Raw genomic sequence first — 206,015 nt, 5'->3', positions numbered from 1 at the left:
GTGTTTATATATATATATAGTTGGAAGCTGCCCAGAGTGGTTGGGAAAACCCTATCAGATGGGCAACATATAAAATAATTATTATTATCTATTATTATTATTATTATTATTATTATTATTATTATTATTATTATTATTATTATTATTTTATTCGGCTTCTAGAAACATTGCATCCTCTCTGCAGGATTCCTATGAGTAAAGTTGAGGCCATACACTGTTGGGTGGAAGGCAAGTTTGCTGTCACCGTAATAGTGCCCCCAATCACATTGTTTTCCTAACAGGACTGGCTGGCATTCAGTTACACAGGACAAAGTAAAGGGTGCGCTGGGATGGGAGCAAAGCCTGCTTCCTGTCTCTAGTCAACTCAGCGACTGGGGTCCCAGACACCCTTCTATGTCTTTATCTCTCTGCTGAGTTCTAGCTCTTGGAAAACGGAATCTTGGTAAATGAAAATGTATCTTGTCCTTTACTAACTTTGATGTTCAGGTTGTGCACATCATTGCTTAGGTAGGCAAACAGCCTACACAACCACAAACACAAGGTCTTAGCAGGCTTGGGAGAACCTCAATGACTGTAGATTTATTTGTTTGTTTATTATATTTATTTATATCCTGCCTTTTTCCTTTACACTGACTCAAGGTGACCTGCAGATGATGATGATGATGATGATGATGATGATGATGATAATATAGCAGAGGGAAATTAATCTGAGCCTACTCCCATGCCAAAGTGACAATTATGGCAACTGCACCATACCAGCTCCCTGACATATGTGTGAATTTATAGGGAAAGAGAATCCAAATTAACTGGAAGAAACTAGAATGATGGGAACACAAAGGATCCAGAGTGCTGTTGCTCAAACCACATAAATAAATAGTGCACTGCCTATGTGGGTTAGTTCCTGTGGCTTTGTGGGGAGAAAGTTGATGTATACCACCATCTGCTGGACACCATGAGATAATTAACCCACAGTCTCCTTGTCCTGTGTGGAATATACAGAAACAAGTGAAACCTGCAACGAAATGCTGCACCGTGTTCTCCTGTTCCAGATATTCCTTTCCTTTCCCTCCTCCTTGTTCTCCAATGCCCTCCCCCAAGTAATCAGCATTCTGTAGCTTCTGAACATACTCAAACCACACTGGGCTGTTTTTTGTGCTGGCTGTTGACATCCATCTGTCTCGAGAGACAATGGAGTGCACTTCTGGAAGCAAAGCCAACCATTGGGGAATCACAGCACCTGCTGTGGCTGCAGAGACTAGTAACTTGTATTTGCCACCTTCCACATTGTTTTTGCTGCTTTGGCAGCACCGAAATGACCTCTCCAGGGGGCAAGCCTGGGCAATGTGTGTATGGAGGTCCTGGGCTGGCCAAATGACAAGACTCCCCTCTTGATCTCACTGATGTGGTCTAAAGGAAAGCAGAGCAATACATTTGGCACCAGCTTGGCTGCAAGAGTTGCTGGAAGGAGGCGTACAAGGTGCCACCCAACCGCCTTTTCTTCTATAAAAATATTTTCCACTTCTGTAACCTTGGGATTACTCCCCCTGACCCTGCTGAGACCTCCATTGTATGCCTGGATGGTGCAGCTTGGGCAAGCAGAGATCAGTACTTGAAGAATTAGTATGTATTGGAGTAACCAACATGGAGAGCTTCGGCCCTTCATCATCCCTGACCACTGGTAATGCTTCTTGGGAGTCCAACCACATTCTGACAGGTTTAGCCACCTCTGCAGAATGCCTCATATTAGTTACTGGGGATTCAAAGTAGGAGAGGCTGATATAACCTGCTTGCGTGCTTCCCATGGACACTTGGTTGGCCACTGGCAGAACATAACATTGGGTGAGATTGGCCTTTAGTCTGATCCAGCAAGGCCCTTCTTATGGGACGTCTGCAGGAGGGAAGAGCACAGAGACTGGGCCACCAATCATGATAGCCATATCAATAACATCCATATTATATCCCATATAGCCAGCTCCCCTCAAAAAAAACCAACAACAAACATTGGCAGGCTTGCAGACACTTGTGGACTTCTGGGAAAGTTTTGTGGGTGCCAGTCACAAAATGGTTGCAGTGGGGCATTGGAAAAGTAAGAACTCCAGAGTTAAAAAGAAAATATCCTCTTCTATTTGCATGATATTAATATGGGATTTCTCCCTTCAAATGCATGTCTCCAAAAATCACAGCTCTAGCACATGTTCGCACCACCATGGCACAAAACATGGATCTCTGGGTTTTTACAAGCTCCCCCTCCCCAACCAACAAATTAAAGTTAACATTGATGTCTCTGCCTGACATTATAAAAATTAGGTAAAGGTAAAGGGACCCCTGACCATTAGGTCTAGTTGTGGCCGACTCTGGGGTTGCAGCGCTCATCTTGCTTTATTGGCCGAGGGAGCCAGCATACAGCTTCCGGGTGATGTGGCCAGCATGACTAAGCCGCTTCTGGCAAACCAGAGCAGCGCACGGAAACGCCGTTTACCTTCCCGCCGGAGCGGTGTCTATTTATCTACTTGCACTTTGATGTGCTTTTGAACTGCTAGGTTGGCAAGAGCAGGGACCGAGCAATGGGAGCTCACCCCGTCGCGGGGATTCGAACCGCCGACCTTCTGATCGGCAAGCCCTAGACTCTGTGGTTTAACCCACAGCACCACCCGCGTCCCAATTATAAAAATTACCAATCCAGTATTTACCAGATCTGCTGTGACACAAAAGTATGGAGCAGGAAGCATGGATCCCGATGGATCTTTGTGTGTTTGCATGGGCCCCTCACCTGCACCAAACCACAGAAGACATCTGTGGACACAGATATGATCTGTGTTTTGATGGCAGTGTTCAGGGTTTCCTTGTAAAAACAATGAAGGTCCATGAGGTTCTGTGCAGGTATGAGGCTGAGAGACTGGCTCAAGGTGAACATTGTGGCCAAATGAAGATTTGAACCTTGTCTCCTGGGTCCAACACTTTAACCAGCCTTTGCCAACCTGGTGCCCTCCAGCTGTTTTGAACTACAACCCCCAGCAGTCCCAGCCAGCAACTAGGATTGATGGGCGTTGTAGTCGGGTATGTGTGTCAGAGCAGAGAAGTGGATGGCACCAGAATGGTGAAGGCTGCTCTCACCACCACGTCACACTAGTTGAATACGATGCATTTTAAAATTAAACTGGTTTTGAATAGGTGAAAGAAGACAGGGAAGAGGAAAGATACTCTAAAGAAGAGAATCAGTCAATTGTCTGTGGCCTCTGTGCTTAAGGAGGAATCGGAGCAGTTCTCTAAAATGGACGGTGTTCTTTTAGTACATGTGGCATTAGTTAAATCTGTATATTTATTTAGATTGCATTTACATCCTACCTTTTGCTCTAGAGAAGCTTGAGGTGGTGTACATGGTTCTCCCCTTCCTCATTGAATCCCCACAACAACCCTGTGAGGTAGGTTAGGCTGTGAGTGACTGACTGGCCCAAGGTCACTCAGTGAGCTTCATGGCTGAGTGGGGATTTGAACCCTGGTCTCCCAGTCCCTAGTCTGGCACTCTAACCACTACAGTACACTGGCTCTGTAAGGACGTCTGTATGCAGGATTACTGCATTGCGGGGGGTTGGGTATTATTATTATTATTATTATTATTATTATTATTATTATTATTATTATTATTATTCCCTGCCCATCTGGCTGGGCTTCCCCAGCCACCCTCAAGGTCCCTTCCAATTCTATGATTCTAAGTATATCTGTGGAAAATAAATATTACCAGCACTTTTCATATTCCATAAGTATTTAATTTGACTTAAATTACAGCTGAATAGCAGGACATTTGCAAGATACATTGGGAAGTTTCTGCACCTTAGTTAATGGTATTTTAGCATCTTTTGCTGAGAAACGAATTCTTATAAGGAATGCTTCAGCAAATAACCTTCTATACTGTGTGTATAGTAAACTACAGAGAGAGAACTGCTTCTCTCGGTGCCCTCCTCTGGTTCCTGCAGCTCCACTATAGTTCACACAGACACCTGCGATAACCGCAAGAATGCTATTAAATATGAATAGTAACAAATTACATCAAATTCCTAGCATGCCAAAGAGTTTACTAAGGTGCAGGATCTCCCTCTAGTGGCAAATGAATCTCATTATAGTAAGCAACAAAATGTGTGACAGGAACAAAACAAATAAGGGGCTCATCCAGATGACCTGCATATTGATTTTCTCACACAAAGCTTGCACTGATGTTAGACTATACACAGTCGTGTGGTTAGGTTATACAACACTTAGTTTGCTTGTGTGGAGTTCACAAGTCTTTCCATTAAGTATTTGTTCACCCCACAAATTTCAGTGCCTTTTCCCACTACTCTGCTAACCACAGAAAATGATGTTGTTGCACTAGGGTGACTGGGCACTTTAATCCATTTTAATTGTGCAAACTTAAATTTCTGGTATGCACTTGAGTACCTCCCACAGAATATTGACAGTCTGGAGGCATCAAAGAAGATATATTTTATTTAGTCATAATTTTCTGGTTTAATACTTTGGATATGTTGGTTTACAGAGGATGATCTATTCTACTGGCTGGTTTCTAATTCAGAATACACTGAAAGTCTGGATACTGTTAAATCCAGCTCCAAAAACATATATCATCCCCACTTACAGACATGTCTAGTCTACCAGTTTCCTGCCGGTCTGAGTCACATATATGATGCATTGGTAAAATTAGAAGAATCTCGAAAGCAAGTCCAAATCAACAGCTACCAGAGGATACCAACTGTGAAATAATGAGAGACAAAAGTCAGAACACACTATCACCACTGAAAATACAGTTTAGCATACATGAAATGGCAGGGCCTGGACTGAATATTGCCAGTGTTCATAGGTATGCATTTATAAGCCCATGTATTGCATCCATCATCACCTCCCTCAGAAAATTAACTTCTGGAGATCTTGACATGGAAACTGAACCCTGAAAAATTACAGCTCTAGCAACTCACACTGGTAACTTTCAATAACCATGCATTCCCAAAAGGGAAAAATATGGACACTATGTGGATAGTGTCATTATATGGTTTAATCACTAGGTGGCGCTGGACTTAGTTGTATCTGGGTGGTGTCAAAGGTTTCCTGTTGCTGTTCTGTTTTTGTTACAGACAATAAAGTTCTTATCTAGCTTTCTGGCTGGTGTGTGACCTTTAAGCCACAGCTGGTGAATGTTTGGCTCTCTTGATGTTGCTGGACTACAACTCTCAGATTTCCTGACCATTGGTCATGCTAATTAGGGATGATGGGAGTTGGAGTCCAACAACATCTAGCGGACCACCAGTTCCCTACCACAACTCTAAGCCTTCCATGACAGACAGTGATTTACCATGAATAATAAAAAGCATGGTAACTTGGGAAATTGAGCATTTGCCTTAGGAAACATGCATCAGAATCACATTATTAGCGTCTCTGTAAATACAACCAAAGTTAGGTGAACCAGGCAGAAACCTTCTGGATTTTCTTCACTTGCAATATGGGAACATAGGTTTCCTTTACCAGGCGTTTTGGCTTCCAAAAAGGCAATAGCTGCTGAATTAAATAAGGATTATGGGCTTGATCCAAACAGTAGTTTAGTCATTATAAAGCTAGCAGGAGATATGTGTGCGCGCGCTATTGTTTAAAACATCAGAACTATAAATCATTCCTCCTTCAGTGCTAACTAGCAAGCTTCCCATAGGAACAGATTGTCTTATAAAAGCCGATGCTGGCTCCATGAGCTGTGATGAAGAAGCATTGTTAATTGCCAAACACTGTTTCCTTGCATACCAAAAGGTATTAGGTTCCCCAACCTGGTTTGTTTTGTTTTTGTTTCCTGACACTTTTATAAAGTCAACAAAATCAATGAATTCTCATGGCACATGTAAAAAAAATAGGCAAGCAAAATGACCAAGGGGATGGAGAGGCTCCCCCATGAAGAAAGGTTGCAGCCCATTCAAGGTAAACTTGTTGAACTGGTCAAACAATTGCCTTTCTTAAGAGGAAATAGCCCTAACTTTCCCATCTTCATAACTGAAGGGCTGACCATGTTGCCATAGTGACCACTAAGCGATGGTGCTCTCCTGGAGGAAGGGGAGTCATTTCTGCACCCCCTCACCTGACTGGAGACGACATTATCTTGTAAGCAGAAGAACAGCAGCCAGAGGGTTTTGTTGTGGGAGTTTTTGGCTGGGATAGAAGCTGGACGTAACAGCTGGGCTTTCCCTGTGGGCTGAATCCAAAGCTATGGCTTTGCTGGGGGTTCTTCCCTGGAAACCTAACGCAGAGGCAAGATCTGCTGGAATGCTAATGCTTGTGAGCCTTTCCTTCCTTCCTTCCTTCCTTCCTTCCTTCCTTCCTTCCTTCCTTCCTATACTTAGCTTGTATATAAAAGGACCCCTGACCATTAGGTCCAGTCGTGGCCGACTGGGGTTGCAGCGCTCATCTTGCTTTATTGGCTGAGGGAGCCAGCATACAGCTTCCAGGTCATATGGCCAGCATGACTAAGCCGCTTCTGGCGAACCATAGGTGGAAATAAAACCAGCTATCCCAAAGACACCACAGTCTCCACTGACTTTCGTATCAAGGAAGCTGAACCTAGATTCAGCACTGAAATCCCTGGAGTCTCTTTGACCAGAGTTTGGGCTGTGTGCATGCAACAGTATCAACGATACGATAATCTTTATTGTCCTTGTCCCATACAGAACAACGAAATTGAAAAATCTACATAAGACATTCAAAACCCAACAAGCCTGCTATCCCAGCTATCCCAACCTGGTTAGCCCCCTAAAAACTCTGATACCCCATTTTTAAATACAATATACAGACTCCTTACAGTGCCTTTAAAACCAAAATCGCATTTGGGTAGAAACTGTTTCTCAGGCGTTATCAACCATAACATATGAGATAAAATGACATGGAAAAGCAACTCTCACACACGGAACACGAATTTGCCAACAGACACTTATAAACCTGTATGTTTGAGTTCAGTGGGTTCTCCCTCCCCAAAGTGTGATTATTTTAGTTACCCGATTTTGTACTCTCTCCAAAGCTACTTGATTCCCCACTCTCACCCCCTGGCAGGTCTTTTAGAGGAAATAAATAGGGCAGAGTTGGGCAAGCATAGTCTACCACTGGGAAATCATTGTCAAGCTCTCTCCTGTTGAGGAAACTGTTCATTGGAAGTGATGGATCTGGCACTTATCACATTGCACATCTGTGTGTCACCTTGTGGCACATGCTAATAGGCATTACATATACAAAGCTTTTGAATAGCTCTGTTGGGTAACAGTCCATGTTCCTTGGGATCCCAGTTTCGCTTCATAACAAATCAAGGAAGATTGGCTCTGTCATTGCAAAAGAAAAGAAAAGAAAAGAAAGTTATTTTGTAGCAGCTGCGCTTTGCTTCATAGAAGGTCTCTAAAATCCTGCAGGAATTAAACATTACAAAATTAAAACTCATCCCAGTAATGAAAAGCAGTGTATTCTCACACAGACCCAGGCAGTGTGTTGATAAGACGCATCTATATAATTGAGCCTTGGAGAAATGGATGTCAATATTCAATTCTGTTTCCACCCCCTCAGAGACAAAAAAGAATTGTGCCAGCAGAGGTTCCTTCACAGCTCTTGTCATTGTTTTAAAAACTGTGTGTTTTCATTTTCACTTCAAGGACAACCAGGGGCCCACAGCTCTCAAAGATGACCTTTAATATACACAAACCACAATAGACAAGCTACACAGAAAATACATTATTCAGCCAAGTCCCTATGATCTGCTGTTGACAGCCATTTGAAACTTCATAAACCCTCTCCTTTCTCCTCCCTCCTCCCTCCTCCATCCATTCACCAACACCAATTCAAAGATCCTGGCTTGTATTAAGCCAAAAAATACCCTATTATGATGTAACATCTAGTTTGATGCCACCTAACAAACCAGGAAAATTTGCTGAGATCAAATCCTGGCATATTTTTCTGGTGTTTTTTTTTTTTTTAACCCACATGAAGCCAGAATTCATGGAATGCATTCCTTAACACAGATGCTACAGGTAAAAATCGTTACTTTTAAAATGTCGTAGTCCTTTTAGTCCTACCCAAAGATACTTTTGCCACAAGATACCTTGATCCTAAACAGAGTACATTAAAATAAAGTTGAAACCAGTTATTTCCACCTTATTTTGTCTAACCAGTAATGCAGCACTATGCATGAAAGAAAACGAGGTTTCACTCTTATGTACAATGGCAACAGAAGCAACTTAGCCCGCAAAAGCCTTACCCTCTCTCCATCTGTATGCTTTTGGGATTTGAAAAACCAGGTGACGGGAGTTCAGATACATGAATGATGAGACAAATGCTGCAGGGAGTTGAGACTGGTGGTTATAGTAAAGACCACTTTATTAATCATAGCAGTATAAATGTGTAACCTTAGGACATATTTTTATTACCACTTACTCCACATCCAGTGCACTCCCTCTGCTAGCATTTGAAGTTGTATTCACATGATGTTAACCAGAGACAGTGTGGTGTAGTGGTTAGAGAGCTTATCTCGACCTTGGGGCCTCAGATGTTCTTGAACTACAACTGGCCATGATGGCTAGGAATGATGAGAGTTGTAGTCCAACAACATCTAGGGTCCAGAGGCTGAGAAATGCTGGGTTAGAGTGTTGGGCTAAGACCTGGGAACCCAGGGTTCAAATCTCCACTCAGTCATGAAGCTCATTCAGTGACCTTGGGCCAGTCACTGCCTCTCAGTCTAACCTACCTTAGAAGGTTGTTGTGGAAAGGAAGAGAACTATATAACACCATCTTGAGCTCCTTGGAGGAAAAGTGTGATATAAATAAAATTATTATTATTATTATTATTATTATTATTATTATTATTATTATTATTCAATCCTGTAGCTTTTTGACAAATACTGCATTTTTCTCTCAAACCTGCTTCAGTGCAACAAGAAAACTTAAGCCACATTCACTTTGTACTTAAGAATGGTGCAGATTTTTTGAGACCACTGTCACCCATGTGCAGATGAGCACTCATGCAAAATGACAGCTTCATGAGTAGGAGCTGCGTCTGCATGTGAGACAGACAGAGTTGCAGGGGTGGCAAAACAAAACAAAAAGGTCATCCCAGTCTGGTGAAGACATCTGAAGGCAGCCCTGTTTAATATTTGATGATTCATTGTATTTTAATATTCTGCTGGAAGCAGCCCAGAGTGGCTAGGGAAACCCAGCCAGATGGGCGGGGTATAAATAATAAATTATTATTATTATTATCCCCTCTCTGATGTGAACAACACTGCAACACAGTGCGAGGAAATGACCATGCCGCATTTTCAGCTGATGTGAACATACCCTTACTCTTGCAGTCAGGTACTGTGCATGTGGAAGTAAATCCCATTTTCATAAGTGGGAAGAGGTGAAAGAAAACCAAACTCAATGGCCTTTTGGTCTCATCAAGCCTTACAATCAAACTGTTGTATAAATCACCATAGCAATGAATCTGCCATCCCTCTGGGGGAACATTCGTAAATCATTGCACCTATAAGGAAGTAAGGAATTTTGACTCATTACCTGCAAGTCACTCCGAAACCTTATCTGCAGCAAATATTTTCGCTGATAAGCAGAGAGTTCAACCAGCAATTCAGTGTAATGCATATGCGTTAAACAAATACACAGACAAAGCAGAAGTGAGGAAGTGGGTTAGGGCAGGGAAGAATTGAGAAAGAAGTGTTTTCTTTTATTTAAACAATTTCTATACTACTTAACTACTGTTGTCTCTAAGTGGTGTACAAGGAATACAATTCAGAACAAGTAAATACCCATTAAAACTTTAAAACCAGGTTTCAGATAAAATGCCTGCTGGATTAAAAAAAAAGTTTTCAGTAGGTGCCAGAATTTCAGCAGGGAGAGGACCTCTCTGTCTTCAGCTGGAAGGTTGTTCCTTAAAGCATGCCAGTAGGTTGCAGGATATCAATAGATGAAAAGCAACCACCCACAGGGCAGCAGTGGGAAACCTGTAGCTCTCCAGATGTTGCTGGACCCAAACTCCCATCAGCCCCAGTCAGCACAGCTAATGGTCAGGGATTATGCGAGTTGTAGCCCAACCAAGATCAGGGGACCCACAGGCTCCGCATCCCTGCTGTAAGCCAAAGATGGAGCGTTGTGCAGAACAGAACTGGCTCCTGGCCTGTTCTGCAGGGTTGGCTTATCCACAAAAGTAAAGGAATTCATTACAAGAAAATTACCGTCGTCGTTTCTCATCTGATCATCTTTTCTTTCTTTCTTTCTTTCTTTCTTTCTTTCTTTCTTTCTTTCTTTCTTTCTTTCTTTCCTTCCTTCCTTCCTTCCTTCCTTCCTTCCTTCCTTCCTTCCTTCCTTCCTTCCTTCTTTCCTTCCTTCCTTCCTTCTTTCCTTCCTTCCTCTGCTCACCATGTTGCTAAAACCATAAATGCCTTGCACAATGATTGAAATGGGGGAGTATGCATATACTGTATTACAAATAGAGTTTTTAATGAGAAATGTTTTAAATAAAGATCTTTATTCCTAAGTCTCATGAAAAACTACAGGCGTCTCCCCACTTATGCGAGGGTTACGTTCCCAGGCACCATAAAGGTAACGGGACCCCTGACCATTAGGTCCAGTCATGGCCGACTCTGGGGTTGTGGCGCTCATCTCGCTTTATTGGTCGAGGGAGCCGGCGTACAGCTTCCGGGTCATGTGGCCAGCATGACTAAGCTGCTTCTGGCGAACCAGAGCAGCGCACAGAAACACCGTTTACCTTCCCGCCGGAGCGGTACCTATTTATCTACTTGCACTTTGACGTGCTTTCGAACTGCTAGGACGTATATGCAAAATCACATATAGTGGGGAGCACCATCTAAAAAGCCTGTAAACATCATCTAAACCTCCGGAAACCCACAAAAATCCACCAGACTCCACCATAATCACTCCCTTCAAACCTCCTTTCTCAAACTCCAACTCTCCGCAGGCCTCAAAGTTCAGTTCAAAGGCTCCCAGTGCCTTTTCCCACTCTTTTTGCACTGTTTTTGCAGTTTCCCTGCTCATTTCAGACTATTTTTGAAGGTTAAATTCATACATTTAATTATTTCCCTGCACCACGCTTTTATGCGGTCATGCACGAGTGAAACACACATAAGTGGAGGAACGCCTGGAATTAAGTTTAGAGCTTGTCTGTCTGAACATACTGAAAATCCATGAAGTTATTCTCAACAGAAAGTATCAGCATACAGTTTTGCAGTGCTTCCTGGTTTTTGCTACCTTGTCCTCAGGTGCTGCTCTGCCCACAATGAGTTAAGGATATTGGTTAGGTGCTTGCAAAATATGTCAATGAGGAGTTAACATGGAATACCTAAATTACATATTTATGTTAGTAAATGCCCATTACTGTCATCTGCAGCTAAGCATGCTCACAAAGTGTACCTTTCATGTAAGAGGTAAAAAGGCTTGTGGGACTAAGCTCTGCATGCTGCTTGATCATTTTGTTAGCTTTAAAGGTTACCACTTTTATTTTAAAAAAGATTTCCTGAAAGCACTTGTTTTCAGACAGTGTTCTGGAGAACCCCAGGCTCCCTTTGAAGCTCATTGACAAAAGCTCTCTCAAAGACAAGATCACCTTGGTTGGACAACCTACCTCAAAGGAATGCCTGTTCCAAACTATCAGCCTTCAAGGACTGAAATGACCTTAAATTGACCAGAAAATGATTTTCTGAATGTTTTCTTTTTCAAGCTCCTCCAGAACTGTTGGGGAAATTCAGTTCTTATTTGGGAGGAAGTCTCCCCATATTTGCAGTCTGTGAATTTTAGGTGTGACTGCAGATCCAGTGTTAATATTGTTTGGGGAGGCCATTTTAGCTCAGCCCTACAGTCATCCCCTGTTCTGTGCAGCTGCTGAAGAAGAGTGATTGTGTTCCAGGATGAGCACTCAGTTACAATAATTGTTTAAAGAATGGAAGGGGACTTTCAAATCATCTGGCCCATCCCCCTTCTCAATGCAGGATTTAAAATGCAGCTACAGCAACCCTGACAGACGGCCATTCATTCATCCTTTGCCTAAATACCTCCAGGGAAAGAGAGACCACCACTTCCAAGGCAGTCTGTTCCACTCTCAAGCAGCTTGGGCCATTCAGACGTTTCTCCTAATCCTGGACCAAAACCTGCTTCACTATGGTTTCTACCCACACAGGGAATTAGAAGTCCCAATAGGCTTGAACATATCACTTGATGAACCCCGTAGTGTATTCCAGAACAGGGATGGAGAACATTTTGCAGCCTGAGGACCATGTTCCTTTCTGGGCAACATTCTGAGAGCCACATGCCATTGGTGGGTGGGGCCAAAAGTGGGCAATGATCCTGATGCGAATTTTACCTTTACACTCCCTCCCTCCCTCCCTCTCTCTGTGTGTGTCCTCCATCCAGGGGAGCAAAAAGCATGATCAGAGTTCAGTGCCAAATTCCAGACAGGCATAAAAACTCAAGAGGACTGGTGAGGGATGTGGCCTGGGAAAAGTCTTGAGGACCAGGCAGGAAGGTTTGGAGGGTCAAATTTGGCCCCTGCGTCTGAGGTTCCGGAACATTCTCTAACTGTGAGGGAAACATCACTTTCATTTTATTTGGTTAGGGCATTTCCAGCCCACCTTTCTGGTTGTCACAATGTCCCTCTTTGTTTTGAACAGGGGAGAGAGCATTTGAAAGCTTCTCTTTCTGTTTAAAAGCTACATTGGAAAGAAGCCGCACAACTGGATTCTTATCATTAGGTGGCGCTAGTTTTATTCCTGTGGGAGAGTATCTAACTGATGCTCTCCTAACTGCAATGGCACATCTCGCCTCTGGTAACATCTATTATTTGGTTTTATTCCACATACTGGAGCTACTTATCCTGAAAATAATTATACATTTTTCTTGTCCTCTAAAATTCATTCTAAACCGATGTATTTTCTGTGTTTAAATCAGCACTCCGACATCACTGGTAAATGAAATGTTTTGCTTGACTCTTCTCACTCACTGACTTCAGTTGTTTCACATGAACTCTAGCTAGGCAGCCACTACATTTTGTGGGCAAATGTACTGATGAAAGGCAAGCGGAAAGCAAAACCTGATTCACAAGGCTGCATCGGCTCTTTTTCTCAAAGACTGGTTCAAAATTATGTCTGCCTCCATAGGAAAGCTTTTGGACCAATCCTGGGGTCTTAAGCACTTGGGAAATGTTCTGTGTCAGAGCTACAAGAAACATTTATGAGCAAGATACTGGTTTGAGCAGGCTGCTGATAATGGAACTTTCCTTTAAATAAATGCATATGTCCTGCTCATTCTAACATTATTATGAGGAAGCTTCCATAAGTACTTTGGAACTCCCTGCCTACTGAAACCAGGCAGGCACCTTCACTGTATTCATTTTGGCACTAGCTGAATACATTCTTATTTAGGCAAGCCTACCCAGAAGTTCGTGGGACACGGGTGGCACTGTGGTCTAAACCACAGAGCCTAGGGCTTGCCGATCGACGGGGTGAGCTCCTGTTGCTCGGTCCCTGCTCCTGCCTACCTAGCAGTTTGAAAGCACGTCAAAGTGCAAGTAGATAAATAGGTACCGCTCCGGCGGGAAGGTAAACGGCCTTTCCGTGCACTGCTCTGGTTTCGCCAGAAGCAGCTTAGTCATGCTGGCCACATGACCCGGAAGCTGTCTGCAAACAAACGCCGGCTCCCTTGGCCTATAGAGTGAGATGAGCGTGTAACCCCAAAGTCGTCCCTGACTGGACCTAACGGTCAGGGGTCCCTTTACTTTTACCTTTACCCAGAAGTTCAGGAAAAAAACCTGTGAGTTGTAATTTATTTTAATCTATTCTGTTGTGGTTTTAACTTTCTTTATGCTTTAAACTATAGCTGTAAAATTTTTAGTGGTTCTGTTATTATCTTTTTTGTAAACTGCTTTGAGGTTTGTTCTGCAACCAGGTGTTATATAAATTTCATGAAGTAAATAAAGAAATCACAAATAGGAATAATTCCAAAAGCACTTCCCAAGAGCTCCCCTAAAGACAGTGATTTTTTCTGAGGGGACGCAGGGGTATGCATACTCCTAAACATTTTGTGAATCTTTGTACTTTTGTCCATTTACTGTATTTATTTTTTCCGATGTGAACTATAAAGCGATTATTTTCTTGAGTCAAAATGAGAGTACCCCTAAACATTTTTTTTTAGGAAAAAAAGCACTGCCTAAGGAGATAGGTCGGCCATTGCCCTTTGACTTTCTGATACACACATGGAAAATAAACACTGTTGTTTATGTTTATATAACATGCCCCGTGCCTCACTTATGTAGTTGCCTTTCTGGAGCACACCTGAAAGTGTCATGTGATTCTCTGAGCATTGATATGAAATGCCCCATGCCTCTTCAAGTACAAGATTGTCCATGGCATACAAAATTAAAAGCAGAACTGTAAATTCAAAGTGTGTGATATCTTTCCTGCTTATGAACACCTTGGGAAGACTACTTTTCTTACTTTCACCATACAGTGGTACCTTGGGTTACAGATGCTTCAGGTTTCAGACGCTTCAGATTACAGATTCCGCTAACCCAGAAATAATACCTCAGGTTAAGAACTTCACTTCAGGATGAGAACAGAAATCGAGCAGCAGTGGCCGTGTGGCAGCAGCGGGAGGCCCCATTAGCTAAAGTGGTACCTCAGGTTAAGAACAGTTTCAGGTAAAGAACGGACCTCCAGAATGAATTAAGTTCTTAACCTGAGGTACCACTGTACCTTGAAATAAAACTTAGGAGGGCCAGCAGCAGCCCGATCATTTGTTCTATGGGCTAGATCCAGCAGCAGATGGGTGGCCAGCCAGCCTTACGCCAAAATGAAACAGAAGCTGCAGGAATGTGCTTTTGTGCATCAACAGGAGAGCAAATGGAAGAAAGTGCATGGTGTGTAGATCAGAGCAACCCGGGTTCCCTGCATGAACTGGCTGTTTGTATCCTATGGATTTGAAAATCTGTCATAAATACAGGCTTGAGATAGATGCCACTCTTGTACTAGGATTTATGAGGTTCCTGAGACTGCCATTAAGTCAGAAATATATAATCTGCTCCTCAAGTGATTCAATATAGTGATTCAATAAAATTCTCCTTGGACAACTCAGTGGACGGAATGTGTTTTGATTGCTCTGGAGGCAGCATGAGAGAAAGAGCGAGAGCAGGAAGTGGTAGAGGCAAGCTGGACACCATGATCTCTTCATCTCATCAGCCTGTGATTGTCTGAGCTCCCTCCCCAAAGGGAAAAGAAAGCCAAGAAAGGGGGTGGGGAGAATATGAATACAGAAATGACTGCTTGTAAATTATTAAAGCTGAAAGAACTGTGAAATTCCGCTTTTCACAGCTTCATACTGTTTTTTAACAGCCTTGGGCTTGAAAAATGGAAATCAATGAAGTCAAGTTTGCACTTTTCCTTGTAGTGTCAAAGTGTCAGGGAAGAGCTGTATTGGTTGAAAACCCCTTGGATCCACTTCTCAATTATACCGTGGTTCCTTTATGCTGATGTGTCAGAGACCTTACAGGCAGAAATAATTGACAATGGTATTGATTCTTATATCACTCACCTTTCTGACAACTGGAGCTGCCTTTGAAAGTTCTGCTTTGGTGGGTGAGAGAACAGTATGCTTTGCCTAGCTCTTGAAAGTGGGTCTTTTACATGACCATTTTTTACTATGACCATTATGTACTAGTTGGAACATTAAGTACCAGTTGGAACTAGCTGGAACATTAAGTACTAGTTGGAACTAGTTGGAACATAAAAATTGGCTGCAGGGATTCGTTCAGGATTCAAGGACACAATTTAAACAATTCTGCTGGCTGTCCAGGTCTGTTTTGCCAGTGTATTCCCTGCATGGTTGATGAGCAGAGGGTTCGGTTCTGCTGGCTTCAGGGGGAACATGCTGGCCCCCACCCAGCAGCTGACACCACCTAAAGGTATTAACTGATGGACAGGTGAATGTGGTTTGGGAAAAATGGTCCTTTGGGCCAACGTGGACACCCTGGCAGGTGTAGACTGTCCCATGGGCTAGAGGTTCCCAACTCCCAATTTAAAGCTTAGAAGCAGAAAAGCAAGACTCTAGTTATCTAGCCATATTATTGGATTAATAAGCAGACATCTTTGGTGAAATTGGGATGTTCCGAAATCAAGGGTGTGCATCGCATCCAACTGCAACTGCAGCATAAAGGGAAATATTACCATGCTTTTTTAAAAAAAGAACCTTTTGGCAGCCTTTATACAGGGCAAGGACAGAATCCACTTGAGTCTACATCAAGTCAAAGGCAAGACTTGAAATATATTGCTGGTTTTGCAGACAACGTCCTCTAACCCTCTCTGCACTTTATTGTCTAGTGCCCAACCATGATTAATCCTCTGTTTCTCGCCTTGGTATTTTAAACAGAATATGAGAAGGCTTAGCCGGATGTCCAAAACACCAGATGACAGGAAGACACCGAAAAGCAGCTGTTGTTTGGAATACTTACACGAGAACAGTGTGATCAGGCAGTTAAGCTGAAAAGAAATAATTGGTCCTTCAGACCCCTTTTTTAGCAGGAACAGTTGAAATCGCTGGGGAAGAGTGAAGCTGTTTCGCACGTTTTTCTGACTTATTGCCCTGGGCCTTCCTCCCTAAGCAGGCTACTTTAATTTATTTATTACATTTTAGATCTCACCTTTCCTTCAAGGAGTTCAAGGCGGCATACTTCTCCCAAGCCCCCTCCTGCTTTCCATATTATCATCACAACATCCCTGTTGGTTGTAAATCCTTTTGGGCAAGATAAATTAACTAACAAAATTTATTTATTTATTAAATTATTATTATTATTAGTCAGGCTGAGAGTTGGTGGCTGGCCCAAGGTCACTCAGTAAGCTTCATGGCTGAATGGGATTTGAACCCTGGTCTCCCATGTCCTAGTCTGATGCTCTAGCCACTATACCACGCCCAATAGCTCCAGGATGCCAGAAGCATGGCCTTCTCCCTCATGTGTGCCCACATCAGAAGAGGAATCTCTGATCTTCTGCATACCTTGAATTTTGGAAACAAGGCTGGTGGGTACAAGGGGGAATAGGTTCTGTGGAGGAGCATCTGCTTTCCACACAGAAGCTCCCAAGTTCATTCCTCAGTAGCTGGGAAATATTCCTGCGTTGCAGGGAGTTGGACTAGATGATTCTCAGGGTCCCTTCCAATGCTATGATTCTATGATGCCACGGCCTCCATTAGGTGGGAGTCAAGAAGCCATTGGCCATCTAGGCTCTTTATCTGGTGTGGTTTCGATGTTCAAAAAATTCACACCTTGTGCACCGGTGCACAAATGTGCAGTTTCTACCCATGCCTGCTAGTGTCAATGGAGTGTATCCAAGGTTGGCACCAGGGTTGAAAGGGCACACAAAATGAACCTACCAGTGGTGGGTAGTTTGGGGAAGGTGGGAGAATCTGGGAACAGGTGGCAGCACTCAACCCAGGGCTATACATGGAAGTAAGAAGAATTTCTGCAATCATCATGTTCATTGCTCCAGAACACCTTTGGGCCCCTGCCATAATGGCAGCTTTTGCTCACTACAGAGCCAGGCTAAGACCTCCCCCCTTTTAAAGGGGTTGCCAGCAAGTGGCATCAGCCACATTGAGCCTTTGGGGTCAGATGTCCATGCCCCATTCGAGGTGCTAGCACTGGGCCTGAGTGGGTCATGGTGGTTGCAGGTAAAGGTAAAGGACCTGTGAACAGTTAAGTCCAGTCAAAGGCAACTCTGGGGTTGCGGCGCTCATCTCACTTCAGGCTGAGGGAGCTGGCATTTGTCCACAGACAGCTTTCTGGGTCATGTGGCCAGCATGACTAAACTGCTTCTGATGCAACGGAACACCATAACAGAAGCCAGAGCGCACGTAAACTCCGTTAATCTTCCCACCGTAGCGGTCCCTATTTATTTACTTGCACTGGTATACTTTTGAACTGCTAGGTTGGCAGGAGCTGGGACAGAGCATTTAGGCACTGTACATGTGCAGCTGGCATGAGTAACCACTTTGTGGGGAAGGAGCTCCCTAGCAACTCTAGGTAGGGCTGGGACAAGTTCCTGCCTGAAACCCTGAAGAGAGGCTGCCAGTCACTGTAGAGAAGAAAGAAGAAGAAGAAGAAGAAGAAGAAGAAGAAGAAGAAGAAGAAGAAGAAGAAGAAGAAGAGTAGTAGTAGTAGTAGTAGTAGTTTGGACTTGATATCCCGCCTTTCACTCCCTTTAAGGAGTCTTAAAGCGGCTAACATTCTCCTTTCCCTTCCTCCCCCACAACAAACACTCTGTGAGGTGAGTGAGGCTGAGAGACTTCAGAGAAGTGTGACTGGCCCAAGGTCACCCAGCAGCTGCATGTGGAGGAGCGAAGACGCGAACCCAGTTCAGCAGATTACGAGTCCACCACTCTTAACCACTATACCACACTGGCCAATGGTCTGGCTTGGTCTGACATTCACCTTGCTACTCACCACCGCTGTCCTTACACAAGGTGCTACTTGGCATCCTCAAAACAAAACTCACCAGGGAGGAATGGCAAATGTTTGTGATTACTGCAATGCAAAAGCTCTAGTGCTTGCCTCAAACTCCACATGTGCGCTGAGGAATGTCCCATCTACAGAACTCAGTGTTTGCACTGGGGGCCACTTCATGTGCCTCAGAACCCTGGATTGAGGTGGACATAAATACTGTACAGTGGTACCTCAGGTTACAGACACTTCAGGTTACATATGCTTCAGGTTACAGACTCCGCTAACCCAGAAATAGTACCTCGGGTTAAGAACTTTGCTTCAGGATGAGAACAGAAATCGCGCAGCAGCGGCAGCGGGAGGCCCCATTAGCTAAAGTGGTGCTTCAGGTTAAGAACAGTTTCAGGTTAAGTACGGACCTCTGGAACGAATTAAGTTCTTAACCCGAGGTACCACTGTACTTAACAAGTAATTTACAGAAAGAAGTCTATATTGGCTTAGAAAAGAATGAGTTCTATCTCCTGTTAAGTGAACTGAGTATACCTTTCTTGCATGAAGCTCCAATAGCACATACTGAATTTCCTGTATGTGCAGGAGGGCTGCCGAATCAGGGATGTTCTCATTAGCGTATTTACCAAAAATCCCCTTTTCAGAAGCAAAACTGTGATGAATCATCGAAAATTACATGCTTTCGCACTGATTAGCCAACTTAAAATCCTGGAAGTGCAATTTAAACCTCTCTGCTTCAGCAGAAGCTTGTATAAAAAAATAGATAAATTACTGCAAACATACATGGATCCTTTGCAAGTTTTTTCTAATGATGGGCAAATAGTCTAATTTGACATATTTGCATAAACCATGCACCTGTGTTGGCTGCTTAGTAGTGCTTTTTAAATTTGTCTTCCAGCATTTTTCCTGATTGCTTTGACATCGGGATAAATTATCTATTATTGGGGGAGGGTACCTTTTAGTAGAGTATTATAAATGAGGTTTTAATTGCTTGAAAGCCAGGAAACTCCAGAGTGACACAGCAAATGGAGACGGGTGCCTTTTAATGTACACAACATTCTGTAGTCACCAGAAAAAAAAATCAGTGTTTTTTCCAGGAATTGTTACATAGCTCCAGTTACAGGAGGATAAGAAGACATACCAACTGGATAAATTTGTTTCAGTTATTTAATTTGGTTATTTATTCATTACAAAGAAACTGATTATAAATTTCCCAAGGCAGTTTAGAACTTCATTTAAAAGCAACAGCCACACAATTTAAAATGTAACTAATCAGTTTTTAACCTACTCACCAGGAGTGCCAGCTTGGCCCAGTGAATGTGGGTGCCAGGAGCAATGGGTGCACAGCCCTGGTGCTGAAATTTGTGGGTGCCCGGCCCCTTCATGGGGAATTTTGTGGGGACCAGGGAGCCAGGACTTCTGCTACTCACCTAAAACATTTAGTAGCAGATACATTCTGTGTTCCAGGTAATCATTTGGTAATTTCTTAAACTTCAACTGCATATATTCAACAAGTTTCTTGCTTTAAAAATAAATAAATCCAGAGGTGCCTCATGCACAGATTCATTTCTGGATTGGCACTTGCATGCCAACCTGGAACACAGTGGCATCGCATGAAAGAGGATGCATGATGGTGCAGGGTGAGAAAATTGTGACCACTTTGCTCTTCCCCTGCTCCTGTTGCTCTAGCAGGAGCTCCGGCATGGTTTGGCTTGGCTTTACATCCAAACCTGAACTTGTGGCTTCCTTTCCCAAAACAAACCATGACCAGTAAGCTAAGATCAAAGCTTTGTTACAGCTGATGGCTGAGCTTTCAGCCATGGCTTAGCTCAGGCTTCCTCAACCTCGGCCCTCCAGATGTTTTTGGCCTACAACTCCCATGATCCCTAGCTAACAGGACCAGTGGTCAGGGATGATGGGAATTGTAGTTCAAAACATCTGGAGGGCCGAAGGTTGGGGATGGCTGGCTTAGCTCCTGGTGGCAGGAGGGTGGGGGAGACAGCCACAGTTTTCTCATTGTGCACAGTCCAGCTTAGTATTATGCCATTGTCTTCTGGATCTTCATTCCCACCTAGCACTGCATACGTGCTGGATATTTCCATGCTCTTCTGAACCAGCCACAACACCCAAAACCTGATATGGGTAAGTAATAAGTTTACACTTCCTTTAGCAATCACTATGGCACCTGACTTCGAGAACTAAGCTCCTCGATTAGGCACACATTCTTTCGGATCTCATTTCTTTGCAGGGGCGGGGGGGGGGGGGATATACCTCTTTCACCAAAATGCCAGAAACAACAAATAAAGTGATAAAATTATTCCCGGGCAGTAGCTGTTCAGAACAAAACAACAACAACAAAACCCTGACCAACTGAATGTTCTTCCATATAAAAACATGGAAAGTTGGAGTGTTGGGAACAGTTGTAGCTGACCCTTCTCCCTGAGACACTTCTTTTATACATGCAGGAAGTATATTTTTTTTCAGGGAGAAACATTCCATAATATGTTTCTGCATATGCAAGCTGAAGTGCCATGGTCGGAGACTAGACATGCATTGGCAAAAAGAAGAACTGCATAGACATGACTGCAAAGCAATTTCCCCAAAGCATAACCCATTTTTTTGCATGTTGTTTTGACTAATATACACATCTTTGCTCACACCTTACCTCGATATAGGCATTTTTGCTCATGTTCACAAATATGTTCTCCCCATAGAGCCAATGGTGTGCCTGGCCCTGAAGAAGGGGAGCATCATTCCAGCCCCACTCCCCATGTGTCACATGGCCACCTTTTTCATGTGGATAAAATAAGGTTACCAGATTTTTTTCAATGAATCCGGGGACGCTTTTCAACCTCAGTCGAATTCAGTGGATTTTGTCAGGGGGACTGATTTGTAAATCCAGGAACTGTCCCCGGGAAACGGGGACGTCTGGTAACCTTAGAATAAAATGCAAAAGGAGTGCAGCTGTTCCTCCCTATTAACCTGCAACAGCAACAGTGCCATGGGCCAGGAGTCAGCTTTGCCTGCTGAACTGCAGCCTGAAGGGGGAGAAGGCAGAGTAATTGAACCTGCAGCTGATCAGCCTTCACAGAGGAGAAGGCACTGGTGAGAATCAGCTCTCGGCAGCAGTCAGAAGCTGGAAACTACACCTGTGGTTCCCAGCTCTGTCTTGCTGCTGCTTGATCTCCATCTGGACTCTTGGCTCTGTGATCATCTGGATCCCCTGATCTCTGGACTATCTGACTTTGCATGTAGTTTCTGCTCTCAGGCAAGTGTTCTTCAGAGACTCCTAGCCCCTGCTTGCTCTGCAGCAGGACTTGGACAGGGCTACAACAAAAAGAAGAAATGGCAGAACGCCCGTATTTGGCTGAAAGCATACCATCCAACATTTCTCAGATGGACTCTCCTGCATGTGAGTGTCTGAGGGCCCTGCTCCTTCCTGCCACTCACCATCTGGCCTGGGGCGGGGCCTGAAGCCTCACAAAGGACTGCTGGACTCTGCTGCCCGGGAGGACTCTCCTGCATGTGAGTGTCTGAGGGCCCTGCTCCTTCCTGCCACTCACCATCTGGCCTGGGGCGGGGCCTGAAGCCTCACAAAGGACTGCTGGACTCTGCTGCCCGGGAGGACTCTCCTGCATGTGAGTGTCTGAGGGCCCTGCTCCTTCCTGCCACTCACCATCTGGCCTGGGGCGGGGCCTGAAGCCTCACAAAGGACTGCTGGACTCTGCTGCCCGGGAGGACTCTCCTGCATGTGAGTGTCTGAGGGCCCTGCTCCTTCCTGCCACTCACCATCTGGCCTGGGGCGGGGCCTGAAGCCTCACAAAGGACTGCTGGACTCTGCTGCCCGGGAGGACTCTCCTGCATGTGAGTGTCTGAGGGCCCTGCTCCTTCCTGCCACTCACCATCTGGCCTGGGGCGGGGCCTGAAGCCTCACAAAGGACTGCTGGACTCTGCTGCCCGGGAGGACTCTCCTGCATGTGAGTGTCTGAGGGCCCTGCTCCTTCCTGCCACTCACCATCTGGCCTGGGGCGGGGCCTGAAGCCTCATAAAGGACTGCTGGACTCTGCTGCCCGGGAGGACTCTCCTGCATGTGAGTGTCTGAGGGCCCTGCTCCTTCCTGCCACTCACCATCTGGCCTGGGGCGGGGCCTGAAGCCTCACAAAGGACTGCTGGACTTTGCTGCCCGGGAGGACTCTCCTGCATGTGAGTGTCTGAGGGCCCTGCTCCTTCCTGCCACTCACCATCTGGCCTGGGGCGGGGCCTGACTGGCCTCACTGGAACAGTTGCTGTTACTGCCGGAGGGGTGCAGAGTGCTTTTAAAATGTTTTAAAATTTTTATTTTGAATTTTTTGTATGTGGGGGGGGGGGTGCGGTGGATGTTTATTAGGCCTGGGAATTTGTTTGATTTTATGTTTTTGTAATTTTTGTAATTTCTATTGTTTTTTGTTTATATTGTCTTATTTGTTTTTTTTTTTTGTTTGTTTTTTTGTTTTTTTGTTTTTTGTTTCTTAAAGGGGTTATTTTGTTCTTAAGGGGAGGGGTCAGGGCTGCCGGGGAATGGGCCCCAGCCCATAAAATGGCTGGGATATGCTTCACAGGGGGGAATGCACTGGGACAACCGATCTCAGTGATCACGGGTAGGAGGAGGAGTTACGCTAAGACCAGACCATGTCATTACAGAGGAGGCAGGTTTAGTCGTTGTCTGAGGACTATCCCTGCCTCTGGGTCTGGTCCTGACCGGATGAATACTAGAATCAGCAAGGGATACCCACATGACCTGAAAGTGTTGCTGTGCAATGCCAGGTCAATGATTCATAAGACCACTGCCATCCATGACTTGATCATGGATGGAGGACTTGATCTGGCATGTGTAACAGAGACTTGGTTGGATGAAGCAGATGGGCCTGTCCTTGCCGCTGCTTGTCCACCAGGTTTCTCTTACGCACAGCAACCCAGATCATGTGGGCGGGGAGGGGGGGTTGCAGTGATTTTTAGGAAGTCATTAGTTTGCACCAGGCGTCCTATTGGGAAGACCCAGTTTTCTGAGTGCATGTTCTGGAAGTTGGGCAATAGGGGCAGTACAGGATTCCTTTTGGTGTACCGACCTCCCCGCTGCACCAAGGATTCCCTGCCCGAGCTGCTTCAGGTCGTGGCGGATGTTCTCCTGGAGACACCTAGCTTGGTCGTCCTAGGGGATTTTAACATCCATGCCGACACGACCTTACAAGGGGCCGCTCGGGACTTCGTGGAAAGCATGGCCTCCATGGGGCTGTCCCTGAATAAGTCTGGCCCAACCCATAGCCGCGGACATGCCTTGGACCTGGTGTTTACCTCTACGGATGTTGGTGATCTGACACTAAGTAAAAGCGAAACGAAAGAAGTGCCATGGTCAGATCACTTCCTGGTGCAACTGGACTTCTCCGCGACCCATCCCCTCTGCAGGGAGGTGGGACCGATTCGGATGGTCCGCCCCCGCCACTTAATGGATCCAAATGGTTTCCAGAGAGTGGTTGGGGATGCTTTATCCCATGTTGATGGCCTTTCAGCCGATTCCCTGGTGGCCCGCTGGAATGTGGAGTTAACCAGGGCTATTGACTGTTTGGCTCCGAAGCGCCCTCTCCGATTGCATGAAGCCCGGAGAGCCCCGTGGTTTTCCACGGATCTGAGGGCAATGAAACAATCGTTGAGACGGCTAGAGCGCCGGTGGCGGATAACTCATTCTGAATCTGACCGGACACGGGTTAGAGCTCAACGTCGAGCCTACCAAGTGGCGATAGCGACGGCGAAGAAGACTTTCTTCACTGCCTCTATTGCATCTGCAGAAAACAGCAGCAGGAGACTCTTTCAGGTGGTTCGCAATTTAGCGGAACCACCTGTAACATCGGGGCCCAGTACGGGCCACATGTTCTCCTGCAATGATTTTGCAAATTTTTTTGCAGATAAAATCGCTCAGATTCGGGAAGAAGTAGACTCCACCGTGGGAGCAGGGCCGGGGCGGGAGAGTGCTAGAGTCCTGTCTGGTCAAGTTGTGTGGGATCAATTTCAATCTGTTACCTCCGAGGATGTGGACAGGCTGCTTGGACGAGTGAAGCCAACCACCTGTCTCCTGGATCCTTGCCCATCCTGGCTTATAAAAGCTAGCCGGGAAGGACTGGGCGATGGGCTTCGTGGGGTGGTGAATGCCTCCCTCCGTGAGGGAGCCTTCCCAGACCCGCTGAAAGAGGCGGTTATTAAACCGCTTCTTAAAAAACCATCTTTAGATGCGGCCACGATGGCCAATTATCGCCCAGTCTCAAACCTCCCATTCTTGGGCAAGGTGATTGAGCGAGTGGTTGCTGAACAACTCCAGGCACGCCTGGAAGAAGCGGACCATTTGGATCCCTTCCAGTCGGGATTCAGGCCTCATCATGGGACTGAAACTGCCTTGGTCGCACTGGTTGATGATCTCCGGCGGGCTAGGGACAAAGGTGAGAGCTGTTTCCTAGTTCTGCTGGATCTCTCAGCGGCGTTTGATACCATCGACCATGACATCCTTCTGGACCGTCTTGAGGGGCTGGGAGCTGGGGGCACTGTCATACAGTGGTTCCGCTCCTTCCTCCTGGGCCGTGTTCAGAAAGTGGTGGTGGGGGATGAGTGTTCAGACCCCTGGCCGCTCACTTGTGGGGTGCCTCAGGGTTCTGTCCTCTCCCCCATGCTTTTCAACATCTACATGCAGCCGCTGGGAGCGATCATCAGGAGGTTTGGGCTGGGTGTTCATCAGTATGCAGATGATACCCAGCTCTACCTCTCTTTTAAATCAGAACCAGTGAAGGCAGTAAAGGTCCTGTGTGAGTGTCTGGAGGCGGTTGGAGGATGGATGGCGGCTAACAGATTGAGGTTGAATCCTGACAAGACAGAAGTACTGTTTTTGGGGGACAGGATGCGGGCAGGTGTGGAGGATTCCCTGGTCCTGAATGCGGTAACTGTGCCCCTGAAGGACCAGGTGCGCAGCCTGGGAGTCATTTTGGACTCACAGCTGTCCATGGAGGCACAGGTCAAATCTGTATCCAGGGCAGCTGTTTACCAGCTCCATCTGGTACGTAGGCTGAGACCCTATCTGCCTGCAGACTGTCTCGCCAGAGTGGTACATGCTCTGGTTATCTCCCGCTTGGACTACTGCAATGCGCTCTACGTGGGGCTACCTTTGAAGGTGACCCGGAAACTACAACTAATACAGAATGCGGCAGCTAGACTGGTGACTGGGAGCGGCCGCCGAGACCATATAACACCGGTCTTGAAAGACCTACATTGGCTCCCAGTACGTTTCCGAGCACAATTCAAAGTGTTGGTGCTGACCTTTAAAGCCCTAAATGGCCTCGGTCCAGTATATCTGAAGGAGCGTCTCCTCCCCCATCGTTCTGCCCGGACACTGAGGTCCAGCTCCGAGGGCCTTCTGGCGGTTCCCTCACTGCGAGAGGCCAAGTTGCAGGGAACCAGGCAGAGGGCCTTCTCGGTGGTGGCGCCCGCCCTGTGGAATGCCCTCCCATCGGATGTCAAGGCGATGGACAACTACCTGACATTCAGAAGACATCTGAAGGCAGCCCTGTTCAGGGAAGTTTTTAATATGTGACATTTTAGTGTATTTTTTATCTCTGTTGGAAGCCGCCCAGAGTGGCTGGGGAAACCCAGCCAGATGGGCGGGGTATAAATAATAAATTATTATTATTATTATTATTATGGAAATAGGGACGTCCTATTCCATAATTATAATTTTACTATTCATACCACACACATCTTACTGGGTTGCCCCAGCTGCTCTGGGCAGCTTCCAACATATATAAAAACATAACAAAACATTAAAACAAACTTCCCTACGCAGGATTGCCTTCAGATGGTTCGGATAACTCCATACCCTCCAACATTTCTCCAATGAAAATAGAAACATCCTAAAGAAAAGTGGGACATTCCAGGATCAAATCAGAAACCGGGATGGCTTCTCTAAATCAGGGACGTCCCTGGAAATTAGGGACACTTAGAGCATCACATGAAATCAATCAGGCCTGGTGCCAGAGGTCAGACAGGTCAGGCACCAGCAAAGGGTCACAGAGGCTTGGAAGACGGGGGCGAGAAATGGGAACTGGAGTCCAACATATGATGGACCACAGGGTCTTCACCCCTGGGGATGCCAATGTAATAAGCAAGTTTAAAATAGTTACAATTTCTCATGCTGCTGGAGTCTGCCAACAGGCTGCTGCCAACACAAATTATGAAAGTGCTAATGTTAATTAAAATCTATTTTCAAGTATATTTCACAGTTTTGAACATGGCAGGAGGAAGTGCCTGTTACTCGTGTGAAGTGTCACACTGTACTCTGGAAAACAGGCAGGGTTGTTTTTTTTATAAAAGAAACATTTTAAAAAAGAATCTAAGAGTGAGAAAGGATGCCCAAATTGACAAATTAAATACTTGCATTCATTGGAATCCATTCAGAGCAGCTTAGCATTGCTTCCTAAGGGGGTCTCTCTTCCTCATTCAGCTTCCAGGTCCAGGCCTGCCCAGCTTCTGCAGAAGAACAACAGGATGGTTATTTTAATTTATTTGCAACATTTTTATTCCACAAAAGGTTCTCCAGGCAGTGACCAGCAGTCCCCTCCTGCTGCTATTACCCCAAAATTTACAAAATATACCATGGGATGAAATCAGAAAAAGAAATTGACACATCAGAATAAAAATAAAGGAAAACGAGGAACAGATAAAACAGGAATGCCAAAGATTTACAAAGGCTGGAAACAGATTAAAATGCTGCATTTAGAGAATACTGGGGAAAGGGAAAAGACACAGATGGGCCAGAGGATGTTCAAACATGACTTCCCCGTGAATCTGAAGAAGATATAATGCATTTTTGTGTTTTTATAATATACTGTAAACTGCCCTTTGATTATTGGATGAAGGGCGGTGTATAAATTTAATAAAACAAAATAATTCACAACCCTGCACAAAGTTGGAAAAACAGCCCCAGTTTTGATGGTCTGTCCCCACTGCATAGAGCTGTTCTTGTGTATTATAAGCAGGGTTGGGCAATGTTAGCAGATCCAGACAGGCAACCCTGTGATCTGTTGTAATGTGTGTTGGTCTTTCCACAGGGTGACTCAGAATGGACCCCGATTTAACACATAATTCCAGTGCACAGTTCATAGTAAACTCAGACAGCTGCAATTTGTCTCTGACTGCGGGACAGTGTAGGCAGAGCTTAAGATCAATGCCTAATTCACAGTTATTAACTCAACATCTTGCCATGATCCGAGCATCAGGATGTAATAGAAAGACATCGTTTGAGGGAGAGAAGAATCAAACAGCTTCACAACAGCTTTCTTGCAACTGTGACCAAGAAATAAATAAATACAGATTGCACACTGAAGAAGGAGAGATGAACCATATGAAATTACGGGTCTCAAACAGAACAAATGGTTTCTCTTACGCTCGTGGCGTGGCAGCAGTGTCAAGCTAGCAGTTATGCCCAACCGTTCCCTGTTTATCTTCTCTAAAATCCTTGCCAGAAAAGGAGCCAAGTTGCTCGATATAGAACAAAAGAACCAAGAGGGCAATTAAGCCTGTAACCCAAGGACTGCCAACGTGGTACCTGTGGGTGGCACATGTTTTCACAGGGTCCCCTCGCCCACTGAAAGTAGGTTTGAAAGAAGCATTCGACTGTATCCAATAAAAAGGTTGCCATCTGTTTGAATAGCATGTGCAGTGCCTGCAACCAGGGCTTTTTTTCATCCAGAACTTGCCAGAACTCAGTTCTGGCACCTCTCGGGTGGATGCCAGAACAAGGGAGGTGTTCATGGTGAGTTCTGGCACCTCTGTTCCTAGACAAATATCACTGCCTACAACAATGGAAGAGGGATGCAGGTGGTCCTGTGGTCTAAACCACAGAGCCTAGGGCTTGCTGATCAGAAGGTTGGCAGTTCGAATCCGTGCGACAGGGTGAGCTCCCGTTGCTCGGTCCCTGCTCCTGCCCACCTAGCAGTTCAAAAGCACATCAAAGTACAAGTAGATAAATAGGTACTGCTCCAGCAGGAAGGTAAACGGCGTTTCCGTGTGCTGCTCTGGTTCGCCAGAAGTGGCTTAGTCATGCTGGCCACATGACCTGGAAGCTGTATGCCTATAGAGTGAGATGAGTGTGCAACCCCAGAATTGTCCGCAGCTGGACCTAACGGTCAGGGGTCCCTTTACCTTTACCTTTACAGCAATGCAAATGTGCTCATGGTTCCCCCAAAATTGTCAGCCTCTGCTTTATACACTTATTTGGGACAATGGGGGAGCGTGCCTTTGGCAGTGAAGTTCAACTGTTGGAAGGTTGCAGCACCTGCTGTGGTTGTTGAGACTGACATGGGAGAGAGATGTTTTGTTGCAGCGGGGGCAGACAAAGGCACCCAGTTGTGCTGCTGCAGATGTGCCACAGTGTTTCTTCTCTCTGCGCTCCTTCCAGAAGTCATTTCTCCTCTGGTCACTGCTATGGATACACAACTTGACTGCCTGTCTCCACGCACTGCAGTCTGCAAGGAATTCCCACACGCAGGGCTGGATTTAGGTTTGATGAAGCCCTAAGCTACTGAAGGTAATGGGGCCCTTTATATGTCCAGCTGTTCTTTGTCAACAACAAATTGTTGCTGGTTTTTTGTGTTGAATATATGCTATATGGTAATTTATGGACCTAATAGGGATCTAAAGCCATTTGCACATAACAAATTATGTATTTTATCAAAGTAATTGTTGAACTGAAATACAATTAAGAAGAAGTATATTAATAGTGAAATACAAATAATTATTAAGCTCTAACTTAAAATGATTTTTTATTCATAACAAACTTAATAATGCATTTGGCAATAAAAAAGTTCCTTTAGAAACACAATTTACAAAGACTCATAATTTTTTGGGGGGGGCCCCAAGAAAGTGGGGCCTTAAGCTATAGCTTGTTTAGCTTATACAGTGGTACCTCGGGTTACAGACGCTTCAGGTTACAGACTCCGCTAACCCAGAAATATTACCTCGGGTTAAGAACTTTGTTTCAGGATGAGAACAGAAATCGTGTTCTGGAGGCATGGCGGCAGCAGGAGGCCCCATTAGCTAAAAGTGGTACCTCAGGTTAAGTGCAGTTTCAGGTTAAGAACGAACCTCCAGAACGAATTAAGTTCTTAACCCGAGGTGCCACTGTACATAAATCCGGCACAGCAGGGTTGATGTTGCCAGCCTTCATGCAGACATCTTTGTAATGCAGAATTGGTCTGCCATAGGCGTCAACTCCAGGGGGCTGTGGGTATTTGGACACCCATAATAATATAATTTTGGAGGCTAGGCACCCACAAAGCCAGAGAGAGGCAGCCAGCCAGCCTCTGCAGTGCTGCCTTTGAGAGAGAAGCAGTTTAGCTCCATCCTCCGCAGACAGACAGCAAGTCACCCTTTTCCAGGGACAGCTGCAGTCCTAGGGCACTCTTACTTGTAAGTTCTTTGAACTCAGCGAGACTTACTTTGGAGCAAGCATACTTATTGCATAGGGCTGGTTTTTGTCATCAACTTTACAAAATCATTGTGATGAGGCTGGAGCTGTTTAAAAGGAAGCCCAGGTAAATGACACAAGGTGAGACTGGAAGATAATATTGCTCTGTTCCATTTGGAACAGTTGTATCTTATAATGGTAATGATTTTATCTGGGGGAGTGTTAAATTGTATTTGCTGTTGCTGTAACTCATGTTGGAACCTTATGGTGAAGGTTGGATAAGAAATCTTATTCAATAGATAAATAAGATCAGAGGGGTGGAAGGAGTTGTTTCTGCTTTATATACCACAGAGAAAGCAGGTGAAAGGAGGACAGAGGGCAGGGCAGGGAAAAGCTAAGCAAAAATTAATGGAGATGCTGTCCTCAGTGCTGTCTGATGGTGAGCTGAGACTCTGAGGTCCAAGAGTGGCTCTTTCCTCTCACATAAGAGAGGGATGAGAATGCTCAGATGGTTGTGGTCTTGTGAAGGATACAACAGAAATTATATAAAGAATCTATTTAGTACAAGTAGTACAACGATACACATTTATCTCTTTCTCTCTCCATAAAATGGCTACCACAAGCAACAAAAGGGGTTAGAATGACAAAGTTAAGAGATTTCGCTGACAATGCGGAATTTTATAAAGTTATTTGCCGTCTTGCTTACCCACAAATAGATCTTCCATTATGATGCACCACAGAGTTTTCTTCCAAACATCTAATGATATTCAGGCCCTTTTTGGGATGATGACCAGCAGTGTGGCGTATCAGTACTGCTTTTGCTGCACATGGAAGCCATTTTCTGCTGGCACCTCTAGCACTTTTGTCAATGTGAGTATCAGCACCTTCCCTTCCCTTCCCTTCCCTTCCCTTCCCTTCCCTTCCCTTCCCTTCCATAAAAAAGCACTGATGGCACAAGTGACTAGATAATTATCACCTTTTTAAAAGCACTTAATCAGTACAATGGATGGCCACTGGTACCGGGAATTCCCAAAGCAGATTGTCAACATGTCAAGAAGGTGCTTACACCTCTACGCACATTCAATGTTAAAGCACATTCAATAAGATTAGGTCTGCCCCAGCAAATTTGTAAGTCCTACTTGTTTGTAGGACACTATCCAGCATAAGCTCTCTATAGATGGGAGCAGCCCTTGCACATTTCCCTTTCATTTCAGTGGCCCAGATTCAACTAACCTGGCAGGCTAGTGAAAGACAGCACAAAGGCTCCCACTAGCACAAGGCTTTCTTCCTCTGCCTTGCCCTCTTCTCCACCCACCCCATCAAAATCCATTCCGGAGGGTCAGGAGAACCACCACATCTGTACTCGTGTGTGTGTGTGTGTGTGTGTGTGTGTGTGTGTGTGTGTGATCTGATCTGATCTGCTTGTGCTGGCAGAATGATCCAAGGAGTGCAACGTTGACTTCCTCCCAATGGGATTTGTATAGACCTTTCCACTGAATTGTGCCCCTAGTAAATATGCTTACTTGCTTGTGCTGTCTGCGCCAGATACTATAGCCTGTCCAGATACAATTTTCTTCTTCATTTCAATTAATCCCTTGAATGGTAAGAGAACTGCTGATTCATAAACTGAGATTTACAGTATTTGGTTTAGCTCCTAGATAGCATCAAGAAAGCAGTAAATTGGCAACTATGTTTGAAACCCAGCTGAACATATGTACACAGGAAACACTCTTGGTAAGTCTTAAAAGATATGAATAATCATGAGGACTTCTTCTCTAATTATAATTTGTTTAGCTCTTGAACGCATTTACTTTGATCTAAGGCATTTATCAGTGAATGAAATTATCCAGTTGTCCTCAGGATGGAAAGCTCTGAACTTTTTCAAACGCCTGATGTTTGTCACCCTCATTTTCTCCCAGCCACCTTCTGCCAAAAAGTAGGGGAGAAATGCCAATAAATTAACTAAATAGAAAGGCTTAGAATTTAAAACATTTTAAAGATGAATGTAAGTATTTCTGTACCATTGGATCTGAAATCGTATATATCTGAATAGTTTTAGTTTTCTTCTATGAATTGTTTTCAGTGTTTTTATATATGGCATTATTTTATCTGCTTTTATGTTTGGTTCCTATGGTTCAATTGCTTTGAGATGTTTCATAGGAAAGTGGTCAAAAAAGAAAATAAATTCCAATATGCCTACCACAACGTTCCTTCCTGCAGCCAGAAGAAACCCCTCCCCCAAATTCATAAATCATAGAATTGGAAGGGACAAGGGTCATCTGGTTCAACCCTCTGCAATGTAAGAATCTTTTGCCCAATGTCCCTGAGATTAAAAGGTCTCATGCTCTACCAACTTAGCTATCTTACACACAGAACAATCATAGGTGCATGGGGGAGTAGGCTCATATTGCTGGCCCCGTCCCCAACGCCCCATTCCCAACATTAGCATTGATGTCTGCAAAGTGATGTTTTCTGTGTAGGAATATACCGTATTTTTCCATGTATAAGACGCCCCCATGTATAAGACGACCCCTATTTTTTTTAACCGCAAAATTAAGAAATTAAGTTGTTCAGCTTTTTGAGGGTGGGGGTGGGGGAGGTCACTTCCACCAATCACTGACCCACCTGCTTGTCACTGCCGATCACTAGCAACAACCACTGCTGATCGCACACCTTGCCGCAGCCGCCAATTGTCTGCCTGCTCGCTGCCACCAACAGCCCACTCACCCACTTGCCACAGCTGCCAATCGCCTGCCCAATTGCCACAACCGCAGTCAATTGCCATCAGGCCTTGCCGCAGCCACCAATCACCCACCCAGTCGCTGCTGCCAATCTCCTGCGTGCTGCTGCCATTAATCGCATGTCCCCCCTCTGCATTCACAATCTGTGTATAAGATGACACCCAATTTTTGCCTAGTTTTTTAAAGCAAAAAGCATCATCTTATATATGTGGACAGCTCTCTGAAAAGTGTTTCTTGGGTGACACAGCAGTCACCATTTCATCCCGTGCCTCTGGTCTCTCTTTGCAGTAGTGGAATGGATTTTTGTATCTGGAGACTTGAGGGAGGGTATCAAAGAGAAGACAAGAGTTGTTGTTACTGGTCTTTCCTTTTCTTTTTGTTTCCCCTTGCTATTTGGTGCTTATTTGTCGAAAATGCTCCATCAGAACAAAGGTATCACTATCCACTATGATCGTGTACTGTATCTTTAATTTCCCATCAGGAGAAGAGGATTTCGTAGCAATCCCATCTTCATTTTTTAAAAAGTTAACTTGAGGGTAGGATTGCACCGAGGATGTCTTGCTTGAGGATCAGCACCTGCTTGTAAGCCTTGATTTTTACTAGGTTCGAGGGTATATCGGTAGGTTGGAGGGATTTGCACGAAAGCCACATACCTGCTGTTTCCTTCCAATGTCTGTGTTTGTGCATGTTGCCAAGGAGTCCTTTTTATTAAGTGTCAAGAGAGAGGATGGGGGAAGCACTAATAAAACCATTTTACAGGGAAGTTTATTGACCATGTTGCAGTGTAAAAAGAAAAAGAAAAAAACAAGGTAAACCTAGTCAAAATCACACATAAAAAGGAAACAGAGTGGAAAGATCTCTACCTCAGGCCTTCAGGTGCAAAACCAATATTAACTTTCCGTTCACAGGTGGGAACAAATGCACACCAACTGCACCCCCACCCCATAAAACCTTTATGTCAATCTTCTGCAGCACCATATTCCAGTCAGCTATGATGAGGTATAGCCTGCCATGCAGTGGTTTCTCCCAACTCCTTTAGTTAGTGGTGGTGGTGGTGATGATAAGTGTTCGCTCTTTTGACTTATGGGTTTGATTTACCCTGCTTGAATGACTAAGGAAACCCCCACATTTTGTTTCTTCAGATTATAACCTTGCTTGTGGACCAGCAAAATTCCATTTTTTATCATGGCTATCATTTTGTGCAAATCGTTCAAAATCCAGCTTTTGGGAGCCCCAAGATACCAAATGGATCTGCAAGTGTTTGAAGCAACTTGCACCCTCACTGCAAGTGGTTACTCTTAATGGCAATTCCCAGTCAAGGACATTTCATAGAAAGATCTTCACAAAATGTGTTATTCAGGGCTGTTCTCAACACTTCCAGAGGACATCGTCACATAGTTCTTTCCTTCTGTGATTCTGCTACAGATCACACACCCATAGGAACAAATAAGAACTTCAGATAGAGTACCTCTTAAATATAAATAACATTGGATATCACCTGGTGAATTTAGAGTAAGTGGCTTAACAGTAAAAGCATTGTTCCAGTTGGTATTGTGAAATTATTCAGCATTTAAGAATTGCAGTGTTTTAAAACTATTCCGAAAGTGCCAGCAGACTGACTTGGGTACTGCAGTGATTCCTTGATTTTATTTTACTTAAAAAACCAATGTTTTTTTATGGAAGTCTATATATACACACACTCTTGAGTACAATTCCCTGTCTTCATCTAAAAGTATGAAAGTGGCTAATAAAATCTTTACTGAGTGCACAGGTCCTTTCCTCTCCTCTCCTTTTTTCTTGGTGTCAGAGTGTGCCCTCATTATGTGACGGTAGTGCATGCCATATATTATCATATTCTTTCAGAACCAAGGTCACCCCCATTAGCAGAGTCCAGAATCACTGTTGGTACATCTTGTACCCCCCCCCCCCGAGAGAGAGAGAGAGAGAGAGAGAGAGAGAGAGAGAGATGGGTTAGGGATGTGCTATTCTATTATCATTCCGCAGTGGGATCCTTCATCCCTCTTCACAGGAAAAGGAATTAGTAATGTTGGCCTTTCTTCGAAGGTCTTTTCTAGCTGCCAATAATTAGTCTATACTCTATAGCATTATGTTTCATATATATATGTCTCATTTTCCTTTCAACAAAAAGAATAGGTAAAGTTTTATTAGCTGTGTAGATAATAATTTGAGATACATAGCCAAACTATTGAGAGGGAAAGACCACTATTAATAGTCAAAGATCATAGGGATAAGTCCTTCACATCTTATTGCAGATTTCACTTTGCAGATTTTACTCTCATGCCTATTCCTAGGGGAAACTGATATGCAGCTCTGATCCTCTGCTGCAGGGGTGGCCAGCTGGCAGCCCATAGACTGAATCCGGCCTGCCAGGGCACAGGAAGTCCCTCAACAGTCCCTGCAGCTTTATCTCACTACACGCTTTGGAGAATGATCTCTAAAAGACCAGTACAGTGGTACCTCGGGTTGCATACTCTTCAGGTTACATACGCTTCAGGTTACAGACTCCGCAGCGGCAGCGGGAGACCCCATTAGCTAAAGTGGTGCTTCAGGTTAAGAACAGTTTCAGGTTGAGAACAGACCTCCAGAACGAAGTAAGTTCTTAACCCAAGGCACCACTGTATCTCTCAGCCAGAGGATAAAAAGACTCCTCACTGCCTGGGTTGAGAACCTCCAGCTACTAGGCTGAATTTGACCCAGCACAGATTCCATTTTGGCCCAGGAGGTCGTTTTCCTCAAACTACACCTAGCACATGTGGTATCAGGTGTGGGGCAGGTAGAGGGGCTGGATCAGCTGTGCAACTGAGATCCCCTTGGGGAACTTCATGCAGCTGATCTTTGCAGAAAGCGGGGTTGGAATATTTGATTCTGCTGGATTGGCTTAGCAACTGTATTGAGAAGCACTGAGCACAGGGCTTGCAAAATGCTTTGTGCAGCGCTTCCCAGCAGCCAGTTGGTTGCCAAGTGCTTGGGAAACACTTTGCAAGCCCTGTTATCAGCACATAACCAAGGGCCAAGCACAGGGCTGGCAAAGCCCCTCGAATGCTGGGAGGTTGGGAAGTGCTGTGCAAGGAAATCTGACATGTGGGTTGGACAGTCTATCTGTCAATCAGCAAGTGAGTTGTCCTGCCCACCTGTCAAAGTTGGCTGCAGGGGTGAGGACAGATAAGGATCTGGCCTGCTGGCCCCAAACATGTTCCCTACCCTGCTTTAGAGGATCTCTAAAGAGCAGGCAGAGGAATTTTTATCTCTGAGCTTAGCACTTAGGACATTACAAAGTTGCTGTGGCTTGGTATTAGCTGCATGGCCAGAAATGATGCCTTGTCAGTACATTTCATTTCTGGTAGGATGGGGGCAGAGGAGAGGCAGACTCTGTTGCTGGATAGGCAGCACCTTTGCTCCCTTAGCAAAGATTTTTGTGACGGTTGGGAGAGCAGCAACTGAGAGAACTGTCAAGCATTTGGTACTGTGTCACTGCCTTGCTGGCCCAAGAGACAAAATGAAAATTGGGATAAATGAGCGTGTAGTTCAGGCAAACAGGATAAAACAAATAACAAAACTCCTGGCATACAAATTAATTCTCAAAGGTTGTTGTTGTTGATGATGATGATGATGATGATGAGGTTGTTGTTGATTACTTGCCCTTCACCCTAAGGTCCCAGGATGGGTTACAGTGATTAAAACACAATGTTATAATTTTATAAATACATACTGGTTAGTTGGACTAATGGTTGGAGTAGGATCAAGGAGACCTGAGTTCAACTCCTCATTTAAACTGGGCCTCATTTAATTTACATCCTCGTTTAAATTAAATAGCATTGTGTGAAGGCACATGAGGCTAATGCCTTGTTGAAACAAGGTGATGATCTAGTCAGTGCCTGGATGGGTGGAGGCCTGGAAACCACAACTACACTGCCTTCGATTCCACCATGGAAGAAAGGTGGGATATAATGAAAAACAGGAAGGTCAGTCCATATCTCTTAGCCCAAACTCCCTCACAGGCTGAAGGCAAAAGGTAACATGCCACTAATTGGTTTCTTGGTGGAAGGCTGGGACAATAGTGTGATAAATAAATTATCAAGACATTTAAGAGAAAGAGGTACATCTGCATCCTGCTTGGTCATATGCCGTTTCCTCTGAAATATACTGTTTCAAATGCTGAAGAAAAATCAGCAGCCCAAGATTTCCAAACCTCTCAGAGCTGTGGTCATCTAAAAGGTGGTGATTTCTAGGAAAAGAAATGATGTCTATTAAAAATAACTGCCTTGTGAAGGGCAACCTTGAAATGTACTCTGATCATTAGACTCCAAACACTTGTAACCTTTCTTAAAGGGCAGAAGGTTATCTGTGTATCTAGTGCAGCTTCCCAGGGCTTCTGACTGTTGCATGCTGGGTGGGATTGGGGGGGGGGGGTGAGAGAAGCAGAACAAACCAACCCATTTGTTCTTTTAGCTTTTGATGTTGCACCGAAAGAGGCCTCTCAGTCCACACAAAAGTATTATTTCAACTACTTGTTTTATCACCGTGCCATCTCTTCTTCCTCAAAAGGGGCAGCAGCACAGATACTTTGCCTACAAGAACCACTCAGTCAGTGCTGATAACACCTAGGTCACAGGTTTGATCCCCAACTGGGACATAGTCCTACATTGCAGGGGGTTGGATTAGATGACCCTCAGGGTCCCTTCCAAATCTACAGTCTATGATTCTGTGAAAGGTAGTAGAGGTGGTGGCTGTTTGTCAACATATCTTCAAGTAAGTGTTCACTGTTAACAACTCAAATAAAAGCATGCAGCTTGCATGTGTTGTGTGTTACTACCACATGCATCAGGGGTCAGCAAACATTTTCAGCAGGGGGGCCGGCCCACTGTCCCTCAGACATTGTGGGGGGTAAGACTATATTTTTTTGGGGGGGGGGATCACGAGTTCCTATGCCCCACAATTCCTATGCATTTTAAATAAAAGCACACATTCATGTAAAAACACCAGGCAGGCCCCACAAATAACCCAGAGATGCATTTTAAATAAAAGGACACATTCTACTCATGTAAAAACTTGCTGATTCCCAAACCATCCGCAGGCCGGATTTAGAAGGTGATTGGGCCGCATCCGGCCCCCGGGCCTTATTTTGCCTACCCATGACATGCATGCTGTTGTGGTGTATACACTACTGTTGGCTGTGGTGGAGGGAGAAGAGAAAAGGTTGTAGAAATACAAGTTGATCTATCCATCTTCACACAAGACACATTATTTTCGGAGGTGCCTTATTTGAGTGTCTAATATCTATCTATAGATAAGGATTTTCTGATCATGGCATAATGCAACCATATGTAAGTAATCGTAGTTTTAGGTGACATATTCAAGATAAAATGGATTTTTTTCACTCGCCTAATTTGAACCAAGCATTTGCACACAAAATCAATGCAGTTTAAAAGAGCTTATGCTTCCCTCCTATTCTTTCAGTGCTTTTTGCATTGAGTTGGGATTCTTATCCAGGTCCATAGTGACTCAGAGCAACCTGCCCAGAAGATGTAGAGGGGTGTATAGGGGAAAACACTTACATGTTTACTAGCAAAGGTGAGCTGTCTTCTGATACCTTAAATAATTGGAAGCCAAGATAAGCTTCCAGATTTTCAATCTCAAAGCTCTGTTGTGGCTTCTTGAAGGGTTGACATATCTGCTGTCAATCATTAGTAGATGTCTACATATGGGTACTGCCTCCAAAACAGATGGCTTCCAATGATTGGCTTCTTGGATAGCAGAACCAGAGTGCTCCCATTTGTACTTGATGCCATCTGTCACAATCCTTGAAGTGACAATGTGGTAGAACCTAAGTCTATTCCAGGGTAATGTCTTGGGCTAACACCACTATGGTGGAGGGAGCTCAGATTCCATGTTGGAGATAGCTGGTGTGTTTGTATCTCCCATGCAAACAACCTTCAGTTTTGGGGTGGTGTGTAGTCTCTAGCTCCTCCATGGAGTCTGTGTATCAGGCCATGAAGCTTGCATGCTCTTACACATGAGACCCAACTCTGAGAGCATGGACTGTAACTTAAGATATTATTGCATAATATATCCAACTTGAATCATATATGAACTGTGGGTGGAATCACTCATGCACATTTGCCACTCATTTGGTAATGTTTTACAATCACCACACAGTGCTAATGCAGATAGATCCAAATGTTCTGAATGTAGAAGACTAGACTGTTTTGCCTTGGAGACTGGTAACCCAGTGCTCACCTGAGCTCACTATCAATGCTAGTTAAAATAATAATAATATTTAGAAGTAGCAGTATATAGAATCGTTGAATTGTAGAGTTGGAAGGGGCAGCTGAGGGTTATCAGCTGTGGCCTTCTTAAATGCAGTAACTCGATAGTGTGACCTGGGAGTTTGATGGGTGTGGGTGTGGGTGTGGCTGGAATGTGGTTTGTTTGGTTGTTGTTGTTGTTTTGCTTTTGTTGTTTTTAAGGGATGGCATCCAATTTCGTTGCACTTGTGCAATGTTGCACTTGTGTAATGACAATAAAGAATCTATCTATCTATCTATCTATCTAGTACAGCCTCCTGCAGTGCAGGAATCTCTGTATACCTATATAGAGGCAGTGGACATGACTAAACAACAAAACAACATATCTATAGTTATACCTATATCCTGCTAAGGGACACAGATGGGGCTTCGGTCTAAACCACTGAGCCTCTTGGGCTTGCCAATCAGAAGGTCAGTGATTTGAATCCCCGCAGCGGGGTGTGCTCCCATTGCTTTGTTCCTGCCAACCTAGCAGTTCAAAAGCACACCACTGCAAGTAGATAAATAGGTATCATAGTGGCGGGAAGGTAAACAGAGTTTCCGTGTGCTCTGGCTTTCGTCACAGTGTTCCATTGCGCCAGAAGCGGTTTAGTCCTGCTGGCCACATGACTCGGAAAGCTGTCTGTGGATGAACGCCAGTTCCCTCGGCCTGAAGCGAGATGAGCGCTGCAACCCCATAGTCGCCTTTGACTAGACTTAACCCTCCAGGGGTCCTTTACCTTTACCTTTACCTATATCCTGCTATCTCCAGGCATATCCCTGTTTGTTGGATGCTTCACCATGCAGAGCTCTTTTGCTTGTGTACAGATCACATTCAGAACAGCAATCCACACTCAAGACTGTCTCCCAATGGGGTGGATCTCCCTTGCTATATCACATTATTTGTCTTTGCCCAACAAAAGGGGCTCCTGCTGAGCTTGACTGGAAGAAAATCTTCATCATCTGTAAACCTAAATATTTTCTTAAGGGTGTCAAAAAATGAGCAATTAGTTTTTGAATCAAATATAATAACATGATTAAAATGCTTATTGGCTCTGGGAACAGTAATTTTTAACAGCATGAATAATTATTGTTTTAAGTGCACACTGCAAGTAATAACATGTCCCTGCTAGCATCATCTGGATTAAAATCTAGACCCAAATAATGTTAACTATATATTTTTATATTGCTGCTTGTTTTAACAAGACAGATGTATAAAACTGAAGAAAAACTTTATAGGCAAAAGATTTCAAGGATCTTGTTTGTCTGTTTGTGAAAGCAAAAAACAGAATCAGGACCAATTCAAATTCTTAAAGGATCCTTTTAAAAAATCCTGTTTGAGAATGAAGTTTTCATTTTAAAACTTTAGCAAGAATTCTATGCATTTTATTCTATAAACATACATATGATATTTATCATATTGATGCAACTACATTTAGTAGTTGTATCAATATTATAATCTGTTCAATCATAAAAATAGGACATAAGAACAAGCACATTTAATGGGAATAATATTTTGCTCCAGTAAAAGGCATCCATTTTGGCAGAAGTAATTCTGGATTAAATTTCTTTTACTCTTTAGATCAATAAAAATAAATAGGGTGCTGATGCAACTGCAGTTAAACAGTTTTAATTCCCATTGATTAAATTGGAGGTGTTAAGGCTTGAAATCAAATGGATTTATAAGTTCTCTTGTAGCTGGGCCATGCTCTGTATTTGACACCATTGACTTGTAATTATGTTTGTCATAATATCAGAGAATGGCAGTCATGTGTTTTGGCAGTAGCTGCATGTCATATTTGTTTACAACCTGTATTATGGGGGAAATTATTTTTGTGTCAATCATAACTTATAAGTTTTCCTTTAATTTGAGGGCTATAGTTTAACTTTATGAGCGAAATATATTTGACCTTGTTTTGGGATTGTCATGCTTTCACAAAACCCCCAAATCCAATTCCCATAACCTTTTTGTATCAACATGCCCATGGCAAGCAAATTTGGACCTGGATGCTGGGGGAGATTGAGTAAAGGAACGTCCACATTACAGTGAGTTACACCATAGGGATTTTTTAAAGTGTATATTTTCCCCAAATTAAATGATAGCTCCCTTCTCCATCACCAATATGACCTTGTAATTAGATTCTATGATATTCTGATTCTGTTCTATCACTGTATGACTCAACTCACTTTGTAAAGGTTTTCAACAATATGATGAGCTGTGTTCATGGCACATAGCAGAATATTTACTGGCCTGTTACCATACAATCTGCACCCCAGGAAGGAAACTTACCCTTTTCTTATATAGCTGTTATAATCAAGAAATGGTATGTTAACTGGCCCTAAATTATGACCAACATAACAGAAGGGAAGAACAGAAGGAAATATCTCTACACCATTATGGATGCTAGCCAAATAAATTATTTTGTGGTGTGGCATCTCTTTCCATTTCTGTAGTTCTTTGGGTGCAAAAAAGTCACATTGTGCACAAATAATTATATACCATATATTTAGAGCTAAGAATACAAATATATATCAGAAGGTATTCTTCTGAGAAAAATTGAGCTTTCCTCTTTTCTCATCCCTAAGGTCACTTTGCAGAATTTTCTCCAATAGTCCCCAGCACCCCACCCCCTGCAGCTGCCATTTCCCACCCACAATGCCCTGGAACTAGGCTAAATCTTGAGCATTGGGGAGGAGGCAGAATGGCAGTTGGGTTGCCAACATAGTTGCTTCTGCCATTTGCATTGGCTGGGGGCTGGATCCCTAGAAGAAAACAGAAGTTGTGTCACTGCTAGTGGTGAATCCCAACACTGAAAAATTGCTGGGGAACTCCCCCTTTGCCAGGAGAAACCACTCCCCCCCCCAGTCCCCAGTTTCTCTGCCAACCAGTACAATGGAGAATGTTGAGGAGGCATTTAGACACAACTCTGCTTTGCTTGCCTTAGTCAGCAGGTGGATATTTTATTAAAGGTAAAGGTACCCCTGCCCGCACGGGCCAGTCGTGTCCGACTCTAGGGTTGTGCGCCCATCTCACTTAAGAGGCCGGGGGCCAGCGCTGTCCGCAGACACTTCCAGGTCACGTGGCCAGCGTGACAAGCTGCATCTGGCAAGCCAGCGCAGCACACGGAACGCCGTTTACCTTCCCGCTATAAAGCGGTACCTATTTATCTACTTGCACCCGGGGGTGCTTTCGAACTGCTAGGTTGGCAGGCAATGGGACCGAGCAACGGGAGCGCACCCCGCCGCAGGGAGGTTTTACCCACAGCGCCACCCGCGTCCCACTGGATATTTTATTAGGCTACTCTAAACTGAAATCATGCAAAAACAAGCCTACTTCCCCCTCCTAGTTTCTCTCTTGCATTAGACTATATTCAGAGAGATCTACAGAATAGCACAGTGTTGTATATGACATCATCTGGCATTCTGGCATAGAATCAGGTGGTTTTTGGAAACCCTGAGGATCAGGTTTCAGTTACAGAATAGAGGAGCTTTAAACCCTCCTATCACATTCAGAGTTTTTGTTGAAAGCCTCAGAAAAGAAGAAAGGGCGGGTCTTCACTTGTTTACTCTTAGAATGGACCCTACCCAGCTTCAAAAATAAAAACAACACATTTTTGTTCCCATTTTGACATCAGCTGAAAGCAACATAGCTGTCAGCATCAAACTGTTACAACATTACAACCTGAACAAGTGGAGCAAATAAGATAATTGGATGCACTAGATCTGACAGACTACTAAAACGTTATCACACCACGCGTTTGCTGCGTTCCTCAATTATTAGCTAGCAACAAGTTAGGCAAAACTCTTCAGCATTTGCGCCTGGAGTAAAGCACCAACGGATGCAAAGCGACCTTTCCCACTGCAGCGCCTTCGCAGCTTGGGCTGCTTTAAAATCACGCAGGCAATTCTACGCCCCCCCCCCTTGCCCCGTTCTCCGGGTCCTCATCCTGCCGAAGTCCCCGTCAAGGTTATTGCCCGACCCGCGGGCAATTGCAGGCGCTAGTAGGCGCTCAGTAAGCGCGCGCGCGCGCGCTTCCCACTGGGGAGAGAGAGGCGCGCAGCCGCGGCTGGGGAAGCAGCTTGTGCGGCGGAGCAGCAGCAGCAGCAGCAGCAGCACCATTGACGTTCCATTCCCCCACGTGACCGGCGGCCTCGCTCCATTCCAGGGAGGGAGCCTGGCTGCTGCTGCTGCTGCTGCTGCAGAAGCTCTGGGGGAGCCGCAAGCTGTGGAGCAGCGCTGGCGGCCCCAGCCCCCCGGAGCAGCCGCGCCGCCCGCCTTGTTTGTGTGATGAACGAGCCTGGCTCTTGGCCGTCCGCTGCCGGCTGACAGAGACCGCCGCGGGGGCCAGGCAGGCAGGCGACGAGGAGAGAGGCGCCGCCGCCGCCGCCGCCGCGTGTGACCTTGGCCCAGGAGGTAAAGAGCCCAAGGCGGCGGCCAGCGAGGGAATGCGGGGGGCTGTGTGTGTGTGTGTGTGCGCGCCCGCATTGTGTGTGGAGCCGGGCGCGGGGGCGCGGGAGGCGCTGTCCGCGGTGCTGAAATCACGCGCCCAGCCGCGGCTCCTCACTGCAGGGCAAAACAAGCCCGCCTGCCATTTGCTGGGCGAAGCCATCCGCCCGCTGGCGGGGAAGGGCAGGGGCGCCGAGAGCCGGGCTGGCGCCGAGGCCGGAGGGCTGAGAGGGGAACAGTCCTTTTTATTTTTATTCAAGTCTCTGCCATCTTTGAACGGGGTCGCATTCTTCCACGCAAGTGAGGCACCGCGCGCTCTTCTCCCGCTGGAGCATTGTAGAGTGGCGAGGCACCCCCCAGGGTCATCTAGTCCGACCCGCTGCAATGCAGGGATGTGTTTCTCGTTGGAGACTCGAACCCACGACCCTGAGGTTCAGAGTCTCGTGCACGACCAGCTGAGCTCTCCCTCCAGTCCAGCAACTGTTTCATGGGGGGGGGGGGAGAGTAGGCACCGGATGGATCCTGCTGGGGAGAGAGAGATGCGCGCACGGCGGCGGGGGGGGGAATGTTCGACGAGCAGACACGTGTGTGTGTGTGTGCCTGCCTGCGTGTCGCAGAGGGAACGGTACTGGGCTGCCTGGTTTGCGTTTAATGAGGCACAGAAGGAGCTTCGCCTCCGAGCGAGCAATTAGGAAGGGCTGCAGCCGGAGGCTGTTCGCTCCTTGACTCCCGGAGCAAAAGGTGGCGGCCAAGTGGCCTGCTTTGGACGGGAGTCGAGGGACCGGCGCTCGCTAGAAGGGTGCCTGCATCGCCTTGGTGCTCCTTAGCACACTGCTGTAGCCTTTCAAAAAAATAAAAATACTCTAAACAGCATTGGAAAAGTGTAGGGTTGCCTTATTTATAGGCAGAGGGGGAAAGGATGAACTGGGTGGCCAAGGGGAAACGGCTACTTTCCCTCAAGGCAGCAACTGGGGCAAGGTCACAGGGGTGAGTGAACGTGGCACTTGGAAGTACTCTGTTGGGAAGTCAGAGCTCTTAATCGTCAGCATCCGGAGGGGACCCGCCAAAATCTCTGACTGAGATCACTTTCATTTTCAACAGAGGCAAATTGCACTGCAGAAGACTTGCCAGCAGACCAAACCATTCAGACATGGCACAAGGAAATAATTATGGACAGAGCAGCAACGGGGTGGCTGATGAATCCCCAAATATGTTGGTGTACAGAAAGGTAGGAAGCTTTTAAATATATATATATGTGTAGAAAGAGAGAGAAAGAGACTTTGAGTTTGTATATATATATATGTATGTATCTGGCACTTAGGCATGCTTTTGCTCTTGATTCCCGCCCCCCCCCAATGAAATTGGTATAATATAGTGTGAGAGCAAAGCCATGTTGTGTAACAATCACTTGATAGCAGTTTTTCAAGTGTAGCTGCTTAACCGTTTGACATCAAGTTTATTCCAGTGTTGTTTACAGTGAAAAGAGCTTGTTGTATATAGTGGAAAGAGTTATGTGGAAACCCATGATCCCACTCACTCATCATACATTTTTATGCTATGAAATGACAGCAGTTTGTTGTGGAAGCTTATAAATAATTTTAATATGTGAAAGTGCTCAAGGTTACAAAAAAATTTACTTATCATTCCTTGCAGATTGGATTTATTTTGCTAGAAGTACTGAAATATCTCTCCAGTTTTAGGTTATTTTTTAATTTGTAGACTTTAGACATATCGCATGGGAAGAACTTCCAGAGTGGTTGTCAAATTAGTTTCTTGAAGTCAAAAGAGCAAGATCTCACTGCACCTTATATAGCATTTAAAATATTAAGTCTTTTATTTTTTTAAAAAATCTTAATACATTTCTGATGCAAATAAGAAAAAGACTAAAAGAGGAAACACCTGTGGTATGTAGCTAGTTATTATTATTGTATATCTAAGGCTGTAATCCTGAAGCCACTCACTAGGAAGTAAATTTCATTGAACATACTTCTGAGTAATCATGTGTAGGATTGCACTGTTAGGCCGTATTTTAATGTCTTCAGTATACCCAGCTCTGTCTTATTCTCAGTTATAGGTTATAGCAGATTCTGTGACCACAGGTCAGCAATTTACATTTCTCCCAACTTGGGTGCCTGCAATAAGTTTCCTATTCAAACTGAGGGGGCATAACATCCATGAAAGACAGCTTAAATTCATTAAATTAGCTAACTGCTTTTTGAATACTGCACCTGATACCGGTTACAATTTTTATAAATGAAAATGTTCGTGCATAGTTATAGTCAGTGTTTTTTTTAAAAAAAAATGTTTAGGGGGTACTCTCATTTTGACTCAAGAAAATCACCATTTTATAGTTCAAATCGGTAAAAATAAATACAGTAAATGGACAAAAGTACAAAGATTCACAAAATGTTTAGGGGTATGCGCCACCCAGAAAAAAACACTGGTTATAGTTCACAAGTTGGTATGGAAACACAGGCAAAATATTACCCAACATTGCTTGGTTCCAAATTTGTAAAGCAACACTGAATGTACACAGGTGGTATGGTGGGTACAAGCAGAGCATTATTTCATTTCTGAAACACTCAAAAGATTAAACAGCAAAAGAGCATGGCAAAATGAAGGTTTAGAAGCAATTTTGCCTTAAGAACATAAGAAGAGCCCTGCTGGATTAGACCAAAGTCCCATGTAGTCCAGCATTCTGTTCTTGCAATAAACAGCAAGATGCCTATGGGAAGCCTACTGGGGAGCAGGAGTCTCCCCAGCTGTGCCCCCACTGATATTCAGAGGTGCATTACCTCCAATCCCCATCCAAGCTGATAGTCATTACTACAACTTGTAGTAGCAACTGCCCTAGTTTTAACTTTGGACTGTGTGAAGAGGTAGTTAACTTTTGTCTGCCTTGAATTTTCCACCATTCAGTTTCGCTGGATGGCCCTGGGTTTTCAGATTATAAGAGAGAGAGAAACTTTTCTCTGTCCACTTTCTCCATGCTTCTAGTTACAGGTAGGTAGCCATGTTGGTCTGCCGTAGTTGAAACAAAATAAAAAAAATCCTTCCAGTAGCACCTTAGAGACCAACTAAGTTAGTTATTGGTATGAGCTTTCGTGTGCATGCACACTTCTTCAGATACCATGCTGTGTATAATTCAATACAGTCATACCTCAGGTTAAATATGCTTCGGGATGAATATTTTCGGGTTGCACTCCGCAGCAACCTGGAAGTAACGGAGCACATTACTTTCGGGTTTCGCTGCTCGCGCATTTGCAGATGCTCAAAAATGACGTCACATGCAGGCGCAGAAGCAGAGAATTGCAACCCGCGCATGCGGGGATGCGGGTTGCGTTCGCTTCAGGATGCAAACGGAGCTCCGGAATGGATCCCGTTCTCATCCAGAGGTACCACTGTACACTACTGTCACATCTTCTCATACTCATATTCCCTCCCAAACCCCACACTCCTAAAAAGCCTCAAATGTTGTAACTTTTTTCATAGATGAGGTCCTGCAACCCCCAACCATTTTTGTTGCCCCTCTTTAACCTTCTCCAACTTCTTTTCAAGGTGTTGTGACCAAAACTGTACACAGTATTCCAAGTGTGGTTGCATCATTTATTTCTATAATGACATTATGAGCTTTCTTTTCAATTCCTTGTCTAATGATTCCTAGCCTAGGGTTCACTTTTGTTCACAGCTGCCACACACTGGGTCTACACCTTCATCAGTCTATGCACACAGAGGCCCTGAGATCTCATTCTCAGTCATTCACTGCTAGCTCAAACCCCCTTAGTGTATATGTTAGATTAGGATTTTTGTCCCAATGATGAGCATCCCTTTACACTTGTTTACATTGAATTACATTTGCAAGTTTAATTTTTAAGAGATCCCTTTTTGTTTTAATGACCATGAACAGTTTAGTATCATCAGCAAACCTGGCCAGCTCACTGCTCACCCCTAACCCTAGTTCAGATGTGCACAAGTTAAAAAGCAAAGGTCCAAATACTGATCCTTGGGAGACTCCACTTTCTATCTCCCTCCGCCGGGAGAGCTGTCCATTTTTTCTTGCTCTCTGCTTCTGTTCCTTAGTCAGCTACTGATCCACAAGAGGAGCTGTTTTCTTATATCACGACTGCTAAGATTACTGATGAGTCTTTGGTGAGAGATTTTATCAAAAGCTTTTTGAAAGTCTAAGTACACAGTGTCCATTATCCTGTATGACTTTAAAGCTAGGTGCTTTGTGGCGATATTTTTTCCTTATACCGCTACATTTTTGCATACGTTTGGTTCTGCTTCGTTGCTGAATCTCTTCCAGAAATGTCTGATGTATTGGAAAGCACAATTATACAGTTCATTTAATAGTTTTCTGGTATGATATCCAAGAATACACAGCTAACATTAGTGTTTTGATGTAACCTTTCACTTCCCTCTGCATTTGCCATTTAATTCCTGTAGATAGAAGGAATTCTTTTTAGAAATACCTCATGACGCGCCTGAATATTTGTGGTGATAGAAGGTCTCTGTAAAGGTTTGATGGTTTCATTTATGTTTTAAAAGCACATAGTTTATGACAAAGTACAAATATGATATTGCTGTTGGTATGATAAGATGAAGCTAAGAAAGTAAGAGGAGAGAGTTGGAGTCAATCTACTTATTCTGCAGAATGAACTAAACTGAACCACAAGTGGGAAGGTCATGTGCTTGAATGCTCCCTCTTATTTTTTAAGTACCCTCTTGTAAAACAAATAGAAAAGATTCCCACTTTCATGTAGCCATCTCTCTGATGTCCTAGTTCACAGGATGCAGAGAGCTTGTTACATGGGGGCAACATTCAAAATCACGGTCCCCCCACCAACATGCTGTCCAAATTTCTACCATCTTATTCTGTGTACGGTGTCCTAAAGGACAAACTAATGCACTCTCTCTGTATTTTTGAAAGGTTACAATATCTCGGCTATGTGTTGCATCTTGTAACTGCAAGGAAAGCCTCCTCTTGTTTCAAAAGTTTAACAAAAAATGTGCACACCTTATAGTTTCTCATTGTGCTTAGTGATAAATATACATTTTTATGGGATCACACTCTGTATTTACAAATGACTATTTATTAATTTAAAAATAATTCTACCCCACCTTGTTTTCAAAGGAAATTTAAGGTGGACAACAGATGAGCATGAGGGTGGTGGTGATGGTACAATTTTTTTAAAAAATCCAAACTAAATCCAGTGCAATATAGCATGAATTAAGAAATCCACCAGTCAGTTAAAATAAACAGAGCCTAAGCCAGCACAAAGTTCTTTAATCATCCAAAAGCCTTGTTAATAAAACATGCCTATTTGAGATGCCTGAATGAATACAATGAAGAGTCCTGAGACATCTTGATTGGCAGAAGGGCTTCCATGGGTGGGCACCTCAGGGGAAGTAGTGCGAAGTCTAGTGGACACCAAACCCACCTCGTGAGGTGAGGGGAAAGACAAGAGGAGGTTTCCAGTGATGGTAGTCCTTTCCCTTGTAGAAAAATAGCAAGGGGCACAGTTGGAACGACCCCCCAGTACCTTTTTTTAAGTACCTAGACAAGAAGATGAAAACACGCACTAGCATGGTTTCTATGAGCAACTCTCTCAGCTACCCCTTCATAACGTGTTGACAGCTATGTATGGGTTTACATGAGTTCCTCATTCCCAGTGTGATTTTATTTGGGCAAAAAACCAAGAACCATATGTCAGTCAATCGTTATGAAATTTCTTCCAAGCTGTTTCCTTCCTTTATCTGCCCGCTTCCTGCCTGCATCTGAGTTCTTAAGTGAAAACCCTCACTTTAGAAAATGGCACATTGCATAGACTTTTCTTCCAGATTTGAAAATACTTGCATGCCAGGATACTTGTGCCTTGAGGGTAAGCTCTGTCTTTTAATAGAATGCCAGCTGCATCACTCTTTTAAGATGCCACCCTCATTATAAAATAACAAAAAAAATCACCACATAGTTGTTTTAGGAGAAAACATATGTTCTCTGCTTGCAGTTTGTGACTGGTATGAACAAAATTTTAGAAGTATTTATTTAGTGTTTCAATTTTTTTTTGAAATCCCCCCACTCCCTGTCAGTAACAGGGAAGAATGTATCTGGATTACTGTAAGACTTTTGTTTAATTGCTTCCAGGCAAATCTTTATTGCATTTTATTCTCTAGCGTTGGTTTAAAGTAGCATGTCAAAAATTATGAACTCTGGCTTTATATCTTTGTCTATCAGCTATTCAAGTTTCTCCAATCAAGCTTCTTCAACCTTATCAATTGCAGGATAATGACTCCTTAATGGTAGCATTGTTAATTTTGACCTTGGTTCACAGTATTTGCTGCTACCATTCAATACTTGGGCCACAAAACAGCAAAGAACAAGGCACATTTAAATCGACAGAAATCAGCAGGCCCAAGCACACTTTTATATCACTGCTAAGAGTCTGAATTACAATGGCCAAATGTTTTCATATGTGCAGAGCCAACGCTAGACTGCATGTGTCTCTATACATGAATGGTGTTTGAAATCTGCTGATCTTTCCTCTGTGATAGCACCAGTGGGCTATTTAAGCCCATTGAAGCCAGGGTGGGAGCAGAATTATTTCAACCTATAGAAATGTGGGGCTCAGAGCAGGAACTGTGTGAGTCTGGCTTGAGTTCCCTGCTTCCTTTGCCACCAGGACATATAAGGGAAGTGTTAGTGATTTGATATGGGTCACTAGTGTTACAGTCCATAATGCTTCTGGTTCTGGGAATACCAGGTCGTCAATCACAGGAGTCAATCCTGGGAACAGTCATAGCTCAGTGGTAGAGTATATGCTCACATGCAAAATGTTCAGCTCCTCATATCTCAGCCAAAATTTTTGTTTGAACCCTTGGAGAGCTACTGCCAGTCAGTGTTGACTATACTGAGCTAGTTGTACCAATGTTCTGAGTCAGGAGAAGGCAACTTCCTGTGTCTCTAAGGGGCACAACATTCTCAGTTCAGCTGCACTCCTTTTGTTTGAGCATCCCATCACAGATGCCAGGCTACGCTGCTTGTCTGCTGCAGCTGCTTACTAGCCTTGCACCTGGATGTCTGATATTCTAGTGTATCCCCCCCCCCAATTTTTACTTTCTTATGTGCTTCTTATTAGGCACTTGCATATGGTATCCCTCTGGTTATTGTTTCAGTTCCTGCTGAGCTGACTCAAGTATTTTGTGTATGAAGAAAGCAGGAGGTGAGCCCAATTTTTTGGCAGCTGCTAATCTATACCATCCCTGGTCAGCCAAAGATTGGCATTCTTGACTGAAGGAGATCTTCTTTATTTAAGAAATCAATGCAAGTTGCAAGTTAGCTTAATGAAGGTATAGTGCAATGGCTGAGGAAACCTGAATGTGTTTACTGAACTTTCAGAATGGATATAAATCTAGATTTCCGTATTCAGCATCAACCCAACCATCTTCATGGTGAGTGTTATTCGTAGCTGATTAAATTAGTCAGAAATTAGGTCAATGCTAAGTTAAAAGAAAACAAACTTATGTTCCCAGTCAGTAGCTTAGGGGAATTTTAAAAAATGTTTATTTGTGTGTGTGTTTTTTTAAAAAAATACTGCCCTTTGATTTTTTAAAAAACCAGGGTTGTTTACAATACATCATCAAACAAAAGAAAACAACAAGAGAAGAACAGTTGACAGGCAGTGCTAAAAACAGAAATAAAACAACAGAAATAAAAATATATGGGAAATACTTCAAAGTCTGGTAGAAGAAAATCTCTTGGCTGGTGCCTCACTGGCTGTGAGTTGTATTGAATGCTGAGTGAGCAAAGGCTTTCCCTTCCTTTTCTTTGCTTGTGCAGCCCTTAAATATGTTCCTGAGGGGTCCCCCAGATCTCTGGAGCAGATTTTGAGGGTGCAGAGGAGGCTGCAGGGGAGAGAAATAGGAAGTTCCATCACATAAGTAGAAGTCTATTGTGTAAGCAGAACTGCAGTGTTAAGTATAAGCCAGTATTTTAGGTGTCAGGTGAACCTTCCTGAGGGTGGAACATCCTTTCCCCTTGAGACCTGCTCTGTTCAGTGGTGCAGTAGGCAATTTTAGACCTTGGGCTTGCTAGTCTTTCTCTCCTTTTAGATGGCAACAGCAATGAGTATTATGTCAGTTGTCAAAGCACCCAACAAGCATTTCTCTTCTACCCAATGCCCGCTGCTAATTCATACTTCTCAATTGCTTCTGCATTCCTGATATGCTAGAGCAAAAAGAACAACCACAAAACAGTTTGCCAGCCTCGATTAAAAATAAATAAAAATACTCTGAGCATGTTAAACTCACTCAGTTCACGGCACCATTAGTGGCTGTAGGAATAAAATAAAGTTTGCTTCTGATACCTTCATGCAACAATTTTGGGAATAAGCTTCGCTGGGAATGAGACCATTTTGTTTCAGAAAAGAATATGTATATTTCAAAAGTAAAAAATATAAAATGAACATTTGTAACCATTCATGTTCCTGGCCACCTGAGTTTGATTTTTTTTAAAAAAAGAAATAATAAGAAAGAAAAGATGTGGTTGCCACCAGTATTAGCCTTAGTGGGCCCCAGGATGTCCATGCCAACCCAGGTACAGATCTCAGTCCTGTTTGCCACTGCCCACACACTCTGGACAGTCATTTGGGGGCCCTTTAGATTGTGGGGCCCTATACATGGGCCCCTGTGGTTCAGCCATAGCTGCAGCGCTGGTGTCATGCGCAGGAAAACAAAGTCAATAGACTTTGCCTAGTTCTGCCTAGTTGCAGCCTACAGCTTTGTAGTATTTCAAGGGCAATGACTGGAAATAGTGTTATCACAGATGGCTTTCCGCCTCCATGGTCGAATGATAGCAATGGCCTGCTCCTAGGAGCTATTAAAAATGGCGAAGTGTGTCAGATCACTTGGAAAGACTACTCTAACATGTGCAATGTTATGACTTGGGCAGGTCGACTCATGAAAGGAGCCAATCCAATACACTGCACAGCCCAGCAATGTAGGCCAGTGCTCTGGTACCAGCAAGTGGCACAGCAATAAGTAGACTAGATGGTGGTAGATGGTGGATGAGAGCAGAAGGTGAGAATGGCTCATCTGTGCCAACTGGTGACTTTTTGACTGCAAGAGCATTGGCACTGGGGCTGTGACTGCATTTGACAGCTACCGTAGGTTTATGAACTTCTTGCACTTGTAGCCATTTAAACATAAGCAACTGCATGCACAATCAAGTCTATACATAGCTAATATTTATAATGGCAGAGGTGTAATTTTGGTAATATGGTATTATTTCACAGTGACTTTGATATGGAGAAGCAGTTTCTGGGTGCTGTGCAATTGTATCTTATAATTTCATATGGTTAACATGTTACAGCTAGTGTAATAAGTTACTTACCCAAATTGTTATTTGTATGTGTGTTTATTTTTTAAGGTGGAGTGAGGTTCATGCCATGGAAACATTGACGATCTTGGTAATTGATTATTGTTGTTGTTACTATTAGTTAGATTAATTGCCCATCTTTCACCATGGAGGTCCCAAGGAGTGCTACAATGATTTAAAACTACAATGTTAAAAATACAGTAAAGGTAAAGGGACCCCTGACCATTAGGTCCAGTCATGGCCAACTCTGGGGTTGCGGCGCTCATCTCGCTTGGAGTTGCGGCACTCATCTTGCTTTATTGACCAAGGGAGCCGGCGTACAGCTTCCGGGTCATGTGGCCAGCATGACTAAGCTGCTTCTGGTGAACCAGAGCAGCGCACGGAAATGCCGTTTACCTTCCCGCTGGAGCAGTACCTATTTATCTACTTGCACTTTGACGTGCTTTCGAACTGCTAGGTTGGCAGGAGCAGGGACCAAGCAACGGGAGCTCACCCTGTCACGGGGATTCGAACCGCCAACCTTCTGATGGCAAGTCCTAGGCTCTTAGTTTAACCCACAGTGCCACCCGCATCCCAAAAATACAGTACTGTATAGTTATTCTGCAGTCTGCAGTTATTCATTCATTTCACTGCAACTTGAATTATGTAAAAACAAAAAAATTCCTTCCAGTAGCACCTTAAAGACCAACTAAGTCAGTTCTTGGTATGAGCTTTCGTGTGCATGCACACTTCTTCGTGTGCATGCTTTCGTGTGCATGCACACTTCTTCAGATACTTCAGGTATCTGAAGAAGTGTGCATGCACACGAAAGCTCATACCAAGAACTGACTTAGTTGGTCTTTAAGGTGCTACTGGAAGGAATTTTTTTGTTTTGACTATGGCAGACCAACACGGCTACCTATCTGTAACTTGAATTATGTAGCATTCTTTGTGTTCTACTGGATTTTTCCCATTCTACACACACACATCATGTGATAAACCTCTATATTCCGATGTGTCATCTAAAGTATCAAGGACTTTGCGCACCTCCTGAGAAAGCAATGTCTTGGGTATTTCTTTTCATTCCACATTCCTAGCATAACCCTTTTCCCACAAAGGTTATTGAGGCAGAACTGGCTAGCTCTTTTACAATGTATGTGCAGAGTCATTGGGGAGATGAATCTAGTCTGAAAACAAACAAACAAACAAACAAACAAACAAACGGATTGGCCATATAGACCACTGACATTTTAGATGGTGATTACCTCACTACAGTACTGCGCAAAAACAGTATCTCTGAAATGAGTACAGATTTTACTGATCTCAGATTCACATAAAAACCTAAGGCTTTGCTCTTAGGCTGTGACTTCTGCATACAGCGTGATCCCACTACTGCTGTAGAAAGCAGTGCACACACAGTGTTAGCCACAATTCATATCTCTCCTGTGTTGCTATTATTATTAGTTTATTTAATTTATATATCACCCTTCATCAAGAGAACAAAGGGTGGTTTATAACACAAAATGTATAATAAAATAATAGTAATAGGGGGGTGGAGACAGTCCCCCCCAGAGCAATTTCAAACTGAACTGAGAAAAAGAATGACCTAGCTGCACTTTACACTGGTTATAGGTACTCAGCCTTAGTCTTTGTCGCTTGCAACAATCCAGTTAGGTGGCCACAGATGCTGTCCCTCAGAATTTCTCCTCTGCAATGCACTCTGCATATGCTGTTAACATTTCAATCAGCCAAAGACCTGGTTGAAGAGAAACATTTTTGCCTGGCACCTAAAGGTGTATGATGGGGAGAGCATTCCACAAGGATGCATAAGGTATGACATTTCTGGGAACCTAAACCCCAAATGCCTTCCTTTTGATTTCCCCCTAGCACTAGGCTGAAGACAGGAATCCTTGGCAGTAGAGAATAGAAAGTTCCCAAGCAGCCATACAGCATAGCTGTAGGCATGTCAGGAAGTTTAGCTTGGCTAGTGGCAACCTATTGTGATTTTATTTGGGGAAACCCTTATTGAAAAAGAGGCTCCACCAATAAGGAAAAGTCTCCACCACCATTCCTTAGAGATCCGTCATATAGGAGCACATAGAGAGAGAATTATCTGTAAAGTGCTGGTGGAATAAAACAGTTTATGTCAATGTTTAATTTTATAGATCCTATGAGGAGGAGGCAAATGTAAGTTAGAAATCTGCCATGTTAACTGTACATTTGTTTGATCTATTGTCCTCTCAAAATGACCGCTTGCCTCTTCATCTAAAGTGTAAATCAGGTATAATAGAAAACCTAGCAATCTAGTATCTTAGCAAGTTCATCCAGTTGTTCCACAAATAGCTCACAAATTTATTCTTCCATATATATCACTCTGAGAACTTTTCAGTCCCTAGTGTGGTTATATTGGCATGCTTCCATGGTTAGCTAATATTTTTAGACTGAAATATATATATAGGATTTCCCTCTTCAGAAAGGTTATGCCTTCTTATCAACAAAATAATCTTGGAATGTGGAGAGAAGCCAAGTGTGTTCAGATGAGGGGATGTAGTTCTTGCCATTATAATGATATCTGTAGTCCTGTGGACTTTGGTCTTCCTTTTAAGGATAGTTTTGAGTGACTATTATCTAAATATGAAAGAATTCTAAAACAGTGATCCACTGTTTCCAACACATTAAAGACAATCCCTGCCCCCATTCGGGGTATCAGTTGGTATTATTTGAGAGGTTTGATGGCAAAAATATGTTAGGAAGCATCCACAACTGGAGCATCCACAACTGGAGCTCCACAACAAGTGGAGCCAAGGGTCAATAGGGAAAAGATAAGCAACAGTGTGGACACAGAGGCTTGGTTGGTACCTAGGCTTGGTTACAGGACAGCAAAGGAGCTTGTGGTTAGACTAAAGACATTACTGAAAAGGTTTTCTTTGAGGAGTGAGGATTGTGGCATCATGCAGTTTGTTCTGGAAGATGGAGCTGGAAGGACAGAGTCTTATGATGAAGCAGGAGACTTTCAGATAGCTAAAGGTGGTGGAACTGGAGGTGCAAAGTTCATAGGTGGGTATGTTATTAGGGTTTAAAGGTAGAGATATAAGCAGGGGAGGCTATAGAGACCATTGAAAGTAAGAATAAGGAACTGAAGGGCATAAGAAGAGCCTTGCTGGATCAAACCAAAGGCTCATCTAGTTAAGCATGCTGTTCTCACAGTGGCCAACCAGGGGTCTTTGGGAAGCTAATAAGCATGACTTGAGCACATTCACACTCTCCCCACTTTTGATTTCCAGCAACTGGTATTCAGAAGGTAGAGCATAGCTGTTATGGCTAAGTAGACTTCACTTCCTTGAATTTGTCTAATCCTCTTTGAAAGCCATCCAAGTTGGTTCCCATCTCTGCATCTTGTAGGAGCAAATATGTGTTTCTTTTTAGCTTTATAGAACATACCTTTGTATGTGATAACATGGACAGAATCTAATTTATCACAGAGCCTGTGATAACATGGACAGAATCTAATTTGCATATATGAAATGACTGGCAGACTCTCAGAACTGACTCCATTGGAAAGTACTGTGTTTACATCATGTAAGACAAAATGAACGTGGTTTGAGGCCCATATAGTTGCGATGGCCTTTTAATGCATATAATCCATTACTTCATTATGAGTCATCATTAATAACCAAGATTCATTCTGTTATATTGTAAATGAAGTCTTCCTTTCCAGGCCCAGGACTTTGGTTTAATGTGAGGCTGAGTTAATTCATTTTGCCTAGTGTGGTTGATGCTGCTTCATGAGGTAGAAATTAAAATGATCCAAGTGCATAAAATTTATTGTAATCTAAAATGTATTTCTGCCTCATAAGAATATTCATTTGGCAAACCCAGGTTCCTTGTATGCTGATGGTTAATGAGTCACAATTAGCCATAATTTAATCATCATGAAAATAAATGTATGCTTTATAGTGCATTTGCATTTATAATGAAGTCTGTATCCCAGCCAGAGTGATTGTTATCGTGAAGTATGCCATTCATGAGTTAAATTCTATCCTGATTGTATTTTTTTCTCTCATATAAACCACGCTATTATTCCTGGAACTTGTAGATTTAATTTTCAGCAATAAAACATCTGAAATAGTAGATGTAGAATTTAACCAGATATTATCGCTTGTGCAGCTGGTGTATATATGTATCTTTCATTCTGTTTGTTCCCTCAACTATATATATTGTATAATCAGAATGAACAAATGACTAATTGTTTTTGAGAAATGGGGAACACTAAGAGCCAATCCATTTCCCCTCTAGTCTTCCTAGAAATCAACAAAGTTGAACAGATAGCCAAGATATCTGTGCACAATCTCTGGTATCAGAGGCACTATGCAGTATTTATGCCTATGAATACCAGGCCCCATCTGCACTTTTCATTTAAAGCATTATCAAACATTTTTAAATTCATGGCTTCTCCCAAAGAATCCTGGGAACCATTGTTCATTAAGGCTGCCGAGAGTTGGTAGGAGACCCCCTCATAGAGATACTATTCCCTGAGTTCCCTGGGAAAGAAAGATTGATTGTTAAACTACTTTGGAAATTGCAGCTCTTTGTGGAGAACCATTTCTTTCTTTTTCTTTTTTTAAAAGTTATCTCAGTTAGTGGCCATCACTACTTCTTGTGGCAGCAACTTCTACAATTTAAGTATACATCATGTGGCCAAATATTTTCTTTTGTCTTCCCTGGACATAGTTCAAGATTCACAGTCCCAGTCAATTTCACTGGCTTAGCCAGAGTGCTAGTGTTTCTCTCAATCAACTCTTTCATTCATTTTGTACCTTTTGGCTCCCCCAGTTATCTCCCCCCCCCAAGAAAAAGCTGCAAAATGCTTTAGCCTTTCTCATAGGGTTGGGTAGCTTTCCTTTCCTTCTTTCTTTCCTTCCCACCTTCTACCCTAACAGGGGACTTAAGGGGGGGGGGGCTTACAGACAAAATAAGAACAGCTAAAAACACAGGGGGAAATCATTAAAGAACAATGAACCATTAATAGAATATATATATATATATATTCTATTAAAAGTATACAGAGAGATACATAAAGAAGATAACTAACTTCTTTGCTAATTTTAAATGCCCTTTTATGTTCTTTTTTCCAACTTTGCAATAATCCTTTAGCGACATGAGAGTCAAAAGATCTTTACAAGTATTTGAAATGTGGCAGCTGTAAAGGCTTAAATAATGGGACTATGATGCTTGGCACTATAAATAGCAAGGTATTTTTCAATGAGATGTGCTCATAATTCAGTCCCTATGCAGTGATAAGAAGGTTTAGTTTTACAGTTCTACTTGTGGGCCATGGGCAGTTTCTAGATGCCCATGTCTAGAGAATATGTTGGTGTTTACATCTTCTGCATGCAAAGACAGACTCCATTGAACTGAGTGGATTGAGTCCACCTACCACAAAATTGATGAAAATATTAAAATATTATTTAATCATTGCTTATAATATAGTCAGTTACCACATTTTTTTATTTAGAGTTCTATATCCAGTAATTTGTAAATAAACCACCATTCTGGCACTTCATCATAATAGGTCTGCATTCATCATCCTATTCCTACATCAACACTTTTACAATGTAATTCTGTGTGCGTCTACTTAAAAGTAAGTCTCGTTGAGTTCAGTGGGACTTCCTGTCTTGTGAGTGTATAGCGGATTGCAATTTAAGGGAAACATTCTGATCACAGAGCTATTTTTGCACAGTGGGCATAATTATGGGATAAAACATTTTCTGGTTTGCATTTTGCAGGTTGGGGGACAAAGGTTTGCTTGCACTTGGAAGTACAGTATGTCAAGGAGGCAGCTGGGCTTGCTTCCTATGTGCAGAGAATTTTCAGAGGGAGTGACATTCTAGCTTGCATCCCCACCTATAGCTTTAATTTTTTTTAAAAAAAGTCTAGTAGAAAGAATGATAAAATGAGATAGTGTAAGACAATGCAACTCTTGCGGGTGTCAGTGGGGACTGTTTGATATGTGAAGAAAGCACACTATTTGCCGTTGTAGTCTCTGTGTCTTTCTCTGCTTCAAATTCCTCCGTGAGGAAAGATGGTGAGAAAAACTGCAGGATACAAGACCCACAGTACAGACCCATCTGCGAAAGCCAGATGGCATCTGCATCTATTTCCCCAGTGCTTTGGTTATTAACACCCCCCCTCCCAGCAACACACACTCCATTTCCTCCCAGTCACCAAGGGAAAACTCATATGCTGAAATAAGAAAGTACAAGACAGGCATTGACCTTTATTGATGCGATGAAAGTTTTCTTTCTCACACATACTCCCCTCTCCCCAATTTCCATAAATGCTGCTATTCAGATTAAGAGCTTTTGTGAGGATAACCTCCCCTCCCCCCCCCCAAATTAAGGATGTCATGAAATACTTTAAATGTTTGTTCAGCACTATCAAGTAAAGTCTAGGCTCTGGATTCTGCAACAGATCTAAAAAATCTATTCTTCTCCCCTGCTCCCAACTGAGAAATTTTATATTAAAAACATGAACAAATCTTTAGAATTTTGTTACATTTTATTCTTATGGGTAGATTTTGGTGCAAATCATTTTGAATAAATGTTTATAGCGGATTAATGCATGGATAGTAGGGGCTTGTGCCTTTTGTAAGCCTGATTCTACAAATATCATCCATTTTTGAACTTGTTATATAAACTGCTGTAAATGGTGGGTGGAAGGGATGGAAGGATCTCTCAGTTTCTCATTTTTCCAATCTTGAATTCAGTTCTTTACATTTCTGCTGCAACGTGTGAATTAATCCCCCCCTTCACTTATCCTTTGTTTGTTTGAATTCTTTTTAGAGAAGCTACCCTGATCCAGTTAGGGGCCATATGCACATATAAGAAGGTTTCTGTAAGTTTTCTGAAGTTACAAATAGCTGTTGATTGTGTAGTCCCAAAGCCTTATCCATCAGCCATGACATAGACTTGCCCTGTTCAGTCACTGTTAATTTTGAAAACATACCTAGAGAAAACAAAGTTTGTGATGAAAGCAAATCCCCTTGTGCCAGATCCTGGACCCTTGGGGGTAGGACAGAGTAAGATTGCTACTAGCACAGCATAGCAACTCATGGGACAGCGCTTTAAGTTTTTATACACTTTCAGCTGCAATATCTCAAGTAACATTCCATGACTTTTTACTCAAAAGTAAGGCTCACAGAGCTCTGTGGATCTTATTTCCTATTGAATGTGTGTAGCCTTATTAAACCTACTAAACCTTGTCTAAGCATTGTGTATGTATTTATATACAGCTTAATATTTTTAAAAAATAGTAAGAAAACAACAATGCAACAAAACCCGCATTTATAACAATATTATAAAAGCACATAAAAATGAGTAAAGGGTCAGATCATATTAATCAGGGAAAGCCTAGGTAAAAACTTACTACAAGGAAGTAAGCTCAGTAGGTCTTCTTGCCCATTAAGTTAAACATGCATACTGCAGAGGATTGCACTCACATCTAATACTCGTGTTTCTTATAATGTGTTATGAATGTGGTCACTTTCTATTTTTGCTTCAATTTCTTTTGGCGTCACAGCTGAGGCTCACTCTTCTGTAAAACACAGTCGCTTTCCATAAAAGGGTCCTGTATTCCATGCTGTTTTGCACATGTCAGTTTTTCATCAGAAGAAACAATCTGAAATGTTGTGTTGGTGTTTCCTTCGCTCCAGCATCTGTGATACTTTATTAACATCTTTATGAAATGTTGCATTGCGATCTCTGGGATTTTGATAGCTTAGGCCCAGCCTTTTGAACAACACTGCTGCAAAAAGTTATCTCACTAATGAAATTATTCCAGCAGAGATGCTGATAAGGATTCTGTTGCACTGCCAGCTCTTTCTAGCTATTGTTGGGAGGCAAAGGCATTCAAACTCCTGACTGCAAATTAATCCAGCTATGTTTTTGTAAGATGGAGAAGGAAGTTTCAAAAGGAGCATAAGGTGAACCTCTTGAGGTTCAGCTCTAAAATGACCGACTGCTTAGGTTTACTACTCTTTGTTTTCTGTTTGCTTCTGTGCATTTAACACAGAGTTTGACATTTAGCAGGTGAACTTTTTCCTGCAATGGAGTTACTTTGATAGGGAGAAATTGGGCAGCTTATTTTTTTGCCTTTTGGGTCAGTCACAAGTACAGACCAGGAAAAGATCACTGTCTACTTGTTAAACTTCTAAGCTGTATGCAATTAAAACAGCATTCTTATTGTATTTTTTCTCTAGACCAGGTTTCTAGTCCTCAAGAAAATAAGTAAGATTTTTTACTTTTATCTGCTTGAGATAATTGATATGCTATGTGATATTTCAGTGAGATATAATTAAAGTGTAGAGAAACACCATTTCTTTACTCAAGAATAACGCTCACAAATGTAATCTGCAACATGATTTTATGAAAGGCAAACCTGTATCATAAGAGGAAAGAGAGAAGCTGTTTCGAATTGGCTCATGCCCATTTCCTGAGCTTCTGAAATCTTAATCCTTGAGTGTTTTGTAGGCATGTGCAGTTATCAGAGAGTGGAAGCACAATATCTGGGATAAGAATGCTGAGGTAGAAAAAAAGAATTTTCAGCCCTGGTATGAAGAAATATGTATAAGAAATGGGGTCAGGAAAAGCTTAGGAAGAGTGGTTTGTTTACAAAGGTGATCTGATACTATATGACAGAGATATAAATGTTGTTAGACTTCATCAGCACCAGTTAGCATCACCGATGATCAGGGATTATGGAAGTTGTAGTCCTGCAGAACTGGAAGGACATTAGGGTATCCCTTATACAGGGGATAGGAATGTTGTGTTATTATAAGCCTTGTAAACAGGGGGATGTGGAGATTGTAGCTTCAGAGAAGCTTCTGTTCTTTCGAATAAGAAAAAGAATTGTGAACTTAACCAAGTCTGTGACTATTTTTGAACCTCAGCAACTGCAGCATTTAGAGTGGTAGCCGTTGTCAACAGCAAAAATAAATCAAGTGCCTGCCCTGGACAAACAGAAAATAAAAGCAGACTCAAATGCAGCTGCGGGGAAGCCAATGCTACCTCTCTCCCAGGCATAGCTTTTGTGTTGGTCTGTTTGGAGATGTAGCTGAAGAGACTGTCGTAATACATGTGTCATTAGCTCTTAAGGGGCAGATGAATGAAGAGTTGGTCATGAGCCACTGTAATTCATTTTTTCAAGGTTGGGTGTCCAGCTGCCACCGCGAGGAGAAAGCAATGTTTATGTTGATTAACTAAGCAGTAGATCTTTGAGGAATTGCAAAGTACTATTTTCAGAATAGCAGAACAGCAGCATTAGCAGGTAAAGGAGAGGAGCTGGCTATCTTCCACCCACTAATCAGTACTTGCTGATCTACCAAGAGACACAGCAAGGGAGATGAGCCTCCCCTCTAAAGACTTTTAATAAATGCAACACTTCATTTCTGGGCAACGCTGTTTCCTTTTTTGGTCCTAGAATAGGCACTAGCTGTTGTCGTTAACACTGAATAAAAGTCCCTTGATTGCCCGGGGTTCTAGCAGAAGAAATGAAAACGGTCCCCCCTGCTCCAACCTCATGGCCTTACGAGTGCTGATTTGCTTTACTGAGCCTTTTCAGTTCTCATCATTAGACAAAGTATTATAATATGCTTTGATGTCTTGTTAATTCACTGTATCTATTTTGGGTCACTTTCTGAAATGGACATACTATTGAATTGCATTATGTAGCTCTTGCCACCTGAAAGCTGCCTTTGAAAACGAGCTGTTTCTAGTTATAAGGTTGTGGGGAAGTCAGACACATGAAAAAACATTGGCAAGGCTGTCCATCCAAATGTAGAAATCCCTGGAGGATGCCATGAAGGTGGAGCAGGTCAGTCACAGCCAAGCAGGCTCACTTAGCAAGTACACAGGCAGGGCTGGCTGCTAAGGAGGTTATTTGTTCTGACAGCAGTTTGGTATTTCTTATGGTAGTGATGTCAGCACATTTAGATTGTGCGGAGCTTGGTGGATGCCCCACCCACAATGGGAGATGAGTTGGCCTGAGAGCGGGTGACTAGCCCGCTCACACATGAGTTTCATGGCCATGTAGGGATTTGAACCCTAGTATTTCAGGTTCTAGCAGGGCTAGCCCGAGGCATTTTGGCACTTTTGTGTGCTCACCTCAACAGTGAAGAAGGAGTGAGTGATGATCTACATTAGGAACAAGTGGGGAGTGATTATTGGGAACAAGGGGTGGGGTGAGCTGAGGAATCAAAGCAACTATAACTGATGGATGAAGTGGGATTCAAAGGCCGTCATGAGGCTGGGTAGGGGAAATGGGCCTGCTCTGAATCTACCTGGGTGGGTGCAGAGCACAGGAGATTCCATTTCCTTTCTGGGGGTTGGAGGAGACCAGCAGTGCCTCCTTTTGCCAAGAAGTAGCATGGGGGGAGGGGCTGCCAAGGAGGTGGCAGATGTGGCCCCCAAGGAGTGGACCATAGCAACTGCTGTGACAATCAGATTCTCTTGACCCTATTGAGAACTAGCTGAAGCTTCCAAGCTGACTTCAAAGGCGGCCCAACATAGACCACGTTGAAGGTGCCAGGTGCTTCTTGTGGGAAGGGAGTTTCACAACCTAGGGGCTGCCACAGAGAATGCTCTCTCCCAGGTGATCACCTGCTGAGCTTCTGAGAGTGATGGAACAACCAAGAGGACACCCTTCAGTCTTAGCGTACAACAGAGTCTGTAGGGAAGGAGGCACTCTTTTAGGTATTTGGGGCCTGAGTCTACATCTGTGGAACATCTTAAACCTATGACCATGAGGGTAGAGTACTCCCTCAGCACCACCCTTCTTAAAACTCCCATCAAGGAAGGACAGAAACTACTGTAAAACTGTGGTTCCTCAAACCAACCCAGACAGGTGATCCAGGATACAATTATTGATGGTATTCATAGGTGTTGAGAAGTTCAGGAGAACTAATAGAGTCATCTCCTTCCCCCCACCTCCATTCTCTAGCACTAGACAACCTAGGCTGTTTCCATCCAAAGAGCAGACCTGAAACTGGATAGAAATGGAGCCAAGTAATTGGCCTCTTCAAGACCACCTTGGAAGAGGTCATGACTCACTCTAACCACTTGCCTGAAAAAGGCAGGTTTGAGACTGGGCAGTAGTTGTCCAAATTAGTCTTCAGAATCAGGCTTCTTCAAAAGTAATGGCAGGAAACCCTTCCTGTTCTGCCCCATCTAATATTGTTTCAAAAGAACACCTTGTCTGCAGATTGCTAGAAAATATCTATACTTCTGGGACTATGTGACTGCAATATAGATGGCAATCAAAATTGGTTTTCTTCACTGCTTAGTAGAACTGAAACGTTGCAGTGCAAATAACTTTTTGAGCACCCTAACAGGCATAACAGTTCAGCGATAGCAGCTTGCATCACTGCTGGGAGTGACTGGCAGTGCCCCCCATGTTGAACTTTTTATATTAAAGTAAGAGTTCTGAGCACAGTTGTCACACAGATCTGGCAAGGTTTACCAGATGACGAATGCAGGCATTAAGTGCAGTGTGTAAGGATGTGGGTTGGTGCTGGATTCATTAGTCCCCTTTTGGAATGCTTTTACCATGACAAGAAGGCAATGAAGCAAACGGGGGGTGGGGTGGGGTGGGGTGGGGTGGATAGATGCTCTTTATTTCATGTAAAGATGATCTGTTGTTGATTGCTTGCACTTTTAGCAAAAATATTATTTCCTGCTATTTGGTTATGCCATTGCACTTTTTTTTCTTTAAAGAAAAGCTCACCTTATTAACTAGGAAGTACATTTCTTCAAGGGACACGGGTGGCGCTGTGGTCTAAACCACTGAGCCACTTGGGCTTGCTGATTGTAAGGTCAGCAGTTCAAATCATTGCAATGGGGTGAGCTCCTGCCAACCTAGCAGTTTGAAAGCATACTAGCACGAGTAGATGAAAGTACTGCTGTGGTGGGAAAGTAAATGGCATTTCCGTGAGCTCTGACACTCATCACGGTGCCAGAAGTGGTTTAGTCATGCTGGCCACATGACCCAGAAAAGCTGTCTGTGGACAAATGCTAGCTCCCTTGGCCTTAAAGCAGAGATGAGCGCAGCACGCCATAGCTGAATTCAACTGGACTTAACCATTCAGGGGTCCTTTTTACATTTCTTCTCATTGGGGATGCTCTAATCCAGGTACCCTGCAGCTACCAGCTATTTGGAAATGGGAGTATCTTTGACATCGATAATAAAATTATTACTATCATTCTTTTTCATTGATTAATTTACATACTGCTCAATGCCAAAATATGGTTTCTAAGTGGTTTGAAAGTATAAAAACCAATCATGCAAACATTTAAATACAAACCTCCATAATTAAACTACACAATAAAACAATCCCATTAAAACATAAACATCCATAATTTAAAAATGCAATGAAACAATCTCATTAAAACAGAAGACTTGGGTTGAGAGATCCAGGGAACGTTTGTATCAACAGATGCATTTTCAAAGGCCTGCATAATGCTGATACAGATGGGGCCTTTTGCATTTTAGCAGGGAGTGCATTCCATGTCACTGTCACCACTGAAAAATCGCACCTCTACATCACCACAAGCCATCATAAGATTAACCAGATTCCATTTGCTGAGGGATGTATTATCTTTCAGGTAACTTAGTCTGGAGATGTTTAGGGCTTTACATGTAAGTAACAAGACCTTAAAACTGGCCCATTGATTAATAGGCAGCCAGTGCAGATCCTTTGGAACAGCCATAGTATATGTACTGTAAATATACCGTATTTTTTTCACCCTATAGGATGCACTGTCCCATAAGGCGCACCTAGTTTTTTGGGGGGGAAATAAAGGAAAAAAAAAATATTTCCCCCCCGAGGCGCGGGGCTGGGGCGGGGGAAGTCCAAGCTTTCCCCAACCCCAGCCCCCAGAACAGGCAACTCTCTGCAAGCAGCGGGAGCTCAGCGCCGGGCTCCCGCGCCTTGCGGAGAGGTGTGCGAAGTCTGGGCATGCTGAACTCAGCGCGCCCAGCCTTCGGCATGCAGGCAACTCTCCGCAAAGCCTGGAGAGCGAGAGGGGTCGGTGCGCACCGATGCCTCTCGCTCTCCAGGCTTCAGCGAAAGCCTGCATTCGCCCCATAGGATGCACACACATTTCCCCTTCATTTTTGGAGGGGAAAAAGTGTGTCCTATGGGGTGATAAATACGGTATGTTGCGAGTGCTCCAATTGGAGAACAGCCTTTACCAAAGATGTCGTGGACTTTGAAGAAGCACAAACTCAGGGTGAAAAGGAGAAGCGAGCTAAGAGGAAGGCACATTTGGCAAACCCGCCCTGTGATCAACTCCCACCTGGAAACCTATGTCCGCACTGTGAAAGGAAGTGTGGATCCAGTATTGGCCTCCACAGTCACTTACAGATTCACTGTTAAGACCGTTTTCATGGCTTGGCCACGAATGATCGCCAAAGAAGAAGACTTTAAGTACATGTTGAGATAGTTTTTAACCCAGTCATGTTCAGGAACCTTTTTTAGGAGTCAGCAGCTGGAGTACTACTGAAGAACATTCCCTACCCCAAGTCAGCTGCTGAGGGACAATATTTTCTGATAATTCACTTTGAGGGGATGGGGAGGTCTAACACACCACTCTCCATCCCAGTCTCAGTGTTTCTTCAGCATTTCTTCCCCTTAGAACTAGTTACTCTCTCCTAGATTTATGTATATGCCAGCGGTGGCTGTCTGTGTCAGGTCCATTATACCACCGGTCAACCTCACTGGTTTCAACTGAACTTCTTATACCCATGTTCGTCATGTGCTTTGATAGTGACCTGCAGGAATCTCTAGCATTCTGGTTCGGCTCAGAGCTTGGGGAAAGCTCTTGGAATATTTATGTAACCCTTAAGCATGAGAGAACTGAAGTGTATTTTTGTGTACATTATTCAAAGCTTCATTCAAACATGTGTTTGTTAGGATAAATTAACACTAAAACACTGAAAAATTTTCATGAGGATTTTTTTTTTTTGCTGTAAAAATGTGGATAAGTTAATTTAACTCTGTATTGTGTAATGTTTTATTTCTGACTATCGGTCGAATAATAAAGGAATGAAATGATAACTTAATTTAAGATGAGAAATATGTAGAACTGAGAAAACCAAAACTGACAGATCTCCCCATCCCTAGATTTTACTAATGTAGGGAACTTGGGTGCCATGTGAATTTTGATGACTGACCTAAATTAGTTTTTATTACATATTTTCTTGTGTAAAACAAATAAACATGGAAAAGTACATATAGCATCTCCATTTTCCATTCATAGAGTCTTTTTCACAATCGGTTTATGTAATGGTTCTGGGGGTTGCTCGTGCGTAAGCAGGTGCCTATCTCCCCGGCTGGGTGCAAACACCTGGCTGGGTTGCGAAAGTGAACCGTTTCTGTCCAGACAGCCACTCACCCGTGGCTGACTCAATCGCTGGCAGAATCTGTGAGTGGGCGTTTCTTAAACTTCTTCCAGCAAAGAAGTTCTTTGACGCCTAGTCTCCGCCTACCCTCTCTGCGCAGAAGCCTTCTGCGCAGGGAGGGCGTGGGCAATGGAGGACCCCTACTCTCCCCACTGGTCCTAGGCAAGGAGTCATGAGACCGCCTCGCCACTTCCCCCAGCTGCCCCCCTTCTCCCCTGGTGCTACGCTGATACTCTTCCCCAGAAGATGGGCTGCTCCTCCCGATCCCTGGATGCTCTTTGGAATCCCTCTGGCTTTCGCTCTCCCCCTCCAGTACTGATGGCAGTTCCCTGACAGTTTACGTTCAGTATGATACACTGTTGACATAGACATTATGCCGTTGGGGGAAGAGTTAGGAGAGAGGTGGAAGGAATAATGATCTTTCGTTCTGACTTAGAACTACCTGTCTCCAAAACTGAGGCCTCTCAGAAGGGAGTGTCTGTGTGTTTCCTGCCTGCTAATCATCAGGATTCTTCTTGGCCTCTGAATAATTTAGCTGTTATTTCCAAGGCTATCTTGAAATTAACTTCAGTAAGCTCAGTTTGTTCTGTCCACTTTAATCAGGAAAAGCTATATTAAATGGTATCTGCTGAAATAGCCAAAAAAGTCAAAGCCTAGAGATTTCTAAAGTAGGACTCTAGAAAAACAAAAACAACCCTTGAAATTTATTTAATCAGGAAGTTGTGTCACACACAATACTTTGTATATTTATTGAGGATAAACTGGCCTTGCTTTTAGGACAGAACATTAAATGGCAGATGCTTACAATTCTAATACCAGATGCCGGTGATGGCAAGGATTTATGACCTAAATACGTTAAAATAATTTCTTCCTTTAAATGCACATTCACGTGACTTCATTGATCTGGGTGACTGGGATGGGGCTTACTGTATCTGAGTATATTCTGAGTCTTCACTTGTCTTTATATTTTCACTATGAGCAACACAATTGATGAAGATAAATAATCAGATTCTCTCACTTACTGTAGCGGAGGGGTTTAATCTTCTTTTCACTAAAAAAAATTCTTTACTTTTCAAAGGCTACTAGTTAATTACACTGGGCTTATAAAAAAAAAATGTATGCAACTGTGAGAAAACAGTCTTCATCATAAACTAAACAGATTCAGACACATCAATTTAGTTAGAAATGCTGTTGTGGTAATAACCAATGTATAATAGGAATTTATCCATCAGGCCAAGATAAAATGACCAGGAAATAATATAGTACATGGTGGGGCAGGAGGAGAAAGTCCTGTTGTACAAGTGGAAGTTGTTCTGCTCACACAGTTATTTAATTGGATGTCATCCTTTATTATGGAGGTTAAAAAGAGAGAGTGTGCAACTTGTATTTTTATTAAAAACTTGTTGCAGTAGCACACATCAGTACTTAAGACAAAGATTCCCGAAAGGTGTTGGTATGGCCCCATTCTTGTGGGAAACGGCTATTTGATGTCCCTTTGATGTCCTGTCCTCCTTGGAAGTTCCAGCACCAGAGGAACCCAGAGGGCCAACACCTCCCTCGCCTGAAGAGGTCGTGTTGCCCTATTCAGACTTTTAGGATTCCAGCTTAAAAGGCAGCATCAATGTCTTCCACACCACCTGAGTCGAAAGGCTGACTCCTTTTAAGAATAGAGACTCCACTCATCAGGGATTGGGCTGGCTACAAAAAAGGAAGCTTCAGATATGCATCTAGGTGCAACTTGGAGCTTTCCAGGGGGCTGCCTACCTTGTTTCTTTGTCTTTCAGAAGTTGACTTTTGATTTGTCTAAGCTTCCTGATTTAGATTCAGGTAGGTAGCTGAATCTAATAATAGATTCACAGTTGTAATAATAATAATACAGTTGTAATAATAATACAGTTGTAATAATAATACAGTTGTAATAATAATAATAATAATAATAATAATAATAATAATAATTAATAATTATCCAGTAGCACCTTATAGACCAACTAAGTTTGTTCAGGTATAAGCTTTCGTGTCTATACAGGACAATTTCTTCTTCTTCTTCCTGATTTAGACTTTTATGTGTTGACTTTCCCTTTGCTGGAACTTGGCCTGTGCTTGACATGACTCTGCTCTGTGGACCAGGACCTGGTGCTAATGTTATTTGACCTGGTGTCCCTGGACTCAGTGTCTAGCACTAGCCCCCACTTGGCTGGGACCTCATCACCCAGCTGGGACAGAAAAGGTTATTGGCCTAAACAAATAAGCGAGGATTGAGCTTCCATAGATATGTCATTGGAGCAGAGCAAAGACCCATGTTAGAGAAATAGACAAATGATAAACAGACAGCAGGCTCATGGCTGCTGCTATTATTTATTTAGGTTTCTTGCCTGTCATTCACCATGAGGATGCAACAATAGAAAAATACAATGTTAAAACAAATAGTTGAGAAAATAGGGTGGGTCAGATGTCATTTACATGGCTATACCTGTCTTCTTGGCTCCCTAGTGCCTCTCCCAGCACCTTCCTCTTCCATCCATCCATCCATCCACCCTCCTCCCCCTGGGTCTTGTGTGAGATGCACAGGCACTTTATATGACTGGTTTCTTCAATTAAATGAAATATTCATATAAGATGAATATTTTATCTTCTGGGCTCTTGACTTCTGGAATAACCCCGTAATTTCTCCTGTGGTAGCTGAGGTGCTCAATTCTGCTGATGTACTCTGTTTCCAAGAATGAACTTGGATCAAAACAGACAAGCCTTGAAAACACTACTTTATCCAAAAAACACCCTCTTATGCATATGGTTAGGTGTGCCTCAGTTCTCCAGGCAGTGAAAACTCCAGGGAACACAGAGCATACCCAGGTTCTGTTTCACTAGAGGCTCATGGTGTTTTTGTGATAAATGGTTTTATATGTATGTAGGGGTATATAAACACACACATAAGTGAGCATAAGTGATGTTTCAAATTCACTGGTTCCCATTAGGTTTTTAAGAGCACCACCAGCAGCATAGGATTCTCGCAGAGAGAAACTTGGCTCTCTGTGGGCCTCTCCAGACATCCTTTTCATCACACATTCATTTGTGCTCATGATGCTATCAGGTCAGTCACATGCGACCCTGCTTTCAATACTGCTTACGTCTGCAAAGGTATTGGGGCACTTGGACTGCTTCATTTCCAATCAATGCATATTCCATAACTCCCTTCCGAAATCCCATAATTTTTTTATACCACGAATGTTCTGGCTTATTTTTGTCCTGCTTTTGCTCACTATAGCTGCTCTGTGCAGCAATAATGTGGTCACACTGGAGAAGCATCACCACACAAACTAAAGCAAAATAAATCCAGCATGTTGCAAAGCACATTGCACAATATAGCTGCAATCAAGCTCCAGTCTGGAGGGAGCTTTAGTGTATCCTCACCCATCCTTCCACTTAGTCTGAATTCAAATCTGCAGACTTATTTTGCACACTTCCCCTTGGGCAGGTGGCGCACCATAGGATGAGACATCTTCCCACCTTTCTGAACCATTCACAAATGTAACAGATGAGCTGATAATGATTAGTTAACAAAGGAACATGTCCTGGCAAAGATCCTTCACTCTCTTACAGTCAGATCTTTTACAGCCTATCACTGGATTCGAAGAGATCCTGTGAGACCCTCCAGATCCATTGCAAGACCTGTAACAATATTGCATGCAATGCCCTAATCTGTCTTGGTTCAAAGAATAACCTTTGTAGCTGGAATCGTAGCAACTATGAATAAGGTTTTTCAGTTCTTCCTGACTCAGCATTTCCAGACTCTTAAAGTACTTATTTTTCAAAGGAGCCCGCAGTTAGAGTAGACAAAAACCACACACCAGTCTGTAAATTTTGTCCCCTCATTTGCAGCTTGCCCAAGAGAGCATTATCAAATCTAAGAGGCAGCATTTTAATAATACCTGTTTAAACAAAAGTGCTGCAGCAGGTGAGCAAACACTGATATGATTGCAGTAAGATTCTGTAGGTTGGGTTACAAATATTATCATGTAATGCTTGAGGGGTGTGTTAAAGTCAATTATCTGAAAAGAAATTCTCTGGAAATAGGAACTGCTTCTATTTTTGTGTAACTTTCTCCCCCTCTTTTTTTTTAAATAGAAAAAAAACGCCTTTTTGTTCTTTCTTCTACTACTTATAGTTACTCTTGATCATAAAAGAAGTCTTTGTAGGAGAAACAGGTTTGATGTGGGGTTGAACAGATGAAGGAGGTAAGAAAGCAGCAGGGGGAGAATTGCAGGTGTGAACGGGTGGGCTAGAGTTAGAGGCACTTTGAAGGATTGGTAGATGCTGGACACCTTCCTTCTACATACATTCATGTGCTGCTTATCATTTATATCTTGTTTCCTGTAAACAAAAATGGAAAGTTATGGGGGGGGGGGGTTGTGTTTTTTACCCCAAGCAAAGTTATTATATTGATGTAAAAAAGGAAGAAGTTCCATGTGGATTTTCAAGAAGGAAAAAACTGATTCAGGAAAACAGATTAAAGTGCTTTTCTCCTGACACTACAAACATGGCTTGTTTTGGGACACTGCACTAGCCCAAGGTACAATGGAATTTAACTTGGGGTTGAAAATACCCAGTGAAATTGCCTGTGTCAGTCACTTCACTTTTCTCGCAGGTTAAAATTGGTTGCTAGACTGGGCAGCCTAAAATGAAAAATGTAACAAAGTGAGAGAAGTAGGAGCTAGACAGTAAAGGAAACAGGACAGTCTTGTCTGGGTAACAATAAAAGTAGACTTTGAGGAAGAAGTCATAAGGACCTTAGAGCATAAGAAGATCCCGACTGGATCAGGTCAAGAGGTCTATTTGACCCTGCAATCTATTCCCACAGTGGCTAGTCGGATCCTTATAGGTAGCTCACAAGCAGTACATGAGCACAATAGCACTTTCCACACTTGTGGTTCCCAGCAATGATATTCAGAAGCATGCTACCTTTAACAGGGAGTTAAGGTGTGGTTAAAAAATAAGGAAAGCCGCAAATTGAAATAGTCTATCGCTTGATTCATTCTCGGGTTTAGAAAGCAATAGAGAGATAAATGTACTGAGCTCCATTAATACATTTTTGCCAGAGCCAACCCTGACAACGTTGTGCCTCTGGCTGCCTTTCAAGTTTAGAGTAAAATGACTCATTGCCTACATGCATATGGATTCCAGGTTTTGCCAAACTGGTTTGTGAAGGATAGGAATAGAAACACCCCACAAAGCTTCATTTTGTGAAGCTGCCAGATGAGTCCTACCATAGATGCTTGCAAAGGGCTGCTTTATGAATAGTGATAGCACTAATACAAACTGCTCGGGGCTGGAGTTGTTGCGGTCATTGCTCATTTGGTTACTCATCAAGGCCTTTTCATTGCTCACTCCTCTTCAAGGTCACCCAGTGCATTGTAAGTGCCTGGACATGTCAGTATATCAACTGGTCAGGTTATGACTGGGATCGGCAAGCTGGAACCTGCAAAGTCTATTGTTGGTGCCGTAGGGAGGTGCCCTGGACACTCTGAGCTTTCATCTTTAAAAAAGCAAGACACACTTTGCTTGGAAGGAAGTTGTGGGGGGGGGGAATGTGTACCTTGTAAACAATTTCTGTGAAATGAGAGTGAGTGTTATGTGGCCACCTTCTAGATCAGAGGTTGTCAACCTGGTCCCTACTGCCCACAAATGGGCTTTTCAGGATTCTAGTTGGGCGCTATGGGGTTCTATGGCACAAGCTGAATCCTCCTTCCATTGAGCACTGGTGGGCGGTAAGGAAATTTTATCATCAAGAAAGATGCATTAGTAGGTGGTAGGTATAAAAAGGTTGACTACCCCTGTTCTAGATGTTTCCTGGTACTGTTGCTATAAAACAGCACCAGCACCAGTGTGTGTGTGTGTGTGTGTGTGTGTGTGAGAGAGAGAGAGAGAGAGAGAGAGAGTAAAATAAATATGTGATCTCCACAATCAAGACCTGGCAGGAGTCTTGTTTCTCCTTCATTCAGAAAAGTGACATAGCAATATGAAAACGACTAAATTACAAATCATGGGTGCCTTCATTTGGTAAAGACATGGTTGAAGTCTCTGAGCCAGTGCAAAATGCAAAACAGTTGTGCACTAACTCAGTTTCTAAGCAATGTGCAGAGTTCAAAGTGGCAATCTTCTCATTTCAGACTCTTAAGCATCCTATAAGTGACTGCAAGCACATTTGGGGGCAATTCTTAACCACAGTGAAGTGTATAATGACAGCTCCTATAGCCATGACACCATCAAAAATCCAGAGTCATGCCACTAGGTTTCTGTATATCTTCCTTATCCAACACACTGTTTAAAACTCCACCTTAAAAACACAGAAATACAAAACAAACTACTAATAAAAGGCCACAAGTGAGTTTATGGGGCATGACTGCAATCCTGTGCATTATCTGGGAGTAAGTTCCACTGAACTCAGTAGTGCTTATTTCTACTGTGTAGGTTCGGTTGCAATGTACATTTGCCCCATTTAGCAGAGAAGATAGCTTGGACAGCTGCATGGTGGAAGTGCTTTCTTTTTACTTGAGAAGCCATTTTGGATCAAAGCTTCATGTGCAATCTTGTTTATGGATGTGTTTGGAAGAGGAACGTTCATGTCATTTGCTGCTGAGCAACAGATGTCACAATATGTTCTATCTGTTACAAAACCATAAGTGAGCCACTCTTGGGTTCTATTCCAAGTATCTTGGTGTTGCCATCCTGGCTTTCCTTATGCGTTTGGCGCGCTAATGTTTGAGGCCTCTAGCTCTCCCTCAGCTAAGTTTTCTGCCAAGGAAATTGTAGCAGAGAATCCTCTTGGCAGCTTCATGAGCAAGAGGGTGGTAGGCTACTGGTGGCACTCACCTGACCTTCAGCAGCTAAGTTGCTGCTGCTTACCAGTAAGGAGAGCAGGTCAGCCAAAACAGTGGGGAAATTGGCATGGTACAAATGCACTGGCAGGAGTGCCAGATTGGCTCTGCCACTGCATTTGCACTGTGCTGGCCTCCCTGCCACCTTGCCCCTGTGCCTCCTGGTAAGTAGCAGCCAATCAGCTGCTGGAGGTGAGGTGAGCACCCCTATCCACCACACTGCCACTACTGTTCATGAGAACAAACATTTATATTCTGCAGATCTTTTAGATGAGTTGCTCACATTTTCTTGTGGAAAATCGATTTCTATGATGAGGAAAGCCCTGGATCTGGATAACCTGACGTGAAGGCAAGTGACTTCTGCATTCATTAATCCACGCACATAAATCATATACATGCTGCTTTCCTTCAGTGATAAAGCCATGAATCAGAACATGCAATGGTTAACATATACCATGGCAGTAAAGGCAGTAAATCAAAGGTCAGAACATCTAAGTGGTGCTTAATCTTATCAGATAAAAGGTCTTCAACATGGCCTGGAGCTAATTACAGCATATGGTTATTTTATCGATTTGAAACAATGACAGGTCGATATCACAACAAGAAAATACACAGTGTCAAAAAAATTAATTAAATCGGTAGCTGCTATCTGTTTCCTCCTTAGAAAGCTCCCTTCTTGAGGTACTGGGTGGCTGTGATATTCAGTTAAAATCATTTCCTAAATATCCCCGTTGCTATAGCAGCCAGTGCTGATGATGACATTAACATGCAGCGCACTCAGTGGAAAAAGATTTGCTAGCAAGTCATGGAAAATGGTCAAGTTTGTCAGCTTGTTCTCAGCCCACCTACAAAACAGCTCATTATGCAAGATTTTTAAGAAGCAAGAGATTTGTTGTAGCTGGCACAGCCAGAGCTGTGAGAAGGGATGAAAAAGAAGAGGAGAAAGCTACCAAGTGCCTTTACCTCAGGGCAGATTTGCACACATTCTCCTAAGGACTTGTCTTTCTCAGGATGCTGCTGCCCACCACACAGGCAGGCAACACATGTGCAACGCAAGGTGCCATGGCTAGTATCTTAACTCTCACACCTCCTTTTGCTATAGTAGTAATAGTAGTAGTAATAATAATAATAATAATAAATTTATTATTTATATCCTGCCCCACAATAAAACATCAGCCATTAAAAATTTCCCAATTCAGGGCTGCCTTCAGATGTCTTCTAAAAGTCAGATAGTTGTTTATTTCATTGACATCTGATTGGAGGGTGTTCCTCAGGGTGGGTGCCACTACCAAGAAGGCCCTCTGCCTTGTTCCCTGTAACCTCACTTCTCGCAGTGAGGGAACCACCAGAAGGCCCTTGGAGCTGGACCTCAGTTTCTGGGCAGATTGATGGGGGTGGAGATGCTCCTCCAGGTACACTGGGCCAAGGCTGTTTAGGGCTTGAAATGTCAACATCAACATTTTGATTTGTACTCAGAAATGTACTGGGAGCCAATGTAGGCAGTGTTATATGATGTCGGTGGCCACTCCCAGTCACCAGTCTAGCTGCCGCATTCTGGATTAGTTGTAGTTTCTGAGTCACCTTCAAAGGTAGCCCCACATAGAGCACATTGCAGTAGTCCCAAGTGGGAGATAACCAGAGCATGCATCACTCTGGTGAGATAGTCTGTGGGCAGGTAGGGTCTCAGCCTGCGTACCAGATGGAGCTGGTAGATAACTGCCCTGGACACAGAACTGACTTGTACCTCCATGGACAGCTGTGAATCCAAAATGACTCCCAGGTTGCACACCTAGTCCTTCAGAGGCACAGTTACCCTATTCAGGACCAGGTAGTCCTCCACACCTGCTCACCCCCTGTTCCCCAAAAACAGTACTTCTCTTTTGTCAGCATTCAAGCTCAATCTGTTAGCTGCCATCCATCCTCCAGCTGCCTCTAGACACTCACACAGGACATTCACCGCCTTCACTGGTTCTGATTTAAAAGAGAGGTAGAGCTGGGTATCATCTGCATGCTGATGAACACCCAGCCCAAACCCCCTGATGATCTCTCCCAGCAGCTGCATGTAGATCTTGAAAAGCATGGGGGAGAGGACAGAACCCTGAGGAACCCCACAAGTGAGAGCTCAGGGATCTGAACACTCATCCCGCAACACCATTTTCTGGACACAACCCAGGAGGAAGGAGCGGAACAACTGTCTAACAGTGCCCCCAGCTCCCAGCCCCTCTAGATGGTCCAGAAGGATGTCATGGTTGATGGTATCAAAGGCCGCTGAGAGATCCAGCACAACTAGGAAACAGCTTTCACCTTTGTCTCTAGCCCACTGGAGATCATCGAACAGCGCGACCAAAGCAGTTTCAGTCCCATGATGAGGCATGAATCCCGATTGGAAGAGATCCAAATGGTCTGTATCCTCCAGGCGTGCTTGGAGTTGTTCAGCAATCTCCAATATGGTGGGAAGAAACTAGAGCTGCTGTGTTTAGCTGCATAATCAAATGAAGGATTCAGTCCTTTGCACCCCCTCCCCTAGCTCTTGCAGCTTCTCATTTGAGTTGCTGAGGACTGAACTCTTCTACATTGCAAAGCCTATGGCATACTGGTGATTTGCAGCTTATGCTTTTAGAGACAGCTGTAATTCTCCTAAGAAAATTGTACTTTGGCTGAATCTGGCTTGCCAGAGTGTGTACAAACAGATCTGCAGTTGTGCTGTGACTTCTCCCCATCCTATCCAGAGCTTTACAGCAGCTGGGAATGCATCTTCAATGAAGTGACTGAAAAGGTGACCTTTTGAGTCTCCTGGTCTGTGTGCCAAGGTGAGCAAGAAGCGCATTCATGAACCAGCAGCTTCTAAGGCGAGAGGAAGCCCAAGAGCATTTTTACTGTAAACGTCCATTAACATCCCTCAGCAGGGAAGTAAACATTGCTTGACTGAGCCTTTTACTAGGTCAGAGCAGAGTACGAGGGAATTCGTGCTCTGCCCCCAAAGAACTGTAGTAATTTCTGGAGAAAGCATCAGGGCACACACCATTAGGAAAAGAGAAAATAAACATTAAAAAACCCCCGTCATTTTGTTATCCAGCCACACCTGTTAATTGTCATTAGCCTTTCCTTACTGTATCTGATGTTCAGTGTAACATTAATAAAAAGATCATAGAGATTACGTAATTAGCTTATGAGGATTCACTCACAAGAAATTAAAAACATTTTTGAACTCCATTCTCAAAGATGGTTTCCCATCCTTTTATAGATTAGAGTTGATTTTGTGTTGATTTCATTTTAGAAAATACAGTCAGAACTTTGATGCTTGCTGCTCATTATAAAATTTGATTTTCAAGGAAATGCACCAGCAGCTGATATTTAAGATCTAGATATTCTGTATTGTGTTACACATCTGAAAACTCTTTTCTTTTTTTGAAGAACTATACAAATACGGATCAGGGTTTCTCGTAGCTGTGAGAATGTTTAAATGTTTAAGAGATACAGTGTATTGAATAGTCCTAAATTTGGACTAGGACACTAAATCCAATTCCTTACCTTATCCCTGAAGTTTACAAGGTGACATAGGACTCGGTGTCTTTCAGCCTAACCTACCTCACACGGTTGTTGCTGTGAGGAGAAAATGAAGAGAAAAAGTATGTTACAAATGTAATGTAATAATTAAAATTCATCTTTACACCTCAGCTCTGCTTGATCATGTGGTAAATCACTGTTGACGCTGTTATTTATTGATGTATTTTATTTCAGGCATTTATACGGTCCCTAAGCCTTAGCATTTCTAAGTGGCATGCATTAAAAATGAGCCATACAGAGAATTAAACAATAAAACCACTTGGGCCCCAAAGAGGAGGTGTGATCTAGTGGATCCACATTTCTCACAGGGTTGCTGTGCTGCCAAAGGAACAGCTGAACTGGGCTTCATTCTCCACAAGACAACAGTAAACTTCTAGTTATACTGTAGCTATTGCCAGCCTATTCAGAGGCCTAAAGAGTTCTTAATCAGTACATAGGAAGGAATTGAGTATGGTACTTAAAAAACATGCTTAGTGGACTAAAGCAGTAATGCCTAGTAAATAATCATAGGTCCTCAGCACAAAATGGTTCTTTTGCTTAGAGGGATACAATAATGATAACTTTGAACTGAAATATTTGAATGGTGATCACTCTTGCTGCCATGCTGTACACTTGGTTTGTTATTATTATATTTTGAAATACTGCTTTGTGCAAGTACCATATGAAAAATCATAGAAACTATTTGAAAGGGCTGTCCCCCCCTCAAAATAATAATAATAATAATAATAATAATAATAATAATAATAGAAACTGTTAGCAGAATTATATAGTGACTCTCATTGCAAGCGTTTTACTGTAGCACCTATGGTTGCAGAGGAGGCTGCAGTCCTATACCTTCTTACCTGGGAGTAAACCCTACTGCATTTCATAGAGATGACTTCTGAGTAGACATATCCAGGATTGCAGTGCCAGGGATTTCTTTCTGTTTGAAGTTAACCATTTTCTCTAGTGATCAGTTCAGAGTGTGTCTCTTTTTTTCTTGGTTCATATGTCTATGGAAGACATATAATTGTACGACAGAAAGCAAATTATGTGAAATTTATATATTTATTATTATGCAAATAAAATCCTGCCAAATCTTCACAATACTCTGCAAAATAAATCCAATGTTCCACAACCATCGTTTTCTGATTACTACCACACCTCCTATGTATCACATCAGTTTGTCCATGTCTGTGAGCTGTGGATTTTTCCAGTGAAGAGCCCACACAATTTTGGCCATAATTTATTTAACTTATTTTATTAAATCTACATCACCCCCTTCCTCCCAAAGGAGCCCAGGGGAGCAATTAATAATTAGAAGTTTTCAGGTTATGAAAGCTAATTTCTTTTCTTTTTAACATAAATTTATTGTGTATTTCAGGGTTTATGCACTTAGCATGTAGCACCATATTTCAGGAGGAGGAAGTCAACGAGGGGAATAAAATATAGATAAAGCCACAAGGTATCACGTCTTCCTTTTCTCTACATCAAAAATCCATTCATCTATCAAACCTATTAGAGGAGAACCTTGCTGATTAAAGAGGCAGTGATTTGCAATTTTCCTTGGGACTTGTTTGTTCTTCAGTGTTAACATCTTTTTAACAGATTAAGAGTGCAGCCATAATCCCATGATATAGATAGCTGGCAATGGGAGGGGGAGGTTGTACAATGTCATGTAGTCATATTTCTACCAACCTCTCCCAGTGGACAGGAGTGTTATGAGTGGTGAGGAACTCTACCCTGGTGGATAGACAGTTTCCCAGTTAGCAGTAGCCAGGAGAGAACCCTGAAACAGGGCATTTGGAGTGGGGTACCAGGATCTTCAAATCCCTTAGGAGATCTGATCCTTGGGCTCCTCAGCTGCACCAGCCTCTGCCACTCCAGCCAGGCTTACTGCATCTTTCACATTTTTGTTTTGTGGATTTCTTCTTGAGCAATTCTCCTCTAAATTGTATTGGATAATTTTAAGCAGTGAAATTCATTGGTAGCATTGTAATGACATTTGTAATGTGAAATTGACTATGATAAAATAGGGATACATAATAGTTGGAAAAATGATAATATGCAAAACCCTCCCAAACTTTTAATTTAAGAACCCATGGGAGGGAGGGAAGGAAATAGGAAGGTTCACGGAACCTTGTAATTGGATATATGTGAAAGATAATATGTATAAAAATGTGAAAACTAATAAAAAAATTTTTTTTAAAAAAATTAATTGTATTGGATATCTCTGTTTTGATTAATAGTTTAATGGACTGTTACCTGATATTTTTATATTTGGGTGGTGTGGTGTTATTGAGATGTGTTAACTATTGAGATGTTACCAGCTAATTATTATATTATTTTTTATATTGTAATTTTTGTGTCAGTTTGATGTAAAGCACATTGAGTATATTTGGAAAGGCGGAAATAAATAAAATTGACAATAGACGACTGATAATTAATTTAGGTGATATTTGTTTATTTATTTATACCATGTTGTTGTATTCCACCTCCTATCAGCTAGTGTTCAAGGATGATGGGAGTTGTAGTGCGGCAACATATGCAACCCCCAAACAAGTTAGACAGCCCTGCGTTATGCAAACATTTCCTTGGTGGCAGACAGAATAATGATGTATTTCTTTAGAAAATGCAATTACCGTACTTTCAACTAGTGCAGGTGGAATTAACCAGGTATACACTCTCAGTGAGAGAAAATGAAGAGCAAACTGAGACCTGTCAAGGTAGTCCCAGGTCTTATTCCGCTAGGAAATCAAAGATTTGCTGTTGGGTATTGAAGCTAATAAGAGTCTGGGCTGATCAGATTGATAGTAAATGGGAGGGAAGAGAGCAAATTAAGGCAAAGCACACATGCAGATGGTCTATGGAAGCTGAACCTGCCAGTTCTAATGAAACTCTGCAAAATAGTTTGCATATCCTTTTTGTGTGTCTCTTGCTGTTCCGCAAAATGGTTAACAACAGTTTCAGTGCTGGGGCCTTTGGAGAATCTCTTTGCTCTTAGTATAGCAATGTTATTTAGGCATTCGTCACACATCCTGCTTTTCAAATAGGCCTTAATTTCTGCAGACATAAAACTGTTAGTTCACATTCAGCACTTGATGGAAGTATCGTGGTGGCAATGGCATGCAATCTGTAGAGTTTATTGAAAGACATTTTCAGTTTCTCGGAAAGATGAAGCACTTGGTTCATTGTAGCAATTTGTATTTGTGTCTCTCATTTTTATATCTCTTCTAAAAATAGTCCAAGTTTTGCTTCAAATCCATCATAGTACTGCAGTGATGAGGTTTTTTTCCTGGATCAAGAAAGTAATGGTTTTGGGGACTGAAAGCACCAACCCTATTCAAAACATTGTAGTTGGCTGCAAATCTTAAAATCACTAATCGTGCAATTGACAATAGATGAAAACACCTTAACTTTAAAAATATGGAGTAGTATTCAACAGAGTAGATCCATTGCTTCAATGATTTCCACTTGCGCAACAGAACAACCCTGCCTCTCCTCTCCCTGTATGACCCCAAATCTCTTTTGGAGTTTTCCCTAACCCTCCAGAAATATTTGGCAAGGGTGTATGGGGCAAAGAGAAGGAAGGGGAAGTTGTGTTGTGCAAGTAGAAATCCTTGTGCAAGCTGATCTACTTAGCTGGCTGTTACCCATGATCAGTTTTTGGATACATACCTTCTGCTGTGTTTAATTCAATAGCAAACCTTTAGCAGTTTTGGGATGCAATAGAGTCTCTTTTATTCAGTTGGCATATTGATGTGATTTTCCCCTGTTATAATCTCTACATCAGCCATGGTTTTGCTGAAATTCTTCTCCTAATCCTTCAGATGTTCCAGTTTTCTAAGAAAGCAAACATGAGCCACATCGTAATCTGACTTCTGCAAATAATCTGCAACCACTTTAAATTCAAGTTGCACTTCATTAAAAAGATTCAGGCAGAATGTAAAGCCTGTCGATCTGGTATAGACTGCCCCATGCCTCTTCACTCCTTTGCTGAGGCAATACAATTCAGAGGCAATGCAATTAATTGCAGGCTATGTTGCTTTAACGGCTAAACAACCATGCATTTTTGGTGAGTGGGACAGACTTCTCAATTCAGTAATTCTGCTAGCTATTTCTCTTTGTAGTGAAATTTAAATGCACCTAAGTCTGGGGTACAATTACGTATAGTTGTTGAGAAGACTGACGAAGTTTGCTACAATATCTATACAGAACTGTATTCTTACAGGGAATTAGATTAATTCTCCTTCCTGTAATGCCCTGTGGAAAGGGAAAGGCTTTGGAGCAGGCAAATCAGTTCACCCTTTCTAGGTGAGGCCTGCAGAGCAAGAAGATAGGAGAAGTGGGGGCAAAGGGAGAAGGCCTCATAGCCTGGCCTGAACAGGTGGCTCTGGGTACCTAAAAGAGGCAACTCTGAGGGACCTCTTCCCTGGAACACTATCGCTTTGCATGAGAGCCTAAGGGGGGAGAGATGGTCTCACTCAGGGTCCGACACTCAGGTGAGCACTGAGGAGAGTCATGTAGGTGTATAAGCAGCTTTTTTTTTTTCATTAGGACCAACACTCATCCATTCTTGTAACACACCCGCTGTGACTAAATGACACCACCCCAGTATCAGGCGGGAACTGGACTCTTCCATTAAAGATACATTCCACATACCACAGGCCTTTTCCATGGCCTCCTCTTTTTCTCTCTGCCCCATCCCATTTCATGCTGCTCACACCTCTTTAGCAGTCATTGGCAGCCAGTGACTCTCTCCTCTTTTGCAAGCTGCCCACACTTCTGAGGCAGCCGCTTCTGCCTCCTCTATCTTGATGCTGCTTCTGAAATCTTTCCCACCTCCTGCCTCCTGCAGGCCCGCCATGCCTTTCCCATTGCACCTCTCTTCTGTACTGCTCAAGGGCTATAGCTCAGTGGTAAGAGCAATTCCCTTACATGCAGAAGGTCCCGGGGCAATCAATGGCTTCTCCAGCGAGGGCTTGGAGGGACTGGAGAGCTGCTGCCCATCAGTGCAGACAATACTAAACTAGATGGCATGTCTTGATACAGTGCTGCTTCCCTGATGCTTCCCCCATGGCTCTTAGCTCAGACTATTATGGCACAAACAAGAGAATGCTTTTTTTTTTTTTTTTGGTTATGGAGCATGCATTGACACAGAGTACGATCATTTAGGCTTTCTGGAAAGAGCTACCTCCCTGATACCCAGTTTTGCTCATGGAAAAAGATAGGTGTTCTGCCTTTTAAACGGGTATCAAATAATGAGGCTTTCCTTGAACGGTAAACCTTTTGGCTGATCTGGGCACAGCTCCAGTTATCTAAAGTCCTCAGATCAAAAGAAGCTGACTTATGACTCAGACATTAGTGCATTAATGTGTGTAGAGGGGATGCCTCTGGAGAGCTAATGTGCATCCTAAAAAGAGAGTTCAACTCCACACTGACAGGAGCTGGATCTATAAACAGCAGCAGAATGAATTCTACAATGTCCTGAGGTTGTACAGCGTGCTGTCCTGTTTCAGACAAAATCTCACATTTTTAAAATTCTGTCCCATATTAAATCAAATCAAATCAAAGCTTGCCAGTACAGTGGTACCTCGAGTTACAAACACCTCGGGTTACAAACACTTCAGGTTACAGACTCTGCTAACCTGGAAGTAGTACCTCAGGTTAAGAACTTTACCTCAGGATGAGAACAGAAAATGCGTGGTGGCAGTGCGGCAGCAGCAGGAGGCCCCATTAGCTAAAGTGGTACCTGAGGTTAAGAACGGTTTCAGGTTAAGAATGAATTAAGTTTGTAACCAGAGGTACCACTGTATGTATAAAAGGTCAAGGTACAATCTTTATCCCTGACCTGCTGGTTTTCTGCTTGCAGGCGTGTCCCCCCCTCTTCTTTCACACAAGGAAGCATTCAGAATGGTGCAGTCTCTTGTATTCTCCAGTGGAACAGTCTGTTTTACCACCTCGTGGCAGCCATTTCATTCTTCTGCATGTATGGAACAATCCTAAATATTTCACAGGGATACAGTGTGGCCATTGACCAGAATGGTATCAGCCCCAAAGTATCTCTTAACAATGTTGACTTATTTCTGTAATGTTTATGATTAGTCCGTAATCTCAAGGTACGTAGTACTTTTTTAAGTGGATATAAAGATGTAGGAAAGGAAACTGCAGGAAACTAAAAGGAATAGTCCCTAAAGCAGTATGCCCTCTTTAGATTGTAAAAGCAATTTATATTTTATTTTTTTCCAGCTCTTTTAACTTTTCCCAGTAGATGCACCAATATGACTCCAATGATGGCTCCATGCAAATCTCACAGCATTTTATAAAGATCGGTGAAATAAAAATCCAGAACCTGTCACTGAGATGTAGAATATTTCTTTTAACTTTATGGATCCTGAATCGTGGTGGGGGGCATATACTGCAATATAGATTTTATCTTTTTAACCCATCAGCATTTACTGATGCTTTAGTGATGTCTTTAATGATGCGTTTATGGGTACATTTTGTTGATTTTGTTCTTATATGTTGTATATTGCCTTGATATTTTTTTTTTAATGAAGTTGCAGATGACAAACAAACACATCTCTAGGAAGGACCGGGAGAGAACTCCGCCAGTCAATTTAGACAATAATGAGCCAGATGTACCAATGGTCTGAGTCATTATAAGCCAGCTTCCTATATTCCTAGCTGATGACTGCTGTTCGTCAAAGCGGGGTTTTAAAATGTTGTTGTTGTTGGCTTGCAAATGTGTTTGTGTGTAATGGTATCCTCAAGAAATTTCACATCTGAGATGTGTCGTTCAAATGGCACATGGAGCAGGGATGGGGGGATGTCAGCAGCATGCGCAATACCACCTAGGTTGTGACAAAGCAAGAGTTGTGGAAAGTGGCAGAGCCAACAGCCAGCTGCCTTCCATAAACACTGGAGCACTTGTGACAAATGGGCCCCTAAAGAGTTGTGAAGCATAAGATGCAGCCAGCTATGAACAGACATAAAACTGGTTCTTCATCTCGGTGGCTCTAGAATGCCTCACTGATCATTTTTAATGAATAACATAAACGGTCTTTTGTAATGCTGTGCCTGCGCTGTCAGCGGAGGTTAATAGTATTCCTTGCAACTTCCATTAGACTAAAATGATATACATCACTGGCCAGTCCACAACAACTGTTTTACGGGAAATGCAGTTTTTAAGTGAAAGCTTTGTATAATATTATTCAGCTTTTGCTTTTATTGGGGGTTTCAAGGATGTCGTCATAGTCGCTTGTCTGATGTATGTGTATATTGTCAGAATTAGGAAAAGATATCTCTCTCTCTCTCTTTCACACACACACACGCACACACACACAAAATGGCATACATCAGTCTTTGACAACCTGGTGGCCTCCATATGTTATATGGTGGTAATTGTAGTTCAGAACCATCTACAGACTACCAGGTTGTCAAAACTGTCCGACAGTTTTTCTTAATGTCACCACAGTTTATTTAGTACATTCTGACTCCTGTATCACTGGTAGCATTATGACACTTAGAACACATATAACCACCGTTTCTCACTTTAAATAAAATCATTGGGGGGGGGGGAATCATTGAGGGGGGGGGGGAAGAACACACATTTGCTTGAAATATTTATGGATATTTAAGTTCTGGATATTTAACTTCACAGTCTCCTTCCAATAGTCATTTCTGGCATGGTTTCCTAGTTTATTTCCTGCTCTGTGCTTATGTGGGTTAATCTTTTTTTTTTTATTTGTGTGTGTATAGTATTTATGTATTGTAAATTTAGGGGGGTTGACCCCTGACAAGATTACCGCTAAAAGCCTTCCAGTCCCAGCCATATGGCTTCCCCTCACTCCACCTCAAATCCGGTAATAATAAAAGCATTTGTTAATTCCCGAAACAGTGTGGAAGGGTTGGTTTAAAACAGTTTCCTCCAGATGCTTGTGACTACACCTCCCATCAGTCTCAGCCAGCCTGGCCAAACTGACTGGGGCTGATGGGAGTTGTAGTCACAAAACATATGGAGAACACAAGGTGGGCAAAAGCTGGTTTAAGGGAACAGAGTAAAAAGCTCAGATAGGCTTTGGCTGTTCAGCCTATTGATTTCCGTTGTATTAAGCAACCAAAATGTGTGCTTCATCATCTCGTGCTACCTGTAATGACCTCAAGCATTTGGGAAGTATCTGTTATGAGCAAAGAAGACCTCTCTGGCAATTTGGTACTCTGCCTATACAGTGGTACCTCGGGTTAAGAACTTAATTCATTCTGGAGGTCTGTTCTTAACCTGAAACTGTTCTTAACCTGAGGTACCACTTTATCTAATGGGCCCTCCTGCTGCTGCTACACCGCTGTCGCATGATTTTTGTTCTCATCCTGAAGCAATGTTCTTAACCCGAGGTACTATTTCTGGGTTAGTGGAGTCTGTAACCTGAAGAGTCTGTAACCCGAGGCACCACTGTATTAGATACCTCACCAGTCACAAGTAGCTCAAATTCTGGTGGCAGTTTAGAAACTCGGCGTCAGGTATCCACCGCAACCAGCAGACACTTTATAACAAAAATATTAGCAAGCTCTAGCAAACAACTATTAGGGCAGCAACAGATGCTTTGCAACAAGAACATTGGCTTTATTTTTCTCTTCATGAAGAGCAGCGAGAAAAATCAATAAAAATGCTATATAACCGCTGGCAGTTCAACCGGTCCTCCGTGTAGCACAATCCAGAACTCTCAACCTGGAAGGAATATTTCTTTTATGGAACCTATTTATATATTATGCTTACCTCAAGGTTCCCTGGTGTTTAATTTAAATATGTTGTTGTTGTTGTTGTTGTTGTTGTGTTGTTGTTGTTGTTGTTGTTGTTGTTGTTGTTGTTTACATTTGTATACCACCCTGTACCTGTAGATCTCAGGGCAGTTATCATATAAATGCAGTGGAGGATAGGATTATGCAACCTATGTTGCCCAGCCCTCAGGCATTTGTAGAGAGAGAAAGTAAGGTGAGCTTCATAGGGGGTGAGACTAGTGGAGATGATGGATTGTAGTCAATGCTGCACTAGCAGGTTTCCACTGGTACAACAGGACTTCCCTTTCCTCTCTGCCCTCTGCTCTGGAGCATCGCCCAACCCTCCAGAGCTGATTTTGAGTGAATGTGGGCGGTGGGGGCAGAAGGGAAGAGGAAGCTCTGTAGCAGAGCACAGAAGTCCATTGTGGCAGTGAACCTGTCGTGTTGGATACAGCCCATTGCCCTGCTGTATAACCATAAAATTAGGCACTACCCTGCACTTTTAAAGGCAAAAATGAATGTGGACTTTCAGAGCTTTGACCAATTACAAGGAAGCAGATTCCGACTAAGCATCAGGGAGGACTTTCTGACAGTAAGTGCTTTTCAACAGTGGAATGGTTTCCCTGGGGAGGTCGTGTGGGCTCTCCTTCGTTGGAGGTTTTTAAGCAGAGGTTGGGGAGGGAGGGCACCTGTCATAGATGCTTTAGCATTGCAGGGGGCTGCAATGCTAAATGCTAAATTTGAATTTAAATGCTCCCTTTTAAAACCAAGGTTTCATACAGTATTTGGAATAATGGCATGAATGCGACTTGTCTGGAATTATAAATCCTCCCTCGGGTGTTCTGCTTGGGAAATATAAGGTATTAATTGTGATGGGAGTGTTTTCAGAGCACTCTACAGACTTCAATATTCAAGACTTTGTGAACAGTGTTTTTATTTAATTCAGGGGTGGCTAACCTGCGTACCTCCAGAGGCTGCTGAATCGCATCTCTGTCACCCTGGGGCATTTGGCATGCTGGTTGAGCTGGTGGGAGTTGTGTTGAGCAGCAACACCCAGAGAGCGATAGGTTAGCCATCCCTGATTTAATTCATTAATTGCATATCGTTTAAGATGATAAACAAGCAAAATATTATGTATTTAAATATTTATAAACTACACTTTCATATGAAATATCACAAGGCGGTATACAGCCTAAGTAAAAATACAAATTCAACAGAGCAGATTTAATGTCTAGATCTCTGAAGCATCCTATTGTGTGATGTTTTGCAAAGAAGCAAGAAAAATGTTCTGGCTGCTTCTCAGAGCCTAGCAAATGGTGCTTTCATTCTTAGCAGGAAATGTTCTGAGACTAGAACACATCAATTACGGATAATAAACTTGAAATCAAGGCATTTCTAATATACAGACAAAAAGTTCTGGCATAGACGTTGCTTGAGCTAAATTGCTCTTTCAATATTTTGCTGGTGTACCTATTCAACAGTTTTTATGTATTAGAGGCTTGTCCAATTGTCTCCAGATAATTGTACTAGCTCACCCCCACCCACTTAATAATCATTCTCTACAGGCAGATAGTATTTGGTACCAGTATTTATTATAATAATTTACCTTTCTGAATAATTTGCTCTGAGGCATTGAAAAAGCAAAAGCATCTCAACTCGCTGATTTTGTCAAATGCTGAAGGAACAAATTAGCAAAATGGAACTTTCTCTCTGAGTCGTAGTGTGTATGAATCTATGGGGTTCAGTCTAGACTTGGAACTCTACTCAATGGGGCTTAAGGAAGGCCTGATGGGTTCCATAGCCTGTTTTGAAATTCAGCCATGTTATTTATGGTGGCAGCCAAAACATTTAACCAAAAGTTAGATTTAGATCCAGCATGGAACAGTGGCACTGGGTAAATTTGCTTCTCAATGCTCTGCTAGCACACAGTCAGCCATACTATTGCAGATGCATCTAATTGGGAAATATGGGCTCCAATATTCAGACTCAAATCAGCAGCATCTTGATTGCCGGGCTATTTTCTTTTCTTCTTTTAAAGTTCCTGTTTAGTGCTAACATGTTGTTGTTGTTGTTGTTGTTGTTGTTGTTGTTGTTGTTGTTGTTGTTTTATATATATACCACTTCCCCCCCAGACCCCAGGGCTCAAGGCAGCTTACACAAATTAAAACAACACAGATTAAAAAATGAAAAGCTAAAAACATTTCAAAGCTAATAGTTGAAAAGTAATTAAAGTATTTTTCTCAGTTTGGAGTTGCCCACATTCACATTCCCTAACTTAGTCAGGGGCTATTTCATGTATTTCCTATGGTTTATGGATTCCCTAGTTTTCTGAAGCCCCAGTACAATTTAGAAATTTCTCATTATGATTTTTTTATTCATTTTTTTAAAAAAAATTCTACCTCACCTCTCTTCTGTCATGGAACCCAAGGCAGCACACTAGTGGTTCCCAGGCAGTCTCCTATCCTAGCACTAAGCAGGTCCAGCAAGCTGATAGCCTCATATGCTTTCAGGCACTACTCTGGTACCATTTAATAGTTTAATAAGTTAATGGGAACATTTAATACATTGCAATCCGAGATTATAGCTGTTCTCTTTGCATCTCATAGGATTCATCCCCCCCCCCTTTCAGTTAACATTGCTCTTAATAATTTTAGTATTGCATACTTTAAACTGTCTAACTCAGTAGTGGGATAGTAGAAACAGTTTCATCTTTTGTATTTGGTCTATTATAGCTTATAGAGATTTAATATTCTTGTAATTACATTCTTTATGTCTTTAGCATCTGCTATTGGTGTCTAACTTTGGGGGCACATACTGTGTGGCCATATTCTATAACCTTGTATTTTAAATCAAGAAATAAAATTCCAAATGTGTGCATCAGCATGCTACATACCATAGAATGCATGGGGAATTGTGGATGTAAATGGAGGCTGCCATGTACAGTTTGCCTTCTTGATGCAATAACGTACGTCTGTGTGTGTGTGTGTGTGTGTGTGTGTGTGTGTGGCAGCTGTCCCTCCCTCTTCCACTAAACAGCTGATGGGTCAGGTGGGTTTTGAAAAAAGGCACAGTCCCAGCTGCTGCATATGCATCCTCTTTTTTGGGCTTGGAGCCTGTGTGTGTATGTGTGTGTGTGTGTGTGTGTGTGTGTGTGTGTGTGTGTGTGTGTCTGTCTTCGAACAGCCATCTGTTTCTGCCTTGTACTGCATGCCACTGCTTGTGTCTCAGGCCTAGTTCATGTCATGCAAACAGCAGGGGCAGAATGGTGGATTTCAGAGGATAAAATGAGCAACCTTATGTGTTCTGCACCGAGCTTCCTGGAGAAAGGTGAGATACAAATGTAATAAATAGGTAATTAAAATAATATTAGCTTATAAGATAATAGAGTTGGCTGTTTCGCCTTTAAATAGAAAATGCATTTTATACACCCCAGAAGGAATTGCCGAGTAAGTGCTAGAGTAGATGGTTAATAACTGGAATGCCTGCTAGCATTTTGCATAGAATAACCTTTCCTATGAAATGTCTTAGAGCAGACATGGGGAAGTTTTGGCCCGCCAGATGTTCCTGAACTACAATTCCCACCATCTGTGGCCATTAGCCATGCTTGCTGGAGCTGATGGGAGTTGTAGCTCAGCAACACCTGGAGAGCTATAGGTTCTCCACGCCTGGCTTAAGAGTCTTTCAGTGCAACACACAGTATGAAATCCTTCTGAAAACATCCACCACAAAACAAGCATTTCTTTTACTGTAAGCATGGCATCTTTTTCAAGGTTGTAGAGAATTCATTCACTATGCTGAAAGGATAGCCGGTTAGTTTGGGTGTGATACTTGCTGCATATTCTTAGAAAAGAGTGTTTAAATGTGTGTTACTGTTTTCAGACGGTAGTGTTGCATTCTGTTATTATAGCAGCAACAAAATTATTAGGTAATGCCAAGCGGGGGTGGGGTGGGTGGTGGGTGGAACCGGGACCAGAAGAACAAGCTGATTGTCATTCAGCTAATGACATTCATGTGTACTTCTTGACTAGGAAATGTATCTCTCTCTGTGTGTGTTTGTGTGTCTTCACACACACAGTGACATATAAAATTGCACTGTCTTCTAATATGAGGTCCAGCTCCAAGTGCCTTCTGGTGGTTCCCTGACTGCGAGAAATGAAGTTACATAGGGTTGCCATATTTATAGAAGTAAAATTCTGGACACAAAAGTTGTTGAGCTTTTTTTGTCTTCTGTTCCAGGCTTCCTCAACCTCGGCCCTTCAGATGTTTTTGGCCTACAACTCCCATGATCCCTAGCTAGCAGGACCTGACCACTGGGAATGATCCCTAGCTAGCAGGACCTGATGATGGGAATTGTAGTCTCAAAGCATCTGGAGGGCTGAGTTTGAGGAAGCCTGGTTAAGACTATCATACATTGTTTTCACCTTCCATTGAATCATGGAACGTTATGGAGAGGCACTTACACTTTATTGCCTTTCTTGGAACATCTAAAACTACAACCACGCGCTGCCACTTTTCTTTTTTCTTTTCTTTATTATGCTCTGTTTTACTTGCATGGGTATGTTTTGTTACTTGAAATTAAAAATCAGTTTTAAAAAACAACTACAGGATAGCTCCACATTGTGGTTAATGTCATGTGCGCACATGCTCAAGAGCCATTGGTAGGAGCGCACTGGAGGCAGAGTAAATGGTAATTTACAGAATGTAGAAGGTAAAAGATGGGATGTTCAACCTGGGGTAAAAAAATGAGCAGTTTTCTCAACTATGTGAAGGAGCTTTACCTGAATATCTGTAAAAACAGAGGGATGCTCTCAGCCTTTTGATACAGATAGAGAGATTTTCCAAATATGTAAGGACAGTGGGGGCAATTCTGAAAGGAGTTGTAGACTAAGGCATCTGAAGGAGACTAGACTGGGTAAGGTTGAAGAGTGTGAAGAAAACACAAAGCTCAAACCACATATTACGGTAATCTCTGTTTTGAGCTTGCTGCACTTTGCTGCTCTGCCTACCTTAGCATCAGGGTTGCACTTCAGCAGGAAGAATGTCTTGAACCCTTTCCTGTTTGCAGAAATCCTGCATACCTGTGTGTGAGTCTTGAGCCTGCTTCTTGCCTCTAGAGACTACTCTACTTCATCGTTCCCCTGGAAAACAACAATTTGGAAAGGCCATAAAAAGGAATTACAGTAGTCAATCGTCAAGTAATTTCATCGATTCTCATGCCCACAACAGTCCACTTCTCTCTTTCTGAACATTGAGATTGATTCTCTTTTCTGTGCTGTGTAAAAGTCACCATTATGGAAGAGCGTCTGTGGCAGAGGATGTGGAAAGAATAGCTCATCTTCTTTTGCAAATGCATGTCTTGTAGGGCATGGAGCATTTCTGTTGACTTCAAGGGCTAATGGAAGCTTCACTACTATATATTTATTTCCCTTTATTATTAAGACTTATACCCCACTATTAAGTAGTGGGTGGACATAGCAGACAACACAGAGATTTCTCCAAGTAGTTCTTTATAAGTAAGCTCTAACTGAACTGAACAGCAAACAGCTCAGCCGGCCTGCTTTTATAGGCAGCTGGCTGTCAACATGTAACAACAACAGCCCAGGGTTTCCCGCCTAAATTAACTTACGTGGACCTGAGTGAAAACTATATACACAATACCCCCTGGTGGCCAGGGTGAGAACTTCCATACACAACACCCACCATTTTAATACACATATATTACTCAGGGCTGCTTTTACAATAATTAAAGTCACAAAAGTAAGTCACAACAATAGTAAAGCAGAGACAGCCATGGCGGGTAAAACACAGTCTTCCATAAAGTTGCCAGGCAAATTGTCATCACACTGCACTAAAATAACAAGACCGCAAGACCCATCAGGCTGGATCAGAGCATTTAGTTCAGCGTTCTGTTTCCAACAGTGATGAGGCTAGATGTCTCTTGATACCCACAAGCAGACCATGTATCCATTCATTACACTCTGACAGCAGTGGTGCATGTGAGAAGGGGTGGAGTGAGGCAGTGTCAAGGTTGGGGGAACTTCATGTTGGCAGTAGCCTAGAGCTTCTCCAACTTCTGTCCTGCCACACCCCTGCCTTGGGTCATGCAGTTCTGCTGCCACCAGGAGGGTACTGCTATCATTCCTCCACCACCATCACCTATGCACTGCTGCTGCATTCTGAATGCTTAAAAGATGGTTCTACAGCCTTTTCATAAATATACAGTCCTCTTCATAACTAGGTAATTATTTTGTGATATGTAATGACTAAACAATGTTGAACAAACAATGCAAAATCTGAACAAATATTTCCAGTTGTGCCCTTGTCTAAGGCACTGATGAGCCATTCCCATGACTTATGGGAGTTTTCTGTCCACTGTTGGGTTCCTGCATATGCATAGAATGGTAGACATGGGGGCTTGTGCCCTGTCCCCCTTAGTGATGTTCCAGAAACATTCCCCTGACATTTCACTTTTCCTTACAAAAAACATCCAAAACATCCAAAACATCTGAAGTTTTTTTGTTGTTGCTTGTGGAGCTATGAAGAATTACAGGCACACAATATTCTGTTCAACTAATAAATTAATAAAACCGTATAATTAAACATGTTGAGCTGCCTATATTTGTACTTTTTTATATTTAACTTCTATTTTTTTGCAAAGAGAGCAGTAGCAGAAGAAAAGCAACATTATCAACAAAAACATTTCATTTCCTGTTTAGGGAAGTTTTTAATGTCTGATGCTGTATTGTTTTTAATATTCAGTTGGAAGCCGCCCAGAGTGGCTGGGGAAACCTAGCCAGATGGGCGGGGTATAAATAATAAATTATTATTATTATTGATCCTGACTTAAATATATGAATTGATATAGGCAGTCCATATTTCCAAAGAAGTATCCAAACCATTTTATAAGCTATGCATTCAAATGTAGAAAGGGCAATGAGACTTGCTTAACTCTCCTGGCCATAACATTTTTAGCTTTGAGTGTGCACATGTCAAAGCTTACTCAGGATGGAGGTTTCACACAACCCACTTCATATTGCCGTGGTACTTGCAGCAATTTTGTGAGAAACATATTTCTACCTCATGCAAGTCCAGTCAAGCAGATAGAGGGAAATAACATTAAAAGCAGTTACATGAATTGGGCCCCAAGCTGAATGTTCAGCCCTCGTACTTCATATCCACCTGACCATTATGTGAATTAGATGTTTGACTTACTCCAGAGAGACAGACTGGTTATAATTCACTGATTGTTTGGCTGCGTGTGGGGAAATAAGCTTTGTGAACCAACGTGACTGAAGGAACATTTACCTCTCTACAGCGTCCTGAATTTATTGTAGAAGCAGGTGACTCATCTCTAGGACACCCAGAGTTCCCTCTCTCCTTTAGCACTTTCCTTGCCATTTAGACTACACATCCATATTCAAGGCTGTGCTTGAGATCACAGGATTACCTTGAAAAATATATAACAATTGTTGGCTGGACAGCAGGGTGGGTTTGAAGCTTAACTTCAGAATGTATTTAGATCGCAATATCTGCTTTTATTGTTTCATTCAGAAGTGTAAAAACAGCCCTGGTCTTTTGAAGTGAGCAGTGGTGGCTCCAGGATGGTGTGGGAGTTGGGGAGAGAGGAATAGGGTTAACTAGGGATTCACTACATAGCATGCAGGTATGTATCTAATGTTTGTCTTATTAACTACAGGCCCAGAGGGAATCTTTTATCAGGAGAGCAGTGGCAAGGAGTGAAGACTTACCTCTTCTCTTCCCAGTTTGATTGGAATGAAAGCTACAGTGGTACCTCTGGTTATGAACTTAATTTGTTCTGGAGGTCCATTCTTAACCTGAAACTGTTCTTAACCTGAGGTACCACTTTAGCTAATGGGGCCTCTTGCTGCTGCTGCTGCGCTGCGGCGGCGTGATTTCTGTTCTCATCCTGAAGCAAAGTTCTTAACCCGAGGTACTATTTCTGGGTTAGTGGAGTCTGTAACCTGAAGCGTCTGTAACCTGAAGCATCTGTAACCCGAGGTACTGTACTAACTTAGTAGCTGGGAGCCTAGGCGAGGGGGAATTCCCTTTGGTGCCAAAAGCTAGTGATGTAGATGCATGCTATGTATTTAGCAACTGTCTAGTTTGACCCAATAGACTTAGGTGGTCTAAAGAAAACTGCATTTGGAATGTAACCTTTTATGATGTGATTGAACCATTCTCCGTTAGGAGAACTTGAGTAACAAGTACTTATTACTATTGGAAATTTATGATCTAGGACATTCCAGTGGTCAATGTGGGTGAAAAATGGCAGTCACTGGGCCAGGAGACTTACTGGAAAAGCAACAGTTCCTTCCCCACCTCCCCCCCCCCACTTTTTGTAAAGTACCACCTTAAAAAGGGTGGGGGGAAGGGTGGGGAAGGAACTGTTGCTTTTCCAGCAAGTCTTCTGTCCCCCAATTTGCCCATCCCACACCCCCATTTTCACTAAAACAAATAAATATAAATTAGATAGATTATAAATTAGATAAAGCTTTCAGTTCTGCTCTAGTTACAAGTTAAAACAGTTCATAAAGAAAACAGGCAAAGGGTCCATTATAAACATATACAAAAGCATTTCAGCAGAGGAGATTTAGGTTCGGGGTTTGCAATATTTGTAGCTTGCTTTGGAATTCAACAAGCCAGTATGCTTGCACATCTCACAATAGTATCCTGGCTGTGCTGCACTGCAAGTTGTTTGCAAGTTATCCTAAGTTAAACAACAGCAACAATTTAAGCACTGAGGTTAGTTTAAGGGATATGTGTACACACACTGTTTGGAGAAGAAGAAAAAAACTCTGTGGAGTTAAGTGGAGGGTTTGCTGGATCATAATCAGAATTATTTTCTTCAGTGTCCTAATGGGAATGTGTGCATGTGTTCACACGCACAATAATATTGTTACCTTTGTTGAGCCAGAGTACACAGAATTATATACAAGATCATTTGGAAATCTCTTGGTCTAGAGTTAAATCTCATTGAATGGAATGGGGCTGCCTTATAAGTAGGCGTGTATAGCATTGCATCATAAATGTCCAGCTAAACTGGGAGAAAGGATAACAAATCTGTTTTGCTTCTGGACACTCATTCCTTCCATGATCAAGTCTTCCATCCCCACTCCTCATCTGTATGCTGCTTACCTGGAGTCCTGCTTATCATGGATGGCATGACACTGGAGAGGAATGGGTGAGAGGACCCACAGAGGAGATGCTGATGCCTTTTCTCTCAGTCCAACTGGAGATTTAAAGGGTAATTGGCAGCTGAGATTTTCTTTATGGGTTATGTATTTTTGCTGGGCATAGGTAAGCTATGACATAGGCATTGTATTTCTTAATTTTTTAAATGAAGATATAAAAATGAAACATCTGCTCTCGTAATGCCTGGCCAACCTCTGTCTATTTTATTCATAGACGCCTTTTGGCACTCTAGGAACTGAAAGATCAAGATGTCCATAATTCAGCTGAGCGAAAAGAATAACTATGATTAAAAATGAAAACAGACTTGAATACGAAATATGAGACAAAGCCGTAGAGGAATAGATGCGTTATTCAATCTTAGAATAGAACATCAGAATGAATGGGAGCATCCCTGGCTTTTAAATGTTTACTTCGTTTGTTTAGGGGCAGACTATGCAAGGCTATGCAAGCCCATTAAGTGAAATGGTCATGTAGCTGAAGATACAACCTAGTTGAGTAGACTGGCTTTCATCCAGAAAAGAGTTTAGAGCAATAAATATGGCAAGTCCTTTCTGTCTTCTGTGTTGATGAGGCTTCTGAATTTCAATACCCTGTTCTTGTTTTTAAGACAGATTTTGATGCATTGTAGGGAGAAAGATTTTTGGAGGACGCTGTCTTTGACATATGTTTATGTGAAGGAGTTGTGTGGATTGTGGCCAAAGATGAAATATCAGGGGGAATCCCATTAAACTAAGGACTGGATGCTAGTCAAGTGGGTGATCAAACTGACTGATCAGTTGTGGCATTGTCTACATCTGAGACAAATATTGTCAAATATTCCATGAAGCCTAACGTCTGAAAGAGCAATATAGGAGCACCTGCTGAGTTTCCTTCCAATTTTTATGGAAGAAGCCATGGCTGTTATGTAAGTGTTAAGAGAATGACAGCAGATCCTCACTTTTGCAAGATAGTATGTTTTGCCCTCAGCTAGCCATAGCTCTGCTATATTTTAATACAATAAGTTATCAGCTACTCTCTTTCTGGTCTGGGATTGAGTTTGTACACATAACCTAACAACCCAAAAGACTTTGAAGTTATACCCATTTTACAGCTCTGAATATAACTTGACTTGAGTCCTTGGTAGAGGTTGGGTTGGAATCCTGATGCCTTGTGTCCAAGGACTCAGCTAGATTGGTAAAGAAAAAGCAATTTATATGTGTTGTCCCGTCCCCCCGTCCCCACACCTGTTTTCCTTGTTTAAATTTACAGCGCATTTAACTGAAACACTTATTTGATGTGTCTAGATCCAGCCCAGGTCTTAACACCTCAGTCACTAAATATTGAAATTAATTTGAAATAAGAAAAGAGGAAATGTAATTTCATATTGCATTATGCTACTCAGTTTTCTTTTGATTTTTCAAATGTTGTCCTAACTAACAGAACGCTCCTAGGGGAGGGGTGATAAACGACAAACTGATTGCTGCTTGATATCTTCTGTCATCATAACTTTGATTATATCAACCTCTTCTGTACTGCTGAAGTGTTGTTTTGTTATTCAGTGGCTATATAGCATTGTGCTTTTCAAACCACTATGCACGGGTACTTTTAACAAACAGATTTCCCTCCTATGTACATTATTCTCAAGAATAAGTGTATATAAACATGGTTATCCCACCACATATCCCTCTGAGAGTGCCATATGTAACACACGTAACACACTGGCACTCGTGTGCACATATACAGGTAGGCACCCTCCAAGAGTACCGTATTTATATTCTTATGTTGAAAGAGTTTAATGTAGGGATAGCTAACCCATGTCAAAAAATGACTTTAATTCCTATCAACACCAGTCAGCATGGCCAATTATCAAGGATTATGAGATTGTATTCCAGCAGCATGTGGAGGGCCACTGGTTACCCCTGCCTCCTCCCCCCACCGCCTTTAACAGATGGAGGATAAGTACATATATTGTTTCATTTGTGTGCATGAATCACAATTTTTTAAAAAAAGTATTCTAGAATTGTTCAAACAATACCAATAGTTACATGAGATGCAAATGTAAACACTTCAAAATAACAGTTCCCAGTGCACATATAATTTCAACCTGCCAATGTGAACTTTTGTAGGGAAAAATGGTGCATAAATATTGTAAATAAATTTTAAGCATAAATAGGTTGAACACACACAGAGAGAGATTCAAGGAAAAAGAACAGTATCTGGTAATCCACCATATATTATTTCTCACTGACCTCCTGAAATAACAGATTTTTAAAAATGTATAGCTTAGCTTTCCTTCCAGGGAGGTCAAGTTGGTGTACATGATAGTCCCATTTTATTCTCACAACAACCCTGTGAGGTAGATTTGGTTGAGATTTGGTGGCTGCCCCAAGGTTACCCAGGGAGCTTCATGGCTGAGTGGGGATTTGAATCCGAGTCTCTCCAAGGGCTGGACAATGATACGTCGTCCAAAATTGGTTTTAAGCCCACATTGTGATAACGGTTTCATAATATTTGACATGGCGATATATCACAAATCACAATGTGTGCGTGTGTATGTATGTATGTATGTATGTGTGTGTGCGCGCTCTATGTAAAAAATTGTGATATGGGAAAAACTGTGAAGCCAGTCATCACTTCTCTTATAAAGTAACAGTTGTAACAATTTGTTAAAGGTAAGTAAAATTGTATCAGTTTTAGACGCCTGAGTAGTAGTGGTTGCCAGCACATTACCCCATTCACATTCTGATTTCAGACATGGTGATATTTTGGTATGTCATGATGTTTAGCTGGTGATATATCACAATATTGAAAACCAGTTCTAATCCAACATTTTAACATTCAGTAAACATCAAATCCAGATTTTCTGACATTTACTGGAAACATAGGTGTCCTTCATCTGTATGTCTATGTCTGCTAATTTCTGTTGCAGCTCTGTAGTGCAAACAGCAAGTTGTTTATTTGTCGCAGATCTCTCTCTCTCTCTCTCTCTCTCTCTCTCTCTCTCTTTTAATCTCAGCAGCTATTTTGCTCCTTGCACACATGAAGGATTTGTAGCCTTCTGAAAAGAAAGGTTCAGACTGAAATGCTCTGCTGCATTGTCAGAGCTGGTCTGGTTTAAACAGATAAGGAGATAAATGAACCACAAGAGGCTAAATGCCAAGGCAAAGCAAAAGGAGCTTATCCTTTACAGTGGAGTTTAGGAAGCGAACAGCGGCATATCAGCAAGGGAGGAAATTTATGCCAGAGAACAGCTGCCACTCCCCAGATTAGACTACTTGATCAAAAGTAGAAGATTTCATTGGATTGCCCCAATTAAGCTATTACACATGTTCCATTGTTCTAGGCAGTGAGTGGTGGAGAAGAGATTTGGGATACAGGCAGGAGGGCCTAATGTTTTGCAGAGGAAATTAATGCATGTTTGCTAAATGTAAAGTAGACAACACAGAAACTCGGATTGTGCATGATGGAAATAGAGCTGTGAGCCAAAAGGTATCAGTTCAATGGGACATATTCCCCAGCTAAGCATGTATAGGTTTGCAGCCTCCATTTTGTAAAATAGGATCAGTTCAATGTCAGGAAAAGCCTATTATACAGCATTAATAGGGAGATACGTGCTCTCCTAGCCATGTGACTTATAGTGAGGGTGATATTTGGTGTGACCTTGAACAGAGAATGGTGGGCAGAGAGTTTATTGGTTCACCATTGATGTGGGTTTCTGTTTCCTGGTTCTTTCTAACCATTGATACGTTGTAATACACACAAATGAGGGACAGTTAGTCAATGGCTGCTGGTTTCATTTTTCAAACCTCTCAACTTCTCCCAGGCTGAAGACTCTGTCTACTTTCAAGGGAAGCAAGGCTAGGCCCTTATATGGGGACTTAGGGGTAGGCAGGCAGTTATTGAAGGTTTTTTAGGCTGAGGTATGGACAGTGGCGGAGCTTCATGCTCTGGCACCGGGGGGGTGGGGGGTGGGGGGTGGAGAGCAGGCAGGGGCAGGGCTGGTGTGGCCTGAAGTGAATGCTCCATCTACAACTGTCTTCATGTGGAAGGCAACAGCTGGGAGACAAGGCAAGCCTCTCTAACCTACACTTTCTGAAACAATATGAGAACTGAAACACAGCCATACTTTGAAATGTGCAATTCTCCAAAACTTGCACTTCTACAGCCACAAGAAAAGTGTACAGAATGTATATATTATTTATTATCGTTGTTAATTATTGAATGCATACCCTGTCCTTCCTCCCCAAGGAGCCCTTTGCTAGGACAAAGTGTGCGTGAAAATACATATATTAGTTTTTAAAAAATGCTATACAAAAATGGTTTGTTTTATACGGAATTGCTTTGCAAACTTGGGTATAGTAGGCACAATTGCATAGAAACATTAGGAGAAAGTCACATTAAAAGACAGATGAATTTTCAAAATGACTTTAAAAAATGCACCCTCATGTGGAAGTGTGGGAAACTAAATTTAAGATTGGAAAAATGAGACACTGAGAGTAACCACAATTGACAGCTTCATCCATATATAGTTCCTACATATATTTAAACAGGATGAGGAGTGGGGAGCTGAAATTCTAAATCAAGTTTTTATCTGTGTAGCAATCTGATACATATTTTGCCATGACTTTTTAGCTTATATTCTTTTTTTTATTCTGTTGTGCTTAAGAAAAGGAATGAGTTGGAATGAGTCAGGCACCAGTGAACTTTCTCCAAAACTCACATAGAACAACATATAGCAGAGCTCAGTAATGTTTCTGGGTAAACCAACAGTCACAAAAATTAATGCGTACAATTGTTTGAACTGTCTTAAAAGATACAAATCTTATTTCACATTCTTTCCTTCTTTTCAGAGTATGAATGAACATGCACAGCAGGCTGCTTTCGGTGTAAAAAAGCTATGTTTTCATGTGAAATGTTCTATCTGAGAACTGTTGGTGACAGACAGATTGGGACTCCATGACCCACCCCCAAATTACTAATCTATCTAATTTTCCAGGTTCCATACTTTCACAAATGCTGTCCTTGAACATGAGAAATTTCAGCGAACAGTTTTCAGTGTTTTTAAACCAAATGTTTGGTTTCAGAAACCAGTCCTTAAAGCAGCTAACACTGGACTACTACTTTTATAAATGACTTAATAAATGTTAATAAATGTTTTGTATTACTACATTGCTCAGCTCTGATCACCTCATAGGAGATATATTCTTTATGGACAGTGTGTGTGTGGGGGGTTTACTTTCAACTGCTGTCAGTTGGAAGACAGAAAGTGGTGGTGGGCACCCAGTGATTCTTGAGTGAAAAGTATTGGTTTGGCAGTTCCTTAGGCTCTGTCCCTGACTTTCCCTTCAGTTCAGAGCTATGTCAGAACCAATTTAGTGTGAGTTGCTGTGAGTCTTTTTGTACTTGGATGAGAATACTCTAGTATACATGAGTGGTACATCAGGTATGTATCAAACTGCTATATTCCATTCTCCTTAAAATATAGAGTGCATGAATTTTAAGGATGATGAAGGATAATAAGCATAATTCATGTGCGCGTCGGCTGTGTATTTTGTACCTGGGCATTCATATCTGATAGGAACTAATCCTCAAAAGTCCACTATCTAGAGGAATACTTCAGCCATAGCCAAGACTTTGCATGTGAACGCAGTGGATCTTTATGCTGATAACAAGCTGCTCTGAAAACTTTACTAATCCTAAAAGTGGGGAACACCAGGGTTCATGGAGCTAGTCATAGTGGATGGTCACTAGACAGTGTCTTGAGATTGCTAGTGTCACCTTTGTTCCTCTGAACCTGCAAGGCCCTAGGGGACTGAAAGAAGCTTGCTCTTGTAGAAGCTGTGGGAGAGATTTCTTGTTTTGTTGTATAGTTTTTCACCATTTCATCATACTGAACTTTTCATAAACTTCACCTATCCGATATCTCATTAGAAAGAAATGTAATCTTCAGGTGCTGGTTCTTTTTTTCTGAGAAAATCAGTTACGTCTCTTCACACGATAATTGCAGTGATGTAATTTGTTTGTTTTCTTTCTTTCTCTTTTGCCCAGATGGAAGATGTCATAGCTCGTATGCAAGATGAGAAAAACGGGATTCTTATTCGTACAGTCAAAAGTTTTCTTTCCAAGATTCCCAGTGTCTTCTCTGGTAAGGTTCAAAATGTACCTTATGTCCTGTTGGAAGTGCATTGGCTGTAACAGATATATGTGGACAATGATAGCTCAAACACCAAGTTAAAACACAAAGCAAGCAATGAAGTCATTAGCTCCATGATTCTGGAACCATCTGTTGAGCTGTGAGCGTTGTTATGTGTATTCAATTAAATAAAATCAAGAGAAGATGGCATTGCCACCATTCAGGAATTCCAGGGGACAGGCACAGCTTGTTGATGTAGAGCTAAGAGTCCCAGACGTGGGTGGGCAGATTAAAGACATTAATACAGTGTCTGCCCCTGACAAACTGGGAGATAAGGCTCGAGGAGGGTGTGAATCCCAAGCAGGAAAAATAAGGAGAAGACAAAGCAGAAAGTGAAGGAGTTGGAGGAAGAAAGGGGGGGGGGCAAGCTTTCCTTGCTGGGCTGCTGGATATTCTTCAGCAATGGCTGCTGCTGCTGCTGCTGCTTTTGAACTTGAGTCAAGCTCAGCTCCCATCCACCCTTCCCTTCCCTCATTGGGGAAGTTGGGGGCATAATTTAAACTGCACCAAGAGCCTCCCCCAAATATATATAGCAGAGGCCCCAATTAAGCTCCCCATACATTGCATACTATGGTGGTGCATTATCTTAACATCTGAGCATCTGAAGCAGGATCTTTGGGAATACAGGAGCAAAAGACTTGTACATTTTATGTGTAATGTGCTTTAAAGAAAGAGAAGTAGGGGGGACCAGAGAGGCTTGGGGATGCAAAGAAGTGAAGGGGAAGTGATGTGCGGGTATGAACAACTGTTGAGAGGTGAAGGAGGAGTGAAATTGATTCACGTTATTTGGTTGCTTTTGTCTCTTTAACTCAAAGCATTTGCTACACAAGTTAATAAAAATTGTCGCTCCTTGATGCCAAGGTGTCTGGAAGAGCTAAGGCTTTGACAAGAAAATGACTTGCAAAATCAGAGAAAATAAACTAATGTTTATTTTCTCCAAGATATTTGGCGGAAGGAAAATAATCCTTTTAAGATTCAGCCCCCTCAACTGCCTGCTGTTAGATCCAATTATGGTATTCCCTCTGGGGACAAGTCCTCCAATCCTATATCTATTGATAAAATTGATAAAAGTGTTTATATGCCCTTGAAACACCATTCTCCTGTTGTACAGATATCCCTGCACAAATTCTTCATGGCTGATAATTAAATTAGCATTCCCGACAAAAATCCTGCCTACAGCTTCTCTTCTAAATACATTTATAACTAAACCCTAATTATTCAAAGTGAAACTATGATGGAAATAATGTTTTCATTTGATGTTAATGGTACCCTAGAGTTGAATTTCCAAATCTACCCAGCTTCAGTTCTAAGTACTTTGGAACTAATTCAGAATCTCCTGATAAAATGCACTTTGCATCTTTGTTTTGGTGACCTAAATTTCAATCCTACTCATTGCCCAGGTGGTTAATCTAAACGTCCAAGCAAATGTCTACTTTGTTTGCTCAATTTCTTACAGGATTTTTGTCGTTTTTTCATGGTAGGATAGTTATACCACAGCAAGCTCAAAAAAGTAAGATCAGGGGTGGAGAATCTGGGCTTTCCAGATGTTGTTGGACTTTTAATTCCCATCAGCTGCAAGCAGCATGGTCAGTGATCAGTTGGTCATCATAGTCAATGTTTGATGTTTTATTGTGTTTTTAATATTCTGTTGGGAGCTGCCCAGAGTGGCTGGGGAAACCCAGCCAAATGGGCGGGGTATAAATAATAAAATTATTATTATTATGGGCATTGCCGTCAATCAACATCTGGAGAGTCACAGGGATCCTGGGGGAACATATCCCAGATTTTGCTGGTAGCAAACATGAGGGGAAATGGATCATTTTCACATTTTTCATGACCTACCTAGGATAGAAGCTGCTTCACTTATCTCAAAATGTTTCATTTCAGTTTGTCAATTTACTGGCAAGATGGTTATAATGGGTGGAAATTACCATGGGATTTCCCTGCTAGACAGACTTAATCAGTAAACTGAGGATGTGTCTTCTTCACTTACCCATTAGAGAGGCTTGTTAATGTTAAAATGAATGACTGGCCACAGTCTCATCTTGGGATCTTTCCCTTTATATCCATTGCAAAGTTAGCATCCAGGCCGTGAAGCAAACATGTCCATGGGACTGGCATTCCTTAATTCTCGAGAGCTGCTGACAGGAAAGCGGCCATTTAATACCTTAATCACATGAAACAATCAACAGAGATAATCACACTGATGAGTTTAGGTGTCTTCTTGTCTGGTGCTGATTAGAATATCAGTAATAAGAGGAGGCACTTGATTTATGCAGTCCAGGTTTCATTTTCGGAGCTGTGATTGCAGGCAGAATGGCTTGAACTAATGATAAGTGAAGGAAACCTGATATATTAATCAAAGAAATGATGTATAATAGCTTTCTATGCTTGATATTGTTAAATAATATACTGTAGAGCATTGCTTAAAAAATATTCCAAAGCTCTTTAAATGCATGTTAGACACCAAGGGTTGGATCCAGACTTGTGCCCCATCTACAGTATACATCCAAAGAAGTATCACAGCACTTTAAACAGTCATGGCAAAGAATTCTAGAAAATGTGGTTTTTTTGAGGGTGCAGAGTGGTTTAACGATTCAGTCCCCTTTCCCAGGAAACTCTGGGAATTGCAGCTCTTTTGGGGTCTTCTAACAACTCTCAGCACCCTTAAACTACAGTTTCCAAGATCTTTGGGGGAAGCCATGGCTGTTTAAAGTGGTATGGTAAAGGTAAAGGGACCCCTGACCATTAGGTCCAGTCGTGACCAACTCTGGGGTTGCGGCACTCATCTTGCTTTACTGGCCGAGGGAGCCGGCGTACAGCTTCTGGGTCATGTGGCCAGCATGACTAAGCTACTTCTGGCAAACCAGAGCAGCACACAGAAATGCCATTTACCTTCCCGCCGCAGCGGTACCTATTTATCTACTTGCACTGGTGTGCTTTTGAACTGCTAGGTTGGCAGAAGCAGGGACCGAGCAATGGGAGCTCACCCCATTACAGGGATTCAAACCGCCGACCTTCCCATCGGCAAGTCCTAGGCTCTGTGGTTTAACCCACAGTGCCACCTAAATATTTAGTGCCATTGGGACTTTAGTGATACTTTACATCCCATTGTTTACGGTGGATCTGCTCTAATCATGACCAAGCCTAGATCCAAATTAGCATAGCAAGCTGCCTGATGCAAAGGCACACCATTGGTCTCTCCAGCACAATGAATTATTCAGTACCTTGACCAGCAGTGGCTTTCCGGGTATTATGAGTCTGGGGATGCCAGACACCTATAATTCATGAGTCCAGCAAGTGTTAGAAATTAATCAAGATCTGGAGTGTTAAACTGGGTGCCAGACATGGAACTCCTGGATTCAGCAAGTGTTAAAATATAACAGGCTAGCCTCCTAATGAGGTAAATGCCTGGTGTGGTGAGCCATTTAAAAAACAAAGGAAAAGTGATGTCCCATTAAGAAAGCTAAGGAGAGGGGGCTCTGTGCCAAAGGCAAATGGATGGGACCCCTTTTCCTGCCAGAGTTCGGAGCAGAGTTTCCTGTGAAGTGACCTAAGGGGGAGGTGGTTGGCTGGAAAAGGCCAAGAGAGAGAGAGCGTTCATGAGAGCACACAATGTTTGATTTCCACTTAAATCCAAGGCTGTGGCTATGAGAGAAGCAAGACCTTCTTGGGGTGTGAATGCTGTGAGCCCCTCCATCATAGGTACAGGTTGTATATATGTGTAAATAAACCATATATCATAAAGACAACGCAATCTCCACTGTGCCTAATTTTCAAAGGGAAACATAGTCCCTGGGTAAGTGCCTGGAACTCCTGGAATCTCGCATCGCTCATAGATTGGGGTGGCATGCAATACAGGGTATCAGGCGGGGATCTTATGGGGATTGAACCAGGGATTTGCTTTCAAAGATGGTCTATCACCAAGCTAGGGTCCTCACCCTTACCCAATCCAATAGTATATACATATATATATATACTATATATATATTTCTGATGGGTTTTATATATATATATTAATTTAAATGAGGTTTCACAGTTCCGCACAATGCAAAAACAAATCACCAAAGCAGGGGGAGGCGAGTGGGGAGTTATTGTGGTGTGGCTGGTCCTTCAAAGCAATCTGGATTAATTAAACCTTTGTGTTTATGATCCCATTTTGTTAAATTAAATTATGCACTCTGATTCGATTTAACCCCAGTCTTTTGTTGAGAGAAATTTCCTGGATCTTCTTACAGATCAGACAGGGGTTAACGACCATTAATGGGGGCATTTGTCAGCTGAGGGCTTTGAAGACTAGAGAGTGTAAATTTGAATTAAATGATTCAGACATATTCAATATGGATTAATTGATCTGTAATGAAGTCACATTTCCAATTAATGCAGATTCATTCCTCCTGTGCCTACACAGCCTTGGATATCGTTTCTGGAAATTATACTGTGAAAACTGTTTTTGCTAATTGAAGGGCTGAATAGAGAGATCCAGGCATTCACTGGGCCTTCCCAGTGCACCCCCCCTCCTGATGCATCCCCTGTGCCCCCCCACAAGCTGAGGAGGAGCTGCATATAGCAAGTTGCTTATTGGATGATCCCACTCCCACATTTGTGGTCACAGCTGAAGCAATAACAAGGAAACCATCAAACAATTGTCAGCATGGGTATATATTAGATGAAGGTTGTGAAGGAACATAGTTGGTTTAATTCAGTCATTTGACATTCCATTTGCAAGTTTGTTGGTAGGGCAATAACACCACGCAACACTGAGATTTGGGAGTAAGTTCCAGAGGGGTCATTGCATTAGTCTATTGCAGCAGAAACATTAAAAAGTTTTGGCATGAGCTGTTGTGATCTAAGAGATGCCACCTCTTAGAACCTGGAATACCTATTGTAAGAAATTTGGTGGCGTTTCAGATCTCCAGTGGTCTGTCGTACAAATACAATACAGTAGATGGTAACAGGCTCCGATTCTGGCTTAGTCTTTGGCTTCTTATGCACTAGAATTGTAAGCTTCATCCATCATGCACCACTTTCTGGTAAAAAGAGATGTCAGTAAATCCGTAGTGACATGTTAGAATGCTGTTTACGCTTGTGCTTATGGGAAACATATGTTGCATGATTTCCCCCCAAGTGCTGTGTAATTTATATCTTGTAAAGGCAAACAACATCCATTCATGCAGATCTGTGATATTTATTCAAGGGCCATTGAGGAATATTCTCTCAAAGCTTTGATTGGCCTGGTTAAAGTTTGCCCCAAAATGTTTGCCCCCCCTTTTTATAACAGTCATTGCTTTTGTTCTCGTCAGTTTGAGCCCCCAAGTTGGAACTCTTAGATCTCACAATATGTTTTGTTTTGCTTACTTGTGTTGCAGAAAGGTACATTTTTTGTATCTCCCTAAGATTGCTGAGTAAATGTACATGAAGTGCTTTGAACACTTAAACAAAGTAATATATAAATTGTTGTCGTAACAACCTAAGCGTGCAATCAAAAAGCTTAAAATCACTATTTTGGGGTTAGGTTTTCCCAGTCGGTAAAGCTTGAGACTCTTAATCTGAGGGTTGTGGGCTCAAGCCCCAAGTTAGGCAAAAAACTCTTATGTCGCAGGGGCTTGAATTAAATGACCCTCGTGGTCCCTTCCATCTCTACAGTTCCATGATTCTGTGACAGGACACAATTATTATTTTTTAGAAGATAAGTTTAGATTTCACCCTACAATTTCAGTGTGTCCCTGGTGGGAAGACTTTCTGGCCTGTGATTAATAATAGCTGAATACTGCTTTCATTAAGTGAAAAGCCTTCCTTTAAATAACGTTAGCATTCAGAGATGATTTGGCTCTCCCAATTTCATTTTTAAAGAGTGGACATAAATTAGCATTGACCCTTTAGTAGTTTACTTCAGAGCCAGAAACTAGTTAAGATCAAGGGTCACCTGTGTTTTCAGAGAAACCAAATGAAAATTGTGCGGGTTGGGGTGGGCACACCAAATCTCATTAAAAGGTTTTGTTTGAGTTTGCAATTCTTCATTTCTTATGATTACTTTCCAATCCAGTGGATTGAGCCATCTGGAGCATTAGCAGAGCAGGCAGAGCAAATAAACTAATGGAAGTCTGTGACAATTTTGCAGAATTGTCATCATAGACTTAAATGTAACTTATTAAAAATGTCCTTTTAAAGTATTCTGATGGGAAGACATCTATCTCTACTGTTAGTACCCATTAAGAAGATATAAAATCCCCGCCCTGCCCCACTTTACCGTTGGTAGCAGCAGCAAATCAACCCTAGTGTGTAGTGGTGCAGTGGGTCATTGTATCTACCTGTTAACCAGAAGGTTGATGGTTCAAGCTCACTAGGAACGGCCATGGGCAGGATTCTATGACAAAATGAATCTTGAAGCCTGCTGGCCTGCCATTGACTAGAAGAAAACTGCAGATAGACTATGTGAATGATTTGTGGCATGCTTCATTGATGGAGGTGCAGTTTGAATCACAATTTCTGCCCAGAAAGCTGTCTCTGGACAAACGCCGGCTTCCTCAGCCAGAAAAGCAAGATGAGCGCCATACCCCATAGTTGCCTTTGACTGGACTTAATCATCCAGAGATCCTTTACCTTTTCCTGAGTGAAGCCTTTTGGCTCAGATTGTCCCCATGGACATGAGTCCAGTTCTAGAATATCATTATGTGTGTGCGTGCAAGCGTGCGTGTGCCCACACACACACGTTTTCTGTTACTATTTTACACAGACAAGCAAGCATGTTTTTGGATTGAATGACCCTTGTCATTTATGTTGTTGTTGTTCCAGTTTGCAGAAAGACTGACCAATAAAAGATGGTGTTGATTTCCCTCTCATCCCCTCCTTGTCTCTGGCTCTTGAACATTCCCAAGTTCAGTGAAAGGAGAACCATTTTCTTTTCCACCCCAGAATTGCAACCTTTCATGCTGGTGGCCCATAAATAGTATAGGTCTACAAGTAGATTTATTCAAGTTATCTCTCCTCTTTAAAATCACCATGAATTAATGCTTGTTCTGTGCTCTGAAGAAGAATAAAAAAACTCGAGGACCTTGTGAGTCAGCCACTGATGCACAGGCACATTTAATGTTTCTAGGTAAATGGTATCTGTGTCTCTCAGCCATCTGTTCTCTATATTATGACGTATACAAGGCTGACTGATCTTGTTGGCTGAGTCATCTTGTTGATGCTGCCCCTGTAGTTCCAGGTTGTTTCAGTCTGATAAGTGCTTCACACATTGAGCTGGTGGCATGCAGTCATTTCAACACCGGGGCAGGCTCCAATGGTGACTGTGTTCTCCATGCCCCACAATAACCAGCCCTGGTGCGAGTTAAAAAGGTCTACGGGTCTTTGAAGGGCGCTGCAGTTGCAGTTCTAAGTTCCTGCACTCAGATAGACTGCTCCTGCTGGATCCTCCCATCCAATGTTGCTGCTCAGTATTATTTGTCTCCTTTGCCACAAGCAACATGAAGTGTTGGACCTCAGGCATAGGGGCTACTATGAAGCCACAATGGTCCCTTGCCTGGTGCTTAGGAAAGTAATAATGTTACATGAGAACCCAGGGCAAAAGAAGTAGCCTTTGCTCATCTAGCTCAATGTTCATCTACAATGGCTGGCAGTGGTTCTCCTGGATTTCAGACAGGGAGTCTTATCCCAGCCCTACCTGGGGATTGAACCTGGGACCTTATACATGCAGAGCAGAAACTCTACCACTGAGCTATGACCCTTCCCCAGTGGATGATGATTGTGGTTGAGCACAGTCACCTTCAAGACCTATGTCAGTTCACAACCGAACCCAAGGTAGGTCCCTGCTGCAGCAGTCCCCTTGCCTAACTGCTGGGTGACTCATGATTCTGCCACCATGGCAACAGGGACACAAATGGTCTGACAACTGGATGGATCGCTCTGCTGAGCATGTATGGCTTTACAGCACTGTTTGCAAAGCAAGTGCTCTATCGCTGAGCCTGGCTGGTGCAAATGCCATGAACCCGTGGTTCTGGTTAGCTCCTGGTTCCTCCATACCAATCATATGCTTGTGAGATGCTGCATACCCACTTCTGTATACATTTGCTAAATTGCTTGGTGATTCACTATGTGTCAAATAGGGATGGGGTGGAGTTCAATTAAGTGCACCTTTAAAGTTGAATCTACCCAATCTGCATTTTGTGAAACAATGTGTGCACCAAAGTACCACCATCCTTCAAAAATAATGCACCCCTGAAATTTGCAGTGCAGTTCTCCAGCCCACCAACATGTGCAAAAAGGCATATATTGGAGGAAAGTGTGACAGGAAATTGCTTTGCAGAAAGGTGTATTGCAAAAAAGGCCGATTGTATACAAGAATGTGTATTTTGAGAGAAATTTGCACTAAAGTGTGTCCTCCCTCAAAGAGGGCACGTGTTGTGGTGAGACCTGGAGACTGACCTCCTGTGTTGTGGGTGGGTATATTGGACAACCCACAACACCCGATTGGTAGATTCCTTGTTGCTGGGTTTAATCTGGGCAATGGGGTGCAGCCTAAACGGATCGAGGGACCTATATATGCCTATGCATGTGACCCAGGACTTCCTCTTTCGGCACATGCATCGGAACACCCGCCCACCTCTCCCTATATTTAGCATATTTTGCGATTGACGTTGCTATGCCGTCGTGTGTCAGCTGTTGTTGAGATAGGGGCATGGCAGGAATTTTCCCCACTTGGCTGATTGGCTGTTGCCATTTGGGTTTCGCCTGCCGCATAGCAAATCGCCACAACTTGTAAGGTTGTGGATAGGCACTGGTTCAGGTGATAGGGATGGGAGAATGGTTTCACCATCATCCCTATGTGAAGGGTATTCCGTTAAAGGAATGCAGAGACTCAACTTGGTTTGGTCAACCCCCAAAAGGGGGTTGTGCCTGTGCCTGTGCCTGAGTCCAGGGGAGCATCTGGGGAGTGGACATAGTCCGTTCCCGGGCTTTCCGCCTACCTCATGTGTTCACCCTTGGCTGACCTATGATAGGGCTCTGGGTCAGCACTGCCCTCAAGGATGCAGGGAGCTAGTCGAACCAGAGCCTATGCAACCACTCACTTTCTGTAATCAATAAAGTTGTGGCCTAAATTCGGCCAAAAACTAAAACTTGAGTCAAATGTGTCTTTATTTAAGGGGGAGGTCTCTGGGTCTGAACATGCAAATTCATAAGAATTTAATTATTGTTATTACAGATTGCTGCAGGATTGTGGGGAACTGAATTTAATATGGGGAAATGAGAAATTTAGAGAATTAAAACTGACAAATCCAGCCCTGTTGTCAAGGAACTCATAAATTGAACAAATAAATAATGTAGCCCCATAAAGGGTGATAAGGGAGACAAGAAAACCTCTGATCTTTCCTCTGTCTTATGAAGAATGAGACTTAAATATTTGAAGGCCTTTGGCCCTAGAGACCCAGGTTCTAGACCCTTTGTTACTTGGTCTATAGCAGTCTAAATGGACACCCCAAATGTTTTGAACTGCAACTCACATCAGCCACAGATAATAATAATAGTAATAACAATAATAATTTTGTTACACCCTGCCCATCTGGCTGGGCTTCCCCAGTATCCTGCTGGAGTGCACCAGGTCGGTTAAGGCTGGTTGATAGGGTTACCTTTGGCTAGTCATCTTTTCCCTCAGCCTAAGCTACCTCACAATGTTGTGTGTATAAGTTATTTGGTGGTGGTGAGGTACTCTCCTGAACTCCTTGTTGGGGGAGCAAAATAAAAACAGCAAATCTTTCTCATTCCACAGGATTATTCTAGAAGTGGAACATAAGAAGTTCTGCTGATTGAGACCAGCATGGCTAAGCCCATTCTTTCTACTTTCCCATATCATTCTGCTCAGCTTCTTGTATGTTCGGTAATGCACAATTCTTTTCACTTTTGCATTCCATTCCCTGTGATTTTGTACCATCTATTTATCCTGCCTACCCACCCACCCACCCACCCACCCACTACTTGCCATCAACCATGTGCACTCTTTCACGCGCCCTCTCTGTGTGCAAATTTCAAGATGATCTGCGTTTGCGTAGTCGTTTGAGAGCTAGTCATTAGGGACTCAGCCATCCACCTCACCATTTAAGCTAAGGCATAAAGCAGGCCTACAGAACTTGTGATTCAGGAAGCTGCATGCACCAACCATGTTGGTGATCTACATGATAGCTGCACTTTTTTTCTGGTCTCCAGCAAACTGAAAAAAACAAGCCCATCTTGATGGGCCATCATAGATGTCTGGAGCTTGGTAGGTCACAAGTTCTGTACACCTGGCTTAGAGCCAAGGGGCCTAAAGCTTCTAATCACAGTGGAAGCTTGTAGGAACTGCCTTTTACTTCCATACCACTTGCTCCAAATTTTTGTTTGGCATGATATATTTTTCCATATAGCTCTCAGCAGGGCTCACCACAAGCTGTGAACTGGAATAACCATTCTTTATTATACACTTTATGTAAAGCACCCCCAATACAGTAAAGCAGGGATGGCTAATCTACAACCCTCCAGCTGTTACTAGATTACATCATTTACCATCCCTGACCAGGAGTCATTATAACTTCCTTCAGCTCAGGCTGAAGGGAGTTAGAATCCACCCCAGCAGTAAGGAGTGCTGTGTGAAGGTCACACTTGAAGAGCCAGACTCTTTGCCTGAATATAAATTTATAGCCCTGAAATGTTAGCACTTCAACTGGGATGCTTCCTTTTGGAGACATGGCCCTATGTTTTATAACAGTGACTATCAATGATACATAATTGATGTGCAAATAATTCATTTCTGTTATAAGAAATCACAAGCAAATAGATCACCGGATTAGTTAAGCCTAGTTATCAAACTTTAAATTATTAGATTCCAGAGTTTTTAATCAAGTGTTGTGAGAAATTAATCTCTTGGTGGTTATTAGGCTGAAAGAAATTATCAATCTTGATGTGACTGTGCACTTAGGCCCTGGAGATAGAAGTATTATTAATGCCAGCCAAACTTACAAACAGTGAAATGCACGCAGATGGTAATTTCCAGGCTCCTGCAATTTCATGTGATTGTGCCTAGTACAACGGAGGACAAGGAATAGCTGCTTGACTCCTATGCTCTTCAATCTGCCATAGCAACAGGATTATTTAAACAACCTTGCCCAGGATTGGCAGAACAATTCAAGGTGCAGCAGAACAGAACAAAATGTCTTGGAACGGGAACACTCCCCCCCCCCTTTTGCCTTTCCATTTTGTCGCTGACCTCCATTGTACACTCACAGACAAAACAGGTTGGGGAAGTATTAGCTATGTGAATTTGGTGACCAACCAATGAAGAAAATGGATTGCACTGAGAAACCAAACAACAAGGTGTCATATGCTCCAGTTTTAACTGGATAGACCACCCTGGTAAAGTGGGGGCTGCTGTCAGATGCATGCCTGCTCTCTCACCTGTGTACAGTGTAGGTTTTGAGGCATTATCTTTCAATGTAAAATAGGACCATAACTATGAATATCTAGTTACAGATAGGTAGCCGTGTTGGTCTGCCATAGTCAAAACAAAACAAATTCCTTCCAGTAGCACCTTAAAGACCAACTAAGTCAGTTCTTGGTATGAGCTTTCGTGTGCATGCACACTTCTTCAGATACACTGAAACAGAAGTTTCCAGACCATTCTATATAGTGAGAAGGTGGGGAGGGGTATTACTCAGAAGGGTGGTGGGAATGGGTGATTGGCAGATAGCTGTGATGAGCCTGTTGACGACTCTTAATGACTGCAATAGGTCTTACAGGAAAAAGCAAGGGGTGAAAAGGTGAAAGATGGCTTTGTCATGTATAATGAGATAAGAATCCAAGGTCTTTGTTCAGACCAGGTTTCTCCATTGTTTTGAGTTTGGTGATAAGTTGTAATTCAGCAGCTTCTCTTTCCAGTCTATTTCTGAAATTCCTTTGTAGTAAAACAGCTACTTTGAGATCTTGTATAGAATGTCCTGGGAGATTGAAATGTTCCCCTACTGGTTTCTCTGTCTTGTGATTCCTGATGTCCGATTTATGTCCGTTTATTCTTTGGCGTAAGGTCTGGCCTGTTTGTCCAATATAGAGAGCTGAAGGACACTGTTGGCATTTTATGGCATACACAATGTTAGACGATGAGCAATTAAATAGTCCCGAGATGGTATGTGTGATGTTGTTGGGGCCAGTAATGGTGTTGTCCGGGTGTATGTGGCAGCAAAGTTGGCATCTGGGTTTATTGCAGGCTCTGGTGCCAGTGTCCGTGTTAGGTCTGGTTGTAGTATTATTGTGGGTTAGGAGTTGTTTAAGACTGGGTGGCTGTCTGTAGGCAATGAAAGGTCTTCCTCCCAGAGCTTGAGAAAGAGAACTGTCATTGTCCAGGAGAGGTTGTAGATCTCTGATGATGCGTTGTACTGTTTTAACTTGGGAGCTGTATGTGATGACTAGAGGTGTTCTGTTATTTTCTTTTTTGGGTCTGTCTTGCAGCAAGTTCTCTCTGGGTATCAGTCTGGCTCTGTTGATCTGTTGTCTAACTTCATCTGTTGGGTATTTTAGTTCTAAAAAGGTTTGCTGTAGATCTCTTAGGTGAGAGTCTCTGTCTGTAAAATTGGAACAGATGCGGCTGTAACGTAGTGCCTGGCTATATACAATGGACTGTTTGGTATGTTTGGGATGGTAGCTAGAGGCATGTAGATATGTTTGTCGGTCAGTTGGTTTACGGTATAAGGTGGTGTCTATGTGCCCATCCTGTATTTTTATAGTAGTGTCCAAAAAATGTATTTCTTGCATAGATTGATTCATTGTTAGGTTGATTGTGGGGTGAAAATCATTGAATTTCTGGTGGAAGGTGTCCAGGGTCTGTTGACCATGTGTCCAGATGATAAAAATATCGTCAATGTATCGCAGGTACAAGAGAGGTTTGAGTGGGTAGGAGTTTAGGAAACGTTGTTCTAAATCTGCCATGAAGATGTTGGCATACTGTGGGGCCATGCGGGTGCCCATTGCTGTGCCGCTGATCTGAAGGAACAGGTCATCACCGAATTTGAAGTTGTTGTGGGTAAGGACAAATTGGCAGAGTTTGGTGGCAAAGTCCGCTGTGGTTTTATCTGAAATGGTGTTCCTTATAGCTTGTAAACCATCGTTGTGTGGGATGTTGGTATACAGAGATTCCACATCCATAGTAGCTAGTATAGTATTGTTGGGAAGATTATTTAAAGATTGTATTTTCCTCAGAAAATCTGTGGTGTCACGTACATAGCTGGGAGCACTGATGGCATATGGTTTCAGAACAGAGTCCATATAACCGGAGACACCCACTGTAATAGTGCCAATACCTGAAATGATGGGGCGTCCTGGATTTCCTGGTTTGTGTATTTTAGGTAGAAGATAGAAAGTTCCTGGTCGAGGTTCTGTTGGTGTGTTAGTGAGGATCTGTTCTTGGATGTGTGGGGGTAGCTCCTTAACAATCTTGTTCAGTTCTTTTTTGTATTCTTGTGTGGGGTCTGAGTCCAATTTTATGTAAAAGGCAGTATTGGAAAGTTGTCTGTGAGCCTCCTGAATGTAGTCAGTTTTGTTCATGATGACGACAGCTCCACCTTTGTCCGCTTCTTTAATTATAATGTCTGGGTTGTTTCTGAGATTATCTATGGCTCTCCTTTCAGCATGGTTTAGATTTTGTTGTAAGCGATGGTGCAAGCGATGGTGCAAGCGATGGTTGCAAGCGGGGACTTGGAAGCATTTTTCCGCCGTTTACGCCTGAAGGAGTATTTTCAACACACACAACAACAAGACAAAGCAGAACAAGCAACAACTTCACAACACAACACCTCGATGGTGTTTTCTGGTCACATCTGTTTGGATTCTGTGGCGGAAGCAGTCAATGTACAAGTCCAGTGTGGTATTGCGTCCATCAGGAGGGGTCCATGTGGAGTCCCGTTTTGTGTAACACTTTTTCGGTGGTAGTTGGTGGTCAGTGTTCTGTTGGGAGGGTGGTTGTTGTTCTCCAGTGGGTTGAGAGGTGTTGTGTTGTGAAGTTGTTGCTTGTTCTGCTTTGTCTTGTTGTTGTGTGTGTTGAAAATACTCCTTCAGGCGTAAACGGCGGAAAAATGCTTCCAAGTCCCCGCTTGCAACCATCGCTTGCACCATCGCTTGCACCATCGCTTACAACAAAATCTAAACCATGCTGAAAGGAGAGCCATAGATAATCTCAGAAACAACCCAGACATTATAATTAAAGAAGCGGACAAAGGTGGAGCTGTCGTCATCATGAACAAAACTGACTACATTCAGGAGGCTCACAGACAACTTTCCAATACTGCCTTTTACATAAAATTGGACTCAGACCCCACACAAGAATACAAAAAAGAACTGAACAAGATTGTTAAGGAGCTACCCCCACACATCCAAGAACAGATCCTCACTAACACACCAACAGAACCTCGACCAGGAACTTTCTATCTTCTACCTAAAATACACAAACCAGGAAATCCAGGACGCCCCATCATTTCAGGTATTGGCACTATTACAGTGGGTGTCTCCGGTTATATGGACTCTGTTCTGAAACCATATGCCATCAGTGCTCCCAGCTATGTACGTGACACCACAGATTTTCTGAGGAAAATACAATCTTTAAATAATCTTCCCAACAATACTATACTAGCTACTATGGATGTGGAATCTCTGTATACCAACATCCCACACAACGATGGTTTACAAGCTATAAGGAACACCATTTCAGATAAAACCACAGCGGACTTTGCCACCAAACTCTGCCAATTTGTCCTTACCCACAACAACTTCAAATTCGGTGATGACCTGTTCCTTCAGATCAGCGGCACAGCAATGGGCACCCGCATGGCCCCACAGTATGCCAACATCTTCATGGCAGATTTAGAACAACGTTTCCTAAACTCCTACCCACTCAAACCTCTCTTGTACCTGCGATACATTGACGATATTTTTATCATCTGGACACATGGTCAACAGACCCTGGACACCTTCCACCAGAAATTCAATGATTTTCACCCCACAATCAACCTAACAATGAATCAATCTATGCAAGAAATACATTTTTTGGACACTACTATAAAAATACAGGATGGGCACATAGACACCACCTTATACCGTAAACCAACTGACCGACAAACATATCTACATGCCTCTAGCTACCATCCCAAACATACCAAACAGTCCATTGTATATAGCCAGGCACTACGTTACAGCCGCATCTGTTCCAATTTTACAGACAGAGACTCTCACCTAAGAGATCTACAGCAAACCTTTTTAGAACTAAAATACCCAACAGATGAAGTTAGACAACAGATCAACAGAGCCAGACTGATACCCAGAGAGAACTTGCTGCAAGACAGACCCAAAAAAGAAAATAACAGAACACCTCTAGTCATCACATACAGCTCCCAAGTTAAAACAGTACAACGCATCATCAGAGATCTACAACCTCTCCTGGACAATGACAGTTCTCTTTCTCAAGCTCTGGGAGGAAGACCTTTCATTGCCTACAGACAGCCACCCAGTCTTAAACAACTCCTAACCCACAATAATACTACAACCAGACCTAACACGGACACTGGCACCAGAGCCTGCAATAAACCCAGATGCCAACTTTGCTGCCACATACACCCGGACAACACCATTACTGGCCCCAACAACATCACACATACCATCTCGGGACTATTTAATTGCTCATCGTCTAACATTGTGTATGCCATAAAATGCCAACAGTGTCCTTCAGCTCTCTATATTGGACAAACAGGCCAGACCTTACGCCAAAGAATAAACGGACATAAATCGGACATCAGGAATCACAAGACAGAGAAACCAGTAGGGGAACATTTCAATCTCCCAGGACATTCTATACAAGATCTCAAAGTAGCTGTTTTACTACAAAGGAATTTCAGAAATAGACTGGAAAGAGAAGCTGCTGAATTACAACTTATCACCAAACTCAAAACAATGGAGAAACCTGGTCTGAACAAAGACCTTGGATTCTTATCTCATTATACATGACAAAGCCATCTTTCACCTTTTCACCCCTTGCTTTTTCCTGTAAGACCTATTGCAGTCATTAAGAGTCGTCAACAGGCTCATCACAGCTATCTGCCAATCACCCATTCCCACCACCCTTCTGAGTAATACCCCTCCCCACCTTCTCACTATATAGAATGGTCTGGAAACTTCTGTTTCAGTGTATCTGAAGAAGTGTGCATGCACACGAAAGCTCATACCAAGAACTGACTTAGTTGGTCTTTAAGGTGCTACTGGAAGGAATTTGTTTTGTTTTGACTATGAATATCTAGGATAACTATAAAAATCTAATAACCCTTTGCTGTGCTTGTCTGATCCTGCATTCCATCTTTGACAGCAGCTAGCCTACACAACTCACAAACAGTGCTTTGATGTGCTTTGAAGGTACATTGTGTATGGAGGCTAGATCTTGCCCAAACTGGACTTCCCAGGTACTGGCTTGGCGACCCCCACCCAAATGGACCAGGCCTCCACTAACTTCATTCATGGTGTAGTAGAAATGAAGAGTGTCAGCTACAGTGTATAGGTGTGTCATGCAAATGCTCCTCATTCTCCTCCCATGGCTGGAAATAGGATAGTTTAACATCTGGTCTGCTAGTAAAACTGAATTACTGTGTCACAAAATGTTACAAAACTGAATCACTACGTCGCGAAATGATTCATGTCTAGAAAGTGTGTCACCAGCACGAAAAGTTTGGAAAGCTCTGCCCTAACCCGCCTAAAAATAAAGTTATGAAGCAAAATGTGCAGGTACTCTTCTAAGTGATTTCTGTAAGATGAGCCTGACTGTTCCCACCTATCTGTGTTTTTGGCTATGGAGTGAAGTCAGAGCTCTGACTGACGAGTGAGTTCTGTGTTAGGAAGAAAATTAATATGGTAAGCCTTGATAACAATATCATTAGGATATGAAAGAAGGTACCTGACCTAGAATACACTCAAAGCTAGAGAGAGGTGCAACGGATTCCGACAGATTAGAAAGACTGACTGAATGAACCAATAGGAGAAGAAGAAATTCTGAAAGCAATTAAAAACCTAAAAAGTGGGAAGGCACTGGGACTGGATGGATTTAATGCAGAAATTTGAAAGGAAAGACAGAAAATCATAAGGAAGGTGTGAAGGAAGTCATGGCCCTAAAAAGCCAAATTGTATAATATAAGAGGAGAGATTGTTACGGAAAGCATTACTGTAAAATTAATAAAAATGATATGGCCAAAAAAAGAAAAAAAGAATACACTCGACGCTCACTATGACGGTGCTTTGGTGAAGAAGACCAGTTATGGTGGACATTATTCAAACTGTATTTCAGGAAAACCTACCTACCATTTCTGAACTTCTCCTTGAGAAGCTCCTAATAAACTTCCAAGTTAGCAATGGATTCCCAGCGATAACCCTTGAAAACTACTGCACTAGTGAATTCAGCTGTTGCATCTAGAAATGGCAAATAAAGGTGAAACATAACACTGGGCAACAATTTTTTACTTTTTGAATGTTGTCTAGATTTCTACAACTGATTTAGGGTATTTTTGCACTGCTGAATCAGGAAATGGCATCCGTTTCTCTACATCAGGTCAGGTTTTCTGTAAACTGAATGGTGGGCATTGATAAAGGTAAGTACACGTAAATTGCATGTTGCTGCACCATTTTTCAAACTTCAGGGCTTGAACTTCTGTTTCTTGGAACTCCTGGAATGCTCAGCAGCACGGAGCTCTCTCTTCAGAGTCCAACAGTAGTCAGCCATCATGACTGCGTCCCAGCGACCCTGATACCTGGTCTCCATCTCTTTCATGTCCTGATGGAATCTCTCCCCCTGCTCATCACTCATTGAACCCAGGTTCTCAGGAAACTGGTCCATATGTGAAAATAGGTAGTGCATCTTGACACTCATGTTGCAGCCCAGGTTTCTGAAAGCAGTCAGCATGCTGTTGACAAGTTCTGCATAGTTTCTGGCCTTATTGTTGCCAAGAAAGTTCTTCACTACCAGAACAAATGCCTTCCACGCTTCCAGTTCCACTTCGTTCATTGAGTTTCCGAATTCTGGATCTCTGATGAGCTGACGGATCTGAGGACTGTCAAAGATGCCAGCTTTCAACTTCTCCATGGTCAATCCTGGAAAAGCCTGGCACAAGTAAATGAAGCAGTCACCATCCTTGTCCAGAGCCTTGGTGAACTGCTTGATTAAGCCGAGCTTGATGTGCAGCGGTGGGAAGAGTATTCTGTCTTTGTCCACCAGAGGGTCTTTGCAAGGCACCAATTCCTCCCGCACAGGCCAGTCCTTCTTCGTGTAATGCTGAGCATGGTCCCTACTATCCCACATGCACAGAAAACATGGGTACTTGGTGAAGCCAGACTGTTGTCCCCAAAAAAGTTCACCATCTTCAGGTCAACACAAATAAACCACTTATGCTGATCATAACCAATTTTCTCCAGCACATACTTCACCGCTTCATAGTTCTCCTTCAGTGTACTCGAGTGAGCCAGGGGTATAGAGGCAAACTGGTTGCGGTTGTGTAGCAGAACACATTTCAGTGATCGCTTGCTGCTGTCAATGAACAGTCTCCAATCTTTGGGTTCGTACTGTGGCACTCCAAGCTTGAGCAGAAGCTGCGCAATATCTGCACAGTACACCAAGTCCTTCTCTTCCAAGAAAAAACGGAGGTACTCTTTCTTTTCTTTTTTTTTTAAATAATTTTTATTCATTTTTCAAACACATAATAAGAACAAACAAAACACAAAACAAAAACATACAAAACATTTAAACATGTATAATTTCATAATCTTATTTTCCTGTAACTTCTTTCAGTCGACTTCCCCATACCTCCCTTTCGCTGCATCCTTATTTTAAAAAGAATTTTTTAGCAACCCTTTAGTCAAATTACCCATTTAGATCCCTTCATTACATTCCCGTAAATTTGTTGATTACAGCTGTAATTCTCTATTTCTTACCCCTTGACATCTTAACACTCATCAATTTTACAACAGTTTTTAAGATATATTTTAAATTTCTTCCAGTCTTCTTCCACTGCCTCTTTCCCCTGGTCACGAATTCTGCCGGTCATCTCTGCCAGTCCCATGAAGTCAATCACCTTTGTTTGCCATTCTTCAAGAGTAGGTAGTTCTTGCATCTTCCAATACTTTGCCAGAAGAATTCTTGCTGCAGTGGTAGCATACATAAAGAAAATCCTATCTTTCTTTGGCACCAATTGGCCAACCATGCCCAGGAGAAAAGCCTCTGGTTTCTTAGTAAATGTACATTTAAGGACTTTCTTAATTTCATTATAGATCATTTCCCAGAATGCTTTCACCCTCGGGCAGGTCCACCATAGGTGATAAAAGGTACCTTCATTCTCATTACATTTCCAGCATTTATTATTGGGCAAATGGTAAATTTTTGCTAGCTTGACTGGGGTCATGTACCACCTATAAATCATTTTCATTATATTTTCTTTTAAGGCATTACATGCCGTGAACTTAACACCAGTGGTCCATAACTGTTCCCAGTCAGCAAACATAATGTCATGACCGATATCCTGTGCCCATTTAATCATGGCTGATTTCACCGTTTCCTCCTGTGTATTCCACTTAAGCAGCAAATTATACATTCTTGACAGATTCTTAGTATTGGGTTCTAACAGTTCCGTTTCTAACTTTGACCTCTCCTTCTGGAATCCTATTTTCCTGTCCTCTTTAAATGTCTCATTTATCTGGTAATAATGCAACCAATCTCGAACTTTGGACTAAAACGGAGGTACTCTTGATGCCTGTTGTGCAAGAAGCTGATACGAGCACTGTCAGAGAGGAGGTTTTTTTCCTTCAATCTGGATGCCAACAGTTCGTCAGAGTCCTTTGACAAGCTGAGGTCGCGAACTAGATCATTCAACTCCTTTTGGGAAAATGGATGTGGAGCATCATCTTCAAGAACCACTTCTTCTTCATGTCCTTCAACACTGGAGGCATCTTCGTCACTAATGTCAGGAAGTTCTCCGAAGATAGGCACTAGAATTTCATCACAATGAGCTACAGGACGACGTGCTGATTGAAGATCAGGATACTTCATGGGGCGACTGCCCCATTAACTTAGTTTTGATCCCCCAACTTTATGCTTTGCTATACCAATTTATGGAAGATTTCGAGGTTTTATGACTTCAAACTGATCCCTTTTCGACATAATCACCCAGAACTATCGGACCTGAATACTTCTTGTCATTAAAATAATCATTTCCAATCAAAACAATTATTTGACAAGGCATTTTACCCCCACCAACTTCTTCTAAAATGCTCCACACAAGCGTACATGTGAACAAAAACGTAAAAAAAGACATGTGGCCATAGCTCAAAAACTTGACCTGATTGAGCAAAACCAATGTGATTTTTGGATTCAGCGCATCAGATTCATCCTAAATCAACTGAAAAAAAAAATGTAGACAACAAATTTATTGTTGACCAGTGTAATTATTGTATGCACAACCCTGACAATACAGCACACTACAGCACAGCACATTATTTCTGGGCCTAAGGAGAGGGGAATTTATGGAAGGTCTAAAAATATACCAGGTCAATCATCGCTTTAATTCTGTGCATCAAATCTTTGTTGTTGTTTAGTCGTTTAGTCATGTCCGATTCTTCGTGACCCCATGGACCAGAGCATGCCAGGCACTCCTGTCTTCCACTGCCTCCCGCAGTTTGGTCAAACTCATGCTGGTAGCTTCAAGAACACTGTCCAACCATCTCGTTCTCTGTCGTCCCCTTCTTCTTGTGCCCTCAATCTTTCCCAACATCAGGGTCTTTTCCAGGGAGTCTTCTCTTCTCATGAGGTGGCTAAAGTAGTGGAGCCTCAGCTTCACGATCTGTCCTTCCAGCGAGCACTCAGGGCTGATTTCCTTCAGAATGGATAGGTTTGATCTTCTTGCAGTCCATGAGACTCTCAAGAGTCTCCTCCAGCGCTATAATTCAAAAGCACCCATTCTTTGGCTATGAGCCTTCTTTATGGTCCAGCTCTCACTTCCATACATCAGTACTGGGAAAACCATAGCTTTAACTATACGGACCTTTGTCAAATCTTAGAAAGCATTTTATTATTTGATGCTCAGAGGGGGGAAAGACTGATTAATAAGCTAACCCTGGGGAATAATATTGTGTCACCATTAGGACTTAAGAGAAGGTAACAGACCAGCATTTATGGCCAGTCAATGATCTACCATCCAATCTGACATTGCAAAACAAACAAAAAACAGATCAGCATACAAGGGCATATCTATTTTTTGTGTGCAAACAACCACCATAAATGGTCATGCATATTAGATGACCCACTAGTCTCGTCCTTTGTCACTGATAAAGAAATCAGGCAAACTGGATTGCAAATACTCAGCACACTGGTGGTGTATATTGGATCTCCACCATCATGATTGCTACCAGTGTTCAAAGCACCAAGGGGAGGGGCATTTTCAGGGAAGAATTAGTGGGCTGGAGTGCTTGACCCTTCCCCTGTCTATCATTTCTGCTTTGCAACACCTATCTAATTTTGCCTTAGAACATGCATGACAGCAGGAGTTGGGAGTGGGGAATGGCTGGGTGAAATGGGGTGGAAGGCGTAAAGTGCTCTTATGGTCCATTCTTTCTTCCTTGCAAATTCCTCAACCACTACTTCCTCATTAGTGACAGATATAGGTTTGAGAATCCTATACTTGCTGCCATGTGTCCAGTTCTGCCCTGGTAGTAGTGAGAACTGGGAAAAACCCTGGACCAAACCACAGCTGCTGCTGGTGCTCATTCCAAGATTTCCAGCACCTTGGGTAATTATTAGAGATATCCTCACTCTGTTTCTCATTTTCCCAATCTTAAGTTCTTCACATTTCCACATCTATTTGATTTTTCTTTTCTTTTTAAGTCCTCATGAAAATTCACCAGCGTTTTATTGTGAATTTCTGCTAATAAACACATTTTTGTATGAATTCATTCCTAATATGTATACATTTATTTGCAAAGCAATTTCCCTTAATATAATGTTGTTTTGGTGCTGTTTTCAATGAATGCACACTTCACCTCAGCATATGCATTTTTCTACACATTACATGGCTGGAGAACTTCATTGCAAAATTAAGAGAAGCGTGAATTTCAAAGGATGAGTGTGTTTTGGTTCGCGTATCATTCTGAAAAGTGTGAGTTAGGTTCACCTTTAAATGCAAACTAAATTGATTTCCTCCCCCATCCCCCTAGTAAGTATGGCTTACTATTAGTAAGTTTTGCTCAGAACAGTGTAAATGAACTAACCCACTCAAAAAGGAAAAACAAAAAGCAAGCATGGAGCCAAAATCAATCCTATGTGCGTATGCCAGGCCCATTGACGTCAGTACTGCACAAGCTCTTCTCATGTCACAATTTTGCCCTTTAAACATCTATGCTTGAGTGCAAGATTGCTAAGAATAAAATCTCAAATGCTTTATCAAACATTTCCCTTAACCTTTACAAGCAAACAGGTTTTCAAATGGTCTTGAGGAATCTTGCAAATAGATATATTTAAAAAGATGTGCAATAGATTATTAAGCCTGGAAACTAATATAAACTGCGATTAGCTTAATTACACAGCAAAATGCGTGGCAGAAAAAGAAAACAAGCCAAGTTTGCATCACATGTGTTGTGAAATGAAATTCAGGTCTGCTTTCCTGTAGCTCTTTCCAGACAATAAATAACTATTGTCTTATTCTTAGCCATTACTCACACTCGTCTTGCTCTATCTGTAGTAGCTAGATGTGTAAGAGTTGCACAACAGCTCAGATGTGACCTAACATGTTTTCATCTGATGTCTTCCAAGTACATATTCCATGGGGGACAATAAACTAAAAGGTAGCATGTCTAAAAATAGATGCAAGCAAATGACCATCTTGTAAAAGATACAAATGGCCTAATAACAACTAACCTATTAATACTATATAACACAAACTGCACATTCAATAAATAAACAATTAGGCTGCAATCCTAAAGGAAGAGAGAGCTGAATAGTAGATAGACCACATCATCCAGTGATAAACTGTGAGGGAAGAGTGGCGCTTTGGTGCTCCTCCACAAGAATTAAAAATATTCTTCCATCTAGTAATCTGAGAGTTGCCAGGGATAGTATCCTTCAGCCTGGGTAAACAGGAACATTTTCAAAATCATCCTGAAAGTTAATAATGATGGAGAAAGACACACCTCACCAGGGAAGGCACTCCAAAAATGGGGAACCACCACTGAAAAGGCCCTGTCATAGGTCAACACCAATTGGGTAGATCTCAGTGTCAGGAGCACCAACATCTCCTCATAGAATGGAGTTTGTGGCTCTCTCTTTTTGTGTTTCTGGAATGAAAAATTGACAGATATAAAACTGCTGTAGTGACAGGGCAAGCTCACTTTGTGGAGGTTTAAATAATCACATAGCACAGAGGAGAAAGGAGGTTCAGCCAGGAGATCTCATTTTGCAGTGGAGTACAGAGTGCATGGAGTTTGCCCTCCGCTCAGACATTTGCTGTACCGTGACAAGAATATCTTGAACTACATCTCTAAAAATAGAGGAACTTCAGAAGATTCTGTTAACAAAAGCTACAGAAAGAACATTCTCAGATTCTCTCGACTGCCCTGTTGAGAGTAACATTATAAAATTCAGAAGGGTCAAAATAAGCTAAGCTAAGGTCTCAGAATGAGAAGAAAATTTCATATCAGTCTGTTGAAGCACAAAAACAACAAAGCTTTCTGGCATCTTCAAGACTAAAAAATATATTCTAGCATGTGCTATTGTATGCAAGTGTCCAGTTCTTCAGATGCATGAAGTCTTGTACAAGGGACTAACCAGGGCTGCAGTTGGGCATGGGGTTTATTGAGTAAGTTTTCCTAGTTATAATACTAGCACTTCTGTACTGACTTCCAACGCTGCTTTTTACACTGCAGTAAAAACCATGAAATTATAATGGAAAACTCCCATGATTTTTTAAGTTAACAGAGTTGCAAACTGATTTCCCCCCTGAAAATAATATGGGGATGGAAATAGAATGCTAAATGTCCCGTATATTCCACTAGATAGCCAGGAGTGGCCTTTATGTCATAGATAACAAAATGCACAGTTCTGAGTCTCAGGCAGAAGTCAGAAAATTACAAGTGCCACTGAATCCTTTAAATACATCAGAAATATCAAACTTCTTGAAGTCTTCCAATGGTTTTTCAGAGTAAGTCCTATACACACTTACATGGGAGTCAGACCTATTGAACTCAGTGGGTCTTACTGCTGTGTAAGCATGTGTCAGATTGCATTGTTAGGCACTTTTTGAGTTTTATCTCACTTCAACTGCTGAAGGAGAAAGGTGGCATTCAAATGTATTTAATAAAACCTGAACACTTATTCAATGTGTTTCAAACCTTAATCAGGGAAACAAACTGTTATTAAGAAGATGCTTTGCTACAGTATTCTAGATTTCTCTGGGGAACAGCCAAATAGCCTTGAAATGTGTCATGTAATCAGTAAGGGTTTATTATTATTTGCGCCTTGGGGCTTGTCACTTTTGTTATCTCAAATCATTCCTCAGCCACAAACTCACAAGATGGTATTAAACAAGCTAGTATCCTCTCAGCCTCTTTTCCCCACCTGCCATCTGGGGATAAAAATACAGGTCTACCTTACAGAGCTGTCGTAAGCATTGCTCCGACAATATACAGTGGTACCTTGGGTTACAGACGCTTCAGGTTACAGACGCTTCAAGTTACAGACTCTGCTTACCCAGAAATAGTACATTGGGTTAAGAACTTTGCCTCAGGATGAGAACAGAAATCGTGTGGTGGTGGCAACGGGAGGCCCCATTAGCTAAAGTGGTACCTCAGGTTAAGAACAGTTTCAGGTTAAGAACGGACCTCCAGAATGAATTAAGTTCATAACCCAAAGTACCACAGTACACAGATCAGTTTGCAATGTCAAAAAACAGCAATGATACCATATTATTAAAAGGAATTTTGTGCCACAGTCTTAATTCATTTCTTTTGTTACTTGGGGGTTAGCCTAGCAAGGCTTCCAGGTAATTACATTTAGGGACACAGGATTAAGGTGGAATGTTGGGATGTTGTTTCAACCATAATTGTTCAAGTTTACAGTATATTCTTGTAACTGATGATATTGTGAGCTGACCAAAATGCTAGCTAGTGCTGCTTGGATGAGTTGGCACCACTGTCTTTGTCATTTGATGTTATTGCCAAATAATCACTGCAGCATTATAATGGATGGTGAAGGACAAGTTGCCCTGAAGGCATTTTGATTACTACCATAGTTAATAATAAACATTTAACAATGGGACAGGACCTTAGCTCAATGGTATAGCACATGCTTTGAATGAAGAAGGTCTTAGGTACAAGCTTTGACATCTCCTGGAAGGTCGGGGGGAGTGTCCTGTCTGAAACCTTTGAGAACCAGTCAGTCAGTCTGTGTAGATACAAAACTGAGCCTGATAGACCAACTGTTTAACTCAGGATAAAGTAGCTTCCTACATTCCTAACAGTGATAGCAACCTTCTTATAGCAACCGTAATATGTTAATATATGGTCCCAAATGGTTAGGGTTGTATGGGGATTGACAAACAGCTGAGGGAAACTAGTGCAAAAAGTGACTAGGGTGACACTACAGTACAAATATAACCTTAGCCATCAGAGAGCCATCATATTTTTTTTTAGAATTTGTTCTCGGGGATCATAGTGCTTGATGTCGGAAAGACAGCATGTTCTTACAGTTCAGGGCTGTCTGGTTTATAGTGACAGGGTTTGCTCTTTTAGGTGGCACTTTCAGATGATAGTTAGTCTTGGCTAGTGCATTCACATTAATGAATATGAGACCAAAACATGGTTTTGCTACAAACCAGCATCTGTTCATCAGAGGTAACACTGCAACAATCCTAGTGGCTCCAACCAACTTCCCAGATTTTTAGATTCTTAGATTTCCAGGTCAGGTCAGTTGCAGGTTTTGTTAGTCTTACTCTAAGGTTATGTCAGCAACAGTCTGATGTTAAATAGAGATCCACATAGAACAGTTCACACATTAATGAGAACATGAATGACAATTCTTGCAACTTATTTAATCTGGTTCTTATTTAACCTAATGATATAAATGGGTAACTGTGGCAAATGTAATAGGTGTGTGGGAGCAGGAAATGTAGAATGGGACACCAGCTTGTACAGAAAGTCTGATTAGCTGTCAAACTATAATAACACGGATAGATGGATGACATGTTCTTCTTTCACAGAAAAGTCTTGCAAGTATGAAATCATCTTGGCTAACCTTGCTTCTTTGTTCATATTAATATTTGCATGTAAACATGCTGATAAAAAGTCATTCAGGCTGTTTTCCAGATAGTGAGTAAACAAGGAAACTGGCTCAAGTTCATTTTATGTAGCATGAAAATTGGCTAATTTAAGCAAATTTGCTATGCAAATACTTAAACTTCATCCATTGTCCCACTGACCTCTTGTAGAGCATCGCAGTGTTTCAGAGACAGGAAAACAACAACAGGTGCTTTGTTTAATAAGTATGTCAACCATGTTGTTAGTGAAGAGCCCCGTTGAGGGGACTTGAAGCTGAGGAGACTTATTGTACTTTAGCTGTTAAGGTACTCTTGTACCTTGAAACAGAAAGGCCACCCCACACATTGAAACCAGACTTATGCATGCAAATTGTTTGCACTAGGCTGCAAGTCATAGTCAGCTAAGCACAATGGAGCTGGAGCACAACAGGATAGATACTGAAGGAGAAACTCAGGTTGTAGCCTAGTAGACAATGGGAGAGTTTGCACAAAATGTTAAATTATGTGTTGGTGTTACAAGGATGAGCCACAGTTTACATGCTGCCTCCCTCTACACCTCCTCCATTGTGGTGCCAAGGAGGAGACTGGAAGCTTCCGTTTCCATGTTAGATTAGAGGTTGGATGAAACATTAAAGTGTGGCTAAACTGTGGTTAAACTTAACTGGCTTGTGGACACAAACCAATTTCTTATCCTACGGTTTTAAGTTGACTTGTTTCAGTAACCTGTAGTTAAAGTTAACCACCGTTTGTTGGGTTCAAAAGAGATGGCAAGTTGTGCATAATCAAAAATGGAAGTGAAAGCTTCTTAAGTTTTCATCTTGGCCGTGTCAGGGGAGGAGGGGGAGCATGCAAGTCCGAGGCATACCTAGGCTTGTTCTTGTATTGCTAAACTGTGACTAACAGTCACAAGCAGCTGTTACTGTTTTATGGGGGAGGTTATTGATGTGCAAATTGCAGAGTGTTACTGATGCTTTTTAGAGAAAAGGATTAGTTCAGCTTCTGCGTGGAATATAACTTGGGAAGAAAGGAGATGATGTGAAAACATGGCTCTGTTGTGACACCGTTAATGAAGGCTAATCGAATAGCCCCTGTAACTGAGCCTGCTGCTGTGCTTCCCAGTCTCCCCCTTCTTTTCTGAGTTTCTTGCAACTGAGCTGTGAAAATTTGCACTCAGTTAACACACAAGAGCTGAACCGCCTCCAGGGAACAAAGGAGCTTCTTCGCATATTTTTAAAATAGTAACCATATAAATACTTGGAACTACTTAAAGTGGCTTAACATTAGATTGGGTAGTGGTGGAGAAACAGACTAGTTACTTCACTTCTTTTAAGAACGTTCAGCCACAGAAAATCATATTGTTCTTTTGTAGAGGCAACAGAAGTTTCATACCTGTTCTTAAGAAATTATTGTTCCTCATTTAGTGTTCTCAGCAGCAACAGAGAGGTGATCAAATCAAGCAAGGCTCCTTTTCAGAACAATCCTTGCAGGAGGAGTTGAGTTTACTGTGAAACAAGTTCAGTTCAAGTACACTTGATAAGAGTCAGATGATGCTTGTGGAAAAATATTGCTCTCTTTCTAGTATATAGAGGAGGGCAGCCACCATTTACATTGCTACAAATCTCAGGGTAAGTATTAGGGTCTAACCACAGGTGCCATTAAGGGGGTTGTTATGAAGTGCACAGTGTGCGTGGAAGTCTGCAGTTGCAGGCCAAGGCTTCGGGCTGCCCTCTGTCTCCACCGACTGGATTAAATGAGGACACAGCACACTTGTCCTGATCCCCAGGCATGCTATTTGGCAGACATTGTGCCAAGACGAAGTTCCATGCCCAGAAGCCAATTGACACAACGAAGTTCCATTTCCCAAAAGCCAATCCATACGACAAAGTTCCAAGCCCAGAAGCCAATCCATTCAGGCCAAGTCCAAAGATCAGGAAACACAGTCTGGGGTCAGTCCAAGTAAGCCAAGACAGTAGTTCAGCAGTCAGTCTCGCAGTAGAAACCCATGAAGGTCCAAGGAGAATCCCAGGCGAGGTTCCTCAGCACGGTCAGTTGAGCAGACACAGTACCGCAGCTCTGCTGCTTTCTTATACTGTGTCTGCTGATTGTAGCATCTGGGCTTCATGAGGCATGTGACATTCACCTGAGTCCTTCCCCACCTGGCCAGCTAGTGAACTGGGCTGCAGGCCCTGGCCTGCCTCTGCTTCCTGGAGTGCCCTGTCCACTGTTCCCTACGCCTTAGGACCCGACGTATTCATGGGGATGGAGGTCTCTCTGGCTCTGGTGATGGGTCCTGCTGCTTGGCTTCCGGTGCACAGCCCCTGCCCCCTCATCATCCTGTGTCACCCTGTGATTATGGTCTACTACGACCTCTCCTTCCCCATCCCCAGTTTGCTCCAACGTGACTCACTCCCAGCTACACCCCTCACCAGGATCCTCTTCCTCCTCCCGGAAATCCTGCCAGTTCATGACAACAGTTGACCAGGACCCGATAAGGATAACCAGGTAGGAGTTCCAGGTGCAGGTTCTTTAAATGCACCAGCAGCAGACCTGAGGGAAACCTGTCTGCTTCATCATTCCTGCCCCCAAAGCCAGCCCTGCATCCAAGCCTGCCTGCCACTGGCCAATCCAGCACCTGATAGGTGGAGAGGGGATTACGTCCCCCCACCTGCTCAGGTAGGATCCCCACACCCAGAACTCCCTTGTCGGGTCCTGTGGGAGCAGCTGCTCACATGCCCCTGGATCTAGGTGCACGTGGATTAATGTGGTCAAGGAAAATAAAATAAATTTCAAATAATTCTGTTGCATTCAAAGGGAATTAGCAGACTTATTAAAAATAGGTCTCCATAGAATTAATCGGCACATGTTTGTATAAACAACACACTAACAACATAGCCTAGTTTTAGAAGAATTTGCAAATATAATAATCATCATACAAGCTATCAGTTCTAAGAACATGTGCTAATACATAGTACAGCTAGAATGCAGTGAAATCAATCAGGGGAAAAAGGAAGAGAAAGAAATTTGCTGAGACTAGGCAGTGGTGGCTGGCACCCACTGGGATTTAAGCCAATAGTAGGGGGACCTGGTAGAAGTTCGTGGGGACAGCACAGGCAAGGAAGTCCATCTAATTTATGATGGGGGTAGATTATATTGGTGTAACTCACCCCACCTCAAACTGTGCTTAGGAGCTGGGCTACAGCTGCCTGAGCTGGCCTCAGCCTGGCAGAGGGAAATTAAACTTTAAAATATAGTTTGTCTTACACCACCCCTTTTTGCCTGTGTAATTTCTGCTGGGTTGCTAGGTCATTTGACTGGGCTGAATGGAGTTTGGAATAGCACTGATTCTTCTGCTGCTCCCCCCCTCCACTTTTCAGGACTTATCCTGGCCTGAGCTCATAAGTTGGCTGAGCTGGGACTTACACTGACATATCTCTGACTGATCCAGGAGGAGGGACATATTTTGTTTCTGTGAAGGTGCCTGAAACACTTATAAAAGCCCTGTTGAATTCCAAGGCAGAAGTTTCTTTTTGGCTTTTCAAATGCTCCAAGTGAAAAGTATATTTATATTCTATTCACAGCATTAGGATCCTCCCATATATACAATTCTATGATTCTATGATCACATTTTGTAAAAATAGATGTATTTGTGGTGTGCCAATTTCCTTGACTGCTAGGTAACTCTTGATTTGCAATGACATAAATTAAAGCGGATCTTTTTATTATTGACATTTAACTGTAATGAAAGGGTGTACTGATGATGCAAGAATAAATATTTTCTCTGCATGAGGGATAACTGTAAGACCTATATAATTTAGGAATCTTGTCTTGCTAGATAATTTTGCATAATCATTTTAGTTCTATGTAGATCTGCATTAATGTCTTAAAATACAGTATAAGCTTAGTGGAATAGTTTGGTGGAACAGATTTGCTGATCATAATCATCTATAATAGCAACGCCAAGAAAAATGAACCTTGTTTTTCCCATGATGTCTGTATTTTTAAAAAAGCCAAGTAAAATTGTGACTAAAAACATGCCTCATATATAGGCAACTGCCATACAATATACTGTTAAATCTACATATAAGCAGACATGCATAAAGCTGATGAGTTTTTAAACTGTCTTAGTTTATCACTGATTTTTTTTAATGTTTTAAATAGTTGTTTTAAGTTTTTTTTGCAATTTTTAAATTGTTTTATTATTTTTGTAAACTGCTTTTACAAACTAAGCAGTGCATAAATTTTATAAAACAACAGTAATAAAATATGAAACACATAAGATACTGTAATGTACTTTGTGAAGTCGGCATTGTACTTCTGGTTAAAGCTGAAAACTGGAAATGTTGATGTTAAGCTGGAGTACTTGAATTTCTTTAGCTCCTCTGAAGTCACTATGATTAAACTGCTTTAAATACATGAACAGCAGATTAACTGATCTGTGTACTTTAATTTGACTTGCCAACACCTTTGACCAAAATATTCTCTCCCTAGGTTCATATTTGAAATGTTCTGATTTGAGTATCTACTTTGTGGAAAAGGTGGCCCCTGAAGCTGACTTAGTAATTTTCTAACATGTACCTTCCTGCCATCTTTCCATTGTGTAATACATCATCTGAAAAGTACAAGAGAAACTTGATTCTGTGGCCACCACGGAAATGACAAGCCCAAAAATATGCGGCATAAAGGAGATGTCTCGTGTTTGTGCATTATGCCTTTAAGGGGAAGGTGGTGTCACCTCTGCTGTGAAGTGGGTGGACAAGTTTGTGGCGACTTAATAACCATCTTTGGTATTGCCTGTATTCCTTATTCACAACACAGGGTTATGCAACTGAAGTTCTAATTGGAATTTGCAATTAGAAGAGAATTTTTGAGCTTTTTTGCTTAGCCAAAGTTTTGCTGTACATTTAGTTCATGAACTACCCCCCCTCCACAATTATATAACTTGCTAATGTATGTGCAGGAGCTGAGAAACATTGCATGGAGGGTGTACCAAATGGAGCAATGACTGAGAAAACTTCAGGACCCATGCCAAAAGTTGCTCTCTCTACACCACCCACCCTATACATTTAAAGTGCAAGGCTTCCCCCAAGCAATCATGGCAACAGGAGCTTGCCCTTCAAAGAGCTACAATTCCTTAGCAAACTACAGTTTCCAGGATTCTTTGGGAGAAGCTGTGTGTTTAAAATGTACAGTGTAGATGGGACACAAGAGTGCAAGATACACATAGCAGGCCTCAGAGGTAAAGACAATGCACAACAGGAAAATCCATTAGCAAAGTTCAATAGCTAGATAGGAACATAATTGAGATTTTTGGATTTTAAGCTGTTTTTACATGCTTGTAACAAATAAATAAATCAGGAATGTGGAATAAAATGCTGCATTGCTTTTTTCTGGGATGCAGAACAAACTAACAGTGTCTGCAGCACAGGGACGGTTTTTGTAGGCAAAGGCAAATCTGTCAGTTTAAGTTTTTCTCTTTCTCATTTTTCTAGTCTTAAGTTCAGTTCCCCATTTCCACACCAGCTTGCAATTTTTTAGTTTTTTATTTAAACAATTTCCAAATTATTGGAAACAATGAGAGGGAAAGCAAAGGGATTAAACTATGCAAGCTCTCCTTGATGAGAGAGATTTGATGCACCTGACAGTCCCAGGGATGCTCTCCTGGAAGCCATAGCTTTGCAGAGCCTATTTTATTCTATGTACATACAGTACTTGAGCATAATACCTTGACAATAGAGGGAAACCCAATGCGAGCTGCTATCAAATCTACTGCCGGAATATAGGACCTGTGCACAGCAATAATAATAATAATAATAATAATAATAATAATAATAATAATAATAATAATAATTACTTATACCCTGCCCATCTGGCCGAGTCTCCCCAGCCACTCTGGGCGGTTCCCCACAGAATATTAAAAACATGGTAGACTGTGAAAGTCCAAATGAAATAAGCAGGCATCGAATAATTAAAGTGAAAGCCCATGTCAACATGTGTGCAATAAGGTCAGTGTGGTAAATGGGCCTCATTGTGACCACAGTGTCCATGATAAATATTTCTTTGACAATGGGAAACAGACTATGTCCAGTTCTTCATTTTTCATTTTGTATTCCATGGAGCTTACTCCAAGGAAAGTGCAGATTGTTGCAGATTTAGGCAGCTTAATAAAAATGGGCACTCTTGGGGAAGCTAACTTTTCTTTTCTAGAATGTCGTACATGTTTAAAATATGGCAGCTGCATTTTAATTATTTTTCACATTTTTTTTCTAGGTTCCGACATTGTTCAGTGGTTAACAAAGAATTTGTCTATAGAAGACCCAGGTAAATATATTGTTTTTGTTTAATAAACGCTGTCAGGGTTTCTGGGAGAAGTGAGGAGATGGCAGAGGAGACGGAAAGCGAGTGGGAGGAGGGAGAGAGAGACGAGGAAGAAGATGACGGAATTCGAAGGGAATCTATGAGCCTAAGCAGTGAGTCAGAGGATTCCCAAAAGGGAGCTAGCATGATCAGGCGAAAAGCAGGAGAAGAGAGAAGCTGTGAAAAGTCAGGGAAGGAGGGGAGAAAGCCCAGTGAAGCACAGACGCTGTCAGAGGGGTCTCAGCCGGAACGGAGTAAAGGGGGTGGAGTTGTCAGCCTCTCGGAGGGAGGAGGAACAGGAGAAAACAGAGAGAGGGGGTTGGAGCAAGGTGTTCAGCCGGAAAGGGTAGAGAGTGGAACAGGGGGCAGTATAGAGGACGAAGGAAAGGTCAAAAGCAACGTACGCGCGCCAAGTTCAAACATAGAGGCGCGCGGAAGTGGGGAAAGCTCAGAGGAGGAGCCCGGCCCCAAAGCCAGAAGGAGGGGGCAGGAGGCGGCAGAGGATTCAGCCTCAGGCGAATCCCGGAAAGAGAGAACCCAGGGGGGCAGAAAGACCCTGCGGAAAAGAAAGGAGAGGAAGAGGTGGTCTAGAGCCAGGCTATTAAGTTGGTGTGGAGGAGGGGAGGAGTCAGAGGGGGACTTCGGCGGTCTAACGTGACAGACGTACAGCCACAATGCTGAACTGTGAAAGAAGCAATTATCTTCAATAAACTTTTCCTGTAAGTAAACTATAACGGAGTAAGGTCTCTCGTGAGCTGGGACCCACCTGGGTGGCTGTGACAGAAAGTCCCCCTCCCTCTGAAAGCAAAAATTTTTTTTTGCGAAGCTCACGAACGGGGCAGCCATGAGTGCTGAGGAACAGCTGGCTGCCCTCCGGGATCAGATTACCACTCTCACAACGGCAGTCATTGCTTCGCAGAAGAAGAATGCTGACTTGGAGAAAGCGTGCCAGGATTTGCAAGCAAGGTGGGAAAATGCGGACAAGGCGGGGACCCCGGGCTCCAGAGCGGAGGGCATTGCGCTTGGAAGGAGGGGGGGTGCCCTAGTTTCGCATTTTAATGGCAACTTGCAAGACTATCCCAACTTCAGGGCAGATGTCGTGTATGCACTGCATTTACTCCGTCATGATTTTAGAGATGAGGAGGAGAGAGTGGGATTTATTGTTTCGCACCTGCATGGGGAGGCCAGGGCTTGGCTACGCAATCTGTGGCGCGAAGATGGACCAGCCCGTCGCAATGCAGATGCGTTTATCAAGGCAATGGATGCTTGTTTTCAATCCTCTGTGGATAAGGACATTGCGCGCCGGCAGATGCACGGGCTGAGGCAGGGGAGAGCCACTGTACGCCAATATCATTCTAAATTTTTTGCATTGCTCACCGCCTTAGATTGGCCGAAGGACAGTCTACCGGTCAGGGATCTTTTTTGGGAGGGATTGAGCCCCTCCGTCAAGGATGAGATCGCAAGGGGGGACAGACCCCAGACCCTGGAAGACGTGGTGCAACGGGCTTTGGCTATAGGAATTCGACATGAGGGACGTCCGTGGCACGAGGAGGGGGGGCCCCAAGCGCGCGCGCAAGCAAAAGCTCTCCCTTTTGTGCACAGGGATTTCAGCCGTGCGCACCCCTCACCAATGGGGAAGGAAGGCGAAGAGCCAATGGAGATTGGTGGTGCTAGGGCTCAAAAGCCATCCCAGAGCCCCATCCCTGCTGCAGCCAAAGCGAAGCCTCCTAGAGGGACCAGGAAGTGTTACATCTGCGACAGTGCACACCATATGGCGAAAGAGTGCCCCCAGAGGCTCCAGAAGCACACTGCAGCACTAGCAACTGTGACAGCAGAGGTGCAATCAGAGGAGCAGCTTCAGGGAAACTGCAGTGCCTGGCTGGAAGCAGAGCTACTGGGGCTCAGCCAGGCGGATCTGTAGAGAAGTCCCCAACATCCTTGCAGCGCATGGACCCTTTACCTCCCAAACCAGCAGTTTTACTCACAGCAACACTCCAGCTGCCTGATGGGCGACTTCTCGAGGTTCCAACAACCATCGATTCGGGAAGCAACGCCGATTTCGTGGGATTACAGTTCGTCAAGCAGCATAACATAGCGCTCCTGCCTGCAACGACGCCTCTGAACGTGGTCACGGTAGACGGCAGGAAGTTGCTGGGGGGGCAAGTGGTGCAGCAAACCCCTCCCATGATGATGCAAATTGGAGACCATCGAGAGCTTATTAGTTTCAATGTCACCCACTTATCGGACACGCCCATCGTGTTGGGCATGAGTTGGCTGGACAGGCACAGTCCCGCGGTTGCTTGGTACCAGAGGCAGATCACCTTTTGTTCATCGTATTGCGCCCAGAATTGCATCCAAACCGATCAAGGAGGAGAAGCCGAACAGCAGCTGCATCTGAGTATGGTGCAAGCGGTTCCTCACAAGTACGCGGAGTTCTTGGAGGTTTTCTGCGAAAAGGAAGCTGACAAATTGCCGCCTCACAGACCTTACGACTGCGCGATTGACTTAGTGCCAGGCGCGCAGTTGCCAACTGCCAAGCTGTACTCCATGTCGGAAGACGAGCTGCAAGAGCTTCGGGAGTTCATAGAACACAACCTCAAGCGCGGATTCATCCAGGAATCTAAAGCAGCGGGAGGCAGTCCTGTTTTCTTTGTGAAAAAGAAAGACACGCCCCAGAAGAGGCTCATTGTGGACTACCGGTTCATAAACAGACTAACCAAGCCCAAGGCCTTCCCCATGCCCAAAATTGACGACCTTTTGGCTACAGTCAGGAGGGGGAAGATTTTTACCAAGCTGGATTTACGTGGAGCTTACAACCTCATCCGCATCAGGAAGGGCGACGAGTGGAAGACGGCCATGTTCACTCCTTTGGGCACGTACGAATACAGAGTTATGCCCTTCGGTCTACAAAATGGCAGCCATGTTTTCCAAGCATTCATGCATCACGTCCTGGCAGGTCTCCTCTACAAGAAGTGTGTCTGTTTTCTCGACGATATCCTGATTTTCTCGGAATCGCCAGAGGATCACGATAAGGACGTGAAGGAAGTTCTGCAGAGGCTGAAGGAACACAGGCTGTACGCCAAGTTGGAGAAGTGCCAGTTTGATGTGAGAGAGGTAGATTTCCTTGGCTACAAGCTGTCCGACGAGGGACTGGCCATGGACAAGACTAAAGTCCAAGCGCTGTTGGACTGGAAAAGCCCTCGAAATCGGAAGGAGGTCCAGAGGTTCATCGGCTTTGCCAATTTTTATCGCAAGTTTATTAAAGGTTTTGCAAACGCGACGGCGGCAATCACTGACACCCTCAGTTCCAAGAAGAAGAAGTTCGTCTGGACCGAACAAGCAGAGCGATCCTTTCGGAAGCTTAAAAGCCTTTTCGCCTCCGAGGAGCAGCTGCTGCACGTGAATCCTGGCAGGCCCATGCGGGTAGAGACAGATGCATCAGACAGAGCAGTTGGGGCCGTCCTCTTGCAAGAGGATTCGCAAGGCAACTGGAGACCGGGTGCATTCTACTCCCGGAAGCTCAGCAAGACGGAGCGCAACTACACCATATGGGACAGGGAGTTGTTGGCCATTCATGCAGCTTTCAAAGCGTGGCGACACTTCTTGATAGGAGCCAAGCACACGGTGCAGGTCCGCACGGATCACAAGAACTTGGAGTATTGGCGGACGGCTAAATTGCAAACCCAACGACACATGCGCTGGGCGGAATTCTTTGCGGATTTCGATTTCAAAATAGAATACATCCCTGGAGACTCCAATGTTATAGCAGACGCGCTGTCCCGAAAGCCTCAATACCTGGAGGAAGTAGCTCCAATCGCAGCAAAGTACATTTTCGCACCGCAGGCGTGGACGTGCGCTACCATCGCAGTCGACCTGGACGCGGTGCGACGCGCGCTGCAAGAGGATCAGTTTGCACAATCCAAGATGGAGGAGCTCCGCAGAGGGTCGCCTGACAACAATGAGTTTCAGTTGCAGGATGGACTTTTGACTCGCAAGGGCGCCCTTTACGTGCCCACCGACGAGCTTCGCGCCACGGTTTTGCAACAATTGCACGATGCCCCGAGTGCGGGCCATTTCGGCAAAGAGAAGACGATGGAGTTGGTGGCAAGGGACTTTTGGTGGCCCCAGATGAGAGGAGAGGTGGCGGACTACGTAGCCAGGTGCGATATCTGCCAGAGGTCCAAACCAGTGCATCAGAAGCAGGCGGGATTGTTAGAACCGCTGGAGACACCGCAGCAACCGTGGGAGAGGGTAGCGTTGGACTTTGTTACAGACCTGCCCAGCTCCAGAGGTAAGACGGCGGTGTTAGTGGTTGTGGACTTGTTCACCAAGATGGCGCACTTCATTCCTTGTGCCAAGGTGGCGACGGCAGAACAGACCGCAAAGCTCTTCATCGATCACGTCTTCAGAGTGCATGGACTACCGCAGTCCGTCTTGTCCGACAGGGGGCGCCAATTTGTTTCCACTTTCTGGCGGAAGCTTCTGGGTATCTTGCACGTCAAGATCAACCTGACGTCGGCGAGGCATCCACAGACCAACGGTCAAGCGGAGAGGGTCAACGCGATCATGCAGCAGTACCTACGGTGTTACGCCAACCAGCGACCCGCAGCGTGGGTGGACTACCTGCCGATGGCTGAGTTCGCCTACAACAACACGAAGCACGCATCCACCGGGGTGACGCCTTTCTTCGCGAACTATGGACGTCATCCCAGAACCTTCCCGAGCTTTACAGCACCTGAAGGGGGGGGACCTCAAAATGCCGACCAGTTTGCAGCAGAGTTGCAAGAGGTGCACGAGGAGCTGCGGAGACATTTGGAGCTGGCAAAGCAGGCGTATAAGGTGCAAGCCGATAAACACAGAAGGGCGGGGGAAGACATTCAGGTTGGGGACTGGGTATGGTTAGCAGCCCACGCGATGCCGGCCAGGTCGTTGGCCAAAAAGAAGTTAGAACACAGGCAGCTAGGACCATATCAAGTTGAGGCTAAGATCAATCCGGTGGCTTTTCGCCTAGCCCTTCCGGAGGGCTCCAGGGTGCACCCGGTCTTTCATAGGTCGGTGCTCACTCCCTACAAAGCCCCACACAGGTTTCAAGAGTCAGGAGCACCTCCAGAGCCACGTAGAAGGGCGCCTGAGAGAGGGGAGTCGCCAAGACCAGAACCTCTTAATGAGGTCACAGAGATACTGGATTCACGATGGGGGGAGGAGGGAGTTGAATATTTTCTCGCCAGGGAAGGCACTCCAGTCTCTGCAAATAGCTGGGTGCCGGGTTACGCTTTGGACGAACCCCTGTTGAAGGAGGAGTTTCATGCAATTTTTCCGCACAAACCCATGCCCGAGGAGTATTTTGATGATTGGCTTTTCACGCCCACTTTGTCGGGCAGCACGTTCGGGGGTTTCTCCTCGCCCGAGGGCTCTACGCCCAAAACAAGCCCGACCAGGGATCCCCGCCTGGGGGGGGGGAGAGACAAACCCTTATTGGTGGGTGGATCAGCCAAGGGAGGTATGGAGTCAGAGGTGGATGATAGGTCCTTGGCAGGCAGCGCCAGGAGAAGCAGTGAGGGAGGAAGAGACTGTGATGCCTTCAGGGGGGGAACCCGAGTTCGAACACACGTATACGGAGCTGCCAGAGGAGAAGATTGACGTGGACACCCGGTATCCTGAACCGACCCAGGAAGAACCACATTTCCCTCAACCTGCACCCAGCGACCGGGAGGGGGGAAGGGGGGGCTTCGAGGGGGGGATGGATGTCAGGGTTTCTGGGAGAAGTGAGGAGATGGCAGAGGAGACGGAAAGCGAGTGGGAGGAGGGAGAGAGAGACGAGGAAGAAGATGACGGAATTCGAAGGGAATCTATGAGCCTAAGCAGTGAGTCAGAGGATTCCCAAAAGGGAGCTAGCATGATCAGGCGAAAAGCAGGAGAAGAGAGAAGCTGTGAAAAGTCAGGGAAGGAGGGGAGAAAGCCCAGTGAAGCACAGACGCTGTCAGAGGGGTCTCAGCCGGAACGGAGTAAAGGGGGTGGAGTTGTCAGCCTCTCGGAGGGAGGAGGAACAGGAGAAAACAGAGAGAGGGGGTTGGAGCAAGGTGTTCAGCCGGAAAGGGTAGAGAGTGGAACAGGGGGCAGTATAGAGGACGAAGGAAAGGTCAAAAGCAACGTACGCGCGCCAAGTTCAAACATAGAGGCGCGCGGAAGTGGGGAAAGCTCAGAGGAGGAGCCCGGCCCCAAAGCCAGAAGGAGGGGGCAGGAGGCGGCAGAGGATTCAGCCTCAGGCGAATCCCGGAAAGAGAGAACCCAGGGGGGCAGAAAGACCCTGCGGAAAAGAAAGGAGAGGAAGAGGTGGTCTAGAGCCAGGCTATTAAGTTGGTGTGGAGGAGGGGAGGAGTCAGAGGGGGACTTCGGCGGTCTAACGTGACAGACGTACAGCCACAATGCTGAACTGTGAAAGAAGCAATTATCTTCAATAAACTTTTCCTGTAAGTAAACTATAACGGAGTAAGGTCTCTCGTGAGCTGGGACCCACCTGGGTGGCTGTGACAAACGCTATCCCCTTTGTACTTTTGGAAAGGTGTCTAAGCTTCCTGTTGTTCCCATTATAATCATAACACCATGGAAGATGGTTTTAGAGAGTTAGAGGATTCCAAAAACTGTGACAACAGTAGGTTTTTAAGAAGTCACACTCTGTTCTTGGAAAGCTCTGTAGGAGTCATTACCTTGAAATATTGAGTCACATGATAGTTTTCCATAGGATTATCAGACCATTTTTGCAGGTTCCATGGGTGGGTGGAAGGGGTTTATGAAAACTTTGCACCCCTGTGAATTGAACTGACTTTTAGGCTCCCTTCCCTTCAGTGTTTGCAAGTGTGATGTTTACACACAAGGATGTGGACTTCTCACATGCATTCCTGATGATGTGTTTAGGATCTTTGAACATCAAGCACTGAATGTTCCCATAAACAAGTATCTGCCGCCTTAACAGAATCATGAGATAGCCCAGGTAAATTCTTTAAGCAAGTTTATTACATCAAAACCATAATTAGAATATATTTTAAAAATGTGTTCCTTGAAACAAACTTTCACTAGCAACATGCTAAAAGCAGGGATTTATTGAGTTAATCATTCATGCTAACAGTAAGAGTACATAGAAATAAAATATAGACTGACAAATGCAGAGTGATGACACATTTTATAGATGCATTTACAAATTACTCCACCTTAATACCTTAACAGAAAAAGAAATCTGTTTTATCTCACCACAAGTAGTTTCAATGCAACTGGTCTTGGCTCAAGTAACTTTATATATGTATTCTCTTGGGGGCAAGAAAAACACTTGAGAATATAGAAACTGAACAGGTCAAGGAGAATTTTATATAGCAATACTACAAAAAGGAAAATGTTGCAAATCTCAGTGAGGTGAAGAGAAAAAAGAATGAGCTTGAATATCTGAAGTGTCATATCTAACAATATTGGGCTGGTCCCAAAGGTTTCCTTTTATTAATGGAAGTAGCCTCCATTAATGAAAGAAACTTTCACAAATGGGAGGAATCTTGTGAGTGGAAGACTCTCTCCATAAGTTGATTCAATTTTTCTGCTCATATTTTGTCTGTTGTTTGACAGGAAGCCTAAATTCATTTATTCAATAATAAGTAAGGAACAATGGGTCAGTGCATTTGGCTTCTAACCAGAAGGTTGGTGGTTCAAGCGCACCCAGGATTCCTACATTGCAGGGGGTTGGATTAGATTACCCCCGGAGTTATTACCAACACTACAACTCTATGGCTCATTTGATGCAGATGAATGGCATAAAAATGGGCTTCTCAGGGGGGACAAGTAGTGCTGGGGGGCAGACATCTTTTTAATGCATCTGTTTGTTGGTTCCATTTATGAATCATGCCATATAAAACATCTTGAAGTGATTTAACAAAGAAAACATCAGTGAAACATAGATAAAGCAATTATGCATATAAAAATAATGTGCCACTGGAAACAATGCCATCCTATGACTTAGCCCTGTTACCATGGGGCCATTCTGATACCAATGAGGACAGCTGCTGGTCTGCTGCTTATTGTGGTTCCAGCACCATGTGGTGGCAAAACATTTTTTTGAGTAAAAGAGAGAGACTGTGAAAGCTTCTGCTGCCCTGTGGAACATGGTAAGCCCGTGCCCTTGAAAAACCTTACAGTTTTCCCCAATTTACTACAAAAGTCTCCAATTCCCCCTGCTAATGGCCCTGTGGAAGTGGAGAGGCAAAGTTTCAGACCATCAGAAATTATAATATGAATGGAACAAATGGTTTTGCAGTACCTTAAGGACTAAGCATTCTAAACGACTACAATTGTCTACCATGGCTTAGTCCTAAATGCTCATGCAGCAGAGTAGTGTCCCCATTTTCACCTTTGAAATGGTTGAGAAAATGTGTGCAGCTTGGTTTAGAACTTTTGTTAGCTTCTGTAATCCCACATAATCTCTGGTAAGCACAGGTATAAATCCTTCCCGCTTTATTTCATTTTTGTCGTGAGAGTGATTTGCAGAAGTGCGCATATAATGTAGGAAGCCACAGTTATTTGTTACATGTGAGCTCTTGCTATTCTTAGGACTGCCTACCTGCGACTCCCTGTGCAATTTGACATCCATTTTCCCTCAGATTAAAGTAAATGGGAAATCCACTTGGAATTTAGCAAAGGGAATGCAAAGTGTGAATGCTATTTGCCACTGCTCTCTTTTGCTGTGATGACCTCCTCCTCCTCAACCAGCAGAGCTGGTTCTGAGTATAGAAAAGCCTTCAGCTGGGAATTCACTAGTGGGTGGCAATGAGAAATGACTTTGCTATTACAGGATCTGAGGGTGCATTGGATGCCATGGTTGTGCTTATAAAGCCAGCTGTGCTGTGAACATGGACCAGGTACTAATGGCACCAGTACAGAGTTTATTTCTAGATGGCACATGTTCCTAACTGGGAAGCATTGCCTGGGTGTGCACAAGCTGTCAGTTAAAACACTGCTTTTCTATCACTCATTCCTACCCCTTCCATAATCCTGCCTCATTTGCCCCCTCCTTTGCCACTCTAGACATTGCCTAAAATGAAATTCTTTTTGCAGATGCCCTTGTAGAGAAAACTCCTTTCAGGACAGTTTCTTAGAATATTATTCTTTATTAAATTTATATACTGCCTGTTATGAGTATATTTCACTGCCCTTTATCTGAAGATCACAATAAACAGAAAACCTGTTTATTGAGTGTTCATTATGATTTGTTCGCAGGGAGATTATATGATGTTGTGTCAAACAAGTGTTATCCCGCACTTCCTACCATGCTTTCTTATCACTTTTCTTAAAGCAAAAAGTCAAAGGGTGTGTGTGTTGTTGTGGCGCAGCAGTGCCAAAGCAACTTTGACTTCACAACCTGAATATGCTGGTATGTGATGGAATCCTACCCAGTAATAGTACCTACAGAAGCACCCATAGTTTCTATCTTGCACATGTGTCCTGTTCATGCTTGGTTCCAGCTTGGACATGGCTTTGGAGTCAATATTGTATACCTAGGCGGTACTTCAGAACAGGGCATATAGTGCTGCTGGTTTTGGAAATTCCCTTCTGGTTGGAAGTACAGTTGTTCCACACACTAATGACACCAGAAGATGTATTCGTTCACTCAGCCTTTGGGGACATAACTGTTATAAAACTGCAGCAGTTTTGAATCTGCAGCAGTTTTGAATCTGTATTTGTATATGTCAATGATTTCTGTAACATAGATGTTTTTATTTTTCTATGTGTTTTATTTTTATTTTGGCTTCCATGAGAGGTAGGGCAATGTGAAAATACTACTATTACTACTGCTGCTGCTTCTTCTTCTATTACTACTACTGCTACTGCTACTACTATTACTATTACTGCTACTACTACTACTACTATTACTGCTACCAATGATAATGTGTACTGCATGGGTAGGCAAACTAAGGCCCAGGGGCCGGATCAGGCCCAATCACCTTCTAAATCCAGCCCCCGGACGGTCCAGGAATTAGCATGTTTTTACATGAGGAGAATGTGTCCTTTTGTTTAAAATGCATCTCTGGGTTATTTGTGGGGCATAAGAATTTGTTCATTTTTCCTCCCCAAAATATAGTCCTGCCACCCACAAGGTCTGAGGGACAGTGGACCAGTCCCCTGCTGAAAACGTTTGCTGACCCCTGGTGTAATGTGATTGAAGCTGGTTTTGGGCCAGAAAACTGGGTTCAAATGCTACCAGCAAAGTAAACCCATTTTGTTGGCCTTGTATTAATTGTCTGACTTTTCCATCTGTAAGCAGTTGCAAATGACTGTTGGGAAAGTGGACACAATAAATATTGCAAAAAACTGTATAAAGTAAGTGCTACATAGATATAGTTATGGCAGGGAAGTTTTAAAATGCAACACAAACATTATCTCGCCATATTTATTCTGTTGCCTTTTTAGCCTGTGCAAAAATGTTTCCTCAAATCATTGGCAGAGGCATCTAGCAATTGAGCAGCAAGGACCTTTTCAATGCCCAGGCTATATACTGCTTCACAGCTTTCTGCCGAGAATGGAGAGATCTCATCTTCACACTGCTGTGATTCAGTGGCATTGTGTTAATGTATTAGCAGCCATGAATACCTCTTAGTATTCATACAGCTTGCATTTGTTTTATTTAACCTAAAATGATGGTGTTCCTCCTTTCGTTTAGGAAGTATTTGCAATAGAAGACTTTTATTATTATTTCTTAAGGAGCATGGAAGTTCAAGTCAGATTTTTCATTCTAGTGTCTTACTTGGTTCCACAGTGCCTTGCACACAACAGTACCTGGATATGTTTGATGCACCACCCGCTTTCCTAGATTGAGAATGGCTAAACTATATCACCATTGAAGAATTGCCAAAACCACTCCCCCTTGGTGCATGTTGTGCTATCCTGTCATAGATAATCCAGAACCAAGTTTCTTGTTAACACACTTTGAGGTATTGCAGAGTTGTGGCTTTATTAGTGCGAACCAAAGCCAAGTTCCTAAGCGCTAATGGCCATTAGTTCCCCCACAAGATTTTATAGAAGAACTAAAGTGCTCAGGTTTGTTCTGATAACTAGGATTAACTTGAATGCTTGCACAGAGATTGCGGTTCCATATCGTGCCAATAATTCCAATAAAATTTGTCGGCCTTTTCCCGTTCCCACCATAAACTGTTGTAGAGCCATCAAAGAACATGGATGGCTGAATTTCAGCAATTCATAAGCTGGAGTTTGCTTCCAAGTCTTTGAAGTAAACTTTAGTCAGACTTTATGAAATTTTTCCTGGAGTGAAGTGTTAGAAATTTTAAAACGAAAGCCTGTTCTGGTGCCGGCCTACCATGGGGTTCCAAAGGACATACGTCATTACCGGCGATTTCCTCACTCTGATTTTTTCTGTCCCTGTGTAGGCCTCAACTGCACAACACTACAAAAATTAAATGCTTTCTGTCTTCCAAGTTACCAGTATTATGGCATCTTTGTAGAAGTGTTGTTGTAATGAAGGCTGTCTTTGTGTATCTTTTTTGTCTTAAAGGAGCTCATGGTGGAAAACATGAAATTATTTCATATTTTCTTCATTACACTTCTGCGCGAAGTGTTTTGAACACGCGTTTTCCCCTTGCAAATATACTAGCCTATATATTGGCTTCCAGCCACCAGTACATAGCAGTCAATGGAATCCAAACACAAAAAACAAGGAAGGGAGCACTTGATGAGGGTGCCACGCATGATCAGGCTACCCTTGGTCTCAGATATTGATGCATGTGTTGGCCACACCCACCTCCAGCGCATGTACAATCCATGTCAGCCAGGAGGAGGCACTGTGTGAGTAGGATCCAAATTTAGCACCGTTGTTCTCCAACCAAACATTGTTTACAAAAATGCATATATTAGGGAGAAATGTGTATAAAAATGAATATATTAGTGAAAGGAACATACAAAATGGCATTCTATTAAGAGAAGCTACTTGCAAAAAAGAAGTATATGTTGGTCATAGTAGCATAGAATTGTAAAGTTGGGACACCAAGGGTCATCTAGTCCAACTATCTGCAATGCAGGAATCTCAACTAAAGCATCCGTGACAAATGGCCGTGACAGATGGCCATCTAACCTCTACGTAAAAACCTCCAAGGAAGGAGAGTCAACCACCTCCCAAGGGAGACTGTGCCAAAACGGTAGACAAGAATGTGGCTATTAGAAGAAATTCACTGAAGAATCTTCACCCGTTTTTTAAAAATAAATAAATTGCAAATTGCTGCAGAAACATGGAGAAATGAATTCAAAACGGGAAAAATGAGAAACTGAGAGAACTGAAATAGACAGATCCTTCCATCCCTATGCATGAAAGCCGCATCACATGTTCATGTTGTTGTTGTTTAGTCATTTAGTCATGTCCGATTCTTTGTGACCCCATGGACCAGAGCACGCCAGGCACTCCTGTCTTCCACTGCCTCCTGCAGTTCCGTCAAACTCATGCTGGTAGCTTCAAGAACACTGTCCAGCCATCTCGTCTTCTGTCGTCCCCTTCTCCTTGTGCCCTCAATCTTTCCCAACATCAGGGGCTTTTCCAGGGATCCCTTTGCCTGTGGCAAAGGGGCTTGAATAACTCAGAGAAGCTGTGAGCTATGCCGTGCAGGGCTACCCAGGATGGATAGGTCATAGTGGAGAGTTTTGACCAAACGTGATCCACCTGGAGCAGGAACTGGCAAGCCACTCCAGTATCCCTGCCAAGAAAACTCCATGGACAAAGATATGTTCGCACTGAATGCCTAAAGATGTGCTTCCTAAGGCAGTGATGGAATAACCAATTCCTAAGGTTCCAGCAGCTGTTTTTACATATTTACCATGTATGCACAGACTTCTGAGATACTGGTGGATGAATGCCATGACCCTTTTATCTGCTGGTACCAGAAGCATCAGCTGTGACATCAACTGTACGGATTGTAGTATTCATCATTTTAAAAATATCATCCCATTAAACTTTCAGTTCTAATTATATGCTAATACTAGTTTTAAAAAAATGTTCTTATGTCAGCTTGTGACAGAACTGGAGCAATGACTGAGAGATTCAAGCCTAGGGAGTCTTTGAAAAATATACTATTTTAAGACAGCAATATTCTGGTTCTAAATATCATGGACGATTGCACACTGGCTAGATTTTTTAAAATTAGATAACTTTAAAGTAACTGTCAACTTTTAACTAAATTTCAAGGAAGATTTCTAGCTCACCTTCCTCAAAGCAAGGCAGAGAGGAGGAAGCCTCTACATTAGCAATAGAAACATTGTCTTGTGTGGTACCATGGGTTGTTGCCAACAAAGTTTCCCTGTAAATGCAAGAGCAAAACCCCTAGAGCAAATTGGAGGAGGCCATAGGAGAAGAAGTTCTGTTATGCAGATGGAAATCCTTGTGCTAACAGGATGGCTTTGTGGGGTACAATCCCATGTCTTGCAGTGGACCAGCATTCTGCTTTTTTCCTTCTGTGTCCCACATTCCTTTTCCTCAGACTTTCCTTTCCAGTTCATATCCATGATATTCAAAATGGAACCCTGTTAGTTTCCACCCCTTCTATATTTCCTAGCTTCCTCTATCTTCTGCCTTCCTGTCTAGGATTTCTAGAAGTACCATAGACCTAGAAAGTGCCTAGAAAGAGTTCAGAAACCAAGAAATCAGAAACTAATACATAGCATGTTTATATTTAGCTTATCCCTTTTAATTTTTTTTTAGTTCCTATGAGCAATATGTCTGTGTGTAAATATATAAACAAAACACTTTTCTTTGTCAGTTCTATATGTTATGAGTACTATAACTGCCCTAGTGAGTTATTAACAATTTTGCTGTAGTTAATGCATTATTTAAAAGTGGCCATCAATTTGTAAGAAGCATCCTCAGCTACAGGGTTAGTGGGCCAAAACTTTCCACTGAAGGAAGGAAAAGAGTCCATTGTGAAAGGGGGCAAAGCTGCCTTCGCTTTGGGGGGCAGAGGGGAACATTCACTAAATACCCCTGCAACCTCCCTTCGGCTAGTGACAACCATTGGAGTGCCATTTATCCTCATGTGGAATGATACCATGTCATGACATAGCTATGTTCTCAGCTAGCATCAGAAAATAAAAATAAGGCCTGATAAGCTAGGAGGGGCAGCAGTGAGTTTCATGGCCCCATGCCCTCTTGGTACCCCAAATGGAGAAAAGGGGCACATTGTCAATCATAATGGAGAACACTAGTTTGATAAGGTAGAAGGAACCAGGTGGCAAAAGTAAGGGTCAAGAACACTAACCTTGCTGTGCATAGGCACACTTCCCTCTATACTCCAGGAACTCCCAGTTCTCTGTTCTAGTTTTGCCTTGTAACAACCAAATTCCACGTACACCCTATTAACTGAAACAACCCTCAATAAAGAGTATGTCTGCCATAAACCTGAACTAAAGTTTTGTGATAAATCCCCTAAGCCAGCCATCCTGGCTGCCAATGAAAACTCCACACACAGCTCCTATGATGTCAGTGTTTCCAGCTGTGATTCCACTCAGCTAGATTAGCTCTGTGGTGGTTTGAGGGAATAGCGAAAACAGAAACACAAGTTTGGTATTGATTTGTCTTCTACAGGCATATTTATGAGCGTTCTTCTAGAGGACCATGGCTTTTAGTAATGGATCATTCTGGTTGTTTCCTTCAAAACACTTTTCAACCCTGGCACTCTTCTTCCATTTTCTTAAATCTCTCTCTCCCCCCCACCCCCGCAATGCCTTTTATTGGCATGTTTGTCCACAGGCACATTTTCTGCAAAATCTCACAGATGAAATATGCATGATTTGCTGAGGCTGGGGTGGATTCTGGCAAGCCACTTTTGTGGCCTCATGAATAATGGTTGTCTATTGCAAGACAGAAGCGGGAACTAATAATGCACAAAGCAGATATTCCAGATGGGAAAAACCCCTCTCAAAGCCAGCCACATAATACACAGCAAGTCAAACTAATAAAAGCCACATATATCTACATGTTGCATTCATACTGGGGGATATTTGTGCCATTTGATAGATGAGAAACACTGAGGAGTCACTTCCAGTAAAGTGGTTAAATACACAGGTGTGTGCAGGACAACTCAGAGTGTGTACCCAGGGTTTTAATCTGTTTATTTCACTGAAAGAAGACAGGAGGGTGGACAACAACACAAACAAATATGGACAAGGAAGAGGTAAAGCGTGTTCTCCTTCATGGAGAGCACGTATTGCGGTGGGGGCCGCCAGGACACTCCAAAGTTGGGGGCGGGCTAATTGATCGTTGCCATTTGTTGATTGACAGCCAGAAATGCTAAAACTCCTTGCACGAGGCTAGGGCTTCCTCATTTTGACCGTGCATCGGATTGCCCACCCCCCCTCCCTAGAATTAGGGTTGTTCGCTTTGACCTTGCTATGCCTGTCATGGGGTTGTCTGCTCTTGGGGCAGGGGCCCAGTAGGAATTTTGTCCATCTGGCTGATTGGCTGGGGCCATTTGGTTTTTGCCTACTGCGTAGCAAATCGTCACAACTTGTAAGGTTGCGGTTAGGCATTGGTTTATAGTTTGGTTGGTTGAGGGGCAGTGGTTGAGTGCCTGCCCCTCTGATGCTGCTGCTGCAAGGGATTCCGTTAAAGGAATTGGGGGCTAACTATTGCTTGTCCACTCTGTCAAGGGGGCTCGGGCCATAGCAATGAGCTCCTGGTTGCATTTGGGGTGAGGGCAGGTTCCCTGCTCCGCGTAACCCCCAAGTGTATTCCCCCATTCTGACTTTCGCATCGTGCGGAATGTCAGTCTGTCCCCCACGGTGGGAGCAGACAGTCACAACCAATGCCTAAGCAACCACTCACAAATTTGTATTTTAATAAAGTTGTGGCCAAAATTATGCCAAAAATCTTAAACAAAAAATTCTGTGTGATGTGTGAGTTATTGGGGTGGCCCTGGGGATCTCAACATGCAAAGGGTCAAAAAGCTTACAGAACAATCACAAGAAGAGTGGTCAAGGAGCCAAAACAGGAGATTTTTTTCCTGCAGAGAAAAAGACCTGTGCCAAGCTGACCAGAAGCGGGCAGCACCAAAAGCAGGATGGCTCCTCCTCTGCCTTGCTTGTGTGCCACAAGAGCAGTCCCTCATCCTCACAGATCTCTCTTCACAAAAGGTGACTAGCAGAGCTCAGCTAGAGCCATGAGATAGAGACAGGTGCAGGCAGATGAAAAAAGCTGGAATGGACCTGAAGCTTTTGCCTGCGGAGGAAGAGTTTCTGCTCCTTCCTTACTACCACTGCTGGAACCAATCATCCCACTTCTGCTTCTAGAGACAGGCAGGGCAGAAACTACAGATGCATTTTAGAAAAATTCCAGCCTTTTTCTTCTTCCTGTGTCTCTCTCTGTCTGTTTCCTTTGATCCCACCATACATGCAGCTCATGTAATGTGATGGTTTTTTTTTCTTTTCTCTGTGAACGAAACTTTGAGCCTAAACATGACTGAGCAGAAGATGTATACAGAACTGGATCGATGCCGACAAATGCTTTTTCAACCAGCAAGTAAACAACACCTCCTCAGGCCAACTGCCATATCTCAAAACCATCTTTCCCGACTCGTACAACAACCTCCTTATAAATTCCAATCTTCCTTAAATGCTAAGCAAGCAAATTTATGCAGAAAAAGTAGAGTTTGAGAAGCCAAGGGGAAAATGTTTCATTGTCCTATGATAAAAAAAACCCTGAATTATGTCTCAGTAATGGGAACCACTACCATCCTTGTGCAGTAAATCCTTTACTACCATCCTTGTGCAGTAAAGGTAAATAAATGCCCAATAATCTCAATTGCTTGGGTTGTTGGAAGTACACATTAATGAAACATCTGCTCCAGTTTGTCCCTGGCAAATTGAAAGCTTCTATTGATGAAATGCAGATCAAAGGAAATTTCTGACATGTAGCTTTCAGCAGCTATAGTAACTATGAAGCAAATACTATATTTGTATTTTGGAAGTGGAAGCTATATTTATATTTCTAAAAATCATTATTTAGAATATGTTCCATTATGCTCAGAATATCATTCTGGAATGGCAATTGTAGATTGCTATTCAAGTATTTATTATCTGAATTTCAATATGAAAAGAGTCTGTCCTATCTCCAGTTCCAGGTGTTCCTTATGTAATTTGTTAGTAGGAAATTATATTTAAAAATGACCTTCCAGCCTCATATTAGTTCCCCTTCCTGAATGCGTGGTGTGTATGCTATTCTGCAGAAACAAGTGGGATGCCTGTGGTATATTGGTATAGTAACTGGTTGCTTGCACTGCTTTGTAGTTTATGTACATTGTTTAGAATGCATGCATAGAAAAGCAAGTAATAAATACTTTAAATAAATGACTGATCAATGGTAGGGTGTCCATAACAAGATTCACAAAGGGGCGGAATGAGCCGCAGAGAGTTTAGGTCATAGTCAACTAAGTTTTACTCAGAGTACTGTAATATGAAGTTACACAGATGCAAACCCTGCTGAGATTTCAAGATCACTGGACCATATGTTGGATTGCTTTGCTTGTGTATGGATGAACATCTTAGTTTGAATATCTATCTATCTATTATCTATATTTTGGTAGCAGCTGTAAGCAGCCATTGCATTAGCAGCTTAAGGATATTCAGGTCTTTGATACAGGAAAATCAGCGTCTGGAACATTTCCCATCAACTTTTCTTATTCTTAACTCCTAAGAAAGTTGTAGCCTTACTCGTTGCTTTTTTTCTGGGGGGACACAGGGCTAAACATACCCCTAAACATTTTGTCAATCTAAGTTTGGCCTCATTGAGGGGCAGTATTTCAATATGAGAAGGAAAATGAGAGTACCCCTAAACATTTCTTTAAGAAAAAAGCACTGGCCTTACCCATTTGTTTTCTGATAATTGGATGTATGCTGCCTTAATGAGGTCCCATGTTAAGAAAGAAGAGTGCATAATTTCATCTTTTCTTCCTCTTTCTGATTTATATACACTTTCCCAGTATAAATTGTCACCAGCTGGTGAAAATTCTCTCAGAAGAATAAATGTCCAAACACTTCACCATGAAGTTGTTGTTTTTTTATTTAAAAACACCGTGTTAATTGCTTTTGTTTCCCTCTGGCACAGTGGAAGCTCTTCATCTGGGAACATTAATGGCAGCCCATGGTTATTTCTTTCCTATCTCAGACCATGTTTTAACGCTGAAAGATGATGGCACCTTTTACCGGTTCCAAGTAAGTATTCCTGCTTTATTTCATTGACTTGACATGTAATAGCAAGGGATTTCTTCACTGTCAATACAGCAGACTTCTGTTCATGATGTGGTCCAGTATCAGCAGCAGCTACTGAAAGGGCATCTCCCCCCTCCCCCAGCCACATACATAAAACACATGCGTTTGTGCAGGGAGTGGGGGAGAGGTGCCCTGATACAGCTAGTGGCTATAGAAGTGTTGTTGTTGTTTAGTCGTTTAGTCGTGTCCAACTCTTCATGATCCCATGGACCAGAGCACACCAGGCACTCCTGTCTTCCACTGCCTCCCCCAGTTTGGTCAAACTCATGCTGGTAGCTTCGAGAACACTGTCCAACCAACTTGTCCTCTGTCGTCCCCTTCTTCTTGTGCCCTCAATCTTTCCCAACATCAGGGAGTCTTCTCTTCTCATGAGGTGGCCAAAGTATTGGAGCCTGAGCTTCAGGATCTGTCCTTCCAGTGAGCACTCAGGGCTGATTTCCTTCAGAATGGATAGGTTTGATCTTCTTGCAGTCCATGGGACTCTCAAGAGTCTCCTCCAGCACCATAATTCAAAAGCATCAATTCTTCGGCGATCAGCCTGGCTATAGAAGTAGCCATCTGCAAACACATCCCAAAGGAATAGCGCACAGACAGATCCACATTCAGTTTCTGGCAGTGTTATGTGCAGAGCTTTGTTAGAAAAGCAATAACTGGAGTAGTTTAAGAAGGTGGCCAAAGGAAGAGGAGGGATAATTTATGGATACTTAGGAGAAGGGCAATAGCTCAGTGATAAAGTATTTGCTCTGCGTGTAGTCAGTCTCCAGATAGGGATTAGAATCTGATTAGGAATGGATTTAGGCAATAGGAGAAGATATATTATTTAGCTATTATCCTTCCTGGCTCATATGAGTGAGATCAGCAGAGCACCATCCTTTGCAGCTTTAAACTTGAAAGCTAAGGCAAGACTGAATCACCTTCTAGAAACAATGATCCAGGATGCTTTAAGGCAGACTGGATTTTCCTAGTATGACCCCTTCCACCCCCTCACTAAAAATATTAACCACACATGCATTGCTTTGTGAAGAAGTAAAAGTATTATCTACTTACATAATCAAGATCTCAAGCTGCAGTTAAATAGCAAAATGAAGGCAGGTTTATAACTTCTAAGTTACAAAAGTACAAGAGATTCTGAGTGGCCCAAGGCAGAGGTATAGGCCGGTTCCTAGCTAGTCACTGGAAAGATGCTCTGAAGCAATCCATTGTATACAGATCCATTGCATACAGGAAAACTGCAGAGAGAGAAGATGGTCTGTGCTACTTCCAGAAAGTCAAGTTATACTGTAAATTGGCACCATACTTACATTGGTTTCTCCTGCAAAGAAGTGGTGAGTGTTTTCAGAAAAATATAGATAATTGCCCAACCTTATAAGAAACACTTGATTCTATGCACAAAGGTATAACAACATTATTTGGAGTACCAATTTTTATTTGCTGTATGCCATTTAAATATGTTCATTTGATACTGTTAGCCACTCCCCAGACAGTTAAGTTTAGAAGTCAAAGGAAATGTATGTATGTTTATATTTTGTCAGACATAAATTCCTACATTCTTCCATTTTTGTTTTATTTTACAGACACCCTATTTTTGGCCATCCAATTGTTGGGAGCCGGAAAACACAGATTATGGTCAGTGTGGATCTCTCTTCTCTTTCACTCCGGAGTCTTGCATTGTATGGATGAAAGTCTCATAATCGCCTTTTGCATTTAATCCGTCTTTTTCACTAAACCACTCCTGGCTTTACTTTTCAAACCCAGGTCAAGAACTGCTAATGCTGAGCTCAAGATTGGCTTTGGTTTACAAAGTTTACTAAGGCAGAGGTCAAATCTGCACACAACATGGGAATACAAAAATAGCATTATTTTTGCCACTTTGTAAATGTGCTGATTCAGAAATTAATTCAAAGGCAGGGTTGGCACCAGATGTAAGCATTGTTGGGCACTACGCAAGGCCCACTCCCCAGAAAGAGTCCTACGGCTAATCCCTAGATCAGCCTGGTGCTTTTGCTCCTCCTCTGTCTTGCTGTTACTGCCTGGTAACAGCTATCCTGAGCACACAAGCAGCAACAAGAGAGAGGAGAAGATGAAGCTGCATTTTCCATTTGCCTTCTGCTCTCCCTTTGGATGGTTGTACAGTTTTGTCCCAGACTGAGATTGACAGTGGTGGCAACAGGAAGGAGGAGGTGGACCCACTCAAAGCATCTTGGCCAAGGGTCCTCTGAAGCCCAAAGCTGACACTGTTCACCGGTAGTGAATTTGACATTTGTGTTTGGTTGAAACAACAGCCAGAGATCAACTTAAGAATGCCCAAAGCTGAGAACTAATTCAGACTAGGTCACAGAGATGTGAATCTGTGCATGACCACCACCCCATGGCCACATTTGCTAATATCTTTCTAACATACATTAGGTGTCAAACAGGCATAGGCAAACTCTGGCCCTCCAGATGTTTGGGACTACAATTCCTATCATCCCTGACCACTGGTCCTGTTAGCTAGGGATGATGGGAATTGTGGTCCCAAATATCTGGAGGGCCGGAGTTTGCCTATGCCTGATGTAAAATGTTACTTAGATGTACTTTTATTTCAATCTCTGCCCCATAAACAAAGCATAGGGGATCATTAGGTGACCTCTTGTAGTATTCTTGTGAAAGACAGCAAGAGTTTGAAAAGTTCACTGTTAAGTAGTCCATTACATTTCTCTTTGACATAAGGTTACATTCCTTTTTGATATTTATGCCATGTATTATGCATGCAGGGCTTAAAAATTAAACTTAACATTAAATTTGAAACACATTCAACACATTTCAAAATGAAGACCTTATTCATTCCACAAAATGAATATATAAATGTAAATAGGCACTGTCAAAAAACAACAACCCTGGCTATGGACCTTTATTGCGTTGTACTGTGCCCAATCTATTATTGTGTTGGATTGTTGCCCCATTGTTCTTTCCTGCTTCACTTATAATTTTCTGGACTATATACATGGCATGAAAGGAGCAAGTTGTTTTGGTTATAGTCTTAAAATTTTGTGTGCATAGTGACTGAGTGGAAATTTGAAATGTAGATGGAAACAAGGAATCAACTTTTTAAATAAAGAAGTTTGGCTTTGGCGCACTTAAAAATGATATGTTCACCAGGTTGTCAACTTTATTTTTGGACGTTAGAAGTTTGTGCTTGCCTATGACCTGGGAGCTTAAATTTAAGGGGCTATTGAAATCATTCCGTGCCTATCTCAGGTTCACACAGCTCAGTTGTGAAATGCAAAGTCCTGGGACTGAAGCTCAGCTAAACAAATAGTTTTTCATTCCAAAGCAGGAATAGAAAACCTATGTCCCTCAATAAGTTGTTGAACTCAAAGTCTCATGAGCTGTGTCAGCATAGTCAACAGTGAGGAATGGTGGAAGGTGTAGCTTAGCAATATCTAGAGGCCCACATGTTGTCTATCCCTGCTGTAAAGTTGTATTAGTACTTTTGTGCCAGATCATCTTTTCAGAAGGCAGATTATCTCATAGCTTCAGCATCAGATGCAGTCCAACCAGTGGCGTAGCGTGGGTTGTCAGCACCCGGGGCAAGGCAAGTAATTTGTGCCCCCTAACCCGTGGATTTGCGCCCCCTAACCCTAACCCCCAGATGTTGCGCCCGGTGCAGCCGCCCCCCTGCACCCCCCACGCTACGCCACTGAGTCCAACTGAGGCCCCATCTGCACTATTTAAAGCAGTATCATACCAATCATGGCTTTTCTGAAATAATCCTGGGAACTGTAGTTTGTTAAGAGTGCTGAGTCTTGTTAGGAGACCTCTGTTTACCTCACAGAGCTGCAATTCCCAGAGTGGTTTAACAATCAATCCCTCTTCTCAGGGACTTAAGAGAATGGCAGCTCTGTGAGGAGAAGAGGGGGTCTCCTAACAACATTCACAAGAGTGTGCAATGCACCAATGTGCATACCTAAAACATACCACCTGGTCACTGAAGAAAGTTAGCTTTTCAGACTACGCAGTTTACACTCGTTCTATAACTGCCCCTGTTTGCCATCATGAGGGTACCAGTTTATTATAGGTCTTGTTCCTGTGCTTTTAACAATAACAATTGACTCCCCCCTCCATCACTTTATCTCTATGTCAGGAAAAACTTCACCTGCTAAATTCCCAGAGGAGCAGTTGGTCTCTTTCAACAGAGAGTCTCATGACCTTAAAGGCCAATTCATGTATGAGATTTCATGAACTATCACAGTCCCTTTATTTGATAACTGAAGTTCACAAAGACTTAGGTCATAATAAATCTTCTAAATTCTTGCATAGTTTAGGTTCGAGTGTATTATAGAATAATGCAATCTGGTTATTTGTGGTGTGTGGGAAAGAATAGGCCATGTATTTAGAGAGAAATTCATAACACTAGGATAGAATTTCCTTGCCTTTCCAGAATTCACCCCCAAAGCACATGTTTCAGAATAATCCTCTTGAATATTTCAGAATAATTTCAGAATAATCCTACTTAAAATGTAAGGAACAATTCGCACCAAGTATTCAAACTGCTGTAGTAACACTTTTGCTATTGTGGTTTATATACTTGGTGAGAAGTGCTATTTAAAACATTTCCCCAAAGTTTATCCCAAGATGCACCAGGCTTGTTATTAAGCCCCCCCTGCCCCGCCCCCCGCCTCCAAGCAGCTAGAGTTAGGTTTTGGTTTTCTTCTGGCTAGTGATTTTCTGGTCAGTAGCCATTTTAGAACACTGACAATGTGAAACAGTGGTATTGAATATCGACGCTGTGTGCACATTTGCATGAGGACTTGGTTTTCAAAGTGAGAGGTGTAATGTTTGCCTGCTGGCTTGGACATAGCTGTAAGCAGGAGGAGATATCTTCTGACCATACAATGTACATTTAATGCTTCCTTGGTGTTTTGTTTTAATAACGTGAAATATAAATATATTAAATAAAATAAATGACATTTTAAACGCTTGTCAGATAGACAAAAAGTTAGTAAATTATTTCCCCATTTACTTAATAATAATAATAATAATAATAATAATAATAATAATAATATTTGAAATATTTTTAGGCTGCTTTTCTTGGCAAAAGCAAAACAAAAATACAAACAGCGCAAAGTTTAAAAAGTACAAACTTTAAAACTTAACAGCTACATAAAACTTCAAAAGTCAGTGCTGTTTAAGTGCAGTTTAGCTCTGTTGCGACAACTGACTCAGCTTCTTTGCTCTCTCTCTCTCTCTACATATATATGGAAATCTGTGGGTTTCCTACTAAATAAAAGTATGTAAAGTATAATTAGTCCACTTGCTTGTTTCTAGTTTGAAACCTCATAATTATCTGGTCTCTCCTGACCAAAAAGAAAAACAAAAACATATGGGATTTCCAGTGAGGTACAATTAAGCTGCTGACAGAGGAGGCGTGGGGAACCTTAAACATTTCCAAATAAAAACCTGAAAAGGGACTGTTATATTGGAGCAAATTTGTAATCTGCTGCTAGGAAAGGAAGGACCAAGAATCTCCCTTGCATATGGTCATGTGGAGGGATTCCCCTTAACAGAGAAATTTATAATCCACTGCAACATAACCCTGTGTGATCATTTTAACGAGGTGCCCCAATGTAGCATGTGCATTAACCATACAGGAGGAATCTAGAGTACACAGAACAGCTGCTGTGTGAGAGAGCACCTTCAAAGCAATCTACCATGCATGGAGGGAAATAGGAGAATCCTGCTTGTCCACTGGATGCCTTTAAATGAGCTAACCCAGTCTACTTGTGCAAAAAGGGGGCAGATCCGGATCAGCCAAATGTGCCTCCACTTGTTTGTGTCCAGATATTGCCCTCACTCCTGCATCCATCCATTCCTCAGTGTAGAAAGAAATGTTTACCTGCGCACCACACCTTGGGGCCATGCATTCCTTATTTAAATTCCCAAATAAATTATTATCACAAAGAAAACGATGTCATTTGCTTTCTCTTTCCACTGAACACTCACACACACACACACACACACACACACACACACACACACTGTGGGCGCAATCCTTTGATGCAGCCCATATGTGCTGGCTGCTTTTCAAAATTAAAACATCATCTGGCACTTAAGGAGAATCCATTTATTTTTATTCCGGTGAGCACGGAACTCCCTTGAGCGTTTTGAATGAGGTTTTGAGAATAAGGGACATGCCATTCTGCTTCCACCAAAATCAAAGGAAGCGGATTCTGCTTGCGATCTGGATAACATTTTGATTTTGAAAACCTATAAACACAACGGGGCTGTATCAGAGGACTGCAGCAGCATGAGAACATAAGAAGAGCCCTGAATGGCCAGGCCAAAGACTCATCCAGTCCAGTAGCCTGTTCTCACAAATGCCTACAGGAAACCCACAAACAGGGCATGGATACAAATGCCTAATAATAATAATAATAATAATAATAATAATAATAATATTTGTATGCCACCCATCTGACTGGGTTGCCCCAGCTGCTCTGGGCGGCTTTCCCCACTTGCGCGTCGAGGTCCCCAAGACACCCCCCCAAAGAAAAGCACAACTGACACTTAATTTTTGTTTAAGGTTTTTGGCATAATTTTGGCCACAACTTTAGTCAAATTACAGCAATGTGAGTGGTTGCTTAGGCATTGGTAGCACTAACTGACCCCGCACGGGGACAGCTCTAACATTCGCACCCCCCACGAAGTCAGCAAGGGTAAGTCACCTGGGGAGAGAGATGGGACTGGGAACCATGCTTCACCTCTCCCCAGAATGCTCCCAGGGGCTTGCGTGGCCCTAGCCCCTTGCCAGGGGGTTTCAGACAAAAGCATGGGGAGCCCCTGGGTTCCTTTAACGGAAAACCCTTGAAGCAGCAGCATTTTGGAGGGGCAGGCACAGCCGAATCCATACCCCTCCACCAACCAATTCCAAGACCAATGCCTAACCGCAAACCTTACAAGTTGTGACGATTTGCTACGCAGTAGGCAAAAACCAAGTGGCACACACTAATCAGCCAAATGGACAAAATTCCTACCAGGCCCCTGCCCCAAAGCAGACGACCCCATGACAGGCATAGCAAGGTCAAGCAAACAGCCTAAAATTAGGGAAGGGAGGGCGGGTGATCCAAAGTAAGCAGCGAAAAGAGGAAGTTCCTCACTGCGAGCATTGTATTTAACAAATAGGACTGTCAATCAACAAATGGCAACATCTAGATTTCCCCAGTAACAGCCCGCCCCTGCTTAAAGAATGGCCAAACCATTTGCCTAGTAACAGTGAGGTGTCTTGTCAGCCCCGCCCACAACCTGTGCTCTCCATGAGGGAGAACACACTTTGTGATTCCCAACTGGTATTCTGAGGAATATGGCCTTCATCACTGCAGTACTGAAAGGAAATGAGAAGGCAAACATTACCACTCTGATATTATTATTTCCCCTGGTACTTAAATCAGTGTTTTTGCTGGTGGTACATGCTGGTACACAGTACCAGCACCTTCTCCCCCACAAATCAGAGCTTCGTGCCTCCTTCCCAAAGCCCAGGAAGCTGAATGCAGAGCAACGGAAGGCAAATTTGTGTGCAGAAAAGAGGCAGGGAGGGTGATTTGGGGTGAACCCTTTCCCCCCCTTTTCTGTCCCAGATTCTGTTCATCTTGCAAAGGCATGAGATGCTCCTAACAGACTCAAGGGGGACATCTTAGTGCCCATTTGGGGGAGATCAGCAGGAGGACCACAAGGCTGGGATCAGCCTGCACAGAACGTCCTCAAAAGTATACTGTTATGTACTGAGTTGAATAAGATCCAAAATGCAGCAGTCTGATTGGTCCTAGAACAACAGGCTCCAGAATGCAGCAGTCTGATGGTCCACAGGAGCCACCCAATCCAGCTCCAGGTGGAAGTGAATCCCCGGCCTGATTGGCCTACAGGAGAATCCCGGAATTAGCCAATCACGTGGGGTCCATTGTGTAAATAATGTATATAATGCAGACATTCTGGGGGAACTTCCATTCCTCCTCACCACTATGAGCTGAATAAAGAGCATGAAATCCACTCTTGACTCTAAGTATATTTCAGATACCTTGTTGCTTCTACCCACAAGTGCCTTTTGGCAGGTGCCCGCCCAGCCTTTGTGCCAAATGGCGCCTTCCTTGGCTGGACTGCTCCGACAGCCAAGAAGGAGTCTTTTGCTCCTCTTGTGAAATCTCTCCACAGTTAAAACCCCACTCAAGGCGGCATACAGCGGGAAAAGATTTGTGCCGTGTTCATTTTAAGATCTGAGAAGAGGCCCTACATATGCAGCTGCTTAGAGGTTAGGCATCCACGATCTCGCTCCCTGCTTCACATGCCCATTTAACTACTGAAAGGGGCTGTGGTCTGGATAGCACATGGGCCAATATATTTTGAATGCTTTGACCCTATCTGAAGGTCACTTGGCACTTTTACGTTCACCGGTGTATATCCCAAATGGAGAACTGTGAAACAGATGGACTCTTTTATTCATTTAGAGGCCCTTAACCGTTTGGAGGAATTTGTGACATGAAAAGGATGTGCTCTGAAGGGATGCAGGAACTTGTATTTATTATGCTATCACAAGGAATTCATTATTTCTTGCACTTTCAATGAAGGTGGCTAAGGTGTGGTAAATGTGTTAGCTTTTCTATCTCCCTTTCAAGATATGGTGCTCCAACATAATTAATAACTCCACAGTGCCAATCCAGGCCACAGTCCATAGTTTTCATTGTTCAGGAGCGGGGCATTTTCTCTTGATTAAATGGCAGAAAGGAAAGTCAATAAAAATAATTAAAATTCTAAAAACTTCTCAATCATTTACTCTCATCATAATAGTGCACAGCTGTAGAAATCACTGATCATTACTTTTGACATCCACTATATTTTAGGTGGAATCTACACACACATAAAAACCGTTCTGAAAATACTCTTTAAAAAGTGTTTTTAAAAATTCATTGGATTTTCCATAAGGCTCACCATCGCCATCTAGTGTCACATTGTATACTGCACTTCAAACACACTTAAAACATTTTATTTGCAGCTGTATAGTGAAAAATAGCCCTGTTTGGATAAACCCTAACCTTTGAAACTGAAACATAGGATGGAGACACAATGCTCAGGAACCTCTGGTTGAATGGAAAGCATATTAAGCCTTTAGATCTTGATGTCTGGGGTTTTAGATAGCAAGAAATGATTGATTATTTTTTGTGTTCCAGCGGTTTACCTCTGCAAGCGAACAATGCAAAACAAAGCACGGCTTGAGCTAGCAGACTATGAAGCAGTAAGTACCTGGGGCCTTTCCTGGAACTGTCAGATAAATGAGACTCTGAAACTTGGTAGTGTGTGCAGGGAACAAGACAACACAGCACTGTTATTGTTATTGATTTTTTTACCTGCTCCTAAAAAATACAGGTTCAGGAACTGTAACCCACATACAGGTACTTCAGTGGTACTTTAGTGTTTTGAAAATCCTGCAGAGAACTGCAAAATCTGCAGCATTACATTAGAGATAGGAATGTGACAAAAACAGAGATGATTTAATTTGAGCTTCCACAGAGTTGTTGTAGTCTAGGTCTCTTAGAGGCTGCAAGTTCAGCAATATACAAGGCTTTCAGTTGTACATGCAGTAGATCCCCAGGCTGGTCTGTGTTGATCCTGAATCAAAAAGCTGCATCACAAGACAGAATTAGGTTCACTTAAAGTATTGTTTAAAGTGGAGGGTGAATTGGTTTATAAGTACATAGGTTGGAAAGCCGATGTACACGTTGGCTTAATGCCAACCTGTATATGAGCTGGGGGTGAAAAATGCACCTTACTTCAAACAATACATAATTGTGGTTTTTTTTGTATGTAAATATTCACTGCTCATATTTTTATAAAATTATATTCATCATATAATTATTATTTTTTAAGTATCCTCACTACAGACAGTATTTTTTTTTTTTTACTATTCTGCAAAGCAAAATACTAAAAGGACCCTTTCTTAGTAGAGTGGAACCTTGGTTTTCGAACGTAATCCATTCCGGAAGATCGTTCGACTTCCAAAACATTTGAAAACTGAAAATCAAAGGGCTGTCAGCAATTTCAATTGGGAAAAAGGAGAAATGCACCTCGGAATCCGTTCGAGTTCCAAAAAATGTTTAAAAATTGAAGCATTCAGTTCTGGGTTTTCAGTGTTCGGCTTCCGAAGCGTTCGGCAGCTGAGACATTTGAAAACCGAGGTTCCACTGTATTCTCCTGTGAGTGCAACTACACTTCAGGCTAGATTTTTAACACCATTTCATAGACAGATTCCTTTTCATTAGCCCCAATATGAAAGCTCACCGGAGGCTTGCAGCACAATCCTATGCATGTTTTACTCAGAAGTAAGCCCACCATGTTAAGTAGCGCTTACTTCCCAGTAATTGTGTGTAGGATTGCTGCTAACATGTACAGGCCCAATTCTACTTTCAGCTCCAGGAGAAGAGCCTGCTTGTAGCTACAGTGCTGCATGCTGAACATCTCAGGCTCACCTTCTGCACTACACTTTAAATTTTACAAGTTCCCCCAGAAGTTATGCCTGGATCTAAACATGTAAGGCTCATTTATCTACAATTTACTTCTGGAACAGGACAGAAGTGCTGAGTCTTTCTTGGAAATAGATCAGCATATGAATTTCAACATTTATTTATGTTACAACTTTTAGATGTAGGACTGACCTATGGGGAAAAGCCACCTAGAAACTTGTCTTGTGACGCAGCTATCCATTGTCAGCATGGAGGCTGCAGTGTACATTGAGAGCTTTCCCATCCAGTTCTGTGGAAGTGAAAGCTCTGGGCTGCAAAACAATGCCAGGGGAATGGAGAACATAAGAGTCTCTGGATTAAACAAAGGCCCTTGATATTGCATCTTACCCCATTAACAGGAAATCCTGTAAAATCAGAGGGGAATTAGGATGTTTTGGATGTGTACTTAAACAAGGACGAAAGCTGCTCAGATAAATTTATCTTAGGAACATTTTATGCTTCCCAAAGATCTCTCCCCAGGATCTTTCTCCTACAATCATTACAAGAGGCATCTAAAAAGAATTGCACACACCCATCACCGCCAGTATATCCAGTAGCTTGCGCACAACACGGCAGGAACTCACAGAGTGGATGAGTGACAATGTCTCAGCTAGAGCCGGCTGCCCTGTGGAACAGTCCGCCTGAAAATCCTATAGAAAGTCTTTAAAAGGCTACCCGAGGAACTTGCTAATATGTGGTATGTTTTCAGGAGAGCTTGGCCAGGTTACAGCGAGCATTTGCACGGAAATGGGAGTTTATTTTTATGCAAGCAGAAGCACAAGCAAAGTGAGTTCCACTGACGTTTTGTTGCTGGATTTGTCACCCACCATCTTAAGAGGTATTTCAATTTACATTCTTTGTGTTGCATATCTACCTCACCATCAACAGAGTGGACAAGAAAAGGGACAAGATAGAGAGGAAAATCCTCGATAGCCAAGAGAGAGCATTTTGGGATGTACACCGGCCAGTGGTATGTAAACAAATGGATCCTTGTAAGGTGGAGCATCAGCATCTGTCTAGGATTTGGAGGAATATTATTTCTTCCTTGTTTATTTGTTTTTTACTGACTTTGCTGGTTCAGACATTATACTTTTTGCTTAGCGAGCTGCTTGATCTACTCTCCCATACTCATTCTTATGCACAAACAGGGCATGTTATTGGTGAGCTGTGAGGTCTCACTTTCCAGCTGGTAAGAACTTCTGAGATCATTGGGGTGTAAAAATATGTCCATGAGATTATAGATGGTTCGTTAGGTCATGAATTACGATGTCCTGTTTTACTCTTTAAATTTCTTCACAATTGGGGTCAGCAAAAAAGATTGTAGCATCTGAAGCAGCCATGAATCTATCAGTTTCCAGTATAAAAATTACATTTTCACTTTTGTGGATATCTGATGTCACATTTAGGTGAGGAAAACAATATTTGTGGAAATTGCCTAGGCTGTTTTTTACACCCCTGTTCCTATCTTAAATTTAGACTATTTTCACACTGCCCTCTACCAAGGAACAATGGCCATTTACAGAGGGACGTTATATCTTCATGGATATAAAGTTAAATGACTATGCTTGTAAACATGTAACTTTTGGTAATTTTTCATTTTATAAAAATCTCCATGTCATTGAATATTTTTGTGAGAAGAATTTGTTTGGGGTGTATTAAGAGAAGTACATGAAGCAGGAAGCTGCCGCAGATGGTGAGTGGAGTTTATGAGAGCATCAGAACAGAGCAGTGTTTTCTGAGCTTGGCAAAGAGCCCAAAGGGTGGGAAATTAGACCAAAGAAATACCCTGCAGAAGTGACACTGGTAGAAATTTGTTATCTCTAACCTGCCTCACAGGATAAATAAAACAATTGTGATTCATTAGGAGTGCTTGAAGGTGCTATCTTAGTGAACAATAATGAGCCCCATGCTTTTAAGCGCATGCAGGGAAATCAAATCTGTATGACATGGAGGAAAGGTATAATGGCCTTGATCTTTAATGATGCTGGACATGGCAAGAACTGGAATCATTTCATGAGAATTTGCGTCAGGTATAAGATGCACATCAACAATACGGTGTGGAGATTCATGATTTAAGGGTCAGACAGTTTGCCTGTGCCCATTTTGGCAAGTTCAAAACCTTGTGTATGTGGAAGCTGTGCTCCTGAGATGCCCCCTTTGCTCACAGACAGCAACCAGGCCCCAGCCAGGGTCTGCTTATTGTTTTACACAGGTCATGCAGTAAAGAAAATCCATGAAAGGGTAGATCAGAAGGGTTTAAAAGCTGTTATTGCTTGTTCAGTTAAACCACACTTCTGTATAATGTCCCTACAAACAAGCACATGATCTTCAGGAATCATCTCAGCTAGCATGCACAGCACACGTTTTAGCACATTATCTCCCAAAATGTCTCAAATCCATTTTAAGAACGGCAGTACAAATTTAGCTTGTTTCTAGAACATATATAAAGGGTACATTCATGTTAGTGAATAGAAATTTGATATAAAAATCAAAAAGAAGGCTCCAGAAGAAAAGGAGGTATGCCTTGTTTGAGGTATGCCTTTGACTGGGTGAACATGAAATAGAAGTCAATATAGGTTTAGAGATTTTACAGGCCATTTTATGACATTTTTCAATTCTAACAGGTTTTTAATTTTATTAGCAATAATGAAACATCAAGTCAGTTTATCCACAGCATCTGTTTCCCACAATTTGTATTCATATTGCAAGACTGGCAAGCCCAATTAGAATGAGTGAGATGGCAGCAGTCCAGGAAGATGTGCTAATCCCAATAAAATTTGTCCCCATAAAAGTAAATTACAATGCAGTTAAATAGCTAAAACCATGCACTAACCCTTATTTTCCAAAACACTATACTCTCTTAACATGGCTGCTTTCTGTGATGGCAAACAGAGTGAATCACAGAATGTCAGGTATCTTGATTTCTGCATAACCTGGGTAAATGTCAGTTATATGTCAGTTATATGTTGTTGGTTTCAACAACAAAGGAAAGGTGGGCTATAAGTCAAACAAACAAACAAACAAACAAACAAACAAACAAACAAACAAACAAGCAAGCAAACACTGCTTCAAGAAACAAGATTATTGGGTTGTTCTTGTTTTTATTAGGTATTTTATTATTGTGATTTTATCTTGTGAACTGCCCTGAGACCTATGGGTATAGGGCGGTATAATAACAAACAAACAAACAAACAAACAAACAAACAAACACAATTTATTGAAGGAGATTGACAAAGTCAAATAGACATGGGTCAACCATTAATTGACCATTTTGTTCTGATGATGGAAGAATTATTGGATTATGTTATATTGGGAGTTCAAATGCTTTTAAGAAAGAAGGGATGACTTCAAAGCAGAACAGGCTGCTTTCATGTCATGTCATGTCAGCTTTCTCACATTGATCAAGTTCGCTCTATTTAACTTCCCATGCAAGTTTTACCAAAAAAAGGCCAGTGTTACCAAGAAGAAGTGTGGGGGCGGGCGGGGGAGGACTGTCTTCTGAAGTTCTTGGAAGACAGAGAGTGTCCAAAGTTCCTTTGAGGACACTTCCTAATCTAGCTAAGCAGTCCCTTCATCAGGATGGTGAAAAAGCATGAGTGCCTATGTTCTCTCACCGCATTTAACCATAAAGTCTGACAGAGCTAAAAAGTGTGGATGATCTGTATGGTCCCGCCTCCCCAACCCATAGTCTTGAGAGAATATTGTTTGAATCATCTGTAGATATGGCTGCATTGCATGTTACATCTGAGGTGAGAGGATCCCAATCTTGGATAGCTTAGCGGTAAAGCACATCTTTTACATATAAAGGGTTCCAGATTAAATCATTGTCTCTCTGGATTAGCCTTTAGCCAACCTGAAGTCTTTGGACTACTGTTCCCATCTGCACCAGCCAACCCAGCCATACTGGCTTGGTTTGAAGGGAGTTGTATGCCTAAACAGCTGGAGGGCACCAGGTTGGTGAAGGCTGCCGTAGATTGAAGAACCTTGGGTAGTCAGGCAGGGAAAGATCAGGGAAGGCAGTGATATATACCAAGGCCCATTATTAACAAAACTAGCATGGTGTGCTTAAAGAAGAAATGCAGAAGGAAGACCGTCTGGTTTTAATTGCCCCTTAACACTTAACTATTATAGTAAATGAGGCACTAGCTTAAAATAAGAAAGTGCCCAGGGTATTTAATCGTCCCACAATGTATCTCAATTAGTATGAGAGATTTTCCCGTGAAAGATCAGCAATTGCAACTAGAAGATTATTTATTATTATTATTATTATTATTATTATTATTATTAATGGTTAGAGATTGAGCCAAGAATGATTGGCTGGTGTGTGTGTGTTTTCACAATTTGATTATAGTGTTTAATAAATCTTAACTTATTGTCCTACAGTGTAAGTGATTTTTTCAAAAAATTGATGTACCAGATTTCTAGAATCTAGTCAGCCCAAGCGACAGCAGTGGTTAATTTGGACTGGGGCAGTGAGCTGATGAATGAAGCCAACCTTCCTTAACTCAAAGCCAAATTAATTAGCTATATATGAAGCCATCACATTTACATATTGATTTTGTTTTGTTTTTTTTTTAGCCTGGATGTGTAAATACTACTGAAGTGGATATTAAAAAGTCTTCTAGAATGAAAAATCCTCACAAAACAAGAAAGGTATGTCCTAGTCTCTGGTTACCATTTTTTCCTTTCCTTATAATGAAAAAACTCATTTTAATATTTCTGGGCATATATAGTGCCAAGAAGCTATTTCTAAAATGAAAGTAACTCTAAAGTCTTAGGATTCTTATGGCATGATTCTTTCCCCCTGGATTTCTGTTATGGCATGAAAAGTATGGTTTTGCCCATCCCCATGAGATGTAATAAATATCTGCTAGGTGTAGATAATAGTTTAGCCAACTGAACCCCATTAACTGTAATATAGAGCAAATACGGTAATTGCCGTAGATGTTCAAAGTGGTAAACATATACTGTCCTACTCTCATCAAGAACAGCTGTAGTGGTGTGCTTTTGAGCATGTTATTTGACCTGTGACAACTCCCTGTCCTGCTGACCAAGGATAAAGGTAAAGGTACCCCTGACCATTAGGTCGAGTTGTGACCGACTCTGGGGTTGTGCGCTCATCTCACTCTATAGGCCGAGGGAACCGGCGTTTGTCCGCAGACAGTTTTTCCAGGTCATGTGGACAGCATGACTAAGCCGCTTCTGGCAAACCAGAGCAGCACACAGAAACGCCGTTTACCTTCCCGCCGGAGCGGTACCTATTTATCTACTTGCACTTTGACGTGCTTTCAAACTGCTAGGTTGGCAGGAGCAGGGACTGAGCAATGGAGCTCACCCCGTCGCAGGGATTCGAACCGCTGACCTCTGTGGTTTAACCCACAGCGCCACCCGCGTCCCCCTTCTGACCAAGGATAGGGTAATATTTATTCTGCAGTGGTGGACTCCACTGGCGAAAACCTTATATCCTGGTATAAGAAAGTGTGGGAGATTGCCTTATTAGAGTGGCCAGAGGAAAAAGCAAAACAAACAATTTTTGCAATTCAGTATAGGTTATTAAATATGTTACTGATGATTCACACAATTTAAATCTGCAACCAACATTTAAAAGAATTTGATTCATTCATTCATTCATTATGTCACACCTTCCTCTCTCCTCTCCCTCCTCAAAATTCTACATTTTCTACAGTATAAATATGCTCTCCATTGGTATCCATTAGTTTATCTATCTTTAATAATCTTATTTATTTTCTTTGTCAATGTGTGTGTGTGTGTGTGTAAAATATACTATATTTTGTACATGCAAAATTAATTTTAAAAGTTATTTACAAAACAAAAGAAAGGAGAGATCCTGGTTCTGTTCCTGACATCTCCCGGAAGGACTGGGAAAGACTTTCTGAAACTCTGGAGAGTCACAGTGTAGACAGTTATGAGCTGGAGAAACCAATGGTCTAACTTTATAAGGCAGCTTCCTATTGTATGTGATAAAGTCCCCCTTAGCACTTAGCAGAATAATACAGAAGATCAAGCTATATCATCGTGAGAGAACTCAGCAGAGAGTCGGTTGGTCATCTGCATAACCTCATTATCCTACCATGTCAGAAGTTCATGCATGGCGTGGCAATTAAAAATATTGAAATGGGTCCTTGTAAAATGAATGTACTAAATGTTTCGTATACATCTGTGCATAATTAGTACATCTATGCCTACCAAAGCAGCACCAACATACCAATTTCTCTCTTTCTGTGTTTACATATAGTCTGTTTACGGATTACAGAATGACATTCGAAGTCACAGCCCTACACACACACCAGCGCCAGAAACTAAACCACCCACAGAAGAGGAATTGCAACAAGAGGTTTGCTGCGCCCTTATTTTCAACGAGGTCTCTTTAAATTCACCAGAGGTGGACCACATGTTGCTTTTCATCACAGTATATGGGGATTCAGTTCTGACATGAATCAGAGCTAAGGTGAACAGATCCAGAGGGCAATGCAGGACAGGGGCCTGCATGCAGTGAGGGGGGTCATTGGAAGGGGACACGTATGGGAGCAAGAGGGAAGTAAGTCATTGAGAATGACATTGTATCACATCAAACCCCAATGTACGGTATTTTCCTGCTTAGTATTAAAAGGGTGTTTCCCTAAAATACATAACAATCATTATTATTTGCAAAGAACACTATCAATTGTTTATAGGAATCTGCTGCCTATCACTTACATAAGAATCTGTGGAATTTATAGAAGCTGTGAATCCTTGTGTGTGCAAACTTAAGCTTGAACATTCATAAACTGGAAGCGAGGCATCTTTGCATGCCCAGTTGCAAGGAGAGTCCTGATGGGAAGCGGGGGTCAACGCTACACACAAGGGCCCAGAACATATGCAGATTCCCAATTTATCTTAGAGTCCAAATGAAATTCTATTTACTCGCACCTGACAAAGACAACTGAGCAATTATCCTCTTACCTTCGTCTTCTGTTTTTGCATTTTGTAGATAAAGTATTGGCAAATACAGCTAGATAGACACCGGTTAAAAATGTCAAAAGTTGCAGAAAGGTATGTATTACCTTCAATTCTACCAAGTTCTTTAGCAGGTACTAGGTTGTATTGACATAAGAGTGCTGGGAGGCGTTATAATATTCTAAAAAATAAAACAAAATAACAGAGAGTAAGTTGCCCTATGCAAACAAGGTATTAGCAGTCATAGTAACAATTCTGTTGTGAAAATGTCAGGTTGTTTTTGTTTTTCTAGTTTATTGGCTTATACTGAGCAGTATGTGGAATACGACCCATTTCTGACACCACCCGACCCATCTAATCCTTGGTTGTCAGATGATACTTCTTTCTGGGAAGCAGAGGCAAGGTATGTTGTATGTGATTTGGACCCTGGCCTTATTTTCAGGTAAATTGTTCTTCTACAGCTAGGCTTGCTTAAAAAAAAAGTCAGTTTCCTAACAGAGATGGGGAAATAATATTTTTCAAGTTGAATCCATATTCAGCTTCCCCTACCTCTGGTGAAGGAGAAATCAAGGGTTTGGACATCAGTGCTTGCTAAACACAGGGCAGTCACATAACACAAAAAGGAAGTCTCTGAAGCCAGAAATGGGAAAAGATGGCCTGGGGGAGGAGTCATGGGCAGATCTTAAAAATATTGCAGCTTCCATGGAACAATCTCCATCCATACAAATGTACAGTGGTACCTCGGGTTACATATGCGTCAGGTTACAGACTCCGCTAACCCAGAAATAGTACCTCGGGTTAAGAACTTTGCTTCAGGATGAGAGCAGAAATCGTGCTCTGGCGGCGCGGCAGCAGCAGGAGGCCCCATTAGCTAAAGTGGTGCTTCAGGTTAAGAACAGTTTCAGGTTAAGAATGGACCTCTGGAACAAATTAAGTACTTAACCCAAGGTACCACTGTACTGGTAACGAAGCGCAGAAACAGTGGAACTGAAAGCAGCACACTTGAGCACTTGGCTAAGTCAAGAAGCCGAGCTGATTCTACTTCATGAACCGCCTCTCTTCATGAACCGTCACTATTTTTATCTTCAGAAAAAGATCATTAGTCACCAGCCTGCTCTACAGTTGCAGTCTTGGGGTGTGTTTACTGCTTTTTACACATCATTAAATTACCTTCAAGCCTAGTTACCCTTTAGGGCTATTTCACATGGCATGCATCACCTTTCCCCAAAATGAACGCAGCAACAAACACTCATTTCTGACGGTGTATCCCTGCTTTTCTAGATGGAAATGATGGGGGGATGAAGGGGGAGAAATGTTTGTAGCAGTCCCTAGACTAATCTCTCACAATTTGCTGTAAAATGCTGTCTTGGATAATAGAAAACTGACGAAACCATTAAAAAAAATAACTGAAGCCTTTTGCCTCTGAAAAACCTTCCCCCCTTTTCAGTAAAGAGCCAAACCAGCAAAGAGTAAAGCGATGGGGATTTGGCATGGATGAAGCCCTGAAAGATCCTGTGGGGAGAGAGCAGTTCCTCAAATTCCTGGAGTCTGAATTCAGCTCAGAGAATTTAAGGTAAGAAGGTTTTTGCATCCATTAATTTTCCCTTTCTTGATTTGTTCCATTATAAGCATAGAACTTAGAAACTAATCTTTCTGTCAGGACTAATTCAACCTTCCTGAGAATCTGGCCAGATTATTTTGCCAGAAATTGCAGTCAAATCATCCTATTAGTCATCCTTGTTCATAAGCTATTTCCCCCCATGTTCAAATGGCATTTAAGACACTAAATTGGAAAGGGGGGGGGGAATAGAAGCTTTGCAGCCATGTTTACAAGATTTAGTTAGCAGGATTTGAAATGTAGCGTCACAACTAATGTTTCTACATTTTCCTGTACAGGTTCTGGTTAGCTGTAGAAGATTTGAAGAAGAGACCGATGAGGGAAGTCCCTGCCAGAGTGCAGGAAATCTGGCTGGAATTTCTTGCCCCCGGAGCACCGAGTGCCATTAACGTAGATTCAAAAAGTTATGACAAAACCACACAGAATGTAAAAGAACCAGGGCGGCATACATTTGGCGATGCTCAGGTTAGCAGAATCCATTCATATAGATATATCCAAAGAAACTGCTGGCTGGGGAGATGTATAGCTGTGGAAAAATATGGACGGTTCTTCGGTCCATTTCCACTTTTCTAAATGTACAATTGGCAGAATGTTCAGTCTTCACATAACATGTCACACCTGAAGGTCCATGAGGTCTGTTGTAATTATTCATTCACTTGCTGATTTTAAAAATGGGCACAATTCAGTCAAGTATAAATCTATTCCTGGGCTTATAAATACTTAGCTTTTGCCCCATTCTTTCCAGGCACAGATCTCTGTTTAAAAGCTCCAGGTGGTTTCTTTTACCTGAGCTTTCCCCATGAAAACCCACTCTTTAGCGTTCAATTGGAGCAAATGTTTCCCAGTGCAACTGGAATTAACGCTATGGAGATGGACCTGAGTGGAGACCCCTCAGGTCCACCTCCAAACCCATGCCCACTAGACCAACCAAGATTGGCAGAGTTGAAATATAATTTTGCTGTGATGTCCCTGAAGATGCTGTCAGAGCTACTCGTAGTCATTCGCTCACAGCTGTGCCAGGCCACAATTGCCACCACCAACAAAACAGAAAGCTGTCTTTTGGTTAGAGGAAAGGCAAGTAAGTGGGGACATGATACAGGTGTATAAAATTATACATGATGTGACAAAAGTGGATAGAGGAAAGGTTCCCTCCCTCATAACATTTGAACCCATGGACATCCAATGAAGCTCAGTGTTGCAAGATTCAGGACAGATAAAACAATATACTTCACTGGTTGAGTCTGCGATCCTATGTTCCCTGGGATCTCCTCCTCCAAGAGCAAAAAAAGAGACCTTGGAGGGGATATCTGACCTCAAACCCCCTCTCAGCTGCTCCAGAAATGTCTGCAGCCCTTGCCTTATTGATGTTGGAGAGACAACAGTAGACCTACTGGCAGTAGGTCAGGGGAAGGCTTTGGGAAGGATCCAAAGTCTTCCATTCCCCCTACATAAACCCTAAAATGATGTTTGCGTGGCATGGGATATGTCAGTCCTGGATAAAGTACCTCTATTTTCTGTCCCACTGGAAAATGTGGGAGGGAAATAGCTTTAAAAAGCAACCCCAAAGACTGTGAAGGGGCAGGGAAGAGGGAAAGATGCCATTTCCCCCTCCTGTCTGTCCTGTGTCAAGCAGGGCTCTCTATCTGGCTGTTCATAGGCTTTGGGTTCTCCTTACTCCCCCTTGTGGATTGTTCTGTAAATAAATAAATAAAATATGTCAGCATTTTTTAACAGAGTCAACGATTGCCTAACAACCAGAGTTAGGAGAAGATTAACGGTGCAATCCTATATATATGTATATGTATGTGTGTGTGTGTGTGTGTACAGACACACACACACACACACACACACACACACACACACACACACATATATGACACACTCAGGACTAAATCCTATTGAGTTCAGAGGAACTGGAAGACAAATGGATTTAACAGGCAGCCCTGTTCAGGGAAGTTTTTAATCTGTGATATTTTAGTGTATTTCTGGTTTTTATGGAAGCCGCCCAGAGTGGCTGGGGAAACCCAGCCAGATGGGCGGGGTACAAATAATAAATTATTATTATTATTATTATTATTATTATTATTATTATTATTTGCAGTAAGGTTTACACTTTTGCTCACATTTTGAATGCTGCGCAGCTGTCTGCTCACGAGCTTCTCCAGTGTAGTTGGAAAGGAGTTCAGGTGACTCCATATGCATAGTAAAGGTAAAGGGACCCCTGACCATTAGGTCCAGTCGTGACTGACTCTGGGGTTGCGGCGCTCATCTCGCTTTACAGGCCAAGGGAGCTGGTGTACAGCTTCCGGGTCATGTGGCCAGCATGATTAAGCCACTTCTGGTGAACCAAAGCAGCACACGGAAATGCCATTTACCTTCCCACCAGAGCGGTACCTATTTATCTACTTGCACTTTGACTTGCTTTCAAACTGCTAGGTTGGCAGGAGCAGGGACTGAGCAATGGGAACTCACCCCGTCACGGGGATTCGAACCACCGACCTTCTGATCAGCAAGTCCTAGGCTCTGTGGTTTAACCCACAGCGCTACCCACATCCCCATATGCATAGTACTACATGCTAAACTAGCAGAGTCTCATACTTTGAAATGAATCTGAGACATGGTTGTTGTTGTTTTTTAAAAATAAGGGTGGTTACTATTTTCTTGGTTGGAAGTAATTCCAGTTTTCATATGTAGAATGCCATAATGCATTTCAGAACTCTAATCTACATAGTAAATACTATTTTTATGCCACTAGATGGCTGTCTATAGTCATGTTTTCCACAGAAGCATTCTTAATTGGCCGTATTGTGGGTGGCAGGTAGGCAGCGGATTGTAAAGGTGTTTTTGGTGTAGGGGATTGTTCTATATTTGCTTACAGGCCATATAGTTAAGATAGTTGATGGCACTGAGATGAAGAGTTTTGCTTATTGAAAAGTAAATTCAGTTCACTGGCTGTGGTAGTTCTACTTATTTAGAAATGAAAATTTGCAGCAACCAAGTGACTAGAGATAAGAGTTGCCTAAATATAAGTGATCCCTATTTAGATACAATATCACCTCTCACAGACTCTGTGCCCTTAGCTTTAAGTTCTCTGTTGCCTTGTTCCACCCTGTCTCTTGCTCTTTGTTATATCCCCAGTCCTCCAATGCTGCTACCCTCAGCTTTCCAAGGATGTCTTGTTTTCTGGCAATAAAATGCCCATTCCCTGTTGGTATTCACTACATGTGAAACTTCATCCTTAAACATGGATGGTCTTGCTTCAAACCCCTCCTTTCCTTCAAGGTCTTATCCTTATTCCCATAATCTTTATTTCTATCATGCACACTAAGGGTGCACTTTTTGCCCAAAAGTTCAGAATATCTATTTACAAACATCTTTTTCTGAGCAGAATAACTTGGCCTTTGATCATATAATTCCCCCCCTCCCCCATTGTTATTGGCAATGGCATTCTAAGGATCTGGAGATCTAGATACAAAGATGCTTGAGATGGACTGAGCGACTCAGTCATCCTGCACATCCTGCACACTACACAATAACCCTTTCGTATCTGTGTGTGCTGGAACTCAGGTACATTTCCACGTGTGGAAGTCAGAGCAATGGATTATGTTTAGAGTTATCCCATAGCTGTTCCAGAATAGCAATATCCCTGGACTTCCGGGTTAGCACCATCGGCGAATTGGCGGAGTTCCTCCGATCGGAGGAACGGGCTCCGTGGAAACTGGGTCTTCCCGCCGCGGCGAAGGTGGGGACCCGCTAGAAATCCCAGGTGGAGGAGCCTGGGAACGTGGGGTTCGGCAGAGCACCAAGAGTGCCTCCCCTACTCGCGGGGAAACCCCCTTTTTGGGGATCCGGAGAGAAGTTCTCTTTTAATGGCAACCGTGCCCACCTGAGCGGGGCTGGAACTGAGTTCCAAAGAGTTGTGGCTGAAAAAAAAAGCCTTGCTACCAACCACCAGCTCTTATTGAATAAATTTCAACCACCCATTCTGAGCTTTTGACATTCCTTTGTCCAATCCCATCTGTGCTCCTCTAGCATTGCTTGAGAGCAAGCTCATAGCAACAAGGCAGCACAATATATTTTCCTCATGCAGTCAGTCAATGTTAAGGAAATCAGCCACCAAGCACCAACTAGTCCTATGCCCTCCTGAAGCTCTTGGACAGCAAGTGTAACGCAACAGCGCTGCAACAGCCACAGCGTGAGCAAGTTGGGTGAGCTGCCAATCAAACTCTGTACAGTAAATACTTCCTATGTGTTTTGCTGGAACAACACTTCTGTCCATGCTGGGCGGATGAGACCATTCCCATTCGACTGGGAGTGCTTTTATACATCCACGAAACCTATTCACATTGACATACATACCATCAGCTGCAGTATCTCTTTTCTGTGTCCTGTCAAAAACAATCTCATTGTGATTTAAAGTTTCCTATATTCCTTTAAATATTTTAGGAGCACATTTACAAATTGATGAAAAGTGATTCATATCCTCGTTTTCTACGATCCAGTGCCTACCAGGAACTTCTACAGGCCAAGAAGAAGGTATTGGTCCATCTTGTCTATGTCTTTCCAACTATTTCAGTGGTGGTTTCTCCTTGCTACCATATTGGCTACTTTCTCACCTTGGGTAAGGTGCATATCCGGTAGGTGAAAAGTTTGAGCATCACTGAAGGGATCCAGGCATATATCTGTTTTGCACTTTTGCATGACTGAATAAGTTACACTAACCAATTCCATGTTGACATTCACATTATCAAATTCATCTAGTAACCAAAGGGCTAAATCAGGAAAATAGCTTTTAAGTAGGCCAAATATATCTAGAAACAGTGTTTCAGAGCAGTGATTTTTTCACCTTTTTATATCTTATGAAACGATTTACCTTAAATGCATTTAAGACCCTACAGTGCATGCTTACTTGGAAGTAAGTCCCACTAAGTCGACTGGAGTTTACTCCTATCTCTCATTTAGAACACATAAGTGTGCTAGGATTGCAGCGTCATAAGCCTTTTATTCTCGGTTGACAGGAAATTCTGTTTCTTTTTTCTATTAGGTCAATTGCTATATTCTTGTTAAAAGTGTATCATCTAGACCTAGTGAATGTTCATAGGGAGGCTTCCTTGTGTAAACCCCATTGAAATGAATGTTGATACTGTAGGGACAGGAAACAAATGATTTAGCATAACCCAAATCAATGGAGTAGCTTTTGATGTTCATTGTGTACTCTTTTGCTTTAGAAGACCCCCAAACTATATGCGATGCCAAACACATTAGATTGTGAACTGTATATCTTTTCGGAAAATCTAAATAGCAGATGGGGGAAAGCAATCGGAATTGGGACGTTGGGGATGCATTTTAACCCTTTCCTTCCCCACTATATTCCTGCCTTTTGAAGCTGTGATACACCATGGGAGAAAAGTTCCTCTCAACTTCAGTGGGCTAATTGCCATTTCAGGGATACTTTTCTTGGAATAATGGTGGGGAGTAAAGAGCTATACCAGAACCACAGTCCCAGTACTGATTGGGGCTGCCATCCCTGCTATTCAGAGCAAGATATATGGAACAACATTACATGTACTTTAGTTCTTACATTTAATAGCCTGGCTACAGAACAGCCTAAAACCAAAGGACCTTTCCTCACCCAGTTACGTTGCTATTTGTATATCAAATAAGTGAAGATGTAAAACAAGTCAGAAATTCTCTGATTTGGGTGGTTTTCTCGTTTCTGTAAATGTCTGGTCATTTAATCAGCACCTCGTTGTTTTGCTTTAATTTTATGTGTGTGCGCGTGTGTATATAAATATATCTAAAACGCCAGTTTGATCCACTTGCCAGAAATTTCTAACCAAAGGCACAGATCCCAAGATTATTGCATGCACCTGTGCGCCACCTCCCAGGTGATCGGCACTGGCAAAGTTGACCAGGCCATCCATCGGCTTAGTGGTACAGAAACCATGTGGGAGTACAGGGTGTGATTTCCATACCCACCCGCCCTCAGCCAAGCCACACTCAGTTGCTTGTGTGGGTTCCCATTCCGAAGGGACGTCTGGTCCTGTAAGCCTGCTTCTGCATCCAGATTGCCCTTCCCAGATCAGATGAAACATTACAAAGCTTTCCTGTTATTTATTTCTCTACACGCTTTTACATCTTCTCCTACATTTACATTTGCTTTGTGATTTGTACATGAGCTTTGTGTTTTAGCAGCCCATTGTTTCTTTCTCCCCACCCCCCACCCATCGTCTGTTCTTTTCGGCTTCTTTTGTTTCCTTTCCCCTTTTTATTTCTTTTCTTTCACTTTAAGTTTGGAAACACAATGGACCGCCGAACATCTTTTGAGAAATTCACACGCAGTGTGGTAAGTTCATAACCTTGTAAGCCTTTCTGGTTAACAGACTCTCCTCAGGTGGTATTTGGGTGACAACCCGCTCATGTCACCAAGCACTGCTTTAAACACAGTCCCAGCCGAAATTATTTGGAATAGTTTTAAGTCTGCCTTCCACAACTTGCTTCCTTCCAGATGTTGTTGGACTTCAGCTGCCATCAACCACAGCCAGCATGGGGCCAAAGACTGGCGATTATGGGAGTTGTAATCCAGCAACATCTAGAAGGCACCAGATTGGGGAAGGCTGGTTTAAATGGCAGGAGCAGCTTAAGCAGGCAACATGGCCACACCGCTTTTCTGGAAACAAAATCCCATTCATTTCCTTTTAAAAAAGAGAGAGATTGCTAAATTTTAAAGCAGTTGGGTTTATTACATTTTACTCTGCATTTTTTAAAATCACGAGCCACTCCCACCCCCAAATGTTGTGTTTGTTTTGGAGGGCTGTTTTTTTTTTTAATATGCCAATGACTTTGGATCAGTTTTTCAACATTGTGCAAGTACAAACTAAAGCATTCAACACATTTATTTTTGTAGGGCAGAAACATCCCAATTTTCCCATGCCATAAAAACTGTACACCAACACTGAGGGCGAGCACTAACCTGTTATGAAAAGAGGTAGAAGAACTTGAATTATACTTCAGTTTGTTGATACTGTCTGCTGAATCATGTGCATTTCATGTGTGTGAGTGTGTGTGTGTGTGTGCGTGCGCATAAGCGTAACGTATTATTGTAGCTTTTGCTGTGAGAGCCAGTTGATTAAACCATGTGTGCTGAAGTGATCGTTTGTACTGAACATCAGCAAAGATCATGGTTTTTGTTTTCAGTTGCTTCCTAAGAGATCAACCAGCAGCATGCTCCAATCAATATCTTTAATAACTCCCAAATAAGCAAGGCTTAAAATACAACCTAAAGTAGATTTAATGTCATGATAAGGACAATGTAGCAAGTGGAGTTCATCAACCACATTATCCTGAGTAGCTTTTGTGAGTTAAAAATAAAGATTTGGAGGGTGGGGAAGGTTTGGATATTGATATTTAGGGGAAACATATATGCTACACAGTTATAACAGAGTACAGTATACGTTTAAGAATTCAACTGGATTTGGAATTTTTCATGCTCTCTTCCAGATCCTATTCATTTCAATGGGCCTTGCACACTAAAATGTCTTTGTGTATTGTGCCAGCCACACCAAAATAAATCATTAGTGGGGAGTTTGAAACAAAAACCCCTATTTTTGCATGGTGGTTTTCCCACAGCATGTTATTCTGTGAATTCTGTATCGTCTGGGGTGGGGTGGGGGGGAAAGTGTCTATAAAGCCAGCATTATAATAAATTGAGATGTGTGATTGAAACTCACTTTTATAATTATAGGTAAACAGTTGAACAAAATCTGAGATGGATACGGCATTATCATCAACTATAATATGGAATCATATTATTATGGTTTATTCATATGCCACTTCTTGGCCCAAAGGTCAGCCAAGTGGTGAACAGCAGATTAAAACAACATATAAATTACAATGCCATCAGTCAATCAAAATCAAAACATAGGAGGACCAGAAGGCGTAGGATTAGAGAGTGAACCTCTGAGCTGTGGAGATTTCCTTTCTTGCAATGACTATGAGGATGTAACTTATGGAATTAAACAGTAGGCTCACCCGGAATATAGACAGAGAGGGGATGTCTCACTTTATAGCCAGCTAGAACCAGTGATGGTGGCAGTCCAGCAATAACTGGAAGGCAATTGTGTTGGCTACCCCAGAAACAAGTATGGCCCAAAGTCCACCAAATACACAGTCACCCTGCTGAGTCTGGCTGGAGCAGTTCAGGCCTTGGAGGTCTGGTATCCAGAGCCTAAGTAAATCTTGGGTTGGCCAGGGTTTGGCTGTCCACTCTGGCATGAGAGTGAGCTGGGGAAATTGCATCAGCACAGCACAGCAGGTTTGTCAGACATATTGCAAAGAACCAAATATAAATTACACACACACACACACACACACACACACACACACACACAAATTTACAGAGGGCAGAGGGGCTTCTCGGTAGTGGCGCCCACCCTGTGGAATGTCCTCCCATCAGATGTCAAGGAAATAAACAACTGTCTGACTTTTAGAAGACATCTGAAGGCAACCCTGTTTAGGGAAGTTTTTAATGTTTGATGTTTTATCGTGTTTTTAATATTCTGTTGGGAGCTGCTCAGAGTGGCTGGGAAAACCCAGCAAGATGGGCGGGGTATCAATAATAAATTATTTTTATTTTTATTATATTTCATGGTACTGATGCTATGGAGGAATAAACTTGGTAACAACTGTTCCAGTTCATATGTGACATATTCAAGGTCACAACTTTCAGCACATTTTCCTTCAGTATATGCTATCTTTTATCTCCTTTACTGAATTCCAGTGAGTCATTATGAAAAGTGGTGAGTTAAACTGTACTGAGGTATACGAGAAAGATGCTACTTAACCCCACTGCTATCAGCAACTATGCCGCAGGATGTCAAGAAAGAGATTGTGGCCTTTAAAAAACAAACAAAATGTGGCCTTTTCTCTCTAACCCAAGGTACCTTCAGCCACACTCCTGCCTTTTATGAGGCATGCTTGCAGAATAGAACAGGCCTTGTTGGTCAAGGCCTTAAAACAGTGTCTCACCTCTGGCCTTCCACACCCTGAACCAGTTGCCTTCCATGACAACTCCAAATACTCTGTGGCATGACAATAGTGGGTGCAGAGGGTGTCCACCAGGAGTGTGTATGTTTTGAACCCAGCAGCATGGAGGCACCCAGTTGCTAGATGCCAGCAGCCTGTGTCTGCACTGGGTCACCCATCCACTCAGCAACTGTGTACTGGCTGCAGCACCCTGCCTCTGCCACCACTTCCTAGTGCTGAAAGGTAAGGTTGCGGGGGTGTCTACCTCTCTGTAGCCATGCCACGGCCACCAGCCATTACTCAATAAACAATGCCTGCAAAGGACACAAAGCACTGCAATACCTTTGTTCAGTCTGTGTCCGTTATCTAAATAATCAGACTGAAATAGGGGTGTGTGTGTGTTTGTTGAGACATCTGGCCAGTGCAATTTGTCATAATCTTGAGAAGCAGTTTGTGGCAGCCAGGGACGTCTTTACGCAGGGGTGCAAGGGGTGCAGGGCACCCGGGCGCCAAATTCTGGAGGGCGCCAGGCACCCGCTGCTGAAGCCACCTAAGTGTATAGTATTGAGCTGCTATGCGGCTGCGGGGTCAGTGGCACCTTTGACATAACTGATCTTGTGCCACCTGCCTGCCAGGAGGGGGAATGACAGGAAAGAGGGAGAGACAGATAGAAAGAGAACGTGCCTATCTAGTGACGGGAGCGTGTGCAGGCTCCGGAACCTTCCTAAGAAGAACTCGTATACGCACGCTCGCAAGAGCCCTCCCAGCTCCTCTAGAAATAAGGTTGGTCCCACAATGAAAGGATGCCTGAGATGGCTCTCCCATGCATGCGCACAATGCCCGCCCGTCTCATCTTTCAGACACCACCCTATGACCTTAAGCACATGCGTGGGGTCTTTACACCGACTCCCGATGTGTTCTTTGTCGTCTTTAGAAAAGCTGGTTTTAAACAAAAAAACCCCACACAAAAAACACCTTTTGGAGCTGCTCAGGCGTGGGTGCTATTTATCAAATGATAATAGTGACATAAGGCATAATAAAAGTTAATTTGGGGGCTAAACTAAATTTGGGGGTGCTGGGCGGATCTTTGTACCCCGGCGGCGCATATGTTAATGGTGGCCCTGGTGGCAGCAGTAAATCAAAGAGTAGCTTGATTTGTTTCAACAATTCACTCTGTGGCTTCAAATCTTTAACTTATATTGTCGAACACACTGCAGGGAAAATGTTAGTAGTTTTTATGGTATCAAGTGAATACAGACAGAGTGAAGACTGAAAAGCATGATGTCAGGGCTGCGAAAACCATCTTCTCTCAAGAATTCCAGCCTCTGAAGCCTTTGTTTGCTTGCTGATAGCTAATGAAGTCAATTGGATAAATTTCAATTGGATAGCTACAAATGGGTACAACGTGTGGCATGCTAAATGGAAAACCAAGCTGCTTTTAGCACTAGACTTAGATTTATTCAGAGTGTTCAGGTACAGATCCAGACATCCATATATGTCACTTGAGTTCCCTGCAATTGATTATGGTACACTTGGTGATTTGGCAGCTGAAACAATTCAATGGAAGGCTTGCATCTAAGGCGATAAGGAAGTTCCATCGATGACCTTTATCTGTGATGGCCAGTTCAGACATGCATGTCATCTCTTGATATCAGCAATCATCAAATGTTTAACGATTTGTTGTGAAACAGCCCATACAGGGTTCCTGCGTAAAATGTATTGATGTTACCTACAGCAAGGTAGGTGCTTCGCGATGAACTGGGTTTGCAGTGATCATGCCTCTATTTTCTGTTTTCTTTTGTTTGTCTGTTTTTTTATCTCATCCTCAGGGGAAATCGCTCACATCAAAGAGATTAACCAGTCTAGTGCAGTCCTACTAAAAGGATCACCTTATAGCATGGAAGCAGACTCAATCATTATACATACTTTGTAGCTCACTAATTGCCTGAAGACAGAGGACAGTAGAACAAGATGTTGCATGAGCAAAGGACATGACTCGTTTTCTTTTGTGTATATCAAGGCATTACAGACTCCAAGGGACTCGCTAACCTTTCGATGCCTCCATTTTGAAAAACTCTCTGCTCACTTTCGCCTTCATATCAAGCTGGATCTATGTATTTTTGTTTCCTGCAAGCTGAAGTACAGTGAAAAAAGCTTCTGTTAGGCAGAGTTTATTCACAATACTGTCAGTCGCAAACTGGAATAAATGTAAAAAAAACCCCTAAAAATAAAAAATTGAATATATTCATAAATATACCTACTATGACATCACGGCTATTGCACAATAAATTAGCACAGAAGGTTCCATCTCACCGATGTAGTCACATCGAGAAAGAAAGTCTGTGTCTTTGTCTGTTGTCTGTATATTCTATGTTAATGTTTCTTGCATTTATTTTTATACCATATTTTAAGACAAAAAGAACACCTTTTACTCCAAATGTATTAAAGCTGATCCTTTCTCTGTAAATTTGTGTATGTTTATATTGTTGTTTTATCTTTCATTAAAATATGCAGAATCTCTTTCATCTGGTAAGTTTAAGTTCATCGGACTAGCAGGGGCAGCAACATGGTTTTTACTTCCTTTCTGTTTGGAGATGTGCACATCGTCTAAATCCACAGCTAAACTGCACTAGACAGGAAAGGCAAAGAACTGTTATGAAACTGTGCAGCAGGCAGAAAAAACAGTATAAACCTTTTATTGGTTTACTTGAAGCAATGATGGGGAAAACTGGCACCTGTTTCTGTATGCCTCTTAATGAAGCTTTTAAAGGCAAATGTACTCTATCTGGGGGAGTGGCGGGGGGAATTAATAACATTGATTTAAAAAACATAGTGACAGGATTCCGGTACCAGATCTGAGAAGAACAGCCTTTGCCCAGCAGTTAATAAAACTGAGCCATTCAAAAGCAGTTAACATCAAGATCACACTGACTTGTTTTGTTTGCTTCAGAAAGGTGATACCCCCCGCATTTTATTATAAACATTTCAGTGACAAGTATTACTCAGCTATTGATAAAAGCAGGGCTGGCCCAACTCCACCAGACCCCCAAGTAGTTGCTATGGGCAATGTTCTTCAACCTCTGGAAAGCAGTAATGTGGTACTAAATCTACCACTAATGCACTTTTCTTGTGTCAAGAACATGTTGCAAAATACACCCGCAATAAAGCACCAGGCCCTGGCTGGCCTTGTTACCTAAGGGCTGGGAGGAGTGATATTTTTGCGTGTCCCTTCCTCATCTTGTGGATGGCGTCTTTTTTTGTTAATTTCTCCCAAATGGTCTTATAAGCGGGATGTTTCTCTTAAATCCTGCTGGATAAACTTCAGAGGTTGTAGTCAACAATCGTATGTGACAATTTCCAGATGTTCCAAAGATCAGAGTAATCTAAGTTCTAAAGGAAAATACTAGCAAACAAATAGATGGGCTGATTGGATGTTTGGGGGGTTAAGCGCAGGGTCACATTGAAAGGTTTTGTACCACTGCAGAAAAATGTTTAATGCTAGTAAGAATCTAGCAAGCTAAAAATCAAGCTACCATGACCCAGCTCCTCATTTGATGCTTGTCTTTTTCAAGTCGTTTGTAAGATAGCACAGGACTACTGCACAATGGGACTATAACATGTAAGTTTGAAAACCACATGTTTGAGGACATGCATATCACATGCTCAGGCATCAGGGAGACAAAACTGACTGTGGCCTTGTATAGAAGGCAGCAAGTGCACAGTTGATGCTACATCATCATCATCATCATCATCATCATCATCATTTATACCAGCCACTCTGGGTGGCTCCCAACAGAATATTAAAAACACGATAAAACATCAGACATCAAATTAAACATCAAACACTGCTCCATGACGTGGAGTGAAGCAGCCACCTTGGTGGAGAAATGAGATCTCGTGAAATTTTGGTGAGATCCTGTGACATCTCACTGGAAATTGGTGCAGATGCCAGTGCCATTTCTTTGCTGATGGCGGAGGCCGTGCAGAGGTGGTGTGGCAAAGCCCTGACATGGGGCCTGGGAAGCACTGCCTGAAGACTCCTCCCAGCACCTCCCAGCTAGTAGTCTGCTCCCAGAGTTTTATGCTGGGCTAGCCTGGATTAATGACTCTCCTTCCTCTATGGCTGGGCATGTTCCCTCATTCCCAGCAGAGAAAGTAATCTCTGAACGTGCTGAGGCAGACATTTCAACCACCCTCTGGATCTTTTGCCACTAGCACTTTAAATGTGCTCCTACTACTCCTTGATTCTTTCTGCCTGCTACTTTTGCTTGCTAGATCTGTACCATGCAAGTGACTCTTCTTCAGATTCCTTCCCTTTACTTAACTTTCAGCCCAACACTATACATGCCTACTCAAGCGGAAGCCCCACTAAGTGAAATGGTGCTGTTATCAAAAAATAGAGATAAATAATAAAAAAGGTTTAAATGAAAGCGACTCTTTAGCAGAGGATAGAATAGGGCTCCTTGTGCAGAAGCAGGAGTTTGTTGGACCTCTGCCCTTCAGCTTTGGATATAGCTAAAATGAAAGGTACAGTCTATAGATGGATTTCCCCCTCCCTCAACCAGCCACTGATGCCATCTTTGTAGAATCACAATAGTTGCAAATTCAAGATTACAATTGAAGTTCTTTGTGGGGAGTGGGAAGCAAACTACTTGGAGCAAATAGTCAATGTGTGTGTTGAATCAAAGACAGCACTTTAGTCCCTCTCAGGGTTCCTCTTCACTATCATCTGGAAAGAGAATTTCTTCCCCTACAGAAAGCTCACTGTTTGACTACTGTGCTACAGAAGCTATATCATCCTCAGGGTTGCCTGCTGACTGGCAATTCAGTCCTGCTGTGACCCAAAAGTATGTTCACAGCTTGGAGCAAAGCTGTTGTAATGAGTCTCACTATGAAATCTTGAAAGTTATCTTCGAAATATATGAGATGTTGCCAAAAGCCCCATTAACGGATATTCTGCCATCTCCTAACTTACTGGTGGTAGGGAGGTTATAAGTGCTTAAGGAAGATACAGGAGAATATGGGTCACCGGACAAGTGCAAGGAAATGGGCAAGATGGAGAAGAGAAGAGTGAAAAGAGGGTTCAGAGCCATTCACTGGGATCTGAAGAAAAAAGCTGCCAAATTCTCAAATGGTACCTGACCCAGTGATTTAGATAATACAGTGGTACCTCGGGTTACATACGCTTCAGGTTACAGACTCCACTAACCCAGAAATAGTGCTTCAGGTAAAGAACTTTGCTTCAGGATGAGAACAGAAATCGTGCTCCGGTGGCACGGCGGCAACGGGAGGCCCCATCAGCTAAAGTGGTACTTCAGGTTAAGAACAGTTTCAGGTTAAGAACGGACCTCCGGAACGAATTAAGTACTTAACCCGAGGTACCACTGTACAACCTTCCACATTTGTTGGCTCCTAGATGCACTGAGAAAATTTGACACTGGTGATAGACTTCTTAGCGCCAGGTACAATATTTCATTTTGTTTGCTACCAGTGTAATCAAGAAGTTTGATTCAGTTGCAAACTCTGTACATGCCCTGAAACTATGTGTATAATTTGGCTCTGTTCCGAGCAGTGAGTATGGGTGTCATTGTGATAAAGAGAGAACAAGCTGATGCAAGGCCGGACACAACTGGGAATCAGTTGCATATGTCTGATTGAATCCCCAGAACTCAATGCCATGTCCAATGGGATTTCCAAACTGTGGCCCACAAACCAACAGTGATCTGCAAGCTTCATTCAGGTCGCCCATGGCATGTCTGTGGACGAGAGACTTCACACTGTATGTTCATATACTGTGTTTTAAGTGGATTTTTATTGCTTCTTTTATTTCTTATATTGTATCTTTAGTATTGCAATCTTAATTCTATAGCAATCAAACAGTGTCTAGCACAGCTCATCACAATTGCTACAACAGACAGAAAAATAATTGAGTGGTCCACAAAGACCCCCAGCAATTTTCAAATGGTTGGGGCCGGGGAGGGCACTTGGGAAACCACTGAACTGCATTAACCACATTATGTATGTAATTTCTGTGGAATGACTAGCCCTGTTAGAGTGGCTACATAAAAGGGGGACAGGGTTCCTATACCTCAACCACCCAAGGTTGTGTTAATTGTTTATTATTACATTTATATTCTGCCCTTCCTCCCAAATGAGCCCAGGACAGCAAACAACAAGCAATAAAACAATAACATCTTAGAAACATCTTAAAGGTTCTAAACACATAAACTAATTTTCTTTTCTGAGAAGATAAATGAGAATTGAGTGTGTGTGTGTGTGTGTGTGTGTGTGCCAGGAAGAAATGTGCTCTGAAATATTTCTTCTGTTTTGGCATTAGTTCCATTGAGTTTTGTGACCATTAAAGGATTTGAGAGCAAAAATCCTGCTGCCAGAGGGACCTGTAAGAAGCAGGCCAATCCGGCAGATGGCAGCATTGGGTTGTTTTACCCTCAATCAGGCTTGGGGCCTAATGTTTCATTGAAAGAACATGTCTTTAAAAGGGAACATCTTTAAATTTATGCATCCCCTTCCCCTTCTGTTCTTTCACTTTTCTGTGCCATTAAAAATGAACGGCCACATGAAAAAACACACAAAGGGGAAGCTATGCAGCAGCAGCTATAATCGTATAGCTAGCATCTTTGTATTACAGGAGGACTGTATCTCTGGCTCCCATGCAGTCGGGGTGTGGCAGCATCTGGGGTGAATAGTAGTGGGTTCAAGAGCCATTTCCCTCTTCTATGTAAGAAAATATGCTTGGGTGGGGCTGTTATGTATTCAGTGATCTATGTTTGCTTGAGCTTGAGTCTGGACTAAGAATTCTGAGCCCCTGTGTTCCGATTCGTTACATGATATCCAATCACAGAACATTTCAGGATTTGGGCCTCTGCCATTGGCCCTTAAACTCTGAGTTATGATTTGCAGCTTGGAAGTTTAGACAGCCAATCATGTTGGGAGTGGGAGTGGCCCAGGCCTTCAGAAATGTATATAAGCAGTTGCTTTGCCCCTGTTGTCTAGTTCTGTTAATTCAATAAAGGTTCTTGCTGTTATCACTATGCCTTGCCTCGTGGGAACCCACCTACACTTCAGGAGCCTTGGTTTGCAGTTGCATATCACCTACTTGAATACAATAACTTGCAGTAGTGACTGGCATTTGGGGATCAGCCACTACACATATTAATTCCAGAGAGAGAGAGAGATGGAATGTGCATATTGCTTGCCACCCTCTGAGGCACACCCTCTTCAGTGGCATCAGCTGACACATTCGACTGAGAGGCGCATGCCATGCAAACAAATATAGGAGCTCTCCTCTCTGTTAGTCTCTTTCCTTCTAAGTGGAATAGGCTAAGCTCCCTCAAAGGCTTAGTAAGATCAACCCTGTATCTTAATAAGACAATTGCCCGTGGTCACTTTTGTTCTTCTTTGCATAAAAAGTCCAGTTCTCAGTCCTCTTAAAGGCATTTTTGTAGTGTGTGACTAGTTGCCATCTAGCTGCTTTGCAAGTACATTCTCAGTACTATTGCTGTTTATTACTACTGCTGCTATTATTTCAATTTGTTTTAAACCATTAATACATTATATCAGTGATTCTCAAAGGGTGTGCCACACCTAAGAGGTGTGATAGGACAGGGTGGCAAGTTTAATGGTTATTATATTGGTTTAAAAAACAATTATTATTATTTTTAAATCATTTAAAGATTTCAGGGTAGTATAGTATCAACGTAATTTTTTGTATATACAACCAGAAAAAGTATCCACACCTTTCTGCAAGAGGCTATTCTTCTACAGTTCTCCACGACGTGTTGTTGTGAGCAGGGATTATCACCTCTGACAAATATGAAAGATCTGAAAAGAGGAAGGCTTCTTTGTGCTGGATGAGGAGATGAGAATTTGTTTGTCTCAAATTAGACCTACTATACATGAGATCACTCAGCAAAAGCAAGCTCACGCCTCTCATTGAGTTTGTATACATACTTAAGGTACATATGTAAGAGGCTCGTTTATATTATATTTTGGGAAAGATTCATGTTCTTTTGGAGCTACATTGATTTATACTTTCTGGATGTCACACAATCATATTATAAAGTAGCTGTGTTCTATGTTAGAAATCGAGCACTGCTAGGGGTTGTTTCTTTTTGTTTTCCAATCTATTTCTTATCAATAAAAAATTCGGTGTGGAGTGAGCAAATTTTTATTCTTAAAGTGTGGCCCAGAGAAAAAAGTTTTAAGAACCAAAGCATTATACCATAAAACGAAAACAATCCCCATAACAGCTACAGCAAAACTTTAGCAGCACACTAATAACACAAGATTTGTCTAGCAAAAGGCCTGGAGAAAAAGGTAAGCCTTTCGCTGGTGCCGAAAAGATGTCCATAGAGGCACCAGGTGGACCCTGCTGGGAAAAGCATTTCACAAATGCGGAGCCACAACTCAAAAGGCCCTTCTCCTGTCAGCACCCTCTGAGCTGCCCACAGAGGGTGGGGGGGTCTGGAGAAGATCTAAGGATCCAGCAGTTTCACCCTGGGAGAGGCATTCCAGAAGATATTGGGTTCCTGAGCTGTAGACAGCTTTATCAGCCAAAACCAGAACTTTGCATTGGGCTCAGACACATACAGGCAGCCTGTATAGTTGTAACGAAATTGGTTTCATCTGATCTGTTTGCCTGGAACCTGTCAAAAGGCAGGCACATTCTGCACTAATTGAAGCTTCTGAACCATTTTCAAAGGCAGCTCCATGGAAAGCACATTGCAACTGTCCAGCCTTGAATTTACCAGAGCATAGATTACTGTAGTCATGTTATCCCTGTCCAGATAGGGTTGCAGTTGGGCCATTGAAGGCTGCCCTGCATATTATGTTCCCTGGGTGGAATCAGGTCTGTTCTGTCACTTCCTGCCAACTTCTATCTCTGCCACCTCCCTTTTGTGTATTTCTTTCTCTTCACCAGCACCTAGGGGAGAGGCAGGTCACTCTAGCCAGATGTTTTAACAGTTCAATTGTGAAGGGCTTTTGAAATCAGGCTTGGAGCTGCATGTAGAGCATGTAGGTTGCCCATCCTTGCCCTTCAGGATATTTTCCATGGGACGGGCCAGTTTAGTTTCTGATTTGCAGAAGAATGCTTTCTGACCAACACAGCAGCAGTACACAAAACAGTCCTTTCAGAAGTAGATAGCCTGCGCTAGTTTCTACTGATGCAAAAATTAGCAAATGATACTATGTTTGCAGTGGTTTTAAATCAGAGATGTCTTGAGGAAATGAAATTCTTCCTTTATACAATCCTTTATACAATCAATCTTCTAATGACGTCACGTTTGAAGATTGCAGCCAACGCTCTGCATTTCTCATATTTCAGGTCAAAGAACTGTGTAAACATTTTCACAATCAAAGTGAATTGAAGAAGAAAAAATTGGCTTGTTCTTAAACTGGTCTGCTTTTAATTTTACCTTAAATATTTACAGATTTCACAACCCTGAACCCGTTTTTTGGTGTGGTTTTTTTTAGAATATCCATAGTGCTGAAATCTGAACATCAATTCAAAGACATAAATAGAAACAAGTAATATTCCAAAAGGGAAGTAGACCTTTGTGTTGGAAGTCAAGCAATTCTATAGATGGGGAAAATCATGTGTCATGTCATATCAGAAATAAACATGGTCCCAACACAAAGTGGAGATTTACTTGGTATGGAACAAACTGTGGTTCAGAGTTAGCTTACTATACAAAGTTTCTGCAACACACAAACATATTTATTTGTAAAGATTATAGCATAAGGCCCAGATTCAAATAACTCCTAGCACTGGTGGAGGAACAGGAGTGTGGAGGGAGCAGACCGCCCCCGGCCCCACTATTCCAGTAGTGTGCCATCGTGGCGCCCCACCCGACACACGCTGCGCCCCCCCTGCGTACCAGGCGCCACGCCCCCACAGGTGGCGCACTACACCCCCAGAATGTGCGCCATGCCCTCATGCGCTTCATGCCACGCCCCGGGATGTGCACCACACCCCCGGGGGGCACCAGCTATGCCCCCACCTGCTCTCTGCTCCCAGTAGCGGAGCATGCAGCTTCACCACTGACTCCTAGCAGAAGCCAATGCTCCCACTAGTCCAATAGGGCTTGCCCCCCCACCTCCCCCAAATCCATTGTGGAGGATCAGCAAAAACCCCAGAACGGTGTGCAGGGGGAGGAGAGGGGTGGTTGTTCTGTTTGGTGAGGAGAAATGCTTGCACTGATGGAACGATCAGAAGAGCATGGCATTGAATTCCTCCCAGTTGAGTAGAAAATACCCTATCATAATTGTCTAGTAGAGCATTTAGTACACACAGATTTTCCCAGCTGATACAGTGTGCTTGTGGTTATATAGAAACAGTATTCTGCTGTCTGAAGGAATGCTAGTGTTTGGGGTTTACCAGCCAGTAATGATCCTTGACTTCCTATAATGCAATATTCTTAGTGGACCACACTTTTCAATTCTGACAGCCTGACAGCCATTTGCATGGCTTCTGCAGCCCCAGTTCAGAAATCACTGGCCACTGTCACTCTTAAGGGTGTTGAGAGGTGTTAGGAGACCCCAGTCCCCCAATTCCCAGACTTGAGTTCCCTGGGGAAAGGGTTTGATTGTTCAACCACTCTGGCAATCGTAGTCATGAGGCAACAAAGAAAGAAGACAAGCTTGAGTTCATTGGCAAGCGGTTTATGTGCTGGGAGTCTTGTGGGTGTTCAAAATTGAATTATTCCATTGTTGTTTCACAATTATATACGTAGCCCTGACGCAGCCCTTTGGAGGCCATAGCTAAGAACAAAACAAGAGCCAATGGCCCATCTAGTCCAGCATCCTGTTCTCACAATGGCCAACCAGATGCCTGTGGGAAACCCATGGGCAGGATCCAAGCACAAGAGCCCTCTCCCCTCCTGTAGTTTCCAGCAACTGATATTCAGAAGCAGTGTATTTCGACAAAAAAACCAAATAGAGATTTTTAGCCACTAACTTGGTTAGCTCCTGATCATTCCCCAGTAATAGAAAATGTATGACCTCCAACTCTGGTTTCCATTTGGGGATACAGAGTTGATCTAGAAATTGCTGACGGAGATCAGTATATACCGGTAGTTTGCAACTGAGAACCATATGTGTAAGGGTTTCCACCAGGTGGTCTTCATATGGGCAAGTTCTTTCTCCTTCCACCCTGCCTGAGAACCTTCCACAAAGGAGGTTTGATAGATTTGAATTAAACCTGGCTGGCGAAAATGCCCTTCTTTCTTGAGGGTTAAGCAGAAATTCAAGGTAATTGTGGTTAGCTTCATGTGCCCAAGAAAGTTGAAAATAAAGAGGGGAACATGTTTTCTCTGCTGCTACTGTTAGTTCTTAGCGTTCAATATCCCGCAACCTAGTTTTTATTATAGCCTTGGCAGATGGTAGGGACATCGATCGCAAAAGTTCCACTGACAGCCCGAGTTGCTGCACCTTCTTGTTAAACTGCTGTAATTGAGCTATAATTTTGGCGTTGAAGACCTCCTTTCTTTTAGTAAATGTTTTGTGCCACTGGGGAAGTAGTAATTCTGTACTGATTTGTTTTTGATGTTTGTATGTGATGCCAATACAAGGTTTGATGATGATGATGATATTCAGGAACATTGCTGCCTCCACCTGTGTAGGCAGAACACAGCCATCATGACTAGTAGTCGTCAGTCATTAGCTGATGCCACGGCAAACACACCTGCCCTCTCTTACTCATTATTGGATTTCCCCCCCCCATTTTTAGTCCATTTATTAATTTCCTGTAGAACACATTTTCTTTCAGAAAGGACAAAAATGGATAATATACAACCAATTTCTGAAAAACCAAAGCTATTTGAATATATTCAAAATCTGCATAGACTCACCTTTAAGCTTTTTTATTATTATTTTTGTGGGGAGGAGGCAGTAAAGTGACCTATATGTACATTTAATAAAGTCAGCAAACACCCAGAGAAATAAAAGTCTTAACTTTATGAGAGTTAAAACAGAACGATGGGTAGAGCAACAACTTTTTAAAGAAAGCAGTTGCAACCATTAAATTCGTATGTTTTTGTTTTTGTTTTAAATTTTGAATAAACATTCTGAACAGGGATTATGGTTATTGCAAACATGGCATTGCCAGTGGGTAAATACAACCAAACGGGCAGCAATTGTTCAGCATCATACAGTGAAACATTTGTCCACTTACACTGGAGACAAATTCTGTGCATTACAGAAAACATCACAGTGATTGGACCAATCGCTGATTGGCAAGTGACTACGTCATTTGCTATCATATGCTAGAACTCAGCTATGTCAGACCAGCTAACTATCCACAGAAATAAACATGGTCCCTATACTGTGCCTATTCCTTGAGAGAAAACCATTTATATCTTAGTTATTGTAAGGCAGTCATCACTAACTTGGTGCTCTCAAGCAAGCTGTACTGGCTGAAGCTGATGGGGAGCTGCTGTCCAGGGGTGTAGCATAGAGGGTGCTGGGATGGGAGCACAATTTTTGAGGGGGCACAAACCAGACACCCCCCAAAGGTGACCCCAGTGAGGCCCATCCTGATTCTTCTCTCCAACCGCCAAGGGACCATGTCAGCTGACTTGGCTGCTCCCTGAATGTGTGGGCAGGTGATTCAGCATGGCTTCACTTTTCTCTGGTGGGGGTGGGGTCACTGGCACCCCCTGGCATGCATGCACCCCTCCTCTTTTATAAGTAGCAGGAGAGTCCAACCCACATGAACATTTCCTATCAGAAGAAGATTGAATACTACCGCCAGTACTCCAATGGGACACAGTACACACACCCTCCACAGTCCTGAGAAGAACCCTTAATCCCAATTTTATTTTATCATTTGGTAGATTTACACACACCACTAAATAAAATTTAGAAACAGGCAATATTAGATGCTGACGCACAATGCATTATTTTTAATCAAGACTTCTTGTGCACTGCTCTGCTTCCCCTTTCTTCCCGCCCAGGGTGGCCCTGCCTTCTGCCTGCCCCTCAGTGCCAGAGCATCACACAGGGCTGGGCATCTGTGGTAACAGCCTCTCCTCCTCCTCCTGGCCTGCTCTCCAGCGGCTACTATGAGCTGCCTGAAGACAGGAGGCCAGCAGCAGCACCCTGGAGAGGCCATGGGATGCTCCCTTGTAGCTGCTGCTGCCGTTTGGGACAAGCTTGGTGGTGGTGGTGGGGAAATAGGGACATTCTGGGATCAAATCAGAAGCTAGGATGGCTTTCATAATTCTGGGCCTGTCCTTGGAAATCGGGACGCTTGGAAGGTATGGAGCCCTTGTGTAGGGTTTCCCTGTGCCCAAGCCCCCAGAACCAACTTGTATCCAAGCAGAACAAAATGTTCAGATATCACCAGGGAGGTTATTTTGACCGATACATTCTTTCTATTTAAAGGTTATTCTGTTGTACTATCATTGTGTCTTTTTTTAAATGAGACTTCATGCGATGCTTCGTGATTTGGGGTGGTGGTCTAATGAGGACCAGCTCTGTGGTGAGACGCATCAAAGACAATTTGCTGGCTTCTTTTCACTTCACTAACTCTGAACATCCCCTCTCCTGCTAAATCCCCTGCTAAATATATCAGAGAAAAAAGAAAAATATTGGTGGGTGAGAGCCCTCTGTCTCATTCCTCTCTGCCCAGAACATTGGAGGCTATACACCACACCCCCTCTACAGTATTTATAGGAACTCAAACACTGAGATCCAGCTCTGTTCCAGTAACAAGAAGCCGAAAGCACCAGCCTGAAGATGACGAGTGAGACCTCGTCGAAACGTCGCCTAGACACCCCAACTTTTACACGGGAAGACACCCGAGGACACCAAAACCTGCATTCCTGTACCCGTGAAAATCTACGAAAGCATATATATATATATATATATATATATATATATATATATATATATGAGAAACCATTTAGTATAACCACTAGATGGCAATAAGCAGGAACAGATCTCGTAGTACGACAGTGGTCTATTTTTATCCGCAACCTGTATATATTTTCTGGCTCAGTCTGTGTGGATCTTCCTCTGCCTCTTCCTTCAGAGACATGGTTGTTTAAGTCAATCTACTGGTTGCTGATTAAGTCTGAAACACTGGAGAGCTTCTGTCAGTGAGTGTAGACAATACTGAGCAAGGTGAGCCAGTGGCCAGAGTCAGTATAAGGCATGCTCACTACTAACTCACTAAAGTCTAATCTTCATAAGGCCAGCAAAACAAAAACATTAAAAAGACTTGAACTGAGCAGGCTCCTGTGTCATTAGTATGAAATGGTGTTTACATCTAGCCCAATGCACTGCAAGGCAGAATAGGCAGGGATCAAACAGGGATCAAATCTGAAACCTTGGAGTTATCAGTACCATACTCTAACCAGCTGAGCTATCCATGAATCAGCAGATAATCAATGCCAAATTTGTTTTCCTGATTTAAAAAATCATTTTAAAACTTACAATGAAGGTATTTAGATGCCCCATTGGGTGCCTATTCCGCTAGCAGCAGGTGACGTTGAGATGATTTAATTCAATTTTACTTTTCAGTTTGAATACAAGTTGTGTCAAATGGTAGCGAATTCACAGCACAATTCGAGCACTGCAGCTATACAGTACAAATTAACCAATGGTTTAAATTTAAATTTATTTTTAACAAAATCATTTTATCCCACAACTGGTTCTATGGCTTCCCCCCTTCATCTCTTCACTTCTATCAATTCAGAAAGAAAACATATGGACCTCAGGGTTTCTAATTAAATTCTGAATGCACACAGACATAACAATATAATGTGATAAACATGTGCTTTGGTTCCAAGAGACTGTAAAGACTGTGCTCTAATGGAACTCTGAAAAAAAATTAATGCTCACGTTTCATATGGTTTTATCACAATTCCAATGCCCTAGAATAATAAGTATGAACTGTATGCATACTGTTTGTCAGCCATCCACCCCCAACCTGGTGCCTTCCTGATGTTTTAGACTACAGCTCCCATCAACCTCAGCCACCACCTTCCTGTGAAGGTGGAATTTGCATTTGGAGGATATTCCCCACTGCAACAATGGATGGTCTGTCTCCTAAATATTAGCTTTGTATGAAGGAATTTCCTCAGGACTGCAGCAGGGGAGGAAAGGGTTAAACCCCCTGCTGACCAGCTGCAATTTCAATCGATAGCGGCACCTAAGCTGCTACTAATTGCATTTTTAAAAACCCGAACATTTAATGAAAAGGTGCATTTAACATCACATATTATGTCATGTTAGTGGGTATTTTGACACGACCTATTAGTAAGCTGCATGCTTGGCTTAATGTTTACATATGTTAAATGGACAAGTGATTGTTGATTATTAATTTTTTAGTGTTAAGTTTAGTGATCTTATATGTATTCTTATGTATTGTCATTGTATTACGATACTGAGATTTGATTTTTTCTGTGAACTGACAACTGTAGGAAGAAGGAGGAGGTTACACATTCTTCTGGAGAGGTCTACAAGAACATCAAATACATGGAGTAGGCTTTGCTATCGAAAATGATCTTGTGAAGCTCTTGTCAGAAGTCCTTACCAGCATTAATGAGCAACTTTCAACTCTTAGAATAAAACTCACCAAAAAACAACAGGTTACTATTTTAAGCACTTATGCACCAACACTGAGCAGTGTTTACCAAAGGTGTCATGGACTTTGAAGACGCTCAGACTCAGGACGAAAGGGAGAAATGTGCTAAGAGGAAGGCACGTTTGGCAAACCCTCACCGTGATCAACTCCTGCCCAGAAACCTATGTCCCCAATGTGAAAGGACCCCACTGTAAATTGACCTCCACAGTCACTTATGGACTCACTGTTTAAGACCGTGTTCATGGAAGACAATCTTACTCAGCTAAGAGTGGAAGAAGAAGAAGAAGAAGAAGAAGAAGAAGAAGAAGAAGAAGAAGAAGAAGAAGAAAGAAAGAAGGGGCATAACTATCAAGGTGCACAGCCGTTGATAATTTTGTCCTCCATGAATTTGTCTAATCCTCTTTCAAAGCCATGTAGGTTAGTGGCTATCACTGTGGCCTCTTGTGGGTGTGAATTCCATAATTTAACTTTGCCCTGTGTAATAATAATAATAATTATAACAACAACAACAACAACAACAACAACAACAACAACAACATAATTTATTTCTACCCCGCCCATCTGGCTGGGTTTCCCCAGCCACTCTGGGCGGCTTCCAACAGAACACTAAAATACAATAACCTATTAAACATTAAAAGCTTCCTTAAACAGGGCTGCCTTCAGATGTCTTCTAAAAGTTTGGTAGTTGTTTTTCTCTTTGACATCTGGTGGGAGGGTGTTCCACAGGGCAGGTGCCACTACCGAGAAGGCCCTCTGCCTGGTTCCCTGTAACTTGGCTTCTTGCAGTGAGGGAACCGCCAGAAGGCCCTCGGTGCTGGACCTCAGTGTCCGGGTAGAACGATGGGGGTGGAGACGCTCCTTCAGGTATACTGGACTGAGGCCGTTTAGAGCTTTAAAGGTCAGCACCAACACTTTGAATCGTGCTCAGAAACGTACTGGGAGCCAGTGTAGGTCTTTCAAGACCGGTGTTATATGGTCTCAGCGGCTGCTCCCAGTCCCCAGTCTAGCTGCCGAGTTCTGGATTAGTGTGATAAAGTTTCTTTTGTCTGCCCTGAATCTTCCAACATTCAGATTAACTGGCTGTTCCCAAGTGCTAGAGCTATGAGGGAGAAACTTTCCTCTATTTTACACATTTCTACCATGCTACTCACCTTTTCGCTGAACTAAGAAGCCCCCAAAGGTGTAACCTTTCCCCAAAGAGGGGGTTACTCCATCCCCTTGACCATTTTGATCATACAGGATGATTGACATTCGCGCCAGTCAGAAATGCTGCCAGGTATCGCAGGTAGATGTATTGCAGCAGCTTTCAAATGAATGCACCTTCCTAAGCGCAGGATATAAGACCACAACAACCCTGCAATTACTATATATTCTTAATTCATCAAAAATTATGCAAGGCTTATCAAAGGAGGCACTTTCCCCATTTTCTCCAGTCCTGTTTGGATTTCAACAAAACAAAATCAATCACTAGTCACCTGCCTTTGTGTTTTCTACTTTGAATCATTTCCCCACTCCTTTTTGCCTTTTGCAACTTACCTTTGGGTCGTGTTCCAGGGATTGAGCCTAAAATCCAAACCGCATATAGTCAAAACAAATTGGGCTCAATGGCAGGTGGGATTGCCAAAGTCATTTTTCCAGGAACCCTGCCCTCTCTCTCTCTCTCTCTCTCTCTTTCTTTCTTTCTTTCTTTCTCTCCCCCCCCCCGTTTTATCTCTTTTGCCACATACATAAAGCTGAATGTGCACAAGTTAAATGTGAATAAGTTAAGGACTTACTGTACAAACAATGACTGAACTACAGACAACTCCCAATTTACACGGGGGTTATGTTTCAAGGCACCTTGTGGTTAAGTGAAGTCCCATATATTTGAAACACCACTGAAAAAGCCTGCACCCAGTTCCACCCTGCCCCTTTTTGTGATGCTTTTTGTGACATTTCTGGGTCAGTTCCAGGTTCAGCACAATACGCACATGTGCAGTCGCACACATATTGGACGTGCTTAAAACACGTGGTGGGAAGCAATCACAAAATAGAAAGAACAGAATACCCCAGCAAAGCACATCTTCCCTTTCAAGGATAGAGACAAAGGTGACTTTGAAGTATAGTAGTTGATCGTATTAGTCTATTACTCCTGTGTTTTTTCTGTGCTCAACTTGCTGCATAGATAGTGAAATCCTTACAATTGTGGATAGAGTCAGTGGGCTGTACTGTTATTCCTGCAGGCTGAGGCTGAAGATCCCAAGTTCAATCCACCACGTCACCAGGTCAGGCTAGGTGACACTTCTGTGTGAAATCCAGGAGAGTTTCTGCTAGTCACTGTTGACAATAGTGAGCTGGGTGGATCATTGGTCTGGCTTGGTAGAAGGCTGCTTCCTATGTTCCCCATGTGTGGCAGAGCTGAGATTTGCAATGACACGGTAAATTTCTAACCCACTGTATAAGTTCTTAGCTGTTGTCCCGCAGCTCCCAGACCACACAGGCTGCCACCTAACATTATGGACATCATTTAAAAAGTCAAGGGATCTGCACTGATTTCGGCATTTCATATACTCCAATTTCATTTCCTTTATTTCATTTTATAGCCTGCCTTTCTTCCATGAAGCTGGAGGCAGTGTTGATGGGGATCCAGTTGCAGCAGATGATTCAGGTTAGACCCATGCCTGCTTACCTTCTACTGTGAGGTTCTTATGTTTATGCTCTGGGGCCAAAAATGAGGGTGATGTCCTATTTGCTCCATGTAAAACCTGTTCCCTGCTGAAGAGTATTGTTGAGTTTTGCCTTAGAAAACTACTTCAGACATACTAATTAAAACAGATTACAGTGGTACCTCGGGTTACAGACACTTCAGGTTACAGATGCTTCAGGTTACAGACTTGGCTAACCCAGAAATAGTATTTCAGGTTAAGAACTTTGCTTCAGGATGAGAACAGAAATCGCACGGTGGCAGCGGGAGGCCCCATTAGCTAAAGTGGTGCTTCAGGTTAAGAACAGTTTCAGGTTAAGAATGGACCTCCAGAATGAACTAAGTTCTTAACCTGAGGTACCACTGTACATTGAAGTTAAAGCTAGCACCTTGGTCCAGAATTATTCTAAGGGAAAGGCGAGGTGGGTCAGGGTGCAGGCAGGAACCACTGGCACTAACAGGTGCAAGCACACAAACAAGATTTTTTTTAAAAAAAACAACAGCAAGAGGAATCAGTGAAAAAGAACTGTAGGATCCGACAGGAAATTGTGGGCAGAGGAAGGGACAAGGTTGGACTTAAGGAAACAAAAAACCTCCCTTCAATTGCTCTTCTAGAAATCTTTTAATAATGTTCCCGCTCCTTAGAGACAGAACTCTCGGAAGGGCAAGAAGGATGTGAAATCAAGGCTATTTGTTTTCTTTAGCACATTCCTCCTCTTTAGCAGCTGAGATTGGAGAGTTCAGGTAAGATCAGTCTGATTCCACTGATCCGCTTACAAGTTAGACCTGCCAATCACTATGGAGCTCTACTGGGTTTGAAGAACATGCTGTCAGAAACACAGGACCATTGGTTCATCTGGCTCAGTACTGACTCCATTGACTGGCACTGGCTCTCCAGGATTTCAGGCAGGGAGACTGATCTCAGCCCTACCTGGAGATGCTGGGAATTGAACTTGGGACCTTTGGCATCCAGAGCAGACACTCTGCCACTCAGCTACGGCCCTTCCCCAGTTGTAGTTGAACACAGTCACCTTCAAGTGATTGATCTTCATGACCTATTCTCAGTTCACAATACAACCCAAGGTGCATCCTTGCTGCAGCAGTCTCATTGCCTAAGTGTTGGGTGACTTGTGATTCTGCCACCATGACAGCAAGGACACAAAATCAAGTAGGGAACCCAAATGTCTTGCAACTGGATGGATCCCTCTCCTGGGTATGTACTGCTTGTAGCCCTATTTTTAGCCTACCATACAGTTTCCATACCCAGATGTGATCCTTGAACCAAAAACATTGCTCTCGCATGCACACTCCAGTGAGTTAAAGAATACTCAGATCCCACTGCTCAGGATTTCAGCCTCCGTCTCTTTGTTCTATGGTTGAAATAAGAAAACCGAACTGCTTTTTCATTGTGAACCAACTGTACAAATGTAAGAGTCAGTCAAGGTGCTACTTGCATTATCTCTTCCTCCCAACGTGGCAAACAGGGTGTTTTCCTTTTCTCCTATTGAAAACAACAACAAGAGGTCAAGATCTGAGGAATTTCCATTTTCAAGGAAGCCAGGGAACAAGAGGGATTCTTTACATATTTTCCTTGTTAGGAAACAGACCACACAAGGAGAAGGGAGCATTGGCACGGTGGCTTGCTGTCTTTCAGCCTCGCGTCATGCTGTTTCACCATGTGCTATTGACAACAGGATACTCATGTTTGCAGGCACCTGGCTCATTGCATTCACACTCGACATTACAAACATGTTAACTGTACACCTGAAAGTGTAGCTGATGACACAGGCACTGCACCTAAAATCTAGAGTGCGGATTCAAGAACACCTTTCTGCAAACTGGGAGAGGGCTGTGATTCCATTGCAGAGCATCTGCTTTGCATATAAAAAGTCCCAGGTGAATCCCCAGGCAGGACTGGGAACATCCATCTGAAGCCCTGGAGATCCGCTGCCATTCAGCGTAGACAATACCAAAGTAGATGAACCAATGGTCCCAAATTTGATGATATGTATAGTGCAAGTGTAGCTAACATGGTGCCCTGCAGGTGTTGTTGGACTCAAACTCCCATAATCCCTTAATCATTTGCCATTTTGGATGGTCTGATGGGAGTTGTAATTGAAGCAACGTACAGTAAGTACCATGTTGCTTGCCGCTGGTGTAATGGCTTGGGTGCTCTAGGTTTATATCTAGATGGTTCCTGGACTTTGTGAGCATGGCTCTCTTTCCCAGCCGCCATGTGGAAATCAGTTTGGCTTGATTGCTATTTCTAAAAATGTCTTCTTAAGAAAGCTTGAAAAAGAAATCTCATGAGCAAATTGCTCACTATGCTTAAGCAACACAATTGTACAATTGTACATCTAGAAATCACATATATAGATATTTGCTCTGGGAAGAAAAAGAAACCACGCAGTCATGTTTTTGATCCTTGCATGGGTTTGGGGTAAGGTTGAAACTTGAAAGCATGCACAACTTCACATTTCATTTCTCAGATGTGTGTGGACCTGAAGTGAACATGGAAGCTCAGTTTTACAGTGGCTCCATGTTCATTTCAGGACTTATGAGTAGTGCATGTGAAAAGGACCTATGGGTCTTAGTAGACCACAAGTTTAATATGAGTCAACAGTGTGATGCAGATGCAAAAGCTAATGCTATTCTAGGCTGCATCAACGGAAGTATAGTGTCCAGATCAAGGGAAGTAATAGTACCACTCTATTCTGCCTTCATCCGACCACACTTGGAATACTGTGTCCAATTCTGGGCACCGCAATTTAAGAAGGATGTTGACAAGCTGGAATGTGTGCAGAGGAGGGCAATCAAGGGCCTGGAAACCAAGCCTCATGTGGAATGGTTGAGGGCATTGGGTATGTTTAGCCTGGAAAAGAGGAGACTGAGAGGAAATATGATAGCCATCTTCCAATATCTCAAGGAGTGTCACACGGAAGATGGTACAAGCTTGTTTTCTCCTGCTCCAGATGGTAGGACCCAAACCAATGGATTCAAGTTACAAGAAAGGAGATTCCAACTAAACACCAGGAAGAACTTTCTGAGCTGTTCAACAGTGGAACAGGCTCCCTTGGAAGGTGGGGGACTCTCCTTCCTTGGAAGTTTTAAAATAGATGTTGGATGGGCATCTGCCATGGATGCTTTAGTTGAAATTCCTGCATTTCTGGGGGGTTAGACTAGATGACCCTCAGTGTTATTTCCAACTCTACAATTCTATGATTCTATGACTTTCTTGAGTGAAGGGTCTGTTGGCAATGCCATTGCCACAAATAGATCACAATGGAGAAGGACAAATCAGTTTGCCCAGTGCTGAGAACTACAATGGCTAGGATAAGGTTCAGTTTGAAATGCTGGCACTGAAAGCAAGTTCATGGTTTTTAATGTAAGCACCGTGGATTCCAGAGTTTACTTGTTCAACTCACCCCATAATCATTAATCGATGAAAGGTGGGATAAATGGAAATAATGAGTAAATGGCAACTGCTTCCACCTAAATCCCAGTGAGCTGTAGTAAATGAATCCAAAAGTGAATCAGATGAATCTTGATTGAATCAAAGCTAAAATAAGAGCCCTCGTGCTAGCTAACCTTTCGCCATCTTTAATGCCCTATGCTATTTCAAATAGATCTGCATATTTACATACTTTTTCCAATGCCTACTATTGATCTACAGGGTTGACCTATGGGAAAGAAGACTCAATCAGTCCATTGTATAACTATGATATCAGTTCTAGTACATTTTAACCTGACCAGAAAAAGCAGCCTTGCTATTTTCACCTTCTGCTTCCCATAGGTCATCCCCATAATTTAATTGGATAGTGCTAAGATTTGTGGCTATGAAGCTTGTGTCAGTCCAGTGTTCTGCAACACCAGAGAGCTCTTTCAATCCAATGCTGAGCAGACAGACGTCTGCTCATGTGGCAGGGTTCCACATTCCTCTCTTTTCCCTTGCATACGCCTGTGTGTCGCCCTAACCTGCTCTAAAGGGTCTCCAAGCCTTCTAGAGCAGATTTTGCATGTGGGACACTGCGATGGGGGAGCAGAGGAAGGTGAATCCCCTTGTGCAAGTGGAAGTCAATTCTGGTCAGGCACAGAAGGCGCTGGATACAACCCCAAATGACCGCAGAAATGGAACTGGAATGATACATGTATGCTCAGAAGACCCATTGAGTTCAGTGGTCAAAAAGATCTCTTCTACAGATGCTATTTGCTTTCTCTCTTGCTAAGTGAAAAAGATGGCGATAGCTGAGCCTAAAGGGCTTACTAAGCAGGGGCAGAGGAAGGGGGTGCAGTGGATGCAGTCCGCCCCACCACTGAGGGGGTGACAAAAAGCCGGGCGGCACTCACCGCGGGGCCTGCAGTGCGCCAGAGCCACGTGTCTCTCCTGGGAGAGACGCTGTGGCTTGTGTGTGCGCAGGCTCCGTGATGCCCAAATGGCCCGCCCACTGCCTCCCCCCCCAGCTGTAGGGAGGCTGAGTGGGAGGAGGCAGACTCTGAAGGCCCCACGGTGCTCCCCACCTCTATGGGCTGCTCACCCCACCCCTATGGGCCGCTCGCCCCGCCCCTGGGTGAGCAGCCCCAGGCTCCCGAGCAGCTTCCTCCACCGCTGATAATAAGAATTTGCTTCTTGCAAAGGGTTCTCCTCTTTTAACTATTTATATGGTGTACAACCCATCTTATTTAAGTCAACACTGTTCAGCACTGTAAGCACCTTCTTGGATTTAATATTTTGCATAGACCCAGGGCTTGGGAAATTCAGTTTGGTTTTGAAGCTACTAGTGCCCACTTTGGTTTGGTCGCCACTCATACAATAGCCCCCTTAACCAAGTGGCAGTCCACACTTCCCCACAGTTAATTTGGCTTTTCCAAATCCACAGATAATCTGATGGTGGTGGTGTGTGTGTGTGTGTGGGGGGGGAATCCAGCATAAAATCACAAGTTACCCAACTGTGGTCACACTGTAAGATCACCTGAGAATATTCAATAAGAATGGCCGTCCTAGCTCATCCACACACATACAGTGGTACCTCAGGTTACATACGCTTCAGGTTACAGACTCCGCTAACCCAGAAATAGTACCTCGGGTTAAGAACTTTGCTTCAGGATGAGAACAGAAATCGTGTGGCGGTGGCAGCGGGAGGCCCCATTAGCTAAAGTGGTACCTCAGGTTAAGAACAGTTTCAGGTTATGAACAGACCTCCAGAATGAATTAAGTTCTTAACCCGAGGTACCACTGTATAGGCCTATTTTAGATTGGCAAAATAGCACATGAACATAAACACCAGTGATCTGATCAAGAGGGTCCCTCTCTGTGGCTGCTTAACAGTAAACATCAAAACATCCAAGTAAATGTTTGGCACATCAGGTTAGACTGAATTGCTTCATATATTATTACAGTACTTCTAATAATATATAATATCAGTATTTTTTACCCCTTTTCCTCATTGTTTTGCACCCTCAGAAACCTCATTCAACATCTTCATAATGAGTCCAAATGAAAGATTAACCATGAATACCTTATTTACTAAGAAGGAGGAAAACTCCCTAAGCCCGGTTCTCCACTCTGCCCCCCAAATAAGCCAGATGGAACAAATAAAATTATTTGCAAAGTCAAGTGACTTTAAAATACCCATGTTCCTAATAGGATTACAATAACCTGTGGAAGGTCATTATAATTATAAAGGAAAAGATTAAATAGGCAGTAAAGCAGACATAAATTAAACAGACATTTTGAAAGCTATTAAAATGGACAGGCAGGGAAAGCAAAGCAAAGGTGGGGGAGAAAAAGGAAGCCAAGCAGAATGAGGAAGCCATTGACTGTAGATCAGTCACCACCGTGTGAGGAGGAGGCAAGGATGGGGAATAAATCAAGTTGCATACGATGGAATTATTCTAGCTAGCATACTTCAAAAGTAGTCAAATAATTGTAATCCAAAGCGTTTCAGTTTTACAGACTGAGTGCTTAGACTGCTTAATCCAAGAGTGAAATACTAGACTGTCAGCTTTCCTTTTAATATAAAAAAACCTCCCACCAATTCTTCTCCCATGTTTCATGCTCTTGTGTATATAGGAAAAGCAGAGGGCCTTCTTGGTAGTGGCACCCCCCCTGTGGAAGTTCCTCCCATCAGATGGTCAAGGAAATAAACAACCACCTGACTTTTAGAAGACATCTGAAGGCAGCCCTGTTTAGCTAAGTTTTTAATGTTTGATGATTCTGTTGGGAGCTGCCCAGAATGGCTGGGGAAACCCAGCCAGATGGGCAGGGTATAAATAATAAATAATTATTACGGTATTAAATTATTATTATCCTCGGTCGAAAACCAATCATGGTTTTTAAGAGACTTGAAGGAGGTATGTGACAATCATCACATTTTCCACAGTGTAACCACACTCGTTTCTTCCCCCACTATTGTCTCTGGAAAAACAGATTCTGCTCATTTTTTAAATGAGGGCAGCATAAAACTAGGAATCCTGTTTTCCAGAGATGTCTGTACACACAATGATTAACAATGTCTCTATCATGCCACCTTTCAACACTCAGATACAGGGATTGAGTGGATCTGAGCACACAAAGCCCATCTCACTGATAACTCGAGGGCTGTTCAGATTTTTTAAAGCCCTCACATGCTCACTGAGAGGGCAGGGGATCTGTGCTATGCTCTGCTAACCCTCCACAGACAGCCATGCAGACACTATTAATGAGAAAGGGCCCCGTGCATGTGCAGATGTACACACAGAGAGAGCCCTTCCTC

The 206,015-nt window shown here is 42.7% G+C and overlaps 1 protein-coding gene and 1 pseudogene across 6 annotated transcripts; both read left to right on the top strand.

The window, feature by feature from the left end:
- The first annotated feature begins 43,093 nt into the window (after positions 1-43,093).
- RGS7 (regulator of G protein signaling 7) lies at positions 43,094-183,490 on the top strand. Of its 5 annotated transcripts, none has more exons than XM_081856375.1 (19): positions 43,094-43,441; positions 44,576-44,702; positions 101,717-101,813; positions 134,465-134,515; positions 152,682-152,788; positions 154,420-154,471; positions 162,043-162,107; positions 164,081-164,157; positions 164,260-164,341; positions 167,950-168,024; positions 169,628-169,726; positions 170,363-170,424; positions 170,621-170,731; positions 171,776-171,901; positions 172,225-172,411; positions 176,393-176,482; positions 178,239-178,292; positions 178,854-178,934; positions 182,800-183,490. In XM_081856375.1, exons 2-18 carry the CDS (start codon positions 44,625-44,627, stop codon positions 178,926-178,928), a joined length of 1,488 nt encoding a protein of 495 aa, XP_081712501.1. In that variant the 5' UTR covers positions 43,094-43,441; positions 44,576-44,624; the 3' UTR covers positions 178,929-178,934; positions 182,800-183,490. The 5 variants fall into 5 exon arrangements, with proteins under 5 accessions (XP_081712501.1, XP_081712504.1, XP_081712503.1 ...); XM_081856376.1 differs by lacking the exon at positions 43,094-43,441 and adding an exon at positions 43,542-43,657; XM_081856378.1 differs by lacking the exon at positions 178,239-178,292 and having other exon boundaries at positions 43,095-43,441.
- Positions 182,949-183,503, top strand: LOC309338881 (annotated as a pseudogene). Its single transcript has one exon. The product of its transcript is annotated as an uncharacterized misc_RNA (transcript).
- The last annotated feature ends 22,512 nt before the right edge of the window (positions 183,504-206,015 follow it).

Source organism: Podarcis erhardii (genome assembly GCF_964252035.2).
Source record: "Podarcis erhardii genome assembly, chromosome: 3".
In the NCBI taxonomy this organism is placed as follows: Eukaryota; Metazoa; Chordata; class Lepidosauria; order Squamata; family Lacertidae; genus Podarcis; species Podarcis erhardii.
Note: the sequence above shows the minus strand (reverse complement) of the source record. Positions and strands in the feature narration are given on the sequence as shown.

Bases quoted from the DNA above. Each gene is read 5' to 3' on its own strand.
- RGS7 (XM_081856375.1), top strand. From the start codon at position 44,625: ATGGCACAAGGAAATAATTATGGACAGAGCAGCAACGGGGTGGCTGAT. The intron at 101,814-134,464 runs GTAAGGTTCAAA...TTTTTTTTCTAG, and splicing joins GATTCCCAGTGTCTTCTCTG to GTTCCGACATTGTTCAGTGG. The intron at 154,472-162,042 runs GTCAGTGTGGAT...TTTGTGTTCCAG, and splicing joins GCCGGAAAACACAGATTATG to CGGTTTACCTCTGCAAGCGA.